Here is a 281,722-nt window from a genome sequence, read left to right as displayed (position 1 = left end):
AATTCCATCACCTCTGCCGCTTCTGGGTCTCTTTCTGTTGATTCATGTTCTCCCTGATGATGGGTCTTAATTTTCTGCTTTTTTTTCCATGCCTGGTTATTTGTGATTGAATGCCAGACATCGACCGTGTCCGTGGTTGCTTTCTGGCTTTTGTTGTGCTCTTTTAAAGAGTGATGGATTTTACTCAGGTGTGCAGTCCAGTTGTTTGGAGTCGGTCATATCCTCCTGAGATCTGCTTTTAAATGCTGTTAGGGTGGGTCCAGAGCAGACTTCGGTGAGAGCTAATTTACCACCATCATGCAGAGGGTACTCTTCTGAGATTCCGCCCAATGCCAGCATCTTAGAAGGTCCTTCCCACTCTGCCTGCTGTAAACACAAACTAGCCAGTCCTGCGTGAGCTCCCAGGATTGTTCTGCCTGCCCCTCCGGGCACCTCCTCCCCACACGTGTGCACTCAGCACTCAGCACAACGCTGTGGAGTCCCTCTACAGGCCCCTGGTCCCCTGCCCTCAGTTCTTGCTGATTTGGCCTCCCCGAACTCCAGTCTCCCCAAACTCCAGTCTCCCCACTAGGTGAGCCTGCCGCCTCTATTTCATTTCCCTCCTGAGGGGCTGGTGCAGTCACGGGACCCTTGTATGCTTCCCTCCTCACACCATCTGCCTCCCGATGTGTGAGGCCGTGCTCTGTCGACCTCACCCCATTTTCTGGGTGAAAATGTAGTGGCAAGTAAGCCTGTTCCCGTTGCTCCAGACTGGCCAGAATCAGATGTCCCCAAAGCAGTAAAATTTTCAGATGAGTTTTTTGGTCGAATGTCAGGTTGATAATCTGTTATTTCCACATTTTAACTAAAAACCCTAAAAATCTATTACCCCCTGCTAACAGGATCGTTTCATCAAATAACGAAAAGGACATAATTTCAGGATAAAGGGCATTTCTCCCCAAGGTAGGGCAGCTGTGGACTTTACGGCAATTTATAAACTCTCTGCCACGTCCTTATTTAACCACAGACTACGAGCATTTTCCCCAGGCTGACGTTTGAGGACAATATTGATTAGAGATGATGGAGATACCGTGCCTGGCGACAGGGGTTAAGGCTATTGGTATCACTATTCGGTAAGTATGTTGGAAGCAGCTATCGTAAGCCTGGAGGAATTACTGGCAGGTCTCTGCCTTGGGGGCTGCTGGGTGTGCCAGGTGGGCGGGGGCCGGGGTGGCACAGTTAGGGACGGGTACTTGTCACCGAGCTCCTAGGACAGCGATCTCCAAAACGTGTTCCACACCCCTCTAGGTGCGCCCAGGTAAGGAATCCGTATCGACATCATACTGAATTCCCCGAATGATCTGTAAAGGGTGGTGGGGTCCACCACCATGACAGGGGAAGCCAGGGTTGGAGTTCAGGTCTGCCCAGCAGAAGCTCAGAGCATTTCCTGCTATTGGAGGGTTTCCCAAACACCAATCATTGATGTACCCCTCCGATGACATCTGCCAAATCTCGAGAATACCTACCTCATTCTTCCCTTACCGTGTTTCCTTAAAATCAACTTCTTTCCGACACATCTAAATTTATCTTAAAGAGAAGTTTTTGTCACGACTACCAATGGGGAATCAGTATCATTTGCTTTAAAAAAAAAAACAAACCAAGGAATCCACGAAGACGAATACAACGAAAACGACACACTATGCGTAAATTCCAGTTAGATACCCCTGCTTCCTGCAGCTTCCTCTTCCTTCATTAAGAAAGAGACCAGCAATTGTTTGAGAGGCGTTAAAGTCATAATAATGACTAACTGAGCTTCTCTCAGATAGAATTGGAAACTTTGGAAACAAGTCTACAGCTCTGGTTAAATCTGACCGACGATGTGTGCCACTTTTCTCTGCCCCTGAGCAAAACCGAGAGGCGAGCAAAGGAACAGAAGGGGCAAACCCAGAGGGACCGGCGGAGGAGGCGCCTTCAGATGGACGGTGACCGCACAGGCTGAGAGGGTGGAGGGTGCGCACGGCCAAGAGCGAAGCCGAGGAGCCTGCAACTTCCGTGCGTACGGCGGTGTTGGGGGGCGCTGCTGGAAAGATGCTGGTTCAGAAAGAGAACCTTCGGGTAGCTTAGGGAGTGAAGAGCCCAGGAATCCCCAGCAGCGGGAGTGTGGGGTCAGGGGCCCTTCTCCGGCCTGGCGCAGGCAGGGGTTCCGTTCTGACGGGGATCCAGGGCACAACGCAAGGCGAGCGCCAGCCGCCTCAACCCATCAGTCAGTCGATCGCCCGTTACCGCAGGCTGCATGCCGGACCCCGAGACCACACACGCCTCTCCCCCACTCCCTGCTGGGGTTTGGGGCCCGGCTCGCCCTCTTCCTCATCCTCAGCTGGAACGTGGGCGGGGGGCACTCCAGAAAAACCGTCAACCCAAGAGCAAGGACCGCAGAGGTTGACGTCTGGGAGGCATCTATGCAACAGCTGCCTCCTGTGTGCATGCCTTCCTGAGGGGCCCGTCGGCAGGCCCCGGGGTATTCAGAGATCCGGACTTAATACCTTCTTCCCACACCCCCACGCTCAAGAACGACCCACGTACGCCCTGCCGTGACCGGATGAGCGTGACCTGCGGGACCACCTCCCGACTCCTCGGTGGTTCCGGAAAAGTAATTTACCTCCTGAGTCTGATCTTCGCGAGAGGAGCCCTACAGCTCTCGGCCGTTGCCGTCACCAAGTCCGGGGGGATCCACAAGGCCATTCCCAGCGTGCTCCCTCAACAGGTGCCCCGGGCCCTGCGCACATCAAGCACAGGGGGCCTGGACGGGCAGGGAACAAGGGCAGGGAACCCCCGTGGCACGGGGGTCGACACCTGAGAGGCAGGACAGACCTGAAACACGGGCACAACCTGTCAGCTGCCCGCCCGTGCCGTGAGGCGAACAAAGCAGGTGGGGGATGCCGAGGGCGGCGGGGGTCTGAGGAGGAGGCCTTTGACGGAGCCGGTGGGGGTGGCCTGGGCAGAAGGTCACAGGCGGGAGGGGTGTGGACGGGGGTTGGGGACGAGGGACACGGGAGACCTCTGGCCGCCCGCTCTCTGGAGAACGGACTGCAGGCCCGGGCGGGGGGACCGGGCAGACCCGTTCGCGAGTCACGGCATCGGGCCCGGTGGGAGAGGAGGGGCCGCCCGAGTGCGTGCGATGAGGCGGTCACCCTCGTCGTTGGGGTGCTGGACCCACCCTGAAAGCGGAGCCACAGGACCTGCTGACGCCGGAACGTGGGCGGGACGGAGGGGTGTCCAGGATGGTCCCAAGGCTCGTGGCCTGAGAAAGTCGGAACGTGGTCTTGCCTGTGTTGCCCAGGGCAGCATGTGTGCGGGGCGGGGGGGGGGGGGGGTGGCAGGGAAGCTGGGGGGAGGGTGAGAACTGGAGGATCCTGATGGGGAATAGACTTCCAGAAGGAACGGACCCTCGTGTATCAGTTCCCCCCACCCCCTTGCCCCAGGAAACAAAACAGACCTGTACGTGAGAGCAGCCCGCTACCCAAATTTCTGCAGCCACAGTCGAAGTCAACACAGTCGACTTTGCCGCCGTGACTGTGACGGGGACGTGAGTAAGGAAGGGGGCGCCGCCACGTCCGGCGGCAGAACCGAGGCAGGGGGAGTGACAGCAAGACTCCCGCGCAGCTCCTCGCGGCCCACGACCGCGACCGCACGACGACCTCGCAACCAAGGGGCAAGCGCTTGGCCACCCACTACTCGGCCTCACGGCAGCCCCGACGCAAACAGCTGCGGGAGGTGAGGCTCAGGGAGGCCGAGGAACTCGCCCGAGGTCACACAGCGAGTCGGCAGCTGAGACCCGGGCTCGGCCCCCCGCCGGCCCCCGGCCCAACGCTCCCCCCTCCGCACCTGTAATAAAGAGGCCACCGGTGCAGCCCACGGAAAGATGCTCAACATGTTAGTCGTGAGAGAAGCGCCAATCCGAGCCCCCGGGAGGGACCACGGCACACCCGCCAGGATGGCCCAGGTCAGCGACGCTGACCCCGCAGAACCGGAGGCCGCCGGGCGCCGGGGCTCCACCTGTCCCGCGTGGCCGAGCCTCGCGCTGCAGCCGCCTTGGAAGACGTCCGGCAGCGGCCCGAAACGTGACCACACGGGGAGCCGGGGGTCCGAGGCCCACCCGGCCGGCACAAGGGCTCCCAGGGGCTCCGTGCTCGACGGTGCAGAAGTAGACCCGGCCAGCGGCCACCCCCTCCCCCCCCGGGTGGACAAGCCAGCACCGGGCGTCCGCATCGGGGAGTGCCATCGGCCGTAAAGGGAGCAGACCGTCAGACGCAGGGTGGCGGGAGGGGACACAGCCGCGCAGGGTCCCATCGTGGGTCCCTGCACCTCAGTGACGTTCCAGAAAAGGGAGCACTGACCTCCGGTGCCAGAAATCGGATGGAGGCTGCTGGGGCCAGCAGGGGCCTGTGTGAGGCGGTGAAGCGTGGCGGGGTCTGTGGGGGTCGGTGGGGTCCGCGGGGGTGTATCAGGAGTCCTGGGGATCTGGCGGAGACTTCAGGGGTCGTGCGGGGGGGGGGACGGTGGGGTCTGTGGGGGTCTCGTGGAGTGCACCAGGGGTCGCGGGGGTCTAGCAGGGGCTGCAGGGGTCTGGCGGGAGGGAGGAGCCGACTGCGGAGGGCGGGTCGCGTGCTGGCCGGGAGGGTTACACCGCGTGCACACGTGGCAGGTCGCAGACCCGAGTTCTACCGGAGTCCATCACCTCCCGGCGAACTGGACCGAAACGGCAGCAAAACTGGACCCAGTCTGACACCTGCCGCAGCCCGGTCGACATCTCAAGCTCCCTCGCGCAGTGGGGACGTGCGTGACCTCCCCCACCTCCTGTCCCTCCTCCCACACGATGGTGTCAGCACACCGTGTTCCGCCCCCCCCCCCCGCCCCCCCGCCCAGCGCTTCCCTCTCAGGCCGCGCGGGGCCTCCGCACCCCGGGTCGGTCCCTCCGGAGGGACGCACACGAGCCGCTGTCACGGCTGCCGCCCAGCCCTGTCCCCAGAGCGCGTCGCCCAGCAGGTATTCACCGAAAGGGACTGAGGGAACACATCAAAGAGCGAGCTAAGCTCCAGGGCGAAGAAACAGACACGACTTCCCTGCCCCGTTCTCCGGCGAAAGCAAACAGCCTGTCAAAGAGAGACCCGCGCGAGGCAACTCGGTCGCACGCGGAGCCATCCCAGGGCGGCCCGGGACCCAGGGGCAGAGCCCTACCTGTCACAGCGGCGGCTGGGTCCCGCACGCTCCGCCCAGAGCGTGTTGTGAGCCTGAAAAACGTTAAGGGGAGAAAACAGTTAACTACGCCCGGAGTCTCGTCTTTCCCAGCTGCAGGCTTTGCTCAGCCGAAGATCGGCAGAAAACGTCCGGCCGAGTTTGGTGCCCGCTCAGATGCCAGAGCTTCTGAGCTTCGGACGGAGGCTCTGGTAACACTTGGCCGAAACGACAGGGATGGTGAGAGACTCACAAAAAGGACTTGAAAGGCTACCCGGCTGCCAATTAGCTCTGACAAAGCTGTATTTTGATGAGCAACGTGTAAATGAATCAGCTACACATGGCCCACATTTCCCTGGAAACACCCATGGGCTTGACAGTAAGGGGGGTGGCGGGGCCGGGGGAAGGGACCTTGGGGGGGGGCGGAGAACGGGGGGCGGCTGCACTACAGGTTTTGCCAGACTCCTAATCCTGGGAGGGGGTAAATAGTTGAAGACATCTGGCTGACATAAAAACATGGCTGGATTCATCCTTCCTCGCAGCAAATATTATTCTCATTAAAACACAATCAGATCATCTGTGGGGAGGAGCGCGTCATCCTCATTGTGGAGAGCGGTGCACAGAACCTTCTCGGGGCACGACAGCTGTGCTGTCAGCAGCCCGGCCCGCTCGGGCTCCCCCTGACGGCCGCTGAGGTCCCGCCCCCGCTCGGGGACCCCGCCTTCCCACAGCCAGCGTGAAGGTCAGTTTCACGTGTCAGCTGGGGAAGCCGGGGTGCCCAGCCGTTTGGCCAGACGCCAGAGGCGACGTTACCACGAAGGTACTCGGTAGATTCGGGGAGCGTGTGGTCAGCTGGCTCTGAGTAACAGGGGTCAGTCTTCCCACGGTGGGAGGGCCTCCTCCCACCAGTTGATGTTCCGAGGAGCAAAAACGGAGCTTTCCCAGAGAAGAAACAATTCTGCCTTGTGACCGTAGCAGACGTCTAGCCAGCGTCTCCGGCCTGTTGACCTGCCCTACAGATTTCAGACTTGCCAGCCCACGGTCGTTAAAATTAAGATAAATCTCAAAAAAAATAAAAATCAATCTCTCTCTCCCTGCAGGGAAAGGAGACAGACAGATGTCGATAGACGATAAAAAGAGAGAGGTGCTTCGTAGGTAGATAGCAAGAGAGAGAGGGATGTTAGATAGATAACATGGATAGATGACGGACAGACAGGGATAGACAGACAGTAGATGTCCTGTTGGTTCCGCTTCGCCGGAGGAGCGAGGAGAACCCCGGCTGACGCTCAGAGAAAGGAAAGATCTGTCGGTCCCCCACAGCCAGCCCTTGGAAAACCCCTCATCACATGGCGGTGTGGACTAGCGGTTAAAAATGCTGACTCTGGTTTATGTAGAGTTCTGGAACAAGCAGAACTAATCTATGATGAAAACAGCAGGGCTGTGGTTCCCCCGAGGGACGGGGGGTAGACTTATTAAGAAGTATGGAGACTGTTGATGGGACAGCTCCAAGTCTTGATACGGGGACGGGTTCCATAGGCGTTTGCTTTTGTTGAAACTCGGCAAACAGTAAACCTAAGGTGCGTGTATTTCATGGCATGGAAATTTCACGCAAAAACATGAATATCGAACTCCAGTTGGTGAAATGTGAGCTCAAGTGTTTGGGGTGAAGCCTACCAGTGTCAGCAAATGCTTTTTGAAATGCACACCAAATCGGGGCGCCTGGGTGGCGCAGTCGGTTAAGCGTCCGACTTCAGCCAGGTCACGATCTCGCGGTCCGTGGGTTCGAGCCCCGCGTCGGGCTCTGGGCTGATGGCTCGGAGCCTGGAGCCTGTTTCCGATTCTGTGTCTCCCTCTCTCTCTGCCCCTCCCCCGTTCATGCTCTGTCTCTCTCTGTCCCAAACATAAATAAACGTTGAAAAAAAAAATTAAAAAAAAAAAAAAAGAAATGCACACCAAAAAAAGACAGATTCACGGATGGACAGAGGGACGAGAGACGGATGGAGACAGATGACACGAATGCAGTTCACGTGAACGGTGGAATGAGATGTGGGCATGTGGGCGTTCGCCGCAAGGCTGTTTTAACTCTCCTGTGTGTCGGACTTTTTACAATAAAATGCTGGAAAAGGGAACACAGGCCCGTGGGCGGCCCGGCCCGTCTGCTCTGGACCCTGATCGTGCCATGAACCAGCTGTGGGCCATGAGTCAGCTTCCTCACCTCTCTATGCCTCGGGTCCCCCAACTGAAACTGAAGAGTGGTGACAGTGCCCCTTCTAGGGTTCGCACGCGGCGGCACTCCGCAGCACCCGCGATTCTTAGCAGCCGTTTCCCCTCCAAACACCAGGAATCTGGCTGAGACCTGACACAGTTAGACAGCTCAAAGCCTTGACCTTCTGAAGCTTCTGAACGTCGGCCTCCTGAATAAGCACCTCACGGAAGCAGGAAACAGGAGAGGGCAGCAGATCCTGGCAGTGACCCCCGCAGCCGATTACTTTCAAAGAGCATCAGGGAACGGCAAGTTGCAGGCTCGTAGGGACCAGGATGTAGAAGACAAGCCATGGTCACCTGGGGGCAGTGTGAGCCAAGGGCTGGGAGAGCTCAGAGCAGGCGGAGGTGTGTTCTAAAAGGAGAGGCGGTGGGTGGCCTCTTGGGGGAGTTCCTCCCATGGGCAGGATTTCAGTGGATGGATATGGTCCCGGATTGCTCCGTGACACAAGGTCCTGGTCCACGTTGGTTCTACCCTCCCTCGGGACCATAGGTACAGTGGATGCCATCTGCCAGCCACCTGGAAACCACACCTGGTGCAGTACGTGACCCTGCCTCACCGAAGGCGTCCTTGGCCAGTCACAACCTCTAATGGGAAAGTGCACCGTCCAATCAAAAACAGATTCTGAACACCACCATCTGGAAACCCAAACTCCACCAACGGTTTGCAAGATTTATACCAACTTAGTCTAGTCCTGGTTTCTCACCTACTTACTCTGATGACCAGGAACTCACAGAGCTATGACAGTGTAAAAAGATCTGGTCAACAGGGAGACTGTGTTGTAATGAACCAGGATAATGTGCTTCAGACTCAGAAAGAAACAAAACTCACAACCAAAGTATCAGTGACGGTCTTATGAAAGGCCAAGTTTAATCCACACTATCCATTGATCTTCCCATTCATCCACCCACCCATCCCGTCAATTACCCATCCATCCATCCATCCCCCATCCATCCATCTGGCCATCCATCCATCCATCCACTCATCCAAACACCTACCCATCCATCCATCCATCCATCCAACATCCATTTGCACACACATCCACCTGTCCATCCATCCACCCACCCATTCATCATCCATCCAACTTTTTTTTTTAAGTTTATTTGTTTTGAGAGAGAGAGTAAAAGCGGGGGAGGGCCAGAGAGAGAGAGGGAGAGAGAGAGGGAATCCCAAGCAGGCTCTGCACTGATAGCATGAAGCCTGATGTGGGACTTGAACTCATGAACCGTGAGATCGTGACCTGAGCCAAAACCAAGAGACGGATGTTTAACCGACTGAGTCACCCAGGTGCCCCCAACTTTAAAGAGTCTTACATTACTACACCTTTACTATACTCGGGGCTTACAAAGCTACAAAATCCGGCAGAGTAGGCACTAAATATCTTTAGACAGTTGGATTAAGTTAATAACGAATACAAAAACAAGGAAGGTAACGTGTATTCTTAAGGAGCACGGAAAACCAAAGGGAACACAATACTGATGGTGCAGAGGGGACGTTGTGTGATACCATCAGGGTGACAGTGTGACTCATCAAGCAAACCAAGACACTGCTCACAGTAAAAATGGGTGCTAAACATGTTTGAAAATATCTACTATATGGAAATATCAAATTATTGTCTGGCATTTCTTTTTTCTTTATTTCTGGCCCTATGAGACGGTTCTATTTGAAATCTATTATCAGCACAGGGGCGCCTGGGTGGCTCCGTTGGTTAAGCGTTCAACTTCAGCTCAAGTCATGATCTCCTGGTTCATGAATCTGAGTCCTGCATCAGGCTCTGTGCTGATGGCTCAGAGCCTGGAGCCTGCTTCGGCTTCTGTGTCTCCCTCTCTCTCTGCCCCTCCCCCACTTGCACTCTGTCTCTGTCTGTCTCTCAGAAATGAAAAAAACGTTAAAAACATTTTTAAAAAGAAAATAAATAATAATTAGGGTGCCTGGGTGGCTCAGTCGGTTGAGCGACGACTTTCGCTCAGGTCATGATCTCGCAGTTTGTGAGTTCGAGCCCTGCGTCGGGCTCTGTGCTGACGGCTCAGAGCCTGGATCCTGCCTCAGATTCTGTGTCTCCCTTTCTCTGCCCCTCCCCCGCTCATGCTCTGTCTCTCTCTCTCTGTCTCTCTCACTCTCTCAAAAATAAACAAACACAAAAAAAATTTTTAAATAAAAAAATAAAATCTATCATCAGGACAAACTATTCCAAGTCTATTACTGTGCATAGTAAAGCAAAACGTTACCAACTTCTTTGTACTGATTACGCCGATGTGTAAAATGACCAGTGGAATAGTTACTCTGGATGCACATTCGCGCACTCTGGTTTTCAAGCACATCTAGCTCCAACACTTTCTTCACTGTTTATCCGAGTCCTTATCCTCAACCTTCTTCAGGGCTGTACCTTGCGACCGGTGGCTGCAAAGTGGCGGACGCCCCCAACCGAGCCTGTCTGCAAATGCACTGTTGCCCTGGGAGCCTGCCCCGCTGTGGGCGCCGGCCGGCAAGCTCCGGGCTTTCCTCCAGGCTGCCTTCTCCACGCGAGACGTCTGGACGTCAGGGTGGGCAGCGCCTCTGATCTGCATGCAGAGAACCGGGCAGCAAATATTTTATAGACCCAAACTCATCAAACAAGTTGTCCCGCGGATCCTTCTGAATGTTTCACCAAATTCAAATGCTTTGAAGTCTAGGCTGTGTCTGTTACATCCCAGTTGGGTACAGAACATAAATGCATCCGGCGTGAATGTGGCCTTCGTCAGAAGATCCTTCCAAAGCGGCGTCAGGGCGCGAGGCTCACCCGGCCGGCCTCCGTCTGCAGCTCCCCTTCCTTTTCGGAAAAGCATTCCGGCGCCTTCTGTGAGCACGCTTTCTCGGCGATAACTGAGCCGCGCCGAAAGCTCCACGGAAGGGCAGCTTTCTGGCGCTACATTCGTGGAAAACTTTGACGTTTCCGGTGGATTGGAATAAAATGCAACCAAAACAGAAAGGACTCATTTACGAAGCAACGCTATGCGGTGCTGGGCCTCTTTGACGCGAGACTGATGTCAGGCCGAAGACAGAAGCCTGGACCGCCTGTGGGGTTTTGTCTTTTAATCCAGCCTTCACCACACAGGTTTTGCGGTCCAGTTACTGGACTGAATAGGGACGCACTGTGAGCACCTGGGCTGCCCGCGGGACTGGGAGAAGGTCCCACGTGATCACCGCTGGCGGGCAGCGCGCCCATCCCACGCGGACTTCTGCCCGCGGACGCTCAGTTTAGCAAAAATACTGTCTTCACCCCGATGCGTGCTCCACCAACACCTGAACTGGTGTCATCAATGCAAAAATAAATCACTGTCCCTTCACCGTTGAACTTTTGAGTCGAATCAACAAAAGCCCTTCTACTTCCCATGCTCCCCACTGCCCCTGTCGGCTGGCGGCCTGTGGGCTCCGTGCGTCCCTCAGGCACGTCCCCGGTGCTCAGGGGGACAGCACGGTGTCAGGGAACCAGAGGCCGGCAGGGCAGCAGGCTCCGCACCTTAAAAATCAATTCATTTTTGGGGCGCCTGGGGGGCTCAGTCAGTTAAGCATCTGACTTTGGCTAAGGTCACGATCTCACAGTTGGTGGGTTCAAGCCCCGCGTCGGGCTCTGTGCTGACAGCTCGGAGCCTGGAGCCTGCTTCGCATTCTGTGTCTCCCTCCCTCTCTGTTCCTCCCCCGCTTGCGCTCTGTCTCTCTCTCTCTCTCTGTCAAAAAACAAACATTAAAAAAATCTTTGAAAATAAAAATCCACTTTTAACATCCTTACGTTCTAGCTGGATTCTCCTGCCCACCAGTCTTGGGGCCTGATGTTTGTCGCGTTTGTCTAAAAGGGAGACGAGAGAGTGCTAAGAAAACTAGTCAACACCCCACCGAGACTCGTGCCTGGTGACAAACGCAGGGCTAGAAAGAACGGAACCCGAGTCCCTCTCTATGGGATCCAAGGCGTCTGGAGGCTGCCATGTAAAACCACCCACGTCGGACGCGGGAAACACCAAGAAAGCACGCTTGAGGAAACTGAGTCACAAAGAAGGAAAACGTGTTACCCAAGGTGGCCCAGGCCGCAGTGGGGGCAGAACCCCGGGGGCACGGCCCCTCCACCATCACACAGGGGCTGGGGGAGCAGGGGGGCCGTCCTGGCTCCAGGGGACAACAGCCCGGCCCCCACCACCCGCGACACGGCACGGAGCCCACCGGCCGCGTGTCTACAAAGACAAACCTCGTGCACAACAGGAAACTTAGAACCTCCCCTAGAATGTGGCAAATAACTTTAAATTATGATAAGCCCGTTAGGTTAAATATTTAGAGGTTTTGACAAAACACAGCTCTAGGTCGAAGGAAATCGAAGTCCTGACACAGGCTCAGCGGCTGCTCCCGCTTCAGAAGCTGCTCTGGGCGCCAGAGTCACGTGGGGGGAAGCCGTGCTCCCTCCCCCGCCCCCCCACCACGCTCCCTCCCCCCGTGTCCCCCCCCCATTCCCCCACCCCCTCCCCAGGTCTTACCCACCCCCCAGCTCCCTCCCCCCCACACCCCCCCCACTCCCCGCCCTGCCACACTCCCTCTCCCAGCCCTACCCTCTCCCTGCTGCTCCCCCCACACACTGCTCTCCCCACCCCCCACCCCCCCCCGCTCTCCCTCGGTCCCCGCCGTGATTCCACGGCCATCCAGACGGTCCTCTGCTCCTCCTCGTGTGAGGGCCCCAGCACACTGAGCACGCCTGTCCACCAGGAGCTCCGGGCACAGGCGCGGACAAGCCCATGCCCCTCCCACGTGCCAGGACGACGAGGATGGCCAGCCCAGGGCCACCCCGAAGGCCAGGCACTGCCGGGCACGTGTAGGCAGTGCTGTCCCCCTCCTTCCCACAGATCTCCGTAGCCGCAGTGCCCCCGCACGGCGTCCTCTCCCTCAGCTCCAGCCCACGCTGCCCGAGGCGGTCTGACCAGGGACCAGGATGCTGGCTCTGGGGTCCTCCTCCGGGCAGGGCAGGAGGGGGGCACCTGCAGAGGAGTGGGGGACAGAACCCCTGGACGTGGGGCAGGACTGGCTCCTAGGGATGGAGACAGGCTGGGGGAGAGACAACAGGAAGTCTTGCGTGTTATCCTGGAGGCAGGAGGAGCCAGGCGCCTCTCTAAGCAGGCGAGGGAGATGCGAGAAAAGTCGGTGCTGGTGGAGGGAGAGAGGGAGAATGAGCGGGAAAACCTGAGTCCGAGGGGCCGGACCTCACCCTGACCAGCTTTCAGCAAGGCCCCGCGAGTGCCCACGGCTGCCGGCGCTCCGCGGTGACCGAGCTGGCCGTCCCTGCTCTCGTGGGGATGCACAGTCGCCTCGTGACGACAGAGAACCAGGGGATACAACGCAGGGGCTGGAGGGGGCGGTGTCTCAGAAGGTGGGGGCGGACAAGACCTCTGCAGCAGCACTGGGGGGGGGCTCTGGTCGAGGAGGGCGGCCCAGAGGGAGGGCCCGGGCATCCCTTCGCCGGCCCCGCGGGGGACCAAATCAGCCTCTCCTGGCAGCGCCTAGCCGCCGTGGCAGTTTTGGCTCCCGAGAGGGTCTGCCCGGTGTGGTTTTGAGGCCTCGGGAGCCCCTGAGAGATGGGCACTGCCCGCCCCCGAGGGTACAGCACCGGCTCTCAGTGGGAGTGGTGGGGGACCACGGGGACAAGGGACGGCCGCCCCGTGAGCCACCGCTGAGACGGAAGAGTAACCCTCGTCGGGATCTTGCACAGGAAGTCGGACGTGGCACCGACAAGGTTCCTGGAGCGTGCGAAGCAGCGGCGAGCGGGTCCTCCGAGCCAGCTGCACGAGGTCCCCGCGGGACACGACACGGCGCCCACTTCCCGCCAGGAGGCGGCCCGCAGAACCCAGCAGGAGCACGGAACATTCTGGCAGGAAGGATACCGAACGCCGGGCCTTTGGGAAACTGCCGGGGAGGCCCGTGGGGTGAGGGGTCTTGGCGTCAGCCCCCGGCCGGCTGCCTGGAGCGATTCGGGAAGCCCGGAGGCCGGGCCAGCCCCGTGCAGGGAGGAAACACCTCCTGCGGCTGCCGGGCCCAGGGGAAAGTAGGGGTGAAGCGGCCGCCCTGGAAACACCGCAGGGGCCACGTTCTCCCCGAGTCTTTGTTACCAAGGACATCTGGTTCCAAATCCCGGCCCCTCACCTGAGATCATCGTCCCTCTCCGTGAAAGGACGGAGTCATTCTTTCCATCCCTGCCCGCCAGGTTGGCGGTGCGCGGGCCAGGTCGTGTTGGCATGGCAACGCGACGGCTGCGGGAGCCTCGACTCCGGCCGCGCCTCTGCAGCAGCGTGTTCCGCGGGGGCACAGCCTCCCCGAGCCCCCGCCGGCCCCCGCGCCCTCCTCTCGCCGACTATGCCACGGAGCCCTCACGACGGCAGGACGATGCAGGCCTTCATCTTTGCCCCGGCTGCGAGAATCTGCCCCCTGAGCCCTCGCACGTACGCGCAACCTGATTCTCGACGAGGACGTCACGGCTGCTCGGTGGGGAAGGACGGTCTCTTCGGCAGGTGGAGCTGACGGCGGGACACCCACGTGCCAGAGAATGAAGAGGGGGGCGGCGGGGGGGGGGGTGCGCAGAACAGCAAAGATGAACTCAACGAGGCTCCGAGACCTACACACGAGAGCTCAACCGCAGGCCTCGGAAGGTGAGGTCGCAAACCGTCGCGAGCCGGGGCTGGGCAGCGGTCTCTCTCAGACGTGACATCAAAAGCGAAGCGAGAAAAGGTTTTTAAAATACGCACGTCGTACCGGGTCAAAATGCCAGATTTTGGACACCATCAAGAAAGCGAAAGGACACGGAATGAGACAAAACACTTGCAACTCATCTCCCCGACAGGGGACTTGTATTCATAGCGTATGAAGAAATCCCGCGAGTCCACGATGAAAAAGACGAAGGAGACGTTTACACGGGCGCAGGGGAAAGATCCCCCACCATTAGCGACCGGGAAACGCAAACCAAAACCGCGAGAGACGCTTCCGACTCGTTACAGCGGCTCCTGTCGAAGGACAGACGGTCGTGTCTGTAGGACGGGGAATCAGAACCCTCACTCGGTGTCGGTGGGGACGGAAAGGAGGGGACGTCCCCTCCAAACACGGGACACGGTCACCACGCGACCCTGCAGCTCCGCTCCTAGACGGACGTGCGCCCGAGAGAAACGAAGACACGTGTCCACGCGAACGGTGCAGCATGATTCACCCCGGCCCAAACCCGGAAACAGAAGCATCCACCGAACTAACGGGTAAACGGCGGGCGCGCCGTGTGCTGGGGTCGGACCCGCACCCGGATGAAGCCCTCGTGGGCCACGGAAACGTGAGGCCGACGGAAGGGAGCCGGTCGCCACAGGCCGATGGTGCGCGGTTCCATTTATGTGAAATGAGACAGAGGGAGATTCGCGGTTTGCAGGAGCTGCGGGAGGGGAATCGGGGGTGACAGACACTGGGCACGGGGTTTCCTTCTGGGGTGACGAAAATGTTCTAAAATGAACCAGGGGTGGTATTCGCACAACGCCGTGAACACACCAAAAACTGAACTGTGCCTTCAAATAGATCGAACAGTAGGTGAGTTTTATCTCAATAAAGCCACGTTAAAAACACCTGAGCTCAGGGCCGTGGTGCGCCCCCTCCCCCCCCCCCCCCCCCCCGCCGGGCACACACTTCCCACGGGCATCGTCCCCAACCCTGGATGCCCTCGTCACCCACATCCTTTGCAGCACGGCCTGTGAGCCAGCAGCACGGCATCACCACGAAGAGCGCGGCATAACAGGCCCCCCCGGACCTGCTCGTCAGAATCCACATTTTGACCGCGCCCACAGAATTCGTGCCTCTTCGTGGCACTGCTCGTGTCCCTCCCATCCTCATAAAACCGCCCAGAAGGACTCGTCCGCCGGTCCTTGTGTGGGGGGAGTCACGGTGGGAGAAGCCAGAGCACAGGTTGCAAGGAGACGAGGTTTCAGGTTCCCGCTGTGCCGTTTCATTCATTCCTTCGTTCATTCGTTCGTGCCTCTGACCAGCGCTGACGGGCTACCCGCAACACAGCCCAACGCCGCTCCCGCGACACGGAGGCGGGCGAGGCAGACGGGAGCAGGGCAGCCCTGGGGGACCGCGCATCACCAGGGTCCTGACCGGCTCTTCAAACTCAGGCAAGCAGCACGTGGGTCCTTCCCCGCGAGCCTCCCTCCTCAGCAGCGGGACGTGGCTGCTGCCGACACTGACCGGGGGCCGTGAGGACCGGATGCGGGCCAGGGGCACGGGCAGCCGTGACCCAGCACACGGTTCCATGCCTGCTCTTCCCCAAGTGTCTCTCCGTGGAAGCAGGGGGGGGAGTTTGGGGTCTCAAATGTCCCAACAACGGCTTCGGTTCTGGCTGCGGGCTTCTCCGTACGTTCCCGGGGAGGGGGGTGGCGGGGGGAGGCTGCTTCCTCGCAACAGAAACGGGGCCGTGGAAGGCGGTGGTGGACTTCAAGGGCAGAAAAGGCAAGACTGAGCGTTTTGGCACCGTGGGAGCGCTTCACAAGGAGCCAGGAAGGATTCTGGAACTGAGAAACGTAAAAACTGGAATCCAGAATTTGATCATTAGACCTCACTGAAGAAGGACTTCACGAGCTGGAAGATAAATCAAACGACGTTTCCAGATGGAAATGACCGATGTTCTGGCCACTCGGGTGATGGTTTCTCACACCTGCTGTGGTTTACGCTTGTGGCTCCCTAATGACTAATGACCTCGAGTCCCTCTTCGTGGTTATTGGCCACGTGGAGATTTTTATCACGTGCCTATTCAGTCTTTGCTGGTTTAAAAACCTGGGTTGTCTTTTCTAGGAATGCTAATTTTTATTCGAGTTTAACGAGTCACAGATGGTGGGGCTGTCGCGTAGATGCGACGAGCAAACGCAAACGTGGCCCGTGACGCACGCAGAGTACGCAACGGCAGTTACCGCTACGGTGACTTTGGACCATTTCATTAGCGGCTCTCCACCCGCTCTGGGCTCTGCTCAGTTCCTCCCGGGCCCCCTTCAGGGCTCACTTCGGAAGCTACCCCCTTCGGGGTCCGTGATCCTACGGACCCACCCCGCCTCACGCGCCACACGGGCCCGGCTGCGATGCTCACCGACGAGGCCCACGCGCCCCCCGTTGGAAACAGGAGGCCCCTGACGTCTTACTCTTCCTCGCCCGATTCAGTGCCGCAGACTGGCATCCAACACGCGAGACTTCACGTCAGCAGCTGCAGGCACAGCCACGTGGTCCCGTCTCCTGCCGTTTCAGAGCACGCGTGGCCGAGGACAGAGCTAGGTCTTGACACTGAAGGCAGACGCCCAGGGCCAGCGAAGCATGGAGCCGGGGGACAGTCCACCCTCCCGTGAACAGACCAACGGCAGCTGGCGGGGAGGGGACGGGGACGGAGTTCCCGTGTCCTGCTCGGCATCGCCTCGAAGGTTCTGTATTCCGTTCCACGCAAGCAGGGGTGGTGTGTGTCAGATGAAGGCAGTCGGAGCACGTGGGGAGTCAGCCGAGGGTGCGCCTGACGGGGGCCCCGGCGCAGACAGCTCTCGTGGCCCCGCTGTGCGGCGGGCGCCGAACAACTGTGGAAAATACAGAGGTGAACGCGACGGTCTTTCCGCAAGTACGTTCTTCTAGCGTCTTCCTGCAAAACAGCGGGCAGCGGGCCGTCACGTGAGCGCACGTCTCAGGGAGGAGCCTCCAGCCTCCACCGCTAATGCGCGGCACGGGCTCGGCAACGTCCGGGGCTCAGATAACGGACGGGAAAATGGAACAGCAAAACCAGCCAGGGGGAAGTCGAGGTGTGCTTGTCGACAGCTCCTGACCGAAGAGGCTCCGGGGAACCACCGGCTGCTTTCTCTGTGCTTTGTGTCCCACCTCCACTCTGGGGACACCGAGTTCAGAGATCACTGCTCCCGGTGGCCTCTCCCATTTCCACGCGGGCGGCGTCGGCAGTCTGCTCCGTCCGTCGTGCTCTGAGCGTGGCCCCGTCAGACCCTCCGTGCCGCACGACCGCGTTCCAGACGCTGCTGACCGTGGCGCCCTGCCCCACGCAATGTCGTGCTGAACCGGGGAGGGCGGCTCTCGCTCTGGCCCCACTCGCTCCACGACGGGTCTGGGAAAGGGGCGCTCGCTGCAAGTGCGGGCATTTTTGTGCTCTCCCGCGTCCCTCACAGCGCCGTGCCGTGGGTGCTCCCCACGCCTGCCGGTGCCCAGTCCCCTCTGGTGGCCAAGCACCCTGGTACAGGTCCTCCCTCTCTGACTCAGGGCCCCCAGTTCTTCCCGCCTGGCCCAGCTCACTGGTCTGACAAGCAGGGAGGAGAGCAAAGCTGGGGAGGCCAGGAGTCGTGGCTGCAGGCACGCAGGGCCAGACCACCCGCGCTGCGCCCCTCAGCGGAACAGGTGGCCTTCCCGTCACCAAGGACTCGGTCTCCTCTCGGCGTCAGAACTGCCAGGAAACTAACTAAGACCAGGAAGGGCCCCGTGCGCCCGTCAGATTAACACGGATAAGGAGGAACGTTAATACAGGACGTCGCCAGAAGCGGAGACGCAGCTGGATGCCTGACTCGACGGGCCCACGTTTAAGAAGCGCGAGTGCGTACGAGGAGATGAACACAATGTCGCCGGAAACAGTGAAATCCCAGAATCCCTTGAGGGTGATCGGCAGGGGGCAGGTCACAGCCGGCGGGGTTCCTCCTCCCTGTGGGACACACGCTGCCACGTGAAGGAAGGAGGCCGGGCCGGACGCACAGAAACGGAACCACGCGGGATAGGCTGAGCAAAGCCGCGGCTGGGAGTCAGGGCGAGCAATCCAAGCCCCTGGTACAAAACCGAAACCCGTGCCCCCCGTGTCTGTGCAGGCGTGGATGGTGTCTGGCCAGACGTGCGCGAGAGGCTTGCGCCTACGACCCGCCCCCTGTGACCCACATGGTCCATGCGTGCTGTCTCTTCTGAGGGCCTGACGTCCTCGGGATGACAGGTGGCGGGGCCTCTTGGTTCCCACCAGATGTCATCTCCTCCGACCAAAGGGAAAGAGGCCCCTGTCCGTCTGTCCCCGCAGGCCGGCTCGGTGGTAAGACCCTGGCATTTTGTAAAGATGCTCAGAAGAGTGGAAAGGCCCTGGGGGGGGGGGGGGGGACAGAGGGGACCAGAATGATGAAGACACGGGCTCACGCATCGTTGGGGACCGAACGTGTGCGGCCCTGACCCCCAACATGACAGCGTTTGCAGGCGGGGCCTTTGGGGAGGTGATGGTCACGTGAGGTCCAGCAGGACCGGGGGCCTTTCCGGGAGAGGCTCCGTCTGGGCTCGCACAGAGGAGACGGTCAGAGAGGCCTCGGCTGGAACCTACCTCGGCCGGCACCTTACTCTCACACTTCCGGGCCCCGGGATCAGAAGAGAGTAATTGCCGTTTAAACCCCGCTGTGGTGTTGTGCCGTGGCAGCCCCAGCTGACCCTGTGTGTCGGGGACCTCGCGGACGGCGGCGGCCCCTCCAGGCGCACGCAGCTCGCGCATCCGACAAGCAAACAGGGAGATCCCCCTCGCCCTGTGCAGGGGGGTCGGGGGGGGCACATCTTTCTGCCCCACTTGGAGAAAAATCCCCGGGGCAACCGGAAAGCTCCCCCTCATCTTCGCATTTGCTTTTTCCGTGCAAAACACCAGGGATCTCACCCGCTCCGGGACGTCGGCATCGCGTGAGATGCGGGGAACGACCGACGCCGACCTCCTGATTCATGCGCAAAGGGGCTGGGGAGGGAGTTTTGGCCAAGGGTGCACGGTGGAACCCCAGCACCTCCCCCCGTGACGGCAAGAGAGACTCCATCTGGAGAGCGCTGGGGTCGAGCCACACTTCAGTCACCCCCGCTCTGCCCCCTCGTCCTCTGCTCGGGGGGGTTTCTGAAGGCGCCTCCCTGGACCGTGCATGGGCCTCCTCTCCGCCCCCCCCCCCCCACCGGGCCCTGCCGACCTGCCTGGGGCAGCAGAGGTTCCAGAACGAAGTGCCCTCTGGCGGGGAGGGACCCCCCTCACACCGGCCCGAACCCGGCGTGGATGTCAGTAACGGCGGCAGACCCCAGCCCAGGTCAGCGGCGCGGGGGACACGCACGGCCCCGGGATCCCGCCTTCTCGGCAAGCAGCACGCAGGAAGCAGCATTTGGAGCAAATCCCCTGGACAGAACCTTGCCCCCGGGCCAACATCACCACTGGAAACCCGAATGGTTCGAGTCTGGCAACTCATCAGACCGCCGCTTGTGAAGAAACACGCAGCGGGTGGCCACAGTCATGGAAGGGCTCCCAGTGCCCCGTGGGCCTCTAGAGCATCTCAGAATTCCCGGCAAGAGAGGCTTCTCTGCACGCGAAGCTGATTTCAAAGGAGAGACGGGGTTTACCAACTGCTAAGTAATTCTTGCGGTAAAAAAAACAAAAACAAAACCCCAAATTGACCCAGAGACCCAGGTAGAGGTTAATGGTTTTTTTCCCCATAAAACGCACGAGCACAGACGTCAGGATGAAGTATTTCCGAGGGCGCCCCTGCTCCCTGTGACTCAGTCGCGGCTGGCACCGGCCACAGACGGGAGCGGGTGGGGGGGGGGGGACCCGCGGGGCAGATTCCGACGGGGAGGGAGTCGGCGGGCCAGGCCGCGGTTCCGGCCGGCACCCGGCGTGAGAAGCAGCCACGTCCCCACCCCCACGTGAGGGAACGCCACAGGGGAATGTCGGGAAGCCCCTTGGACACCGGAGCGCCCGCCTGCGGTCCTCCCGGCTGCGCACCGTTTCCACCGCCGGCGCCCCCTCGCGGAGGGTCTCACGTTAGCTGCGGCGCAAAGCAGCGCCCGGGGCAGATTGTAGCCAAACGGTGGTATTTTTTCGACGCGTTCTACAACGAGCTCTCCCTTTGCTGCGTTTCTCAGAGTTGTCTCCCGTCAACGTTCTGGAAGGAAGGCCCGACCTCCGCCGCACAACTGCCTCCCCGCCGTCCCCCCGCCCCTTCGTCCCCAGCCCCTGCTCTCTGTCGAGTCGGCTCTCCATCGGGCTCACCCCGCTTCCCGGCCTCCCGAGGGCGGGGGAGGCAGGAATTTTAATTTTTTTTAAATTTTCGCCGTGTGAGGGAATGGAGAAAAATCTACGGCTGGGGCGGGAACGTTAGCCCCTCCGCAGAAGCACATCCTTTACGCAAGCCTTGCTTAGTCAAGAAAGTGTTCTCCGGGTTTCCAGGGCCCCCCAACTCTATCACTTGAAGCAAGTTCTGCGTTCTCGTTGTGGTCACTCGAGTACGCCCGGACGAACGTGTTCCCCACCGGACTCTGGGCTCAGTTTCTTACGAAGTGAAGTTCAATTTAGAAGTGGCCGGAGGAGGGGCGCCTGGAAGGGGGGGGGGCGCGGGGCTCAGTCGGCTCAGCGTCCGACTTTGGCTCAGGTCATGGTCTCACGGTTCCTGAGCTCGAGCCCCACGTCTGGCTCTCCGCTGTGAGCGCAGAGCCCGCTTCAGATCCTCTGTGCCCCCTCTCTTGGTCCCCTCCCCCACTCCCGTGCTCTCAAAAATAAATGAACATTAGAAAGGAAAAAAACGAAACAAAGCCAGAAAACAGAAGTTGCCAGAATGAAGACTCTACTCTCCCTGAACAGCGGGTCCAGTTACGGGGCACGTTCACAGAACCCCGGGGGGTGCACGGAAGCGTCTGCTAGCTGTTTGCTAAAAGCATCGCGGTGAACGATCACAGCGCTGCCATCCACATACAAGACGCTAGAATGGGGGGTGGGACAGACATAATTGTGCCAAAGGATGACGGCAGAGGCACCTTTTCAAGGTTTTTTAAATTTTGAGACGGAGAGAGAGTGCGAGCCCACGGTGGGAGGGGCGGGGACAGACAGAGGGAGCGAGAGAAGCCCAGGCGGGCTCCGTGCTCGAACCCACGAACCGGGAGATGTGACCTGAGCCGAAATCAAGAGCCAGACGCTCAACCCGCTGAGCCAGCCAGGCGCCTTCACAGATGCACTTTGAACACGGCTACCTGGAGGGAGGCCTCCGGCACGGGACGTGTCTCCGGGGACTTTTCAAGGGCTGTGGTTGACGAGCCACGGCCCCAGGCAGGGCGGGGGTGCCACGGGGCGAAGCTGGCGGAGAGCAGGGGCGACCGCGGCCAATTCCAGTGCAGGGTTCCATCCGGGACACGCGCAGGCGCACGCGCTTTCAAACCCCGGCAGCTCGAGTTTCCACAGGTTCGGGTGTTGCTAAGCAACCGAATGAGCCAGGCCAAGGGCCCACGTGGGCTTTCCAGGCCGACCACGATCCTCGGCCCCAGTTCTCAGAACCGCTGATGAGCTACAGGGTGGGGGCGTTTCTCCGTCTCAAGTAACCGAGTCACTCTGGACAAAACAGATCTTTCCTTCCTTGTTTGCTTTTGTCGTTGGGTAACATGAAATGTCCAAATACCCATCGTGTTTATAAACATCATGACAACTAGGTGACTTTTTCGCTCCATGAATTTCCTTTTTTATCTTATTGAAAAAAAAAAAACAAAAAAACAAAACAAAGCTAACAGTCAAGGCCTGGGGGACACGTCCTCACCAGGCCCCGCACTCCACGTCAGCCACAGGTGGTCCCAGGACGTGGCTGTCACCAGCGTGCCGTGTCCAGCGGGCACGGCTCTCCCGCGTCTGCACGCGCTCCCTCCGGAGGACCCCGCTCGGCATTTCGGGACCGCGTGGTACTTCCGACGGCCGTGACCCCCTCCTGGGCCCGAGGGATGCAGACCCCTGGCCTCTGCTCTGTTTCCCCACCGCGTCACACCGCACAGCTCGAGAGGAGAGTCCGGCGCCCCCGTGGGATCCTGTGACGCTTCTCCGGTTGTGCCGACGACGGGTCGGGCGCCTCCTCGCAGCTCACGCCCCCCTGCGCTGCGACGGCTCGCAAGCGGCGGGCCCCACCTCTGTGTGTGCCGGTTCGCCCCACACGGGCCCCAAGTCCGCAGGGCGGGAGCAAGGGCGGGGCCGGCTGTGTGGACGCCCGCCCACCCAAGCGGACGGCCGTCGAGGGGCGAGGAGGGACGCCGTGGCCCACAGCACGTGCACTACACAGCAGCAAAAGGTGTGAGCGCCTTCCTCGGGGGCTGGGAGACCAGGAGGGAATAGAGCAAATTAGAAGTGACTTAGAGAGGGGCGCCTGGGGGCTCGGTGGGTGGAGCGTCCCACGGCGACTCAGGTCATGATCTCGCAGATGACGAGTTCGAGCCCCGCGTCGGGCTCTGTGCTGACGGCTCCGAACCCGGAACCTGCTTCGGATTCTGCGTCTCCCTCTCTCCCGGCCCCTCCCTGGCTTGCGCTCTGTCTCTGTCTCGAAAATAAACGTTAAAAAAAGATTTTTCAGAAGTGACTTGTAGAGGGCCGCCTGGGGGGCTCCGTTGGTTAAGGTCCAACTCTTGGTTTCAGCTCAGGCGTGATCTCAGGGTTCACGAGTTTGAGCCCCGCGTCAGGGCGGCGCCCTCTCTGCGCCCCTCCCCTGCGTGCGCGGGCGCACATGCGTCCTTTCGCTCTCTCAAAATAAATGAACGAAAACTTACACAAGAGAAAGAGGCAAATTATAGGAAGGCGACGGGGAAGATTTTCCTTGATGTTTCGGGGCAAACCAAGCGTCAAAGAAACCAGGAATCCGGCTTCCTCAAAAAGAAAATTAAAACGGAATTACCGTACGACGCGGAAATTCTATTCCCGGGCGTATCCCCCAAAGAACCGAGAGCAGGGTCTCGGACGGAGACTTGCACGCCCGTGTTCGCAGCGGCGTGACTCACAATAACCCACGCGTCCGTCAATGGACGAATGGTGGACACAACACGGTCTCTCCGTGCAACGGAACGTTATCCACCCCTTAAACGTAAGGACATCTCGACACTGCTACAAGCTGGATGAACCTGAGGACCTTATGCTGAGGTGAGCCAGACACAGAGGGGCAAACGCTGTAAGATCCCACTCATATGGGGTCCCCAGAGGAGCCGGACTCATACAGAGCGGATGGGGGGGGGGGGTGCGGGCTGGGGGAGGGGATCAGTGTTTAATGGGGGCCGGGTTCCAGTCTGGGAGGGCGGAAGGTTGGCTGGGACGGTCGCGTGGCAACGCGAATATACCCGACGCCCTAGAAACGTGCGCCACAAATGGTGAACACGGCGAGTTTCACTTTACGTGTATTTCGCTACCATAAAAATAATGCACAAATAAAACAAGAGAGTCCGGGCAGAATCCTTCCTCTCAAGCCCCTATTCGTCCCGCCTCTCCTGGCTATTGCGGGTTCAAAACCTGAAAGTCCGAAGCTCCCACGTAAGACCCACCCTGCTTTTTATGAGCCCTGCTCACGTGGCACCGTTAACGATCCTGGCAGAGGTTTCTGCTGTGTGGTCGGAAGACCACCTACGTTCAGCAGAGTCATCTGGGGGCCGATTCACAATGCAGATTCCTGGGCACGGCGCCAGGCTCTGAATGCATTTGGGGGCAGAGGGGTCCCAAACACTTGCACTTTAACAAGCCCTTCACGCGATCCTTGTGCCCACGTAAACCGGAGAACCGAGCAGGGGGCAGACCTGTCTTCTCCCCAGATGCCGTGGACTCCTTTCAGACTATCGCTTCGCAGACCCCAACCCAGCCCCCACGAGGGAAGCCCGGAGCGGAAAAACGCGTTCCACGAGCCCATTCTGTAACATCTCAAGTCCCCAGATCTCCGCGCTCTTAACAACCTTTTACACACGGTGCTAATCTAGAGGTGACCCCCAAACTTTCACTAATGGTGCGAGTTTACGAAAGCACCGAGGAGAGACCAATAAAGTCCCGCCCTCCCCCTTGACGGTGAGGCCACCCGGCCAGCTGGTGCAAAGCCGGAGCTCTAACCGCGGGTCACGATCCCCGCCGGGAGCGCTGGCGGCTCTCAGGCATCCACGGTGGCCCCGATCACAGCTCCCCGGTGGGGAGTTTGCTACCACACCGCGAAATGCGGACTTCCCCCGGTCCAGCGGTCACTCTCACCTGGCGTCCTGCCTGCGGGCGGAGGGCGCGGTGGGCGGCCCGCTGGGGGGACGGGTCAGCCGCATACCGTGAGCCCGGAGCACGCCAGCCACGCAGGCAGCTCCCCGAAGACATCCTCCTCCTCTCCTGTGAGGGACGGCCTGGGTCTCAGCCAGCGAGCCCTCCGGGTCCAACGGGAGCCTCGCGGGCGGCGAGGCCGGGCCGGGGGTGGGAAAGAGCCTCCCGGGTGGGCCGCAGCCACACGCCCCGGGTTGTGCTCCAGAAAGCAGTCTTCCCAGACGTCATTCTGCACACCGAGGACAGAATCAGGGTGTATTCAAAACAGCCCCCTTCAGCAAGGGCCCCAAGAAAACAGCCAGCTTCGAGGGGGTTTGTAGTCTCCCCTTTTGTTCGACCGCTAAACACTCTGGAACCCGCACAGGCGCCAGGGTGGGTGTGTGCTTGCCTGCCTGTGGGACGCGACAGATACGGAGGTGTGTGACACAGGGCAGGTTTTATGGTAGGTGCACAGCAAAGCCCCAGAGGACAGCAAGCTGTCTCCACCCTGAGAGAAGAGGCACAGGACCAGGGCTTTGAAGGATGCGTAGGAGTTCGCTGGGCGCAAGAGTTCAAAGACTTGCTCTGCCTCCTGTTTTGCAAGGAAGAATCTGGGACCTAAAGAGAGAAAAGAATGTGCCCAACTGGTGTTGGTGCTGAGGCTGAAAGTGGGAGCTGAGGGGCGCCTGGGGGGCTCCGTCGGTTAAGCATCCGACTCTTGGTCTTGGCTCAGGTCGTGATCTCACGGTTTCGGGAGGTCGAGCCCCACGTGGGGCTCTGTGCTGGCAGCCCTCCTCCTTCTCTGCCCCTCCCCTGCTTACGCTGTCTCCGGCTCTCTCAAAGTAAATAAATAAACTTTAAGGGGTGGGGGGGGAATGACCCACTGAGATCCAACGGCTGTGTGTCCTTGGGAGCTTTGCGGGGGGGGTGGTCTTCAGAGGTGAGACCACCGGACACGTGTCCCCTTGCCACTGTGGGGAAGATGGGCTCTCAGCGCGAGTCCCAGACGCACGCGCCGTTTACGAACTCCCTGCCCCGCGTGGACCCCAGCCCGCAGAGGCTGGCGGCTCAGAGCAGGGCTGATAAAGAGCGAGGCTGGTGACCTGGTCTCTGCTCTGGGGCTGCAGTTCCAGGGGGGGGGCAAGAGTCAGGGACCAGACAGACGTCCTCTGCCAAGGGACAGACCCCAGCCCCGCAAACAAGGGGAGGATTGGATGGCCGTGGTCGGCTCCACGGAAACGGACACGGCGAGGCCCCCACGTGCCCCGTGACCGCGGGTGAGCCGGGTCCTTCGTCACGGCTGCGCTTTGCCACGTGAGGCCCCGTCCTCGCAGGCTCCGGGGAGCACGCCGTGGACAGCTCTGGGGCCGTGACACATTCACCCCGGCACCCCCGATGCCCAGGGACACTCTAAACACAGCTGGCCCGCTGACCCTACCCTGGGACTGCCCGTTTGTCCCTCCGGCCCTCCCATCCCAGCTGTTCCGTGAACTCCCCGCTCCCTCGTTGTTGCCTGAAAAGCTGCCAGAGGAGGCCCCGGGCCTCTGCGTGACCCCTTTTCTTGCTGACAAAGCTGTCCCTCGGGCTGCAGGCCTCCCCGGTCCCGTCCCGGGATGTCGTGTCCTCCGCGAAATGACAGCCGGAGAGCTGCGCCCGCCCAGGGGGTGAGATGCCTCCCTCCTGTCCTGCTTCTGGCCCAAGGGGCCAGGTTCTTCCCCGGGGGGGCCCTGAAAACCACATGGGCACCGGAGGCAGGCGGCAGAGGCCTCCCCACGCCCAGGCCTGCTGCCCCCAGGGGGTGCACACACACGCACACGTGCACGGGCACACTCGTCCTGGTGGGGGGTGCAGCGCCAGTGATGCACGAGGCCCGGGAGCCATAGGATGAAGAGGTGGTGACAGCTCAGAGAGAGAGAGAGAGAGAGCGGGGAAGGGGCAGAGAGAGAGGGAGACCCAGAATCGGAAGCAGGCTCCAGGCTCCGAGCTGTCAGCACAGAGCCCGACGCGGGGCTCGAACCCACGCACCACGAGATCATGACCTGAGCCAAAGTCGAGGCCCAACTGACTGAGCCCCCCAGGAGCCCCCCAAACCACATTTTTAATCTTAAAAAGGTAACAGAGGCATGTAATGACCCGAAACTGCTGCCCCTTCCACGGGTCACCTCCTCATTTTGGGTTAAACGGAAGCCCAGAGCTCTGAGCTCTCTCGTCGGGACGCAGGGGCTCTGCTGGGCCGCACGGGCACTCGGAGGAGGACCCAGAAAACGCAGATTGTGAAGAATCTTTCGTTCAAAGGCAAAAGTGAACCTCAAACCATCCCAGGGTGGCACGCTGAGTCTCTTACACATCCGTCCTTGAGAACAGGGACAGAAAAGTGTGGCGAACTTTCATCGCGAGGCGCAGACGGTGACCGCAGCTGGAGGGGCACGATCGATTTCGTTCCCCTCGTCGGACACGGGCAGCTGGCATTAACCGCGAGAGATCCTTTGTCCTGTCACCTGTCACTGCCTGCAGACGGGACATCGGAGGGGTGGGGGGACACCCAGCAAACACTCGGTAGTGTTTTATTCTACTGAACGGCCCCTCGTGGCAACACCGTGCACGGCCACTTAAGTCAGACACACCTGACCAGCAAGCAGACGGCGCAGCTCCGCGGGGACAAGACCCCACCCTGGGCCACCCCTGAGAGCACCAGGTGCCCAGGCTCCCTTTCTGAAAGGTGCCCCGGCCCAGGGCAGCTCTGGGGCCCGGACCATCCATCTCCCACCCTCTCTTACTTCCAAACCACCGCCCCGGCCAGATTCAGGGGTTCGCAATCCTTTCGGGAGTACACAAAAATCAACCTATGGAAGCAACACTCGTACATTCATACTAAAGTGTACATGACTCACAGCAGACTCTTCTGAGTCCAACACACAGTCTGGGCTTCTTTCCATGAACGCCTTCAAGTGCCTCCAACATTTTGGCTCCTCCCCCCTCCTCCTCCCCCTTTGTTCTTTGCTCCCCACTTTGTACTGAACTGTCCCCGCTTCCCTTCCCCCCACTTCCTGTCCCCCGCTTTGCTTCTGCTCCTGCCACGCACCCCAGCCCCTCTGGCTCCCGGGGCCCTTCGCCCCCACAGGCTGGGCCGGGCGCTCCCCTCGGCTGTGCCTCTGCCCTACCCCACGTCCCCTCCTGGGTATAACCGCCTTTCTGTGCATCCGTCTCCCCGAGAGCACTGGTTCTGCTCCCGGCCCTCTGCCGACTCTGCGGCACCAGGCACACCGCTGGCCCTCGGTAAACGTGACGGGAAGAGGGAGGCAGGGAGGCAGGGGGGCCCGGAGGCCGGGGACCAGATGCTATCGGAGGCTTTGGGAGAGTAAAGGCAGTTAACATACACACAGAAACGGCGGCAGGTCCTTGCCCTGGCGGGGACCGACACTGCGTCACGGTCCCTGAACCGTGCACGCGGAGGGTGTGGGTCGCCGGCCAGCCAGCGCCGGTAGCTGGGTGCGGGGATGACGCCGGGGCCATCGGGGAGGGCGGGGCTCAGACGGCCTCGGCCCCCCTCCCCTCCCAGCTCTTGGCAGCTCGGTGGGGCGGGCGGGCCCACCCACCTTGGAACATGTTTATACCATAGAACAAACAGAGATTTTCCTGATCAAAGACCGCCCCGGGCCTGGAGATAGTTACCAGGAGCCTCTTCCCCCCTGAGGCCACGCCGGGCACTGGAGGGTGGCCCTGGCCGAGCCTAGCACACGTTCCAGCGCAGACATCAGCATACTCTGGAAGGGAACAAAATTTCACTCCTTTGGGGCAGGTGGCTCCCCACTTGAAGCATTAATCCAGACCCCAGCCGGTGGGAGTCAGAGCTCACATCCCCTCCCCAGGCTGGGTCTACACCGCAGGCACAGGATCGATCCCGCAGACAGCCCCGCGAGGCTAATGTTAGGACCCCCCCACCTTGCAAATGGGGTTGGGGGGGGGGACAGGTGGAGGCCTGGCCTGGTGACACCTGCCAGAGGTCACGTGCCATCCGGTGGGGGAGCAGAGACACGAAGGCACACCGGGGACCGCGGGTCCTGCTCTAGGTCACGAGGTGACCCGCCCAGTGAGGCTGGCTGACGGAGAAACGGTCTGGGGGCAGATCGCCATCAGTAACGAGCAGCTCACGGAGCACAGCAGGGCCTGGCACAGGGCCGGCGCGGTCAGCTTGGGGGGCTGGGGGGCCACGCGGAAGACACTGCCCTCCACACAAAGGGGGAGCTGTCGTTAACAGTGGGTCCCGATCTCGGGATTCCTATGCCCTCGGGCCTCTCACGGATGGAATCCGGGCACTGCCACGCGTTTCCCCCGCACATCCTGGGAAGCCAGCCCTGCCACCCTCCGTGGGGAGGGGGAGGGACGGAACAGCAGTGTGGCACGCGGCCGGGGCAGGCGGCCCCGGGCGGCCCGTGGCTTCAGCTCTGTACCGTGGACGCGCAGGGAACCCTGCCTAGCACGTGGTGAGCGCTCAGTCGGGGGGGAGACGCTCTCAAGAGCGCTCAGACTGAACGAAGACTGGCTTCCGACCCTCAGCCCGCACTGTGCGTGCTCAGCAATGGCCCACGGTGCCCTCCCACCGTCTCCCCGTGGTGTCTCGGGGTAGCCTACGGGGAGGCCGGGCTGCCGGGACCCCGACGGCCAAGGCAGGGGACGGGCCAGGGCCAGGGGCAAGGCGGCATCCCTCAGCCCTGGCCGAAGCCGTCCCCCTAGACCCCCTCCCTTGGCCCTGGGGCTCGAGGTGGCTGACCTCTTCCCCCGGACACCATTTGTATTTCTTCTGGAACCACCTCCTCGGTGCCGGGCCCGTTGGGGGTCGTGTCCGTATTATCTACAGAAGACCCGGCCTGAGTGTGCACGTCGGTCTGTATGAACTATCTTGCCGCTGCTGTGACAGACGAGCGCCCGGTTTCCTGGTTAGAGCAGCTGGACGTGTTCTCCTCCGTCTGGAGGGCCGACGTCTGACAGGGGTCTCAGGGGGCTAAGATCCGGGGGCGGGCAGGGCTGGCTCCTTGCGGACGCTCCTGCCCCTCCACAGCTTCTAGAGAAGCACCCCCCCCCCCGAATTCTGGGGCTTATGCCCCGTGCCGGCCCGACCTCTGCTTCTGTCACGTCTTCTCCACCCCCTCTCACAAGGGCCTTGTGGTGACACGGGGCCCCCGACAGCCCGGCCCCAGGGCTTGGACGTCTGTGGGCCGACACGCGTCTGCCGTGCTGTCGTCACACAGGGTGAGGGTTTTCTCCCCGCTGCACCTGCCAGCCGGCTTGGGTTCTCACGGTGGGGGGGGGGGGGTGTCTCACGCAGCCACCAGATGCATCGGTCTCGTCCTGCACGGATTGAGCGCTTGGGGGAGGGAGTCTTTGCCCAGCCAGAATTATGAAAATATTTTACTTGTCTTCTGACACTTTTTGTTTTGACATTTAGCTGCACGATCCGTGCAGAATTCAGCTTGTGCGTGAGGAAGGGCTCTAAATGATTCTCTTCCAAGTGGTGGATTAACCACACCCACGGTCCCGTACGACGATACCTTCCTCTGAAGTGTTACTGATCCTAAATGAAACTCTGCATCCATTTCTTAAAACCCACTTAGCGGTTTCTGTGCCGCGTTCCCTCATTAGCCTGGCTTTGGAGTAGATTTTGAGATGCAGGAGGGCAAGGCCTTGACTTTTCCTCGATTTCTTCGATGCTGCCTCTCGCGCTGTGTGTCCCGCGAGCACCAGCGCTGCCCTGGGCTTCCCCGCGGCACCCGGCACCTCTCGCGTGTGGGGGCTCCTTGGACCCGACTGCCAGCCGGCGACGTTAGGGTCCCCGTGGAGCACACCCAGCACGTTTCCTATTTCAACAGGCCCATCTCTGCTGCTCAATTCCACATCGGTTAAGCTTCTGTGACTCGGGTCGGGATCTCACGGTTCGTGGGTTCGAGCCCCGCGTCGGGCTCTGTGCTGACAGCTCGGAGCCTGGAGCCTGTTTCGGATTCTGTGTCTCCCTCTCTCTCTGGCCCTCCCCTGCTTGTGCTCTGTCTGTCTCTGTCTCTCTCTCAAAAATAAGTAAACATTAAAAAACTTAAAATTTCCTAATTTTAGGAGCACCTGGGTGGCTCGGTCAGTTGAGCCTCTGACTCTTGATTTTGGCTCAGGTCATGATCCCAGGGCAGTGGGATCCAGCCCTGTCGGGCTCCACGTGGAGCCTGCTTGGGATTCTCTCTCCCTCTCTGCCTCTCTCCCCTACTCATGCTCTCACACACACTCTCTCTCTAAAAAAAAAAAAAAAAAAAATCCTAGCTTTATTTATTATTATTTTTTTAATCTATTTATTTTTGAGAGAGACACAGCGTGTGAGCAGGGGAGGGGCAGAGAGAGGGGGAGACACAGAATTCCAAGCAGGCTCCAGGCTCCGAGCTGTCAGCACAGAGCCTGACATGGGGCTTGAACTCACGGACCGCGAGATCGTGACCTGAGCCGAAGTCAGACGCTCCACCGACTGAGCCACACAGGCGCCCCCAAAAATCCTAACTTTAAACAAACACATCTATTCCACTCTGTTCTCTTATTTCTAGCTGACAGAGTGCCGATTGTCCGTTGGCTCATTACTCCTCAGGAAAGCTCATTCTTCATGTGGTTTTTCAGGGTCCTCATCGCGGGTAGGAGGCGTTTTTTCCTGGGAGCCTCCCAGGGATCCTGGGAAACAGAAAATGTATTTGGGTTTACCAGCTCCTTGGGTTGTGGCCTCCGTTTTATGTGAATTCTCATCCTTGTGACTTTGTGCCGTGCAGACTACATCCGGGGAGTCACCAGACCCCCGGACGGTAAAGATTTGGGTTCATTTTAGTGCCTCCACTTAAATTCCTGGAAACAAAGCAAGTTTCTTCATTCCTTCCCCAGGCCAAGGGGCAAAGCGGGCAGCTTCTTGGGGCTTTGAGCCTCAGGCGAAGGCTCCAGTCCAGACCCCACACAGCCATCCTCAGGGGCGCACGGAGCTGCCTGTGCGTGGATGCCCCCAGCTCCTCGTCTCCGGGCTCAGGACAAGGCTCGATGCGCGCCCGACCCTCAGGCCCTCTTACCCTAATTCACTGGCAGCAATCTGAGCACACGGCAAGGATCGTGCTCTGCACTGTGGTTTTGTGCATTTTGGTATGTTAGTACCATTTAATCCCCTTGATGAGGGGGAAAAAAAACCAGACCGAGGGGCAGGCTGGCTGGGCAGCTGCCCGGGAACCCGCTCAAATGGGCGATCGGGCGGGTCGCACAGGCCTGTGCGCCCTGGGAAGTCTCGAGGTGCAGACTGGCCGCTCGCGGAGGCGCCCACGCCGTCTGTCGGGCAGCCGGGCACTCCTGCCAGGAAGGCACAATTTACTTATCCGTACCGTCAACCCTCTGACAGGAAACCCAGGACGTCGTGTGGTTGAGGAAGCTGCCAAATGAAACTGACAAGAAAATAAGGACGCGAGCTTCAGGTTTTTTCCGGAACAACAAGTCTGCTTCCGCCGGACAGGGTTAACTAGAAAGTGGATTCGTTCCACTGTGGGTGGGAAACCAGCTCTCGGCTCTCAAGGGATGCCAGACAGGCCCTCTGTAGCTGTCCCGAAGAGTGGACCCTTCCGGCCCCAGGACCCAGGGGGCATCGTCCCCTTTGCAGGTGGGGAGATTGAGGCTGGCAGAGAACAACCACTTGCCCAAGAGGCCGCGCAGCTAATGGGTGTCCACGGGGGTCTTTGTGGCAGCAATCCAGGGCTCTCCACCCTCCAGGAGAGCCCGCTGGAGCCGTCCTGGCACACAGGGTCTCCCGTGGGACCCGGAGTCAGGCTCGCAGTCCCCGACCTCAGGCAGATTCTGGTCAACTGCTTCCCTACCGACAAGCCTTCCGGCGCCTGCGACCAGCTGTCCACAGTCCTTCCCGAAGGGACTCGGGATCTCACACAACCTCCGGTCTGTGTGGTTCTGCTCTTGGCTCGGCACAGACGAGCCCTCCCCGGCCCGGAGACCCAGCTGGAGGGGGGCGGGGGGCGCGCGGCACTGACCTGCAGGGAGACGGGGCCTCCACCCCCCGTCGGCTCCCAACCTGTTTTCCACCCAGCCGCGTGCGGGGCCTGCCGGGGACACAGCCTCACGCTGTGGCCCGCGTCACCCCGGGGCCCGGGACGTCCGCGCACCTTGGGAATGCTTGGCTTTACTGCCGCTATTAGAGTCTGGGAAACGAAAACCAGAGAATGAGGAGGACGTCTGTGCCCGAGGGTGAGGGTGAGGCTGGGTGCAGGGTGCGGGCGGCAGGGGGGCGGGGGGGTGCTGCAGACGACCAGGGGCTGCCCGTCGGCGTCTCCTGGCCGTAGGAGGCCCCAGTCGACACAGCCACGTGCACCACATCCTGCCGACCACACTTTCTGGGGTCTTGCGGTCAGGGCGTGGACGTCTTGGGGGCCCTTATTCAGCCGACCACGACTTGGCCGGATCCGTGTCCCTTTGCTCTCAAGGTCCCGGCACCAGACCAGCATTCTGCTGAGCAGCTGCGTCATCAGGAAAAGCCGTCCTAGCTGTTGGGGACAAGTAGGGGCGGGGGGACTGGCCCCCAGTCCCGCGGACGGCCAGCGCTGGGCCCGTGATGGATCCTGTCCGACGACAGCCTCCCCCGGAGCGAATGCTCTCCAGCCGTGTCACCGGCCTCAAGCCCTTCCTGGCAGATGACAACTGAGTGGGCTGGAGCCCCAGACGTGGTATGAGGGAACAAAGCGGACGGACAGCGTGGCTGCACATGTGGACTCGGGGTGACGAGGCCTCGGGAGATGAAGGAGGGGTGAGGGGTGAGGAGCCATTGGGAGGTAAAGGAGGGGTGAGGAGGCCTCGGGAGGTGAAGGAGTGGTGAGGGGTGAGGAGCCATCAGGAGGTGAAGGAGGGGTGAGGGGTGAGGAGCCATTGGGAGGTGAAGGAGAGGTGAGGGCTGAGGAGCCGTTGGGAGGTGAAGGAGGGGTGAGGGGTGAGGAGGCCTCAGGAGGTGAAGGAGGGGTGAGGGGTGAGGAGTTGTTGGGAGGTGAAGGAGGGCTGAGGAGGCCTCAGGAGGTGAAGGAGGGGTGAGGGGTGAGGAGCCATTGGGAGGTGAAGGAGGGGTGAGAGGTGAGGAGCCATCAGGAGGTGGAGGAGGGGTAAGGGCTGAGGAGCCGTTGGGACGTGAAGGAGGGGTGAGGGGTGAGGAGTCAGGAGGCCTCGAGAGGTGAAGGAGGGGTGAGGAGTGAGGAGGCCTCAAGAGGTGAAGGAGGGGTGAGGAGGATTCAGGAGGAGAAGGAGGGGTGAGGGGTGAGGAGGCCTCGAGAGGTAAAGGAGGGGTGAGGAGGCCTCAGGAGGTGAAGGAGGGGTGAGGGGTGAGGAGCCATCGGGAGGTAAAGGAGGGGTGAGGAGGCCTCGAGAGGTAAAGGAGGGGTGAGGAGGCCTCGGGAGATGAAGGAGGGGTGAGGGGTGAGGAGCCATCGGGAGGTAAAGGAGGGGTGAGGAGGCCTCGGGAGGTGAAGGAGTGGTGAGGGGTGGGGAGCCATCAGGAGGTGAAGGAGGGGTGAGGGGTGAGGAGCCATTGGGAGGTGAAGGAGAGGTGAGGGCTGAGGAGCCGTTGGGAGGTGAAGGAGGGGTGAGGGGTGAGGAGGCCTCAGGAGGTGAAGGAGGGGTGAGGGGTGAGGAGTTGTTGGGAGGTGAAGGAGGGCTGAGGAGGCCTCAGGAGGTGAAGGAGGGGTGAGGGGTGAGGAGCCATTGGGAGGTGAAGGAGGGGTGAGAGGTGAGGAGCCATCAGGAGGTGGAGGAGGGGTAAGGGCTGAGGAGCCGTTGGGACGTGAAGGAGGGGTGAGGGGTGAGGAGTCAGGAGGCCTCGAGAGGTGAAGGAGGGGTGAGGAGTGAGGAGGCCTCAAGAGGTGAAGGAGGGGTGAGGAGGATTCAGGAGGAGAAGGAGGGGTGAGGGGTGAGGAGGCCTCGAGAGGTAAAGGAGGGGTGAGGAGGCCTCAGGAGGTGAAGGAGGGGTGAGGGGTGAGGAGCCATCGGGAGGTGGAGGAGGGGTGAGGGCTGAGGAGCCGTTGGGATGTGAAGGAGGGTTGAGGGGTGAGGAGTCAGGAGGCTTCGAGAGGTGAAGGAGGGATGAGGGGTGAGGAGGCCTCAAGAGGTGAAGGAGGGGTGAGGAGGATTCAGGAGGTGAAGGAGGGGTGAGGGGTGAGGAGCCATCGGGAGGTGAAGGAGGGGTGAGGACTGAGGAGCCGTTGGGAGGTGAAGGAGGGGTGAGGAGTGAGGAGGCCTCAAGAGGTGAAGGAGGGGTGAGGAGGATTCAGGAGGAGAAGGAGAGGTGAGGGGTGAGGAGCTGTCGGGAGGTGAAGGAGGGCTGAGGGGTGAGGAGGCCTCGAGAGGTGAAGGAGGGGTGAGGAGGATTCAGGAGGAGAAGGAGGGGTGAGGGGTGAGGAGCCGTCGGAAGGTGAAGGAGGGCTGAGGGGTGAGGAGGCCTCGAGAGGTGAAGGAGGGGTGAGGAGGATTCAGGAGGAGGAGGGGTGAGGGGTGAGGAGCCGTCGGGAGGTGAAGGAGGGCTGAGGGGTGAGGAGGCCTCGAGAGGTGAAGGAGGGGTGAGGAGGATTCAGGAGGAGGAGGGGTGAGGGGTGAGGAGCCGTCGGGAGGTGAAGGAGGGCTGAGGGGTGAGGAGGCCTCGAGAGGTGAAGGAGGGGTGAGGAGGATTCAGGAGGAGAAGGAGGGGTGAGGGGTGAGGAGCCGTCGGAAGGTGAAGGAGGGCTGAGGGGTGAGGAGGCCTCGAGAGGTGAAGGAGGGGTGAGGAGGATTCAGGAGGAGGAGGGGTGAGGGGTGAGGAGCCGTCGGGAGGTGAAGGAGGGCTGAGGGGTGAGGAGGCCTCGAGAGGTGAAGGAGGGGTGAGGAGGATTCAGGAGGAGGAGGGGTGAGGGGTGAGGAGCCGTCGGGAGGTGAAGGAGGGCTGAGGGGTGAGGAGGCCTCGAGAGGTGAAGGAGGGGTGAGGAGGATTCAGGAAGGGAAGGAGGGGTGAGGGGTGAGGAGCCTTCAGGAGGTGAAGGAGGGGTGAGTAGGGTCACGCACAACCCCAGGCCAGCAGCTACCCGCCCTGGCGCTTGGGGAGCATGGAGGACAGGAAAGCAGCTACGAGTCCTGACTGACGGCCGATGACAAGCCCCAGAGAGGGGCCGCGTCCTGAGTGGACGGCAGGGTCACCCGGTGGCACCGCCCTGTGACAGGCCGGACCCTCGCGCAGCAGACTTTAAGTGTCACTTGGGAATCCGTCCCAACTTCAAAGGGGCTCCTGACTCTGTGGGCCCCTCTAGGAACTTACCCCGGGGAATTTAAGGGGCATCTGTGCAAAGACGGTAAGTGGCGACGCTCATTGAAAAGGAAAAGCCCGCGTCACCGAACCCACAGGGAGGGATTACTGAAGCATCGGGGCGGTGCGCACCCCCTCCCTCCGTACTCCTGGGACCTGAACCCTGGGGTGGGCGGGTCGGCCCCCTCAGTGCTGACAGAATGGACACACGGCGGGGGCGGGGGGGGCTCCCTAGACGCGGGGCCTCCCGCCGGGACCCGTTTCGGGCACCGGCCACACCCCCGCAGCTCAGGGCACACTGTGTCTCCGCTGCCTCTCGCCGGGGCCGCCGGGAGGGCTCCCGAGTCTCCCTGCGCCAGAGAACGCTGGGCTCGTAGACTGCACGGTCACTCTTGTCAAGGACACTCATCGAGTTTCCATTCCAGACGTTTCCACTTTGTCCCGAAATTCAAACCCACCCTCGCAAGATAAATACCTGTCACCGCGGAGAACATCCCGAAGAAGGAGATACAGATGCTTAAAACGGTTCCCAAAACACTCCGACACGGATCCGGAGATGACCCCGCAGACAGGTGACACCGGACGGCCACGTCTTAGGTGGCGCCGGAAAGAACAGGAGCACTGCTAGGGAGACGTCACGTGGCGTGCGGCAAGGCTGGGGCGGACGGGAGCGAGCCCAGGGCCGCGTGGCCCACCTGATCCCGTCTGACCACCGGCGGAGCCCGAGACAGCCAGCGCTCAGCAGGTCTGCTCTCTGGCTCACGCCTAAGGTCCAGGGGGGGTGGGGGCAGAGGACGGGGGGGTCGCGGTGTCCTGGGGCTCCTGCCGCAAAGGGCCACGGACTGAGTAACCGGAAGCCACGCAAATGGATTGTCTCCGTCCGGAGGGCAGAGGTCAGGCACGGCCCCAGCCTCGCGGAGCCAAGATCAAGGTGTGGGTAGGCTGGCTCCCTCTGGAGGCTCCAGGGAGGGGCTGTTTTCTTGCCTGTCCCGGGTTCCAGAGGCGCCGCGGCCTTGGCCCCCGGCCCCTCCCTCTGTGTTCACAGCAGCGGCCTCTTCTGGCCTGTGACCCCTTCTCCCGGGATCTCCTCTCCTCTCGGAACCCCCGTGTCCCCCGTGTAAGGACCCTGTGAGGACACCGGGCCCGCCCAGATCACCCGCGACCGCCTCCCCGTCCCCGGGTCCTTGATCACACCCGCGAAGACCCTTAGGCCGCGTGAGGTCACACAGCCGCGGACTCTGGGGGTCAGGACGTGGGCGTCTTCGGGGGGACGCCATTCTGCCAGCCACAGGAGCAGGACCTCCCGAGTGCAGACACGTCACTGCCTCGGAGGTGCGCAAAGCGGGCCAGGCAGGTGCCGGTGCGGCGTCCCCCAGGCGAGCAGCGTGGAGGTGGTGGCCGTGGAGGCCGCGGGCCCCGCGAGTGAAGGCTGGAGGGGGCGGAGGCCGGGGCGCTCGAGGACGGAGAGACCCCAGCCCTGCACACCCTCTCGGCTCTGAGCTCTGAGCAGAAACGGGTCGCGGGCCACGGGTCCTGTGCCGTCGTCACGAGGGAGCGCGAGCCGGCTGAAGTCACCGCAAGGCTGGGCGCAGATGGTAATTTCCAAAACGCGTGGCTGCGAGGGACTGAAGCCGCGGGACTGCAGGCCGTGATGCAAAACAGACGGGGAGGCTGGGGTGTCCCCCCACCCCGACGGCCCCGCGGGGCGGAGAGCAAGTACCAGTGTCCTCGGCGCCCCTGATGACAGAGGGACAGCCCCAGGCCACCCCCAGGAGGTCACGGGGCATCCTGACCTGGGGGGTGTGTCTGGGGGTAAGCGTGCTCCTGGCCGTCAGCAGTGGGTGGACGGGACAACGACTGTCCGGCGTTCTCTCCTGGAGGCAGTGCGCGCCGACGCCCCCGGAGACACCCCGGGGAACACGTCTGCAGGGACACGCGCTGGCCCGCCTGACCTCAGTGGCTTCAGTTCCCCGGCTGCCTGAGGGGCTCCCGGGCGGAGGGGCCTCTGGTGCATTTTCCCAGTTGCGGAAACGTGCACTCACACTTCTTCCCTTGCCTGAGAGCGAGGGGGCCCCGGGCGGGCGGCCGGGGAAGGACCGTCCTGCAGGAAGGGCCATCGAGAGGCACCGGCCCGCCCTCCGTCTGCCTCTGGCCTCTGTCCGCGTCTGGACGGGCTCGCCGCTTAGATGATGCTCCAAGTCTCTGTTTTCTTTTCCCTTCTGCTTTGCTTTTCATTTCCCAACAGTCTCTGGCTGAGAAGAGCCATCATTTCGAACGCGATTCAACGGGCGGATGTGTGCGCTAACTTTTCTCTTTACAAGAAGACTGAACGCGGGCGGCCCTGACGGAGCCCCCCGCACCCGCCGCGGCCACCTGCCCAGGCCCGCGACCCAACCTGTCGAGCCGCAGGCTGGGTTCGTCCTGGTCCTTATGTGTGTGACCCCCGAACGCACGTGAAGCCGGACGGTGGTTTTATGAGGCTCCGTCTTCACGTGTCCCCTCACAGGGTTTGAGTTTTGTGCCCCAGCCCCATTGCCCCCACAGGCCTCGTGGGTTTTGTCGCAGGAGCTCACACGGTGTGGTGGTTTCTAGGAACACGCCTGTCACGTTAACGGCAGAGCCGTCCGTGTTATGTGTGAGGTGTGAGTTTTCCAGAGGACACCCTTGCCTCCTGCGAGGCCCCCAGTGCATCCTCCCTGGAGACCCCGGGGGTGGGGGCGCAGCTCAGGCCCCCTCTTCCAGAGCGTTCGGCGCCGGTGACACGGGCTGCCGTCCGTGTGGTTTGCCGCCTGGATTCCATACGACCGGCAGGCAAGGGCCGGACCGTGGTGAGCTCTGGGGGCAGATGCCCCGCCCACACGTTTATACAGTCCCTTTTTGTTGTTGTGGTTAAAGTCATCTCTACATCCAACGTGGGGCTCAAACTCACGACCCTGAGATCAGGAGTCACACGCTCCACCGGCCCATGGAGCCCGCCAAGCGCCCTGTATGGTCCTTTTAATTCAGACAGAGAGAAAGCTACAACAACCTCTTCCTGCCACATGGCAGGGTTTTGCCCCAAATTGGCGACTTCTTCAAACCAAAGGCCCTCAAGGCTTCCCTCAGAGTAACTTCAACGGCTGGTTAAACAAGTACTTCGTTTGAACGGGAATTTATTCATCACCTACTGAGTTCCAAGCACGAGCCACCGAACCAAAGCGAGACCAGACCCAGAGTCGGCGCTTGGGGGAATTAACGTACCACAGATCACCTACGTGCGGAGGGAGGGACGGTGCCCCCCGACTCCCAGTCTCTAGCTGGGGGCGCCTGGAAGGGAACGAGAGGGCCGGGTCCTCGGACAGCCGCGCGAACAGCTTCCCCGGGCAACTGTCACGGCGAGACAAGGGACCCGAGGCGCAGAGAGGGCCAGCGACGTGCGCGGGTTTGCACGGACTCGCTGACCGCTGAGTTCTCCCGTCTGAGTGAACGCGTCGGGCACCTTTCGGTTGTCCGGGGGATTTCGCGCTCTGTCGGGATATCGCGAATTATTTTTATTGACTCCTCGTACTTACTCTCAACCTTTATGCTGGGTTTATTTTTATTTAAACCATTTTTTTAAATGTTTATTTATTTTGAGAGAAGGAGCTCGAGCAGGGGAGGGGCGGCGAGAAAGAGAGGGAGGGAGGGAGGGAGAACCCCAAGGAGGCTCCGTGCCGTCATCCACGTTGTCAGCACAGAGCCCAACGCGGGGCTCCAACTCACAAACTGCGAGATCACGACCGGAGCCGAGACCAGAATTCTCAACTGGCGAAGCTGCCACAGCGCCGGGGCCTTTACGTAGATGTACGAGCACGGCACCACTCCTACAAGCGTGTACTGCGTGTGTGCATCCGGGGTACACGGTCCCCAGTGGGGTGAAGGGTCTGCTCTGTTCTTTTCTCTCAGCGCCCTTGAGCGCAGGGCGTGCTTTTCCAGAACAGGCAGTCACGCCTGCCTCCGCCTCCTTGGACGGGGCACATTCACGGGGTCGGTGGCAGCCAGGACCCCTGACCTCCTCCCTGGGCAGCCCTGGGAGTCCCCAGTCCCTCTCAAGAAGGCGAGGAGGTGCCCAGAGCAAACGCTGGCACTCAGGGGGGGACGGAGCCACAAAGCCACGGGGCTGAGACGTCACACCACACAGGGAGCACCCGCACCGAGAAGCTTGGGTCCCCACGGGCGAGGAGGACTTCCGGAGCGTTCTGGGGCGGCACTCTGGGAAGCGGGGCCAGCACCTCCTGAGCGGCAGCAGGCGCGTCTTCCCGGAGCATCGACTTCCTTTGCGGGCCGGAGGGTCAGGTCAGCAGAAAGAAATTCAACCGGTCAGTTAAACGTGACTTTCGTGGCCCCGTCGTGGGAGATGTGCTGCCGTTCCAGAGGGCAGCACCAGCCATGGCCCGGCCGCCATTGGGCTCGCACCGCAGCCGCTGTCCGCCGTCCCTCCCGGGGCGTGGGCAGTCATGACCCCGCCCCCCTGCACAGACCCCAGGGCGCGAGAGAGCCAGCCCCGACCGCCCTTCCAGAACACACACATTGTGAAACCATAGTCTACACAGACAGCTTCTAGCCTGCAGGCTCTGGTGCCCGCTTCTGGGGGAGGCGTTCAAAAATCAGCTCCATTCTTCAGTGCTGGGACGGCCCCCTGAGGGCTCCTTTGTCCTGAGGGAGGAGGGACGTGTTGCTTCAGGAACAAAGCTCTCCTCCTATGCACACTTGTGGCCGACACCACCTCCCAGCGTAGAATCCAAATCGGAAGGAGCCCCGCCCCACCTACAGCCCGAACCTGGCGGGTGCCCCCAGGGTGCACGGCGGCCCCACCACAGCCCCCCAGGAGGGCAGCCTCCCAGGAGATGCACAGTCTCCCCACCTCCGTGCACGATCACTACTAAGTCTAAAGACCCCGAGACCTACTTATAAGCACAAACACGTGCACGGACACCTAGCTTGTCCCGGCTGCAGAGGACGTCGTCAGACTCCTCGGAGTAAACAGAGTAACCGCCAAATAAAAGCGACAGACACAGGCCGATGCTGGGTCCAGCCCTACGATCTGCCAGCCCCCAGAGGAAGGCGGCACCTCCAGACTGCACGAAGTCGTTCCGAAATAAAGGAGGAAGGAGGTTTCCTTACTCACGTGACTCTGACACCAGCACCAGGTGACGTTCCACGCAAACAGGACCCAAACCTCTCACGAGCAGACACGAGGCCAGCAACGCGTGAGAATGACCACTTGTGGCTGCCGGGGGGCGTGGGTCCCAGGAAGGAAAGGCTGGCTTCCCTGTTTGAGAACCGGCCGAGGCGACTCACCATGCAAACGGGAAACAGGAGAAAAACAGTGAGATCCCTCTTAAGAGGTTTAGTGAAAGCTGTCGACCAAACTCAGCGCCCAATCGTGACAAAACTCCAAGCAAGTTCGGGACGGACGAAAGCCCCCCAGATCAGTGACTGTGTGAATTCCGGAGCTCATGCCATCCTCCATGGCGAGACACACGGCCGGGCGTCTGTCTCCTCACGGTCACGTCACGTGGTGCCGGGGTCCTAGCCGGTGCCGAAACAGACATTAACGAACCTCTACTCACAGACGGCGCGAACGTCGACCTAGATGACCCTACGGGATTACAAATTGAATGAATGAACGAACGAACGAATGGATAAAGCAAGCAAGCAGGTCTCAGGATAAAGGTCAGTACCAAAAATCAGCCGTATTTCTCTGTACACGCACAAGAGATCGGAAGTTGAGAAAAAATGTAAATGTCACATACAGTTGGATCGTTAGCAGAATAGGGGCTCAACCCGGCGACGCAGGCCACCGTGGACACGACTAGAGGACGCGTCGATGAAGGACGTCGCCAACTCCGTGTGGATCGGGGCAGCTGGCACAGTGAGACAGACTCCTCCCAGAGTGCTCAACAGACCCAAGGACAGCAGGCTGTTTTTGCAGAGACTGGAAGGCCGAGTCTACGAGTCACGGGGCAACACAAAAGATCGGTAACAGCCAAAACTCTTCTGGGAAAGAAGAACCAATTCGGAAGACACGTAACGACAGCTACCGTAATCAGGGCGGTGTGGCGTTAGCGTAAGGACGGACACACGGATGGAAGGAGGAGGGCCGGGGACAGACCCCCCGGCAAACGGCCACTGAATTCCCAACCAGGTGCCACCACGGTGCTGGGGGCAAAGAACGGCCTTTTTAACAAACGTAGTGACCCAGGCGCACGTCCGTATGAAAACGTACATGAACCTCGACCCCTGCTTCAGCCCAGACACAAAGATCATCCTGCGACGGATCGTACGTCCAGATGGAAAAGCTTGATTTTTAAAACTTCTGGAAGAAAACACCTAAAAAACTGCTTGCAACCTTGGGATGGACAGAGAGTCCTTGGAGAAGACACAAAAGACCATGAGCTGTAAAAAAAAACAAAAAAAAACCTGATAAACTCTGCTCTTCAAAAGGCGTGATTGGGGCGCCTGGGTGGCTCAGTCGGTTAAGTGGCCGACTTCGGCTCAGGTCATGATCTCGCGGTCCGTGAGTTCGAGCCCCGCGTCGGGCTCTGGGCTGACAGCTCAGAGCCTGGAGCCCGTTTCAGATTCTGTGTCTCCCTCTCTCTGACCCTCCCCTGTTCATGCTCTGTCTCTCTCTGTCTCAATAAATAAACGTTAAAAAAAAAACAAAAGCCGTGATTAAGAAAACGAAGGAGCCAGCGACCAGGAGAAAATATTCACCAAACACACACTTCAGAAAGGACCGTGTCCGGGCCATATCGAAAAGCTCTCAACGCTCCATACTGAGCACAAACATCCCGATAAAAAGCGAGTAAAAAGATTTAAGCAGACCCTTCCTTGACGGTGCGGATGGGCCCACAGGACGGGCAGACGGGCGGACTACGATGCCCACACGACCGCCAGGACAGCTGAAAGGAAACGTTGGAACGGCTGACAATACCCAGAGTGGCAAGCGTGCCGGCCGGCAGCACCGGGGCCAGGGAGGGGCGGGTGGGCACCTCCCAGAGTCTGCAGGGGCCCCACCCTCGCCCCAGCCCCCACACCCGCAACCCCCGTACGTCGGCGGCCGGGATGCACAGGGAGCGGCCGCCTTGGAGAACAGTCTGGCAGCTGCTCGTAGAGCTCGTTGTTCAGAGGCCGCAGCCCCTCCCAGGGGTCGGCCCGGGGGGAATGAAAACACACGTCCGCACACAGACTGGCGGTGTCTGCTCGCAGTAGCTCTGTGCCCCGCAGCCCCAGGCTGGAGACGGCCCACGGGCCCGCGCCAAGGAGGGGGGGGTGCACACACAAAGTGGGGTGCACGCACACAGTGGGATGCACACAGGAGGACGCCTGACAGACAATCCCCCGTGGGGATTTTCACGCACATCCCACTGGGTGAAAGCACACAACGGGTCCTTCGTAGGACTCCACTTACGTGAGACCCCAGAACGGTCACGTCCGATCTATGTGAGAGGAAGCCGATAAGGTGGGGTGACGGTGTGGGGGACTAAAAGGAATTACCCCGATGCTGGTGTTGGTTACACGTGTATAAGCTTGTCCAGACTCATCAACACACAAAATTCAAGTGGTTAAAAGTATTTAATAGGAGAAAATAAAAACAAGAAAATGAGAATTTGAAAAGACACAGGCATGGGGCGTCTGGGGGGCTGAGTCGGTTGAGCGTCCGACTTTGGCTCAGCTCACGATCTCACGGTCTGTGAGTTCGAGCCCCGCGTCGGGCTCTGTGCTGACAGCTCGGAGCCTGGAGCCCGCTTCGGAGTCTGTGTCTCCCTCTCTCTCTGCCCCTCCCCCGTTCACGCTCTGTCTCTCTCTGTCTCAAAAAGAAATAAAACATTAAAAAAATTTCAAAATAAACAAACTAAATAAATAGACACAGGCACGTCCCGAAGGGCTCCTGCTGGCTGGTGACAGCATCCTTCCGTGTCAAAACCACAGTGACTGACACAGAGTCAAGCACCCAAGTGCACGGCCAAACCCTCACGCTCATAACCGTGCTGACAGTGCGTGTGGCTTTTTGGAGGCTGCGGCTCAGAAGGACAAACACTGGGTGTCCCCTCGCCCTTTTATTCACCATTTATTGGACCCCCAATGGGAGTGCAATAGTTTTACAGACCCCCAACGGGACCCCCAACGGGAGTCTATAGTTTTATAGAAACTATAAAGAACCAGAGCTGAGCTTCACAGAAGGAACGAGATCCCACAGGCACTGCCGTGCAGTCCCCATCTCGGATACGGCTCGTCAGCACGCAGCTGAGCCCGCACGGAGGCAAGCGGGGCCCTCACAGCGGATGCAGCCGACGACATCCCGACTTGCCACTCGGGCCGGGCGGGGCTTGGCCTTAAATCCTCCGGTGGCGGGAGTGGGGTGGGCCCAGGGGGGCGGGATCCGTGCTGCACCTTCCCGGCTGCCCGGCGGGTTTGAGGATGGGAGGCAGATGGCTTTGGGGGGGGGGACGCAGGGACCTCTACTCAAGTGGCGGGTGAGTTGAGAGGGAAGAGGCGTAGCGTGACAAAACACGCCTGAACGATAAAGGGTAAACCGGACGCCAGCGGGGACCCAGTGTTAATTTTTACACGGGTACGTCGTAACCGCGATACGTGGTCTCACAACTGCTCTGCCAATTAGGGGTCAAGAAGGCGACAGCAAAACGATTCACTGTCCTCCGGTCACTGGAGTAAAATGGACGTGCTAACGACCTGTGGGATGTCCCCCCCCGGCTCTCTCGCAGGCCCAGGGCAGGACGGAGGACGTGAGCCGGCATCAGGGACTTCGGCCGGGCGCTAAGAGCCGTGTGGCCGAAGGCGAGCCCGTTCAAGGACGACAGCGTCCCTGTGCGGCTCACGCTACTCTGAACGTTGGGCGCGTCAGCCCGTCCGGTGTCGTCATCAACGGTTCTGAGTTCTCAGCCAGTGAGACGGCCGCTTGGTGTCTGGTTCCTGTCCGACTTTGGACAAATTTCTTAAACGATTTGAGTCTTTTTTGAAGTCTGTATAACACGGTTAAAGTCTCGGAGGGTTTTCACGAACATCGGGGTCAGAGCAGGCACAGCGCAGACCCCGCGGGCGTTCACCCTCGCCCCGTCGAGGGAGGGAGACGGGACGCGGCCTTTCTGAGCCTCAGGACTCGACCCCCGTGGCCGAGGTCCAAGAAAGACCACGGGGAGGCACAGCCTCGGCGAGGCGCTCTGCTCGGGCTTCCCTGGCGCCCTTGGCAAGGCTCCCCTCCTCCGGAACCGGCACCTCTGCCTCCCAACTGCCATCTGTTCGAGTTTTCCAGCCGCGCTCCGTGCCTTCTGCCCGCCGAGAGCCAGCTCGGTGAGGGAGCACGGGAACCCCGTGTCCTCGCCCGCGAGGCCCACCCTGGGCCGGCGGTGACTCGTGGCTTTCGGGGTGGGAACCGGAGAACCGCGAGCCCAGCTGGGCGCTGGCGGACGGAGGGCGGTGCCATCTCCCGCCCGTGCTGGGCGCCAGCTCTGGGGTTCAGGCGGAACCTCATTCCTGGCAAAGCGCAGCCGCCCGCGGCCCGGGGACGCCGGCCTCCGGCCCTGCTGCCCGCCCGGAGTTTTCAGGTGCCGGGAACGACGTCCGACCACTTCCCGCAGCTGCCTGTGGTCCTGGGGAGGGGGTGGGGGGGCACCTCGCTTCCTTTCCCAGCCCTCTGGCTAGCAAGGCCTCCCTAAAGGGCCCGATGACATCACTGTGTGAAACGAAAACAAAGCTCCCAGGCACAGATGAATTTTCCATCTGCCGTTTCCGTGACGCCCACGAGGCAGAAGGGTCCACGACCTCCTGTGCGACCCGGAGAGCGCCAGCACTCTGAAACACCGCCGGGAAGGCCTCCCTCCCCCGGGCCCGCGCCGGCTCCTCAGAAGACCGTTCAGTCCTCCAGATCAACGTGGGCCGGAAACGGGGAAAGCCGAGGGCGGCCGGCGGGCTTCCCCACCCACCTGCTGCGGGCCCCGTCCACCCACGTGCAGGCTGCTTAGTCAGCACCCTGTCCGGATCCCCCCACCCGGCGGGCAGGGCTCCATCCCGTCGTGAGGGTGTCCCCGACCCCAGCCTCGCACAAACCCACTTCCACAAAGCCACCCGAGGGTTGGGGAAACGGCGTCCCTGTTCAGGAGAGTTGCAAGTGTCAGGAAAACGCCGACGACGTGCGCAGCCCGACGCTCCGCCCTTGGCCGTCTGGGCTGTTCTCTGCACGACAGGCCTGCGGTAACGGTGCAGGTGGCCCCGGTCCCAGAGACGCAGAGAAGCAAGTGTGCGCCAACAGGCCGGCCTCGCGTCCGTCAGCAAATCCCGGCCGGCATTCCCGGCTGCCCGTGCGCGGGGCTCTGAGATCGCCTCCGAGTTCTCGAGTTACCGTCCTTGACGTGTGTGCATTTGGTGGTGGTTTGAGTCAGAATCTGGTAAAAAGGACCCTTTGGCTCCTTTAAGCATTAAGTCATTGAAGCATCCAACTTCACCTCAGGTCCTGATCTCACAGTTCAGAGCGTCGGGCTCTGTGCTGACAGCTCGGAGCCTGGAGCTGCTTCGGATTCTGTGTCCCCCTCTCTCTCTGCCCCTCCCCCGCTCACACTCCGTCTCTCTCAAAAATAAATAAACATCACAAAGAACTTAAAGGACCTTTGCCATCAGGGCACTAGTGCAGGCACAGCGGGGACCTGAGCCCAGGTCAGGCAGCTCTACCCGAGGAGACAGGAGAGTGAGCTGTGCCTCTCGGTCCTGGATCACGTGCCTAACGTCTTGTCTATTCAACCGCCACACTGGAGATGAGGACCGAGGAAAAAATCGACCGAACCAGCTCACTCTGCTCCCAAACCCAGCAGCAGCCCCACAGCAGGCGCCCCCCACGTTGAGAGCACGGACACTGAGCTCGGGCTCCACCCAAAGGCCTCGGCTCCTCAGGGCCGTGCTGGGAACTGCCCCCGAGAAAGACAAAAGGCTCCCAGATGCCATCAAGCGTTCTAGAAGAAACGCATCACCTTTGAAGGGTCCAGGACAGCCTTTCAATACAGGGATACAGGGGCGTAACTAACCAGCCAGCCGCAGAAAAAATCCCACAGGTGTGTCTGTGAGATGGATGGAGAGAAGGAAGGAAGGAGGGAGCAAAGGGAGGGGGGAAGGAAGGAGGGAAGAGAAGAGGGGAGGAAAGAAGGGAGGAAAGAAGGAGGGAAGGAGGGAGAGAAGAAAGGAAGGAGGGAGGGATGGAGGGAGGGAGGGAAGGGAGGAGGGAAAGGAAGAAGGAGGGAAGACTGGAAGGAAGGAAGGAGGGAGGAGAGGAGGGGTGGAGAGAAGGGAGGAAGGAGGAGGAAGGGAGAGAAGGAAGGGAGGAAGAAGGGAAGGGAGGGAGGAGGGAAGGAGGGAGAGAAGGAAGGAGGGAGAGAGGAGGAGAGGAGAGAAGGGAGGAAGGAGGAGGGAGGGAGAAAAGGAAGGGAGGGAGGAGGGAAGGAGGGAGAGAAGAAAGGAAGGAGGGAAGGGAGGAGGGAAGGGAGGAAGGAAGGAAGGAGGGAGGGAGAGGAGGAAGGAAGGAGGGGAGGAAGGAAGGAGGGAGGGAGAGGAGGAAGGAAGGAAGGAAGGGAGGAGGAAGAGAGAGACAAACCCTAGTCTTGCCTGTCAAGGCCTTGGGGGGCTGTTCCTTCCTCGCTCGGTCCGGGCCTGCAGGTGAATAGCTGCTGTGTCCTTGCGATGCTCCCAGGCTCTAAGCGTGTAAAGTCACCTCCTAGGGCGGAGCGTTGAGCGCAGACTCCCGGCTTCTGCCCATAGAGATTCCAGACGGGAACGTCTTGGGGGCGCCCAGCCCCATGCCTTCCCGACAACGGACGATCGGACGATCGATCGGGCCCTGTGGTTTCCAACGCGGTGCTCTCTCCCCCGCGGGTGGCGAGCCTGGGGCCCGACCTCGGTCTCGAGCAGAAGGGCTCCAGAGGAGGAGCCAGTGAGCTCGGACGGGAAACAATCGCGCCTTCGTCCTCACGGCCCTGTACTGAAACGGAGCATCTGCAGGTACGAGTGTCCGTCCCAAAGCGCAGAAGGGTCGGTGGTGCCCGGGACTTAGCGCCCCGCGGGCTTACTGCTGACCCCACAGATGCCGCCCGGCCCCACGAGGCTGCAGGCTCAGAACGGGGGGGGGGCAGCCTCTCCAACTCCGCGGGAGCCCGTGTGGAACCCTGACTTGTTTTCCGGGATAGGTGTGCTGCAGCCGGCCTGGCTCCTCTCACGCCCAGAGCACGGGTGTTGTCTGACACGTTTGAGATCTTCACTCCAGAAGGGGTCGGGGGCACCGTGATGGTCAGAAACCTCCGATCCAGCGGGGATGCCACAGCACTGCTGCACAGGGAGGGCGGCATGGGGCCTCACGGGACAGCACGGGGCCTCACGGGACAGCACGGGGCCTCACGGGACAGCACGGGGCCTCACGGGACAGCACGGGGCCTGAAGGGGACAGCACAGGGCCTGCACGGGCCCAAGAATGAAAATCTCCTGGACGCCGCACCTGGGTGCAGAATGCCCTCTGCGGCCCTTCTGGAAGGTGGCCGGCGGCGCGTGCGGGGCAGTCCCCTGTCCCCAGACAGACCTAGCAGCACAAGGCAGGCCAACCTGGGGAGAGCGGCACAGAACGTGGGCCGCCGTGTTCCCTCCGCCTCGCATCGCAGTCGCAATGCCGGGGAGAGGCCACTAACGGCGACAGGATGCCGTTCCAAAAGGCTCACCAGTGCTCCCGGAGGAGAGAGGGCTCCGAGCCCGAGATAACAGAGCTCACCTCCAATCAGCCCGTCAGAGCCTGCTGGGTCGGAGATTAAGGCCCAGAGAGGTTAAGGAGCTCCCCCGAGCCCACACAGTAGGGAGCGTCAAAACCGGGCCTCAGGCCAGGCTCCGGGCCCCACGTGGACCACCCCTCTCCGCTGAGGGGCGTTTTCCCAGGCCGGACGCCCCATCACTTGTCTGGATTCTGCTGCCCCGGGGCCGGGTGGAGAAGCAGGGCCAGATGTGGGCAGAAAGCCTGGCTCAGGCCAAGAACCCCTCAGGGAGGAAAAGGAGCCGCCTCCGTGGAGAAATCCGCGGCTGAGCCACCACAGGCGGGGACACAGCCTCACCGTCGCCAGCAGGGTGACCGTCCGCCCTCCAGAGGCCAGAGAGACACCTTTAGAGCTGGTGGACCCAGCTCGTCCCCTCTGAGGACGGGGGTGTGGCAGCCGGCACGGGCCGAGGCAGAGTGGAGAACCAGAGCTCCGGGGGTGAAATCGCTGCTTTGCCGCTCGCTAGCTGGGTGACCTGGGGCAAGTGACCTCTCTGTGCTTCGCTTTCCTCTTCTGTGTCCGGCGCACGACAGGTAAATAGCCACCGAGCGTGCCCCACTGACGGGAACGCCCAGCCACGTCACTCTACAGGCCTGAGCCTTCAGAACACGCCCCCCCTCCACGGTCATTACCGACAACTTCAGAGGTTACGCGTCCGTCACCCAGACTCGGGGACACAGAGTCCCCAAGGAAGTCCGGCAGGGCCAAGACCTTCTGGGGCGAGTCCCACTCGCCCCGTCACCGCCGATGGGAAGGACGTGGGGGCGCGCATCAGCCCTCTCCCGGCCGCGTGCTCCCGGTATCCCGTGCTGACAGAGGACGCTGGAGTGGTTTCCAGTGTTTGGCTGTCAGGAACACAGAGGCCACGAATATCTGTGTCCACTCTGCGCAGAGACAGGCCTCCGTTTCTCTGGGACAGATGCCCCAAGAGTGTAATTGCCGGGTGTGTGTTTAGTTTCGGCAAACGTTCGCTCCCGCTCCGTCCCCTCGTAACAGAGTCTGTCAATGAACCAAAGTTTCTTCATCCTGAGCGAGTCCCTTTTACGGGCGTCGGCACGTTTCTGAAGGTCGTTTAGCGGGCCACGCTTTAAGCGTCAAGTCTAGGAACTCTGTGCCTGGCTTTCCATCCTGAACGTTTTCTGTGATTCCTTCTTCTGAAGTTTCATAGCTTTTCGCTTTACATTTAATCCCTGACCCGTTTTGCGCGCATTTTTGAAAGAGGCGTAAGGGTAGCTGGAGGGTCACTTTCCGCCCCTCGAGGTCCCGCTGTTGGAAAGCTGGCCCTCCCTCCACGGAATGGCTTTTGGCCTTTATTAGGAATCAGCTGGGTGCGTCTGCGCGGGTCTATTTCGGGGCCTTGAGTGCTGTCCTACCGACCCGTGCGCCTGTCCCTCCGTCCACACCACACAGGAAACACGCTGCTTCCCCGGGAGCCTCGCGTGGTACGTTTCACGGTCCTCTCATCGACACAGCCTTAACTGCGACGGAGCCACACGTGTTTTTAACCGAGCCCACGCCACTGCAGACAAATCAGGGTCAAAGTGAGAAAGGGAAGGCGTGCAGCGTGGCTGGACGTGTGGCCGCCCGGGGTGTAGACCCCAGCTGCTCTTGGGAAGTAACCCTGCTTCGTCCGCCAGGACTCACACACTTCACGCACTAGGCTTGTGCCCCTAAAGGTTTCTATAACTTTTTCTGATCACGAAAATAACATATACTTATCATAAATACACTGGAAACTACAGTCAGGTGCAGAAAGGATCTAAGCGGCCAGAAATAAACACCGTGGCCGCTTCAGCCACGCCTCCTCCTACTTCCCCGCTCTGCTGGAGTGGATGAGGCCGGGGCGCTCCCTGGACGCGGCAGTCTGGCTCAGGAGGGAAGGGGAAACGAGCCGGGAGGTTCCAGGTCAAACAGTGCGGGCCTCCCCTCGGGATCTGTCACTCACCGGCCCGTGGCCTTGCACCCTGGCGCTCGGCTTCCCCGCTTGTAGAATGGGCGTAGGTGCCGCGAGGACCGAGCAGCGCCGCGTGGAATTGATGCCGCGTGGAATTGATGCCGCGTGGAATTGATGCCGCGTGGAATTGATGCCGCGTGGAATTGATGCGGGCTGTGCCGGCCCGGCTGGAGGGCAGGACCTCGGCAAGCCGGGTGTGAGCTTTTCCCTTCGGTAGATTCGCTCGCCAGGTCGGGAGGGTCGTGTCAATGTCCTAGGATCCCTAGCAGAGACACACACACACACGGGCCCCACATACACAAATCCCTCCACCAGAGCAGGACGGAGGCTCTTCGTGGTTCTGCGTCTGTGCCCCCGAACCCAGATCGCTGAAACACCACACAGCCTGAAGCCCGGAAGCCCTTTCCGGCCGCGCCGCCTCCCGTCCAGCCTGGCCTCCCCCGGAGAAGGGCCCGTGTCCTGAGAGGCATATGCACGTTGTGTACTTTGGTGGGGCCGCCGTGACCTGCCAGGGCAGCTGAGTGGGGGCTGGGCCCGGCCGGCCGTCAGGAGAGGGCATTTCCTTTGTGCCGCAGGGCCCCCCATCACGGCGTTCTGGCACCGAGGCTGGTGTCCCCCACCCGACAGCCTTTCAGTCCCGTGGGAACTGCGCTCGCACCGGTGGGGGAGGGGCTCCCCGCACCGTCCAGAGAAGCCGGAAGCTTCCCCAGCAGACTCCACGGTGGGCTTTCCACAGCCAAGAACTCCCGCTCCCTTAGCCCGACTGCCCCTTCACCAGCCACCTGCCCCCCACCCGGCAGGCGTCAGAGCGGCGATACGGGCACGCCAGAACAGAAGGGAAGCGTAATTACAGTGCGGGGCCGCGGAACACGACAGAGGAGAGACTGCTCACGGGCCACGACGCCCTGCTCTGCAAAGAAGGCACGGCCTTAAAAGGGAAACGTGCACAAGCTCAGAGGTGCGCTGTTACGGCGAGGAAATGGGCTTCAAATGCGGGTCCCTAACGCCCAGTCCCCTGCCCCTCGGCCCAGGGCGGCCGCCAGCCCCCGAGAACCCTGGGCCGCGCCAGGCGTCTGAGCGGGAACCAGCTCTGATGGAAACGGCGGGGCCGCGGGGCCTGGCCCGGGGCCGGGGAGGGTGCAGAGGGAAGGGCGCCAGCCGGGGGGCCTGCAAAGCTAAGGCCTCCGCGCCGGTAACCCCCGGCAAACCGTCCACTCGGAGCCTTGGCTTACCTATCTGTGAGGCGAGCGGGGTGGGGACCGGATGCTCCTGTTCTCCTGCGGTCTCTCCGCGTCCTCAGACCTGCCCTGGGGCCTCACGGCGGCAGCGGCCAGGCCAGCACCGAGACCCGCCTCGGACACGCGCTCGCCACTTGGCCGAGCCGTCGGGCGCTGGCGTTTCCTGCCTCACCCGGGCCCGTCCCGAGCCACGTGCGCAGGCCGAGCTCGGCGTCTGCCCTGAGGGGTCCGCCTTGCTCCAAACCCGCTGGCTTCAAATCCTTCCCTCCCCCGGACAGAGAAGCTACTTTAAAACGAGCGGGATGTACGGGCCGCACTCCGGGTACCCGGCCGGCCCGGTCGGGGCGACGCGCGACTCTCGATCTCGAGCCCCACGCTGGGCACAGAGATTACAAAGAAACAAACTGTAAAGGCCACGCTCTAGTTCTGAAGTGGGAGCCACAGCTCACCCAGTAGAAGATGCCGGCGCTGAAGCAAAGGGCTGGCGGTGTGGGGGGAACCCAGGGCCCAAGGGCAGGAGGCGGGCACCAGGGCTGCGCAAACCCGGCGGGTCCCTCGCCGCTGGCACGGGAAGCCGCTCACTTAGGACGCGGCCAGTGGGTCTTAAATGCAGACCCTGCGAGTCACCTGCGTCGGAACCAGCCGGGGACCCGTGGCGACAGCCCCGAGCGGCCCGCCCAGCCCGTGGACGGGACCCCGCGCGGGAGCAGGCACTGCCAGCTCAGCCCAAGCAGGAAGCAGAGGGGGGTCTCCAAGCGTGGCCACGGGGGCCCAGCCTCGGCCTCCGTGCTCGCGTGGCCTCCTCCGTCTGTGCCAAGGCTCCCCCCACCTCCCTCTCGTAAGGATCCCGTGACCACGCCCCACCGGCCTGGACGATCCCGAAAACATCTCCGTCTCCGGAGCCCGAACAGGATCACACCTGCAAAGTCCTTTTGCCTCGGGAAGCCACGTGGCCGCGGGTTCTGGGGACTGGGACGAGGACGCCATTGGGGGGCCATTTTCGGCTTACCAGTCGCGGTGTCTGAAAACAGGAAAGCCATAAACCCGCGCTCACGGGTGCCGGGGGGCAGAGGCACCCAGAACATGTGCCCGCCGTGGGCCGGGCGATGGTCCGCACGGGCAGTACCCCAGCCGGTGCCCTCTCTCCTGGCGGGTAGGGCCAGCTGGGTTAAGTGCCTGTGTTTCGGGACCAGGCGGGGCCGTGGGCCCGCCCACACGCTGCACAGCGGAGGAGGAGACCCCCGTCGGGGCCACAGATGGTGGCGGCTGATACTTGAGGACGTCCGGGAAGCGGAGATTCTGGTCAGCCCAGATACGGAGACGCGGAACAAACATTCCTCCCTCCGCTACATCTGCTGTCTGGATCGGTCGTTAAGGGGAAATAGGACCTTTCAGAGGAGAAGAATTAGGTGGGAGGTTGCAAACAAAGAAGATAAGTAAGGTGACGCTGAGGGAAAGTTCTGGAACTCTGGCAGCGTGAATCCACATACCTACTCCCTCGAGAGAGTACACGGGGTTCTTCCCTGTTAGGCAGCCAATCTCTTCTGTGGGAGGTTCACCGCCCTGGACTCCGTGTCTGCTGGAGGGCGTTCCTGCGGGAGCCCCGTCTGCCAAGGGCTGCGCGTCAATAGCGAGTGGGGAGCGGGGGCAGGACGCCGGGGGCGCAGGCCGGGCTCGTGACTCCGCTGCAATGCACTGACTTCAGAGGCGTGGGGGCGAGTGGCGGGACGCTGGCGCCCTTCCACGCCGTCTCCCTCTGCGGGGACTCAACGGCCAAAAGGAAACGCTTTGCGCTGGCCCGAGTACCACCAGATGTGGCCAGACAGCAGATTGCACATCTTAAATCCTCGATTACTCAGAGGTGGCTGAGCCGGGAAGTGACTTCCGCACGGACGCCCTGGAACCAGCTCGCCGGGCCCGCGCCCAACTCCGCCTGCCTGAGACGTGGCCTGGCCAGCGAGGCTGGGCTGGGGACGTGTCCTTCCGTCCACACACGCACACACACACACACACACGGGCTGGCGTGAGCCCCCGCCTTCTGCATGTGCCCAGGCCCTGGCGTCTGAGATCTGGCGACTGCTCCCCTCTAAACACACGTGCACCCGCCACCACCCGGCACACGTCCTGGCAACCCCCTCCCCCGTCCAAGGCAGGCATCGGCAATCAATCGCGGAAACTCCAGCTGGGGCTGCGGAACCCTTTACCACACAGCACGTCAGGCCCTGGACGCCTCACCCGTCTGAAGTGACGCTCGCTTCCCAGTCCTGCCTGGGATCACACGTCTGCTGGCAAACGCACCCCCCGCCCCCCACGGATCCCGGGAAAGCGCCGCGGGTGTTACGGGGGCCCCTTACCCTTTCAGCGGTCAAACTCGTGTGAACGTACCAGTGGTTGCGCCGTCGGGGTGGGAACGGCCGGGGCGTGCACGCTCGTGGCGCAAGGCGGCCGGGCCGCGGCCGTCTGCGCCTGTGCAGGGAGGGCGTGAGCGGCGCAGAGGCATCTGGTCGCCGCACGGAGAGCCGGTCGGTCTTCCGAAGGCCCCGAGGCCCCGCGGGGAGGGCCAAGACCTCGCGGGGACACACACGCTACAACGGGGGCGGGCCCGGAGGACACAGGTGGCCACCTGTGAGGCCCTGGGTGAGGGGCTGCCGGGCTGCGGAGGGGGCGCTGCTCAGGGGCACGGGCTTGCTCGCCCTGATGAAGTTGTTCGAAAACGGACAGTGGGGAGGGCTGCACAGCTCTGCGGATACGCCAGAGACCGCGGGGTTGTGCCCTTTCGGCGAGCACCCTGTGTATCTCGACGAACCCACCAGGGACTCTCAGGTGGCATCTGGGAGGCAGAAGGCCTCACGACGGGACGGCCAGGCTCGCGGCCGCCTAGGAACTTCCGGGCCAGGGGGCCTGAGCGAGGGTCTTAACCACCCCGCGGCCCAATTTTTGTGACCAGAAAGGGGAGGGTGTTAAGAGACCTCATGCCGCTGGGCTTTGGGGGATTCTCGTGAGGCCCGAAGATGCGGTAAACCCAGTTCCTGGGGAGCAGGCCTGGCGATTCCCAGATGCAGGAGCCGGGGCGCGGGGCTCAGTGAGGGTGGTGCTCCTGCCCCTCGCCCCACACGGTGAGAGCATTTTTGCTGCAGGAAAGAGGGGACCAGATGCCCCACCCCCACCCACGATGGCCCCTGGCACTGCGTAGGGGGGGCTTGGGGGCTGGAGCCCCACACTCCCCGGGAGCACCCAGCAAGGAGCCCCCTGCGAGGCGGTTCTCAGGGAAGAGCTCAGCCGCTTGGACCACACGGCAGAAGGAAGGACACCAGCCGTGGCGGGGGGGGGGGGAGGGGGGGAGTTGGGACAACCCACCCGTAACCACCGACCCCGGCAGCTGCAGTGATGGCTTCTTCCTACCTGAAGACTCTTGCGTGTGTTGGGTTGGAGACGCCTGGGGCTCAGAGCGGGGAGCCGCAGAGAAGCCAGTCCCGCTTCTGGAGCGCCTGTGGACACGGGGACACCATTTCGAGAAAAATCGAAACCACGAAAAGGTGCGTCTGCCCAGAACCCGGCCGCCCCCCCTTTGGGGGTCGCAGCCACAAGGTGCGTGCCGCAGGACGAAACCAAGGGGACAGGGTCCCAGAGGGTGGACGTGGAAGCAAAGGGACCCGGCAGCTAATGTGTTAGGAGTGGGGGGCGGGGCGCCGGTCTCTGCGCCAGCCCCTCGCCTCTGTCTGCTCAGCCCGCGCTGAGCTCCGGGGCTGGAAGTTCTCTCTCCGCAGAGTCCGATTCCAGGAAGACGGCGGTGATCACTGACGGGGGCACTTCCCAATCCGGACGCCTGACCACCAGCAGGGACACATCGATGAGGAAGCCCCGCGCTCCCACCATCCGACCGGGGCGGGGAATCCGGCCCAAGCCGCCTCCACCTGCCGCCCCTTACAGCTCAGGACGCGGAAGGCACGAGGAATCGCCGACGCCCGGCATCCCACGACTTCTACACGAAGCGCGGTGACACCCGGGGAGACCTGGACCTTCAGAGCCTCATCCACGTCCCTTCCTGTCTGTCATCCGGCTCCCTCCGGGGACTCGTCAACAACCCGGGCCGCCATCCTTCCGGCCACAGAGGCCGAGCCCAGAAGAAGCCACAGCAAACCCAGCGCAACGGGGGTCTGGGTCGAGTCTGCGTGTGGCGGAGGGACCTTCTCAGGGGGTCTCAGGAAGTTTCGGTGCAGAAAACGTGACTGTCATTCCCGGTCGCTGCCCGGCTTTATACTGGGAAACAAGTCCGGGAGTGTGGGGGGAGAGAGAGAGGCCTGTGCCGGGGTGGAGACGGGCGCTCAGGAGCGCGGGACAGTGGCCTGTCGTCACCGGAGCAGGCTTCGGACGGGCCGCATGACCGCAAGCGGGAAGTCCCACTTCTGCTCCCGGCTGGTCGGGGCGACCGGTCCTGCCTCCTCGCTTAGTCGGGGAAGCCGTAACGAGACGCACATTTAGCAGGAAGTACACCTAATCGGGTTTGTCCGGAGCACGTCCGCACCGGCTGCCTTGAGAGAGAAGGCCGTCGCCGTGCACGGACAGCTCTCAGAGGGGAAACGACGACGCAGGCATCCAGCAGGGACCCTTCGCGAAGGGCGCGCCCCGACGGCCTCGGAGCGAGGGCTGCAGGCGGTCTCCACTCCCAGCAAGCGATCTGCCCTTGAGCTCACATTTGGTCCAGGCTGGGAATTTCCAAAAGGAAAACAGAACGCTCTGCTCTGCCTTAAAGACGTCCCCAGATGGCATTTGTTCCCAGGATTCGGTTGCAAGTCTGAATGCATTAACGGCAACAAAAACACAGGCGGCCCTGTCAGCGTCACATCCAAACTCCTAAGGAAAGCACTAGACTTCCGACACCCCCGTCAGCCGGCACCAGGGCCGGACCGGCGTGGGGAGCCTGCACTTACCCTGGGGGCGGCAGTGCCGTGGCTGCTGCGTGTCCCCGCGTGTGCGTGTGGCGGGGCAGCTATCCTCGTGTCCTCGGGGACGGCGCCGGCCCAGGTGCCTGCGGCGGCCGCGGGGCGGCGGACTCTGCCTCTCTCCGCTCGGCCTCCGCTCGGCTGGGGAGCTTCAAGCCCCAGGCAGCTGGGATTCCCACTCCCTCCACGCACTTAACCCTGCCTTTGCCCGGTCGGGAGGGATCCGGAGAACGTCATCCCTGCGTGTGCAGGGGTACAAACTGGCTGCACTCGGGGGCCACGGACCAGCCCCTGGTCTCCACCGGGCTCCCCCCTTGCTTTCCCCACCATAAGCTGAAACATGTGGGGAAGCCGCCGGAAGATGCTTCTTTGCGAGGCTGCTGGTTTTCTTAAGCCTCTGGACTGCTTCCTCAGCGGCGCGGCGGGGGGACACCCGCTGACAGGGGATTCAGGAGGTGTCCTCCCTGGGGGTCACCGGCCCGCGGGTCTCGGGGGGCTGCCCTTTGTTGGGCTCCTTTCTGGGGCTTTCTGTAGGACACTTTAGCGGCTCAGATGCACCCCCAGGCTCAGGGAGGGCGGTGGGCACTGGGAGAAGCAGGACGGGCTGGATTCCGGCCCCTCCTAATTCTCTGTGGACGCTCAGCCAGTCATGTTCCCTCGTGAGCCCCCACGTCCACGTCTGCAAGATGTCAACAGCACCCACTGACCAATGAACTTGGCGGGAGCCATTTACGTGCCCAGTGCAGGCAAGGGTCACCAAACACGAAAGCCGGTCTCTCCTCTGAGCCTACACATCCTGCGGCCCCACAGTTGCCTGATCTGTCCGCTTACCAAGGCGTCCTCGGCTCTCAGCTACCAGGGAAACTGAGTCATGGGAGCATAACGTGACCATAGTTTACCCCTGCAGTTGCTGTGAGCTCCTTCCATGCGCCAGATGCGGATTTCACAGCGGATGTGGAAAGAGGTGACAGGACTGACCTCTCGGGGGACAGCAGCCGCGCAGAGGACTCCCAGCCCCCCAGAGGCCCCAGGCACACTCGCACACGCATGCTTACACATGGCTCTCATGACACGCACGCTCACACGTGCTCACGTCCTTATTCCTGTCCAGCCACAGGGACCAAGCAAGGCTGTCACTAGTATGTCCCCCGGTCACACAGGGCTCACACCACCCTCCAAAGGGTCCCTGGGGTCTCCAGTGTCCTTCTTCCCGACTACCACGCCATCAGAGAGGACCCTCGGTAGCCATTTGACCGGGAGACCAAAAGGACACATTCCCAACCTTGGTTCTCATTTCTGATGGCAGAACTCAGCTGACACGTGAGTTCCAGCCCACGGAGGTACCTCTCTGCAGCCTCTTCCAGAGAGCCTCCGTGGCCCCACGTGGAGGGAAGGGGCGAGGCCCCTCAGCAAGCACACCGTATGGCCCCAGGAGGCAGCAGCACGTAGGGATCACACCCTGACTTGACCACCACCTGGCTGGGCCAGTTAAAGCAAGTTGCTAACCCTCTCTGAGCCTGGCAAAATTCAGACGCTACTGGTCCCTCTCTCGTGGGGACGAGGTTCAGGACTCCACGATCAGGAGTACGTGCGACACGCGTGGAAGTCCAGAAAGGTTCCATCTTCGCCTGGTCCCGCCGCTGGGGCTCGCGCAGGCCGTGGCCAGGCCCGTGCACTCTTCACGTGTGACCCGCCAATTGGCTGATGTGTGCCTGCAGCCTTGAAAATGCTGTTCACCTTTGATGGAGGTCATTCTACGGCACCTCCTCTCCGGAGGAGGTCCAAGATCCAGAAAACATTTTCCACAGATGCCAACTAATCGGAACCTCGACGCCCCCAAGTGGGGGGCAGTAAATTAAGAAGAGTCTGGACGCGGGTGGGCCAGCAGCTCACGGGCATGGCTAACGGCCTTCCGCCTTTGCAGGGATTTTCCCTAAACCCGTGTATAGATGTAAGTAATTGTGTCCGGAACCGGTGGAACGGGACCTAGAAACAGGACCCGTGCGTGGAGACAGAGGTCAGAATTTCTAGCGCGTCCTCACCTGATGTCTGAGGCGTTGAATCTTGACCCTGGGGGGTGGGCTGGGGAGAAAGGAACGCACAGGGAGACCCTGAACCCAAGACACCCCACGACTTCAGTGCTGGGCGTGTCCGGATGGCAGAGTTGTAGGTGGCCTTCACCCTTCTCCTCCTGCTTTTCGGGATGTTTGAGGTTGCCCACAATCAGGGTGCTTGGCTTTTTATAATCAGGAAACAGATCTCTGAAAATAAGAGAGTCGACCCCGCCTCCCGCCCCCCAGAGCCTTCCCCTGCCCGGGTCCGGTGCTGCCTGCCGGACTTCTGGGTGGGACCAGCGAGGCTCAGAGGGCCCAGTGACTTGCCCAAGTCACGCAGCTAGCAGGTGGCAGGGCTGGGGCTTGCACCTATCTTACACCAAAGCCCGGAGCCACCCTGCAGGCTGAGAGACTCCACCCCATGGGATCTGTGGGAAATACGTGGGTTTCACCGATGCTTCCCTTTCAGAGCTCGTCTGGACGGCACTCTTCAGGGCAAGGGCCTCACGAGTCACGTCACGGCCGCCCTGGGCATCCCTGTCATCAGCGTCCGACGGGCACATCAGCGTGCGTGTCACCGTGACGGCATGGACGCACAGATCACGATTCAACAAACACTTCTGAAAGCGTCCCGCGTGCCAGGGGTCCCCCGAGCGCTGGGGACTCTGCCGCAAGCGAGAGGCAGCTCCCGGCGCAGCCCGGGCGCACACAGCAACGGGCACAACGGGCACACAGCTGAGCGAGGAAGTTTCTCGGTGTCGGGACAGAATCCCAACAGGCGGCTCCTTCGGGAGCGGGGCTGGCGGTCCCCCCAGGTGCTGAGTCACTCTCGCATCTGGGTGTCGCTGGGAAGGTGCCTGGCACGCGTGGCTGAGCTCCAGGTAAAGGAGGGCGCCCTCTGAGATGTGGGGGGGCCTCACCCCCTGGGCTGCAGGACACTGAGAGGAGAGCGATTTCCTGCGGAAGAAGACGTTCGCCCTGGACTGCGGCCGACTGTTGCCTGCTGCGCTGCGGACTCCGTGAGCCCAAGCCTCAAGGTCCACCCCTGACGTGTGTGAATGCTCCCCCCGGTTCCCCCCGGTCTGGTAGGGCCCCGACCGATGCAGGGCCAAGCCCTTCTCTGAGCGCTCCGTGAGCACCCACGGTACGAGGGAGCTCCGGGCTGCGAGACTTGCTTCGCTTCGTGACGGAGGTTTGTGGCAGGTGGAGCCTGGGCGGTTGTCGACACAGCCCGTCAGCTGTGGCCTCTGTGGCCCTCCCTACCTAAAAGGCCACGCTGGGCGTCCTGCCCTCCGCAGCACCGTGACAGACCTGCCTGCAGCGAATGCGACGAAGCGTAAACCGTTTCAGGTCAGACCACCGTTTCCAGAACAATTTCCTAAGACTGTGGACGGCCTGTACTTGTTGGATTCTACTTTTTACTCCCGGGTGGGTTCCGGACCTCCGGATGGAGTGGATGCTCCAGGACCGGGGGAGTTGAAGCCCCACAGCAGATCAGGGATGCTGGGCAGGGAGCACTTATTCCAGGATCCTGACGAGGGTCTCAGGGAGGAAAAAAAGGAGGGTTTCATCTGTCCCTCGTCCCAAACTATGGCACATCCACTCATCTGTAGCCTGTGTGTGGGGGGGGTGCTTGTTTCGGTGACCTCGTGCTGTGTGGCAAACCACCCCAAAACTGGTGGCTTTGAACAGCAAAATCACTTGCTCTCTCTCGCCCTTTCTGTGGGCTGGGCAGTTTTCACCTGGGCTATGCCCTGCGGTCTCATCTGAAGGCTGGACCGGGGCCCCTCGCCGGCTAGCAAGCTGGCTGGCTCCAGCTGGGGTCTCAGCTCCTCCCCACATGCCCGTGGGAGGGTCCTCACGGCATGGCGGCTGGCTTCCCCAGCAGACGGAGGCAGGAGCCGCAAGGCATTTATAATCTCATGTCGAGGAGGAGCCCCGCGCTCACTTCCGCCGTAATACACTGCTCACGTGGACCCGGCCCAGGCTCGCCGTGCGAGGGGCCGGCACAGGGGGTGAACACCACGAGGAGCGGATCGTTGAGGCCACCTCGGAGGCTGGCCCTACAGTCTGTCCTGAATCCCCAAATGGTCCACACGTCTCCCATTTCTTATTTTTAGCACTGTTTGCCACCATGAATGAGAAACAGATTTCCAATCAAGGACGGAGTCTCCAGGATATCTAACAGCCGTCTGTGGGGGGCTTCTCTCTCCCCTCACACCTTTCATTACGAGCTACTGGGACAAGCCGCCCTCCAAGCTCCCTCACAGATCTCACTCCATCACAAATCTCGCTCCATCGCTCAGCCCATCAGGTGATTTATATTCCATATTGCTACAGGCAACATGGCTGCTGGCCGTGTAACTGGGACCCCCTTGTCTGGAAAGGGCTTTATCAGGCATTCTTGCTTGGGGTCTTGTGCAGCTGTGGACTCATGTTGGCTGGGGCTGCAGTCTCATCTGAAGGTATGGCCACGAGGATCTCTTCCGAGGTGGCTGCATCACACGGCTGGCAAGTTGGTGCTGTTGGCCACAGAACTCAGTGTCTCTCCCAGTGGCCTCTCCGTGGGGCTGCAAGACAAAGCTGCAATACTTTTTATAGCTCAGCCTCAGAGGTCAACTCTGTCAGCCCCGCCATAGTCCACCGGTCACTTGAAGCAGCCCTGATCCCAGGTGGGAAGATAATGAATACAAGAGGCACAGATCAGTGGGGTCATCTTGGAGGCTGACCACCACAGTGTTGTCCTAGAGACAGGTTTAAATGAAAGAGGTTCAGAGAGGGGCGCCTGAGTGGCTCAGTCGGTTGGGCGTCCGACTTCGGCTCAGGTCACGCTCTCACGGTTTGTGAGTTCGAGCCCCGCGTCGGGCTCTGTGCTGACAGCTCAGAGCCTGGGGCCTGTTTCGGATTCTGTCTCCCCCTCTCTGTGCCCCTCCCCTGCTCCTGCTCTGTCTCTGTCTCTCTCAAAAAATAAATAAACGTTAAAAAAAATAATAATAAAAAAAAAAAAAAGAGGCTCAGAGAAAAACAATGAAAAGGTCAAGAGACTCAGACTAATCAATCTGAAAATGACCCGATTAGACCAGGACGGTGACCAGTGTGAAATCATAGAACGTCAATGGCAAGCACATGGGAAGAGCCCAGGTCAAAATCTATGGGTTGTCTTAGCCCTACCACTCCCTATCTGGGACTGGGACTGTCATGCAAAGAGATGATGATGGCGTCTGACCTCCCTTCTACACCCATTTATTGGAAGACCAAATTTATGGGAAGGCCAAAGGAATTAAGAGAACGATGAAATGCCAGAGCAGAGAGTTATGCTGCTATGATTAACTCACTTATTTTAATTAGAATGGTAAGGCCCTTTAAAAAAATCACAGCTTTATTGTGCTATAATTAAGATGCTACACGTTTCACCAAAATGGACAATTCATTGGATTTTAGTCTCCCATGACCACTGCAAAACATAAGGTCATTTTGATCCTTGAGACGGTGTTTTCAGACCAAGAAAAGAAATGCCAGTCAATGTGGCAGAATTTAACTGGGGGACTCCTTACCCAGGAGGCACAAGGAGCCACGAAGTTCAGGTTGAGAAAGGACATCAGGGGGAAGAGAGGTCTGGACACGCGAGGGCTGAGCCATCCATGCAGGAAGATGGGGAGAATCAGCCAGTAACCTGGAGGCTGGAGTGAAGGCTGACGGCCTGTCCTAATGACACGCGGTACCAGTCAGAACCCCCTTCCTGAATTCCAAGCACCCCCGTGTCACTGGCCAACATTCCCTCCCACGTTCTCTTGCTCCTACAGCAGGTAGCACGTTTCCTTTCAAGGCGAGGTGTTCAGTGGCGAGGACCCCTGTGGCCGGTGGCCCCTCGTGGCACGGCCCCGGGAGCTGTTCAGCCTTGCGGGATGGGAGAAAGCCCCGGTCAGCCAGGAGTTTGGGGATTTAAGGCTGCCCCTGTGTCTGAGCCTCCTGAGAACCTTTCTTCCGTGCTTTTGGCCCCAGCCAGGCCATTCCGCAGCCGAACCCAGGACAAAGAAGGGGCTGGGGTCCTACAGGCCAGAGCAGGCAGATCAGCAAATGATGGTGGCAACCTCCAGGTGAGGGCTGGCTTGGCCCGGGGGACTGGCCCCGTGCCCTGACAAAGGAAGTGCAGCACAAGCGGGCATGATTTTCCTTCCAATTAACCGCCTCCAGGTGGGGAAGACAGAGCGCCTTGCCTACGGCAGACAGAGGGCACGTGAACGCTGGGTTACCGAGGGTTCAGGTTGAACTCGCTTCTCTCTGCCCCTCTCCCTGCTCCACAGCAAGTCCAACGAGTGGAAGGCTCCACCGGCCCCGGGGCCAGGGCACGAAGCGGAGCTGTCCTGTGGCCTCAAGAGCCAGGGGCTCCTTCCTGACCTCAGAAAACACGAAGTCCCAGCCGCCCTCGGACACGGCCCTGGAGCCAAACCCTCTGTCCTGCCACAACACCCTCTCCTCTCGCCTCTCCGCGCTTCAGGCCGGAGAACTCCCTCCCACCATCGCCCGCTGCCCCCGACCTCCAGCCGGCGTCCAGAGGTCCGCGGCGGATGCCCCGAGCCACGGTCCACAGAATCACCTTGGACGCAGACGGCCTGTACGCTTTTTGCTCTTACGAAGCACGCAGCAGACGCCGGCAGCTCTTTCCGGAACCTGTCCAGAGAGCCTCGGTGGCAATTCCTGGGTTCTGCCATCGGTCCAGATTTCCTGGTGGGCCGTGGCCGCCCCATCTGTCCAATGACAGGCTCGGGAGAGATGCCTCCCACCGGCCACAGGATCTTAGCAAGGATCGAGCGGAGAGTTCTGTGCATCGAGGAAGCGAAAATGCAGACCGCTCGACAGAGGGAGGAAGCTGGCAGTTGGCTGACCAGGGAAATTCAGCAGCAGATAAATGTGTATCCGTGTGTTGAGCGAATGGGTATGTCTGCACGGACGGACACACACACACACACACACGCACACACACAAGGCAGGAAGCAGTGATGCCCCAGTGCCAGGGTCGTGAGCGCCCGCGGCACCCAGATCTTGGTTTCTAAGTACCATCTTCCACTAAAAGTGACCAGGACTCCCTACAGAGATGAAAGGCGGCAGTCTGGCAGGGAAACGCCAGACCCTCCTGCAATACTCTTACACACCAGGCAGCCAGGACGCCGTCCAGGAGCCCCGGGGCCGTCGCCGCGCTCGGGAGCCAGCTTGGCGGGGCTCACCGAGAGTAAGAGATAACTCTCTGGGTTAAAAAAAAATGTAGTTCATGAGCTCAAACTCAGATAAATGAATGGGCAAATAAGCGGGAGTTTAAGGAAGCACGAAATGTTTACACAGTTTTAAAATATGCTTGTGCAAAATACTTCATATAACAGAGAAGATAAGAATAATTTGCAGTGGAGGGCCCTGGCAAACACTGTATTAAACAGTTCCTGTTCCCACGGCCAGTAATGGACCTGAGTGAAATTCTGCCCCCTCCCCCAAAGGGCCCCCCAAGAGGCACAGCCTTGGCTGCTGCTGTTCCCGCCCCACAGGGATCTCCTCTCCAGGGGACAATACGGATCCTACAACACGGCCGAGCACCGCGGCCAAGCGGAGACCCGCGTGGACCGAAGGAGACGGACGTGACCGCCTGAGACAGGGCACGGTTGGACGGATGGGCCCTCTGCTCTCTGGCTCGACTGGGACGGGGCTCAGATGGACTACGGGGGTGCCGTTTTCCGTTCGGACAGCAGGCCGGGCCTTGCAGGAGCAGGTCCGAGTTCGCGGGAGCCGAGCCCTCGCACTAAGGTGCGGGTCACGACAGCCCACTTCTGCCGCCGCCCCGCACGGCAGGCGGCCGCGGTCGTGGGCCGCTCCCTTGCCTTTGTGGGACCTGCCGTGCCAGCCCGGGGTGTCCGTGCGTCCCCCTCCACCTCCCGGGCCAGCGTCGCCCCTGGGTACGCGGCTGGCCGTCCACACCCTCCGCTCTGCCAGTCTGTCCCCGGCCTCCCCTCATCTGAGCTAGCACCCCCCCCCCCCACCTCCCACACGTGCTCTGCCACCCAGGGCCTCGGCCCACAGGACGGCCCAGTCTGTAGGACCACCAGGCCGTCCCGGGGGTTGGCCAGTGAAGAAGTCCCCAGGGCATGGGCCTGAGCAAAGGCCCGAGGGACAGGGGTGTCCCTTGCACCCTGAGCATCCACAGAAGTCCATCCAGCGCCCGCTCCTCCAGAGCAGGCAGACGGCAGGGCCGGACCCCCCTTGGGCCAAGGCATCCCCTCCCCCTCCTGCCCTCACAGCGCCCCTGCTGCTGCCCTAAGTCCAGACAAGGAAAGGAAGGGACGGCATGGGGACAAGAAGCCAGCCACGCTCTCTGAGGGACACCTGGCCTCGCTGGGGAAGCGGGGGCCTTTGGTGTCTTCTCTCCTTCTTCTTCCTCCCTCCCCCGATTCCCAGCCTCCCTGTCCCTCCTCACTCCAAGTGCCCACAGGTCCTGGATCACGCCTCTACCCACCAGACGCCAGTGTCCCTCCCTTCCCCCCGCTATAACCAACAATGTCTTCAGATGTTGGCCATCGTCCCATGGGGGGTCAGAACACCCCTGGCTGAGAACCACGGGGTCCTCCTGTGACCCACCTTTGTCCCCCGTCAGCCCACGAGGCCCTGGCACCCATGCTCACGGACGAAATGACGCCCCCGGCCCCGCGGCTCAGTGGGAGGAGAGAGGGCTGAGGCAGGGCTGGGAGCGTTCGGGCAGTCCCCTGGGCCTCCGGGGCCCTGGTCCGGCTGCCCAGAGAGGCGCGAGGGTAAAGCAAACTTTACGAAGGACACAAGAGATCCAAATGTGAGTCTGTGACAGACTCCAAACAGAGCTAGCACAGGCTTTCCTTGTCGTCAGCGGCCACGGGCCTGAAGTCAGCTACACCCACGGCGCTGAGATCATTCTTGAACGCCCACCAGTGGCAGGCGCGGCAAGGGCTGGAGGGAGCCAGCGAGGAAGACGGAGCAGCTTAGCTGTGATAAGCAAGCCGGGTGTGGCTCGGGCGGATTCCTGGAGCTGCCCCAGGCCCGCCGGCCAGCATGAGGCCCTCACTGAGGTACGCCTCTTCCCGGGGCAGGCGGAGAGAGCCTGGGATCCACAGGGAGGCCCGGCCCACGCTCCCTCGGCCTGGCCGAGGATCAGGGGCCCCTGTGCCGTCCGTCACACGGGGAGGTCCTTGCGGGGAACGGGGCCAGCGGCCAGGGGCAAGGGGCCAGACCCGAGGCTCACCACCTCCTGATGGCCTGGCTGGCCGGCACAGGGCTGGGCTGGACGTGGGCGGAGCCACAGGGGGGACGTGTAAGCCGGATCAGGCCTGTGGGCCGGCCTCCGGGTGGTTTCCCGTGACAGGCCGGGCCAGAGGGTCCCAGGGACGCTCGCTGCCCAGGAAGTGAGCTGAAAACCGGGCCCACCGCCCACATTCCAGTCCCACGGCCGCCGCCCTTCCCTCTGTGTCCCTCGGCCACCGGCTCCCAGAAGTCCGGGAGCTGGTGACCAGGTAAGGGGCAGATCCAGGTTTTGTGGGACCTCCTCGAGAAAAGCGACACCAACATCACAGATCCCAGACTGGGCACAGCGGCGAATGCCGAGTTCCTGCCCCGCGGGCCCTCCCCTCCCACCCAGCCCAGGTGAGGCCCGGCGCCCTCGCCGCGCTCCCGAGTCCGGGTACGTGTGCGGCGCGCCATCCGCCATCCCGTGTTCGTGGAAACCCTTGATCGGGTTAAGGGGTTCCCTTTCGTTTCTAGAACGCTGACAATCCCCTTTAACCTTCTGAATGAACTTTCGAGAGCCGCTTCTGCTTCCATGGAGACGCTCTCGTCCTTCTCCTCCAGCCTGTTCACGTGCTGAGTTACACTGGGCGACATTCTGAGGTTAGACCAGGCTGTGCTCTTGATCGACACACCCTTCAGGCACCCCCCCCCCCCCCCGATTAGTTTGGAGGCTACACGCGCTTTCTAGGCTTTTAGTGGATGAAGAGCTACAGCCTGATGGACCCAAACCCAAACTCTCGGCTTCCTCCATTCCTCCGAATGCTCCCTTCACGATGTGCTCCCTTCTAGGCCCGCAGACGCGGTCTTCTTCGTGGGGCTTCTCCGACTGCTCACGCGTCTGCACTGGCCTGTCCCCCAGGATCCTCTGTCTGGGATCGCGCTCCCTTTGCCAAAAGGATGGTCTCGAAAACTTCTTTGAAACGTCTCCTGGTGGCAAACTTCTGTCTTTCGCGTGTTTTACCTAAAAACTGACCTTTTAAGTTGAAGAGCGACCCGAGGGCGTTGTCCTCACACGGCGACGCACCCAGATCAAGGACCACAGCGAGACCAGGCTCGCCCGCCACCACGACCCCTTCCTCCCCGGGGGTTTCTAATGCCAGCGGCCGGCCTGCCTGTCCCACACCACGCCAGCTCCCGGGCCACCTGCTGGCCTCAGCCTTTAGGCCTCCAGGCGTTCCCACTGCACTGCCGGGCTCACGCGGACTGCTGGACCGCAGGGGCGCTAGGCCCCGCACTGACTCCCACCTTGCACACGTCACCGTGCACGGGCCGGAGCTCACGGCCATCGGTCCCGCCAGTCCTTTACATCTTAGCGACCCTGAGGTGTCTCGTGGTGGCTTGGATCGGACCAGTGAGATCGAGCACTTTTTTCAGATGTTTAGTGGCCATTTGTGGGTTTTCGAAGCATCTGTTCGCGTGACAAAAATTTACTAGTCGTTAAATAATTCGTCAGCAAAGAGCGACGGGCACTTCTACCCTCGTCTCCAGAAATCATCACGATGGCTTCCCTCCTCCATCTGTCTGGTCCCTTTAGACACGGGTCTGTCTGTTCACCTTCGGATAACAGGGAACCTCACGACCTCGCGGACCCTGGGCCCGTGTCCTTTGAGGGCTAAAAAGACGGACAACACCTGCCCCTTCTCTACCGGCGCCTTTGGATGAACCAGAGGCCCCGCTGCCGGGCGATGCCGTTGCACGCGGAACTTCTGCATCTGGTGACAGACACCTCTGGAGCTCCAGGGTCGTGCAGAGAGCACCATCGTTTGCCTGCTGGAAGTTTCGTGCCGGTCCTCTACGTGTGTCCCACCCCCGCCACTTGTTTCTGTGTATGCTGTGAAGGGGGTCCCCGACCGCTCCCCTGTGGGGATCCGACTGACCCGGACACCGCCCGTGGACAACACTGCCCCTCCTCTGGGCTGCGTGGTGCCTCGGATGGCTCTGCCTCCAGGAGCCCGATCCCACGCTCATGGTAACGCCACACCGCCCTTCAGAGTTGTTCAGTCCTTAGGACAGTCTTCTTGGCCCTTTGCATTTTCAAATACCTTCTCGAACAAGCTTGTCAATTTACACAAAAGTCCCCGTTTCGAGTTCAGCTGGAATTGCAGTGATCCACCATTTAGGGAAGAAAGGACACCTTGAAGCTTCTAATCAATCCACAGATGCGCCAAACACCTACATGTCTTAGGTTTCCTCCAAGAGTATTTTAGTTTCCTGTTACTTACCTTTTGTTAGTTTCCACATAACTTAAGTGTCTGAAACCCTGTGATAAGTCAGTCGTCAGGGGATATCTGGGGGGCCCAGTCGGTGAAGCGTCCCACTCGGATTTCAGCTCAGGTCACGATCTCGAGGTTTGTGGGTCTGAGCCCCACCTCTTGGATCTGACCTCTGTCCCTCTGTCTCTGCCCCTTCGGCTCTCTCACTTCAGCTTTAAAATAAAAAATATAAATAAATAAATAAATAAACAAGTGATCATTATTGATTGTTCTTGGTAATAAGAATCAATTCTTGTACGTTGGGCACGTGGCCAGCAACCTTGCTAAACTTCTCTCCCTGCTTTTAATAGTTTGCCTGTGAATCTGGATTTCTTTCGATTTTCTTCACATGTAACATTATCTCTGCAAATGGTGGCAGTTTTGTTTCTGGGTTTTCAAGCCCGGCACCCTTAAATCCCCTTTTCTGGCTGGTGTTGCAGCGTGGGGACCCCAGCAGGGCTGAGCAGCCGGTCCTGCCTCAATCCATCTCGGGGACAGAGCTTTCGATATTTCACAGTTAAGCAGGATGTCTGTCACAGATTTCTCATTTGATTAGATTCAGAAAGTTCCTTTCTATTCCTGGTTTGCTAAAAGCACTCTTGCCTCTTAATCTTGAATAGGTATCGAACTGTACAAATGATTCTTCTGAGTTTATCAAGATCATGCTTTATCTCATTAATGTGGTAAATTACGTGCATTTTAAAAAAATATACAAATCTGCATTCCTGAATCCCACCCACCTGGGCCATAATCCATTACCCTTCAATATTAGCAGATCCAGCTCGTCCACACTTTGTTTACAACTGTTGGGATTTTCAAGAGAAACACTGCTCTGTAACCATCTCTCTTTCTCTTCCTCTCCCTCCCTCCCTCCCGTCCTTGCCAGGTTTTAGCACCAAGGTTATGCTGCCTCATGAAACAAGACGGGACACAAGCCTCTTCTGTTCCGTGAAAGAGTGTGTAACAGACTGCTTCTCTTTCTTAAACATCCGGAAACACCGCCCAGCACGGTCACACGCGCCTGGAGTTGTCCTTGTGACGACACTTTAAGCTGTACGTGCGAGTCCACGAAGACGGGAGCTACTAAGCGGCATCAGCACGGGGGCTTCTGGCGTCGTCCCCTCCCGGAAACACCAGGTTGAACAACCACCCACACAGGAGAACATCTCGGCAAGCGTGAAGGAGCCTGGGTGAAAGGTCGGAGCGCCCGGGTGGAGCGCAGCTCAGACAAGACCATTTCGCATCATCCCCAGCACAGACACAGACGTGCTTCCGGGGGCAGGGGCATCCGGTCTGTGCCCGAGTGCCCCACAGACTCCAGGGCTGGCCCGCCGTGAACTCAGGGTCCAGACCTGACCCTGCACCCCCAGGCACCAGGCCGCCTACCCGAGGACTCCAGCGGCAAGCCCACCACAACCCGCCAGACGGCTCACCGCAGTTCCTGGACGGGCTGCCTGTGAAGGCTTCCCTGCCAGAGCCCATCTGTACCGACCAGAACGGGTGCCTGCTTCTCGAAACGTCCAGATGTTCACACAAGGCCACAGGATCACAACATCAAGGAAACACGACACCTCAAAAGGAAACCAATAAAGCGACAACGAGTGGCCCCAAAGAAAGGGAGATCCATGAAATGTCTGAAAAGAATTCAGAATAATGCTTTTAAAGAAACACAATAAACAAGAAAACACAGACAAGTGAATGAAATTAGGACACAACGTGTGAACAATATGAGAATGGAGTCCAGAAAAGAAATAGAAAACATGTTTTTTTAAAAAACCAGAAACCCCAGAGCACCTGGGAGGCTCGTGGGTTAAGCGTCCGACTTCGGCTCAGGTCATGATCTCACAGTTTGTGGGGTCGAGCCCCGCGTCAGACTCTGTGCTGACAGCTCAGACAGAGCCTGGAGCCTGCCTCGGATTCTGTGTCTCCCACTCTCTCTCTCTGCCCCTCCCCTTCACGCTCTGTCTCTGTCTCTCTCAAAAATAAATAAAAACATCATTTACAAAACAGTAATAAAAAATAGATAAAAACCAGAAACCTTGAGGCTCAAGAATACCGTGACTAAAAGACTCAGCAGAGACTCGAAGCAGGCGGAAGAGAGACGAGGCAGCGGCGAACCAGAAGGCGTGTCCCTTGAAGCATCCGCAAGGGAACAAACAGGAAGGGGAAAGACGACGCATGAAGGAACGCAACGTGAGTTACAGGAGAACATCCAGACACAGTGTGCACGTTGCTGGAGTCCCAGGAGAGGAGGGCAGAGAGCTCAGTTCAAGAAATACAAGTTCACAAAGCTCAGGCCCCTCTCCCCACCCCCCCACCCCTGATTTCAACCCCAAGCTACCTTCCCCAGGATACACGATAATACGAGTTCCCAAAACCACAGGGAAAAAAGAGAGGTTTTTAAAAGCAGCCAGACAAGAACAATTGCTTGCACACAGGGAACCCACACAGGCTGTCTGCAGACACGAAGGACGTCAGAAACCAGCAGGCTGATGCACGCAAAACGCCGAGAGAAAAAAGCTGCCAACCACAACACCCAGCAGAGGTGTCGCTCGGAAACGAGGGGGATAAAGCCATACCAGAGAACATATGTGGGGGCGGCCTCACCACGAGCCTGCCTTGCGAGAAGAACTGAGATGCAAAGAGGCTGATTACGGACACGAAAACAGACCAACGTACAGAAGACGCTGAGGCAGGTGAGGACGTGGTCAAGTTCACAACACTCTAACACACGTATGCTGATGCGTTCATCACTAACACTAGCATCAGCGTTAAAGGACGTAAGTATTAAAAGTAGCTACGCTAATTTGTCAATGAATACACGATATAAAAACATGTAAACTGTGACATCAAAAATGTAAAAGGGTATTTTTTTTCGTGTGATTGAGATCATCAGCTTTAAAAAGACTTTTTTATTTAAAAAATGTTTTTTAACATTTTTACTTATTTTTGAGAGACAGAGTGTGAGCAGGGGAGGGGCAGACAGAGAGGGAGACAGAGAATCCGAAGCAGGCTCCGGGCTCCGAGCTGTCAGCACCGAGCCCGACGCGGGGCTCGAACCCACCAACCGTGAGATCGTGACCTGAGCTGAAGTCAGACACTCAACCGACTGAGCCACCCACACGCCCCTAAAGAGACTATCATAAAATGTTAAGTTAGCCTCATGGTAACAGCAAAGCAAAACCCCAGAGAAGATACACAAAAGATGGTGGAAATGGCATCAGAGCACAGCACCTGCAGAAAATCATCACTCCACGAAGGAAGACAGTAAGAGAGGAAGGAAGGAACAAGCAAGCTAGAAGGCAGTGGAAACCATGAATGAAATGGCACCAGTTATTCCTAGAATAATTACTCTTAGTATATATGGGTTAAATTATCCAATCAAAAAGGCAGAGACTAGACGAATGGGTTAAAAAAAAACTAAGACTCAAGTGCACGCTGTCTAAAAAGAGACTGGCTTCAGCTTTACGAACACACACAGGTTCAAAGTGAAGGGACAGAAAAGATATTCCGTGCCAGTGGAAAATAAAAGACAGCAGGAGCAGCTATCCTTACGTTAAAAAAAAAAAAAAAAAAAAAAGACTTCAAGTCCAAAACTGTAACGAGACAAAGAAGGTAACTATGTAATAACAAAAGGGTTAATTCGTTCCCCAATACACTAAAAGGATATGGCAGGATATATACATGCACATACAGTGGGTGGTGCTGTTTTTTCGAAAAGATAAACAAAATGGACAAACCTTTCGCTAGACTAAGAAGAAAGGAGAGAGACTCAAACAAAATTGGAAATGCAAAGGATCCTAGGAGATTACCATGAGCAATTATGTGCCTACCAACTAGATGACCCAGCAGAAACGGATACATTCCTAGAAACATACGGCTTGCCACAACTTGATTTATTTCTTAAATCATGAAGAAATAAAATGTGAACAGACCAGGAACAAGGACATTAAACAGTCATCAAAACCTTCCCAACGCAGAGAAGCCCAAGCCAGATGGCTACGCCGATGAATTCTTCCAAACATTTAAAGAATTTACGCCAATCCTCCTCAACCTCTTCCAGAAAACTGGAGAGGACACGCCCAAACTCATTTTACAAGGCCAGCGTTACCCTGATATCAAAGCCAGATGAAGAGACAAGCAGAGTATAAGCCGATATGCCCGATGATTGTAGATGTGAAAATTCTCAACACAAGAACCAGCAGATCCTACACCATGATCAAGTGGGAGTCATCCCTGGGATGTGCAGAGGATTCAATACACGTCAGTCGATAAGCATGACCTACCTCGCTAATAAAACGTAGAATAGAAACTGCACGATCACCTCAGTAGACGCAGAAAAGGCACGCGGCAAATTGCGACGCCCTTTCGAGATAAAAACCCTCTCCACAAATAAGGTATAGAGAGAACACACTTCGTCCTAATGAAGGCTGTGGATGACAAGCCCAGAGCTAACATCATCCCTAGTGGCAAAAGGCTGAAAGCTTATCGTCTAAGATCAGGAACAAGGCAAGATGCCTCCTCTTTTTTCTTCCAGCTTTACTGAAAAATAATTGACAGGCACACATCATTATACAAGTTGAACGCATACAGCGTGATGGCTTGATTCACATATATCGTGGAAGAATTACCATAATACGTTCATCTCACATCCATCTTCTCACATAAATACAAAAAAAAAAAAGAAGAAAAAGAAAAAGGGGACAAATTTCAGAACTCTCAGGATTTACTCTCTTAGCTGTCGCGTACGTCGTAAAGTAGTGGTAACTATAGTCGTCATGGTGTTCGTTACATCCCTAGTACTCGCTTGCTTTATAGCCGGAAGTTTGGACCTTTTGACCGTCTTCCTCCAGTTTCCCCTCCCTTCCCCGCCCCCACCTGGTAACCACAAGTCTGATCTCTTTTTCTAGGAGTTTGGCCTTTCGTTTGTTTTAGATTCCACATACAAGTGATACCATACTTGTATCTTTCTCCGACTCATTTTACTTAGCCTAATTCCTTCAAGGTCCATCCGTGTTGTGGCAAGCGGCAGGTTTCTTTTTTTCTACAAGAGAATGAATTTCCACGGTGGACATAATACCACATCCTCTTTATCCATTCGTCTGCCCGTGGACACTTAGGTTGTCGCTAGGTCTTGATGATTGTAAACAATGCTGCTATTAACGTAGGGGTGCAGATAGCTTTTTGAGTTAGTGTTTTTGTTTCCCTTGGATATATTCCCATAAATGGAATCGCTGAATCATATGCTGGTTCTGGTTTTCTAATTGCTCTCGCCAGTACTGTGTCGAATAAAAGCGGCAAGAATACTCACTGGAGAAAAAACCACCTCTACCGTAAGTGGTATTGGGGTAATTAGGTATTCACGTGCAAAAGAATCAAACTGGACCCACATTTTACACCACTCACAAAAACGAACTTGAAATTGATTAAAGACTTAAATGTAAGACCTGAAACCATGAACTCCTAGAAGGAAACACAGGAACAAAGCTCCTTGACACGGGTCTCAGAAACGGTGGTCTGGACAGACACTCGCAGCACAGGCGACAAGATAAAACATAACCGGTGGGACCAGGGACCACATCCAACTAAAAAGCTTTTGCCCAGCATAAGAAATCACCAACAACGTGGAAAGACAAGCTACAGGATGAGAAAAAAAAACATCTGCAAAGCAGGTTATCTGATGAGGAGTTAGTATCAAAACACATAAAGAATTCACACAATTTGGCAGCAAAAAAAAAGGATAACCCAATTACAAAAATGGACAAAGGACCTGAACAGACATTCCTCCAAAGAAGATCTACGAAAGGTCCACAGGCACATGGAAAGACCCTCATGCTCGCTGGATAACAGGGAAACGCAAACCAAAACCACAGCTGTCAGCACGGCCATCGCCAAAAAGACGAGAGAGAACGCTGACGAGGGTGTGGAGAAAAGGGAGCCCTTGTGCTCTGCGGGTGGGACTGCAAAGTGGTGCCGCCGCTCAGGAAAACAGCACGGAGGTTCCTCAAGAAGGTAGAAAAGAAATGATTGTAGGGCCCAGGAGCCCCAGTTCTGGGAACGTATCAGAAGGAAATATAAACCTTTTCTAAACCAACTCACAATTCTCAACGTGTTGCACAAGTTTTGATATGTCAACCTGCCATTTTTAATTGGTAATTAAAAATACCTATTTCCATTTATTTGACCCACGGGTGATTTTAAAAGCACATTACTTAATCTGCAAACCTTTGCACACATACTCCTTTCCTCTCATTAACTTTTAACTTAATCCCACGTGGTCAGAGAGTTGCAGGCGGCAGGATCTCAGTCCTGGGCGGTCTGTAGAGATCTTCTTTATGGCCTGGCACACGGGCAGACTGCGCACTCTTCGACCGCTGGACGCAGCGCTCTGCCGTCAGCTCGGCTGAGTTTCTTCAGCACGTTGTTCAGATATCCCACGCCTAACACTTCCTCTATACTGCGTTTCTTAAATGTTTGTCAAGGATATTAAGCCTGGCATCTTAAAACCGTACAGGATCTTGATCCTTTGTCTCCCGGGCAATAAAAAGGGGCTTTAAAAGTTTAGCTCCGGGGCGCCTGGGTGGCGCAGTCGGTTGAGCGTCCGACTTCAGCCAGGTCACGATCTCGCGGTCCGTGAGTTCGAGCCCCGCGTCAGGCTCTGGGCTGATGGCTCGGAGCCTAGAGCCTGTTTCCGATTCTGTGTCTCCCTCTCTCTCTGCCCGTCCCCCGTTCATGCTCTGTCTCTCTCTGTCCCAAAAATAAATAAACGTTGAAAAAAAAATTAAAAAAAAAAAAAAAAAGTTTAGCTCCTTCCTGCCTGTCCCAACTTACAAGGCAATTTTCTCCAGTATTTTACCGTGTTTGAAAATTTCAATGTCAGACGGTTTTAGGCAGGGCACTTAGACATTATCTGTGTTTATTACCGTTCGTGCCTCCTCCTGGATCTACATTCTTGCTCTTGAAGAAAATTCCTTGCAATTTCCTTTATGGGAGGGATCATCTGTAGGTAATACCTTCATTTTGTTTATGAGAGGTTTTTGAAATGCCATCCAATTCTTTAATGGCTTTGAGATATAATTGATATGCCAAAAATTTCACCCTTTTACGTGTATATTTCAGTGACTTTTGGTGTATTTACAGAGCTGGGCCAACATCACCACTGAATTCCAAAACCTTCTCATCACCCCACACAAAAGCCCGCCCCCACGAGCAGTCACTGCCCATCTCTCCCCTCCGCGGCCCCCGCGCCCAGTGATCTGCTTCCGCTGCCTCTACCGACTGGCCTGTTCGAAACGGTTCACAGAAACGGGGTCCTGTGATGTGTGGCCTACTGTGTCTGGCTTCTTTCACTCAGGAGGGTGTTTTTGAGGCTCACCTGTGTTATAACCCACGTCCGACCCTCATTCCTTCTTATGGCCAAATAAAATTCATTTTGTGTGTGGCCAGGTCACATTCAGCTTACCCACTCATCTGCCGAGAGACACGTGGCTGTCTCCACTGTTGGGCCGTGAGCAATGACACCACGGCGACCATTTGTGAACATGTTTTTACGTGTGGCCGTGTGCTTTCAATTCTCTTGGGTGTACAAACGCCGTACCCCTGCACAGACATGCCGGGACTGATGGCGACTGTCCCCAACATCCCTGAACGACATTCAGTTTTAGTGAACGCTCAATTTGGCGTCGAGAGGTTCTTTCTCTCAGTGCCCTGCTGGCAGCAGCCTGTGCTCCCGACTTCCGGTGGGCGTGGAGAGGTGGCCCGTGCTGCTGCTGGGAGCCACCCCACCGCGGGGGGAATGTCCTTTCTCTCCGGCTGCCTTCAGAGTGAACTCTGCCTTCAACGATGTGTGGGCGTGCAAGCATTAGCTTCCTTTTACTTCTCCTTGGGATCTGCTCTGTGTCCGGAATCCTGTCAACGTCATCTTTCTCCCATAACCTCTTTCCGGGATTGCAGACGCATGAACGGGATCTTCCTCCAGCCTTGTGGAGTCGGTCCTCTCTCCCGTTCCCATCTGCGGGAGGATGGCCCTTCCCAGGGACTGTCCTCACCCCCACGGTGCTCTGCTCGTCCCTGGAGGGTGGATGGAGGCGTGGCACGCGGAGGCTCCGCCCCACTCCCGGGAGCTGCTGCCCGAGCCCGCCTTCACCCCTTAGCAGGTGCTGGTCTAAACTACCCGGCGCAGCGACCCCCAACGGGGTGGTGTGGGAGATACCAACTGTTTGAGATGACAACTTGGAGCGCGCCCGAGTAGGTGAACACGACTTCCTGGTGGGAATCTCCCAGAGCCGCCAGGATAACTGCCAGAACAGAGGGGACCGAGCGGCCCAGACACTGCCGGGGACACGTCATGCAAAGCACCTCTGGGACTCCGGTTTTGGAACTATCTTTCTTCTTAAAATATAGACGCTAAAGCATGCTTCTTTGGGTGTGAGTTTCCCTAAGGATCCCCAGATCTGTAACTCTGTACAGCTGGGAGAGGCCCATGTCATTCACCAGCACAGTCTGCCTGCGGAAACTCCCCCAATACCGAGACAGGCTCACGCTGTCCCGAGGGGCACCCGTGTTCGAGAGGGGGCGTGCCATGGCGCGGTGCTTGGCATCTGGGGAAGCCATTCCCGGGCCCCATTACACCGGACTGGAAGAAACAGCCACGACCCTTTCTTTGACAAGGACCCTGCCTCCAGCGTCAGCACGGCTGAAAGGGCCTATCGGGTGACTTCCCAAGCACCCGCCAGGAATGAGGCCAGCCTCAGGGTGAGCCACCTCTCAAGAGAAAATGATACAAAGCTGCTGTGGTCATAAATACATTTTATTTCATTAGAAATGCATAATTAACAGTTTGAGAGCATTTCCCCCTAGAAAAGTAGGTAAGCAATATTTCCATCAAAATCATTAGTTGTCTTCTGCAAATACCTATTTTCGTTACACTGAACAGAGCACACAGCAAAAGGCTTCTGCTACTCCACTTTTTTTTTTTCAATTTTCTTTTTTGTTATAAACACCATAGCAAATTAAAAAAGCTGTTTGAACAGAGAAAAATATCGTAGTTCTTGATTTTCCGCACGTACTCGATGCAACGCACGCTGTGCTTCCCCACTCTTCTCTAGACGCCGACAGTGGGACAAAAAGTAAGGGTCTTCTGGCAGGGGCAGCGGCCGTTACTGTCACCTTGTATGCATTGGGACACTCTCCCCGGCGGGTGAGGCTTTCAGATGCACTCGAACAGAGCATGTGCAGTCACCTCCGTGCAAAGCCATGGGACCAGGGCGCGTGGAGAACAGGGTGGCTGGCCGGGGCCAGCGCTGAGCACGGCAGCGGCTCTGTCTTAGGTTCTGTTGTGGGTGGGTGGCCCGGCCCGCCTACTGGATCTGGATCGCTCCATGCTCAAGCTGCATTTCCGGCTGCAGGGTGGGCTGCAGGGTCTCAGCCGTCTGCAAGAGGGGAGAGAGGAGGGCTTTCTATAAAAGTACCCACCAACGCGAGTCCGGGTCACATCCAGGTCACTCACAGGTCACAGAACACCAGCGGCTCTCGTGCATGGAACAAACACACACAACAGGGCTAGAGAGGGCCAAGAGTCGTAGGTTCACCGCTCTGGGAGAAGACTCTCCCAGGGGCCGTGGCCCCTCTTTACCCACCGACCCTCCCCACACGTGCTCTGTGGCCCAACGAGGTTCTGTGCTAATTTCCCAGTCCCACCCCTGCGCATCACTGGGGAATGCCTTTGGAGTACTTAACCCGTCCTATTTACCTAGAATTTCGGTCACCATTTTGCCTTCTTATAAAAACTGCTCCAACGTTCCAGAAAACGTTTCAGGGGCAGTCACCTTTCTCTCCTTAACGAGAGAAGTTCTAATCAACGATCTACAGATATTAAAAGGACGTTAAGTGCATATTCACGGTTTTAAGATAAAGGGAAAAATACGACTTGGAGTAAGTCACCAATCATCCAGCTCAATCATCCCGAACAAGCCCCGAAACAGAATAACTGGGTTTTTTCTTCAGGCTCCTCTACATCGTTGGCCAAAGGCAACGTCACAAAGATCGGACCCTGAGGCGGGTTTCCGGCTGCCCTGGCAGGAAACTTGGTTGCAGAGGCCAGGCATGCGGGTGTGAAGGAAGAAAGAGGCAGACAGCCACGATGCTGGCGGGCAGGAGCCCCCTGCAGCTCTTACCGCAGACTAAGGCTTCAGTTTTGAAATCTGAATATCAAATGACATTGCACGCGGTGCGTCCTGAAAGCGGGGAGGGGCCCTTGCAGTGGAAGGACGTGGCGCAGGCATGAGCCACACGGCCCACGGAGCCCAGGACTGAGGGCGGGCAAGAACGGCCAGAGCCATGAACCTGCGAGGCACAGCGGAGGCGACCACACAATCTCTGGGAAATGTCTGGGAAAGTGGACTCAGCCGTGTCGGCGGCTGCAGGCAGAGGGGGCAGGGTGGGTTACAGGCCGGGCAGAGAGGCCCCTGTGGGAGCGAGAGTCCCTCCCCATCCTTGAAAAACCAGAAAGGCAGCTTTGGACCCAGGTGCACAGAAGGCGGAGCACAGACGAGGTGGGGACCTGCCTGGGATTCAGGGACACCCACGCTCTGATGAGGACCCCTCCCTTCTCCTGTGTCCTCAAAACGCAGCACCAGACCTGTGTCTCGGGCAGGAAACGTAGAGAAAGGGCTCCAAGCAGACGAGTCAGAACGTTCGAGACGTTTGAGGGAACGGAGGCAGCGGGGAGCCCTGGGCACCCACAAAGGTGAGAACCCGGGCACCTGCCTGGGCACAGGCACTCACTGCCCTTCCTACTGGCCGCTCCATGGGGCCAGTGCCCTGGCCTCCTGCCCAAGAGAAGCCCATCCTCTCAGGAGCTAGACGGCTCTTACAGCCCCTGGGGGGCTCCTGGGGGACTCTCATCTCTTCCAGGAGCGAGTTTGGGTATGTGACCCCATTCTGATGGGCAAACCCGAACCGAGAGGAAACCTACAGGAGTGGAGGCCTCGGTGCTGATGAAGAAACAGGAGCCCTTTCCCTCTGCAGACGTGGTCGCGTCTGTGTGAGGCACCAGCGGGGCCACGGAAGGTGAGGGGACAGGAGCAGCGGGCTCCGGGGACATGCATGGGGGGCCGGGCCTGGGGCCACCCTGCTGCCGTGTAACCCACTGACTATTCAAGTCCATGCCGAGTGGGGTCTGCTACAGGGAAAACACCCCAGTGGGTGCAAACCTCATTCTCTGGCCTGTTCTTATACAGACGCGTGAAGGGGGCCCTGAGACCGGCCAGGCAGGAACGAAGACCAACAACACAGACAGGAAGCCCAGGGTGGCGAAGAGCGAAGATGGACATGGCCTTCCCCCACTCTGAAATGTGTCAAATGACCGCGAACCCGGTCCGGCGAGACAGCTCGGCACACAGTATCCCCGGTCTGTGGCGCACGCCGTGTGACCCTTCTGCAACTGCTGGGCAGCGGGGAGGAGAACCGCCTTCGTGCAATGACCCCGCTTACGACCACACGGGGCATCACACGAGCCACCCGGCGTGGGACAAGGCGGGCCTGCAGGGGGGCTCTCTCTTCCAGGACAAGTTAATACTCAAACCACCGAAATGGGCCAGCCAGAGAGAATGCCACCTCATCCCCCAACACCGTGGGCTCCCGGTCACACCCAACCCTTCTTGGTTCACGTCCAGGGTGGGGTGGGCCGCTGCGGTCACCGCTGCACAAAAGACACACCGGAGGTGAACTAAGCGCCCGTGCTGCGGTGGCCCCTCATGTGGGAGTGGCCGGGGTGGCCTGGTGGGTGGTGGGGACCGAGAGGCGGAGAGGCGGCGCCTTCTCCAGGAACCGCGTTTGCCAGCTGGGGCCTCGCCGCGCATTAGGAGGTAAAAAACCGAGGTCTCCCGAGAGCGCCTAGTCCACCCAGCCGGCCACCCGGTCACGAGGTTGCCCCGAGCACCCTGGCTGGCTCCACTGAACTCCATTCCTCGGCAACCACCTCATGAGGCTGCAAGGAAAGCAGAGAAGAATTTTCCTTCCTGCCGAGAGCTGAGCACACGCACAGCACCGGCACGGGGCCCGAGTGGAGCGCGAGAGGGGAGAGGGCTGCGTGGAAACCCGGGGCCTCGGTTCTGCGCGTAAGAGGCCCATGGCATCGAGACACACACCGCTCCTCAGTGCCGGGATGCAGGAGTACAGGAGTGGGCCCAGAGGACGGCAGGGTGTACGAGAAGGCCGGCAGGAGCCGACCGGCCAACGCTCGGGGCAGATGGGAGTCCTGCGTCAGAGGTGATCTCGGCCTGGGCTCGGCAGGAAGGCCCGCGAGGTTTCAGAACACTGGCCATCCGCGGCCTGAGCTTTGTGTCAGCGACCCCTGTGGTCCGGGGACCCGTCCTAGATTACTCTCACAAACACACAGTCGCCCCATTGGATCGAGAGCATGCCGTCCCCTCGAGGAGGGCTCCAGTGGGCTCTTGGCCCTAGTGTGGGGGGCCGGGCCTGGCTCCCCAGACCCAGGAGATCCGAGGAGAGGTCATTCACGGTGTTCGTCTGGCCAAGCGCACTCACCAGGGGGCAGCTCTATAAACGTGTCAAATCCCCAAACAGCAGCCCCCTTATCTGACACCTCGGGACGTGTCCAGACCATTTCCTGTGCTTCTAGGAGAGCGCGGAGACGAGTGGTTTCTGGGACGGGAGGTGGGGGCCGGGGAGCCAGCGCTCAGCCCATCAGACGGTGCGTGGAGTACGCACAAACTGAGCGGAGGGAACCCTGGGCCCCAATGCCCGTGTGGCTCCCAGCGAGGCCTTCGGCTGCCACGCAGGAGGCGCCCAGGCGGGAGGCTGGAAACCAGGCCAGACGGGGCCCCTCAGGACCGAGTGAAGCGCCATCCTGCATTTGTGCCACAGAGAAGAGCCACTGGGGACAACGACCCACAACCTGCCCCTGGGAAAGGGTCAAGGCCGAGACACAAAGGCCACAAAGGCAGAGCCTGTTGCCTGCACGAGTGCTGACCTCTGGGCCCTGCCACTCTCAGAGCAGCAGCGAGACCTTGGTAAACAGGGACCCTCTCGTTCTGCAGTCCCCGGGAGCTGGCCCCGTGGGGTCAAGAGGCACAACTGGACGCTGGCCCCTGATCTTACAGATGAACGCCTGGCGGCACGTGGGCCGGGAACCAAGCCCTCGCCTTCGCTGCTTCAGGCACTTACAAAAACTACCGCCCACGTCGGTGCCCGTGTCCAAGTCACGTGCCTTTCCGTGACAATGGACCTGGCTCGCGGGGGGACATCAGAAGGAGAAACGCCCAAGCTGTGCTCAGAGCTGCAGAAGCCCCGGGACCTATCCAGACAGGGTGTGTGCTTCCACAAGGGGTGGGACCCACCTGAGCTGCAGCGGTGTGGTCAGTCACTGGAGCCAGCTGGACGTACTGGACCTGGATGTCGCTGCCCTGGAGAGGGGAGCCGTCCACCCCCGCGGCAGCAGGGTCGGAAGAGGCCACGGCTATCAGCTGGGCCCCCTGCAGCACCTGGAGAGACAAAGCAGACCCCGTCAGCACGGACGCCGGTGCCACTCCGCCGTGACCACGTGAACCACGGGGGACGGGCCCAGGACCACACCGCGGGGCCCGTCTGTCTCGTGAATGACCCTGGAACGACATCCGACCGGCAACCCAGCGCCTGTACGGCGCGAGTGTGAGCGTTGGGCGCGCGCGGCGTGACCGAGTTGTGCAACGTGTGCAAGTGACCCCCTCAAGCACCCACACACTGGACACGAGGGAGCTCAGGGACGGGGCCGAGGGTGCCGAGAGAGGGGCAAGGAGGCAGAGGGACGTGGGACAGAGGCAGGAGTCCCGGACACCTCCCAGAAACCACTGCTCTTTGAGGTTCTTGGGGGCAGAGCCTAAAGGCAGCCTGGAGGAGACAGAAAACGGCGGCACGTCCTCGACCCGCATCCGCCGGGAGCCCCCAGAGTGCTCAAGACCAGGCACACAAAGAAACGGGGCAGCGGACGCCCGCGGTTATGAACCAAAGCGGAGACGTGCCTGAGTCAGGGACCCCACGGCTGCGGGTGATGCGGAGAGGGGCTCAGGGTGAGGAGCTGCCATCGGGAGGGAGGTACGAGACGCTGATGGAGGGGAACCCCCGGGGGACGGGAGGCCCCGAGTCCCCGGGACACCCACTGTGGGCCGTGCCGACAGGAGGGGGCAGATGAGGCCCCGGGGGATGGGCTCTGGGTGACCCCACCACTCGTGAGCGACCCCACCCCCAGGCCCAATTCCCACCCCCCCACACACAACAGCTGGGCAGGTGGGCCACTGCCTCGCTGCCCCGCAGGCCGGACGGGGAAGTAGGGGTGAGGGCATCCGTGGCTTTGCATTCACGAGGGAGCTGCCGTGAACCGTGCGTGTTTATACCCGGAGTCGTATCCCACCCCCCTTCAAACGATGCGTCCACGGGATCACGGATGCTTGCCGGCGGTCCACAGCAGGGCGGGAATGACCGTGCCTCCCGACCGGCCCGACTGCCTCCCGCACCAGTGGTCAGAGCCGAGAAAGAGGGTGAGGGCACTGAGAGAGAGGAAGGGGCTGCTCAGCCCGGGAGAGGCGGGCTCGGATACAGATCTCCAGCAGTCTGTATAAACACAGTCCGTGGCTTTTAAACGGCATTGTAGTTTTTGACGAACAGAAGTTCTATTTCTGTAACGATGCATCCACTGCTGGAAAAACACACGAGTTCAACTCTTAGAAAAGAAGACGGCAGACAGCTCTCCACCACCCCTCCTCTTGTGTCTTCAGAAACCACTTGCCGGCAGTGTCGTGTTCTAATACCAGCCAGCTGTGCCAGGAAGATGAACCCCCCAGATCCTAACCCTAACCCTAACCCTAGCCACGTCCTAGACGTGGCAGAAGCACCTGCAGGCAGGACAAAGGCGAGGACACGGAGACAGGGAGTGTCCTGTGGCAACAGGTGGGCCCCACGTCACACACCACGTTTCCCAGCTGCGGAGGGGCAGAGAGGGGCCAACCGCTGGCTTGGAGGACGGGGGACGGGGGACGAGGACGGGCCACCCGCCAAGGGTGCGGCAGGCCTGGAGGCTGGGGCAGACAGGAAACGACTCGCCCCTGGGGCCTCTGGGAGGAGCCAGCCCCGTGACAGTCTGACTGCAGCCCCGTGAGCCCACACTGGGCCTGTGACCTCCAGACCGTGAGAAAACGAGCCTCCGGCGTGAGCCAGCAGGCGTGTGCTCACCGGTCACCGCAGCCACACTCGCACGACACGCCGGCCTCTCCTTGGCCGTCTCCTTCCAAGGAGCTGGCCTCCCACTTCCAAGGGCTGACCCAACGACGACGACGGCTCCTCTTCCACCATAACCGTGAGCCATTTGTACCAACGAGTGTTTGAAAGAAGGGTTTGAAAAAACCAGAGAAAACCAAAGACCCCGTAGCATTCACGTTTTCTCTTCCCGGGACTTCCTCTCCACCAGATTGCTCACGGTCAGGGAGAGGACCCGGTCCTGCTGAGCTCCGTACCTCCACCCCCCACGTGGCAGGGGTGGCCCCCACTCCCTCTCCTCTAACTGGCGGAGTCACGCGAACAGGTGTGTGGCTCAGGGGAGGGCTCGCACAGGGGCGGCAACTCGGCCTCACGATGGCTAGACCAGAACGGGGAAAAGACGAAAAGCACTTGGTGTAAGTCCTCAAAGCCGCAGACATTTACGGTGTCCTCGGTGCCCTTCGGTGGGGGGGAGAAGGCGGGAGGAGGGGCCGGAGCGGGGGACCCGTGCAGCGAAGCCACCCCCACTTAGCATGGTTTTGCTGCACCCCGGACTGAACTTAAAAACCACATGACGTTTTGAAACCCGGGAGCTAAAGCATGAGGTAACGCAGTCACCACTGCGCGATACAAAAGATCCCTGAATACGCCGGTTTAGGGTCAGATCGTAACTATGTTTTCATGAAAGCTGCGCAGTCGTGGGGCCGTTTCCAGGCGAGGCTCCGTCTGACTCTGGCTCTGGCCGCGAGCCACCACCCCTACGATGGAGGGCAGGTTACGGTTTCCTGAGGGCGAACTGTTCCCTGTCAGCACTGCCAACGAGGTGACTTTTCACACGAGCCACACGACTGAGTAAATCGTAAGACCTGGAACGTCAGAAACCGCAGCATCGAACGTGCTTCATTACGGTATCGGATGAGGCACATCCCCAGCCTGGCTGGCGAGTGAAAGTAAAGACAGGAAAACGTTGCCACCTGAGACTCCATTCCAAACACCACACCTCCTCAACGTGCCCGCACTGGTGGCTCTTGACGGCAGAGTCGGGAATGAGTCCAAGTCAACGCGCACAGGACTGGTGGGAAAGGCCTTCCGGGCACTTAGCGCCCTGCCCTTGCTCACCGCGGGGACCTCAAAGCCAAGGGCTGGGGACGTGGACGGAAGGGGGCACCGCGCTGCCCCAGGAGAAAGGGAGGCGGCAAGAGCCCCGCAGGGGGACAACTTCTCTGGGGACCACAGGGGACGGAAAGGCTGCTGGGGGGCTGCGTCAGGAGCCGGGCTGGCCGCGGAGGCAGCTGTGCAGGGAGGCTCCACCGAGACCCGGATCACAGAGCGTCTTCCGGGCCGGCTTCACGCACGCCGACCTCCAGGAGCCCCGGGTGGGGAAGGCGCCCCCGGGACCCGGGCCACCATCCCGGCCTGGCCTTGCTCACCGGCTTCCCTTGCAGCTACACTCGGCTCCTCGAAGGGCACGTCCCCCACCACGGGCTGACCTCCACACACCACGGCACCCCGGCCGGGGCTCCGCCACGGGCAGAGAGACGTCCCCACACAGAAGCGATCTGCGATGCTTTTCAGGTAGTCCTCAAAATTTGGAAAAGCTCTCTTAAGGGGAGGTTGAGGGAGAAAACACACAGGGAGGAAGGAGCGGGCAAGAGACTGTTCTGCCCGTGGGGAGCTCCCTCCCCAGCCCAGCCAGCCGGGCCTCTCAGGGCCTCCCTGTCACACCGCAGTCCGGCAGGCAGACGTGGGGGCCTCGTCTCACCCGGGGCCACAAAACAGCATCCACGACCTGGACCTACACGGCAGTCTGCTCTCGCCCTGAAGGCAGGACGAAGGAGGAGAAGGTCTAGAAGGTCGGACCGGGGGACGGCCAAGTTACAGACCACCGGTTTTCCAGCCGCCGGAACACGTGTATTAAGAGCAGGTTCGAAAGAACCTCCGTGAGCTTGTGCACACAGAGGGCACATCACGACCACTGACTGGCCGGCACCCCTGTGGCACGAGGAGGGAAACCCACCGACTGACAAGTGTACCAGTCTACCCTTCGCCTAGTGCCGCGTGACAATCAAAGAACGAGCCGCACTAACCGAGCAGGGCTTGGGACAGGACCCCTCCTTTCTAGGCCACAGTCAGGGCAGAGAAAGGTGTCAGTGACCAGCGCAAGGCAGGCCGGGACCAGGGCGTACAGGGAGGCACAGAGACAGCGGTTAAGAGGAGAGGGCCCGGCAGGTGGCGCCCCACAGGGCCTCGGGGAGGCTCTCAGCCGGAGCCACTCACAAGGAGGCCAGGGGGCAGGGGACGGTCCGCTCTGTCACGTGCCCCCGCCGCAGCTGCGATTTACTAGGATAACACACTTCACGTGAAGCGGGTGAAAGTAAAAACGCTACAGAAATCAATCACACAACAATCTCATTTGCCTGCCATGGTTTGAGAGCAGCTCAAAGCTCCAGCAGCCGCCTGAAACACACAGCAGGCGGAGACACGATGTGCATGTACATTTGGACCCGCTTTCACACTGGTGAGGAATAAAGCCTAGTTATGTCACAGCCAAAATACAGAGCAGCAAAAATGAGGTCACGTGCCATGTCGCACGGATCACGGCGGCGCCCCACCACGAACCCACCGCAAGTGCGCAGCCCATCCTTGCCCTGTTGGGGGGCGAGAGCCCAGCACCGCCGCCTCCCTCCTGCCCTAGAATGAGCGGGACGTCTCCGATGGTGAGCTCCCGGCTCCTTCCCACCTTGGTGTTTGTGGCCTTTTCCAACAGGGTCGGGAATGTAGAAAAATCTAACAGGAATGCAGCGAGCTCCCAGGCCAGCAGCCAAAAGCATCCATCCAGCCTTCCTGCGGCTGACCTGGGGGCACCCCGCGGCCACCCCGCGGAGAACGCACGCACCTGCCGCCTTCCCAGCCTCACGGACAGGGTTTCCCTGCACAGTAGTGAGACAGGCCCGTCACTGGCAGACAAGGGACCATTAATGGCATAGGGCATGCGTCTGAAGCCGCCTACGGAGGGACTCCTGGATCCAAGAGCACCAGATTTTGGAGGGCACCCATCCGGTTTCCCTCTGTATGGTGCCAACTGTGAGACTGTTTAACGCCCAAATGAAATAATACAAAACAGCCACAAACCTAAAATAAACTCAAGAAGTCCAAGGACTTTTCAGTAATGTTTAGATACAAAATTCCAAATCCAAGCCGGAATGTGCTCAGATGAAACAAAACAAAACCTAAGACCCGCTTCTGGCTAATTAAGTGTGTGTGGCCGGGAACAAAGATGAGGCCAGGAAATCCAAAGGTGTCTTGGAACACAAGGTCGCTTACTTGTTTTTGTCTTTCATTTTGGCATCCGACTTGTTAAGGAAACAGACTCAAGGAGAGCAATCTTTTCAAATCTAAATGTGAAGGCAAGAAGTAGCTTCCCGGGGACAGGAAAACAAGGAGCGGAGGACCAGGTCCGTCAGCCCGTCCCAAGGATGTCCCCAAGCACCACTGGCCAGGAGGTCCGCCAGCCCCACATCTTTCTCGTACGTTTGCACAGCGAACGCCGGAAACAAATGATCATCCTTAAGCCTTTACACCCCTGACGGGAACACTCCTGCTTCCCAGTCTCCGTTTTGAGTGCCTTCGTGAACCGAGTCGCCGTGAGCAGACGGTCAGAAACGAGCACCAACAGAAGGGAGTCACGGGCAGACGCAGAACACCGCTCCTCCAGGGTCACTCCTCAGACCTGCAGAGAAAGCTCCTCGGAGGCCTGCGGGTCGGAGGGCCCCAGGGGCCGGCGTCCGGACCCCGCTCACATAAGGACGCCAGGCGGCAGGCAGCAATAAAGAGTCTGTGCCGCCTGCTCTGCGGCTGTTCCAGCATCGGGGCCCAAACCTCCAACGCGTTCTGGGGAGAAAGCAAAGCAAAACAGTAAAGCAGAGACGGACGTCTGGAGACACTTGGCACGCGTCCCCCGTCACTCCAGACAGGACAGCATTCCCGGGAACAAACCTTAACCACGTGTCTTACAACCTCCTAGTAGACTGGGGCGGGGTGGGGGGTGGGGAGGGTAATGATTCAAAGTCAAGTCCAAAGACCTCGTTTTCCCCGTGGGTCCCAGGCCCCTGGCTTCTAGAAGGGGCGCACGGGGTGGACGGGGAGCAGGCGACACAGAAGACAGTTCCGTGTATCTCGTGACTCGTCAACCCGGCGCAGCGACGGTCACACCCACTCGGGAAAGGGAGGGGAGCCTGGGGGCACCCGGCCTGCCAACCTGCACACTCTGCGACCGTGATGAGCTGAAGCGGCAGCCACGGCCACGCACGCTGCTTCTGCTCCCGCTCCCGTGGCTCTGGTCACTTCGCTGATTTAGAAACTCACTGCACGGAACAAGCAAAGTTCTCGCTGTGCTCACCGTGTGGCCAAAGAAAGAACCAGAAGAAGCAATGCCACCTTCCTACTGGGCTCAATTCTGTGGGAAGCGTCTGTGAGCATCTGTGTCTCAGGGGAGCTGCAAATGCCGACTAACACCTGCCAGCTCCGGGGAAGCCAGAGATGGCACAGGGAGGGTGCGGCCCGCAGGCTCTGGAGGGAAAGACGAGGCCCGGACGGGTGCCTGTCACAGGCGCACGTGCGTCCGCAGGGAGACGCCAACAGCCTGTCACGGAGGAGACACAGACACGAGCTGCCCGCTAACGCGCGCCTGCACGTGCCTCACACCGGGTGCCGTGGCCCCAACCGGCACGGTGTTTTCATGCTGCGCAAAGCAAGGTTCAGAAATGGATCTCTCTGCTGAGCCAGGGTTACCGCACACCAAGCAGAGAACGTCTAGGGACGGACACCTCGCCCCCGTCCGGGACCAGGCCCAGAGGCGGCCCCGACCCCACAGCCCAGTCCCAAAGCACACCCTGACTTCCGGCACCGGGAGGCACATGCAAAACGGCCCCCGCCACACGTCCCCGCGTGTTCCCCAAAGGACGGCCACGCGCACACAGCAGGCAGGCTCGGGCCGCTCCCTAAGGCCCCGCCGCACCAGCACGTCACCGCACGCCGGCACCTCACAGCGGCTTGCTCCGCGGCCCGGACCTCCGGGTCGCTACACACCTCGAGGGCACGTGGGTCCGAGAAGGGACGCGGCGGGTCCATCTGTGTCCCCCAAAAGGAACGTCCATTTCCTGAGCTCCAGGACCTGCAAGGGGGACCCGTAAACATGGAGGCACCTGGGCGGCTCGGTCGGTTAGGTGTCTGACTTCAGCTTGGGTCACGATCTCAAGGTTCGTGGGATCGAGCCCCACACGTGGCCCTGATGGCGTGCTGATAGCGTGGAGCCTGCTTGGGATGCTCTCCTCCCCTCTCTCTCTGCCCCTCCCCTGCGTACGCTCTCTCTCAAAATAAGTAAACTTTAAAAAGCGAGTCAATAAAACGTGGACCCAGGATCGGGAGGATGAGATTAAGCTATAAGCAGAAGTCACATGAGAGTCGGGCGGGCCCCAATCCAAAAGTACCCATCCTCCTAAGAAGAGAGACATTTGGACCACGTGGAAAGAAGGGTGCCACGTGACCACAGAGGAGGCGGTGGAGGGATGTGGCCGCAGCCCAGGGATGCCTGGAATCCCCAGGAGCGGCAGGCAAGATGCCCCCCTGAGCTTCCAGAAGGAACGCAGTCCCGATGAACAGTAGACCTCAGGCCGCCCGATTGTGAGAGAGCACACTGCTGTCTAAACCACGCAGTGGGGGGCGCTGATTGTGGGGTGGTAGCTCGGGAACAGACTCCCGACCTTCAGACCCTCGGCTGGATCACAGTAACCCCATGCCTAGGGCCGCCCGGTCAAGCCTCCGGTTGACGGAGCTCAGGCCCCTTCCTTCCAGAGAACGTGCCGATGGCTCTTCTCTTGTCCCCCACCCTTGCCGGGCGCTCACACGCAGGGCCTCCGGGTGGCTCGGGGGGCAGCCTTCTCCCCGGCCCTCCCACAGGGCCAACCCACAGGCTTCTCCCCACTGGCAGGGCCGGGTGCCCCCGAGCGTGCAGACAGGCACGGGGGTCCGGGCGGGCCACAGACACAGCCGGCGCACGGGAGATGCCACTGGCCGAGGCACACGGGCAAGACGACGGCAGGGCCGGGCTGCTGACAAGACCGGCTGGACGCCGGCGGGACTCTGAAGCTGCTCACGTTGCTTAACGGCAATCGTGAGAAACCCGGCAAAATCAAGACAAAACAAGCGATGGTCTCTTAAACAGTCAAGTTCGAATTTTCCATTAAGAACCGGCCCGTTCTGGACCTAGCTCTCATTACGCTGTTAACCTGCAGAAGAGGCACCTCCCCCCATGTGCTGAGGGCATGCTCCTCCCGGAACTAGCACAGGACGAACACTGGACCTTGCTCCCCCCTGGGCCTGAGCCCTCCCCCAGGACACTGGGGGCAGCGTCTGAGAACTCCAGGGTGAAGAAGTGAGATACGGGAGGATTACTGTCTGCTCACAAGCGAGCGTCCGAGGACAAGCAGCCACAAACCCCCAGAGATCCGTCACAATGTCCCAAATCCTTTCCGGGAATAGACCAGGTGCTATGGGATGAGTGTTTGTGTCCCCCCCCCCCCCCCGCCCCTCCCGCCCCAAATCCCTATGTCGAAGCCACGACTTCTCGTGTGACGGTGTCCGGAGATCAGGTCAGGCGGGTGAAACCCCGAGACGTGATTAGTGCCCTTCTAGGAGGGGGAGACCTCCGTATGCGTGTGCCAAGGAAGGCGGTGCGACCCTCGGGCAGAGGCTCCTGATGTCAGACCAACAGCCTCCAGGCCTGTGAGACATCAGGGTCTGTGGCAGTAGTCAGAGCCACCCACACGCAGACAGAGGCAGACAGCGGGCAGACCTCCCCTTTCTCCCAGGGACGTGGGAAAGATGCCCTCCGGAGACGGAATTTCAAGAACTGTCCAATCCCCAGAAGACCAGCTGGGTGAGAGGGCAGCCAAGGCGCTGCGGGTGAGTTCAGACACGGCTGTGAAAGAAAACAGCCACCAGTGGACGCACGGGCACCCCTGAGACATCAGCCTTGGGTTCGAGACCCACCGGGGCTGATTTTCCAGGACTTTTAAATGGAAGGAACGCCACACACACGCACCGTGCTCTCTTCGATGTTCCTCAAAGACCTCGCCCACACGCATCTCAAGTTCCACTTAGGAAAAACCCCTCCGACAAGACCCTGAATCCCAACTCCAGGAAGAAGGTCTCTCCAAGCACGGTGACCAGGGGTGTCACAGAGCGTTTGTCTCGGCCCTCTGAGGTGCGACACCTCGTTTCTAGCCTCCGGGGTTCAGAAAGTGGACGACGAAAGACAGGCAAGGACACGGCCTTTTCGTCGTGGCCCAGGGTCTGCAGGGTCGACCTTGAACAACTCAGCAGGAGCAGGGACCTGCATCCTGGCCCACCCGCGACCTCCCGGGACCACGATCATCTGCAGGACGCTGACACGGAACAGCCCGGTGGAGGGGACACCTGAGGCGAGGCGAACGGACACCAGGCGTCAGACGCAGCGCAAACGTGTTACCTTCCAGCGTAGAGCATTTCTCCCCGCTTTCTCCAAGTCAAATACCACCCAAATAGCAGCTTCCCACTTGGCCGGGGGCGGGCTGCCTCTGGAGAGGACAGTGCGGACGCTCAGGAGGAGCGAGGGCACATCCTACTTGACCACGTGCTCCTCCCCCACGCACAGCACGGGCTGTGTTCGCGGCACCACCGTGCCCTGGAGACGGAAAACCACCACAGATAACCGGATGGCGGGGAGAACTTCCTCCGGAGGGGAGTCCACGCAGCGGAAGCCGTGCCCTGGTTGAGGGTGTGGCTGGGCCGCGGCCCAGGGCGGATCAGCAGAGGGAGGCATGGAGCTTGGGCTCCTTCCCCCGGCACCCGAGCGCTGGCCAAACCCACGCGGAGCCACAGGAGAGCAGCCACTAACCAGGGACGTCAGCGTCCTGCCCGGCCCCAGCGTGTCCTCTCCCGAGGACGTCCTGCACGCTGCCCGTAGCTATCGGATCACATAAGTAACATTTCGGTCATCAGAAGAGCCCCCGTCAATCATCGCTCAGCCTAAAGGTGAGCGGGCCCATCAGAGCCAGTGAGTTTGCGCCAAGGTGGCAGGACCGGCGGGGGGCCCCAGCCTGAGTCCACAGCGCGGGCATTTGGCACGGAGGTCACCTTGCTTGTCACCATCAGCTGCACTCTGCCAGGGAGGAAACAGAGCCTCCGAGGCTAACTTCTGCCTCAGCACCGCAGGCCAGCAGAAACACGAGCAAACAGAAGCAGCTCAGAGCACAGCTCCGCCGACTCCCGCCCGGCCCCTCGCACCACGCGGCCTGATCCAATCACGTGTGGGTGACTGAGATGGTCAGGAAACAGTGAGGACGACGTAGGCCTGGGACCCTCAAAGCCTCAGTGGACTCTGAAATGCTAAGGAGGACCGTTGAGCTAAATCCCTGCTATCTCAGCCTTAATTGTGAGGCAGAAACGGCCACGGGATGGGGCGTTTGCCAAAACACCTCTGATCACGGACCGTTTCTCCCTCGGGTGCCGACGGGGCGTCACCCCAAATGGAAGAAAATTCTCTCAGAAAGACTTACCCACTGGTTACCCCACGAAGGCCTATTTTTATTTATTTTTTTATTTATTTTTTTTATTTTTTATTTATTTTTTTTTCAACGTTTATTTATTTTTGGGACAGAGAGAGACAGAGCATGAACGGGGGAGGGGCAGAGAGAGAGGGAGACACAGAATCGGAAACAGGCTCCAGGCTCTGAGCCATCAGCCCAGAGCCCGACGCGGGGCTCGAACTCACGGACCGCGAGATCGTGACCTGGCTGAAGTCGGACACTCAACCGACTGCGCCACCCAGGCGCCCCAGAAGGCCTATTTTTAAAAAAAAATTTGTTTTAACGTTTATTCATTTTTGAGAGACAGAGAGCATGAGCAGGGGAGGGGCAGAGAGAGAGGGAGACACAGAAACAGAAGCGGCTTCCAGGCCCCAAGCCGTCGGCACAGAGCCCGACGCGGGGCTCAGACTCACACACCGTGAGATCGCGACCCGAGCCGAAGTCGGACACTCCACCGACTGAGCCCCCGGGGCGCCCCAAAGAAGGCCTATTTTTAAGGAGCCAAGGTTTCCCCTCCTACTTCAGCGAACCGCCCACTAACCGGCCCCTCTCAGAACCTCGTCGAGACCCCTGCACACCACGGGCGCACCCGGTGTCCAGCAGCTGGCGGCCCGCGTCTGGCCGTGTGGCCCAGGCGGTCCGCGTGTCACTCTACCGGCGCTACTCCTGGGGAGCGGCTGCATCCGCGGACAGGCAGCGGCAGCCATCACGGGGGGCATGGGTCCGCGCCCTGACCGCTATCTTTCCACAGGCTTCCGCTGCAAACTCAGCCGCACACACGCATCTTCACTCTTCTCCAGCTAGAGCACCCAACTCAAGGCTCAGGCCAACTTTCGATGGTGGGCGCGGGACCGTCCCTGAAGCCAAGCGCCGTGTGCGTCTCGTGACGCAGAAATGGGGAGGGAGAACCGCCGGTGAGAGCAACTGCACGCACTCAGAGGCACAGAGGAAAAAACAGAATTAAAACTCAGTCTGGGTCGCTGTCCAAGCTTTTTGTTTTACTTTGGGAGTCAACACGAAATAATGGCCTGGATTTTGAAAGTAAGGGAAATTTTGTATTTGTTCGCACGAGAAAATAACTCCTCGATCGTTCTTCCACCTCCTTAATGTATGCTGTGCACGGAGCAGCCGTCAGTTCAGTAGGCTCATCTCCCTGCCTCCCTCTTGCTCACGCACGCGCACACGCAAGCCTGATGGTCTCGGGTGTTACACTCGCTCTCCCACCCGAACCCCGTGGCGTGTTGCCCCTCTCATCTTCTAACTACAGACGATCCTCAGAGGACAGAAAAGAGACACGTGGTGTTTCACGAAGTGTTTCCAGGTGCTCCCCTTTTCACCTGTGTGAGAGGAAACCAGGAACCTTTCTGGCTGCTCAGAACAGGGTGGAAACCACGCTGACTCTGTGATGTTACCGGGTCAGAAGCTCACCTCTGCCCTTGACCTGTGCAAAGCGTTAACACTGGCATTCGCACCGGCCCTGCCACGGACCGTCGCAAATTTCTAAACCTAATCCTCACGGAGTCCAGAGCGGAGCCTCCCGCATCTGCAGACACGGCCCGCTGGTCCCGTGTGCCCGGCCCCTCTGCCAGCGGGACAACTGCACATCACGGGCTCCTGATGCGGGAGAAAAGGACCCGCGTTCTCACTGTCCCTCAGGTACCCAAGATGAGCGGGTGAGTGAGACAACGAAGGATTCTGTTAAGTTATTCCGCTCACCATTAAAGCAGCAGCGTGAATTTGTTAAACAGGCACCGTGGTCAGAATGGATCTAGGATTTCTAGATCGAAGACTCCTCATGAACACACAATGGATCGAATACTCAGCGGTTCACTCTCAAAGTGGGTTAAAAACAAATGGGAAGTTCTACTGTGCTTGAAAACTTTCTCTTCTGGGGGCGCCCGGGTGGCTCAGTCAGTTGGGCGTCTGACTTCGGCTCAGGTCAGGATCTCGCGGTCAGCAGGTTCGAGCCCCACATCGGGCTCTGTGCTGACGGCTCAGAGCCGGAAGCCTGTTTCTGATTCTGTGTCTCCCTCTCTTTCTGTTCCTCCCCTGCTTGTGCTCTGTCTCTCTCTCTAAAATAAAGATAAAAATTATTTAAAAAAAAAAAAAAAAAACTTTCTCTTCTGTAGTAATCTCGTCATTTGATGGGTCAAGGGCTCAGTGTGACTGCAGGCGGGCTCTTGACTCTTACCCATCAAGACTCGGCACATGGCATGCTTCTCGCTGTCACTACGGCCGGGGGGTGGGTCCTCGATGGCCCTGCTTCCTCCCTGCTCGGCGTCCCACAGGACGACCACGTGCTCCCGAGGTCTCCAGACCCTGAAGACCGACAGCACGCCGACGGCAGCCTTCCCACCCGACTTCCCGAGAACGTTCTCCACTGACCAAGCTCTCTCCTTCCACAGGGAGGCTGGGGGCACAGGCTCGGGTTTCACGCGAGGGGGCGCACGAGGCAAGTGCCAGGTTTGGTCAAAGGGGAAAGGAATGTCCTAACGGGTGTCCCTCTTTCATTCCCAACCTCTTTGATGAGGAAGAAGGGAAACTTCTGTCCAATGACAGCGGTATCGATGGCCATCTTGCTTCCAGAGTCTCACCTTCCACCCAACTCACTGCTAGCAGAAATTCAGAAATTCCGTTCCTAGGGCTGCGGCGGTGACCTGGCTTCCTCTCAGCCGTCCCACTAGAACGGCTCCTGGAACGGGAGTCTCGGGCCTAAAGAACCCTCCACATGCTCCCCAGCTGCTCTGCGTCATTAGCCGAACCGCCCGGTCCACGGGCACCGGCTGTGGACTCCGGCTGCCCACCCGGTCACGTGAACGTGCCACCCGTGACACAGCAGGCCCGCCAGCGAGAAACAGAGACATCAAAAAGATGGTGAGAGAAAAGCGTAAAGAAATCACCACACCTCCCTCATGCACAAAAATTTCCACAAGTTGGATCCCACCAAAGAGAATTTTGCAATTACTCAGCAGTCACAATTTTTCAGCCTACTGAGCTGTAAGCATTAGATAAGTATTCTCCCATACGTTTCCAGGCTATTACTCATGATGAAAATCATCAGTGAATCTATGTTCCATCTCTAAACAGCTTAAAAATGTTTGGAAATGCCTTCCATTAGCACATCTTACAATTAACTAAGAGCTACTTTGGAATAATTATTACTGAATTCGTTCATCAATAATCATTAAGAACGGATAACGATATGTACTGAGTGCTGCAAAGAATAGAAATGAATAAAACCTGTTGATCCGATGGTATTAAAACTATCTGATTCAACCTCTTAAACGTGCGAAACTGACTGTAAGGCCTGCCCTTGATTTGAAGACCCCTCCCTCGACTGGTCACAAAACTCTGATGCGAGATCAACCAAAGGGGCTCAGGGAGGACCGTGAGTACTCCACCAGCACACGGTGTGGCCACACCATTGGAAGCGCTTTGCGTGTCATAAAGCTCCTTCGGCCTCAACTTCTCTGAGCCCCGCAAAGACGACAACACTTCAGCTTCATAAAATACCGTAAAACTACATTTAAATAACCACTTCATCCAACCTCTCGCGAAACGTGGTTAATATCCTTCTCACCCAGACGACTGCCCGGCGTGAGACCGACCTGTCTGCGACAGTCAGAGGACACACGACGGGCCTAAAGCGACAGCCAGCATCACCGACGCATCGTCCCCAAGCCTGAAATGACTGTCCGTGCTGCTCACGAGACACCAAGACCCTCCAGGATGAGCTCTCAGGTGCCCTGTGCCCACTTGCACCCACGTTGCTTCGTACGACAAGCCTCTGCCGGGGACCCGAAGGGCCCCGGCAGAACTGGAGCCGGCAGCAGGGAACCCCGGGGCCCCACCCCGCTGCCCCGTCCAGGCCGGCCGCCTCACACAGGGTGACAGACCCACAGCCTCTCGTGGCCAGCCAGCCAGGCTTCCTCAACCAGGCGACAGGAGAGGCGTGCTTGTTTCTGTGACTTTTCTAGGATGTTTTTGGAACTAGTCAACACCAAACTCGCCGCTTCTGGCCTTTATGGCTTCAATTCTATTTTCCACCATTTCTAGTTAGGGAAGGCTTTCCCGTGAGGGATTAATTCCCTGAGCTACGCAGGTTCTCCAAGATTTCTGTGAGTGTTTGGCACGCAACGCAGAAACGCATTTTCTTGAACGGAACGTTTTTATTACAAGTGAAGCGACACAGCGCGTGCCCTGTACGTGAGGTTGGGACTGTTCTCCCCGGCGTGGCAAGCCAGCAAAAGTGGATCGCGGCCTCCCGAAACACAAAGTTCTGCTACTGCTACACGGGAAAGCATCACACGCACACCTACTGCGCGCACACCTTCTGCATACACACACCTACTGCGCATACACCTGCACACCTACTGTGTGCCCACCTTCACACACATCTGCTATGCGCCTTTTGCATACACACCTGCACCTACGCCAAATACAATCAACACACACACACTTCTCCTCACCCACTCCACAAAAAAAGTTATGCCACGTAAAATGTTGAATACTTCCCATCTCTTCTCCAGCTGGGTTGAGAAGGCCTCGTCTCGCAGAAAAAATTCTGAAAGCTACGGAAATTCACTTCTCAAGTATAAGGAGGAATACGCACGCCAACAAAGCCAAGAGAGGTGCAGAGTTTGAAGAGCGTCCGCCTGCCGCTGGATGTCGGTAAAGTTACGTCGCAAATACGCAGCGAGAGGAGCCCAGGCTACTGACGCGCTTCGCTTTCGTATAAAGGAAGTGTGTGTGTGGTGTGTTCGTCATCGCAGAGAACACAGAATTCTCCAGGTGTGCAAGGGAACTGAGGCCGGTCAGCTTATACACGTCTATAAACGCTTTCACGCGCATCTGAGAACGTTAACTACAACTATTAGAAAAACAAAACCCGGTATCCCGACACACAGTTGACACGGTGCTAACCCGTTCTGTGATGCGTGGTCTAAGCAACATGACCAAAGGCCAAGCCTTTAAAGATTCCCCACGTGGCTGAAGATCTCCCACGTGTAGACACATAACTGACCCAGGCCTGAATGTCTCAACGCATAGGATATTGCCTAGCAACAGACTTCTGGGTCCAAAGGGAGTATTTCAATCTTCCTAAATCCGAACCTGCTGGATCCAAATCCTAAGCTGTACGTGCAGCCTGCCTCAGGAAGCGACACCGCGCAGCTCCACAGCTCTGCCCCGCGCCCCAGCGCCCACCCAACGCACACATAACCAGAAACGGCCCCCGTGCGTCTGCCCCTTACTTTCCGCATACGTTTCCACAGCTCAAATCATCTCGGCCCCAACAGAAGTTCGAAGAGCTGTCACTTCAGCAGGGCCAGAAAGGGCAGAGAGGGCACAGATGAGAACACAGCTCAAGAAAATCAACCATCGCACGAGAGCGCGTGGAGGTGGAGGGGACGGGAGTCGTGTCGCCCTGGTGGTGCTCACGGTGTTCTGGAGAACGGGCCAGGATGGGGCTCCAGGAGCCACGAGAGCCACCCCTGGCCCCCCTCCCTGCACAGCGCAGGAGGGGCCAGGGTCTCCTACCCCGTGTGTGAGGCACGCGTTAACACTCACCCAGCCCCTGAGTGCAATCTCGTCTCCTCACCAGGCGTGCCGCGAGAGAGGTTCTGATACAGGAGAAAACACGCGTCCAGCTCCAGAAAGGGTGCCTGAGTCACTGCAGGCAGACGGCTCGCTCCTTATGGCGCTCTGGATGGCAAGGCACGGCCAGCTTTCTAAAGGTGATCTGCATACGATGGGGAACCTTGCTATGGTACATTCAAGGTCAGCGACCACTAACTTCTGGTTCTTGGTTGTGTGTTGGTCTTTAATAACAACTTAGCATTAACTACAAGCAAAGAGGCACCAGTGCCCTCTCGGGAATGGGTGCCTGTTCTTGGGTGCTGAAGAACCCAGTAAGCAGAGAGGAGACACAGACGTGGTGCTCCAAGAAGAATCTGAGATCAGCGAGCAGCGGTGGCCAATTACCCACAAACACGCTCCTTCTGGAGCATTATTTCTAGTCACATGAATACATGTTTAGGCCTTGGCTTTGTTTTCTTAAACTCCCAAAGAAACAAGATGAGTAGAATAAAAAAAATGTCTCGGAAACAAAGTTAAAAGCTATTATTTTTTAGGGTTGCTGGGTGGCTGTCAGTTAAGCATCAGACTTCAGGTCAGTCTCACAGCTCGTGGGTTTGAGCCCCATGTCGGGCTCTATGCTGACAGCTCAGAGCCTGGAGCCTGCTTCAGATTCTGTGTCTCCCCCTCTCTCTGCCTCCTCTCTGCTTGCACTCTGTCTCTCTCAAAAAAATTTTTTTTATGTTTATTTTTGACAGAGGGAGACAGAGCATGAGTGGGGGAGGGGCAGAGAGAGGGAGACACAGAGTCCAAAGCAGGCTCCAGGCTCTGAGCTGTCAGCACAGAGCCCGACGTGGGGCTCGAAGTCACGGACTATGAGATCATGACCCGAGCCGAAGTCGGATGCTCAACCGACTGAGCCACCCAGGCAACCCCCCCAAAAATGTCTTTAATCTAAATTTTTTTTAACGCAGAAAAAAAAATTTAAGACTATCTCAACAGCTGAAAAAGTGTTTCACAACGTATAATTACAAAAACGCACTCAACTTTTATCATCAGCCAAGCTGCCCCAACAAAGCACACCTTCACAAATCACACAAACTTTCTCAGTGTGGATTTACGCCACACAAGCGGGCTTCTGTCTGCCCGAGGTCATGACACTGGTGTTGACAGACTAACCCCCAACCCATCAGCCTAAATAGGCAGGGTCATTTCTGGGGGCGGCAGCGTGTTGCGTGATTCACCCCATAAACGTCCCCATAGAAACATTCAGGTGCTCATAACTCAGTGCTGCCCCCGCAGCCCACACTTCCCACAGGCCTACTGTGCAAGTGGGCAGGGTCCCTCCCTGTTACAACACGGGCCCCGCCTTTAAGGGGCTCAGAGTCCAGCCACACTGGGCACAGCATGGATGCCGCGAGACGCCGTGATCCTCTTTGCAGGCAACCTCACAGCTTATCCTTCCCAGCCCACGATCACGGCACGGACATTCCACACCGACCGCCAAGGAGAGCAGGGTCAATGGCCTCAGTCCTCAAATGCTGATGACTTCTCCTCTCGGAACCCTGCCCGCGTGCCGTGGGGCCCGAGCCGCCAGCCAGGGGCCAAGCCAGCTCCGGCCCCAGGAGCACACCCTCAAGAGGGCGCCCTCCGCAGACTCCAGGACCCCAGGGATGCTACCTGGTGCAGAACCCAGCGAAGCCAGAGTCGTGAAGGTAACGACCAGCCGTGGTCGTCAGCCCCGAGGTCTGAGGCCGTCTGTTGTGGAGCAAGAGGTGACTGAATCAAGAGTGACGGTTCAACTCCTCGCACGGGGAAGTCCTCCTGCCTACGCTTCTAGTCTCAGGTTTTCGGCACCCGCAACCAGCGTCAAATAGTTTAAAATACAATAGATGCACACACGCACGCAGTCACCCAGACGTATGGATTTCTGCTTGTCTGTACTTTCAGGCAACTGAATCACGACTCACTCCTGACTGGTTCTAATTCTGACAGATTTAGACCAAGACTCTCCCCTGCAACTGCCGCGCCAACGCCAGTTAACGTCTGCGATCTGTAGGAATACAAGCACCCTCCTGTCCAACCACCATCCGCACTTCCACGACGAAGTGAGATGAACCACTGACTCTGTTCCACTGGCAACTTAAAATTCTCAAGCAATCGTCACCAAGTACGTGTCTCAAAAGCGGTACATACACTAACTAAAAAGCACCCTGCCTATATTTAACTGCCTTTATCCCAGTTGACTCTGCCTTAATTATCCGAGGAAACGCAAGAGACAAGATTTACATCCTTGTTAACATAACCGAAATGCTTGGCGGGCAAGGGACCCCATTGCTCTCCTAAAGAATGTTCTCAATTTGAGCAGAATTACAATATGCTCTAATTGAAACAACACATTTCCTATGCCTGATGTAATCTAACCTCCCAAGAAAACAATTAACTTCAGAGAAGTTAAGAGGGGAAAATAAAGCATTTTCGGTTTAGCAACATAATGAGTCACAGGCGATGTCCAGTCTTGGTATGAAGTCACATGGCGGGAAGCTTGATGACTCGAGTGAGCGAGCGACCTCCGAGCACGCCCACCTCTGCTATGGCACCCAAGCCGGCCGGCCTCCCACTCTGCGCCCAACACCCACAGCAGAGGGGGGTCCGCCACGCGGGCTTGTATTCCTACAACACCACCATCTGTCCTGCTTGCCACGGGCATTCATGCCTGACACTTTCAAATCACAACTCGTTTTGCGGAAACAAATCCGACACTGACAACATTTTCAGAACAAACGCCCTCTGTCTTCGGCCGCTTCTTCCCTGCACTACTCAAACTGAACCTCTCTGCACGGAGTCTGTACTCCCACGTCTAATTCTACAACCGCACTGCAATCTCTTAAACTGGGTACAGTTTTTTAGTTGTCCTTCCAACTGATTGGAAGAGCTGGAAAACTACCGTGAGTTGGCCCAGGCTTCAAGCACATAAAATCAATCAGAACCAGAGCACGTACCTGTTGCTACCTGAACCCTGAGCATCCAAATATTCCCGACAAAGACTCGGCAACGGTTTTATCCAATACTCACCATTCAAATTTAAAAACCATTGGAACAAATTCAGAACCAAGTGTTTGTGTTGTGTGTGATTTCTGAGGTGGGGGCGAGCCACGATCACATCTGGGCCCGGCCACAGGTACCGCCCGTCAGCCCCCCCCAAGTCCCAGGTTCCCTTCTGCTAGCATCTGGGGACACTACTCACTGGGGTCAAAGTCAGACGGCATCTTTACACTTATTTAAAACCTGTACATAGTCCTAGCCATATAAAGAGAAAGCAGAATTCACCCTCAACGCTTCGGTCTATTACTGTGAAGGGCACAAAACACCAGCATTAAGTTCACGAAGCACCACGTACTCAGGACGCTGGTGCCCGAAAGCTGTGAACCGAGCGTAAGTCCTCTGTGGACGTAACACAGATCTGAGAGTGTTTTATCTGGGAAGGTGGGAGTCTGGGACGGGCTGGAAGGCGCCTTCAGTGTTCCCACTTGGGATCTCAGACCAGAAAGCACCACGCACTGGAGTCTTCCGTCCAGGACAAGCTCAGGAAGAGCTGGGATCTGAACCGTGAGCTTGTCTTGCTACGGCCAAACTCTGACTCGCGGCCGCAGGGGGCTTATCGTGGGGCTCTGACGACGGGTGACATGACAGAGGGCGCACACCACAGCTTCTACCAGACTCTACAATGCACAGACGACGTCCCTGCACAGAGCCGGGTCTGCCTGTCCCGCAGGCGAGGTGGTGTGAGGGCACGGCCGGACGGAGCAACCCCAGGCAGGCTCTGGGTGTCCTCACCACCCCTCCTCCAACAGGAACTTGGCCTGTTCCCCCCCCCCCCACCCCGTACTCGAAAAAGCTCTCCCAGCAGACGACAGGTAATCAAGCACCTTCTTGAGCTCCCCTATCGAGCTTAGGGTCCCTGGAATCCAAGGTTGAACACCAACCTGTTGTACTTCATGGGGACTGTTTATGGCAGGCCCCACTTGTGAGGCTCGCATTCAGACCTGAAAAGTTTCAAGTCCACATCTACGAGGCACCTTGGGACGTCTGCCTCAAAGTCAGAAAGCCAAACAACACTCTTGGCCACAGGCCCCTCTGCTTCCCGGAAGATCTGCTCACGGGAAGGGCAGCAGTGTGGAAAGGGAACGTCCCTTCTCCTCGAGATCAGTGTCGTCCTCCTGAGTCCCGAGCCCGCACGGCCTCGCCCTGCCCCAGACAAGAGCCGGCATCACGAGGAGCGGGACGAAACAGGCTGACACATCTCTGGAGGTAATGAGGCTCCTGGACGATGAAATGCAGACAGCCATGCGACAAAAGTCTAGAATTTACTGCCTGTGCCAGGACAAGTTACGGCGAAAGGACAGACACCGAGGCACAATCTTCTTAGAATTTAAGAGTGATTCCTAAAACATTTTCAACCGCATCATTCTTAACTAATGCACAAAACCGGGCCAAACTCGAATCCTGTGTTACTCATCTGAAAGTATTTTTTTAAATGTCTCGCCAAGGTTAAAACGTCTACACAACGTTACAAGCCCCTCCCATGCATGGAGGGGCAAGGCCGACAAAGTGGGAGTTCGGCCAGAGCCGGACACCACGCCGTGGCCACTGTGACCGGCCTACGTGCTCCAGGGCCGTCTCGTTAACGCCTGCCGGGCTCAGCTTCCCGGGGCAGGGACAGAAGCAAGGCTCGCTGACGCTCATAAAAAAGGCTGCCTTGACCAAGAGGTTCACTCTACAAGGGACTCTGCTGCTAAAGACGGGCCTGGGGGTTTTCTCAGCCACTTCCTCCCCAGCTCCTGTGTCGGCAGCACTGTGGTCCCCACCTGGGATTTTCGGTCACACAAACACAGTGCCTCGTGCCACCTCACCTTCTACTTGCCGAGGGTTCCCTAAGAGGACCAAACCCCGTGCGGCATTTCTGTAACAAACAATTTTTATTCGTTTTGAACAGCTAAATTTCTACGTTAAATTGCTTTTCACTGATCAGGTTCAGCTACTCTTTCTTTAAAAGGCTCATTCATGGCATTAATATTAACAAGAAACGGAGTATCTCCTAATTAACTGATGCTTAAGTACACAGCTTTCCGAATAATGTCTCTCTCTCTCTCTCATACACACACGACAAAACTGACAAAACGACAGGCTGTTCTCTGCCAGAACTGCCCTCTTCTCCTAGACAGCGCCACAGGGCCGACCCGGGGTGGGGGGTGCCCCACAACCACCAGTTTTCTCCGACCAAGAGCAAGTAGGAGATTCAGGCACGTTATGGCCAGAAGGAGCTGCAGGACAGAGGCCCCCTGTCGCTGGCAGAGGCCGGCCTGACCCCCACAGCCGCTCCCAGCCGGGCCTTCCGGCACAGACCAGCTGTGACTGCCCCTCCAGGACAGGGCTGCCCCTCTCCCAGACCCCGCCCTGCTTCCTCGGCAGGAGGAGCTCTTCCACGCCCCTCCCCGGGAGCCCCCAGGCGCGGTGAGGACACACCACCCGCGCGTGAGCAGCAAAAGGCCTAGAGACCCAGCGACAGGGGCAGCCAGGTGACACGGCACTGGAGGTGGAGGCTCCCGGATGATGAAAGGCAACTCCCAACGCCTTCGGGAAGATTTCATTTTAACGCTCAAGTACCAAGAGTATCCCAATTTTCCTGAAGTAGATGAGGTGGCTTCAGAAGTATGCTGAAAAAGAGTATGGAGTTCAAGTGTTCACAATCGTTTTTCTTAAACTTAACTGAGACTCTAAAAAAAAAAAAAAAAAAGCATAAGCTTTCTATGCACTGCTTTATCTAATTATCTTTTATCAAAACATGAAAAGAAAAATGTGTTGTTAATGTTCACGACGTAAATGCTATGTAATCGTAAATGTTTTAAAAATTACTTAATGACAACATCTTAGAACTTTAGATCTTAGAACTTAGAACTCAGAACATCTTAGTTCTTAAAGTGACATCAGTGGTCATCGATTCTGGTCCTGTTCAAACTGCGGTCACAAAGTCGAGTTAATGTGTCCCATCACAACCAATCTTCAAAAAAGATTTAAAAAAAAAACAGAAAGAACAGGACAGAATAAAAAGCGTGAAAGCAATCATGCAGCGAAGCCACTATCATTCTGCGAGCCCGCTCCGACCGTGCGTGCGCACGAGGGAGAGGGCGAGAGCCGCGGTGCAGAACCACGTTCTCACCGTGGACACGGGCGCGTGGCCCGCGGGCCGGCATCTGCTCCACCACGTGCCCTGGCCATCCACCCGCCGCAGTGAGCGAGGAAGGACGGGCCCGACGAGCGGGAAGGACCCGGAGCAGAGGCCCAGCGCGGGTGGGCACGACCACCGCACCGAGAGCGCCTCCCCGAGGCAGCCCGGGTCCGCCTGCATAAGCACGTCACTCCGTGAAAAAGCTCCCAGGACCTGAGGAAGGCCATCGTTTCTCTTTTAGAATGCATCCCAATCGTCTCCTCCACCCCACCGCAAACGGCAACCCTAGGGCTCTTAATCCTTGAGAACTGTTTTCCCTTTTCAGAATCTTCTGAAAATCCACACGGAATTAAAACTCCTCCCGTCATACCAACCGCTAACTCAGGAAACTGAAATCCCTTAAGCACGAGATCACTTCACGTGCCTCACACTTTTATCCGTGCTTCGTCCACACATCCAGCTGGCATCCTGTGAATCGCTACGGGGCAGGACTGGCTCCGGCCTCCTCCTGAGAATTCCACATTTCTCTGCTCCCGATCTGATCTGCTACACGAGGCCCACCCTCTCAAACAAATCCCACGGTTCCAAGTACCACGCGGGCACTCCCGGCGCTTCACCGTTCCAAGTTCACGGCTCTCCGTTCCCACAGCAGGAGAGGTTAGCCCCGAAGTGCTCACTGAGCCGGGAACAGTACAAGAAGCCACCTGCACCCCCACGGGCCCTGTGCTCAGACTGGGGACGACACACATCAGCACAGCAGGAACCGGCCCAACCGAGTGCCTCTCTGAACACCAGGGAGCACCGGAAACAGGGCCACAAGCGCTGAGGCTCCTCCGTCGCACTCCCAGAAGGCGCCCTCGCCCAGAGCCCGTGACCAGAATTAACGACTGCATTTTAATTTCAACCCCAACAAACCTGGCCATCTAGCTTCCCCCCAAAATAGATCAGGAAGGATTAGGAAGTGGTCATTGCACGTAGCCAGGAACAGCCGGGAAGAGAATAGGAAACGTGAACATGCCACCTGGCCCGGGGCCGCCTGGAACCTGCTCTCGGCCGTGACCGTCCCCCGGAATGTGGCTTCCAACTAAACCTGTGGTTCTCCGCCGGGCTGCAAGTCAGCTGTCCTTCCTCTGACCCTTCTGTCCCACACTTGGGGGACGACACAAGCGCCCTAAGCCCGTGTCTCTAAAGCGCCAGGCGCACTCTCACGTGACCCCGTAGCCACATGAGGGCTGAAGCCCAGGGGGCCCCACACAGGACAGGACTGGGATCTCGCCCCGTGTAGCCCGAAGAGCACAGACGGCACTGTCTGTGGCGGCAGTGGCCGACCCACAGCGCGGGGCCGTGCGAACGCAGGGCAACCGACCCGACAGGCCACAACAAAGGTGCCAGCCCTCGCTCTGGACGTGGCCTCACGGGCCCACCGGCGGCAGCAAAGCACAGCACACGTGTCCCTCCGTCCCATCCACGAAACCAAGGACAACCACGGCCCCACAGGAGCAGGATGGGGAGGGGCTCGGCGGTCCCGGTCGGGAAGCAAGTGGAACGAGAGGGCCGGGCGGCGTGGGATCTGGCCCCTGACTGACTCTCGGCTGCTCTGGAAGGATCTGGGGCGTTGCTGCATAATGATTCCCAGTGACAGACAGAACTACCGAGTAAGAACCGAACACGAAGCTAATGAGACCGGCGGTGGGTCTGTGAACTCCAAAACAACAAGAACACGTGACTTTCTTCGGGGGGCTTCTGGAATTTAGGGAGGCTCTTCTCTTTGCAGAGCAGAGATGGCCTTTCAACACCTCTTCTGCCTACAACCGGAACCGGTCGATCTTTGATAAACCAAACGCCAACGCCCACGCCAGGCCGGGAAAAGGCTCCATCGCGCGGAAACTGGGGAGGCCACGTCTGGAGGGGAAGGAGCCATCGCGCCCCGGCACTGTCCTCCTGCGGGCGGAGGAGGCCGGTGCACAAAGAGACAGAGCCGACGGGCCGTGGGGGCGAGGGCGGGAGAGTGAACCATGGACGCTCCCGCCTGCGACACGGCCACACTTCTAGGTCACCCTGTCAGCGACCTCGAGGTGAGTGGAGGCTTCTTCTGTGTCTTGTGAAACATCATTCTCTGTTCGAGTTTTTGGGGAAGTTAAAAAACGAAGTGGTCACAAGCAGGGTAACTCAGTACGAACAAGAACCGGCCAAATGATAAAATAAGAAAAAGGAATTTCCGCAAACGGAAAACGAGCAAGGAGCAGCTGGCGGACTTGCCAGAAAAAGGCAGCTTTACACGAACACACACGGCTCACCTCACCCCTCACGTGAACACACACGCTGCTTACTTCAATCAGAGAGCAGAATCTCCTTCAGAAAAGAGCAAAGGTGACGGACCCCGAAACGCCTCCAGCCGCCACCAGCGTTGCCCCTGCCTGCCCCCGAGGTGTGTGTGTCATCGGAGGCCCACGAACACGACGGACAGTGAGAATCAGGCCGAGGTGGGAAGGCAGCATGGGATTCCACAGGCAAACGGGATCGGATGGTTCACAGACCGTTACGTGTGGCACAGACGGTGATCAGGATGGCAGCTGTGGGGACTTGGCAGGGCGCTGGCGAAGAAGCAGGGAGCTAAGAAGCAGGGAGGGCGCCCGAGGGTCGAACGCAGGGGAAAGAGCGGCTGCTTGCGGGGGACAGGCCCGGGCGCGACGGCCGACTCCGGTGAGGCAGCACTCGGTAACCGCGCACACAGGTCTCCGGTCTGCGGACTCTTCCGAGAGGGGCTCTTCTGACGGCCACCACAGGAGCCCTTCCTGAGCTGAAAGCAGCACCTGCCGTCTCGTCCACAGAGGCTGGGCTCTCCGCTCTCACGGGGTGTTGGGGACGTGTGCTCTGCAATCACGCACACCAGCACGGTACTCACATGCTACAAAACCTGATTATTTCTCAAAAATCCCGAGTGGAATCCTGCTCAGGAATAGAGACGGGAACGAGGAGGATATCAAATGTAACATACTTTCCTTTCTCACGAATTATAAAGTTCAGCAACGTTTTCATTAGGATGAAATTTCACTCCCAGTATAAACACAAACCACGAAGTCGTCAAAACCAGAGATAAACTACACACGACGACCCGTCCTCTCCCACCCAGACAGGACATCTAGTGCCCGACCGAGAGAAACATGCGGCACAAACCTGCTGAGAACCGACCTGTACGGGCCTGACCACCAACCTTATCCCCGAGACAGGGCTCAGAGGCAACAACTGGGGACCGTTCGGTAACCCTGCAATGCTTCGGCTTTTTGGCGCTTCAGGACTCTGATGAAAACCTCACGCGCAGGTTTCAAGACGAAACCGAAAACCGAGGCACTCCGATCTAAACAAGTGACTGAACTTAAGGTCTGCGCACTTCTCCCCAGGCGTTCGGAGGGTTTCAGATGAAACCCGGGGGGTGCCGCTGTCCTCCCGCTTCTGACTCCAGGGACACACGTCCTCATGCCCCATGCACGGCAGACACCGGGCCATCGCCACTGACAACGGGAATGCACACAGGTGTTTCAGAAGGGGAGAACACGGCTGGTTTCGAGAACAGCAAGTACCATCTCGACACGAATCGAGCTCGAGGTCTGTGGCTCGTAAGTCACGTTTCAAAGAAAAGGAAGATTCTTCAGACTCTCTCCCGTAATTATTCAAAGGTTATAAAGGTCTCTTTAATACAAATTCTTCGAAAGGACGTGAAAATATCCATCCCCAAATCCACCAGGAATTTAGACTCCATCTAGAAAGCAAATCACGCCCTCAAACCCTCAGAGCAGGAGCACTCTCCTTTGTAAAGACAATTTGTATCAGGTGCTCAGTGACCGTGCAGTTACGCTTTCGTCAGAGATACTTGGGAAGGTGGTGACCGGCGTTTGGCAGTAACACACAAGAACAAAACCGAGCTCGTTCTAACACACAGCGACTGCACGAACCCAGCATCTACAACATTCGTGGAAATTAACAATGATAAAGAGCCGGTGTGGTTCCATCTACAAACAGCTACATAAACCCCCACAAAGAACCAAATGCAGCCCAGAGCCCCACTGCCACGGGTCCACATCCTTCAGGATGTCTGCGGCCAGCAAGGGTAAAGCCGGCACTTCCCCAAAGTTAACGCCGCACCACCCTCTCACTCCGCGGCAGCGCGAGGTCTGGTGACGCGCACGGCAAGCGGGCGGTAAGTGACAGCAGATGCACACTCACCTGCCCGTCCTGTCCCACGTGGTGGATCTGGAGATTGCCCTGCAGAATGGGTGGAAAAAGGAGAAGTCAAGGACCGGAACAGCTTCCAGACACGAGAAGACAGGGTCAGGAGCGCCCCGTGCCACGTGCGAATAGCCAGCAAAACCACTAACAGCAGTTCTACAAAAGTTCAGCCCCTTGTAGCGATAAAAACTCCACAACAAAATATCTTAAAACTGAGTTTACAGACACTTTTTCCTCTTTTAAGAAGAAAAACTGTGAAAGACGTCGTGCTCACCTCCCCCTATCCTGACCCCAAATGAAAATGTCATTTTTTCCCCGAACATTTCATTTTGAAACCACTCTGATGACAAGAACCAACAGCAGCACAGAGAGGTCCCGCGTTCTCCTCATCCAGCGTCCCTGATGGGGACACAGGAAGACACAGGACAAAACACAACCAACCAGACGCAGGCCCACTGGCGTCTCACCAGGTGGAAATGCACTGTCATGTCTTTGGGGAAAAAATGATTGGTTTAGGTCTGGTAGGCTCTTCTGTCACTGTCCTCACGGATACCTTCATCGGGACAAAATATTTAATTGTTAAAGGAACAAGCTAAGGCTTTACTGTGATAAAACTAATCACATACTCTAACTTACTACGAGGTAACCATTAGTGGCAGCAGCAATTTCTTCTAATTCCTGGCACTCAATTCCTAACCGAAACAGAAAATGCGGGATCGCATGAACAACAGGGAGGCGTTTATGAAATCTAAAAGGGCCAAGTTGATCAAAAAACTGAAATCCAAGCAGCAGTCTAATGATTTTTTTTAGCAACAAGAGTATTAAAACAAATCTGTACGGATTTTCCTTCTGGAGGCTACGAGCCAATTAAGCGCCCTGCGCAGCGGAGGATCCTGCCAGACGTCTCGGGCCGCTGGCTGGGACTCGGCACCTCTGAAACGGAACTTCCCCACCCCCCCAAGGGAACACCCCGCCCGCGGCCTCCTGCAACCCGTGTCCACTCTCCTTTCCTTTCCCACCCAGTACGGGCTTCCTCCTTTGCTTACCTGCCCACCCACCAGTCAGCAAACGGACCGTGCTCCTGCGTCAGGCCCGCTTCTCACGGGACCAAGCAAGCACCCCTTCAGCGGCACATCCCTATTTGCCCCTCAGAACCTCTGTGCCTCTTCCCTTGGCACACGGCCCGCTCACAAGGCTTGGACGTGTGCAGCCCGTGGCCTCCAGGTGAAAGCACCTCCCTCCTAACACATCCCGAGACCCTCTCCCCGCGGTCCCTCCCCTCCAGCACAATCGCCTCCTAAGGAAGCAGGAGTCAGGTGGCCACGGCTGGACGTGCGTGTCATCCGGGGACCCCCACCCATCTCCCGCCATGGAAGGAGCCTGTGGGCCCTGGGCAGCTCTGAAGGCCGCCACTCACCTCGCTGTCTTGCGTGATCTGCACCTGCTCGCCCTGTGGCACCTGTGCGATATGGAGGTGGCCCTGTGGGATCCGCAACAAGAGAACACACCAAGGAGCATCAGAAGAAAATCAAAGCCACAGGAAACAAGAAGCGCTTTCTGGAACTTTTGTTTTCGGTTACCTGCTGGCAATCCAGGACAACTGAATCCTGAATAGTACAATATACGCATAGTATAAGCTTATTAAATAGCCTCCTGAAATTAAACTGTCAGAATGTGACACATACAGAACATTTTATGGCTAACTCTTAATGGGGCCTGGAAAAATCTGTCAAGTCTTTAACTGCTACCCAACAGGCAAATTTAAGAATGTGAGGGTCATTTGGAAAAGAAGGGAAACAGAAGTTTCCCACAAAATTAGACTTCTTTTTTTTTTTTTTTTAATGTTTATTTATTTTTGAGAGAGACAGAGCATGAGCAGGGGAGGGGCACAGACAGGGGGAGACACAGAATCCAAAGCAGCTCCGGGCTCTGAGCTGTCAGCATAGAGCCTGATGTGGGCCTCAAACCCACAAACCGCAGGATCGGAGCCAAAGTCGGACGCTTAACTGACTGAGCCGCTTAGGTTTGTAGACACAGGCAGATAAACGATTCCCATAAATGCCAACATGGCTCAACACCACTGCAGGATTTTCTCTTGCTTTCATTTTACTGCGTGTAAACTGTTTTGAAGTTATTCTGGAGTTCTTTCAAGAACCTTCTTACTACAAAGGTAAGAATTAACTGCCTTTGGGGCGCCTGGGTGGCGCAGTCGGTTAAGCGTCCGACTTCAGCCAGGTCACGATCTCGCGGTCCGGGAGTTCGAGCCCCGCGTCAGGCTCTGGGCTGATGGCTCAGAGCCTGGAGCCTGTTTCCGATTCTGTGTCTCCCTCTCTCTCTGCCCCTCCCCCATTCATGCTCTGTCTCTCTCTGTCCCAAAAATAAATAAACGTTGAAAAAAAAATTTAAAAAAAATAAAATAAAATAAAAAAAGAATTAACTGCCTTTGTGATTGTCACCTAAACAAAGAATTCACTATTTCTATTCACCATCTATAACTGCTATCTATCTCATCTGCAAGATGAAGACCCCCCCTCCCCCCCCCCCCCCCCCCCCCCCCCCCCCCCCGCGCGCCCAGCCCTGCAAAAACGCTCATTAACACTTTCCGGAAGCCGGCCCTTTTCCAGGCAGCATGCTGAGTGCAACGTCACACTGAGGCCACCCTGAGCTTTCCAGGAGAAAGCCTGGTCACGCAGCTGGGTGTGACTGGACGGCCAACGGGACCCCGGGGGCATGAAAACGTCCCGCTCCCTGGTGACGCTCCCGCCCTCCTGCTCTCCCCAGCCGTAGGGGCCAGCATGAGTCTGGAGGAATTTCTACCTGGGCCAGACCACACAAGGAGGGCTGAGGCAGGGGTGTGGCTCACTGCTAAGCCAACTGCCCACACGAGTCTAAGATACAGCCAGGCATCCAAAGGAAGTGCTATGCGATCCCTGAGGCCACTCACTAGCTCTTTCCACTGACCCCAGGAGGAAATTTTCTTCCCTCAGGAAAAGGGTGCCCCTGTTTCCGAAATGAGAAGACTATCTACGATGCATCGACAGCGCCTCCCAGGATAACAGGGAAGGGCAGGGATGGTCGAATGGCCTGACCCCCCAGAGCTGACGGCGGCCACGGGGGCAGCACGTGCAGGGGAGCCACGAGGGGACACCGACAAGGACACAGCCCCTCGGGAACCACCCTCATTTAGGAGATGCAGAACCGACACCCCGAACCACTTCTTTAGACTGGCGCTCTGACCTCACCCCAAGCTACCATGGCACGACCCGGAAACGCAGGGGAAGCTGGGGCCCGCCCTCCCCACCGGCCACGCCCCCACCCTGCCTGCCCTGGCCCCGGTGGAGGCAGACTAGCGAGAAGGGCACATACTACTTGGACCTGTCCGTCCTCTCCGATCTGGTGGATCTGGACCTGCTGGGCGTTGGCCAGGGCGTAGTGCAGGGCCTGTGGCGGAGGCTGCGGCATCTCGCTGGCGGGGGGCGGCGTGCTCATCACGGTCTCTGCAGGGAAGTACAGAGGGCCTCAGCAACCAGCGGGGGACAGGCCAGCCATGGGCACGCCTCTGGGCTTCCCTCCCTCCCCAGCACCACCTTCCCCCAAAGAGGAAAGGAAACCCCTCCTTCCCGGACAGTAGTCGGCAGGTCCCAGTGAAGGGGCCATGGCATCCTGTAGAGTCATGAGTTGTCAGTGCTGGGGATCGAGGTTTCTGACCGGGGGACAGGAGTCCGGGGAAGGACTATTCTGACAGAGGAGTCTCATCTGCTTGTTTAAACGAGTTGCTCAGGATTCGTCAGCAGAAGTGAAACAGAAGCACAAAGTTGGGGTTACACCCTGCTTCTCACCAGTACGTTATCGGTATTTGTTCACGGACAATTAAGCCCTCTATGGAAAAAACTCTCCACCCTCTTGTTTAAAGATGCATTTCCAATAAACCTTCACTTCCTCTGTTTAATCCCAAACGAGACCTTTGTGTTGACATGTTGCGTATTAATTTTAGTTGTAATGATACCTTAACAGAATATTCTTAAATGCTCAAAAAATTAAAGGCTCAGAAAAAACGTTTTGATTTTGTGCATACAATTTTTCCGCAGAGAATTACGGTGGACGGACATTAAGAAAACGTAAACACAACAGGATGGGACTCAGCGAGATGTGGACTGTTAACACAAAGGAGAAAAAAGACGAAAAATGAGTGTATTTTTCTTCTATTCCATGGGCATTAAATTGACACAGTATATACATTCCACCTCATAACATTTTAATATTTTTTTAATGTTTATTTTTGAGAGAGAGAGAACGAGAGCATGAGTGGGGGAGGGGCAGAGAGAGAGGGAGACACAGAACCCCAAGCAGGCTCCAGGCTCTGAGCTGTCAGCACAGAGCCCCATGCAAGCCTCAACCCCATGAACTAAACCATGAGATAATAATCTGAAACGAAGTCGGACACTCAACCGACTGAGCCACCCAGGCGCCCCTCGCTGCCTATGTTTTAAAAACTAACATAATGGTGTTAAAATGTTAATACTTGCGTTATGCCAGAAATTACATCCTTCTCAATGACTTCAAAGTCTAATGAAAAGCTTCAGGTGTCAACGTTTTAAAATGTCGACTTAAAAATACGTAAGGAGGAATACGCACTTTCCAACCTCTTGAAGAGGGTACGTGACCAAAACACTTAGAGTCCACTCTGCAGGTTAGTCGTAACTACATAACTAAATAGATGCTCAAATAATTCCCGTTCTAGTGTCAATAAACATCAGCTGATCGTGCCAGTTCTCAAGGGGTTCAGAGATCCAAGAAGAATTAGAACCCCAAAGGTTCTAAAGTAACTGCAGAAGACAGGACATACGGGTAGCAAGTAAATGCTTTTCAAACCTAAGACTCAAATTCTTGAATCTGCCAATTAATCAACAGCTCCCTATAATTATACAAAGGAAAGAGTGTGCAACAGAAAGGCAGGCCGCTCCAAGAGCCCCCACACCCCTGCTCCCCTCTTCGTCCAGAGGAGAGACCGCTGCACCCACAGATGGGCAGGCAGTGGACTGTTACGAAACGGTTCTCTGCAGCTCTAAAATACTGGGCGCTGCACAGACACCCTCCTGAGGCCTTCGACTCACTGATGAGGCCGGCAGGGAGTGCGCCGGGCTGCAGTTTAAACCGTGAAATGCAGCCACCTTTAACTTAAGCACTTACAAGTTTCCGTGGTGTTGCCAGGTGGGACGGTACAAGACAAATGTTTTAATAAATTGGTGTTTTATGAATTCAATGACACTAGGGATTGTATGGTTTGTGTTCAAACGGGCAGTACTAATTCAGCTTTAAAGAATTTTTTTTTTTCAACGTTTATTTATTTTTGGGACAGAGAGAGACAGAGCATGAACGGGGGAGGGGCAGAGAGAGAGGGAGACACAGAATCGGAAACAGGCTCCAGGCTCTGAGCCATCAGCCCAGAGCCTGACGCGGGGCTCGAACTCACGGACCGCGCTAATTCAGCTTTAAATAAACTAGCCTCGGCTCAGAATTTCCTTTATATTATTTATTTGGAAATCCCTTTTTTATCTGGTAATTCCAAAATAAATAAGACAAACCCTGCCGGAATGACTACCAATTCCAAATTAAGCCAGGAATCCTGGCTTAGCTGCATTTTCCCGGATTATTTCTGTCACCAGAATAGCCTTCAGTCTCAGATGTGCTTTGTGAAGCTGAGAGCGTGCAAACAGAGCAAGGAGAACCTGCCAGAGTCCCGTTAGCTAATCACCGACTTGGTTTTCTCGAATTTAGTCAAGCATGCAGTACAATAAAATGGCAAACAATTACATCAACAGGAACTTCCAAAGCAATGGACTTTTTTAAAAGCGTGGTAAGAGAAAAACACGCTCCGGGTCTCTCGAGAATTCGATTCCAGGCGCGCGGCAGGCAGCTCTGGCTGCCGGCGGGCCGCAGGGGAAGGGCCGGCTGCGGGGCGCGAGCAGGAGCCGGGGACGGGCTACAGCAGCTCAGAGCGCCTCCTCGACCCACCCCAGGCGCGCGGGCCCCGGGGAAGGAACCGCGCGCTCGTCTCCCTCCCAAGGCTTGTTAAGAGCACCACCTCCGTCCTCCTCCTCGTCCTCTTCCTCCTCCTCCTCCTCCTCCCTGCGCACCACCCGGGGCTGGCAGCAGCCTTCTCACGCGGGAATGACACCCGCTTCCGGGAAGGGCAAGACGAGGGCAGCCCTGCCCCCTCCCCGTGCCAGTGCGCCGCGCTCCCGAGAGAGGAGCCGCCGCCGAGGCCACGCGAGGGGCTACTGTTGTTCTTCCAAAGCCACCGGTGTCGGCGGGTGGCCGGGGTTTCCCAGACACTGTCTATTCCAGACAGGGCGTCCTGAGACGCTGGGCTCACGCCCCGCGTGCCAAGCCCGCCCAGGGCACTCGGGAAGCAAAGACAAGCTTGCACGGCGGCCACTCACCGACCACGAGAAGCCGCCAGCACCTGACAGTTACTCAAACCCAAAGCATCTTAGAAGAAATGCTGACAGGCTTAGTAAACAAAGAAACGATCGAAGAAACTCCTGTCTCGGTAAACAGAACTACTATCATTTAGTTGAAAGGAACACTACTGACTGGAAGGGAGATGAAAAATCCCAAGTATGAAACAAGTCAGAACGCCACCACCACACAGCAGGAATCACGCCTGAGCCGGAGGCTAAGACCCCCCGAGTCTCCGATCAGGGGGTGGGAAGCAGAGTCGGCGTCCCCCAGCCCACCCGCCCAACCGCTCACCGGACTCAACACCTTCCACCCTCAAACATGGTGCTGGCCCGCCCGAGAGCACCCCCGCTGCCTGTCAGAAACTCGCGGCTCCGGGCCGCTTCCCCGGGGGTCCTGAACCGGGGCCGCGCGGTCTCCACAGAGAAAGTCTCATCTTGCCCTTCCTCCTCGCTCCTTCGGGACAGACACTGAGCACCAGCCACGGGCCAGGTCCGTGCTAGGTCCCTCGGACCCCAGGGAGAGGGCGGCCAATCCCGGGCCCGCCTGAAACCTCCCTCCCTGAGTGTATGGCGTCCACGCCCGCCCGCCCGAGACCCACGAAGGTGGGCTACTCTTCAGAGGCCACCTCTTCAGCACATCGTACGGTCGCTACCTCCCTCAGTTCCCCAAACGGGATTCCTCGTTGTGCCAGAAGGGCCTAGATCCCTGGCTGGAAGGTCCCTCAATACTGCCGCTCAGAGAAGCACGGCTTGGGGGCATGACGCGTGTGGCCGCCCCTCGTCGTCAGGGATTGCTCGCAAGTCGCTACCGAGACGACGAGAGGGAAGCCGCTTCCGGAGGTCTGCTTCAGAAAGGCAAGACCCCGCAAGCATGCCGGGCCACCGGGTCTGTTGCCACAGTGCTGCGGAACGAGAATCCGGCTGACCCTGCCCACACCGCCCCGGGGTCCTGACCCCGACCCCGATGGGGGCTTCGGTTCTATGAGCCGAGGCCAAGGGAGACGTTGTGGAGGTTTCTTTAAAAAGCTTTAAAAAAAGCAACACCGAAGTCACAGCGGCGTTCCTGGTGAACCTTCTGCTTCGGAAAAGCCAGTCCTCCCACGATGCCCGAGGGGAAAATCTGGAATGTCCCCGTGCTCTTTTGGGGAAGTCTAACTCAGAGCGGCAGCGATGAGCACGACGACCCGGGCTGACCCCCGCCTCGTCTGCGCCCCCCACGCAGACACCAGCAAGGACAAGAACCCAGCGGCGCACTCGGTAACCTGGCGGAGGGAGGACAGGACACAGTGCTCGCCGCCAGGCCCGGCCCCATCCTGCCGCTCAGGGAGCCCCACGCAGCACCCACGGTGGTCCCGAGATAACTCACCTGCAGGGCGTGCACGGAGCCGGGATCCCCATTGCCGCGCTGAGGGGGGCTGTGGGTGGTGCTGGCCCGCTCCCCCCGAGCCCCCCAGGGCGCCCCACTCGGGACTCCAAACGGAGCGTACCTGAAGCGCCGTACGAAGATGAGGACGGCGTTCTCCTCGAGAAGCTCTTGACGGCCAGGCTCTGGCCTCGCTGTTTTCGCCGCCAGGCTGTCCGACATTTGGAGTCGATGCTCTGTTTGATTCGATACCAGTCAGACTCCGTGATCCCAAATTTATAGAAAAGGTGACCTGAAAGCACACACCCCGTGTTAAAGGACGGCGAGACGAAGGCCACCCCTCACGTCCCAGCCGTGTGCGAGCCACACGAACACGGGACAGCGACACGTGGCCGGGGGCTGAGAGCCTCACCAGCAGGGACCCGTGACGTCACACATTCACACGTTGACCGGTCCACGAGGCGGCCGGCTGGGTGCCGGGCCCCACGGGCCTCCAGGACGCCCGCGCTCAACCACGTCCCCTCACACCCCACACACGGCACTCAGGGGCCTGATGGTCGAGATCAAAACCGAAGCCCACGACGCCCTGGAGCCGCGTCCGCAAGCACCAGCTCCCCTCCGCCCGTGCCTCCGGGCCCGCGGCCGTCCCCCTTCTCCCCAGTCTCGGCTCAGACTCGACCTCAGCGGCCCTGCCCGGAACCAGCCCGTGGGACCCCGAGTCCCTCCCACCCGCAGCCTGTCCGGCTGACACCTAGAGGATGGACACAGTTACTGTGTGTGCTGTGCCAAGAGCCCAGACTGCCCGGGCACACGGCAGATGCCCCGGCCCCGGTGGACTAAACGCGGTCACGATCCACCTGAAGACACACTTCCGTCGCCGCCCGAGTCCGAGGCCGGCTTCTGTGACTCGCTGTGCCCTCCCTCTGCGCCCGGTCAGGATGAAAATGCCCCGCGGGCACATCAGTCTTTATCCCCGAGAGCCCGCAGCCCCGCTCCCCGAGGCACATGCGGCCTTGCCCTGTTTCCTCTGGGCCCGGCGGGGCATCTTACTGACGCCCACACTCGTCAACCACTTACACCACAGAGCGCTCTCAGAACGTGACTGAACGGCACCGGAGTCCTCCCTCCCCCACAAGGAAACGGGGGATCCGGCAGGCCACTGAGGCGCAGGGGGCCGACAGAGACCCTCACTGGACCCTTGGCCTCTTCTCTGCCGAGACAACAGGAAGTCAGTCACCACCGTGGGAACCACAAGAAACGCTCTTCGACTGGATGACCTCCACTCGAGCGGCTCGCGGAACTTCTCCGACTCACAGGAAAACACGTGGGTGAAATTCAAAACTTTCATAATAAAAAGACGGAGCTGAAAAACTTCCTGCTTTGACTGCTAGGAAGGCCGCGTTTACACTGCCCGCGGAGAGCGTGACGGCCGCCTGATCCCTAAGACCTCCTCCTGCCGAGACCACCGGCCAGACAATCACCACAAAGGGAGTGCTCGTTTTCCTAAATTCACAGAAGAATCAAGTTTCTTCTCTCTCGGAAAGGTGCGTCTTGACTTCACGAGCATGTGCTTAAGACCTCCGACTCTAAATACGACAACCAAAATTTCTGTCATCCAGATGAAAAGGCCTTGGGTTGAGGAGACACAGGATTTACGGGATCAGAAAGGAAAATAATCCAAGGAACTTCCAGCTGCATTTTGCAAGCCTCGTGCACAGAAGGAAATACACAAATGAGGCCCAACTCCTTGCTTGCTGATTTCCAGGTCACCTCTAAAATAGCCACCAATCATCGATCAATATTTACTGAGTGGCTGCCACGTGCCCCACGATGGCTTTAAATTCAAGGGATTGACTTGAACGTTCTGGGCTGGTTACCAACTTTGGTGTCATGGCAGAGCCGAGGACAGCGGTGCCGAGAGAGGGGAAACGGCAACCCAGCGCCATCAGAACGCCCTTCCCGGGACGCGCTTCAGTAAGAGGACCTAAATAAACCCCACCCTCCTGTCCCCACACCGGCACAGGCAGGGAGAAGCCTCCCGAATGCTGCTAGGAACTAATGACGTTGCCTGAAATTTTAAATACTTGGTAACAGACATGAACGTACACGACACATATGAATGTGTGACATTAACATTTAAGTTCCACTTTGTAAAAACCAATTTACCAGTTCAAAGCCTGGCTTACACCCTTTGAAGAAAAAACATACATCTGTATAGTTACACAGCAGCCGTTTTTAAATTCTCCGGAGACCTCGCTGCGTATTCCTGACAACAGCACGTTCGGCAGCACCCACCCCGCGGCCGCCAGGGACGCCGTCGGGTCAGCAGTGCAGCCGGCTCCCCGAGGAGAGCACCGGGCGCAGGGGGAAGGTGCGCCCCAAGGTGCCCACATGCAGGCTTCGGCTCTGCCCTCAGGGGGCTCGCGGAGGTGTCGGGGTGCAGCCTCAGACCGCTCTGTGCTGCCTGGAAATGCGGCTTTCTCCGACTTTCCCGAAAGCGCACCTGTCTTTTCGGACAGCACGGAGCACCGCAGCTTAACGAACAAACGGTGGAAGAGACGTCTTATAACGAGTGACAAAGAGGTTACTTTGAGAGGCGCCTGGGTGCGTCAGGTGGTTAAGTGTCGACTCCTGGTTTCGGCTCAGGTCACGATCTCACGGTTGTGACGCCAAGCCCCATGCTGGGCTCTGTGCTGACAGTTTGGAACCTGCTTGGGATTCTCTCTCACCCTCTCTCTGATCCTCCCTAGTGGGGGCTTTCTCTCTCTCTCTCCCCACACCCCCATAAACACCTTTCACATGTGATGGTCACAAGAAAAACACACAAAATTAGACAGTCAACACGCTAGCTTCGGAGCCTGCAGAACTGTCGGGAGAGGCTAACGTCCAGGCCTCCCGGCACCCAGCTGGGTGGAGGAGAAATGGCCACATAACCCCCAGGAGCACCTCCCTGCCCTACACAGCACGCGAGGCCCCACCCACGGACACAAAGGAGACCTCGGACAAAAGTGAGCAGCGACCCTGTGCAGGAGACGCGGCCACCTCCAGGCAGCTTCCGGTGCCTTCCCCAGCACATGGGGTCCCCAGGCAGCTGTGGGGGTTCATCTCCTCCGGAAGGCAAGCCACTTGTCCCCTCACCATCTTGGGGGAGAGTGCTCAGCAGGCAAACCCTCTCAGCCGCCCCCCAAAATTACGGTCCCTCTGAGCCTGCTTCTGCTGCTTCCCCGGCAAGCTGTCTGCTCACCCCCTCCCTCCCAAAGAGCTGAAGCTCCGTCACCATTAAGTGCCTTCCCACATCCCGGAACGCCCATCCCGACACGGGTGGTTCAAATCATAAAACCACACTCCAGCTCTCCAACAATGAGCCCCACAGAGGGCTGAGACGCACTGTGGGAAAAAGAAACAGAGCTGGCGATCTCACATCCTCGGTGGGTGGCATGGGGCTCATCAGCCACAGAGGAATGAAAACCACTATCACTGCTCACGTAACCTCAAGTTCAAGGGGAAAGAACAGAAGACTGCATGCCAGAAATTTATTTCTTAGAATTGGTCTTCACTTGACAGCAACTGACCTAGAAAAACAACAGAAATCTTTAGCCCCCGAGTGAGGAGGACGGGTCACCGCGCCTCCCCATAGACTGTGTGTTGTCCAGCGTCCAGGCCGCAGAGCCAGGTGAGCCCCGCTCCCCAGGCAGTGATGGTCCCGACTGAGGAGAAGCAGGAAAGGGAGGCTGAGGGCCTCCCCAAGGCCCTGTGTCCGGGCGACCTGTGAGCCAGGGCCCCGACTATTCACCTTTTCACCTGTGCTCACCAAACCTGCCCCCCTCTGCACTCCCTCTGGCGCCTCGGCGTTACCAAACACACGTGCCGGGCACCCCCGCAGAAGCCGCGTAAGACACCGCGTTCGAGTATGAAGCTCCGGAGAACCCGAGCCCTGTGCCCCGTGAAGTGTCTTCCGAAATCCACGTCCTTCCCAGAACCTCAGAACGTGACCTCCCTTGGAAAGAAGGCCGGCGCAGGTGTGCTGGGATCCCACGGGACTGGTGTCCTGACAAGGAGAGGAGAGGAGCGTGTCCACGGGGAGGACACGAGCAGTGACAGGAGCCGTGCTGTCCCACGCTGCCAGCCGGCTCCAGAATCGCAGGCTTCCGGCCTCCGGGGCGGAGAGAAGGGGGACTCCCTGCTGCTCTGAGCCCCCAGCGCGCGGCGCTCTGTGACTCTTGTGACGCCGCCCCGGGACGCCCCGAGCGCACCAGGGGAGCGCACCTCAGCTCACGCAGGTGGGCGCCAACCAGCTTCTGCGTCACGGCTGCGCGGTCACGAAACACCACCCTCTACTGGCGCAGCTGCTGGGACGGACCGGGGGGCCGCCATCCCCTGTGAACACAGGGCTCTGGCGTGTGCCAAGTGGAGTTCAGACCACCTCCCGAGGGCTCGGGGGCCCCACGGGACCTCACCTCCACACCAGCAGGCTTCGCTGATACCTTCAGAGGTCTGCGACTGTCCACCCGACAGGTGCTTTCGTCGCGTTTCTAGCAACTCACGCGGGCGAGCAACTCGCTCCACATTACAGTCCAGGAGAGGCTCGGTGATTCGCTGGGATGAACCGTAAGAACGAAAGCCGTATTTGCAAATCGAGGGGAAGAAGGCAACAGCTGAGAGCCCCGCCCGAAAACGTTCCAGACGTTTACGGCTATGGTAACGTGCTGCTTGTACACACGGCACATGACCTATACAGCTAGCTTACCCGAGTCTGAGGGAGCCCTCCAATCCGTGGGAGCCCTAAAGCTGCACCCTGAAAAGCGTGTATTTTTCAGGGAGTATTTTAGGCACCGCTTCCCTCCCGAAAACGCACATTCCCTCGTTAGAAAAGCGGTTCTCAGACACACGGCCTATGGATGTTTCAGAATTCCTTTTCCCCAGAGAAAGTAAAGGGAGAAAACTACTTCTGTTGACAAACAAAAAGGGGAAATTTAGATGAGAATCCTCCCCGTGATGACTGCACTTGGCAGCAGCAGCTGTCGTGTTCTGGAAGCTGTGAGCGAGGCTCCCGGGTCTGCAGGAAGCTGAAAACAGAGGCGGGCGCGACAAAGCCACCGAGCCACTCTCGCCACTCGGCCCTCAGCAGTCCGATCCACTGCTTCACCTGTTGTGTTCTGGTTCTTGTGCAACCATTTGAACCGGCCCAAAGTTAGAAAAAATCAACTACTTTTAACACCTCGAAATCACATCTAAAGGTTCCCACTGAGAGGGCCCCTCACCCGGTGAACAGCTTCTCACAGGAAGTCCAGGACGGGCTGCGGGGAGACGACGACAACAGGGGCCTAGTGTGTGTAGATGGTGCCCCCGCCCCCTTGCGGGCTGCTGTCCGAGTACGCGTGACAGGGCACATGGGACTGGCTCAAAGCCATGCGGTCAACCCTCCGGAGTCCTGACTCAAACCCAGCCCGCCTGTGCCCCTTCAGCCCAGGACTGTGCCCCGGCCACTAGGGGCCGGGGGGAAAAGCCCAGGCTTCGCGATGGGAGGAGCCGGCAGGCAGGTGGGTGTGCAATGGGACTAGGCACCCCGCCCGCCCACCCAGCCACTCCTCGAGCTCCGCCCAGGCCCCCGACACCCCGCTTCCACCCTCACCTGCTCCAGGCACGTGTGACGGAGCCGGGCTCTCACGAGGGCCACATCCCACCTGCCCGCCCACAGCAAAGGTGCAGCCCGCCCCGGGGTCTGCAGGGCTCCGGGCCCCGAGCCCGCGCCCCTCTTGCTCCTCTGGCTGGGAAGCTGAGAACGCAGGCCGCACGTGGTGGATGGGGCCACAAGCTCAGAGCCACGGTTAGATGGCTAGTTCCAGCCTAGTTCCAGGCGACTCCTCGCCTGCTCTCTCAACAGGCCTCGTCGGAGGGAGGGAGTCGGTGAGGGCGGCCCCACGGCTCCAGGAAGGCTCCCTGTGGACGGTCTCTCACAACTGAGCGCAGGGGACTGTTTTCCTTTGGAAAAGCCACTCCTTCATTCTCTGCAAATCACATGTGAAAAAACAGCGAACACACGTCGTCGGGGTCAGGGACCCCTCCCACTTCACGGACACCCGCAGGCCGCCCCGGCCTGGGAAAGAAACAGGCCAAGTGTGGCTGCTCGCACAAAGCAGCTGTCTGTGGCGGCGCTCCGCCGGCCCCCGGACAGCCCGGCACCCCAGAACTCTTCCTCGGGCCCCCACAGGAACACGCGGGCGGGCCGGTCTCCCGCCGAAACACTCACAGGCCCCCACCACCTGGCTTCGAAGCAAATACAACCACTGTGCTGGCAACTCAGAAGTTTCTGATGGTCAGTCGGTCCTCTGCTGCAGAGAAATCGGGCGATCTGACCTCCTGGGTCTCGGTTCAGCCAAGCCTTGCTCGTGTCTCCAGAATTCCTGGAGTCTGTCTGCCCCCCTCTGCTTCTACTGCTGCAACCTGGGCCGTACCCCCGCGTTAGTCTCTCAACACAGCCCCACTACGACACCGTCCTTCTTCAGTCTCCCTGAAGGTCACCCTGCTTTGGCGCCCCGCCCCCCTCCCCAGAGCAGTTTCACAACCCGCACTACCACGTGTCTCCGCGGTACCGGGCACCAAAGGCACGGATGCCAGGTGCGAATGCGGGCACCTTTCCATCCCCCAGGAGCTCACAAGGAGAGGCCGTCTGGGGCTGCGTTACCTTCCGGGGGAGGGCTCGGCTCGCCCGGCCGGCATGGGTGCATCACAGCTGGTGAGCACAGGGGACGCCCCAACCTCCCAGGGGACGTGCCCTGAACCTGCGAGGCCGGGGGAAACGGACAGCTCCCGTGCTGAGCCCCTACTGCGCGGCAAATGCCAGCATCTTGCGCCTCCTGATGCCCCAGGAAGACAGCTCGGTTTCCCGGATGGCGGAGGGCTCATGGGAGAGCCCAGATCCCACACACAGGAACAGAACCGGCCTGTCTGGCTGATGCAGCACGAATCCCCCCCCCCCCCCCACACACACACACACAGTCTCCCTGGGCACCAGCACACTGGCCCCACCACCACGTGCTTCTGCTCTGGGCCCCCCACCCCCGGCCTCCCCACCACCTCCAGGGAACCTTCTCCAAACCTCTGCCTAATAACCTGCACGTCACGGCCTGCACACAGGGCGCCCGTACTCCTTGGACTGATGCTCCAAGGCGCGTCTCCAAATGAGAGGCAACCACCCTCCAGCCTCCGGTCCTAGGAGCCCTGTCGACTCCCCATGGGAAGAGCAGCCCCCCAACCGGAGGCCACTGTGCCCACGCAGCCCTGGGCCCGGTCCAGGCCACAGACGGAGCCTCTCCATCAGGGCTCCCCTTCCGAGCCCCTGACACGCTGTCAGGGCCATGGCCATTTACAAACACCTGACGGCCCGCAGAGCCATCGGGAATCGGGGACCACGGCTCCCTCACCTTCACAAACCCGCCACACAGGGCACTATGGGTCACGGGGTCACACACCACCCCACGGCGGCCTGTCGACATGCCAGCACGAGCCCTCGGGCTGCACACACACCACGTGCCCAGAGACCAGAGTGGCGCAGGCACACCGGAGGGTCCCGGCTGGCATCACACTCCAGACCGGGGGCTGGCGGACGGCGGCAGCCCACCGCCTGCTGTTGAAAAATACCGTTTTGTTGGAACACAGCGGGGCCTACTTGTTTTGTCAGTGGCCACTTCCAGGGCGGAGAGGTTCCAAGACACCCCGCGGCCCACAGAGCCTGGCCCTCAGGAAAAGTCCGCCGCCGACCGTGAACCGCTCTCGCCCCACCTCGGGGGCTGATGTCGGCTGGTTACATGAACGGCCTCTCAGAAGAGTATCAGGGAGGGTTCTCAGGATCCGTGACAGACACCCCTAGCGGGTCAGACAGGAGAGGCAGAAAGTGAAGGGCCAAGAAATGGGGACACCACGGCGACGAGCCACTGTAGTGTATGTAAGAGGGACCTGGGTTCTGTTTCTTAGCGGCTGCCAGGAAGATCTACAGTCAGGAGAAAATGCTCAGTTTTAATCTAAAGTATAAGAGAACAGGTAAAGACATACCTGCTATTCTTACAACATCTACGGAAAAAGTCTTTCTGTTTCTCTCTGTCCCCAACAGAAGGCTCGTGGATCGACGTCAGAGAGTTTCCTGTGACAAAAACGACTCCTTCCAGGTGGGACAGCACCCTTCCCTGGTCTGAGATAGTGAGTTCCAGGTAACTCACTCACTTCCCCGCCCTTTGCTAGATGAGACTTAAACCTCCCATTCAAGCACAGTGGCCCTCCAGAACCTGGGTCCCACACGCGGCTACCCAGCCTTTCTGTTAGAAGTCTCGCGTCTCGTGTCTTTCTGCTTCATTTTGTGTCTATGTCATAAGCCACGTCAACGCGTCCCGGAGTCGGACGGGCCCTGTGGATCGGACGAGCCCAGGGGTGAGAGGAAAGCGGGTGCTGCCGATAAGGATGTGGGCCACCCGCAGGGCCACTTGCACCCCCTAAATGTCACCAGTGGTACACAGGGATCACTGACTTGAGCACGGGGCCCTCTTCAAAGAGGAGGCGCACCACACAGGCCGTGAGGATATCAGGACCAGCACCATGAGCTCCGCCGGCTACGGTCGGGAGGTCAGCCCATCAATAGCCCTCTTGGAAAGGGAAGAGGGAGACAGCACCCTGCTCACGCCAGGGGGAAGCCAGGCAAAGGCCGCGGTCAGCAGAGGATGGGGAAGGCTCTGGCTCTGCTCCTCTCCAGGCCTCGGAACGGCCTGAGGACCAGCGAGGCCAGGGTCTGAAAGGCCCGTGCGCCCCCGGTCCTTCCCACGGGCAGGCACCGGCGATGTTCACCATCCGGAAGTTCCTCTCCCGGCTCTGCGACTAGTGCCGAGGCCAGCATCCTCTCGAGCCAACAGCGTGGGTCCAGACTCGGCCCCGAGGTGCCACCTTATACGACCCGCCCTCAGCCAGACCCTTCCCGCGACCAGGCCCCAGCGGAGGTGAGCAGAGACCAAGGCCACACTTACACCGGATCCCGTAGATGGTGAGGGGGTCGAGCTGCTTCTTGCCGTGCTTGCCCTGGCCCGACAGGTTGGACACGGCCTGCACCTCCCGGTGGAAGAGGTAGTCCAGCAGCGTCAGCGCCATCTTCTCCGCGGTGCGGCAGTTGGTGCTGATGTGGAGCATGTCGGACGGGATGATGGCACAGCGCACCCGCATCTCCGGGTTGTTCTCGTCGCCCAGCCAGGTGCCGTTGGGGTAGTCCTCTGGGAGAGACAGGACACAGTCTCACGTAAGCTCACGAGTCCAAAGCACCCCGTGCTCAACTCGAACGCGCTCCAGAAGGATCCTCCCCGGGGGCTGTTGGCGAACTGCTCTCCCAGCTTCCAGAGCACGGCCAAGAGCCCCGGGGCGACCCCCAAGGTCACAAAGGAGAGGTGCGGACACCTACGGCTGACCAGAAACCAGCGCGTCGTTTCCAAAAGAGCCGCCGCGGTTTCCTGCGATCCATCTCAGAGACAAGATGTAACATTGTGACCCGTGAACACCCCACTGCCTTCCAGTCGGGCTTCCCCGGGGCCAGGCTGGCCCCACGACCGCAGTGAAAAGCACACAGAACGCAGAGCGCCGTGCACCGTCAGCCGGTCCGCAGCCGGGGAAAGCTGCCCACAGCCCTCGCGAGTCTGGTGGCAGAAGGCCCCGTGGCGCCAGCCGAGGTGCCGCCCAGACCCGACACCTGGGTCTCGGTGTCCGGAAGCGGGGACACCAAACGAACTCTAGCCTCCAACCGATTCCCTCCACAACTGCCGCAGGGGAGCTTCACCAGCGACTTCTAAACACCGTGCTTGTTTTCGGCCTGCTGGCGCCCGGAAGGACAGCAAGCAAGAGTGGTCCCGAGAGTGTTAGCGCCAGGGGTCGGGAGGGGGGCTCCCTCGGGTTCCAGCAGCAGGACAGCCACCTGGAGCCCACCGGCCTCTGGGGCGACAAGAACCCACGCACAGCCCCGGAAGTGCTCTGAGAAGAAGCCGCGTGGAAGCCAGGCACGTCCCACGTGAGAAAACGGATCTGCTGCCCTGCCCCGCGGGGGAGGCAGACGGCCAGCTCGGGGGGACGAGGGGCTCCAGGGCTGCGCAGACCGGCCCGTACTCTCCTCACTGCGGAGCCCTTCCGTGAGGGCTCGGGGCTCCCCCGTCCTGTTCTGTGGACCTCCCCCACCCCCACCCCTCTCCCTTCCCACCCTTGACCTCCCAGCAGTGAAGCTGGAAGTCTATCACTGGAGAGCACCTTCCCCTGACCTCCTATTCAGAGCATTGCGACCTTTTTCCTCTCCTTGTGGAAACTTTGTTCCCTGTCACACGTGCTTTCCTTAACCCCGACAACTGCGCCATTCGTGATCTTAAAATCTCAAAAGTACCGTTTTACGTAACGAAAAGCCCCGAGTCTCGCTTGACTGCAGGAGCAGGGCACACAGGAGGGACGGGGTCTGGTGCCTGGGGAGCTGCAGGTCTCTGGGACCCGGGCAGCCAAGGGGCTGCGTGCACTGCTGACACCTGACCTCTGACTCCAGCAGACCCGACACCCTTGACCAGGTCTGGAGAGAGGCACCGCTGCACATGGTGTCAAACGCTCCGGACTCGTTAGTTCTCCCAGGTCTCCCCACACCCAGGCTGGCCACCCCGGCGAGCCGCCCAGTCTTCTCTCTGGCCACCTCGCCCGCGAGAGAGCTCCGCGAGGAAGGGCTCCAGGACCAGCAGACGATGGCGCTCCCGGCCTCTTGTGGAAGCAACTCGTCTGTGCCTCTGCAAACTGAAAATCGCCACAAGCCCCAGACTTGGGCTTTCTCAAGGGTGATGTGACATGCAAACGCCCAGAGCTCAGCATGCACACGGGGGAAGGCCGGCCACCGCGATGACGGGGAGACAGGCCCACGGCTCGGGGAGAGGGAAAGGGGCGGGCAGAGGGGTGGCTAGCGCCCCTCCCGTCGGGAAGGGGAAACCTCGCCCCCCCGGCCCCCCGACGGTGTGCCAGATGCAGATCAGATCCAGCTCCCCCCGGGACCCGGGGAGGACACGGTGGGGCAGAGACCAGGCTCTCGGCCAGGCTGACTTCCGAGCCAGACCCTTAGCAAGGGGCATTGGCTTCGCTCAGGCACAGATTCCTTCCAGTCGTTGCAGGAGTGACCTAGACTGCGTGTGAAAGGGCGCCCTGTCAAACTTCAACTCAAAGGAGCCTCAACCTTTGGCAGAAGGAAGCTCCGCTTATGATCAGAACTGCCGGGAAACCTGACGGCTTTCCAGACCAGCTCTTCTGATGCTGACACGGAAGCTAGCTGAGGTGTGGGAGAGAGCCCCTGCATCAACAGGCCACCGTGGGACGGCAGGGGCGTTTACAGGGAGAGCCGCAACCTCCCTCTGGGAGCCTGGGACAGAAGAGGGACACCAGCTTTCTGACAAGCGGGCCGTAAGTCACGTCGCAGCCACGGTTATTGCTGCTTCAACATTTCTCACGAGTTTTATTTTGAAATGTCCCAATGTTTACATTCCGACCTCCCCGAAACAGAAAACGTCCCCATGAAGGGCAACCAGCCCGGCCCTGCTTTGCCAAAAGCCTGGAGCAGAGCAAGTAGAGAGCCCGTCTGTGACCCGTGCCTCCATCCTGCCCCTTTGTAGGAGCCTCTCCCAGCTGAGCTCCTGAACCCGGAGGTGTGCACCAGCACCGGGCGAGGCTCAGCGACCCTGTCGAGATGCCCACGTCACCACCGGGGGCCGAGCGGCGGCCGGAGCACCACTTAGGGTGGCTGAGGCGAGGCTCCTGACTTTAGCAAAGGGCAGAAAACAAATCACCGATCTTGGCCGCTGGAACTGAGAATAAGCGATGAGTAGCCAACGTCATCTCTCAGAAACACGAGTGGTTTACGAGTGGGGGAGCACAGCCGTGGGCACATGCTCAGTAGATGCACGTTTGTGAGCATCACTCAGCTACTACCACACTCGGCCCGCGTACAGAAGGACAGGCTGGCACGTGATCTACACGCAGATGGACGGGACTCGCGGGGCGGTCTCAAGGTCGTATCGGAGATGCCACGAAGGCTCGAACGTCTAGGGTATTTACATCTAAAAATCCCTGCTGGGCAACTCCATGCCTGGCACGGGGTCTAATGGTCAGTACCGAAACCCCCAGTGAACCCAGTTGCGATTACACCACAGAGTGGAAGGAATTCCCTCCACCTGGAGCAGTCAGGTCAAGGCACAAAGCAAGTAGGGGAAGGAGGGAGGGAGAAGAGAGATGGGGGAGTGACCTGATGTTGCTGAGAACTGACAGACAGGGGACATTGGGAGTGGGCAGGATGACAGAAGGACCCTTTTGGCCACTGATGACGTTACTCGCCAGCTCAAGAACACGTCTCAGTACAGGAACTACCGTGTTGAAACCTTTCGGGGCACCTCGGTGGCTCAGTCAGTTTAGCGTCGAACTTGCTTCCGGCTCAGGTCACACCTCACGGTTTGTGAGTTCAAGCCTGATATCGAGTCATGCGCTGACAGCGCAGAGCCTGCTTGGGATCCTCTCTCTCCCCCTCTCTCTGTTCCTTCCTGGCTCCTATGGGCTTGTGCGCTGCTCTCTCTCTCTCTCAAAATAAGCTTAAAACAAAGAAACCTTCCACGCTGCAAGCCCTTGCTGCTGACTTAACTGTGAATACCGTCAAACCCAAGGTGACTGACGTCTAATGACATCTTTGTTGGACCCGAGTGTTTGAACAGGAGGACCCCTGTGAGCCCACAGGGAAGGGTGGCAGCATCCTGAGCCATGAGGGGCACAGAGCCACGCCACACCTGCCTCCCCGACCACCACAGACACCTCCCGTGGGCTGGCACAAGCAACGCTGCCCAAGATTGCTGCAGCCTTTCTCGGGAACGGGTAACGTGACTGTGCTGAGCAAGCACCCCATGTTTACGTAACGTTGTCAGAGCAACGTAAACGCTGGACAAGGGCTCAGGGCTGTCTTCCCAACAGTCACCCACATCTCGTCGGGCTGATACCAAGACCGCGTGCCTGGGACGCGCAGGACATGACTCAGTCAAGGACGAGCAGCTCAGGTCTCTGCAAATACCCCCTGAACCGCAGCACTCACTCCAGCCCTGAGAACCAGCTTCCTTCCAGGTTGCCCTGCACACCCAGCCCGCCCCTCGGTCCCCACCTCAGGGGAGTGTCTTCCTCCACCAGAGCCGTGCCATCTAGGCCGTGAGGCCTCCCACCGGCGCCACGGCCTCACGAATCAGAAGCCCCTTAGCACGGGGCATCCGACACCTGCCCGCCTGTGCCAAGAGCACCTCACCTCGTCCAAACCCTGTACTCTGGCCCTGGAACTGAAACAGTGTCATGCAAAAGACCACTCTTCCAGACGGCACCCAACTGGACAGCCTCGTGGTTCCTGAACAACAAAGAAAAACACCAACAAACCGCCACTGTGACAAACGTGTAAATCAAGTATTTTCAAAAAGATTCCAACTCTCTGAAGGCAAGACGTGATGCTAAATGAGTGAACAAAGTTACGCATCAAAGCTAAGCCTCATCTTTTTCATGTCAGACATGATTAACAGTAAGACTAATTCATCAGCAATGAGTCTGTCCTCAGCAACTGGCCTCTGCTAAGAGCGCCACAGAAGACAACACTGAAGGGCATGTCCTCAGCCGAGGACACCAACGCCACCAGGAGAATCGCGATGCTGGGACAACAACCAGGGTGGATGCGGGGGGCGGGCGTTCTCCTCACCAGGCCCTCACAGGAAGTTGGATTCCGTTCTAGCAAGGGCTCCCCACTCCCTGCTGACATCTATCACCAAAAACACCTGTCCTCCGTACCAAGCACATGGGCTTCTGGAAATGCTACCAGAATACTCTGGAGGATGAAAGATGTCAGTTTAAATTCCTCTAGAAAACAGTTTTGAGGGTCCTCAAAAAATTAAAAAGAGAACATCCTACGACCTAGCAATTGCACGACTAGGCATTTATTCAAGGGATACAGGTGTGTTGATTCGAAGGGGCACATGCACCCCAATGTTTACAGCAGCACTATCGACAACAGCTAAAGTATGGAAAGAGCCCAAATGTCCATCGGCAGATGAATGGGTAAAGAAGATGCGGTTTACATATACAATGGAGTATTACCCGGCAATCGAAAAGAAGGAAATCTTGCCATTTACAACTATGTGGATGGAACTGGAGGGTATCGTGCTAAGTGAAATTAATCAAAGACAAACATCATAGGACTTCATTCATATGAGGACTTTAAGAGACAAAACAGATGAACGTAAGGGAAGGCAAGCAAAAACAATATAAAAACAGGGAGGGGGACAAACCATAAGATCCTTAAATACAGAGAAGAAACAGAAGGTTGCTGGAGGGGCTGTGGGAGGGGGGATGGGCTAAATGGGTGAGGGACATTAAGGACTTGGGAGAAGCACTGGGTGTTACACATAGGGGATGAACATAGGCGGCGAGGACAGGGTGGCCCGGCCCGCAGGCTCTGGCCGTGCTCATCGAGAGCAGCCCCGGTGAGCCGACCAAGGCTTTCCAAGACGTGCCCGGCCGGGCCGGCCTCCCAGCACTGAGTCACTCATGATACAACTTGGCACTGACTTCTAAATCCTTGAAATTCAGGTGCTTACACTCTGACTGTGCCTCTTATTCACATGCGTCACCCTCAAAGAGCGCTAAGGACACTCTGACCTCCGACCGACCCACGAGAACGGACGACCCGCCTGCCATTCTGGCATTAGACACAGTTGACTTTGCACCCGTTGCCCGAACAACCATGCTCATTTGAGAGCGATGTGACGTCTGTGAGCTATAAACAGATTGATAATTGGGGGTTTTCAAAGAGGCAACTCAAGAGGACCGAGGTACACACAGGATACTACGGAAAAGGGACAAAACCAACGGTCTCTGGCACCGGAGCCACGGTGAGCGCGTCGCACAGAAACCACACGAGCACACCGCCGACCGGACGGCAAGGCTGCCGGCTCGGGCCAGGTTGCCCCACTTAGCACGAGTCATCACGAGCTCACCCGTGACCACCACAGCGGAGACCAAGGACGCCTCGGTCCTTTGCCACCGAAGAGTGGGAACCACCGGGCACAGACACGGTGTCTCCGGGAGGCGTCACGCGCTGCCCGTTCTGGAACACGGGCGAGGTGCTGCAACGGCCTCCCCGCGCGGCCCGTCCGCCACAGCCTGCCACGCCCGAGGACGCACCGGCATCCTTAACGCCGGTCGGTCCTCGTTAACCTCGCCGGGATCGGTCGCCAACCTGTCTGTGATCCCGCTCTTGTGGGAGCCCACTTACGACGGCCGATATGCTGGCTTTTAGTGTTATGACCTCATGAAGAATTTGTTTCAAAAAAGTTTCTGTAAAATAAATTATGTAAATAGATCCTCGAGAAACATTCCCGGCTACACTTCCTTCTTCACACATGCAGGCTGATGTTCTGTGAACACGGCAATCCGCACCCGTCGTATTTCACAGCCCCTGGAGCCGTCCCCTTCCTGGCGCCATGACTGACGACCTTTCCCAAATGAACTGCTCCCGCCAGATGTTACCCTGCTGCCCCCCACCGAGTACATCCCAGAGATTTACCACATAAGTCATGTTACTGACTGGGCTTTGGAACATTCATGAGGCCAATTTCCAACAATAATCCAATTATAACTCAAGTACCATCCCTCCCCATTAAAGCTGAGTACCCAACATCTTATGAGAAGGGTTACTCAAGTTTCTTAAGAATTCTCAAGTGCAAAGACAGCAAGAATTTAGACTCTTTATTAAGAAATCACTAAATCTGGGGCGCCTGGGTGGCTCAGTCAGTTCAACATTCCACTTCGGCTTAGGTCATGATCTCACGGCTTGTGAGTTCGAGCCCCGCGACGGGCTCTGTGCCGACAGCTCGGAGCCTGGAGCCTGCTTCGGGTTCCGGGTCTCCCTCTCTCTCTGCCCCTCCCCCACTCACGCTGCATCTCTCTTTCTCTCTCAAAAAATAAATAAATAAATAAATAAACATTAAAAATTAAAAAAAAAATGACTAAGTCTCTTCGTTGATTTTAACACATTCCATTTTTGGTCCTATTTTAGCTGCTTTGTTTCTGACTCGGCCAGCTTAACCTCTGAATGATGATACCCTGATGCTGAACTATGACCGCAACACCAGAAGAGAGGAATTGGAACCAGAGTAAGTTTACTGCCCACTGCCCTCAACAGTTAGCACTCCTCTGATTCTGAGGAAATCTGTGCTGTGACAGACAAAACAGCCTACACAAAAACACGGGGACAAAATGCTACGAAACCTCGCAGTAAGTAATCGGGCTCCAAATGTGATATAAAACGACACGTCAACTCGGGCAAACCGTTTGGAATTCTTAAGAAATAAACCATTTTGAAACCTGTGGTTTCTAAAACCGCAAGCACTTAAATACTTTTCTACGAAGGTAAGAACGGTCTGTGTACTTGCAGCTCTGGGTTGTCAGCAGGAATTAAATGACCCCACGAAAGCCGAGCTCATGGCCCTTCAGAGCTCTGCGTGTGAACGGTGCTTCTCTAACACAACTAGCTGCCTGACGCTCTCTCCAGCTCAGCGAGGGGTTCTAGTCGTGGGGAGCGCGTGGCAGGCAAAGCGCTCACCCACCTCTCCGCGCACCCATCCGCCTCACAGACGTGTTTCACGGAACATGCCACTATCGGTCGATAGTAACTCTGATACGAGATGTTAGCGGAGTAGCTTCTTCCTCTACAGTTACGTCCGAGGCACCCACTTAAAGAGGACTCCGTCCGCCTCCGGTTCCTCCCACACAGACCACAGTGCCACGAGGGCGGCGCGGCCCGGCCTCCACACAGCAGGCAAAGTGCCGGTGGGGACCGTCCCAAGGAGTGTCAGCACAACAAACGTGTCACCGCACGTTTTCTCCTAGTGCAACGGTCAGGCAGAATGCTCCTGAATTATGACCTCTTCTTTGATATAAGGTAAAATTCAGAATCAGCCAACTCTGTCTCGTCTGCCCAATCCTAACAGGTACCGTCCAAGAGTCATATCTGATGGAAACAATCTGCTAGAGAGTAACGCTTTCGACAAATGCATCAGCTCATAAAGAACTCAGACTCCGACCAAAAGAAAATCTGTATTTCCCCCCCCACCCCGCAGACATTTATATGCTGGAAATTTGACCCCTTTTCCTATGTTCATTTGTGTCACTCTGTAGTTTCTCCAAGTGAAATATATCTCACATTAATCACATCACAGTAACACACATAAAAAGATGAAATATGTTGTATCTACGACAACCTCAGAAACTCCTGGCGTTATCGAGTGTTACGCGCCTTAGGTGACGCACTTTAGACCGAACAAACACCGGGCCTTAAGTGGCTGGTCAGACCTGTGTGCGTGCCCGCCCAGGCCCCACCCAGACAGAGAGAACAATCAGGCTTCTCTGCGACTGCTGCGAACACCATCTCCTCCACGGATGTTTAATGCCCGTTCGCCGACACTGGCGACACCCCTCTCTTTCTCAAATTTAATGTGTAAAAAATTGACCCAGTGATTCCACTGCCGGGTGCAACCCAAGAGAAACAAAACCACACGTTCTCCCAAACAAGTGTTCACGAACGTTCCGAACAGTTAAAAAGCGGAAGCACCCCAAGTGTCCGTCGACAGATGAGCAGATGAACAAAATGTGGTCCGTTCACACGACGGAGAAGGACCCAGCCACAGAAGGACCGGAGCGGCAACACTCGCCACACCGTGGACGGCACTGCACGGCCCACGTGTGCCAAGTGCCTGCAGCACGTAATTCCAAAGACAGGAAGTGGACGGTGGCTGCCAGGGCTGCTTTCCAGGGTGACAGAGATGTCCCGGCATTAGATCGGGGGCTGGGTGTACAACTATGTGAATGTACTTTAAAAACCCACTGGATTGTATGCTTTAAGATGGTAAACTTTAGGTCACCTGCGAGGCTCAGACAGCTTAGCATCCAACTCTTGATCTCAGCTCAAGTCATGATCTCACAGTTTGTGAGTTCAAGCCCCATGTTGGGCTCTGGGCTGACAGCTCAGAGCCTGCTTGGGATTCTCTCTCTCCCTCTCTCTCTACTCTCCCATGCCCATGCTCTGTCTCTCTCTCTCTCTCAAAATAAATAAGTGTAATAAATAAATAGACCAAATCTATGGTAATTAAATTAGATGTTTTTTAATTTAAAACAAAAACTTTTTTTTAATGTTTATTTTTGAAAGAGAAAGAGACAGAGTACGAGCAGGGGAGGAGCAGAGAGAGAGGGAGACACAGAATCCGAAGCAGACTCCAGGCTCCAAGCTGTCGGCACAGAGCTTGATGCAGGGCTTGAACCCACAAACCCTGAGATCACGACCTGAGCCGAAGTCAGACGCTTAACAGACTGAGCCCCCCAGGCGCCCCTGATCTCAGTTTTTTAAAAGGCGGTCACTAACCTCTGTTTCTCTCCCTGCTCCTGCTCTGCTGTCCCGATCCTTTCTACTTATGTCAGAAGTGAGCAAGACTTTGAGAAAAACACTGTTTTCAATGTTTCAGATACGGTAACTGGTCTCACAGAAACATCGTGGCTCGGTAAATCTACGTCATCGTTTTGGGAAAGCTACATTGCTTTTTAGTCAAAATCAACAACTCAGACGTAAAGCAAAAAACCGCACAAGTTTACCAGTGAATAAAGCACAGGCTTTACAAGTCGGGAACACTGCACTAACACGCCTGCACCCCCCCTCCTCCCCGCGCTGTGGGAGGCCATGTGGGCAGCCCACGTTGGCCCACGTTAGCCTGCAGAGGCAGGACAGAGGCACCAGGTGGCTACGGAGACTGTGGCAGGAGAAGTAGGGGGACAGGACGCGGTGTGGGCGAAACGGGCTCCGGTCGGGCGCCCGCCAAGCAGCTCCCTCTGCCTCTCGCGGGAGGTGGCACAGTCCCCTCTGGGCACCTACGTCTGGCCCCCAGCAGAGACGTGGAGAGACCTCTGTTCAAAGGCAATGATCAGCTCCTGGTTCTAGAAGCTCAGCGGTGTGTCCGCCACCAGAAAGCCTTCAGAAACCGCCTGAATGCGCGTAGAATTTCCACTGTCTCCTACCACGTTTTACAAATAGCAAACACATACAGATGTCCCTCAACTCAGGATGGGGTCATGTCCCAAAATACCTATCGCGGGTTTGGAAACATTCAAAGTCAAAAATGTACTTAACGCCCCTAACCTACCAAACATCGTGCCCCAGCCCGGCCCAGCTTCACTGTGATCACAGCGCTCACGGCAGCCTGTCGCTGGGCGGAGTCATCTCGCACAGATCGCGACGCGTGAAACCGCTCACGGAACGCACACAGCCGCCGCACCAACACCGCTGAAGTTGATGGAACGGCAGTGTGGGCGCAGTGCGTCTGTCGGGGCTCCGGCCATCGACCTCACGATCGCGGTGCCCCGCGCCAGGAGGGAGGATCGGACCGCATGTCGGTGGCCTGGGAAAAGATCCAAGCTCAAAACCCAAAGCACAATGGCTACTGCACATGGACCGCGCGTGCACCGCCGTAATGTCGGAAAACCATCAAGCTGGACTATTGTGTTAAGGTAGGGACCGCACGCCTTTCCTGAAAAGCAAAAAACACACAGAACAGAACAGAACAGAACGCTGTACCTACTGCCATTCAGGCAAAGGAAAGAAGCTTTGCAGGCGCACCTTCCGAGTTCAGGGTGATGAGGGTGACGTTGTTCCCAATGTTCTGACTTCCCGACTGTCCACAGTTGGAGACGGAGTCGCTGGCCTCGGACCCGCTCTCCCCGTCCTCGTTGTGGCTGTCATCCTGACCCGGCACCTTCACCACAATGGTGTTCTGCCGTCTCCCGGGCACCGCGCTGAGCGGGAAACAAAAACACCAGCCGATGTTGTGAGAGCAGCACAAACAACGAGCAGAGACTAGCGCTGAAGCCGCTGCGTGCCTCTTTCCTCCACTCATCAGAGAACCTAACTGCGCGAGGCGGCAGCTCGCGAGCCTTCCCACACCGCTCTCTCTACTCGGGGGAACAGCGACCGAGTCGCACGAAATGGTCTGGGGTTGGAAGAAACTGTGTGAAACGTAAAAGTCGACAAACGTGTTCGTGTCGCAGAAGAAGTAAAACCACAACCCACGGTGACTCAAGGCCTAGAAGGCGGCTCTCTGATCGTGGAGGTGCTCCCACAAAATGCCGGCACTTGAGTGAGAGCGACTGTTAGGGCTGTGTCATGGGAAAGACTCATCGGAGAGCAAGTGTGCCTGGAGACTTCCATTGACCCAATCCACTCCACACTGGTAGGCCTTCTAGAAGGGACTCAGCCTTTGTTAACAAAGTCAACACTCCTAACTATTCTCACCAACAAAAACCACTGAAGTGGGTCTGAAAAGCCAGTCGAGACTCTCCCAGAGGATGTTCTCACCACTAAAGGGGTCCTGCTATGGAGCAGTAAGAAACTGCCAGAAAAACAGGGCACAAGCCGCCAGCTCCAAAAAAGGCTCAAAACATACGTATTTATTACCTGGACACAAGCTACTTGCCTCTACCGCGACCCTCTCCACATCCCTTCGTGGGGACTGCTAAGCACCGAGAAGGGGGACAAAGCCCAAGGTCCCCGTTCACAAAGACAAAAACATGCTTCCAACCGTGGTCGTGCCGCAGGCTGGGGCTCCAGCTTCTGAACTCGATCCCGCAGCAGCCTGCCCAAGCTCACCTCCAGCCGAGCCCCTGCAGGAGGCACACCTGACCCCGCCTCCCAGATCCCCAGATCTCCTCAGCCTGAGCGTCAACAACTCTTCTCCCGCCACCCAACACGGCAGGCCCGTGGCACAGCCAGGCCCTGGGAGCCTGGGCTCGGACAATAAAGACAACGGGACAGAGCTGGGGCGGGAACAATCTGCGGAGGGCACTGAGAGAAAAAGGCAAACAGAACGCGGTGAACACGCTGATGGAAACAATAAGCAAAACCACCGTCTCGGGGCAGGTCGCCAGGAAAAGCGGAGCCCAGACTGCCGGGCAGGGCCGTCCACAGCACGCTTCCCCGTCACACGATGCCTCTTACGCACCCTTATTTCTGACCAAGGTTACAGTTCCAGTGTCTCAAGAGAAAAAGGTGGGAGAAGAAAATCATCACCTCGAAATGCCTTCATCGCTTAGCAAACTCAATAGAAGGTGTCTGTTGAGCTGACACGCTGCTGTACAGACAGACAGACAGACAGACACACGTGAGGAAGTGGTGGTCGAGGGAGGAGGGCACAAGCTCCACCGGCTGCTGTGGAAACACAGAGCCATCTCCCCACTGGGCACGTGAGCACTGGACACAGAAGTTCCCGGTGCGTCCCCCCTTAACACGTCCCCTTCTCCAGCTGGCACACCAGGACCCGGGCCTGCACGCAGCACGGCCCTTGCCCACCACAAACAACTGTGGGCCGCGCCTGCTGGGCTCGACCGACCAGCTGTGCCCGGCTCAGGACGTGGCGTGGCTCTCGAGGGGACTCATCGCGGTGGCAGTGGCAGTGAAAGGTGGGGTTGGTGTGGTGGCTACTGACTTGCTAACGGTACTTTCCAGGGGGTCCGGTGCCCTGTTGCCCAAGGGTTCTTCCATCTTGGCTACAATGGCGCTCTGCCGATCACTGTTGAGTATTACTGTAGTCTGGGGGACGGCGCTAGGGAACAAAAGAATCACAAAGAAAAAGAAGACCTTAAAACAACAACATTCATTGTCAGAATACACAAGAGTAATTCAATACACTCAGCATCCAATGACCTGCGCTACGGGAGGGAGGGGGCCCCACACAGAAGTCACGTTTAAAGTGATTTACTGTCTACACCGGGCATAGGATAGACCAGAGGTGAACTGTTTTGTCGAGAGCTTACCACCCCTCGCTGCTAGTATGCTTAGTTGAGTTGAGATCAGAGTATTCACACCTTTACACAGAAGGGAGCCAAAGGCCACAGGTGACAGTGAGGCTCCTGAAGTAGCATGTCTGCGTGAAACTCAGCTGGTGATATTTTCACTCGTCCCATCCCAAGGAATGCCTGCACGGCAGCCTAGGCTTTCAGAACCACACGTATCGACACCATTCCGAAATGTTAGCTCCGGAAGGACAGGGGCAGACACGACAGAAGGACTGTGGGCAAAAACACCTGACATTTATCACCTCCAGCTTCTACTAGGGGAGTGTGTGGACCACACACAGGGCTTTGCTTTGAAGGAAAGCGATGCCACGAAAGAACGGAGCCCCTATGAGGGGACCTTCCTCGAGGTGGCGCAGTGAGTTTAAGCAGCAGCCAGCAGCTTATCCCACCAAGGTTCTCCAGGAGACTGCTCGGTCATTCATCTTCTGGCCACAGGAAGTGCGAGCACGCTCTCAGGAGGCTGCAGGGCCAGAGAGCACCAGAAATGCACGGCAAGGCCACCTGAGCACGGGTCGTTCTTAGATTTCACGACTCTGGGAGAACCACTGCTCTCACGTGAGAAAACCTCATGTAACCAAAAGCACGTAAGAAAACGTAGCCCCGTATCAGAGCGACACGGCTGTTAAACGCCCCCTCCCAAAAGCACGGTCACAAATGGCACCATCTCATGTCCGAGTAAATCGCAGGACCGTGAGGTGTTTTCTAAAACAAAAGCATAATCAATTGCATTTCATTCAAAACTTTGTATTTTCAGCGATTCTGTTTGTTCTCTGGTGACACCTAAAGTAAGCCACCAAATCCTTACAACCTGTCCACAGGCAGGCCTCACAAGTGACATAGGTGACCTTCGACTTGGTACTGTGGCCACCCACAGGCTTTGAAGATTTCAGCTTCCCTCTTTCAAAACAGGAGATGAACGGTTTGTATGCACTGGGTATTCTCCTGAAGTATGTCCCGTGGGGCACTGCTCCCTGCTCCCTCCACCCCAGGATCCCACATGCATGCACCTGTCTCCTCTCCACTCCTCCCTGAGCAACTAACCAGGATGACCCTGCAGGGTGACAACAGTTCCCTAATGAGAATGCACAATGTCTCACCTTGAGTGATAAGTCATTATCATCCATGGATTCAAGAATTAACTAAATCTAAACCCCATCCATCTCAAAAACACACTCATGACACCGAATTATTAAAAATCAGTCACACAAGTAACACACGTAAGCTGTTCTGTTCAGCTACGCACTAGTGACTGTAATGAGAACTCAGCCAAAAGAGCTGAGCCCTGTGGCTACGGGAAACACAGGTCCCAGCTGCAATTTCTATCCACGTGTCCGCTGCAAAGGAGGACTACGTCAGCCTGGTGGATGAGGTAAACTGCAGGGCGGGGCGCAAGACGGGAACGAACTTCCAAAAAGCAAAAGGAATAGGGTGAAATTCAACTGTGGAAAGCTTATTCATGGGATGCTTTTAAACGGGTAATAGTATTCATACCATAATGGAAACATTTAAGAAAACAATGAATGCATTCTGTTTTTAAATTTCAAGGTCACAATATGCCAGAAATTATACCCTTTCGACTAATGCAATGTACTTGTATCGACCTCAAATTGTATAAGAAGAATATTTCATTTTTCAAAAATTAAGGAACATCCGTATCACACGAGGAAGAATGCAGTAGTCATCTGAGGGCTGATTATAGGAAAACTGCCACAAGAATGTAAATGTCTTGCCTGGGCTGAGTTACAGTCCCCAATTATTCAATCAGATACTGATGTGCATCTGCTGTGAAGCAATTCTACAGATGGATTAAAAGTCCCAACCGGCTGACGTTAAATTGACCAGACGGGAGACTACCCTGAATGGACCTGGCCTGATCAGGAGAGCCCTCCCAAAGGAGGTTTAGGCATTCTGTCCCTGGTATTGGAGACGCCGGACAGCTCTTGCCAGCTGATCCCGATCTCCCCTTCCTGCCTACCTGCCCTAGACTTCAAGCATGCTTGGCTACCCCCACAACGGTAAGCCAACTCCATATAACAAATCCTTTACAGGGTGTGCTGGTGCACTGTGTGTGTGTGCGTGTGAGATCTCTGTCTCTCTCTCTCTCTCTCTCACACACACACACACACACACACACACACACACACACACATACACACACACACGGGTGCGAACGTATCCCCTACAGGTTCTGCTGTGAAATAACCATAGAAGTAACAGAAGTACCACATCAAGTCCTAGGTCCCCGGTGGCGACATCCCATAAAGCCTGCAGTACAGCATCAGAAGCAGGAAGTCAACACTGGGACGCTTCCGTCAACGCGACGGCAGTCCTCACTCGGACTCCGCCGCCAGTTTCTGTGCGCACGTCTGCACGCGTGTGCGGCTGTGCACGGATCGACCCCATGTGTAAACCCACGTCACTGTGCCGTCACCGTGCCACCGCTAACGAGCAGCGGCCTCATGCTGCCCCTTTAGACACATCCGGCCTCCCAGCCCCACCCCTGGCCCCCAGCAAGTGCTAACCTGCTCTCCAGCTACGGTCCTCACGTTTCGAGAACATTACAGACGTGGAATCAAACAGCTCATGAGCTTGGAAACTGGCTTTCTGTACTCAGCGGAAGCCCCAGATCATCCAAGGGGCAGAGCTACCACCGGTTCAACCGGCGTCATTGCTGCGCAGTTTCCCACGGCACAGGGGTCTGTGAACCTTTAACTCCAGAAGGGCATAGGGGGTACTGGCAGGTTTGGGCTCTTACAAATACGCTGCCACGGACATCCCCGTAGAAGTCACGAACCTAAGTTTTCATCTCTCTGGGAGAAATGCCCAAGAATGTGACTGCTGGGCCCTACGGTAAGTACACGTTTAGCTTTACAAAAAACACCGCCAGACTTCTCCGGAATGGCTGTACCTTTCACATTCCCACCAACAAGGGATGAGAAATCCAGTTTCTCCGCATCCTCGCCAGTATTCGGTGCTTTTCGCCATTCTGACAGACGTGGAGCGACACTCGGTGTGGTTTGGACTCGCGTCTCCCTGACGACTAATAGTCACGTGCCCGTTCACCACCCAGATCTCCTCCTTGGCAACATACCTGTTCGAGTCTCCTGCCCGGTTCCTAACCGGGCTTTTTTCCTACAGGCGAGTGTGCCGTCGGTCCCTGCCAGGTGCATGGTGAACCAGCATGCCCTTCCCATCTGCAGCCTGACTCTCCGTCCTCCTCACCGGTCTTCGTGGAGCAGAACTTGGTGATTTCCATCATGTCTGACACCTCCTTTTCCACGGGTGGTGCCTTCACTATCAAGTCTGGGGGTCTGAGCCGGGCCTCGGGCCCCAAACGCTTTCCCCTAAGTCTTCATCTACAGGTATTACAGTTTTGTATTTAAACGTGTGCTCCGGTTACAATTAGTTTTTGTTCCAGGTATGATGGGACACCGAGGTTCATCTCGCTTGTTCTGCCCGGGGATGTCCAAGTGCCCTGGCTCGTGTGTTGAAAGGCCGCCCTTCCCCACTGGTCTTCGACCCTCTGTCAAAGCTCAGAGGGGCTATTTCTAGGCTCTATGTTCCAGTGATCAATTTCTCTCTCCCTCAGTCATTTTGTTTTCTTTTTTTAAGTGTATTTTTATTTATTTTGAAAGAAAGATACAGAGCAAGTGGGGGAGGGGTGAGAGACAGAGACAGAGAATCCCAAGCAGGCTCTGCAATGTCAGCGTAGAGCCTGACACGGGGCTCAAACCCATGAACCCGTGAGATCACGACCTGAGCCAAAATCAAGAGTTTGACACCCAAGTTGACGGAACCATCCAGGCGCCCCAATCGTCTTGTTTTCTAAAAACTATATGCTCAACTCATTCTTTGGCAATCTTAAGTCGTTTTCTATGCCCTTACCTATAACCATATATTGGTTTGTTTTTTAAGTTCTTATTAAATAAAAACCCAAATTAAGTAAAAGGGAAAAGGGTAGACTCATAGACTGTCCTGTTTTAATTCTAAGATTATGCTAATCGCCCAAGTTGTATACTCTTGGGTAAAACAGGATCATTCAGAAGCAAAAAATGCTCTGTGATGTGGCCCAGTGACCTGTGACCAGGGGGGGGCACAAGAATCACTCACCCGTGTGCAGTGACTGAGCAAAGGGCCCTCAGGCACTCCCCCCAGGAGAGTCAGGGCAGGCAGGACTGCCCCCAGGGCTCCGCTTGGAAGGAGACACCCAATCCTCAAAGCGGGAGAGGGCACCACAGCGCCTTCCCTGCGCGGATCAGCGGTCCACTGCGTGGACCAGCTAATAACGTGCCCAGGCCCACACAGCCAAGCTAGATTTGACCCCAAATTCTCAAGCAGCAAAGGGGACATTCCAACCAAAACCAACATAGGAATGGTCCATAACCCACTATTCTTTGAACACCGTAATTTCCTGGGGAAACTAGGGGCTGCCCCCAGAGAGCCCACAGTTATTTTTTGTGTTTTTTAACCATTTTCCCAAGTGATTCTGATGGGTGCTGATGATTTAAAACAGGGGCATCTGGGTGGCTCCGTCAGTTAAGCATCTGACTTTGGCTCAAGTCACGATCTCACAGGTTGTGGGTCCGAGCCCCCTGTCGGGCTCTGTGCTGACGGCTCAGAGCCTGGAGCCTGCTTCGGATTCTGTGTCTCCCTCTCTCTCTTCCCTCCTCTGCTCACGCTGTCTCTCTCTCTCAAAAATAAACATTAAATAAAACAACAAAACTGCACACACACACAACCCCACAGAAGAGGCACAGACCTGCTGTGTCCACGGGCCCCACACAGCACTCACCCACTACATGGCTCACTCACTACAGATTAGCTTGGTACGAGGCAGCCCCTGCACAGGGGCCTTTCTGTCCATTTTCTGAAGGACAGACCCCAACTGCCTCGGTGAGTGCTCAGTATACAGTCAAGCCCGTGTGTATCAGATGTGAATGAATTCGAGAACGATTCTGAGTTAGTTCAGTCCTCTGGCTCCTGCCTCTAGACTCCATGGTCTCGTGCCGCGGAAAGAAAAGAGACCAAGACTCATGAGCCAGAAGAGAAACTTAGGAAGACGATGCCCACGGGACGGCCTGGCGCACTGTCACCCACGGAGGGCGGGGCGACCTAGAGTTCTGTGCGCTCACCAGCGTGAGCCTCGCACGCACCATGAGGCCTGGCTGACGGTACCCCCTGGTGAACAAGAAGCCTTAAGAGGATCGGGTTTTTAAACCTCACAGGGTCGGTGGGGCGTCTGGGCGGCTCAGTCCCTTCAGCTTCAGACCTCAGCTCAGGTCATGATCTCACGGTTCCTCAGATGGAACCCGCGCGGGGCTCCGCACTGCCAGCCCAGAACCTGCCTGGGACTCTCTGTCTCCCCTCTCTCCGCCCCTCCCCTGCGCAGGCACATGCGTGCACTCTCTCTCTCTCTCTCTCGTTCTCGCTCTTGCCCTCTTTCCAATAAACCAAAACCAAAACAAAACCCCTCGCGGGGTTGCTGAGGGTCAAAGAACCCAAGCGCTCATATGCATGACCTCTCTCACAGCAATCTTCACATACTGTCTTATTCCCACTGTACTGATGAGGAAGCTGGGAGAGGGTAAGAATTTGCCCAAGGTCTCACCCCTTAGAGGTGACAGAGCCTGTCACCAAGCACCTCTCAAGCTCTTAGCCACTTGTTAGTCAAGACCAGAAATACTCCTTTATTTCTGTCAGCCTTTCAGTGTTGCATATTTTCACTGTTTTATTCCGATGGCTTTACAACAAAGTATCTTCAGCTTTCAGAGATGTCATGGCAGACATTTTCCAAGCTATGCTTACAAAGTGACCTTCAACTTCTCTTCTGTTTCAGGAAATCGCTTTGTGACCGTGTTAAAAGTCTCTGTACTCATATTTTAAAACATCAACATCTCTGTCCCCTTAGCTCATCGTTCACACAAAATGGACCATCATTTGAATATACGCCAAGGGGCTCTATTGAAGTCTATGCAAAAAACCTAACAAACCACCAAAATAAAAGACCTGAAAAAAAATCTTGAAAACCGTAGGTAAGTTTTAAAACACCATTTTAAAAGTGGTGTTTGCCACTTTTTATTACAAAGGAAAACAGAAAACAAGCTGGTTTGAGCCAGAGAGTTTGAGGACCACAGAGTGGCCGGTGCAGGTGGGCACACAGAGAGGAGGAGGGGCAGGGGTACGCAGGACAAAGACCAGCCAACACCGGAGAGGAGCTCAGCATGTAGTGTGCAGAGAGAAACACACACAGACCTCGGGCAAAGAGGACAAAATGACATCAAGTCAGGTGGACCCAGAGTTTGCAAATATTATTTGGAAGAGCCCGATGTCAGAGCTACGGAAACTCAGAGAACTTTACAGAAACTCTAACTCTGGGGTGCCTGGGTGGCTCAGCTGGTTGAGGGTCTGACTCTGGATTTTGGCTCAGGTCAGGATCCCAGGGTCCTGGGATCGAGTCCCCCACCAGGCTCCGCGCTAAGCGGAGATTCTCTCCCTCCCTCTGCCCCTCTTCCCTCACTTGCATGTGCACTCTCTCTAGATTAAAAAATTTAAAGAAAGAAAGAAAGAAAGAAAGAAAGAAAGAAAGAAAGAAAGAAAGAAACTCTAACTGTGAACTAGCTAAAACCTCATACAGATTTCAGTGGCTTATAATCATATTCCGAATGTACACACAGACACACACGTGCACTTGTACACACAGAAAACTTATGTTGTGTCCTCACAAAGAGGTGGCAAAAGAGATTAATGTTTGGAGCCGGCTGAAGCCAAAGGAAACAGCATGCTGATTCGGGTCTGAAGCCGTTGCCAGCTCAGAGGGGATGGCCGCCATCAACTAGCCAGTCTGCTGTGGAAATGGTGGGGCAGGGGGGTAGCCTCCCTCCCTACCCAAGAATTTTAGTGCACTGGGCTTAACCCAAGAGAATGCCTCTACGTTTGCTTCCTTGCAGAATGGGGTGCCCTGGGGAAGTCAGGTTTGTATGAACCGGTTTCCAGCTCCTAATCACCAAGGAAAACGTTCACAAGCACTGACTGAACTCGCTCCAGGAAATAAGAAACCAACGGCAGACAGGTCTGATCAATCGAGGGCGACACACCCACGGACATTCACTGCTGGGGGGACGCAGACACCCATCACCAAACGACTGCAGGACAGAGAAGAACACCCACGACTAGGTTCTCTGCCTACATCGTACTTCACGCAGGCAGGTGCGGAGAGGACGACCATCCTAGAAGAGACTGACTTATACGCCCAAAGGAAATCCTCTGCATGCATACTCCTTCCCCTAGGAAGTGCTGACGCTCAGTGAGTGACAGCCAGGCTCCGGGCACGGGAGAGACGCCCCGACCTCAGGGTGTCCCGTTCTGTGTCCCGTGCCAACCTTCGAGGGTGAGGCAAGACCGCACCTTCACGCAACGCCGCCCCTCCCCGTGCAAAGCGGGCAGCTCAGGTGTGGCTTCTCTTCACACAGTAACGTTCAGCTTTGTGCTCTGTGGCCGAGGGAGGAGGGACCTGCCAGAACATCAAAAAAACGTGGGCCACGTCCCTGCCTCCCTCGCACCCACAGAGGAGCCTCACCGGGCCACATTCCTCTGCCGGCCGGTCCTTCTGCCGTTCAAAGTAACTACTCGTAAAGTTCGGGGGAAATCTGAGATACTCATCTTCTTATTTTTGTGAATTATCTCAAAGACTTTCAACAAAGCAAGCTAGCAAAAATCTCGAGTAATTCCACGTTCTACTCGTAAGAAAACAGGTACAGATTCTCCAATGCCACACACACGCGCTCCCTCAGCACGCACTCTCCCACGGGCGCTCAGAGGCGCGCTCCTGCGCAGCACACGGGAACCGGGGTCGTGATGCAACGAACGGTGTGTGAGGTGTACTTACACACACCCGACTGTCTAAACCGTCCAGCGGCCAGCCTCAGACTTCAGTGACAGCAAACCTGGTGGGAGCAGAAGCAGGGGCACCGCCCTTAGTTAAAACGGTAAAACCAGACACCCCGAGGTCCTCACGCCCCAGAGCAGCAGGGGGGCTCGTGGCCACCACGGGCCCCCGCCCCCGGTGCACGGGGTGGTCCTATCTCGGGCAGCCACTAGGCAGCCAAGCCACATTCCCTCCGGAGCAAGCACGGCCCTGGGACCAGGGCTCCCAGAGGAGATGTAAACGGGAGAGGGGCCAGCATTTTTAGGAGCAGAACGTGCCAACCTGCAACAGTCAGCCCACGAGTCCGGAGGATTCTTTACCGCAGCTCAAGTCACCCAACCGACGTACCAAGCGTTCGACCTTCACTGAAATCGGTTTCGTGGGGTTAGTTCTGTTCTTTACAGGCTCAAGACTAAAAAGTCATAAAAACCAGGATCCAAAAAAGTATCTTAGGGATAAGAACAAATGAGCATTAAAAACTGCTTCCCAATATCTAATGAAATGAACACGTTCCTGGGGCGCCTGGGCGGCTCAGTCGGTTGGGCGTCTGACTTCGGCTCGGGTCATGGTCTCACGGTCCGTGAGTTCGAGCCCCACGTCGGGCTCTGTGCCGACAGCCCGGAGCCCGGAGCCTGCTTCGGATTCTGTGTCTCCCTCTTTCTCTGCTCCTCCCCTGCTCATGCTCTGTGTCTGTCTCAAAAATAAATAAAAACATTTAAAAAAAAAAAAACACACAAACAAGTTCCAGCGTGAAAACCACCCCCCCCAAATAAGCAGCTGCCACAGAGAAACAGGGATATAACCTAATGCAGCAAACGTCGACCACGAGCTGCTTCAGGAGGGCTGGTTCTAAGCCTGCCTCGGCTCCCCAAGAAGTCACACTTGCACCGTAACGGAGCCCTCTGACTGCAAGCCGTCAGTCCCAAACCAGAAGGGCACACTGGTTGGGAACGCAGATCCTTTCTTCTTCCCAAGGAGCTGCAGGAAAATGGCTACCGGACAAGAACTGCTAGGAGGAAAAGCCGGACAACAGGAGGGACCCCCAGGGGGAGCAGGGGGACACAGAGCCGCGGGTGACACCACAGCGGTGAGATTCCGGATGCCCAGATCCTGTCTCTGCCGCCACTTTCCAATACAGGAGACGGCTGACTGGAGGACTGGTGTGGGGAGCACGCAAGACAGCCTGGAGCGCCTTGTGGTGCCAGAAAGGAAGGAAGTGCTCAAAACAAACCAAAATGACTAGCGGGGAGGGAGTGTCCAAGGACACAGAAGCCACCGCACGGCAGTCTCAGCCACAGAAGCTGGAACATTTGAGCAGCAAAACAAAGGAGTACTGGATTCCAACCCAAAGCGTAAAATAAACGCCCGTTGAGTCCACACTGATGTAAATGAGTGACGATCAAACGGGGAGGAAGAGATAAACCTCCTGTGCAGTACAATAACAACATACCCAAGAGGTGCAGCAGAACTTCCCACTCTTTCATTTGGGGCGCCTGGGGAGCATCCGACTTCGGCTCAGGTCATGATCTCGCGGTTCATGGGTTCGAGCCCCACGTCGGGCTCTGTGCCGACAGCTCGGAGCCTGGAGCCTGCTTCCGAGCCTGCATCTCCCTCTCTCTCTCTCTGCCCCTCCCCCGCTCGTGTGCTGTCTCTCAAAAATGAATAAATGTAAAAAAAAAAAAGAACTCCACACTCTTTCATTTGGAGCTGAGCTCAGTGATGTCCAGTGATGTCCTTCCCAAGAGCACAGGGGGGCAGAGAAGGGGGGCAGTTGGAACTTGACAGGGGAGGAATCTGACCAACGCAACCTCAGCCCAGTGATCCAAGACCACACCAGCAGACAGAAGTCACGGAGCCAGCACGCACCCTGGAGAAGGTGTGATGAGAATGGCACTTCGCCTCTGGGGTCTGCCTCTCAGACTTCGGCAACCCCAGGCTCATCCGGAGAAAGCCAACAGACAAATCCCAAGTGAGGGACAATCTATAAAACACCTGACGAATACTCCTCAAAAAATTATAAAAACCAGGTCTGTGAGATTATCACACACCAAAGGAGCCCAAGAAGACACAGCAACTGAATGCGATGTGGACCTACAGACATTTGAAAGGTAATACGTGAGGGACGCCTGGGTGGCTCACTCAGTTAAGCATCCAACCTCGGCTTCTGTCAGCTCAGGTCGCGATCTCACAGTTCGTGGGTTCGAGCCCCGTGTCGTGCCCTGTGCTGACAGCTCTGAGCTTGGAGCCTGCTTGGGATTCTGTCTCCCTCTCTCTCTGCCCTCCCCTATGAGCACGGTCTCTCAAAAATGAATAAAAGCGTTAAAAAAATTGTTTAAATAAAAAAATAAAAAATACGCCAATACTATGAAAAAGTATTATGTTAACAAATTCCAGGGTTTAGACAAAAACAAAATCCCTGGAGAATACAAATTAAGTAACAGTGACTCAAAAAGTTCCACGTTTATCAAAGTTCTGTATTTATTAAAGAAACTGAATTCACAATTCACTGGCAAACTGGATCAAACATTTAAGGAAGAAATAAAACTAACCATACAGAAGCATTAACAGAAAACAGACAAGAGAAGGCTTCCCAAACCATTTTTTTAAGTTTTTTTATGTTTGTTTATTTTTCAAAGAGCCAGAGGATGAGCGGGGGAGGGGCGGAGAGGGAGACACAGAATCCGAAGCAGGCTCCAGGCTCCGAGCCGTCAGCACAGAGCTCAATGCGGGGCTCGAACTCATGAACCGTGAGATCATGACCCGAGCCAAGTCAGACACTTAACCGACTGAGCACCCAGGCAGCCCTCCCACATAAATTTTTGAGACTCACATCATCCTAGTAACAAAGACAGGTCAAGAAAGAAAACTATAGACTAGCATACCCCATGAAAACAGATGCAAAAACCTTTCACCACATGTTAGCAAGTCGGTCCAAAAACACATAAAAAGGGTAATATGCTAGGACCATCAGGTTTATTATGAGAGAAATGCAAGGCTGGTTTAGCATTTGAAATCAATCAGTATAACTCACTGCAACAACAGAATCAAAAGGAAAAACCACATAATCATCTCAAGAAGATACAGAAAGAGCACGTCAACATTCAATTCAATGCCTGCTCACAGTAAAAGCTCTCATGAAATCAGGAATAGAACTTCATCAACCTGATAAAGAGCATCTGCAAAAGATTTACAGCCGACACCACACTTGACGGTGGAAGACTGGATGCTTTCACTCGGAGATCAGAAATGAAGTAAAAGTACAAAAAGGAAAAAAAATTACACGCTGAAATGAGAGATCCTAGCCATGGAGCAGACAGGGTGCCTGGGTAGCTCAGTCGGTTAAGCACCCAACTCTTGATTTTGGCTCAGGTCATCATCTCAGGGTTCTTGAGTTCGAGCCCTGCTTTGGCCTCTGCGCTGAGTGCGGAGCCTACTTGGAATTCTCTGTCTTCCTCTCTCTGGCCCTCTCCCCCCACACTCTCTCTCAAAAAAAAGAAATGCTAGAGAAATCTGATGACAAGTAAAACTCTCTTTATATATATAAAAAACGTGTATGACCACAAATACTTCCCTTTCTCTTAAGTCCTACAGCAAAACAACTAAAACAAAGTGAATTTAGAAACGATGCAGGATAAAGGTAAGCATAGAAAACACGGTACCCTTCACGACAGCATCTGAAAGCATGGCGTACTTGGAGAAAACTTTAACAAAACGCGAGTAAGAGCTATGCACCGAAAACTAGAAGACTGCTGAGAAATGAAAGACCAGCGTAAGGGGAGACGTGCACCGTGTTCGTGGGTCCAAAGACTCCATGGCGTCGAGAGGGCAATTCTCTCCAAACTGACCTAGAGATCCCAAGTGATGAGCTTTGCGCTATTCTACCACGAGAGAAGTACTCCAGATTAGCAGACGTGCACGATCTATTAGAATGCTCGGCTGCACGTTTAGTATCTGCGCTGCTTATCAGACTGTATCTGAGTCATCACATTAGGTTAATCACTCCGCCGGTTGTATGTGTGTAAACTGTGAGTTTTCCTTGGCTGGTACTCGGCCCTGACACGTACAGGGTACCCTCATTAGGTGACTAAACGTGTGCGGCTGTACAAAGGAGTGTAGACCAGTCGGCAAGAGAGATCATACGTCTACAAAGTTAAGTGGAAACATCGAAAAACTGAAAACTGGGTAAGGAAAGAACTGAAACCAGGCCCATCACGGCTAAAATCAAACCTTTTGTCATAATTCAAACAGCCCTATCTGGAGTCTCTCACATTCCAAAGCCTACGAAATGCTACGGTCCTGACTGAAGAGCTCAATGACCCAAGAGCGGAAACGCTCTGAACACGGATGACCCCTCACCAGGACTGCAAGTGTCCCGCGAGACCCCAGGAGGGGACCTCTCTCTACCCAGAAGCCACGAAGGCTCAAAAAATAGCCTTTCCACAAATATCCACCAACACTTAACACAAAAGGCCCTCTGGGACATAAAACAGACTCAGCAGCCAGCATGGTAGAGGGAATTTAAATAATTTCTTGATCAATAATCAGCTTAGAGGAAAGGAAAGAAAACCATTTTCTTCCCTCAGGTGTCCCAGAGGACATATCTCCCTGAAGGAAAAGATGATCTCGAAAAGAAATCACTTGTATGTCTGAGTATTACAAAGAGGCCCCTGATTTACTCCGATTGTTTTAAAATTGTAGATGTAGAAGTACACTGAAGTTTTAAAAGCACAAAAAAAAACTTTTCAAGCTTTAAAAATGAAAATCTGTTGTACGGCGATTACGTCTCAATAAAAAACCATTCGTGCATAAAAAATAAAAACATCTTGCTTTTAAAAATAAGAGACAAGCGCTTTTTTTAATTAGTCAATGTGTGTAGTAACGTGTCCTGTTAATGAAAACCAACCGGGAGCACGAGGGTTTGAGCTGCTGTCTGACTCATCACACAGGCTGGCCCCGTAGGGCACCGGGGACAAGCGGGAATTCTCCCACTCCAGGTAGGCACCGTGCGGGCACCGTCCTGCCAGCTTCCCGGCGGTCATCAGCTAGGGCAGCAGCCGCAGCTCAGCAATGTCCTACTCACTGTGCTTTCTCCAAATGGCACGGTGTGTAGCTTCAATGAAGTGCAAAAGAGGAATTTCTACGCTGATCTGCATGAACGTCCCCATCCATACACCCGACCCCTGCAGCCCACATTCTAAAATTTTTTTTTTAACGCTTATTCCCTTTTTGAGAGACAGAGACAGAGTGTGAGCAGGGCAGGGGGCAGGGAGAGAGGGAGACACAGAATCGGAAGCAGGCTCTGGGCTCTGAGCTGTCAGCACAAAGCCCGACGCGGGGCTCGAACTCACGAACTGTGAGATCATGACCTGAGCTGAAGGCAGACGCTTAACTGCTTAACTGACTAAGCCACCCAGGTGCCCCTGCAGCCCACATTCTAAAACGGAGGCCCTTCTGAAATGCGCAGAGGGCCTGCCACAGCTCCTCAAGGAGCACGTCAGCAGTCAGCCACTCCCAACGTCGACACCAACGTGAGAGGAGCTTTAGAGGTAAAGCCTCAAGTCGCTACACCTAGAACCACAATTAAGCAAAATCCACATTTATGGTGCACTTCCAAGAAAGAAAAGCACCTACCTGCAGCACCTCGAGCGTTATTTTCCCCAAGAAGAACACCGTCATTGGAGGAAACCTATCCCAATACCCTCACCGACAGCTTCATTACAACGGTTAAGCTTGAGCATCAAAGAAAAAGGTTTTCTTTCATTTCTTTTTCTTGGACTCATTTAAAGAATCTCATTCGGGCGTACAATCTGAAAATCTGGATCCTAAATCGCCACCTGGAGCTGGCAGCGCTCTGCCGCCTTCTGCCCCCCAGGGAGTAAAGAGAACAAGTAACTCTCAGAGCTAAGAGCACGGTCTCGAGAAAGGACCAGCAGATGAGCGGGCGCATCTCAGGATGCAGACACCGACTTAGCTGCGCACCGCGGCTTCGGGCTGGCTCTGGGCCTCAGGCAGCCTCTCCAAATGGAAGGGCGAGCGGGGTTTCAGACGACGGCTTCTCACCCACCACCCGATTGCTCGTTAACTGAAAAGACCTTTGAAAGGGCCCCCATCTGTCGGGTTCAATTACACTCAGACTTCCCCACGAATCATCCACAATATGGGCCTGAAAAATCTTAAATTAAAAGCATATGATTTACATCTAAAGTAATCCAGAACTTAAACGCTTCTAACTTATATTTTAAATATCTGAGGCCCAAAATAAATAATTGGTAAAAGTACTCTGTTACTCAGAATGTTAATCAATTTTTAATTTATCTTGGAGACTTTCCCTTTTCTACGTCCCACTCACTACTCGCATTTCATACGCACAATTCTCATTTACTTACGGTTTACAAATTTGTAACCTTCTCACTAAAATATACACTTTTTCCTCTGATCTACTGTAATTAAATTCTTCTCCCTTACTTCTCCCCCAAATTTCCTGTCAGCAGCTTTCAACTGTTGTCTTAATTCTTTAAAAATCATTCATATACATATGACTTAACGCCACGCTTAGGAGAAAACAGAAAAAGGACTGTTCCTTTCTGACTCTTACACCAGTTTCTACACGTAACTGTTTTACGAAAAACATTCACAAATCTTGTGTCAAGACACAGTAAGTGCGCTCTCTGGCGGGTTGATTTTATGTTACCGGTACAATTACTCAAAGCCAGAAAACCTACCTGATTTGGTTTAGCCAGATCATCTATCTGACTCGGTATCAGAAAGCTTTCCTTCTAATTTACCGCTTGTCAATACACACACAGAAAACCACAGCAGCTTCACCTCCTGTCTTGGGGCAGAACGAAGCACGGTGGGATTTCCACCCAGGGAGGCTGCCCATGGTGTCTCCCCACCAGCCCCGCGATGGAGAAAACGCTGAAGAAAGCTGAAGAAGCTGGTGGCTCCCTGCCGCCCAGAAATGCCTTCATCCAAGCGAGCCCCTCCGCCTTCGGACAACCCAAAGCCCAACAGGACACGGCACACCGGCCTGGAGGCCCAAATCCAAAGGAAGGGGTGCCACCCTGTCTCCCAGCCCCCACCCCCCAGCTTCACGGTGAGGGCCGCAGGAGACGGAAACGGAGCCCGTAAAGGCAGGCCCAGGTCACCTCCGTCTTGTCTTGTTTTTGAAGACGAGGAAACTGGGGACGGACGATTCATACCAGCACATGACTTGACCCAGGTCACTGCGCGGCTTCAGACCAGGGCAGCCCGAGGCACGCAGAGGCCTGTTCTCCCAGTAACACACCCTGCTCCGGACACAAAACAAATCCCAAAACAAGTGGCTCGCGGGTCCAAACCGCAGCGGCAACGGCACCCTTCAGACCCGGAACTCACCCGCCTGCCCCTGACGGAACTGTCACAAGGCACCAGCTGTGGAATCTGAACGGGCAGACTTCATCGACACTTGCCCTGACTCGTCAAGATTACCTCTTCCAAACACAGGTAAGGAAGTCACCCACGAAGGAGGACCACCCTCGGCACGGGCCGGCTGCTTGCTCCCAAGTCATTCTCTTCTCGTGCCCGGGAGCAGCAGTTCCCGCTGGAACTGCTGCGGGCAGGGTCTGAAATCCAGTGAGGTGTACTGGGTCATCACACTCACGAGACACCGCTGGCACTTCGCAGGTATGGCCAAGGAGGTTAAGACATCCTTCGGCGCGTGAGACACGCTCATCTAACAAAACATCTTCCTGCACAAACTTCCAGTGTCCCCGACACTCAAGGAAAATCAGGATTCTAACAGCTCTCTGAGCCTAGCATCTGACTCTATTCTACGCTCCAACACAAAATGTTCTCGGGGGATTTTAACGTAACAAACTTTCCAGGAATTCAACTATTGTTCGAGTCTAGAAAAAATTCCATTTTGCTTTATCTGAAAGTTCATCAAGAATGGCTCGTCATCTTGTAGGATTCCATCACCAACTAGTATTTGAGTTCCCAGTGTGTGTGGACTCACGCCACAGCCCTCCCCACCACCAGGACTCCGCATATGACGTCTGGGCATCTGGCCTGCTCACTGTCCCCTCGTGCATCTCACCTAACCGCTCACTTACGGAAATACGTGTTATCGTATTATACCCCACCGGCCTTTAATTTCTCCTTATGCTACAATTAAGACATTTTACTGGTTTTTCCAATATAAGTGTTTTCTTCACATCACATTTTGGGATAAGAGGGTATCACAAAAAAACTGCTCTGAAAACAGGCACTGGTTCTGCCAGGGTGGAGCCCCACGGCCTGCAGAGATGAGGGTCCACGAGTGTCTGCTGGAGGAAACCCACGCGGGATCTGGCAGGACACCTGCAAACACAGGGCCAAAGCCTGTCTCCGAGCAACACCACGGATGAGCCCACCTTCCCTAGGGACAGAGATCAGGCGTGGGCCACGTGGCATTCCAGACACACGAGGCACTAGCAATCACACCCACACAGCAGCCGTCCCAGACAAACTGGGACAAGTGGCCACCTTGAAAGTGAAGCGTGTTCGTGAGCACTCCCAAACCAAACCAGGAACCCCCAGTCAACCCCACCTGCCCCTTATCGCTGCTCCCATCCCCAGGGCACGTGGGCAGAACCCAGCAGACACTGGCAGCAAGGCGACAGCAAGACAGCCCTTAGCAAAAACGCTTCAAGTTCTCATCACCTGCAAGGACAAATTCTGCCGCCACCACAAGTGTGACTTTCTTTGGAGCCCCCGTGGGAAAAGACGAGATGCCAAGGCTGATGGAAACTGATGCCCAGAGCCTGAGCTTTAGGTCACGCCAGGAACACCAGCATCTAACTGGGCACCCTGGACAGAGACACAAACAGGCCACAGACGGGGAGACATCTTTCCAGTCTAGGTGAATTCTGTATGAAGTTTCAACTCACACGGTATAAAACTACCACAGGCACCGCTAGGTTAGACCGTGAGTGTTTTCAGAAGACACAGTAACTACCGATAGGAAGGAAAGTGCAGGATGCTCCAGGAACACTCATAAGCCCTGGCATCTGAGAACCAGCCCATGGGACACAGTAAAGGGAAGAAAGGTACACCTTCCAAGATCTGGTGGGCTGGCTGCAGAGGACACGCGACAGGCTGGTTCGTGCCCGGGAGCCGACTCAGAGGCACTCGGGCTGCACGTCACACGTGTGCTTTCCTCTCGCTACACCCGGGGCCAGGGAACCGAGGAGGGGACGCCAGCGTGTGCACAACTCCCGCCACCGGGCCGGCGAGGGGGCCCGCGCTCTGCTCTTACCATCGCACTTTGTTGCACGTCTGGGTCGCGCCGAGGGGGGAGCCGGCCACCATGGGGACTTGGATGGGGCTGTGCTGCTTGTTCGTGACCAGGTCCAGCTTCTCCTCTAACGACTTACAGGTGGCCTCCAGGGCTTGCAGCTTGGCCTCGATGCTATCCAACCGTAAGCAGATTGTCTGGTTAATGGAGTACAGGAATGACTGCAAGCGGAAAAGAGAAGACCCTCAGAAGGGACGCCGAGAACCGGAAGCAGCCACGTACCCAGATGCCGACCCCGGTCGCATCCGTTCGGGGAGAACCACCCCGCAGTGCCTCCGTGGGGGCCCCCTTCCCCAGGGCGTGCTTTCCGGGGCCGTCCCCGTGCGCCCAGGGTCCCAGCTCTGCGACAGCGCGCACGCGGTCTTCGGGACGCTGCCCTGCTGGCCCGAGTCGCCCACCGGGCAAGCGGCACACAGCAAGCGGACGGCCTGCCGGTGCCGGCCGGGCGCTTCCGAACAGCAAGCCCGCCACCCAGTGGCCGGCACGCGGCCCGCGCGTGCAGGGCTGCGGGCTCAAGTCCCGCCCGCCTCCCTGGGCCAAGGAGCTTCCCTTGAATTCGCTTCCCGCCAGGGGCGCTCCTGGGGGCGGGGAGCTCGCCCGCAACCAGTGCACTGCCTGCTGCGGGGGGGGGCTCGAGAAACCACCGCCGGACAGAACAGGAAGCGGTGTCCATCTCTTCTCCCTCCATTCCTGACTTTGACTTGGGACAGTAACACACACCTGCGAAAGACGGGCGCGGAACCAGGAGACGGGGACCAGGGACCAGGCTACGGGGACAGACCAGGGCGGGCACAGGGCTGGGGGAACAAGAGACCCGGGCGGGCACGGGGCTGAGGGGACCGGGGGGACCAAGAATGGCGACGAGGCGGGCTCTAACGGGGAGGGGCAGACATCCTCAGTCCCTGCGCAACCGAGCTCGTCTTCTCAAGGACCTAGGCGCTTCTGAAACCGCCTGCGCGGGGAGGCGGGGAGCGAGGGGGGCCACGTGATGAACACAGTCCGCACGCGTCCACGCAACCCGCTTCGTGGAGCGGTCACTGTGCCCACAAACCTCCTCACCAGAGCGGCCACTGGCAGGGAAGGCCCACCTGCAGCCCCTCCGAGGACACTCCCGCGGGGACCGGGTATGAGGACAGCACGTGAGGGCAGCGAAAGGACCGTGAGCGAACAGCACGGGACAGCTGGGAGGGGGCAGCGCGGGAGGGCAGCGTGAGAACGGCGCGTGACGGCAGCACGTAACAAGAGGGAGGGACGGCGCGTGACGACAGCACGTAACAAGAGGGAGGGGCAGCGCGTGACGGCAACACGTGATCACAGGGAGCGGGCGGCGCGTCGCGCCCGCGCTGCGCCGCCGCACGCAGCCGCGGCCCTGCGGAGCCCACGGTGCCACAGCGGCACAGGTGGGGCCCAGCGTGGGGTGGGGACGGCGTGGCGTGGCGCGTGCTGTCGGAGGGCGCGGAGCGGACACGGAGCGGCGAGGGGGCACGCACTCCACGCGGCAGGCGCGCCCCCAGCCGGCGGGGCAGGTGGAGGAGGGACCGCGGAGGCGCCGCACTCTCACCTTGATGGAGGGGTCCTGGCAGTTGATCTCCAGGCGCTGGCGCTTCAGGGCCGGCTCGTCGTCGTCGGTCACCACATGGTTCTCCAGGACCACTGAAAACCAACGGCGGGGACAGAACACACACTTGAACGTGAATGGCCGGACGGGGCCGCGTCGATGCTAAGCTAGTAAGCAGTCGGGCCGCCTTTCCAGTAATGGAGAAATAACGCAACCCCTTTTTCATTGTACTTGTTTCGTGTAAACTTAAAATTCTCAAACAGAAAACAGGCGCTCCCCTTAATCTCAAAAAAAAAAAAAAAAAAAAATGCAACACCAGACAAAGGAGTTCCCTGATAGGCCACCAACTTGACCTAACACCAAAACGACAGACTTCCCACTTAGCGCTTGCTCCGTTGAGCTGCCCTGTTGGAACGTCAGCAGGAGAAAACCCAAGTTAACACACATTTCTCTCCAGCGTCCAAGTCCTGTCTGTTGGCCACCGCACTGGAAAACCAAAACCGCTCTCATACTCCCTTTCCGTAGGTGTTTACTCCTCAAAACCGTCTCAGCCCCGGCGCGCGGGGAGACCGCCTCAGCTCTCCCTGCACTAGCCACCCGCCCTGTCCGCACCTCCCGACTCCCCCTCCCAGCTCCTCCGCACTCTGGGCCGGCCCGGGTGTGCTCGCCACCGCCTTCCTATCGTCCAGCATCCGCCGCAAAAACAACAGTAAAGGTAACACAAAATCCCACACCAAAACTGCCACAATCACATCGTCCCTGCAAACGCGCTTCTCTCTACCCCGGCTCCTCGGCCCCAGACCTAGTCAATCTGTAAGCGGGACACACTCACAAACGTAGACAGAATTTTAGGTTCGATGTTTGTTTTCCACATGATACGGTGAGGGCTTTTCCATTTTGCCCCAGTATTTCCTCCTTCTCGTCTTGCCAAAGTCACCAACCTTCACTGCCTAGTATACTTCCCCTCCCCCGTCCTGCGTGGTCACACGTGGACATAAACATGGTACACAGAATGGGGGTGCCACGGGCCTACCAACAGATCCGTCTGCATTTTTCCTCTCCACTTAGCAACGGAACGTGGGCAACCCTCCTGGCTAGTGGCTTCAATTGCTTTTCAAGGGCAATATCAGAAATATTACCAGTGCGTGAGGATACACAGGTGCGTGTGTAGGACACTGTCCGTATACATGCACACACCAAGACAGGTTACCACGGCACTTGTGGGAATAAACCATAGCACACAAACACTTCGGGGTATCATCTGTCTGCCTTTCAAGTGCACCCCACATTCTAGTTGAGCACCCCACGTTCTAGACGGACTCACCGCAACAGGCATCATCGTCCGCCTTGCTCAGACGGTGCTGTCTGACCACATCCCTGCTCCTCCCCCAACCGTCCCAGAACCACCCACCACCCAGCCATCTCTACTCAGGGAAATCCATCCCCCTTCCCTGCAGCCCCGTGCAGATGCTGGAACTCACACCAGCTCATGCCGTGATACCAGCCATGGCACGGTGTCTACCCCCCGGGCAGGTGCCTCCCCGCCCTTTACCCACAGAGCTATGCACAGATGTGGGCAGAGCACATCCTGCTGGCATGTGATTCCTCACCTGCTAAGGGACAGCTGGGGCAAGCACGGGGAAAGCCAGGTGCCCTGCCCCCACCTCAAAGCATTGACGCTTTGACAGGTTGTACAGACTAAGGTTCCAAATAAGATCTCGATTTTTTTTAAAGTGTCAATGCCTTTAAGCCCATACCTACTAGATGACTCCTCTCAAAACTCCAAAACCTGGAGACGCTGAATAGTCCTATGGCTCAAACGTGAACCTCTCATGGGTCCAAGGCAAGAGCTGTAAACTGATTTCCTAGAGGTAAATTATCCAGAGCTGTACCTTGCAGACCCTTACAGCCAAGGTCAACAATAACAGAAACATCTTGCTTACCAAAGGGCTTTGCATCATGCCCTGTGGATCCTGTGGAGGGAATGCCTCAGCCACCTCCATAGAAATGGGTGAGAATGGATTCTCATTCAATCAAGTAAAAATAGGAAAAATCCACGCCTGCAAGTGTTTGTGGTTAGCAAAACACGGGTTCTCAAACCCGAGTCTATTTACTCCCACTGGTGGGTGAAAACTGGTAGGTGAATTGTATCAGGACTGGAAGACAGATCCTGGCAACCGTTATTCTAATCCTTTTAGTTTGCTGAACAGAAAGCAAGTCCAGTGAGGCTGAGTGACTTGTCCAGGGCCACACGGCTGGTTCCTGTAACTACAGGAGAGTCCGTGCCCCACAGCAACGTCAGGTACCTCAAGGCTTTAAGCAAAGGGGCAGACGTGTAAAAGGCAGTGCACCCGCGGCAGATGACAGAGGTGAGCATGCCAGGATCCTAGCAGTGACCTTCTATGGACGTGGGGCTACAAGTTTACTTTCCTTCGTCCTTTGCTACATTTGCACGCCTTGCTTGCGCTGCCTTTTAGAATTCTGCTCGCGGTACTTTTAGATAGAAGAACTCCGTGTTCATTACAGCCGTGACTAACAACTGGAAGGGCAGGCCTAAAGAAGGCTGCAATCTCGGTCCATGCTAGACGGGCATAGTGAGTGTAGCCATGGCCCGGGGGCGGGGGGGGGCGGCAGGGAGGGAACATGAAAAGTAGAGGAACCTAAACATCTTTGTTTTCATACATGCCAATAAGCAGTTCTTCTGCTAGGATTTACTTCTACTTGCCTAACTACTTGTAAATTTCACAAAGTTCGTATTTTATGGATGAGGGGAAAAAAATCATCTCAGTCTTAAGCCCACTCTAAAGGCAAACACGTATATGCAGCATGGTATTTGCTGGGTGTGTGCAAGTCCTTTTGGACCAGAGATTGGAAGCTTTCTGCCTACTAAGGCCTCAGAGAGCCCCGTACACAATGGTCTCAAGAAACAGTAAACTATAGTTACCAGTTATTTAAGGAACAGAGACGGGATAAAACCAAGCTTAGAAATGGTTTCTCTGAGCCTACTCTGAACTATAATCTACAGAGAAACAATTTATTTAGGAAGGAAACTCTCTGGAACTTGAACAGTTCTAAAAAGGTTTAAAAATTATGTAATAGGAACATTTTCCTTTGGTAACATTGCAATGTGTGTTTTCTAAAGACACTGTCATTCACCTACCGAAATATGAAGACATTTTTAAAAGTGTTCTACAGTGATAGTGCTTCTGTTTTTCTTAGCTCAGTGGCATCTAAGGTGTGGTGCTAATGAGGCCAAGGTTCCAAGTTCCAGCTCTGAACAAACAGACTAACTTTCACAGACAACACTGTGGTCACACAGCTGCACTCACAGACTGTAACTTTGTTCAGTGACCTGCCAGGCTCTTGATCTCGCCGCCCAACAGGTGACAGTGGTTCTTACAAACAAATCAGAAGCAAAATAAGAGGAAAAGCAGAGCATCCCTCAAAAGAGGACCTCTATTTCTTTGTGACTGCTCACGTGATTCTAAAATCATTTATACTACTCTCTCCCTTCCAGAGCAGAGCTAAGTTCCGAATGAAGTTTTTTCAATTAACATATCAAACAGATCACAAAAGATAGACGTCTTCCTACTTCTTATGAGATTTCTGAAAATTCTCTTTTCTGTGGGGGAAAAAAAAGTCAGCCTTTCAATTCTATTATTCCAAAAAGAATAACCAGGCAACTGAAACACTCAGTGATTGTATCGTATGCACTTCTCATTTCAAACTTTAAAAAAAAAAAAAAAAGAGGGGGAGGAATTTACTAAGAAATCTTCTAAAACAACTGTGTACACAAAGCTTTTCATAGATGAAATTCCTAAAATGTAGGGTTTCTTTTATACACAGTCTGCTCAAGACAAATATTTAAAGTTTCAAAGTAGATGTGTGCTTTTAACATCATTAAGAAAAATTACCAGCCTTAAACAAAGATACAGAAAAAAAGTCATTCTCACACACAGTCAACGACAGAATAACTGAATAAAACATTACTGCGAGGGGCGCCTGGGTGGCTCAGTCGCGAAGCATCTGACTGGCTGAGGCCACGATCTCACGGTTTGCGTATGAGGTCAAGCCCGTGTCGGGCTCTGTGCTGACAGCTCAGAACCTGGAGCCTGCTTGGGATCCTGTCTCCCTCTCGCTCTGACCACCCCCAACTCTCTCAAAAATAAACGTTAAAGAGAAAAAAAACCCACTATTGGAAATGTGATTATTAATCATGCAAATAAACCAGTTGAGTGTTGAAAAAAAAATTATTAAAAAAAAAAAGTGAAAACTTTTCCGGGAAATGTGTTAGTGTCGTATCAAAAGTTTGAACATGCACAGCAGTTCTACTTCTGGGAACTTACCCTACAAACATATCTGCGAAGATACACAGGCAAGGGTCCTGACTACCAGGGTGTGGTGCAGACAAGGTCAGTGGCGTCTACAGGGAAGAGGCCCATCGGTCGGGGCACACGCGGAGCAGACCTGTGCGCTCCCGCAAAGCACGGTTTCCAAGGCGCACTACGGTCCGGGGGGAAGCTGTGGAACCCCAAGGGTCACAGGACCACCGTGGGCAGGGGAGGAAGGTGGCTTCCCCCGGGATGGACGGCCACGGGGCCGACGTTCCGGCTCCCCATGGTTAGCGCGTGCATCGCCTCTGCTCTTGCTTTACTTTTCAAAGGAAAGAAAACTTCTGGAAGTGCTTCTGGACTTGCGAGGGGCAGAGAGAAGAAGAATGTGAGCTGCCCCCCAGCTCCCTACCTGGGTGACCAGGACTCAGGTCTTCCACGGCAATCTGCACCACGTCCGCCAGATCCTGTTCTGACATCATCCAGAGCGAGGGGAGGGTGGCCGGCGAGCGGGCAGGAGTCAGACTCGCGCAGGACCGCGTCTCTGCCACCTACAGAAGCGAGACAGACAGGGACAGGGAGATCGCACGGTGACCTGTGACGTGAGGCTGACCGCCGGCCTCGTGGCTCCCAGATCACATCCGGTGCCGTGCCGTTTGATACAGGCCACTCCTCGCTTCGAACCACCAAAAGGTAGTGCTCTCGGAGAAGCAGTTCAGAAACCCTGCTCATCCTCACCGCCAGACCGGCCCTGCCCCACAGCCTCCCGCTTCCTGCTTCCTCGGTCCACTCCGCGCACCAGCCTCCCCTGCTCGGCCTCCCGTGACGGCCGGAGCACCGACCGTGCCGTCCGCCGGCCCGGAGTCTCAGCGGCCCCCGCCCGGCCGGCCCATCCTGCCACACACACCGCACCGCCCGGTACCACGCTGCCCTGCCTCCCGCTTTTACCTGAACGGGCCCTTCTACCCAGGGCTGTTGCTCCCATGCTCCGTTTCTGCGGCTCGAGGCACCATCCCGCTAAGCGCCTCTGCTTTGCTTTCCTTTGGCTTCCAGAGCGGACCCAAACCACAGCACCGCCCTGCTACCATGGCCTGGGAGCACCCTCGTCCTTTCCCCCGAGCGCCCTCACGGGCAGGGGTTTGAACTGTCATCCCTGAGCCAAAAACCATGTCTGGAACAGTTACTTTCTTCGTGCTCTTGAAACACTCTGATTAGGCCAAGAGAGACCTTATCTTCCGAAACAAAAATGAGGCCATGTCGTGTCACATATGCTCTATCAACCCACGGATCTAAACATACTACGTAAAAATGGGACATCCTGGAGAAGTCAGGGATCAACGTCACCGTGATATTTTATCTTACGTGTTTTGTTTTAATTATTTGTGGTAAATGTTTATAAAATAAATCATGTATTGATCTTTCCCCAACTAGACTATGCCCTCAACTCTACAGCTGTGTTCCTTTTGGCACTAAATGCTCCCAGCCCCCAGTCAACACTCCTGTGGGGCAGGAGGAGTCAAACTAAAGTTTTCAGATCACCCGCTTTCAGCCACGGGTCTAGCGACAACTCCCGTTAACGAATAAGTTCCAAGAGGCATAAAGTTCTAAATTCTCACATCCTATGAATAGAGTGGCTCCTCTTCCCCTTCTTCCAGATTTAAATTCTACATAATGTCTTAGAGAAAACAATTATAAAAAGGAGAAACCAATCTCCTGCCTTAAGTCTTCCTTTTCTTTTTTCTTTTGGTGAGTGCAGGGGGTAGGGACAGTATGGGGGTGGGGACGGGCAGAGCAGAGAGAGAGAGAGAGAGAGAGAGAGAGAGAGAGAATCCCAAGCAGGCTCCAAGCTGAGTGCAGAGCCTGATTCGGGACTTGATCTCACAAGCCACGAGATCATGACCTGAGCAGAAGTCAAGAGTCAGATGCTTCACCAATTGAGCCGCCCAGGCGCCCCTTAAATCTTCCTTTATGGAGTATGTGCAACATTTCTATGTAAATGCATGATCAAATGTATAACCGGTAAACTTGCAAAGGTGCTTCTATTCCCAGTTGATACACCTGACTCAACAGTGAACAAGGTGTCTATGCACCAAAGGAGAAACTGATGACAGGCGCCAGGGAGGGAAAAAGAGGCCTCAAGGTACTGTGACAGAACCCTTTAAGAGTCCAACTATGAAAAGACAGCAGTGACGAAGATTTTTAATCTTTCCACGTCCCGCCATAAAAACACACGAGCAAGTAGGATAGCAAAACCAAAATCCAGGCCCATGTCTATAACAAGATTGAGTGATGAGGTATTCCTAATGAACCCCAAAATACCAGCAAGTGGGGACAAATCACTGACAGCTACAGGATCGCCACGGTGGGAGCAGGTACAGAGCAGGAAGCAGAGAGAAGCAATGGGACAGGGTGACAACAGCAGCTGAAACCAGGCGGTGAGCACAGTCCAATGGCGGACAGCCGCAAAGGGCTTCGCGGGAGCATCTAGAAGGCCTAGACAGTCTGGGCCCCATGAACTCTCAAGGCTAACTACCCAAAGCTCCCTTCTAGGCTAAATACCCTACAGAGAAACAACTGGAAATAGAATACCAAATGTACAGGACAGAGAAAATAGAGACTGAGAGAAATGGAAGTCTGGTTGAAGATGAGAGAGAGAGGTGTACCCGGCTGGCTAAATCAGTGGTATGTGCTCTGAGTAGTGAGTTCGAGCCCCATGATGGGTACAGAGCTAACTTAAAAAAAAAGAAAGTGGGAGAAAAAAAACAGAGCCAGGAGAGCTCAGAAAGTGAGTTACTGCGTCTTTTAAAACTTTCTAACATCAATACAATGTAGAGCCTAGAACACGGAAATTAGAGATAACTATTCTAAATCCTGCCTCCCTTCTAAATATCCAGGCAAATTAATTCCACATGAAAATGAACAACAGAAAATACTGAAGTCCAATCTCATGCAAAGATTATATGTTTTAAAAGAGACTAAAGGAGCACTTGGGTGGCTCGGTCAGTTAAGCGTCCAACTTCAGCTCAGGTCATGATCTCACGGTTCGCGGGTTCAGGCCCCGCGTCAGGCTCCGTGCTGACAGCTCGGAGCCTGGAACCTGCTTCGGATTCTGTGTCTCCCTCTCTCTCTGCCCCTCTCCCACTCACACTCTGTGTGTCTCTCTCAAAAATAAACATTAAAAAAAATTTTTTAATAAAAAAATAGAAAAAGAGACTAAGGAGGAAAATAATAGCACTACAGACCATGAAAGCGTGCATAAAGCCATGTCCTTGAAAGAGATGAAACCCAACCCTAGTATTCCAAAACAAGCTGAACTACACAGAGGAAGCGGGTTATCGTTAGCCGTTAAGCCAGCATTACAGATGTGCAGCAGTGAGGGGACAGGACGCAGGAGGGAAGTGAGAAGGCGCCCAGCAGCACATAAACACGGTAAACTGTGCCTTAAGAAAAATGAAATGAGAAAAAGGGGGCAAATTGGAAGAATGAGAACGAAATGAAGGAAGAGTTCAAGAATGAGGAGCACAGATGACGGGCAGAGAAGGCCCCGTGGACGTGGAGAGCAAGGCTCTACTGACGAAAACCAAAGCAAAGTCCAAGGAAACAGAGCACTCAAAAGGGTAAATCAAGAAAACTCTTCAGAAGGGGGAAAGTTTAAAACTACTTACGAAAAAGACACACCACAAACCTCGGTGCAGGAGCGGGGGGACGAATCAATCCCAAGACACATGCTAATAAAAATTAAAAAAAAAAAATTTCTTTACACATCCAGGCAAAAACACCAGGTGACTTAAAATGGGCAAAAACGGATGATCAAATACAACAGAAAAAAGTAGATTAACATGTCTAAGATACTCGAAGAAAGAAATGTGAGCCAAGAATTTTATATCCAGACAGAATGACTTTCAAGTGTGAAGGCAGCAAACATTTATCACCCGCTAGCTCTCAGAGAAGGGCGTTCCCATCAACCCTTCCTGAAAAAGCTGCTAGAAAACAAAGCTCAGAAAACTCCAGTCACTTGAGGAGACAACACGCACACTGGTTGGGGGTGAGCACCGTGCATTTACAAGCAGAACTAAGACTAAGTGAAGAATATAAAGGAGAGAGTACCGTCCACAATGGCTACACGCTCTGTGGCACACATACGACTGTTCACAATGGGGAAAAACATAGGGAGAACATACACAGACAAAGGCCGACGACCTCCCATGACCACGTTGAGTGGGAGCACTGGCGTTCCCTTCTGAGGACGTTCGTGAGCGGATGAGTACTTCTGGGACAGTCCAGGTCGATCATTCTTCGTGTCCTTGAGAATCAGGACAAGCAGACCTGTGCCAAGATCTACGTACCCAAAAACCCAAAACAAAACAACACAACCAAGGCGTGGTTCTAGAGGCAAAGGGTGGACGCGGCCTACACGTACACCAACGGAGTTAAAACAGGGCCCACGAGGCCACACGACGGGACGCAAAGTGGCTGTGTGAAAGGGCCAGGCAGGTGTCTCCCAGAAACCACGCCCAAGATACAGAATTACATGAATATAAGCGGGGCAGAAAGCGTATAGCATGCTTTTTTTAAAAAAGAAATATGCTGGGGCGCCTGGGTGGCGCAGTCGGTTGAGCGTCCGACTTCAGCCAGGTCACGATCTCGCGGTCCGTGAGTTCGAGCCCCGCGTCGGGCTCTGGGCTGATGGCTCAGAGCCTGGAACCTGTTTCCGATTCTGTGTCTCCTTCTCTCTCTGCCCCTCCCCCGTTCATGCTCTGTCTCTCTCTGTCCCAAAAATAAATAAACGTTAAAAAAAAAAAAAATTAAAAAAAAAAAAAAAAAGAAATATGCTGAATACGCACAGACTATTTGCACAGATGATTCCTGAGACATAAGAGGGAGAGAAAATTATTTTTCCCTTTTCACTCTCTTATAATATTTGCATTTTTATCCTGCGCATGTGTCACCTTCTCAGAAATAAAACTGGTCAGCTAAACACATGGGCCTAAACTGCTGGGGAAATCCTCAATTCCAGCGTCCATCCCAGAGCGTGCTGCCTGGGCACCGGAGCGCGTGTCCCTCCCTGGGAGCGGGGGTCGCACGCACGGCAACCGCTCCGAGGAGGCACCACGGCGAACCCGGTGGACCCAGGAGGGCCCGTGAGGCCTGACGCGGGGTAGAGAACAGATGTCTGCTAATTCCATGTCCTCCAAAGATGACCCCTAAGTACAGATTCACTGGCAGTCAGTCTGAAGATCGGGGCTACTCAGGCCGTAAACTTGGTCGTCTTCTGTCCAAATTAAGAGCCCAAGCAAAGATTATTAAAGGGTACAGTGAGCTGTTTCCTGAAGGCAGTGGTCCTCGGGGACAAAATACCACCCAATCAACCTTTGACCTGGTGGATTTAAAATGTTTTGGGGTCACAGATTGCTTTCAAAATGTAAAAAAAAACAAAACAAAACAAAACAAAAAACTGTAGACCCTTTTCCAGGAAAAAAGCACGACAGACAAAATTCTGCCAAGTTTCAGAGCTTCACAAACACCAGGAAGGGCTGCCTATCTCAGCCGCCCTTCTCCTGATGCTCAGTGGAGGAACCTGAATTTACTGGGCCACGCGGCCGCCAGACCGCTCCCTCCACCAGCCGCTCCTGCAGCCTAGTGACCAGGCCTGGCCGAGGGGGTGTACGTGCAGATGCGGGGAGCTGCCACGACACCTCGTTGAGGACTCCTGGCATGCGGCCACAACCATCCTGTTTTCCTGCTGCTGGACTATAGGGATGAGGACGGGACAGAAGGAACCAGAACAGCAGAGCAAAGGACAAGACGGACGCTGCCACATGTCCCTGGACTGCCGGCCTCAGACTTCCTCATCAGAAAGGAAAATAACCAACCACCTGCTCTGAAACAGCGTATCCTGGGATCCGTAATGCGCAGCCAGGCTTGACCTAAGTGTTGCGCACCGAAGCCGTTCGCGACGGCCCTGGGCTCAGAGGCTCCAGGTTAAACTAGCTGTCTCATAAAGGGCTAGTGGAAAGTTTTCAAACGCCCAGTTCAAGCTTTTTCCTGGCCTCTAACAGTTCCGCGAGCAGCTGAGGAAAATACTCCAAACTCTCCATAAAATCCTGCATCCCAACGTCTTCCAAATGAGGACACCACACGTTATCCAAGTTGTTTACTCAAAATGGTTCTGTTGCCAGGACAGAGTCACTTAAAATTCTGCTAACAGGGAAGGTTTGAATAGAAAAAACTAGGGCAAGAAGCCCAAGAAAACTGGAACAGAGCGATACATGCGGTTGCCATTTTGGCAAATTAAATTTACCATTTCTCAGAAGTCCTGGAGACAGTCCAGTCTTAATATAATAGAGCAGCTGGACTGAGATTAATGTACAACAATGTCTCTGATGGCAACGACTAGTCAGAACCTTAGCAAGCCCATGAAGACAGCGTCTTCCCTGGGGCACTGGAAGGAGAACCCGCCGACCACGATCAACGACCTAAGCGCCTGAACTTCGGGGAACGAGAAAAGAAGTGACGGCAGGCCATCCGTCCCGTCAACCGCTGCACTTGTTTTTTTAAAATACATTTTTTTTTTTAACGTTTATTTATTTTTGAGACAGAGAGAGACAGAGCATGAACAGGGGAGGGGCAGAAAGAGAGGAAGACACAAAATCCGAAACAGGCCCCAGGCTCTGAGCGGTCAGCACAGAGCCCGACGTGGGGCTCGAACTTCCAGACGGTGAGATCATGACCTGAGCTGAAGTCGACGCTCAACCGACCAAGCCACCCAGGCGCCCCATCCACTGCACTTGTTGACGGGAATGACACTGCTTCAATCACACGGACCAAAATGGAAAGATCCCCAGAACACAACACCAACGGAAAGGAATATAAGAAGAAAATCGCCCGACAGCATGTATACGATCCCAGTTCGGCTTTCTAACAAGAGCGCGCGCGCGCGTGTGTGCGTGCGTGTGTGGTCACATGTCTGTGTGTGTAACGCACACGAGAGGCCTGGAGCGATCACGGTGGACCTGCTGGTACCCGTGAGGGAGGGAGGGTGTAGATGACACGGGCTCCCTTCATCCTCTGTCCTTCCCAAGGGCGGAGCTTTCTGTAGGCACGTTACGACGATCACCGTGAAATGCTTTCTCTACAACAGAACAGTACGTGGCCGAGGCTCATGGCATCAAATCCCGACAAACACGAGGGAGCCGCCTCAGCCTGCAGGGAAGCGGCATCGGGGACGGTCCTCGCCATCCTTTCTCCTCTCCCTTCCAAGTCCCGGCCCCTCCTCGCCTGGGCTCGGCGGGCCACCTCGCCACCTCCCCCAGGGCTTCCCTGTGGCTCCGTGGGCACCCCCCCCCACACTCCTGCCCCCACACACGCCGTGCCCTCCTCACAGCCCCTCGACAACAGCTCTGGGCTCACTCCCAGAGCTACTCCCCCACCCCCCCCATCTCCGTTGCTCTGCTCCCCTCCAGAGCACTGCCCTCCAAGTTGCTGCCTAGACTTGCTGTCTTCATCCCCTCTAGAACCCAGACCAGCGGTCCCCTCTCCCCCCACCGCCCCCAGCCAACCGCCCAGTTGGGTCCTGTGCTCCTCGCCCGCAGCGCCTGCACGGGCTCTGAGCCGCCTCCTCCACGTGCCTCCTGGCCTTCCCTTCCCTCTGTGGAGGTCGGCGTCAGACGGAATGCCCGGCTGGGGGCAAGGCCTTTCTCAGTCCTTCTGGAACACCATCTGCATGCTGATGACGCAGGCTCACCCTTCAGCTCAGACCTCTCAGGTGAACTCCAGACCCACGAAGCAAACAGCCTCCCGACACCATCCCTGGGAGTCCAGTCTCGATTTCGATGTGCCCAAACCGCACTAGACCCCCACCCCACAACCGCCCTGCTCCTCCCAGACCTTCCCTGTCAAAACCTCCAGTCCTCGGTTCTTGTCCCTCTTAGAGCCACTCTGTGGGCAAGTGTCTGGCCCCGTCACCTCACATCTGGATTTGTATGCTGACCTCTGCGTGGGTCTCCCCGCTCCGTCTTTGCCCCATAACTGTTCCCAATACCTAGTGAAAAAGCTACTTGGACCGCGTGAAAACACATGTCAAACTATGCCCCTTACCTGTGCAAAGCCCACCAAAGCCTTCCTGCCAACTCTAGTGCTTGCTGGAGTGCCAGCCAGCACCCTCCGGGGCCCATCAGGCTCTCCCCACTGCTGCTTACGGGTCCGTGTTCAAGGTGGCCTCCCCACTCAGCAGGCACCCGTTCAGCTCAGGGCCCCGGCACTCCAACACCTGCCCGCCCCTACCCCACGCCATCGTCCCGGAGACACTGAATTACACCCACTCAAAACCCACCCCCAGCACCCGCCTCCCTGCTCCCCTCTCCCGCTTCGGTGCAAAGCACTGAGGGTCCACCTCACTACGTGTGCTGAATACTTACTTCGTCTAACACCTGTCTCCCCTACTGGAAGATGAGCCCCACTGGGGCAGGAAGTTCCATCACTCTGCCCCCTGCCTAGCAGAGGCTGCACACTGGAACGCTACGAGCCCACCGTGGGGTTACATGCCAACGCACAACTGGGAAGGTCAGCATTTCCACTAAAACACCACGGAGTAAGCTCTGCAAAGTACTGCCTTTGTGTCTTGATTTCAAGAAGGACTCAGTAGGAAGAGCCTGCAATTATCGATCTTGTGGTCATGAGTTCAAGTACAGATTGCTAACACAAGAAATAAACTTCAAAAAATAAAAGAAAATCCAAAAGGACTAGACCACAATGGAGTCCTGAGTCTGTTTAGTTTACGACGGCCAACTTCGTACGAATGGCGCGCTCAGTCGTTAACAAGGGAAGTATGACAAGCCGCTCATCACGTGTCAACGGCAGACACGAGCAGCCGTTCCATCAGCTGAAATACAGAACTGCACATTTATTTTTAATTTTGCTAACTTTTAAATATTTCGGATCCCCATAAAATAAAACCACAAGGCCATTAAAACAGGCGTAAGAGACAAACTACTGTATTTGAGCACGCACACAACTTTGCTTTAGCAGGAACAGCTAAAAAATAAAATGCTACAGGCGATCGGCTCTCGTTACGTGAAAAAACACAGCAAGAAAAAACCGCCAAATAAAGCCTCCCTGTGTTGACACAAGGACCTTCCCAGTCACTGTGGGAACAACACATGAGTTGTCTCACTAGGGATGTCACGGGATTTATTTTCTCATCAGTTGTTTCAGGGCAGAAATTGTTCACAGAGCCGTTTCCGACATTAACCCTTGAGCGAAGCCTTGATGCCGAGTGTGATTTGGACGAAGTTGTTTCTGCACAGCCTCCCTGGGCAGCGACCTGACTCCGGCTACTACAATTATTTACCAGCCATCAGAAGCACGCAGAGGGGCCAGTCTAAAGAGACACAGTCGGGGGAGGCCCCTACCTTGCAGGCCCTTGAGGTCTAGGGACGAGGACACGAACTGAGGGTTGGGAGCGTCCCGGGACAAATACATGACAGTCTCAGGACGCCATGACACGACACAGACGCTTGGGACCAGACAGCAGTGCCGGGGAGGACCGCAGCCGCCCCAGCCCGCAGCCCGCCGAGCCGCCACCTGTCACCCCGCATGGCTCCTGTTGGAGGCTTCGAACGCACGTGAGCAGGAATGTCAAGCCCACCACGCCATCAAAACCACAACAGGGATTTCCATCCCCACGTGAGGACGTGGCTAAGCAGCACTCGAGGCTAAATCTCCAGAAACAGGGAAACCTCCAGGAAACTGAAATCATTCCATTTAGTCAAATGCTTTTGGATGGAAGTAGTACAGTAATAAAATAATTAAAAGCTGGTCTGCGGCAAGCAAAAAAAAATCCGTATTTATGAAGCTGAGATATGGGGAAAAAACTCTGCTCGCTTCCTTTTTTCCTCCGAAATCAGCAAAGGACGAACTGGGGAGGAAAGGGACATAGTTCCATAAAAGGTCAGGGGCACATAAACAAGGACACTGGGAAGCAGGAAATCCTTCTTCCCAAGGTTTTCACCTCTTGGGAAAACCCAGCCCCCTGCCCCTCGTGTCAGACAGCCCCCGAAATGTGTTTACATTTAAAATTAGACAAAGAAGGCCAATTAAGCCTCAGATAGCAGATCCTTCCCCTTAAGGTTAATATGTTTGGCTAAACGTGCCACTTTCACTCTTCCTTTCCAAAAACTACAGACCTCCTCAAACATCAACCACGACACACGAAGGAGAGGTGGCTGGATTCCAGCCGCTCCCACAGCCCCCACGGCCCTAGTTCACACACGCACAGCACCCAGGACCCCCTTTACGCCTTAAAGTTAGTGAGGCCCCCAAAGAGTTAATGCCTGTATGGGTGTATCTATCAGTAGTTACCATATTTGAAATTAGAACAGAAAATGTTTGAATATTTCTTTATTCGTTTGAAAATTGTAAAAAGCAACATATTCCATGTTAACATACAAGATAGTTTCCAAGACAACAGCAGCAGCAAAATCTTAGCAAGAAGAGGGCCACAGTGTGGCATATTCACAAATCTGTCTAATGTCAGACTCACTGGGAAGCAGCTGGATCCCCCCACGCACATCAGCTCCCAATCTGCTGCCCTAGAACGAACCATCCTGGTTGACACACATGAAGAAAATTCACCCTCACGCAGAGTGCTGCGGGGGCAGTATTTTACCAGCCTTTTCCGGCACCTGTGGATATTCTTTCTTAATCCAACAGCAAAACTCAACTGGTGTTTTATTTTTCTAAAGTCATGTTGCATTGAAACCCTGTGAGTGAACATTTTACTTTATTGTTTCAAAATTCAATGGTCTGGGGGCGCCTGGGGGGCTCAGTTGGTTAAGCGTCCGACTTTGGCTCAGGGCATGAGCTCACAGTCTGTGGGTTCGAGCCCCGCATCGGGCTCTGTGCTGACAGCTCGGAGCCTGGAACCTGCTTCGGATTCTGTGTCTCCCTCACTCTCTGCCCCTCCCCCGCTCACACTCTTGTCTCTCTCAAAAATTAAGCATTAAAAATGTTTAAAAAAAATAAAGTTTCATTTAAAATAAATTAAATTAAATTAAATTAAATTAAAATTAAATTAAATTAAATTAAATTAAATTAAATTAAATTAAAATGCATTGGTCTGTCTTGCACTTTCAATGGATCTTTTACCCAAGTGCAACTTTGTAACATCACGCACGGAACATTCCAGGTGTAGTTTATCATGTATTACCAAAAGCATCACATTCACTAACACTGATATCAGAAATACCTTTAAGTACTGAGAAGCTATCAGGATCTCGATGACAGATACACACTTCCCAAAATTCCTATTCCACTTGAAAGTGCAAATTTTCTCACCAGTAATGGTGCCACAGTGGCTTTCCTTGAAGCAACAGGCTAACTTAATTCATTCAGTAAAGGGGCGCCCAGATGGCTCAGTGGGTTAAGCGTCTGACTTCGGCTCAGGTCATGATCTCGCGTTTTGTGAGTTCGAGCCCCGCGTCGGGCTCTGTGCCGACAGCTCGGAGCCTGGAGCCTGCTTCGGATTCTGTGTCTCCCTCTCTCTCTGCCCCTCCCCTGCTCACACACTGTCTCTCTCTCTCAAAAAAAATAAACAAACGTTTAAAAAAAATTAAAAAAAAAAACTCATTAAGAAATACCCTCGGGGCACCTGGACGGCTTAGTCATGAGTATCTGACTTCAGCTCAGGTCATGATCTTGCGGTTCATGAGTTTGAGCCCCGCGTTGGGATCCTCTGTCCCCCCACCCCTCCCCACCCTCTCTCTCTCTAACATTGAAAAAAAAATGCCCAGTTTGTCAGCTGTTCTTTTACGTCGTCCATGAGAAAACACAGCTAGTTGAGCTAGTAACACAAGGGCAGAAGGGGTGTCTCCAAGGCAGGGCTCCGAATCCGAAACACCGCAGAAGAACTTTGCATAACCTTCCTGTGTTGTCATACTGAGAATGAAACAGAGGGGAACTCGAGGGCTGAGACTTAATAAAATGAATTTGCTTCCTCAGGGACACTCTTAGGTGAAAATGGCTGTTTTTAATTGCATGGCAGTGAAGAAAAGAAGGACCCAGCTGCGGCCGGGGGCTTGGCCTCTGTCGGGCCCAGGCAGCGGCCGCTTTGCCACATCAACCCTGCACCATCGGTGCAAGTGTCAACCCACAAAAAGGACAAATGACCTCTTAGGATCATTATGAAAACCATTTTGACCTCACAGAGCCCCTGGCAAGGTCTCAAGTCACCCATGTGGCTCCTTGGACCACACTTTGACAAACAGTGCTTTCAGATATCATAGCTCCAGAAAGAAAGCAGAAGAACCATGTATGACCTAAAGTGAACTTCAGACGTCTGCTATAAAATATAAACCATGAGTGCAATTACAAGCAACTTTCACCTGATTTACCAACTGCCAACGATAAACGGAAAAACACTGCAGAAGCCTGTATGTGTCTTGCCATAAAAATTTTGGTGCTTACATTACTGCATCCATATTTTACTTCTTCCTTGGTAGCTATAAATTGTTCACACTGTCAAGGATTTACCCCGACAACACACAATACTACCTCTGCCAAAGATGCGGGAGTGTGAGAATGTACGACGGATTGCAGGCCTGAGAGCCGTCGCCTCATTTCTTAGTCCTGGGAGGAATTTTGGCGAGTGTCTGCGAACTCTTGTACGCGGCAGCAAGTGATCTCACGCTCGTTCACTGATCCTTCAAAAAATAATCACTAGGCACTGTGCTAAACAGCCACTCCAAGAGAAGAGAGCAGTAACTACACGTGACAAATGGGCTCCCCCTGGATCTCCCGCTTAGCTAGCGCTAAGAACAGGCCTAGGCAGGGGTGCACCGATGAGGCAGCTCCCCCAGCCCCAGTGGAGACCTGAGGGAGTCGGCAGGGGCAGGAACGAAAGGGATACAGGTACAGGTCTACTGGCCGGAACCCCTGAAAAGTCCACAGCATAAAACTAGGAGAGGCCTGCTCTCAATTAACCAAGACCAAGAGACCTGCCAGATGCAGCGAGGTCTTGGGGGAGGCAGGGGGTCATTAGCCATAAACAAATTTCAGGGGACATTTAAATATGGGCAGTATCGGGGTGCCTGGGTGGCTCAGTCAGTTGAGTGTCCGACTTGGGCTCAGGTCATGATCTCACGGTTTGGGAGTTCGGGCCCCACGTCGGGTTCTGTGCTGATGGCTCAGAGCCTGGCTCCTGCTTTGGATCCAGTGGCTCCCGCTCTCTCTGCCCCTCCCCCGCTCATGCTCGCTCTCTCTCTCTCTCTCTCTCTCTGAAAAGCAAATAAACATTCAAAAACAATTTTTTTTAAATATATGGGCAGTATCTTCAGTGACACTGAATACTGTTCGTTGTTTAGGTATGACTATATAAAGGAATGCCCTTGCTCTCAGGACATGAGCGCTCAAGCATTTAGGGGTGAAATATAGTGGTCTCTCTGCAACTTTTTTTTTAATTAAAAAAAAAATTTAATGTTTATGTTTGAGAGAGAGAGAGAGAGCATGAGCATGGAAGAGGCAGAAAAAGAGGGAGACACAGAATCCGAAGCAGGCTCCAGGCTCCGAGCTGTCAGCAGAGAGCCCGATGCGGGGCTCAAACTCACAAACTGTGAGATCATGACCTGAGCCGAAGTCAGACACTTAACTAACTGAGCCACCCAGGCGCCCCTATGCAACTTACTTTCAAAAGCAGGAAAAAGGAAAAAAAAAAAAAATAGAGGGCTACCAAAAATTACCAAAATGTGTCATTCTCACGATATTTCAAACTTTTTCGTTATTATTTGTTGCAGTGATCTGTGATCAATGATTATGACTCACTAAAAGCACAGACGATGGGTAGCATTTTTTAACCATAAAGTATTTATTTTTTATTTTTTTTGAGAGAGAGCACACACACACAAGTTGGGGAGGGGCAGAGGCAGAGAGAGAGAATCTTCAGCAGGCTCCACACTCAGTGCAGAGCCCCACGTGGGGCTCGATCTCAGGACCGTGAGATCATGACCTGAGCCGACATCAAGAGTCAAGACGCTTAACCCACTGAGCCACCCAGGTGCCCCCACAATAAATATGTTTTAATTAAGGTACGGACATCGTTTCTTAGACATACTGCCAGTGCACACAAGTCAACTACAGTACAGAGTAAACAAGTATTCGGGCCGGCAAACCCAGACCCCGAGGTGGCCGGCCGGCGTTACCGCGGCACCCGCTCGACTGCGGTGGTCCGGAGGCCAGCCCACAGCTCGTCCGAGGTGTGCCTGCCCACGCGGATGCAGCACGGCCCAAACACTAACCCTCTGTGAACCCAGACGAAGGACACACACCTGTGTAGTCACGGCACTCTTCCGGCACCTGTCCCCTAGGTTCCAGTTAGGGGACGTGGCCCAGAACGGCTGATCGGAACATGCTCAGGCTGACGGGCCACGCCGTGCCTGGAACCCCACCCCCCCGTCGCCGGACACAGCCCCACGTCGCGTCGCGGCGCTGTGCGTTGCTGGCAGCGGGAGCGACCGGTGCAGGTAGCTAGAACGACCCGGGCCATCGGCGCAGGGAGCTGATAAAAGGTCTTCAAACGAGTAAACGTTAGAAAAAACAAAAGCAAGGCCCTGCAATCCACTCTGCTGCCCACCACCTACCATCACATCCCTCCCGTGCCAGACTCCTACAGCACACTCTGGAAGCCACCCGAGCGCATCCACAAACGAGGTCTCTTCCCTCTCCCTCTGAACCCCAAACAAACAACATGGTTTCCAACCTCACCGTCAGCTCTTCTCCAAGGGCCCAGACGGGAGCCCGGTATCCGTTCCTGACTGCCCTTCCGCACCACCCCTCCCAGGTCTGTCTCCCTCTCTCCCGGCACCTCTGCCCTCCTGCGAAAGCTCCCCACCTTTCCCTGCAGAGCACACCCACCCCCCTGGGGCGCCACCGAGGCCCCTCCCGCCTCCCAGGAAGCAGCACCTGGGACGCTGGACCCACGAAGGCATCATCTCCCAGGGCTGCCGGCAGGCTCACACTTCAATGACGGGGGGGCGACCCCATCCCTCCCAAATCTGTCCCCCACCCTGCTCTCACGCCTCGTATTTCAAACACGCCACGGCCTGGGACAACAAAATCCACCCAACACTTCCGCCGCTGACCTCTGCCCGAGCCAGCCCCCCACCCCCAAGCAGGCTGCTCGAGGAGGTACCGCCTCCCGGCGCCTCCCACAAAAGACCCCGCAGACAGTGGGGAGCTCTCGCTGCTGTTACCCTCACTCTCCGACCCTCACCAGACCCTAGGGCTTCTTCCCGCTTGCTGATTCTGACCCGACTTCCTCCCTCTTCCTCCTCCTCTCTCCCGCTGCACCTGGTCCGCCGGGGGCCGCTCAGCTGGCCTCCCCCCAGTCCCTGCCTCTAGCCCCTCTGACGTGCAGCATCATCTCCCTGTGACACTCTGCGGTTGAGCCCACTGATCCGGCAGGCCGAGCGTCCCCTTGGTCCCTCCCGAAGCCACACGCGGCTGGGGCAGGAAGCCGGTCCTCCCTCATCCGCCCTGTATGACACTCTTTCAAGGAAGGTTCGTCCTCTCAGAGCCCGGCTCGAGCGCCGCGCACGGCCCTCCTCGGCTTCCCCTTCACCCAGGTTTCAAACCTTCCCCAGTCTGGCTCCAGCCTGCCTGCCCATACACGACCTCCTCTAATTCATCTGCCCCACAAACGTGTGCGAGGCCAAATCCGCCCCCCCCCCCCTTGCTGGACAGCCCTCGAGCCAAGTCAAAAGAACAGTATTTTGTGACACGAAATCATATGAAACTCAACTTCAGCATCCCCAAAGAAAGCCTCATCGGAACCTGGCCACACCCAGCTGTTTGCATGTTGTCTACAGCTGCTTTGGGGCTGGGAGGGCTCGTCCCGCGCTGAACCTCTCACTTTAGTATCAAACCACTGCAGTGTGCACCGGGCGGGAACCGCAAGGGCTGCGCTGGGCACGCGGGAGCCGCCCACAGGTACCCGTGAGCGAAGGGGTCCCGACGACCCTGAGAACACGCGATCCCGAACCTCGCGCCTCCAGCCCTTGGCCGGACAGCTACGTCAGTCCTTCGGCTACAGGACGGTACAAATCTTGGCTTGAATCATCTCATGGGGGACGAAAAGTCAAAAGGAAGCATTCACCACTTGGAGAATGCCGCTCTGAGGCAGACTCTCTCCTAGAAGTTGACCGACTTGAACCTCTGTCGTTTCGGTCGACAGACAACACTCAGAGGTGTGGAGATGGGGCAGACGGCACGGCCGATTTTTGTCCCTCCAGAGAAGAAAGCCATGTTTCAGAGAGACATTCTACTGGTTTGATCATCTACTGGGTGACCGTACACCTAAATCCAGCTATGGCGCATTCTATGAGACTGAATTAAAGGTAAAACTAAACACTCAGAGTCCTTTTCCCATTGACGTATGTTCGTTCATACAAGAACTATTGGCCCTAAGGTTGTAAGAATCCGTACTCGCTGCGAATTGTTTAAATCATCGAATAGAATTTAAAATTCTCAATTAAGTATCATTAAGTAACAAACAGTACGCACACATTACAACACCGTGTAATAACAGAATCCATCGCCGTTTACAGTAAGAAGTGCGGGAGAAGTCACTTCCCTGGAGAGAACAAGAGGGTGTCTGAACCCTAAAAGCCTACGTGGACGGCGGTCTGTGGCGTCCGGACCGGCCAGTTCCTCACGGCAGAAACACAAAGGCCATTGTGGCTTCCCGCATTTACAAGACACGTGTACTTTACAAGCACGGCCAGGCTTTTTCTTAGCAAGTTTACTAATTTCGAATACCTCTGAGTTCCTGGCCTGGTTCTAAAATTCCAAGATTCTGTGATGTAAGTTTACCACAAACAAAATTGTGACTTTATGCACATTTCTGTCAGTGAAATCAGCACCATATGAGCTTGACAAGCGTAAGAGGATGTGGGGCCTGGAAGGTAATGTGACAACAACAATTCCGTGTACTGAGTTCTAAGCACCATTATGAGCACTAGGGCATTTTTTTTCCAAGTTTATTTTTTGAGAGAGAGCGTGCGTGCACACACACGAGGTGGGGAGAGGCAGAGAGAGAGGGGGACAGAGGATCCTAGATGGGCTCCCACGCTGACAGCAGAGAGCCCGACGTGCGGCTCGAACTCACGAACCTCGAGATCATGACCCGAGCCGAAGTGGGGCGCTTAACCGGCTGAGCTCCCCAGGCGCCCCAGCAGTAAGGCATTTTATCTTCACACCTGTTGGTGCAGATCACTGCGCCCCCATTTGACAGGTAGGCCCAGCCCTAAACGCTTCCCTTATGTGACAGGCATCATGAACAGTTATTAAGGGAAATGAGACCACAGGGCCCTGAAGAAGGGGGGCTGGAGGGGGGCCAGGAAGCAGAGCACTTTCCAGAGACTCGTGTGTGTCCTGCTAACCGAGCCCGCCCGTTATCCATCGCTCACGTTTGCGCTTCCTCTCCGGTCAGTCCTTCGGCTACAGGACGGTACAAATCTTGGCTTTAATCACCTCATGGGGAAAATCAAGTCAAAAAGAAGGGTCCGCCACTTGGACACCGCAGCTCCTCTCCTTGTGACACACCCTGCCGTTGAGTCCATTGAGCTGGCAAGCCGAGTGTCCCCCCGGTCCCTCCCAAAGCCATCCGTCTATCGTTAGCTCCCTCCAGAAACTGCCATCCTTGTATCGCCCACCCGCCTCTCCTACTTCATGCGGCGTGCTGTGAAGCCTGGGGAGGAAGGTGGACAGCAGTCCGAGGGTAAGGATACTGCAGCGTCCTACTCTCCTCTCCCTACCTCGCAATTTCACAGAAACCAAACAAAACCACTAGCACGTGCCTAAATGTTAAGGGAATCTGTAGCCCTAGCCAGGCAACATAAAAACAGAAGAAGATCAACTCCCAACTTGAGCAGTCGTTAAAGTAAGTGACAATGACAGGTGGCAGAGACAGGGACATTTCCAGAGGTTTCTGAGCCACACAACCTGTCAAGCAAGTGCGACCCCTCCGAGGCAGGGCCGATAACCAAGGAGAACTATTCACAGGATCCAGAACGGAAAACAGACCAAAGCCTGAGGAGACTGGGCAGGTTGTGTCACAGACACTGGCTGACCCAAGCACAGCCCTCACGAGGGCTCGGTGGAGGCAGACGCACCCCACGCCACCATCGCCGTGGGGGCCAAGAATCTGTTTACATTCTTGGTACTCGATACAGCATCCTGGCACTGTTTTCCTTAAGATCAGAGGTCTCGATGTGTAACTGAGGACAAAACAAAGAAGGAAAGGAACTGTACTTTGAACCCCAAAATCAACTGGATCGGGTCTAAGACAGAAACAAAAGTCCATGCAATCAAAACGTCCATGTAAAGCATGTATCCTAATTTTTGAAAGTCGCATCTGTAGTCACATGTCTGAATCAAACTAGGATGCCTTCCCACTACTGCTCAAGAACACCAGGAAGCCTGTGTGAGACGCGAGGAGTTTGGATTTTAGGCTGCAAACAGCACTAAGCCCTGAAACTTGCTGAATGCTGGGCTAACGGCTTCACAAGTGCTCAGATCTGCCCTCCACACCAGCCTCCTCCTCCTCCTCCTCTGCAGGAGACATTCAAGAGTCTGCCCTGAGCCAAACAACCAGGACAAGGTGATCTGGGTCTCAGACCCCAACACTCCCCCTCCTCGAAACCAGCCCACACAACATAAGGCAATCCTATTAGCAACAGAGGCGAAATACATCTTTGGAGAGGACTGTCCCACCTATGTCGAAAGAAGTGCTACATGGAACCCAAGACTCCAATGTAGACAGGCGCGGGGGAACCCGGTAAACTGGAACTCCAGTCACAAATGCGGACAGGGACAGCAACATAGGAGCCAGGAACTGCTTGCTACATGCTAAGACAATTCCAAATGAAACTTATTTTTAAATGTTAAGGAAATCTATTTGCTACACTAAAAAAATTTTACTTTGATTAAAGAAACAGGACATAATTTAGCTGCCTTTCAGAAACGTTTTCACCCTGGCCCATTAACCTGACTTTCAGGAGGGGAGGATGAGGGGGGCGGGACGAATTTCAATTCAGAAACCCAAAATATTTATGCTCTGATTAAACACACACACACACACACACACACACACACACACACACACACACACAGATCCAGCCCTGAGTAGGTACCCCTGTAAAGTAACCCTTAACTCGCCCAATAGGGTTATATATACTTGAGGGCAACCTTAGGTGATTTAACCTTTTTAAAAATAACTCTAGCAAATGATACCATGTAAGGTCAGGTTCATTTCGGACTCACAATGCTAGCGCGTTCTAATCACAGCTCATTTACACTTGGAACTAATGACATGAGTGGACTTTTGAAAGAGCTATGCATTCGGCCTCTTGGCTGAGTCTCCCGCTCGTCTCTCAATAGAAGGGCAGAAGGAAAGGATTATTCAAAGTGACTTTTGTCAGCAATAAATTTGCACTTCTGATTTTATTAAACTTGCAGTTTGTGAGGAGTGTGGGCCTAATTTATAATTACATGGGCCAGGGCAAATATTCTTGGGGGAAAAGATTCATCAAAGTGCATGCAAGAATCCCTTTTTCTTTTGCTATCAAGGACATTATTGGGAGGACTAGTAAAACCTGAATTAGATCTGTTGCTCAGATAATAGAGATGTATCAACGTTAAATTCCAAATTTTAATAATTATGTTGTGGTTGTACGAAAGAATATCCCTGGTTTTTAGGCAACAGCCACAGATGTGGTTGAGGAAGAGGACATCATTATCTTACTCTGTACAGAAAAAAATACACACATATACAGCTGTAGTGAGGAGAGGTGATAAAGCAAATACAAAACAGTAACATCCGAGAAGACTGGTATAATTCTTGGTACTATTCCTGCAACGTCTAAGCCTGGAAACACCCAGTCCCCAAGAGGTGCCGAGGCTTTTGCTGTCCAAAGAAAGGCAGTGAGGACAGAAGATTCTCATCTGAAGGGGACTTTGTCATCGCTGTATTTCCGAAAGGCTGCCACCCGATCCTTCCTTTCCAAGTAGACTTTTCTAAAATGAACTGAAAGTCTCTGACCTACGCTCTCAGTGCCTTCAGCAGATGAATGAGACGGCTTGGAGGACTTCTTCCAGATCACCCCAAAGTCTCGAGGTCTGCACTCGAGAGCAAGGCGCTCCCGGGGAACAGCACAGCAATCTGTAAGACGAGGACAGTGCTTGAACAGCACCTGGCACCGGCTGAAGTATTCCTATCCTCTGTTACTGAACCCCCAGCTTTGACTTATTTCTCCAACTTGCATTAGCACTTTTAAGTCTAGAGCTTGGAGATGCACAAACTGTAGCCCACGGGCCAAATCCTGCGTTTTTGTAGATAAATCTTACTGGAAAACAGCGACGCCCATTCTGGCCTCCACCCTCCAAGGGAAAAGCTGAGCAGTTGTGACAAGAGACCCCAAAGCCAAAAAAAATTTATTTAATCTGGGCCTTTACAGAAAAAGTTTCCTGACTTCTGCCCTAGAGCTCCCAAGTGTTTAGTGACATTTGTGGAATCTTTAGAATCTCGAAACTGCCTTGGGACTGAGGGGTAAGGAAATCAGGAACTATTCCTGCAGAAGAGTAATCTTGACCTTCTGGAAGAGGGGCCCGCGCGACCACAGGACGGTTCGGTTGCCTTCAGTTCTCAGTGATCTGGCTGCTCCAACCCGTTAGCTGTAAAGAGCGACTTCTGATTCATATTATGGTGGATCCAGAGAAATCCCAATGAGGTACAGCAGGCCGAGTTCTTGAATGGTCCCCAGAACTCAAGACGCAAATCTAACCGCACTTTTTATTAGCAGCTATGCTTGAAGGGAACCTCGAGCAGTATGCATCTGCTTTCATCATATGTCACCCCGTCAGCTTTTCTCCTAGCATAGCATGATTGCAATTTTGCATAAATTTAAACTACACAAATCTAAAATAACCTATTAAACCCTCACTTTGCAAAAAACATGAACATTTTTTGCAGCCACTTTTAGCAGGTAAACAGGACGCTCAGCTTTCTTTGTCCAATTCCGTTTAAAAACACATGGGGTGTGAATTAACACGGCTTCAGCATCTTCAGGGAAGCATTCTGGCATAAAAGGCAGCCTAATGCAGCACCTTGCTCCCGAGGACCATCCCTGGCTCCTGCCGACGAGTCCACAGGATGGTGTGGCAGCAGACAGGCGCACCCCAGCCATCTACCTGCCGATGGATCACAGGGCTGAACCGTGGTGACAGCAGGAACCAAAGCCTGGGTCCACGGTTCCTGATCTGTCTTTGACGTGAAGATGCCCGAGGCTCTGGCCACACCCACCGGACCCAATTGCCACCCAGGGAGTCCAGCAGTACCCACACATCAAGTTTTCACTGCCAGTGTCATCCAAACCCCTTTCTAGAAAGTTCAGAAAGGTTAAGTCACACTTCAAGTTATTTGGTGATTTTCTACCTTGTGAAAAAAAGGAAAAAAACCACTACAGACCACAAGCAGCAGTTTTTGAAGCTCAGAATACAAATCTTTATTACTAAACAGTTTGTCAGTACAGGCTTCTGGCCACAGTTGCTTGATTGGCTCAACACATCCCGGGTTTCCTGACAGCATTCCCACCCGCGAGGGCAGGCCTCTGTCCCTACCTGGGCCCCCGTCCAACCTGCCTGCATTTTCAGTGCCCTACGTACGCTCGACTATTTTATCTGCTAATACGAGACAATTTAGGACAAGGAAATGGTAGTCAATTTCCACATACACATTCATACCACCTATCTACTTTTTCAGTGACTCAATTAAAACATGTTCTCATCTCTGCCTTCTCTGGCCCTTCCTGTTGGATATTCGTCTTCCACGCTTATGCACTGTAAGCGACCTGACCTCCTGAGGTATTCTGGGTCACCATGGAGGTAGATGGCCCAAAACATTCAATTATATTGGACACTTCTTGACCGTGGGTAGAAATGAAAGGTACAGAAAAGTTAATTCAATATAGGAAACGATTTCACGTGATGTCACGATACTTTGGACGTACCATCCGCGTGTGGCTTAAGAAGTTCATGCTCCCATCACAATTTAATTCAAGAACAATCACAGGTTTCAAGGGATGGGAGGCTCCAGGTGCTGCCCCCAGGCTCTGCTTCCTCTTAAAGAGGCACACACAGATGCTCTATGATGAGGATGCCACACCTCACCACTGCACTGGGGGGTGAGGAGTCCAGAACTTCCTCCGGGGGAGGCAGTCCGGCCACAGCCCTGGACAACGGACAGAGCCAAAAAGGTGAGGCAGATAGCATAAAGTTGAATTATCAGCTGAAGCTCTAACGTGTAACTGGTCTCACAACACGCACAAGATGAAAATGGGAAACCTAAATGTTATTTGATCGCTACCCTGAAAAGCAGGCAGGACGGGACTGCTGTTTCCAATTCTTGCGGACGCGCTAAATGAGCTCCAGGCACTGGCCCCCAGCAAGAAAACAAGGGTAGCTTTTTAGGAGCAAACTGCAGGGCGCTGGGGCCCGGTCCCCCAGGTCACGATTGAGCCCCGCGGTGGGCTCTGTGCTGGCAGTGCGGAACCTGCTTGAGGTTCTCTCCCCTTCTGCCTCTCTGGCGCTCCCCACTCACATGCGCATGTGCACTCTCTCAAAATAAACTTCACCAAAAAAAAAAAAAAAAAGAGAGAGAGAGAGCAAATTGCAACGAGATCCCACTCAGTATTTGCTCTCAAATTCCCTAAAACTCCCCCTCACAGCCCCAAAAGTGAACATTTCAGAATGTTTCAAAGTACTTCCAATGAACAATCCATTACGTGATGTTTTTATGACCATCATATACGTGAAGTCAGAGAACACAACAATGATCTTTATTTACCTGTTATAGGGAGGACTTTTTAAAGCTTTTTATCTGAGACAGTGTCACCAAAAACCTCAATGTGTATTTTCCCCCAGGAGCTTCTTCAAAATGAGAAAAATGTTTGTTTTCCAGATTATAAATAGCTCAACTGGTAAAGTTACACGCACATTTTAAAGTCAGTCTTGTGGGTTGTGTATTTAATGGTACCGCTAATATTTTCAGAATTTATACAGTGTAGGTGAAGATCACAGGAAAAATGAAGGCTAATACTCTATGCTGGGTGTTTTATCAATAAACCATTAACATAAACTCACCTAGGACCTGTGCCTGAAGCATCCATTTACCAATCCACAAAACGGGACTGTGGTGATCTCTTATTCCTCGGCACCCATCTAGCACAGGAAGTATTTCCGCAGCGTCAAAGTGCATATACCACACCTGCCATCTTTGCAAATGCAAATTCTAAGTCTTTCCCCGATTTTCTTTCTTTTTTTTTTTTTTTTTTAATTTTTTTTTTTCAACATTTATTTTTTTTGGGACAGAGAGAGACAGAGCATGAACGGGGGAGGGGCAGAGAGAGAGAGAGAGAGGGAGACACAGAATCGGAAACAGGCTCCAGGCTCTGAGCCATCAGCCCAGAGCCCGACGCGGGGCTCGAACTCACAGACCGCGAGATCGTGACCTGGCTGAAGTCGGACGCTTAACCGACTGCGCCACCCAGGCGCCCCTTTCCCTGATTTTCGAGACCTGGACGCTTCTGAGGAGCAACAGTTAAGATTTTGGTGACTGTCTCTCAATCTGGGTTCACATGACCGCACTATGGGCACGCATTTCTGTCTCCGTGCAGGACACAGTATGTCTTATTACTGGTTAAGGTGGTATCTGTCAGGTTTATGTCTTATTACTGGTTAAGGTGGTATCTGTCAGGTTTTTCCACCGTGAAGTTACCATTTTTCCCTTTGTGATATATAAATCTCTTGGGAGAGACACTTGGGGCTACGTAAGTATCACAGATTGGAGGACACTTCAGGAGACATGACAACTAAATGCAGAGTGGGATCCTGGATTAGATCCTGAAACAGAAAAAGGACATTAATGGAAAACTGATGAAATTCAGTTAGGTCTGTAATTTAGTCAATAGTGTTGTGCTAATGCTAAGGTTCTGATTTTTAAGGACACTTGATTATGTAAGAAGTCAGCGTTATGGCAAGTGGGTGACAGGAAGAGGGAAGCGCTCTGAACTATTCCCCCCAACTTTTCTTTAACTGTAAATTTACTTCAAAGTTAAAAGTTTACAAAGTTGCAGATTCTGATTCCATGTCTGCTGGGGGCCTGAGAGTGTGCATTTCTCCCAAACACCTAGAGATGGCAAGGTCACTGATCCCCGGACCACTTCACATGGGCCTCGCTGGGCCCTGACAAATGCAGCTGATGTATTTCACCGTGCACAACTTTCAAAGGACAATCGACTAAAATGCGTGGAGATTACGCTTTAGGGGCGCCTGGGTGACTCAGTCAGTTGAGCGCCAAACTCTGATTTTGGTTCTGGTCATGATCAGTTAGTGGGATCGAGCCCTTGGGATTCTCTCTCTCCTTTCTGCTCCTTCCCTGCTCGTTCTCTCTCCCTGTCTCAATATAAATAAATAAAACACGGGGCGGGGGGGGGGGGGGCGGCAGGGAATAAAAATATTTTGAAAAAATACTGTTAAAAGATTACACTTCAAGTACAGTAATCACTGTTTAACTGGAGGCAAATCCTTAAACTCGGGCATGCTTAAGTGCTATCTTTGTACGAGGACATGGTGTGAGAAGCCGGTGCGACGTGCCAAGACCGAAAGAAGAGTATGAAATCACAACCTTTGTCTACGGTTGGCCTTCCCCAGCTGAGCTTGGCACTCCTCCAAGGCTGCAGAGCCAGAACCTCCAGCAGGAACGCACCACGTCCGCCCACACTGCAGCGCGGAGATGGCCATGGGGACAATGAGTAGGCCACCCATCCCACTGACAGAAGGCACCCATTACCAAGGCCACAGGGAGGCAGGAGAGCAGAGGGACAAGAATGGGCTCTGGAATTCCTGCTCACAGTGAGAACGAGCCACAAAGGTGATCTCTGCTCATCCCATTAAAATGACTTTTAATCGCATATAATAAACCCCCAAGAAAGAAGACACGGGCAAGGTATTTTGCCAATTTCTAGGAGACCGAAAGGATCTAGGAGGACAAAGGAAACCACAACCTGGAGCACATCGGAGTGGGTGTGGCCAGAGGAGGGCTCTAAGCCTGTGGTGGGCCAGGACACTCGGCGAAGCAAGGGCTGAGCCTGCTCACAGAAGTGGGATCCCGGCACGGAAAAGCTATACAAGAGTCCTCCCTAGACCAGGGGGAGCAGCCCCACATCAAAGGGGTCTTTCTTAAGCTGTAAGACGCAGAGGAAAAGTCTCTGGATTCTGGCACTCAAAGTCCCACACAGTAACAAGTTCCCGATCACCTGAGGGGAGACCCGCACATTTTCAAAACCAGCCCCACAGACTCAGCTCTCTGCCTACCTTCTCTGGCCTTAGACAACAATAATTACCAATATTTAAGGAGTATTTGCCTTATGAAGTATGAAACCGGTATTTTTAAAAAGATGATGGAGACGGTGACACTAGAATAAGAAATCGGAGAATAAAAGACATGCAAGAAAATCCTTACTGGTCTCCTCAAAGTCGAGAAGATAATGCATTCACAAAACAATAAACTGTGGGGGGAGAAAAACAGAATAAGCTCTTCGAAATTTTCAGCTGTGTTAATAAAAAATTTAAAAGATTGGGCAATATATCGAAGCCCTCTCCCAGAAATGAGAAGAAAATGACAAAGGAAGAGAAGAAAGAGATTCAAGGGATCAATCCAAGATGTCCACCATCAAACTAATAAGAACTCCTGGAAGAGGAAAAGCAGAAACAATTCTCAAATAAATACAAAGAGAATTTCCCAGAGCTGAAAGGCAAGCCCCCAGAGGCACAGAGCACTCAAAGTGGGACTCCACATCCTGGGGCACTTTGAAAATGCCCCTAACACCAAAGAGGATCCTAAAAAGTTACCCAAAAGGAATAAGGCTACTTGGCAGAAGGTTCTCATTGAAATGATGAAGAAAGCCATGATTACACATGGAATCTTGAACAAACTCAGATGTATAATACAGGAAAATATCGGCAGTACACTTGTAACTGGCCTACAGAGTAATCAACCCAGATCAGAAAAAGAGGACAGAGACCCGGGGAGAAGACGGGACATTGGAGAGATCTGGCATGCTTTAAAATTTAAGACAAAGGATCATGGGAACAGCAAATGCAAAAATACCAAAAAAAAAAAAAAAAAAAAAAAAAAAAAGCCATTACCAACAACAGAAAAAACAAAAGACTGTAGGAGAGAGAAAATGCACCACTCGGCCTTGAAGCAAACAGTATTTGTACAGTCATAAACAATTTAACACAGTTAATTCAGGGGGTAGAAAAAATGGCATCTGACCCGAAAAGTGAAATCATCTATCATAACAGAAAGTCGACAATGTGTAAAACTAATAAACTACCAAGTTTCGCTTCAGAGCTATGGAAACCTTCCAGAAGGAACATTAAAAAGATTTCTTTGAGGAGACAAACTGAAAGGCTGGACAGGGGACTGCTGCTTCTCAATATTCAAGTTTTTCACCGACATTTTACTGTGTATAGGACTTTGGTTAAAATATCAGATATACGGATATACATATATATATACATATATATATACACATATACATACACATATATACATATACACACACACACACACACACACACATATATATATATATATATATATAAAAGCTCGAACCTCAGACAGACTGAGTTCAAAGCCTTGGCTCTGTGTGTCCTGGACGAGTCTCTTAACCTCTGTGGGCCTCCGCCACCTCACCGGATCGCTGGGACAAGAGACACTGGAAATGATTAGCAGTCCCAGCCACAGCACATAACCCACAAACGGCAGCCATTTCTGAAAACTTAAAGCCAACGGACGTGGTCAGGATCCAACATCACAAGAACGTACTCTTATCTTAACTGCGAGACGAGGAGAAAAAGGGAGCCAAACATACAGAAAGAACTAGCCTCGCGGGCGGTTTGGGGGTTTCTGCTACCACCGGGCGTCTGTACCCCGGGGCGGTCCCAAGGGCTGGATCTCGAATGGCCGGCTGACCTACTTTCTGACCGCCTGCTCCCCCGCTTCCGGAGGACCACCTGACTACCCCCAAGTTCGCTCCCGTCTCCCGAACTGCCAGTCGCCAAGTGTGCCCGACAAGGGGCCGGCCCCTCCCACCGACCACCTTCCCCGGGCGCCGCCGCACCAACGCCGCCGGGCCCGGGAGCGCCTTCCGGGGCGGGACAGGTAATTCCGAACGGGCCGCCAAGAGCCACTCCGGTCGAACAGACCCAAAGCCGGGCAAAGTCTCGGTCCTCAGACGCCCACAGGTGTGGGCAGCTCTTCCGGGAGCACTCAGGTCTTCAGTGAAAACCCAGCCCCGCGTGAAGGCGGCGTCTCCAAGGTGCTCACACGGTGCAGGTGGGACCGGCATCCGAGGTCGCACTTCCGAAGGGCCACACTAAACAGGCGGGGGGGGGGGGGGGCCCGAACCCCTAAATCTTCCCTCGCGGACGACCCCCCCCCCCCCGCTCCGGGAGCCCTCGGCCGAGCGGGGGCGTGCGCTCTCGCCCGCCGGTGCCCCAGGGCACACGCCGGCCCGGAGACCGGCCTGACAGCGGCCACCGGCGCCGGGCTCGCTCGCGGCGCCGTCTCCCCTCGTCCCCGCCAAGTGGCAGGGGCGGCCCCGCCACCGCGCGCGGCCGCGGGCGCCCGGTCCCCCGCCCGTCCCACCGGCGCGGCGCGCGGCACCCCGGGGGGAGCGAGGCTCGCGCGCGGCCCCACGCCCGGCCCGCCGCCGGGAGCGCCGCCGGGGCCAGGGGGCGGGGGAGGGGCGGGCTCGCGGCGGGCGGCGAGGAGAGGCTGACGGGGGCGGAGGGCCCGCGGCGGGGAAGCAGCAGGAACCGGGAAGGGGGACCGGGGGAGCGGAGGGCGCCGACAGGGCCGAGGGCGGCGGGCCGTTGGCCGGCCGCGCAGGGCGTCCCGGGCGGGGGCGGCGGGCGCGGCGGCCGGAGGAGGGCGCAGGGAGGAGGGAGGAGGGGAGATCTCGCTCTCGCTCTCGCTCTCGCCCCGCGGGAAGGGGGAGGTGGAGACGCGACCGGCTGCGGGAGCTGCAATTACCGTGTGGGCTGCGGAATTCTCGTGGTGTTTGTCGGGGAGATGCGATAATGGCGTCCGTCCTCGCGAGAGAAGCCGCCGCTCTGCGCAGGCGCCGCGAGTCCCTCCCCGCGGCCCTCCGCCCTGCACCGTCTGCGCACGCTCCCTAAGCGGGGCGCGCCGGGCGCAGGGACGGGGCGAGGGGGTGGGGCCTGCCGCTCGGAGCCTCCCGCGCGCGCTTTCGCCCGCGCCGACGACCGCCGAGCATGCGCACGCGTCCTCCTGCCGCGCCCTAGTTTGGGCCTCTGAGGGTCCTTACCTCCTCAGCGTAAGCTCCGTCTCCGCGTTAGCCCAGTGGGAAGCTGCGTCGGTGGACCGTGAGAGGAATTTACATTTTTCTCTGAGGCCGAATGAATAGGAATCAGTTCTCCCCTCGACGACTACATATCCCAGAGGGCCGTGCGCGACCCGCTAGCGGTGCTTTCTGGGAATCGTAGTCCCTGCGTGTGCGCTCTGCCTGCCGGTACTTGTAGTCTCTCCGTACTCGGGTCTCCCGTCAGGGGCCGCGCCCGCGGCTGCTGGGACTTGTAGTTGAGACGCGGGGGTCGCGGCCGCTGCCGCTGGGGAGGCGCGCCCCCAGGTAATAGGAGGTGCTCCGGGCTCCGCGGCGTCCGTCCACACCTCCCGGCGCTCACGAGTGGAAAAACGTGTGTGTGGTTATGTGGCATAAGTACCGTATGTAACGAATGTGTTACCGTACGAGACGTGCGTCAGTAATGTATAGGCTATCTTATGGACGAGCACGAATTCGGTGTGTGGACGTGTTCCACGTATGTAGCATAAATGCACGCTTGTTGGCACTCGTGGGAAGAAATCACTGAACTGTAGACAATCCCCAGAAACGATTCCTGCTGACTGCCATCAGCATTGCGCCTCACGCGGGCTGGGGTTCCCGTTGCTTTTCCTTCTTCTCTCTACTCGCCTCTGTTTTCCGAGTTGTTTACGACGAGCAAGAACAAGGCTGTGGAGCTATTTTCATTTGGGAAAGAAAACGCTTCCCTGCAAGTTTCCTGCCCACTTCCCTTTTTGCCAGGAACAAAAAGCCTAATTCAGGGCAGTAACGCGCCGTGTGACCTTGGGCAACCTCGTTAGTTAGAATCTCTTCCAGAATTAACACCTGGGAGCTCTCCTGAGGCTGGTCATTGGGTTTCTTTGCAGGAAAAGTGCCTTAAAGAAATTCCAGAGAAGAGTCACAGAAGCTCAGTGCTGGAAGAGATATTTATTCACATCGAAATGAGAATTTTCCTGTCTACAGATGAGGGAAAATTGCTCAGCAAGGTCACGCTGCTGGAAAAAGACAAAAGCGGCGTTAGGAATCCAAAACACTGTGGTCTAGAGTCCGCTCATAGTGGGGGAAAAGGGTTGCGGAAGCTGAGCACACAGATCCTGAGAGATGAGTGGCTGCAAAATGGTTTTAGACGGCCGTGCCTTCTGTCCCACCCCTGCCTCAGTCATTGCCAAGTCTAAAACTTAACCAAGATTTCTTAGATACGTGCGTATCTGACTAGAACGCAGGTAACTGTAGACTGGCAATTTTCGTGTCGTTTCAAAACATCACACAGTTCCTTGTCTGTAGCTCCAGTGCAGGTGTGGGTGGCCGGCTCCTTCCCGGCCGGGCCTTGCACACTGCGGGGCCCCAAGCCACTGCTAAGTCATCATCAGACAGTAAGCCCATCAAAACTGTCTTTGTGCTTATGCCAGAGTCGCTGACTTCTCTTTCTCGTTGTTGATGACTCAGATTCATGCGTTTTACACTTAGCCACCCAGGAAGCTCAAATAAAGGAGAGTGTTAATATTGACATCTAGCTGATTAGCCACGGTTTTAAAAATAATTAAATAGCTGGCCGTTGGCAAAGCCAGCTGTCTACCAAAGAAGGGCTGCTTCCCTATTGCAGAGGGCCCTGCTCCATGGCAGTCAATTCGTACACGATTCCCGTCCAGGTTCTGGAGGTAATGAGGCTAGTGTCCTGTTAGTGGGGGCTTTATGGCCAGAGAGGGAGGGCACTCTGGCCTGGATGGTACCAGAAACGGGGGAACCCCCTTCCACGTGTGCGCACTGGGCATTCGCAGACATCTCAAAGGCCCCATCAAAATTGTGCGATGCCATTTCCAGCAGACCCTGGGATCCTGCAGAAGCGTCCTGTTCCTGAAGATGTCATTAGGATGAAGCCAAGTCCATTATGCATGAAACTCTCAGTTGCCCAGGAAAAAGCCTAGAAAACAGCACAGTTGTCTGTAAGAGCAGGGACATGGAGTTGGCCTGACCTGGGCTTGGAATCCAAGCTCTCCTGTGGCACGTGTTGCACTGCCGAGGCCTTGTGAGCCTTGGCCGCCTCCTCCGGAAACTGGCGTCTCAGACTCACAGCTCATGGGAATATTGGGAGGATTCAAGGAAGTAGAGCTTGTAAAGGGTTTCACAGAAGGCCCGACTCAAGAAATGATCGCATTATCATGTGTTAAGTTGCCGTGCCTTGAGTCAGGCGTATATTATAGTCCGTATTCTTTGTGAAGAACGTGAAGTTCAGAGAGGTTAACACCCAGGGCCACATGGCCAAGGCAGTGCTAGAGCTGTGAGGTGGAAGGTTGTGAAATCTGGCAGGAAAGGTGGTTAGGATAGGGGCTGTGCGGGTCCCTGTTGGCCAAAGGATGTGTTTTGTCTTGATCCTAAAATAACCAAAGCCTCGGGGCGCCTGGGTGGCGCAGTCGGTTAAGCGTCCGACTTCAGCTCAGGTCACCATCTCGCGGTCCGCGAGTTCGAGCCCCGCGTCGGGCTCTGGGCTGATGGCTCAGAGCCTGGAGCCTGTTTCCGATTCTGTGTCTCCCTCTCTCTCTGCCCCTCCCCCGTTCATGCTCTGTCTCTCTCTGTCTCAAAAAATAAATAAACGTTAAAAAAAATAAAATAACCAAAGCCTTTTCAAGGTTTGGGACAAGGGTAGATATGATCAGATTTGCATTTTCAAAAGTTGCTTTAGCTGGAATGATGAAAAATGAATTGGGCATGGGGAGGAGGGTTCCTAAGTGAATTTGGGGGAGTACTTGAGGAGGCTGTGGCAGGGGTCCTGGCAAGAGGTGACGGAAGCCTGAACTAGGGTGGTCACAGTGGAGAAGAGATGTCATGGGATGAGATCAAAAGGACTTGACCCCCAACCTGATACTGGGGACAGAGGCAAGGCGCAGGGCTTGGGGGTGGCATCTGGGATGTCATCTGAGCCTGCAATTACGGGAAAACAGATGGATAGAAGCACCATTCCCTGAGATGAGGAGCTCCGGGCACCACCAGCCACTGACCACCAGCCACAGCTCTGGAGACTACCCCGAACAGTGCCTCTTTATAATTTGTCCACCTACAGGGGATGATCTGTCATTCCGCTCCTACCCCGGGACACCTTTTTCCGCCTCACACAAAAGCACCTGCTGGGAAGAGATGAGGTTTGGGGATGAATGATGATAGAGGAGTCCGTGGGTGGTTCAGGGAAAATGGGAAGAAGCAACGCTCAGCAGGCACTGTAGCCCCATCCCCCCACTTACGTGGATTCTAGCCAGACCCGAGACAGGCCACAGCCACACGTTCTGGTCCATCAAGAGAATTACGGGCCAGGTAGTACGTCAGCACCATGGTAGAATAGGAGGTCCCCCGTCACACACCCCCTCAGCAACCATAATTCAACGGCCATCCATGGCTGAAGCCTTCCTGGAACCCTGAGACCCAGCTCTAGCCACTCGGCAGCCGTGGTCCAGGAACAGTCCCACCCACCAAGGGACACGGAGGGAAACCCACCCACCACATCAATACAATGAAAACCACACAATCATCTCATTAGATGCAGAAAAAGCATTTGACAAAATTCAGCACCCTTCATGATAAAAGCTTTCAAAATAGCAATAAATGCAGTAATAGGCCTCAGCATAAAACCCATGTATGCAAACGGGTGTAGCCGCTGTCGAAAACAGTATGGAAGGTCCTCAAAAAATGGAAGATAGAACTACCACGTGATCCAGCAACCACTTCTGGGTAAACATCCAAACGAAACGCAAACAGAAGAGACGTCCACGCTCCCGTGTTCACCACAACTTCCTTCTCGATAGGAAGACATGGAAACAAGCTAAGTGGCCATCAGTGGATGAAAAAGTTGTGGCATAGGTAAAAAATGGAGTACTATTCAGCTGCGAGAAAGAGGGACATCCTGCCATTTGTGACAACGTGGACGAACCTGGAGGGCATCATGCTAAGTGATGTAAGCCAGACACAGACAGGCACTGCATGGTCTCACTTACGTGTGGAATCTAAAAAAGTCACACTTGGGGCGCCTGGGTGGCGCAGTCGGTTAAGCGTCCGACTTCAGCCAGGTCACGATCTCGCGGTCCGTGAGTTCGAGCCCCGCGTCGGGCTCTGGGCTGATGGCTCAGAGCCTGTAGCCTGTTTCCGATTCTGTGTCTCCCTCTCTCTCTGCCCCTCCCCCGTTCATGCTCTGTCTCTCTCTGTCCCAGAAATAAATAAACGTTGAAAAAAAAAATAAATAAAAAAAAAATAAAAAAGTCACACTTACAGGGCACCAGGGTGTCTCGGTCGGTTAAGCATCCCACTTCCGCTCAGGTCATGGTCTCGTGGTTCATGAGTTTGAGCCTCACATCGGGCTCTGTGCTGACAGCAAGGAGCCTGCTTGGGATTCTCTCCCATACCGCACGAGCTCTTTCTCTCTCAAAAATAGATAAATAGGGGCGCCTGGGTGGCGCAGTCGGTTAAGCGTCCGACTTCAGCCAGGTCACGATCTCGTGGTCCGTGAGTTCGAGCCCCGCGTCGGGCTCTGGGCTGATGGCTCAGAGCCTGGAGCCTGTTTCCGATTCTGTGTCTCCCTCTCTCTCTGCCCCTCCCCCGTTCATGCTCTGTCTCTCTCTGTCCCAAAAATAAATAAACGTTGAAAAAAAATAGATAAATAAACATTTTTTAAATAAAATAAAGTAAAAAAAAAAAGTCGAACTTCCAGAAGCAGACAGTAGAAGAGTGGTTATCAGGGTCAGGGTGAGGGAGATGGGAACGCTGGTCAAAGTGTACAGACTTCCAGTTAAAAAATTTTTTTTAATGTTTATTTGTTTTTGAGAAAGAGAGACACCGAGTATGAGTGTGGGAGAGGCAGAGAGAAAGGGAGACACAGAATCCCAAGCAGGCTCCAGGCTATGAGCCATCAGCACAGACCCCGATGCGGGTCTCAAACTGACAAATGGCGAGGTCAGACCTGAGCCGAAGTTGGACGCATAACCGACTGAGCCACCCAGGTGCCCCCGGACTTCCTTCCAGTTTTAAGATGAATGCACTTGGGGATCTAACGTACAGTATGGGGACTACACCGTGTACTTGGAAGTGACCAAGACCTCAAGCACTCTCACCACAAAAAGAGCAATCCTAACTGTGTCAGGTGGTGGAGTTGTTCATTAACCTGCTTGTGGTCGGACTTTCATAGTGTATACGCATGCGAAATTGTCATTTTCTTTGTCCATTTTACTTCAATAAGGCTGGAAAATAAATTATTTTTTTAAAGTCTTCAGGGAGAACTCTATTCAGTCACTGCTGCATGGATAGGATGTCCTGTGAATCTGGGAAAGGTACCGAAACGTCCTGTGCCTTCTTTTCCACCCCTGGAAAGTGTGGTGTTGAGACCTCATAAAAGTCACCTGTGACATCGGTGCCTTTGCGTACAGATTGTGACATGGACTCCACTCCTGGCTCATATTACCTCTGTGTGGCTCTGGACCAGTCACATGACATCCCTGGCCTCGGTATCCTCATCTGTAAAATGGGACAATAAAATCTACTTGGCAGAGTTGTTTCTAAATTTTGAAATTGACCATGGAAAGTGCTCACCACAGCATCTGGCACAAAGGGGACGCTTACCCTGATGTTGTTGTCAAACTTTATATCCATGCAAATGACTTGGAGGCTACCACTGCTAATGAGACATCGATCGCTGCCACTGTCGACTGCTCATGGGGGCCGAGTGCTGTGCCTTTACTGGATCACGTAATAACCCGCTCCTCCAGCTACACTTTGCCAGGCCTGCTTGACTGCTTTTTTTCTCCGTCTCTTTTTTTTTATTATAGTTAAATACACATCACATAAAATTTCCCATTTTAACCGTTCTAAATACACACTTCAGTGCTATTAAGTACCTTCACAAAGTTGTGCAACCATCACCACTAACTTGTTCCAGAACCTTTCTGTCTTCCCCAAAATGGCTTCCCCATTATCCATCACTCCCGCACCCCCCAGCCCTGGCAACCCCTCACCTGCTTTCCGTCTCTATACATTTGCCTGTTCTGGATATTTCATGTAGGTGGCATCCTACAACTTGTGGCCTTTTGTGACTGGCTTCTTTCACTCACATGACATTTTCAAGGGCCGTCCATCCCCGTTGTAACGTGTGTTAGGCCTGCGCATCTTTTTGTTGTTGTTGTTGTTACTGAATCTTATTTTTTAGAGCAGTTTTTGGTTCACAGCAAAGCGGAACGGAAAAGTACAGAGACAGCATGTGCAGCCCTCGCGCGTCTACGCTCACGGCCTCCCCCCGTCACCAACATCCCCCATCAGAGTGGGATATTTGTGACAGTTCGCGAGGCCTCCAGTGACACATCGTGGTCACCCAGAGGTCACTCTTGGTGTACCGTCTTTGTATCTCTGGCACATATTTTCTCCCGGTCTGTGGCTTGTCTTCTCGAGAAGTCCTCTGACATTGTCTCTCACACGGCACAAGTTCCTCGTGTCAACGAAGGCTCACGCGTTAGCGATCTCTCTCCTGGACCGCGCCTTCGGTGCCATATCTGAAAAGGCATCACCCCACCCAGGGTCACCTAGATTTTCTCCTGTGTCATCTTTGAGGACGTTTTAGTTTTGCATTTTACATTTCGATCCGCGATCCATTTTGAGATCATTTTTACGAAGGGCCTAAGGGCTGTGTCTCGACTGATTTTTTTGCACGTGGACGTGCCGTTGTACCAGTGCCGTCGGTTCCGAACATGCCTTCGCTCTTTTGTCACCGCCCAGTCCCCCGAGGTCGATTTCTGGGCTCCCTTCCATCCCACGGACCGATTTGTATATTCTTCAGCCACCACCACACTGCCTTGATTACTGTAACTTCGTTTTTTATGACTGATTAATTGCATCTTGTGATACTGTTTGGTTTTTTTTTCTCAATCCACTCATCCTTTGCTGAACATTTGGGTCATTTCTATGTTTTGGTTATTATGAGTAATGCTGCTGTGCACATTTGTGTACAAGCATTTACGTGCACGTATGTTTTCACTCCTCCTGGGTGTGTACCTCGGAACCGAATTGCCGGGACTCATGATAACTCTGCATTTGACTTATTGAAGAGCCCACGTGCCCTCCCAAATGGCACTCCTCATCGTTCTCGGTGAGCAAATGCTGCTTTCCCGATTCAGAGAGGCCCACATCGAGAGGAACCGACAGCCAGCGGCACCTCGCCAGCCTTGTGGGCGCACCGCCTTGGAAGCGGGTCCTCCAGTCCCAGATGGGCCGTCTCAACTGTGGCCTCCTGGGGCAGAGACAGGCACTTTCTACTGAGCCCTGCCCAGATGGCAGTTGTGTGAGCCCAAGCACGTTGTCTTCAGCCCCCACGTTTTGGAGTCATTTGTCAGGCAGCAGAAGACAATTGGGGCACAGACTTATGTGTACCCTTTTTATTCCAACCCAAACTCTCCGTGCACCAGGTAAGTATTGGGAATAGATGACTGGCCATTCCCTGCAATGCAGCGAGCACGGATTATACACTTTACGTTGGGCCTATGGAAGCAAACAGCCACGAGGCAAGGCTCAAAGAGGCAACCAGCTCAAGACCCCATACCTGAGCCCGGACTCTGCCAATTTCCAGCGAGGGAGAACTTAGATAATGCGCACGTCACTGCTCTGAGCTTCGGTTCCTTGTCTGTAGGATGGAGACCTAAGTGCCTACAAGTTAGCGCCCTTTGGGCTACGGGGGAATGTAAACTAGCTGAATACAATCAGAGGAACTCCTTGATTTCCATAAATGACACGTTCGGAAGTGCACTTCAGGACACGGGAATGGAAATTGCTTGGCCGAGGCAATGTCACGTACTCTGTCACGCTCTCTCTCCGTCCCTCTCTCCTTTTCCAGCCTTCCCGCCCTGGGGCTCACTTTGTCTCCGTTCTTGAGCAAGGTCTCAAGAAGAGTTCCCAGCAACTGCACACGGGGCACACCTTACCAGTCTAAGTCTCTTTCCCCATAATTGCAGCGAAACTTCCGGAGTTAACACCGATTGGTCAGTTCAGGTTACCTGTAAATGACCTTCCCTCTGGTTGGCCAAACCCGAGATACATCAGGGATGGGGTCAGCTTGACCTGAGCCTCATGGATGGCCAGTGGGGGAGGGCTAGTGTCGCCGGGAAGACTCGGGTGACGTTATCAGAGGAAAGGGGCCAGGTGTCAGGCAGGCGTACAGAGCATCTGCCCCTAGCACGAGTGTCCCAGGGCTCTCACGAGACCCAAAAGCGGCACCCAAGCCCGTGTGAGCAGTGATATCAACATTGATGTCTGTCCAATGGTTGTTTCTTTTCTCCCGGAAGCTGTTGATTTGTACTTTCCAGAAGGAAAGGTTGAGCATGTTTCAACAAAGAGGAGACAGTGTTTCTCTTGGGCTCCCAGGCACCTTTGATCCATTGATTTTCATTTGACTCAGGAGATGGTGTAATTAAGCCAGGCAGGTGGTGAATATCTCAATAGCACTGCTGAGTTTCAACATCCTTGTGAACAAGAGATTTCCACTACAAAGCATCCCCTTGGCTGCTCAGGTCACGGAAACAGGTTTACAGATCCATAAAATCAATAAAAGCGTGTGCCCAAAATTGTACTATAAAAAAAAACATCCCCGGAGAAGAAAAGAGATTACTGTGGACAAAATGCACGTGGAAACTCGCGTGTATTTGCAAGATTTTTGTCCAATCAGCATTTTTTCCTCTTTCCTTCTTCTTCTTTTTTTTTTTTTTTTCCCAACTAGAACAGAATTTCTTTATGGACAGTGTACGTATCATTTGGAGATCTTAAAGTACTTTGGAGAGCATTCAGTTGCATTTAGGAATGAATGTGAATTTCTATCACGTAAGAATAAAGCCCTCTCTGGAGAGAGTGATGCCAAGAAATTCGAGGCGTCTCACACAAGAGCGAGCTCCACGCTTTGATCACACAGTCTGCTCTATAAAAAGCTTTTGGCATGGTCCTCCAACACATATGTATTTACGAATAAATCATTCCTGTGTGTTAGGTATGATCACTGTGTGCTCTATTAAACATGTAAAATAGAAGTTATGACCAGTGAGAGAGGAAATAACGATAGAAATTCCTATCTTTTCTTCCTGCACTTTGAAGGACAGTCTGGAGTTGGCTCACGTGACTGAGAGGCTTAGCCAAGTCCAAAATCTGATAGGGGGGAGAAGCAGCAGGCCGGAGACCTGGGGGTGACCTGCAGAGCCCAAAGGGAGACTCTGGCAGAATTCCTTCTTGCTCAGGGGAGGTCAGTCTTTGTTCTATTCAGGCCTTCAACTGATTGGATGAGGCCCGCCCACAGTGGAGCATGTCCACTGACTTAAATGTTAATCACATCCAAAAAATGTCTACACTGAAGGGCTCCTGGATGGCTCAGTCAGTTGAGCGTCCAACTTTGGCTCAGGTCGTGATCGCGCGGTCCATCCGTTCGAGCCCCACTTCAGGCTCTGTGCTGACAGCTCAGAGCCGGGAAACTGCTTCAGAGTCTGTGTCTCCCTCTCTCTCTGCCCTTCCCCCATTCGTGCTCGGTCTCTGTCTCCCAAAAATAAACATTAAAAAGAAAAAACACATCTACACTGAAACATTCAGGACAATGTTCAACCGAATATCTTGGCACTGTGGCTCGGCCAAACTGACAGAAAAATAACCATCACGACTCCCCATGAGAAACGTTCAGTTCGGGCAGATAATTTCAACACGTCATATGAAGGCCACTGATTGGTGTTTTATGTGCAAAGGAGATACTAAGGAATTAGAAGGCGTTGGTTGGGATAAACATGAGGTTCTTTGGCTCAAAATACGAGGAAAGTGGGTGAGAATTGGACATGGTGCGCTCCCTCAAGAGAGTACGTTGGCCCTCATATCCACTATTTTAATACATTTGTCCTCGGACCCACGGTTGTCAAAAGTGGGAGTTCCAAAGATGTTCATGCAGTGTCATTTATAAGACAAAAAAAAAAAAAAAATAGGGGCGCGTGGGTAGCTCAGTCGGTTAAGTGTCCAACCTTGGCTTGGGTCATGATTTCGCGGTTCATGGGTTCAAGCCCCGTGTCAGGCTCTGTGCTGACGGCTCGGAGCCTGGAGCCTGCAGCCGGCTTCAGATTCTGTGTCTCCCTCTCTCTCTGACCCTCCCCAACTCACACTGTCTCTGTCTGTCTGTCTGTCTCTCTCTCTCTCTCTCTCAAAATAAATAAACATTAAATTAAAAAAAATAGGCCATCTGTAAAGGGAGTGATTTGATGGATTATGGTATATCTTTTCACAGAGTATTCTATAGTTCAAAAAAAACAAGCAAAAAGCACGGATGTAAAAGCTTATTCATGATAATTATCAAGTGACTACATCTGTATCTATATACATACATACGTACACATATATACCCTTTACATAGGATATGATTATCTCCAGTATTAAAAATAGAGAGAGAGAGAAGATTTTATGTCGTGGAGATTTCCAGAAAGAGCCACAGGAAACTGCTATCAGAATGCAGTTCACAAAAAGATAGAGGCATTCATTTTTCACCTTTGACCTACTTGAACTATTTTTCATAACATGCATGTAAATGGCTTCTCTATCTCTTTTGATGGCAGACATTTCAGTTTCTACTGTAATAGTGGCTGAACTGATGTTTGAGTCGGCTGGGAGGGTTGCGTGGGGCAGGCTCGGTTGGCAGTATTTTCTAGATAAAGCAGAGCTCTGTCGTGTGGCAACAGGAAGGACAGGGAGACCCCAGGACCACGGGGACAGCCAGTGTGGCGTTCTACCTCAAATAGGCTGGCTGAGGACGGCCGAGTAGCTGAGCACGGCCGAGGGCATGCCCTTCAGAGCGAAGGGGGCTACGGAGTGCTGGCTGACAGGGTCCCCGATGCCCGGGAAACCCGCGTTCCTTCAGGGCTCAGCCAGCTCCTAGAACGCCTGGAAGGCTGACCTGGGCATCGGTAGCAGAAATACCTCTCTCCTAAGTGCGTGAGTCATGGATTCGTTAAACCCTGAGGGCAACATAGCGGAGTTAGTGCTATTATTTCCCTACCTCACAGAGGAGGGAACTGGGGCAGAAGTCAATGAATGAATGAATGAAGCTACCCAAGGGTAGGTACCCTTGCAAAATGCCTCTGTGGAAGAAAAACCACGTGTATCCCAGAGTTGCAAGGAAGGCAGGCAGACGCAGGGGCCACCAGAGACCAGGTCAAAATTCTGTGCCTGTGACCAACAGGGTTCTTGGGAACCCACACGTGGACCCAAGGTTCCAAACCCCTGTTCTGTGGGGTTTTCCAGATCTAAGAGTCCAGGATTCTATGTGCATGAGAAGGGGGGCATTAGGATCCATGCTGACACGGTGACCTGGGAGCGCCCTGGGCTAGCCGGGACGTGTTAGTTTAGGCAGAACAAATTTGTATCGGGTCATGTCTCTTTGTTCCTGGCAGAGAGGGGTCACCTGCCCGCCTGCCCCTCCACCTTGGCAGTGCGTTGCCTAATTCCTGTCCCTGCACTCTGGAACCTGCCACTCCCTCCGCACACGCACGGCACGGCTTTGTGCCTGGCCCTACACGCATACCACACGGCTCCGAACTAGGGGTCAACATCCAGGAACAAGGCCTTTGCTCTCTCCTATTTGCCTCTTGCCCTCTTCGCCAGGACGAGCAGTGGGCTCTCCACTGTGAGCTCCTGACTCCCCGGCACACTCTGCTGTTTACCAGATCAAAGCGAACCGAGGGGCCGGCCACGGTGAAGGCCACAGGTCTGTCGCGGGGCACCCACCCCTATGCCAAACTGAACATCGTCCAGAAGCCGGGGCAGGCGCGGGTTGAAATTTAACCTTCGGGATCGGGGGGTTGGGTGAGTTTCTACAAAAAGAGGTAGGCCAACCCCGTTCCACGATCGTCCAGACCAAAGTGAGAGCAGAGAGTAGGAAGATCACCCTGTGTTTACGGGGCTCTGAGGGGAGCAGTTCGAAGATGTTGAGGACCCCGGTGTCGGGCAGGAGCCTTTGGAAGTCGTCCAATTTCTCCGTCTCCGTCAAGCGGATGTGGGGGACCCCCCGCAGTCATCCGCTGAGGCTGGAGCGAAGGTGCTCACAGGGTCCTTGTGTGCAGAGAAATCAGACTGATACTGGTAAGTGGGCCCTCAGATTTCCCCAGATGCACTTTGATGTTTGGCTAATTCTGTAGCGTCTTCCAAAATGAGAGGCGTTAGAACCGGCCTGCTGGGGTTCAGGTTCCCAGTCTGTCTCCTTTTCCTGTGGGTGAACTTGGACAATTCCTTTAAGCTCTGTTCCGCAGAGCCATCAGGAGGGTGAGACCCTCAGAAGAAGACAGTTAGCAAGTGCCCCCTGGGATGGGTTGTTACTGGGACCATCCAGCCCCCTAGAAATTAGCCCCGCCAACCAGTCCCAGCCAGTCGTTTGAGCTCCAGAACCCCTCAGGCAGAGACCATTGTCAGCAAACGTGCAGTAAACACGTTATCCAGGGGCACCTGGGTGGCTCCCTCGGTTAAGCGTCCGACTTTGGCTCAGCTCATGATCTCACGGTTTGTGAGTTCGAGCCCCGCATCGGGCTCCGTGCTGACAGTTCGGAGCCTGGTGCCTGCTTCCGATTCTGTGTCTCCCTGTCTCTCAGCCCTCTCCTGCTCATGCTCTGTCTCTCTCTGTCTCTCAATAATAAATAAATGTTAAAAAATTAAAAAAAAAAAAAAAAACAAACACATCATCCAACCAAAGACTGCCCCGGGTCAGCCGCACCCTGACGGCAGTGTCCTTAACATTCTGCGACCTCCCTCATTGTGGGTCTCAGATTTCTCCTCTGTCAAAAAAAAAAAAAAAGGCTGGCTGATGAGATCACTTCTGATTTTCATTCCTAAAATATCCACACCGTCCAGGTTGGCCAGCGGGAAGAGCTTGGGCTTCTTCTCAGTGGCTCCTGAGTGTGGTCACTCGGGACAAGTGACTCTTGTCAGAGGTGAGAGCGGGGCCGGCTGCTTTCATGCCCCCTGAGCCCCAGTCTCCTTGTCTGTAAAATGGGAGAAGCGCCTGTCTCGCAGGGTCATGTAGACACGGAACCACGTGCAGAAAGCCCGGTGCACAGTGGGCTCCCAGTGAACGTTCCGGACTCGGACTCGGAGTGGGTGCCCGGGATGGCAGCAAGGTCGGCACCGGCAGCCGGAAGCAAAACGCTGGGCCCTGCCCTGGACCTACCTGTAAACTTCAGACCACACGGAAAGGCGCTCACACCTGACCGGCCTCCGAGCCCAGCTCCCAGAGGCCACCGCTAGGTTTGCTTCAGGGCTCACCTCTGACGCTTTCCTCCACGCACAGGAAACGGGTCCGCGCATTCACAAGGCTTCTCACTGAAGCAAACGCGGACCCCACTGGACATGTCGATCTGCACCTGGGTGTTCTCGACTCGACTGGAGACATCCTCACAACCGTCCCTTCTTTTACGCTTGGTGTGACCGGGACGAACATCAAGCCCCCTCGACCGGAACCCTGGCCCCGCCACTTCCGGACCCCTCGGCAGGTGCCTCCCCCCCTTGACCCCCGGGAAGTCACGGTACTTATCACACGGCGCTGTGGGAGGCAGAGAGGAGGCCGGGGATGGACCGGCCTAGAACGTGGAACCGCGTCCCAGGCACTGACTCTTGTCACTGTCCCCTTGGGCCGTAGCATGGATACCTCCGTATTTAACCACTTCCTTTTTGGGGAATGTCAGGTGGGCTCCAATCTCTAACTATGACCAACCACATCCTCGCACATCCCCACACCCGTGTGCAGGACAGAGTGACGTTTTGTGTCACCTGGTCTTCAAACTACCTTCAGGGGAACCCCAGGGCTCCGCGGCGATTTCAGAACGCCACATTGGGCACTCTCTTCCACCAAAGGAAGACTGGAGCTTCCTGAGAGGTTTGTGCCTCATGTTAGCGTCTTGTGCGTCGGTATTTGGCAGAACATTTCCTTTGGGGGACAAAGAGAGTTTGTTACTAAATACACCGCCCGCCACCCCCAGTGTATTATCGGGGGCCGGGGGCCGTTCCAGGAGCCCCTGGGATTCTGGAAAGGAGGGATGGAACTTTATGTAGACTGTTTTCTCCTAAACACGCGTAGCGACAGAAAGTTTAATCTGTAAATTTGGCACAGAGGTGAACGGGACCGATAATAAAACAGAAAACCGGAACGTCGTAGTCAAAGAAGGTCACCGCGGCCTTACCGCACTATCCTCACTCTGGCGATGACGTGAGGTGATAAAACGCCCAGGCGATGAGGTGAAGCGGGATGAGTGACCGAGCCTTAGGCCATCAGTGACCCGGTAGCACGTGAGAAGCGGGATCGTCCGCTGCCCGACTGACTGTGGTTGACCGCCAGTTGCTGAAACCGCAGGCAGAGAAACCGCAGGTCAGGGGACCTCTGTGTGACCGAAAGTCGCCGGTGGCTCAGCCTAGAGAGAACACTGACAGCATTATAAAATGTTCCAGAGTCATCTCAATCCCACATTCCCTGGCCACGCCCCGGGACCCACGGGAGCTACCTTTCGCCGAGGGAGTGCGTCCCTTCCCCAGGCCGGATTGGTGACATCCGTGCTGGCGGGAGCATTGCACCCTGGCCATGGCAGACACGGCCCACGCGGGCCCTTCGGGGCAGCGTTAACGCCTGCCAGCGCGCCGCAGCAAGTTCTCGGACACGTGAGCTGGCTGTGGCTCATGCATCCGCGAGGCTTCCCGGATTTGGCTCAGCCGGGCAGCGGGGAGGGTCCAGATCCGTTCGGTGGGTCCTTCCTGGCACTGAGGCTGGTGCTTGACCCACGGCGGGAGGTGTTGAGTCAGCGAGAAGAAGATACCGCATTACTTTTATCACTTCCGTCGGCAAAGACCAGACTTAACTTTGCTGCGCCCTGGAGGCACACGGCCGCCAGGAACAGGCCCGGGAGCCCCTTCAGGATCCAAGCAGCCTCACCTCATGGTGCGCGGTCATGAGCAACGCCCTTTCACTGGGGACAGAGACTGTGTGCACATGGTTGGCAGCCCTGTGTGCAAATGTAACACATGGGGGGGGGGGCACAGACTTCCTGTGACCCCTGTGGGCTGGAGCCCCAGGGTGGGGGTGGGGGCACGGACTTCCCGTGACCACACCGTGACGATGACCGCGGATCCAAAGCAGATCAATGCCACGCGGGAAAGCCGGTTTTGGGGGGAGGGTTCAGGGAGGAGGTGAAGCAAAGGCCCCACGTGCAGGGCCGGGGTTGGGCTGCTGGGCAGCTGGTGGTCCCGGGCTCCGCGTTGGGCCGGTTTCCAGAGACCTGGCTCCTCTGGGGCCCCGTTTGTGACGAAGCCACCTGCCCTGAGGCACCAATCACTCCAGTGCGTCAGTGGAGGCCTTCTCTTCCTTCTCTCTACCCCAGGGCACCCCCTCTGGAAGGGCCCCGTCTCTGTGCCGGGGGGCACCCGGCAGTCCCCCATCAACATCCGTTGCAGGGACAGCGTCTACGACCCGCGGCTGAAGCCCCTCATGGTCTCCTATGCCGCAGAGAGCTGCCTCTACGTCTGGAACACCGGCTACTTCTTCCAGGTGGAGTTCGACGACTCCACTGAGGGGTCCGGTGAGCCGGGGCCGGGGCCTGTCACAGCCAGGCTACGGGCTGGGCGGAGAAGGGGACCGGGGGTTTGCTGACGCGTGGTGTTTGGGGGCAAAGAACAGAGGCATCTCAGCGTCGCAGGGCAGGGAGGTGACGCTCACTTTAAGAATGATGACGCCCACGCCCGACACTTGCACGGCTTTACTGCACATCCTGGGGGCCGGTCGGGAAGAAACGATGTGCCAAGGGAAACGCACATGTACCGCAGGTCACAGAGAAGAGCGGAGCAGGTGGGGGAGAGAGGCGCGGTGGGGGCGGGGCCCGCAAGCGGAGGCAGAATGAAATTGTACCAAGGCCGAGGCAGGCCGTCCAGAGCCGGGCCCCTCGCTGGTCCCTGCCCAGAGGACACCCAGCGGCTGTGAGGCACAGGGGGCAGAGCAGGGACCCCGTGAGCTCTGGGAAGCTGCCTTCCACCCCTGCTTTCCGTCGGGACTGCTGCCGGATTCCGTCCGGCCTTCCTTCAACACCTGCCGATATCGTCATAAACCCTGTTTATGCCGCACGCCCGTCTTCCTTCTGGGAGCGGGAGTTGTCACGCGGACGGGCAGAGGGTGCTACGCGGCCAGCCCCCAGTGGAAACCTTAGGCAGCAGGCCTCTCCTCGGCTTCCCTGGTGGATGTGACTTCACACGTGTTGTCACGGCTCAATGCTGGGGGGACTCGGTGTGTCCCGTGTGACTCCACGAGAGAGGGCTCTGGAGGCCGGCGCCTGGTTTCCTCCAGACAGCGCGGTCTACAGAATGTGCTTGCGTCGTTTCGCTGTAATAAATCTTAGCCACGCGTACGGCTCTACGCTGAGTCTTGGGAGCGCTCGAATCTGGGGACCCCCGGCCCAGCCCCCAGTCCCCGGTCCCTCGTGGGCCAGCCCTCAGCCCATCCCCTTCCACGCACCCAGTCATCTTACTTCCCCATCATCGCCCTGCGAGGACGCCAGCCCCAGGAGGGCAGGACCTCTAGTTTATGCTGAGCATCGCAGGTGCTCAGTAAACTGATGGATGAACCTCGAATGAGGAGTTAAGGAAGCAAAAGGAGCCTCAATTCTCCCCTCGGGAGTGGGGAGCAGGGCGCCCGCCTCAAAGGCTGTTGGAGGAAGAAACGAGGCCTCCGCAGGGAAGCCGTCAGCGGCTCACGGCGTCGCACGGACCAGCTCCCGAAGCAGGCTGCTGCCACCTGCCCTGGCTGCTGACCTGAGTCCGCCTTCCTGGGTCACCGGCAGCAGGACGCGGGAGCGGGAGCTTGCTCGCGGCCTTGCCCTCGCGCAGGGCGTGCGGAGCCTTCGTTAGAGCCGAGCGCCGGCCCTAGACTGTCAGTCTGCTCCCGCCGTCACCGGGAGGTGTCAGCCCTGCGTCCTGGCTCTGTCCTGACGCTGATTCTGTGTCACCCGGCCTGGAAGTGTGCGAGCAGCCGCAGCCCCCACTCCGGGCACCCTGAGCCACGTGCAGCCCATATGCCAGCCTTCCGGGAGCCCCGGGAGAGGGTCTGGATGGTGAGCGGAGGCCCGGCCTCAACCGGCCTGCCTCCGATGGACGGAGCGGCTGCGGGGTGGGGGCTTCTCCAGGTTGGTCTTCCCCGTGACCCTCGGGCACGCCTCTCACGTGGCGTTCGCTGAGGCCGGCGGGGGCGGGGGGTGCGGCAAAACGCCAGCTCTGGCCAAGGCACGCACAGAGGAACTTCTGGGAAGGATGAGACGGGCTCAAAGGAGAGAAGGGGAAGCTGTGTTCTCAGACCCTAGAAAGCACCAGAGCTGCCCGGCACAGCGACGTGTGTGCTCACCTAGTCAGTGGGCCGCCTTCTGTGCCCTCGCTGGTCTCTTCCAAGTCCGGATTCCCAAGGAGCAACTAAAATTGAATTTCCAGGTTCAATGTGGTTGTACCATTTTTAAAAAATTTTGTGCAGCAACTTCATCGCTTTTGTTTTTTTTTAACACATTTTTTAATGTTTATCTTTGAGAGATAGAGACAGAGCGTGAGCGGGGGTGGGGCAGAGAGAGAGGGAGACACAGGATCCAAAGCAGGCTCCAGGCTCCGAGCTGTCGGCACAGAGCCCGACGCAGGGCTCAAACCCGTCCACTGTGAGATCATGACCTGAGGTGAAGTCGGACGCTAAACCGACTGCGCTACCCAGGCGCCCCGATTTATTTTGAAGTAAACTCTACCCACAATGTGGAGCTTGAACTCACGACTCCAAGATCAACAGCCTCATGCTCTACTGACCGAGACAGCCAGGTGCCCCTTATGCAGCAAGTTGAAAAGACTGAACAAAGAATAATAGTTCCTGAACTTTTCCTTGCTTGGTTATTAGTTATGTGAATGTAGTAATAATTTTGAGAAAAACAGATATGGTCGTGGATGAGTTCCTCTAGAATTCATACTCCTCCTGTATAATTATTATGTGCAGTTATGGGTCTTACTGATATCTACATAGGTTTATTTTCCTTTCAGTCATAAAATACAAAAAGCTTCGAAGGTCACTTAGGACTCCTGCCTGTGTATCGTTAGGATACATTTGACAAAAATTGTTCAGATTCCCAGGGGAAAGGGTGTGGTGGCTGAGCGTGGCACCTCATCAGTGGCTGGTCAGTGGAGCACCTGTAACGCCCAGTGATAGCCTCACCGAGACCACATGCTCCAGGAAGCAGTGGTCCCAGGGTAAATTGCGATGCTTTTTCTAGAAGGTGGAAGCTTTGCCGCACGGACGAGTGAACATCCTCTTTCAAAAGTACCTCCAGGGGCGCCTGGGTGGCTCAGTCGGTTAAGTGTCCCACTTCGGCTCAGGTCACGATCTCGCGGTCCATGGGTTCGAGCCCCGCGTCGGGCTCTGGGCTGATGGCTCGGAGCCTGGAGCCTGTTTCCGATTCTGCGTCTCCCTCTCTCTCTGCCCCTCCCCGTTCATGCTCTGTCTCTCTCTGTCTCAAAAATAAATAAACGTTAAAAAAAAAAAAAGTACCTCCATCCAATGGATAACAGCATGGCCCTAAGCAGACACCACAGCAGACAGCGTCTGCCTCCTCATTCTCCTCAAGGACAGAGGCCCAGAGACGTGGCTCATTCAAGGTCGAGTGTGGCGAGTGGAGGGTCAGGTTCAAACCCAGTTCCTGCTGCTTGGAAAGCCCACCGGAGTCACTGCATCCGCTGTTTACTGGACCCTTCTCCTCGGCAACGCTTTGCTTACAGAAACTTGAGTACTCCTGAGGATTGCTGAGATGGGTGTTGGCTCCCATTTGACAGATAAGAAAAATGAGGTGCAGAGACATCCATGGCCAGAAGTCACAGAGCCCGCACGACGGGATTCTGTGCTCTCCAGAGTAGGGAACTTCACAAGCGTGACCTCTCTCTGGGAAAAATCTGCACACAACATCCACAGAGGTCGGGCGTGAAGCCAAGGCGCTGGCCCCACGTGGCACATGGGGAGAAGGTCCTGGGCTCGTGGTCAGGTCCCCAGAGAGCCAGCAGCTGCTCAGGGTGCCGGCCAAGCCCACGCCCGACTGCCCTGACAGGCGGAGTGGGGACGTCTCTGTGATGCTCCCAGGGTGAGGTTGTTGCTGTTATATCTGTATGGGCGTCTTAACAGCACCTGTGACTTGGGCTCTAGATGTTTCTGAACCCCACGGGAGCTCAGGCTCAGGTTCGAGGCTGGAGAACTAGGCTATCACAGGTCGTAATTATCCCCAGAGTCACCGCTCACGGCCTCCTCTTGGTCGAGAATTTCAATCTCTGGAATTTTTACCCCAAGAGTAACTCAGAATTGGGCACGGCCAGCCCCGGCAGCCTCTCTCTGCTTCCGGGATCTGTCCCGGGGCGGGCGTGCGACCCCGGTCAGACCGCTGAGCGCCAGAGCTCCCCTGGGAGGCGTTGGAAGAGAATCCCTTCCCGCCTGTGTTGTGCGGGGGCAGCTGGGAGCCGGGCCCACCGGTCTTCAGGGGAGAGCAAAGCCAAGAGTGGGGAGGAAACTTGAGGCCCGAGGCCCTTGTCGGAGCCTCTAAATGCAGCTGTGCCTGAGGCCAAAGCAGCCCCCGGACCAACAAATCTCTCTTTTTGCTTAAGTCAGTTTGAGTAATGATAATTCCGCCCCTTGTTTCCCAGAGCCCTAATACAGAAGACCAAAAAAAGGGACCGAGTTGAGAGAGCGGAAACAGAAGGGAGTCACCTGGGAACCGGCCGCCTCCCTCCTTTCGCTTTCTGCTCAAATGCGACGCAGGGGCAGCCTGGGTCCCTGAGGCCCAGGGCCGGGGGGACGCTGCACTTGACCCACAGAGGTGGGCGGTCAGAGCACGGGGCCTGGAGACGCCAGGTGGGTCCTCGGGGAAGCCGAGCCCAGGCGAGCCTGGCCAGCGGCGTGCTGGCAAGGGTTTGGCACCTGGCCCTCTAGGGCTCGGAGGAGGGACCGGAAGCCATTGACAGCTTTGCCCACTTGCCCTGGTGTAAATACTCCCGCACGGCCGGCCTCAGTCTCCAACAGTCACTGATCCCAGGCGGGGAGGAGAACGCGGCCATCTCCCAGGGCCCAGTTCCAATCAGTCCCACGCATCACTGTCCCAGGCCCTCCCCCCCCCCCCCCCACAGTCCCTGCTGCCTCTGAGCTCTCGTGGGCTCTCCAAGCGAGGCCTCGTCTGTCCTGGCTAAGACCGTTGCACGTGGCAGAGACTCGACTCAGACTGGCCGAAGCGAACAACGGGAAATGTACCGGCTCAGATCCTGAAAAGTCTGGGGTGTGGCTGAGTCAGGTGGCGGACGGCCCACAGAAGGAATGGAAGGAATGGAACGGAAGGTGGAAGGAAGCTGAATCCTCCCTGGGGCCCCTGCTCCGCTCTGGTGGGGTCATCCCGGGCCAGAGACGCACCTGCCGTTCTGGTTCACCCTCCGGATTGAGCGGTTTGGAGCGACAGCGCCCCTGCCCCGGCGATCACAGCTCAGGCCCGGGCTGCTGATCCTCAAAGCCCCGCGTGGCAGCTGGAGCGCAACGCGGTGACAGAGGACGAGACCGCCCTGCAGCAAGGTGCTGTGTCCAGAAGAGAGGGTGGCCGGGGCTGGGAGGCGCACCCCGAGCTCTCTCCACCGGGCCTGGCATGCTTGCTGTTGACCCTGCACTGACCCCGGCCCACCGGAGTCAGGCGGCCGTCAGTGTTCAAGACCGTCGCGCCCTGATGCAGCCAGGCCTGTGCGTTGACCTGGGCCTGACCCTCACTTTCTGGCTTCTGCACCACCTTCTCAATCTGATCCAAAGGGACTCGCCACCTCCTCCCCCCCCCCCCCCACCGCCACAGACCGAAAGAATTATCTGGGTGTCTCTCTCTGGCCATATAAATTACTAGATAATTCCCCCCATGGCTCGTGTCCACCCAGGCCAATCTGGTTTTACTTTACTTGTCATTTTCCCAAAAACCCAGTTTCCTTTCTGTCTCTCCTCCTCAATTTCACATGCCCCACACCACCCCCACCCCCCACCCCCCCCCCGCCCCCAGCTCGATTCCCAGGCTCTCTCCCTGTTTCCATGTCTCCCGTCCTCTTTGCTCACCGCCACTGAAAATTGGGAACTGCCAGGAGCAAAGGAAATGAAAAACGCAGCTGAAGACTGGAGCCCGCTAAAACACGTTTGCGGCAAGAAAATGAGAAAAAGGAGACAGTCTCACAACTCAAAAATAACACTGGATCGACGGCAAGGAAGTGCCCCACGAGCAGGAAAGGAAGTGAGCGGGGAAAGCGCTCGCCGTAGAAGTAATTTTGCAGGATCTATGATCACTCAGGTCCGGTTACGCAAACAGGTGACCGCCAGAAACTCAGACAGAAACATAACTGGGAGGCTGAGGCCATTCTCCGTCAGCGTGGAAGGGTCCAGCAGTTTTTTTCCAGAGGGCGAGGAATACGCGCGCTTGGAGATTAGCGCCAGCCAGGGATGATGTATGACAGGTGGAGACAGCGGGTCATTCCAAGGGATTGGAGAAGCAGCTGACGGCCCGGGCCCGGGGCCGTGGGGGCTGGTGCAGGGGCGCTGGAGGGAGAGAGCTTCCTGGGAGCAGCGGGAGCGAGGGAGGCAGGGCCTGTCGTCGGCCTCCTCTCCCCCCACACATACCTCCTCTCCCGGGAAGCCCTCTTGCCCAGTCCCGAAGGACGATCCTTCTGGAAGGGGCGACAGCGCCTGCCCCGTCTGCCAGATGGGCGCTCAGAGGCCGCGAAAGAGACACGTGTTCAATGACCCATAGTCGCTGTTGCTGCTGGACGTGGCCGGGTGCTCCTCGTGTGGCAAAGCCGTGTGCTGAGCGGGGTACAGCTTTTATCCCCTTTGATCCTCACAACTACCCCCCCAAAATAGAAAATGTTCCCACACGTGGAGAGGGGACGCCCTTATCCAACATTCAGCCGAGGGCTGTTTCCAAACCCCACACCGTGCTCACCGTCCACAGAAAAGGAGCCAGGGCTCTGCAGCCTCGCAGGGTAGAGCCTGACACCAGGGAGGCCAGGTGCCCTGCTGCCCTATCCCTATCCACCCCGTGCACCTGTCTAGGGGAGTGGGGGTGGGGGATAGGCCACCGAGGGGAAATCACCTCTGTCCCACACGCTAGACCCGTGTCCTGTGGGGGCCAGGCCCCTGTGCTGCGTCTCTGCACCCAGAGGCCACACAAGTATTCCTGAAGGTGCAGGGGGGAGTACAGCATGGGGGTGAGGGTCCTGCTGTGGGGCAGAAAGGGAGAGAGAGAGAGAGAGAGAGAAGCGTGCGGAGCAGGCCATCAGCTCTACCAAGTCGCCTAAACTCTCTGATCCTTGGTCCTCTCTGACCCTCAGTCTCCTTCTCTGTAAAGGGAAGGTCCGCCTGGCTCTGGAGGAATTAAGGAGGGCTCTGGGAAGCACTTGGTGCTCTGGGAGCTGAATTAACAATTCGAGGACAGTTGTTGCCTTTGTTCGTAAATGAAATGACCCAAGCCGGGCTCGGGCCATGTGCGCGTCTAACGTCTTCCACTAGGGGGAGCACGGAGACGACGAAGAAGCCGCCGCCGGCCAGGCGGGGTCTGGCCTTTTCTGACCACGGGGGGGGGGGGGGGGGGGACTCCGTGTGACCCACTCAGCTGGCGGAGGGAGAAAATCTGGAACTGCAGGCGGGTCGGCGGCATCCTGACGTGTGAGCTGCCCGTGTGGGGGGGTCCCTCACTTGCAAGGACAGTGATGGGCAGTCTGAGGCGTCAGGAGCTAGAGCCGCAGGTACGTTAATGCTCCTTCCAACGTCAAAGTGAATTTTAAGTCACTTGTAAAGTGGGGCCAGCGACAGCCTTTTATCCCCCGAAGGACAGTTGGTAACCACGGCCAGTGCCGAGAGATCCCAGCTGGGCCCAGGTCCTTGAGCGCGAGGCCACTCACCACTGAGATCAGTGCTCAGTGGACGTTGGCTCCTGGAGTGGAGGCAGGCCCGCCGAGCGGTGAGGTCTGCAGACTTCACTTCCATCCGTGGGGACCGTCAGGTGCGAGCCAGAGAAGCTGACTCGAGTCACACCAGCCAGAACGGAGCTGCCTGGGAGAATCCGGGGCTCCCTCCTGGGAAGGCAGGCGGGAGATGGGGCCCGGAGTCGGGTCAGGAACACGGCCGCAGGAACCGCTCTGCTATCTCTCTGTCCCCGGCATCGTCCCACTCAGGACCCGAGTCCCGGGGACCTTTCCACCTGCTGCGGGAGGCGAGGCGCCTGCAGGGAGGCGGGAGGTAGTTCCAAGCTTCTGCCCTGGGGGAGGAGGGGACTCCGGGAGGGGGTCCTGGGCCTCACGGAGAGGAGAGGCGCGTGGCTGCGCGACCACAGTCCCGCCTTGATGGAGCTGAAATGTCCCGGAGCAGTTATCTTGTCCCACAAATTTGTAGGCGGTCTATCCAGTTCGAGTTCTTTCCACCTTCGTTCCTTATCTATCTGCTGTCTCCTCCCTTGGTCCCTGGGCACGGGTATTGGGAGGGCAGAGGCAGTCGTTTGTTTGCAGGTCAGGTGGAGTGTGGTTCTCCGGGCTTGCATTCTGTGGTTCTCAGCGGGAATGAGTGCCCTGCCTGGGAAGGCCCGAGAACCCAGAGTCATCCTTCTGCCCTCTCCTCCTCCCCCCCACCTCCTTGCCCCGCTCCAGCCTCCCCTCTCTCCTCCCTGCATTCATCCTTCTTTCTTTCTTCTCCACACACACCCTCCCTCCCCTGAGACTGAGACTCATTTGCACAGGGCTGGGGCAGCCCGCCCACCCGCCCCCCTCCTCCTCCTCCTTCTCCTCCGCCTCCCTGCATCTGTCCAGACCACCAGCTCCTCGGGCTTGGGAACAGATTACGTGCCCAGGGGCCGAGGGGAGCTCCCAGCCAACATGGCAAGTCTGAGCCCCCGTCTGGTCCAACCCTCCCCGACCACTCCCGTGGGTCCGTCATGGCCTTGCCCTTGGTGTCGAGGGCAGTTGTCTGACAAAACGCTCCACTTAACGGGACTCGGCCTGGAAATGGGAGGGGGATCCTCACCGGGCCACCTGTCACATCGTAATGCCCAGTGTGGTAGCTGCTCTCCGTCGCTGGGACGCCGCTGACCGCTGCTTCTGAGGGGCACCCAGGAATTAATCGTTCTTGCTGTGCCCAAGAAGCTCCGGTTGGACGTTCGCGGCAGAGAGGTCATGCCGTGTTCTCTCGGCAAAGTTCCGGTAAGGACTCCGCGAGCCGGCGCAGCGCTGAGGGCCCAAGGCGCCGTCCGCCCTCGCAAGGACATCTCGAGTTGGGACGTACACGGAAAGGTAAATTGGAAAGGTGACCCACGTCAAGGGTGCTGAGTGCAAGCCCCCGCCCGTCCCGCACCCCTCCCCACGCGCCCTCCTCCGGCTGGCGCCCTCCCGGGAACCCTGTGTGGCCCTCAGGGCGGCAGAAGGAGGGGTGTGCGGGACAGAAGGAGCTCTCCAAGAGGAAGAGGGCCAGTTGTAGAGAATATGCAGAGTGTGTGGCCTGGAGGGGCGTAGGGGGAGGAGGAGGAGGGGAGGCCATCTGGGAGGGGACGGGGAGGGGGGAGACCCCTGGGGGGCGGGGAGGAAGAGGAGGGACTTGGGAGGAGCCACGGGGAGGCCTCGGGAGGATGATTTTAGGGCCTTCTGAGCCAGTGGGCCCCTGGGACACGTTCGGGAGAGGGGACACTGCCTGGGAAGGGGCTCGAGCCCACCCCCAGGCACGTGTCCCCCTTGCACGCCTTCCCGGGAGGACAGTTTGGAGTCAGGCCAGGGCAGTTGAGGAATCAAACTCTTGATGGCATTGGGCAAACCCTGCGTGACGCGTCTGCTTTTAAAGACAGGAACACTCGGTCTGTTGACAACAGTGCCCGGCTTGGCCTCTGCCGCACCTGCCCCTTCGCGCCCTGTGCAGACCCCACGCCGCAGCCCCTCGGACTCTCCGTCTGGGCCGCCTCGGTGGCCTGCTCTCTCTCCCTCCCGTCCTCCCTGCCTCTTGTTGCTTTCTGCCTAGAATCGTTCCATCCTTAGGGCTCAGCGGAAGCCCCACTTCCTCAGGGAGGCCCGCTGTGGTGCTCCCACCACTCCGCTGTGGAGTAGGGCCCCAGAGCACCCCACGTGCCCGCCACGACGCTCCTAACTGCTCGCGCTCACTACGCGTTTTCTGACTGCCTGTCCCTGCGGATTCCGGGCTCCGAGAGGACAGGACCCCATCTGTCTCGTTCCCTCTCGGTCCCCAGTGCTTCGTAGAGGGTGCGGCGCATCGTAGGCGCGTCGACTTCTTCTGTGCTTCGGGGGCTGGCCCAGCCCCTTCTAACGGACACTTTCTTAAAGTGCGTTTGCCCGTCGAGGTCTGTGGGTCCTCTCTGGGGAGTGACAGTGGTGGCTTCAGGTCTCTGCATATCTCTGCTTTGATGATGATGATGATGGTGATGATATTTTTAGTAATGACAGTAATACCAGTAATTATAACGGAAAGTGCAACCACCTGGAGAGCCCCTTCTGGGCTCCAGGGCCGTGTCCGGGGGCGTTTTGTAAGCATTCCTGTATTTGATGCTCACCGTGTGCCGACGAAGTAGGTGTCATTGTCTCGAAATTCAGAGAAACAAAAGAGCCTATGCAAAGGTGAGCTACGCGAAATCGCTTTGAGACCAAGTCCGCCTGGCTTTAACTCTAGAGCCAGGGGGCGCCTGGGCAGCTCAGTCGCTTAAGCGTCTGACTTGGGCTCAGGTCATGATCTCATGTTTTGTGAGTTCGAGCCCCGCGTCGGGCTCTGTGCTGACCGCTCAGGGCCTGGAGCCTGCTTCGGATTCTGTGTCTCCCTCTCTCTCTCTCTCTGCCCCTAGCCGCCCCCCTGCCATGCTCTATCTTTCTCTGTCTCTGAAAAATGAATAAACCTTGAAAAAAAAATTTTAAAAACCCTAAAACTGGAGCCAATACGTGATGATCTTAGAGCGTAACTACCAGAGCGCAATCTGGATTCCCTTTATGCAGGATCCTAGGGGGTGGGGTTGTGCTGCTGGAGCACGGATGGTGTGCTGGCCGCCAGCTGAGGTTCCCACTTGCTGAGAGAATGACAGAGGTCTTCCTGGTCCAGGGAACACATGCAGACTCTTAGCTCTCGTGTGTCACAGCTTCGGAACGTTCGTCAGATCCCAGGGTGGCACCAAGAACAGGCTGATACTTGGCGATGTTGTGTTATTTTCAGTGTTAACTAATTAGAGCATCTCAAACTTCTCTTGTACTTATTTTAAGCCTTAAAACAACCGTGCCTGCCAAAAGCCTGCTTATCTTGGTAAAAGCACCGAACTACAAATAGATGGCTATTAAGAGCGACTGCTGTAAGCACCGAGACCATAGCATCTGGGGACAGCAGATTTCAGCATGGGGTCAGCTTCCTCGGGGTGTTTGGAGGGTCTGGCTGCTGCTGGTGTAATTCCCCGATCACGTCTCGATGCCCCTGCCCAGGGAGACAGCTGGGTGCAAAACAGCCCACTGATGCCCAAGTCTGGGGCGTGGGGCCTGGCAAGCGAAAGGCCCCCAGCTCACGAATTAGGCTTGCTTTGTAACGTTGTCTAATTAAAGGTAATTACCCTGACAGTACACTGTCATTATGAAAAGTCATTTTGAGGTTATTTTATCCAGAGCTGCGGCCTTGAGTTCCTAACTTTCCTGGCAGGGAAGGGGGTGGAGTTTGGCTACACAAGCCAAGGGGCTGGACCTTCAGGCAGGCCTGGGCTGGGGTCGCCGGGTGACCTAGGGCGTTCTTGAAAATAGAAATTGTGCTTTCTGGCCTGCTGTTTCACTCTTCCTGAGGTGCACGTAAAGGCCGAAAGGGAGACCAAGCCCTGCGTTGGCCAAACGGCCAGATTCCACGCAGATGCCACGCGTGTCCGCCAGCCTGCCTCAGCATGCCCCGCCCCTCCAGCCCAGGCCCCGCCCCCCCAGCCCAGCCCAGGCTATAAACTCTCCTCTGTCTGCCCACACCTCCTTCCCCTCACTTACCTTCTCAGACCAGCTCACCGTTTGCCGGATCTCCTTGTCTGTGTTTGCATATGACAAGGCTAGGAGGCGCCACAGCCTTCTGGGCTTTGTGTTATGAACCCGCCTGGTCCCCGGCCCCGGGATAGTGTTGTTCATCTACGGAGGGTCAGTTGTCAGCATGAAGGAGATACCTGTCCCGGAGGCCCCGCTGAAGAGGACCCTTCTTTTCTGAGGGGGGCCTGAGCCCCAGGATTCCGAAGGATGGGTTTCCATTTTCATTCCCTTGTGGAAGCAGATAGGCAGGAGGCCACTGGCGGGAGGCTGCTTCGGTGAAGAATTCAGGGGAGAGCGTGAGGCCACGTCCACCGGCGGAGGGTAAGAAAGTCTGAGTCTCCAGCTCTTCACGGGCTGAGAAAGGAGGAGTGGGGGTTCCCACAGGCCCCTCCCACCGCAGCGGCTTCCCACCCCCGGCTTTCTGTGGTTCACAACCCAGGAGATTTTTCTCCACGGGTGTTTTTGGTGGGATGCACCCTCACCCCTCAGGCTTGCCACCTGCTCACTGATGGGTGTGCTTTGGTGGCACGAGGTCTCTGGCTGGCCAGTGCCGCAAACGCCCCTCGCGCCACGGACACCAGGCGGGAACGAGCACAAAGGTTTCCGCTGCCCGACTTCGTGGTCCTGTGATCTCCTCAGATCGTGTTTCCTGCTTCAAAGGATCAGGTGGAAAAGGAGTGGGATTTGGTGTGAGATCTGGGCTCAAATCCTAGCTCCCACTGCTGGGATTACCAACAACCTGCCTCACCTCCCCTAGTAAATGACGAGGGGACCCAAAGCTACAAGGGCCAGTGGGCCCGAGCGTCATGTCCCCTCCGGGGAAAACATCATCCCCCTGTGTACTTTTGGCCGCAGAAAATCTCCATTAAAGCCCTGCCATTCGAACCCGCTGGGAGGTTCTCCCATCCGTCCTGCCTTCCCGCCTGCGGAGAGGCTCCTCACGCTGTGTGTGCCGTGGGCACCTGTACATTCAGACCTCGTGACTTATAGTGTTGTATACGCTTCTTTCTGTGTACTTTTAAAAATTGAAATATGGGCGCCTGGGTGGTGCAGTCGGTTAAGCGTCCGACTTCAGCCAGGTCACGATCTCGCGGTCCGTGAGTTCGAGCCCCGCGTCGGGCTCTGGGCTGATGGCTCAGAGCCTGGAGCCTGTTTCCGATTCTGTGTCTCCCTCTCTCTCTGCCCCTCCCCCGTTCATGCTCTGTCTCTCTCTGTCCCAAACATAAATAAACGTTGAAAAAAAAAATTAAAAAAAAAAATTGAAATATTGTTCACGTATGTGTGCTCGGGAGAGTAGATCACCTCATAAAACCATACAGCCTCTCAACTAGGTGAGACCCTAATGCCGTTCTAGACCAACAACGCTCATTTCCAAGTGAAGAAACACGGCGAGAAGCTCTACGATCTGGTCGAGGGCAGAGTCGTGAACTGAATCTGCTCAGTGCTTTCTGCTTCTTATGCTTTTTACGGCAAAAACGGGATAGAAAGCACCCCTCGCCAGTAGCCTCTGACACCGTCATAGCATCCGCCACGCCACTGAATGTTTTCCCTGCTTTCGCCACACAGAGGCGTTGATGTGGGTAAGGCCACCCCGGGGATCTGCTGGGGTCTCCAGCCCAGTAGCACGGGCTCCCTTCAGTTAAAAGCAAGATGCACAACCATTACCATCATATCTGCAGCAGCTGCTGGTGGAAATCTGCTAGAAAAGTACAGCCAGAGGCCCGCTAGCCCGGGGGCATTGGATTCGCAGCCCTCTCCCTGGACTCGGGGTGGCGCCCACAATTCCTCAGTTTAGAGCCAGCCTCCCCCCTGAGGGACACTCCCGTCTGTGTCCCTGAGCCTCATGCTAACAGCTGTTGGAGATGCCACGCCGGGGACTCAGGGTGACTTAGAAAACAGTGTTCCCATAAAGTCCGGTCATACAGTGAGACTAGACTGACCATGGGCTGCGTTCAGTTCAGCCTGACGGAGAAGGTAGCGTGTTATATCTCAGGATTTGCTTAGGTGAGCATCCCGCTCATTATGTATTCGTTTTGGTGATGGAATTGAAGCTGCCGCTTTTTCATTCAAAAGACATCATTTTTTTTTTATTAAAGAAAAGTCTGGAAATCTTTGAGGACTGGTGTGCATCTCAGAAATGGTTTTCTTCACCTTCACGGCTGCACCAACCGGGCTTGAGCCCCCTGCCGCCACCTGGTGGCAGAACTGGCCTCTGCATCCATCCGCTCTGGCATTTACGTTGAGCCTGTTGCGGGCCAGCTGGGGCTAGGTGACAGGGACAGGGGTGAACAGACAAGGTGCCGCCTCGCACGGGGCCCGCCTTCCAGTTTGTCATTTCAGCGGGACATCAATCTCTCCAGAGCGAAATTGTGTGACCTCAGTGTAGACACTGTCACGACAAACCCCGGTCCGACGACAACGGACAAACTAACACGCCGGTCTGTCGGTTTCCCTTTCCAGGAATCAGCGGCGGCCCCTTGGAAAACCACTACAGGCTAAAGCAGTTCCACTTCCATTGGGGAGCAGTGGACACGTGGGGCTCGGAGCATACCGTGGATGACCGCGCGTACCCAGCAGAGGTTCGTAGACGCTACCCTAGCACCAAAGACGTGGGTGCTTTCCACGTGCCAGGCTCGCTTGTAGGACGGCAGACCAGCCTGGCTGCCCAGAGAAAGGATTCCTGGGGCACGGGACCCCCCGCGCTCACGCTGGACCAGGCCATCCTGCCCGTCCCACCCACACGGCTATCCTGGGGCGAGAGTACTATTCATACTGTCCTCTAACAGAAGGAGAGACGGCGGTCCTGAGTGGCCACGTGACTTGCCAAATCAGCCAGCTGGGATTCAACAACAGAGTCTGTGCCCTTAGCCCGGCACGCAGCCACGTCTGTGCTGCTGGTCGATCGTGGACTAGAAGCTTCCTGTCTCTCAAGGCATTCGGGGCCTCTCCTGAGACCTGAAAATCTTCAGGACGGAAATCACCTTCTTGAAACAACGAGACATTTGCAACATCCCCAGATGGGAATCCGTAAAGAAAACGAGTAAGGATAAATGTTAGGAATTGGTTTTCGCAGGTACGGTGGGACGGCAAGCGGTGCCTTTTTGACTCTCCCCAGTATTTCGTCACGAAATTTTTCCAACGGTGACTGGCAGGTCGGCACAGGGAGAGCCCGCGAGGTTGCCGCCCAGATCCTACCACGAGCGTTTTGCCCACATTCGCTTCATCACGTGTCCGTCCGCCCACAAACCACCTGACTTCCTGATGCATCTCAGGTCAGGGGCTGTTTTTGTGTTAACTTTTCGCTGCCATCGCGGTGGAGGTGATGCTGTCGCTCAAACAGGCCTGGGATCCAGTCAAAGTAAAACATGAAACCCACCTGTGATCCCAGCCCCAGAGGCGACCTCCGGGGACGGTTTATGAACAGGAAGTTACATCTCTGGTTGTAAGTAGACACAACTTGACAAATAACACGGACACCAAGGAGCGGGGCCGGTTCCGTGCTTTTTACGCAGCAAGCCTTCTATCTCGGGAACTGTGTGTCTGCACGTGGTTTTTAATGAACGGAAGACGCTGTTGCACAGAAGCAATAGCAGAGCCTGGGCCCTCCGGGGGCTTTCCCTGAACCGGCCGAGCAGGGGCTGCGGGGCCCGTCCCGGCCAGGCCTCTGGCCCACGTGGGAGCGCCCGTCTCCCGTGGAGGTTTGGAAGACAAATCCAGTCACTGGGGGTCCCTGAAGGAAGCAGTTACAGTTGGGGCCTTGGGCCCAGTTGTCTTTGTTTCTGGGAGACTGAACTGGGACAACAGGTGGGGGGGTTCCAGGTGAGCCATGGACCGGCGGGGAGAGCTCACACTGCCCTCGGTGGCCCCGGTGCCTGTGGCTGGGAGCACGGGGGTTAGGTGGGAGCGAGGGGCCGCCTGGAGCATATGTGGATCCCACACCCTCCACCAGGTTTCCCCAGTCCTGGACTCCAGCGGCTGCGTGGGGAGGGGCTAGTTGACCACGAGAGGCTGGAGGGCTTTCTGGAGTCTGTCGGTGTGGACTTGGTGCTCGGGTCACCGTTCAGAAAGGCCCCCAGCACACCAGGAAATACACGCCCACGCCCAAGCCCCCTCTTGGGGCTGGGCCAAGCTCAGCATCCGCAGGGCCACAAGCTTTCATCACACGGAAGCCTGGCCAGGCCCCGGCACCCTGCCTCCCGTTGGCCAGCGACCCAGGAAAGCGTCTGTCCCGGACTCGTCCTCTGCCCCTCTCTGAAAGCCTTGTCAGTTGGCCGGTCTTGATGGCGAAATTGGACTCGGGAAAACCCAGGGAGGGATGTGAAGTAAGGGCATAGACGAAGTTCAAGGGAGGTGACAGACGTAGGAAGAAAATGCAATTGGGACCACACGCTGACGTTAAAAATTGTTCGCCGTTCATCTGACATCCAGATTTCACCGAGCATCCCGGCAACAGGCAGCCGTCCCGGCACCGATTCCTATGTCACACCGTTCACATCGGCCTCACTGGGTGGTTTGCCCCGAGTTCGGGAGCTGCGGGCGGCGGGCCTGACTCTGCGGAACGGACGCGCGGGCTGCCCCGGGGAGGCCGCGGCCGCCTCGTGTGAACGCGCGTCCTTTCTCCTGGGTTTCAGCTGCACCTGGTTCACTGGAATGCTGCGAAATACCGAAGTTACAAAGAAGCTGTGCTGGGGGACAGCGGCCTGGCCGTGATAGGCGTGTTCCTACAGGTAATGCTGGGGCGCGGCTCCCCTGGCAGGGCGGGTGCGCGGTGGCCGGGAGCTGCCTTTGAAACCCCGTCCGTGGAGAGTGCGGTGTGGCCCCCCTCCCGCCTGCTGCCTCTTCAAAGGAGCCTTTCTCGTCTGCGCCCTGCAGCTGGGGGCCCACCGTGAGCCACTGCAGAAGTTGGTGGAAGTCTTGCCAGAAGTCAAGCATAAGGTAGGCCACGCAGCCTGAAACCAGCAGCTCCAGAGAACCAGATTGGCTTAATTAACGATCGTTTGCAGGAATTAAAGGCCACTTTGGCAGAAGGGGGTGGCGGTGCTGGGGGAGGTCTGAGTCCACTTCCGGGAATGGGACTCACTGGGGCTGATGCCCACGTGCACGGGGACGTCCACGGGGCCCTGCTCCCCGTGGGCCCCTCCCTCCTCCATACCACGGGGGTGCCGGACTCCCATCCGGGCTTCCCAAAATTCAGGGTTTGGCCATGTTCACCTGCCACGGGCACTATTTGTTACTTAGTATTTTTCCTTACGCTGTCGTTTTTTAAAAATCTTTAGCCTTGTCCCAGGCAATGGCATCTACCAGGGATAACCTTTGTTTTAAACCGACTGAAATAAATGCCTAACCGTTAACATTTAAGAGCATCCATTCGCGGGCCACCCGGCACGCTCCTGGGGGGAAACTTAGCACCACCCCATCCCAGCAGAACAGGGACGCCAGGGGACCGGGGGGAGTCTCGCCAGCTCGCCCGCTCAGCACCCCCAGCTCCCTGTGTGCACCTTGCTGCATAAAGCTCAAAAGACAATGACAACATCGCAGCTTTTCTCCAACAACAGCTGTGAAAGGACTTTGATGGAGGGGTGGAAATTCCAAAGAAATGTAGTTTATTTGTTCAGGTACCAAACAAAAGAATTCCGGGACTCGGGGAGTCACGGTGGTCCCTGGACGGACGGGCTCCGACCCGTGGTAACAATGACAAGAGTGGCTGCAGATGAAAGCTGGGGGCCAGCCCTTCCTCGCCGGGTTCACGGGGTCTGTGCGCTCCCCCTTGATGTTGACCTCTGGGCCGGCCTCCTGGGGCCAAGACCAGATCACCCCCCGCTGCCTCATCCTGCAGCTCAGGAACTCCGCAAGGTCAAGGTGCTGGGAGCATCGTCTTTCCCGCTGGTCTGCAGCCAGAGTAAACCCAGGAGGCCTTCCGCGTGCACGCCCCCCTCCCACACGGCGTGGCCTCCACCTCTTGGTGGGAAAGAGAGGACCTGGCTGGGCGGTGCTGTTTACGCCGGGGTCTGTTCCCTTCCACGGAAGCCCCGGAGCGCGTCTCCCCGCGGGCCGACCCAGCGCCTGGTGGGCAAGTCTCACGGGAGACGTGGTGTCACAGGGGCCTCATCCGTGGGCCTGACGCTCCCCCTGGGCTTTGGTTCCTCCCCTGGGAAATAAGAGTGAGGGTCTAGGGGACAAAAAGCCTATAGAGCGGGAGTGTGTGTCTCGTGGAGCAGTGAGGGTAACCCCGCCAGACTCCGTGGCCCCGCCTGCAGCCCACGCTGGGGGCCACCAACGTCTGGAGCCACTCTTTACATCTGCAGCCTCGGACGCCACCTCTGTGGCGTGCACCCTTTGGGCTTTGACACATGCACGGTCATGGGTCCTCCCGAAGTTTCAGTTAGCAAGGAACAGCGGTGGGTGCACGAGCCGCGGCCCCCCGCCCCCCACTCCCGGGGTGGGACAGACTTGCGGCAGCGTCTGGGTTCTGCCACTCTTTACGTGGCTTTGGGAAAGTCAGTTCCAACTGTCTTACTTTCTCCTTCGCTGAGGGAGCAGGAGCTCTCACAGGTGGTTCTGAAACTTGGCAGTAACAGCCTCGGCAGGTGTCCGGCCCGTCGGCACCCTTGGGCGCCTCAGGTCTTGAGGACACAACGCTGAGCGGGAACCTGGTCACAAAGGCGACACAGAATAGGAATCTTTGTAGGAAACGTCCAGAACAGGCAAATCCGTGGAGACAGAAGGCAGATTTGTGGCGGGGGGTGAGGGGAGTTTAGGGTGCGTGATCGCTAAAGAGCATCTACTGGGGTTCTTTGTTTCCTGGGGTCCTTTCTGAGGCGCAGAGAATGTTCTCAAGCTGACCAGTAATGGCCGCGCGTCACGATCGTGACTACACGGAACGCCAGAGCCCTGGGAGCTGTAAACGTGTGGGTTCCGGGCTCTGTGAACTGTATTTCAGATCCACTTTCTTTTTTTAAGTTTTATCTATTTATTTTGAGAGAGGCGGGGAGAGAGAATCCCAAGCAGGCTCCCCCCCGTCGGCGCAGAGCCCGACAGAGGGCTCAGACTCACAAACCGTGAGACTGTGACGTGAACCGAAATCAAGAGTCTGATGCTGACCCCACGGAGCCCCCCAGGTGCCCCACTGCTGCTGTCCCTTACGCGTTAACTAGACTGCTGCTCGCACAGCCGGGCGGTGCTAGCCGACAGCAGGGGTGAAGCAGCTCCCGTCCTCACCTCCGACATCTTGCCTAAGGGCTCCGTGTCTGACTGGGGGGTCTGCAGTTAGGGTACAGCCGGGCCGCCTGGGCCCCTAGCGCCTGTGTCTGACAGCTGGGTGGCGGGGTCTGGACGAGCAGGGAGGTCTCCTTCCCCCGAGGCCGAGCGTGTGTCCTCCCCGTGCCGGGAGACCCTCCCGCAGAGCCGGCCCGGAGCGGGGACCGCAGCAGAGCTGGGCACACTGGGTGCCGGTCAGTGCTGCACTGCCCCCGGGCCTGCCCCGCCTCTGCAGAGCAGGGTGGGGGCGCTGCACGGGGCCTGCCAAGCCCAGGGACCCCGAGACATCCTATCTTCACCGAGCGACAGCCTGCTCGAGGGCCTCTGCCTGGGGAACCGAGAGGTTCTCCTTCGCACCTGCTCCAGACGCCGAGCCGAGCGGCATCCGGACCACAGCCTCGGTGCTCCCGCCCCTGCTGGTGGATTTCTTCAGGGGGCCCAGCCCTGGGCGGAAGCAGGGGGGTCCCTGTCTGTGGGCTCCCTGCCCCCACCTCGTTCCTGATTTTGTTTCTTGCTTGCTCATTCCCGCTGGGAGGTGGGGGGGGGGGGGGGGGCATGAGTTCTGAACAGAGACTCCCGAGCCAGGGACGTGCTGACAGCATCCCCTCGGGCCGCCGCACAGGGAGCTCGGTGCACGGTGGTCGAGGACGGCTGTCCGGAGAAGGAGGGTCCTGGCGTGAGGGTCAGGGGACGCTGCCTCAAGGGGAAGACCGGGTGTCCCAGAAGGGTAGTATTTTCTGGTGCAGCCACTACGGGAAACAGCCTGGCGGTTCCTCAAGCAATTGAACGCGGAAGTGGTGTGGGATCCAGTGTCTCCGCTTCTGGCTACTTACCCCCAAATAAGTGCAAAGCAAGGTCTGGAAGAGGCGTCGGCACACCCGTGTTCTCAGCAGCACTTCTCACGGGAGCCGAGGGGCGGAAGCAACTCGGGTGTCCCTTTAGGGGGGCGAACGGGTAAGCAGAGCGCGGGCCGTGCGCACAGTGGAATGTTCCTCCGCCTGAAAAGGGAGGGGCTCCTCACACCTGCTACAACGTGGGCGACCCCGGAGGACCCTGTGCTCCGTGAAACCGGCCGTCACGCGGGACAGTCGCGGTGGGGTCCTCCTGACACGAGGCGTCAGTTCCCCGAGACAGAAAGAGGTGGGGGGGGGGGCAGGGGCAAGGGGAGGGGGGCGAGCTGGCGTGTGACGGGCCGCAGTTTGTTTGGGAAGACGGAGAGGTCCCGGAGATGGGGGGGGGGGGGGGGGGTGCCATGTGACTGTAGTTAGCGCCACGGAAAGGGACACTCAGAAGTGGTTAGGGAGGCGACTTTCAGGTTATGTACGTGGCTTTGCCACAGTTTTTAAAAATGTAATGTTTTCTTCACAGCCAAGGGGTACAAAACGGAGTAACTTTAAAGGAAAAGTGTAAGCATCGGGCGGGGGTCCCTGCTCTGCACAGGACGGTCACGTTTTCTTGTTACTGCTCCCAAACGTGACCACCACACCCCAACCCCCGTCTTTATCCCGGGAACAAACTTGGGTAAAGATGGGGTGCCATCCCCTTCCTTCCTGCACGCCCCCCGTCTCAGTCTGAGACCTGACGCCGCCTGTGGTCTTGATCCCCCAGGGGGCGCAGGTGGCCATGGGCCCCTTCCAGCCGTCCTGTCTGCTGCCCGCCTGCCGGGATTACTGGACCTACCCGGGGTCCCTCACCACCCCTCCGCTAACCGAGTCGGTCACCTGGATCATCTTGAGGGAGCCCGTGCAAGTGGCTCGGAACCAGGTGAGTTGTGCCTGACCCAGCATAGCAGGAGGCACTGAACGAACCCACCCCTCTCGCTGTGTCCCCAAGATGCTGTGAGTGAGTGTCGTGGGTTTTATTCTCTGGTGTGTGTGTGTGTGTGTGTGTGTGTGTGTGTGTGTGTGTGTGTGTTTTAATGTTTATTTTTGAGACAGAGACAGAGAGACACAGAGCGTGAGCAGGGGAGGGGCAGGGAGAGAGGGAGACACAGAATCCAAAGCAGCTCCAGGCTCCAAGCCATCAACACAGAGCCCGACGCGGGGCTCGAGCCCATGAACTGCGAGATCATGACCTGAGCTGACTGAGCCCCCCAGGCGTCCCTCTCTGGTGTGTTTTGGATATTCTCCCACAAGAAGAATTCTCTGACTGAAGCAGAAGCCAGTTTAGATTGAACAGGGGTTCCGTTCTTCTGAGCCCGAGATAATAGTGTGGGAGAGAGACGGGGTGGAGATCGAGAGGCAGGGAGAGAGAGGGAGGGACTACACATAAGGAAACGCTTTTTGGCTCCACCTGATCTCTAGCGGTCTCGAATTTGGACGTGGAGAATATCCCTGATGACGAATGGTTGAGTGGGCTCAAGGCTTGTTCTTCAGTCTCTCGGGCTGAAGTCACTTTACAGGAACGGAAGTGACATTGTAATCGGGACCTGGGTCCTCGCCCCTAATGGGACCTCAGTAGGTATTTTCGGGTGAACACGTTAACCAAGAAAGGAATGTCATCGATGAATTTTGCAAAGCCGTTCAAGAAGAGGGGTCCTTGAAGGAGAAGAGAAGATTTTAGGGTTCATCCCGCTCCCTTGGATGTCAGAACAGTAAACAGTGGAGACTGCAGAACTTTCTCTCACCTAAAGACGTTACATACGCTGGGAGAAAATTCCGGAAGGACTACATCAGTCAGCTATTGCTACAATAATGCTGCATAACAAAGCGCCCCAAAACTCGATGGCTCAAAACAAGCATTTACTTTTCCTGCGTGCAGGTGGTGGGTGGGCCGGGGAGACTCTGTCTGAGGCTGTGGATGGCAGGGTGGTTGGGGTCTGGGTCGGGCCCAGTGTGTCTCATGCTCCCTGGGCCAGTGGCTCCCCAGAGCCGGTCTCCATGGTCCGGACAGACACACAGAAGACAAGCACACGACCGGGGCCAACGGAGGCGCCTGCGGGCATGGTGTCTGCTCGTGTCCCGTCGGCCACAGCGGGTCCCAGCGGGCAAGGCTGAAGCGGGCGGGGCAGGGAGGAGGTGAGTGAGCGCCCAGAGCAGTGTCCGGTCTCCCACAGTTCCGCCCACACAGTTAATACCGGCCGCCCCAGCATTTCTGCAGCGCGTTCACTTTCTTCCTCTTCCTTTCTCAGCGTTCGTTCCCCCGCCTAAAGTAAGTAGGTAGATATTACCTGCTTCCCTTTTAAAAAGCAGAGTGTTTTTTCCTCTGGAAATCTCCCGAGTGTGGAGACAGGCTGTCTGTGTCGGGCCACCCGGAGTCTGGGGACGACAGACCCGCAGCGAGCTCGCTGCCCCGGCCCCCGCCCCGCCTCGCCAGTCACGCGCACTCTCTCTGAGGCTCCGGCCTTGCGATTCTGTGACTGTCGTCTCACACGAAAGTCCCGGAAGGACGCCGTTTGCCGTGGGAAGCGGAAGTATCCACCCTTCTCCCAAACCAGAACCGTCAGAGACACAAGGAGGACCCTGGTCACAAGATGGCCCCGCGTCACCAAGACCCCTCCTGTCGCTCAGGGACTGTAGCCGGAGAGGGTGGGACAATGAGGACAGTGCCTGAACACTGCTGTCTGGGGGGAGTAGAAACACGCTCGTGTTGTAAGACCGGGTGGGGAATGTCACACACCAACGCGGGATGAGAAGCCCCTCCCCCTGACCAGGGGACCTGGCGGGGAGGAGCGTGCGCCCCCTGGACGGAGGCTGGAGGGGAGGAGGAACACAGTGTGTCTGGGAGAGCCAGCGGGCGTGCCCTGGGTGGGCGCACCGTGCCTGAGCGCCTGAGCCCGTGGGCTCCGTGCCCCTCGCACCAGGGCGGGGGGTTGCGGGGGGAGGTCACCAGCCGGCCGTCCAGACCGAGCCTGCTCAATACGCCGTCCCAGCCCCGCTTGTAACTGGACACACGAGTGATTCTCACCGAGCCCCTGAGTATGCTCAGAACAAACAAGATGATAAAGAAATGGACGTTTAGGTCCTTAAGAGAGAAACGACTCTAACGTTACTTTAGCAGTTATGTCATATGGATTAGTGTATCTAGTATGTTTGTGACCATGTGGACCTATTCGCCTATGTGTACCTGCGTATCTGTTGCTGTGTAACAGCCCCAAAAGGTGGCGACTCAGGGAAACTATAACCACGATTACCTCTCCGAGTTGCCGTGGGTCGGGACACGCGGGGTTCCGGCTTGGGCTCGCCCGTGGCGTTGTCGTCAGATGCCGCGGGGGGCTGCCGTCGTCTGAAAGCCTCAGTGGGACCGGAGAGTGGCTCCCTCACGTGGCTGGCAAGGTGGTGCTGTCTGTTGGCTGGGGGGGTGGGGGGGGGGTGCCTTGGCTCCCCTCCCGGGGGGCTGGTTGGGTGTCCTCACAACATGGCGGGCTGGCTTCTCCAGAGCAAGGGACGCGAGAGAGCAAGATAGAAGCTGCAGCGCGTCTTCTGAGCCAGCTTGGGAGTCACCTCTGCCGCCTCGTGTTGGTCACGCGGGGCCACCCGGATTCGGTGTGGGGGGGGGGGCGGCTGTGCAAGGCAGGAGGGACGCTCGGGGGCTGGTTCCCACTGTACCTGCACCCAGCTCACTCTGCTTGCCGTCCGTTCCAGCTGGCCGCCTTTCGCACGCTCCTCTTTTCTGCGCCTGGTGAGGAAGAGAAGGCCATGGTGAACAACTGCCGTCCGCTTCAAGCCCCGATGGACCGGAAGGTCCGTTCATCCTTCCGGCCTGTGGAAGAGGGCACGAGATTCTAAATGCATTACATCCGAGGCAGCGGGTAGAACTGACTTTTAGAAGAGGAAGTTCTGTGTCCCAAGCTTCACAGTCTGATCAGACCTAACCTCTGACGTTAAAAAGAGAGAAAGAGATCGTTGTCTCACTCAATGGGCTTTTCAGTTGCAAGGAAAAGAAATCACTTCAGAGAAACTTAAGCGTGGTGAGGAATGGAAATCGGGGACGCGGGGTATCTTGGGGCCCCGCGGCAGCGCCCTAGCAAGCACCCGCTGACTGAGGTCACCCGCCCAGCCCCTGGCGGTCTGTGCTGTCTTCTCTCTGCTTCTCCTCACTCATGGCCACCCCGTGCTTCCCGGGCGACGCGGAGACTGCGCCCCACGTGCATCTTTCCCACCTCCGGATTCCTGGGTTGTGTCAATGTCCTGGGGCTGCTGCGGCAAATGACCACAAACCGGAGGGGCTTGAACAACAGACATGTGTAGCCCCTCAGTTCTGGAGGCGAGAAGCCCACATTCCAGGCGCGGGCAGGCCTGGCCCGCCTCCCAGAAGCTGCCCGTCTTCCTCGGCCCGCAGCCCCGCCTCCACCTTCAGAGCAAGGGCTGTCCAAGGTGGCTGTTCAGCGCCCGCTGCCGCCTCACGGCCGTTCTGGAAGGTATGTAACGGTTTCTCCCTGTGGGGTTTTGGGTTTTAATTGTGCTGAAACACAATTACGTAAGTGACCGTCTTACCCACATTTAAGCGAACAGTTCTGTGCTGTGCGGTGCCTTCGCGAGGTCGTACAGCCGTCCCCTCCACCCGTCCCCATCTGTACATCTTACAAGACTGGAGCTCTGCCCCTGGGACACACTCCCCCCTCCCCCAGCCCCTGGCAGCCACCGGTCCGGTGTCCGTCCATCCGTCCGTCCCTGGGATTTTGACGGCTCCAGGAATAAAGTATAAATGGAATCCTACAGTGTCTGTCCTTCTGTGACCGGCTTCCTTCACTGAGCGTGATGCCCGCAACGTCCACTCGTGTCAAAGCACGTATCAACTGTTCCTTTAGCAGCCTCCTGATCGATAATGGTATTTGTGTTTCCGGAGCATCACAGATATGTCCCTCTGGTGGGGACGCACCTGTGCGGACGGCCCAGTCTCGGCACCCTCCGACATGCCCTTGCTGACAGCTGCGGTGACGCACAGACAGACGGACACGTGCTGGGCCGTCTGCTGAGGTGCGGCAGTGAACTGCGATTCATTTTGGGGAGATAAAGAATAAATAGACTGATTATGGTCCACAAATAGCATCTGAAATCACAGGGAAGCTATGACACGGATGTGGTTTGTTTTGGCAAAGATGGACATTTCCCCCAACCTCAGAGCTTCCCGTGAAGTTCCGTGCCGCGGGGCCACGGTTTACGGCCTGGTTCGGGCTCCACCAGGTTCTGGCACCCGCTCCAGAGACAGCAGTCCTACACTCCCTGCCACACGCCCTTCCCTCGTGACGCCCGGGAGGTGCCAGGCAGAGGCGACGGCACGAGGTGGGGCCGTCAGCCTGGGCACAGAGCTGGATGGGGGTGCGGCTCCGGATGGACGGTCCGGGAGGGAAGAGGACAGTTTGAAGTTTGGTTTGGACCCAACACACTTCTTGTCTCCCGGGGAGATGTCACCACCCCTGAGTCTTCAGTGAGGTGGACTTTCGCCTGCGGGCGGAGTGTCCCGTGGCTGCCTCACGAGGTGCCACAAAACCACAGGCTCGGTGGCTTCTGACAACGTGCATTTGTCGCCTCACGGTCTGGAGGGCAGAGGTCGGTCGCGGCCACGCGGAGCTACAGTCAGGCTGTGGGCAGGTTCCTGCGGGAGGCTCCGGGACGGAGCTGATTCCGGGCTTTCCTAACCGCTGGAGGTGCCCGTGGCCCCTGGCTCGTGGCCCCTCCTCCACCTTCCAAGCTGGACGCTGCCACCAGCCTTCACCACGCCGTCCCTCTGACTTTGGCCCTCCCCCTTACGAGGGCCTTGCGAGTCCCCGGGGCCCACCAGGATCACGCAGACTCTTACCCTCTCGTCTCCAAGTCCCTTTGCCACGTGAAGTCATGTAACCACAGGTCCCGGGGGTTAGCATGAGGACATTGTTCAGCCGTCCACGGTGTATATGCAAAACCACACGGTGGCAACTTCAGCCTAGCAGCCCTGAGACTGGTCTCCTCTGGAGGTGAGGGGAGGGGACGGATTGGGAAAGGTATGGGGGGAACCGCAGGGGTCGGAGGAAAGGGATGTTGAAAATGCTCCAGAGCAGCCCTGTCCAATTGCATGGTCTGTGATGTTGGAATGTTCTAGAACTATACTGCCTTACAGTACTTTCTGGGATGATGGAATGTTCCAGAGCTGTCCTGGTCCTATAGCACACACTACGATGATGAGATGTTCTAGAACTAGGCTATCCCATGGCACTTTCTGGGATGATGGAATGTTCCAGAGCTTCATTGGTCCTATAGCACATTCTGTGATGGTGAAATGTTCTAGGACTGTGCTGTCCCATAGCACTGTCTGGGATGGTGGAATGTTCCAGAGCTTCACTGGTCCTATAGCACATTCTGTGATGGTGAAATTTCTAGAATTGTGCTGTCCCATAGCACGTTCTGTGACGGCGGAATGTTCCAGAGCTTCATTGGTCCTATAGCACATTCTGTGATGGTGAAATGTTCTAGAACTGTGCTGTCCCATAGCACGTTCTGTGACGGCGGAATGTTCCAGAGCTTCACTGGTCCTATAGCACATTCTGTGATGGTGAAATGTTCTAGAACTGTGCTGTCCCATAGCACGTTCTGTGACGGCGGAATGTTCCAGAATTGCATGGTCCTATGTGGCAGCTCTTGGGTACGCATGGCCATTGCGCACTTGAAATGTGGTCAGGGCAATTGAGGTATTGAATTTTAGTTGCGCATAATTTTAATTACTCAATTTCAAATGCCACACGCGACCGGCCAGTGGCCACCGCGTTGGACAGTGCAGCTCTCTCCCTTGACCTGGACGCATATATTACTTGGCTGGCCACTTAAGGGCTGGGGTTTCTGAGGCCCTGCAGACGGGACATGAGGCCACCTGGGGTGTCAACGCCAGCACTTGCGGGAATCGGTGGAGCAAGGTGGGAGATTGGAACCCGCCACCCCCCTACCCCACCCCCACCCCCCGGTACAAACGGTCCTCTCCTTGTATCTTCCTTAGCTGCCGAGGGCCTCACAAAACTCACTGCCACCAGGTGACCAGCCACCAAGGGAAGGTGGCTCTGTGTCCTGATCAGGACACAGCTCGTTCATTTTCAACAAAAATGACTTAAAATAGACATGTTTTGACCCTTGAAAGGGTCGAATTTAATGGTGATGCTAGGTGAGAGAGGATTGGCTTGAAGCCACCAAAATAGATACTGAACGAGGAACTCACCAAAACAGACACGTTCTGTCCCATTTCCGAGCTGATGTCCCCGGTCACAAAATTCAGGATTAAGAGGAGTTTACTGAACAACAGGTCACCGCTCGGGGCTGTCCCCGCCCAGGCCCGGGCTGTTCGCAGGCACACTCCGCAGTCCTCAATCCCACCGCGTGTCGGAACCGCACGGCGCCCAGCCCTCACCCCGAAAGCGTGCGGCGCCCCCCGGGCCGGGGAACGGTGGTTCCGGGAAGGGGCCCAATGAGTGCTTTGCGTGGCCGGCAATCCCGTGTCGCTGTTGTAACGAGTTCTGTGGGATTCTGGGACATCACCTCCAGGTCTGAATGGGGACACTGAGGCTCGCTCGAGAGGTGGAGACTCTTGGCCAGGAAGAGGCAGAAGCGGGAGAAAGAGCCGCTGTCGGGAGGTGGCCCTCCAGCGCCCTGCGGGGGTTCCCTCGGCCCCCTCTGATGTGTGGGGCCCAGTACGAGAACACGCGCAGCCTCCCGTCAAAAAGATAAAGCCCCGACGTGACCCTTGCGCGAGAAATCTCTTTCTCCAATCGCCCGCGGTCGCATTCTGATGGACACTTCCCTCCAGGGAGGCACCTGCTGAGACCTCCCGCGGTTTCTGAACGTAACGTAACGAGGGCACCACGGGAGAGTCGTGGTTGGAGGTTGGGGTCTCTGAGTCAGAGTGGGGTGGGGGCCGTCCCTTTCCACAGGGCCGTCGGGGCAGAGGAAGGCCCAGGCGTCCAGAGGGACCTCGCAAGAGGGAGAAAGGGCCACCGCGCCCGGGCTCGGTCCCGCCCGCCACGCGGTGACGTCGTGTCCCGGCCAGAATTCCAAGGAACAGGTGGGAGTGTTTCCATCCTCATCGTTCATGCGGATGTGAGGCCTTCCTCTCCGTGCAGAAGCGCCTTTGTCTCCTGGTAGGTGTTCTCTTTTGTCGGTTATTTTTAAAAGCCGGCGTTCGCCCCGAGACACGGAGACTCTCCCAGGAGCCACACTGAGCGAGCGGGGACACACTGCCCTCAAACCACAAACACCCCGACAGGAAAGACGTTGATCCCAGCCCTCAAAGCAGTGGTACAAAAAACAAACACAGACGCCCCCACTCCCTGTCCCGAGTGGCTGCCAGACGCGGGGGTCAAGGTCCGCGGGCCTGCGGGCCGGGCTCTCAGGGTGGCGCGATGGTGCCTGAGGTCTGTATTGTACAAACTCTGGCCCCGACTTGAAAGCCCAAAGACTCCTCCCTGTGCTTTCATGTTATTTTATCATCTTCTGCAGTACAAATGTGTTAGAAGCGCCAGTTCCCGGCCCACGGCGGTCCCGCCCTCCCTCCCCTTCCCCTTCCTGACCCAGAACCAGAGGCGCTCCCCCCCACCCCCCCCCCCCTCACGGGTCGCAGGCCTCAGTCCCCTCCACGCTGCCCCCCTGGGACGGACCCACTGCGAATTCTTCGGCGGGCGGCCCTGCCCACCTCCCCCACCCCGCGTCTCCCCTTCCCGGGGGCCTGGACGCCCCGCTTCCGCAGAAACACCTGGGCCGCGGAGGCCCGCGGAGGCCCCCGGACCGCACCCGGGGTTCCCAGTTCTGTGGACGCCCGCCGTCTCCATCTCGGTCAAGGGCGCCTCCACCCGCCCCCCGCCCCCGGCACTAAGGCCAGCCTCGGGGAGCCCCTCGCAGCTCCTGCCCCCCCCCCCACTCCCCCCTGCACCCAAGGCGCCACGAGGCCCTAGCTCGCCACGTGTTCCAGATCCGCTCTCTGTCCTCCGCGTTCCGTGCCGCTGCCCGAGCGGCCTCGCCTCCGGCTGTGCCGCCAGCCCCTCCCCGTCGCCCCCTCTGCCCAGACGCTCCGGCTGTGCCGCCAGCCCCTCCCCGTCGCCCCCTCTGCCCAGACGCCCCCGCTCACAGCCGGTCCGCTCTTCTCTCCGCGGCGCAGGTCGTCAGCAGACCACTGCCTGTGCTTCCCTCTGACCACCGGGGCTTCCTTTACACTCGGAACTGAGCACAAGCTTCTCCCTGTGAGACCCGCGCCCCAGGTCCCTCCCGTGTCGCCCTCTGGGTGCGGGGTTCTCTCGGCTCGCTCCGCCGTCCCCGGGCCATTTGTGCGAGTCGCTCATCGTCCTCCCCTTCTTCACCTCCGCCCTGACCACGGGCCTCCCTGCAGCCTGGACGGGGCACTCCTCCCGTCTGCGGGGCTCGCGCCGGTCCGCCGGCCCCCCGCGTGTCCCCCGCGAGGGTGCTGTGCCCACGTACCCGCTGACTCGCAGCACAGAATACACACTCGTTCTGCGGAGGCCGAGCGAGGCGCCCCAACCCCCGAAGCTCGGGCGCCATCTCCCAGTCAGCCGTGCGCGCTCTTGCTTTGGCGCCTTCGGTCATGCTGTTCCTTCTCTCGGGAATGCCCTTCCCTTCTGCTTCTGCTCAAAAACTTCGATCGCCGGGCTCAGCCCGAGTGCCTGCTCTGCTGTGATTCTTTCCTCAGCACCTCCCCAGAGAGCTACCCCTCTCCTGCTACCACGTGTCCTACGGATGTGTGTGAAAGCGAGCAAGGGAGAGCCTGAAGCAGTGGGAAGTCGTGGGAAGCGGCATGGAACAGACATGGGAACGCGTGGAACAGACATGGGAAAGCATGGAGCATCGTGGAACACCACAGAGCAGCTGGGAGCAGCATGGAACAGCCTGGAAAGGCATGGAAGAGCATGGAGCAGTATGGAGTAGAAGGGAACAGCACGAGCCGACTCGGAACAGCACGGACAGCTTGGAGCAGCCAGGTCCTTGGCGCTCACGATAGAAAGCATCGTGTAGGGTGGTGAGTGATCTCCTCCTGGAGATTTCTGAGGTACAGAATTACATTCTCGCCTCCCCACATCTACCTTCCGGCCCTGAGTCCTTTCCCTGACCTGGTTTGTGTGTCATCTGCCCGGCGACCGCTGTGCCCAAAAGCGAGAGGAAGAGCCAAGTGGCCTGAGCGAGGAGCTCTGAAAACCGTGGCTTCCCAGAGCGTGGGTCTCTCCAGACTCCGCAGAATCATAAGAGCTACTCCCCGGGCACACACATCAGCCCTAGCCCTGCTTAGTGCCGGGTCGTGGGGTGCGGGATGAGCACAGAGCGGAAGCAAGTTCGGTGTGAGACTCAGCTTGTCCACGCGTCGACTACCCACGTGTTTGGCGTGCGCGTCCGAGGCTAAGCAGTAGAAGTACCCGGCCCCGAGTCCGTGGAAATGTTAGCATGCATGTCAACAGGAAAAAAGCTCTTCTGTTTCCGCCACACTTAAGATTATGTTCACAGACTACTGCATTGAAGATTAAAGCTGTGTGCTTTTTCAATTATTCTGTCCGAATTTCCTGTGTCGGTTTGGGATTTTTTTTTTTTTTTTTTTTTTTTTTTTTAGCAGCACTGAAATAGAGAAACTATTTTTAAGTAAAGCAAAATCTTCTGATCCTTTTTACTGAATCCTGGAAATCCAGAAAGGCCACCCTACAGGTGTTCTAGGTCCCTGAACACACAAACACAAATCAAAGGCACGAACATCAAACAGCAGGCACGCCATTCGGGCTTTCCGCGTATATCCGTGATCGCCTAACAAGGCACACAGCTTCTCTCCGATCGACGTCCAGCAACCACTTACTGAACACCTCCCGTCAGTATGTTCCAGTTAGTGTGCAAGGCAGCTGGGATACACCAGTGAATCCAACAACGAGGCAAACCAGGCCCAGCCCCGGTGGAGCCCGCATCAGCGGGGAAGACGGCACGGAGGCGGGGTGGAAAAAATGTGGGATATGATATGCTAGAGGTGACCAGGGCTCCAAAAAATGCAAAGCGGAGGCAGGGAGCCAGGCGCTGGGGTCAGGGTGGGCCTCCCTAAGAAGCTGACATCCGAGCAAAGATTTGCAAGAGGTGAGGAGGTGAGCCTTGCAGATACTGGGAGACAGTTCTGGAACATTCCAGGGCGTCGGCGAGACCAGCATGGCCAGATGAAGCAAACAAGGGCAAAGCAGCAGGAGGGAAGGGCAGAGATCTGCTCAGAGGGGCCAGGTCCAGGCGGGCCTCGGGGCCACGTGAAGGTGGGACTTTGCTCTGCGGGGAGAAGGGAGAGCGTCAGACGGGGGGTGCATTGCCCACGTTCCAGACGCGGCTCACTGGTGAACCACGCTGGCGGTGGGGACGGGAGGCACTGGATGCTGGAGACACTTGCACCGTGGTCTCGGCCCCCCAGCTGTCAGATCCGGAGAAAGGGGGGTGTCAAGGGTAAGGTCAGGGCATTGGTGCGCCACTCGGCCTGGAAGGCTGGGGCAGAGGCGGAGGGGAGAGGGGGAGGAACCCCCCCCCCAGCTCTGGCTGCGTGTTTTCAGTGCCTCCGGTGGTGACAGCTACGCTTTCCGTGTCTCCATTTCCTCACTCACTTCTAGAACCTCAGGAGGGCCAAGTGAAGCGAAACAGATGGCTGTGTGCCCTGCACCACTGAGTGGGGAAGGTGGAAATGACTGGGGTCAGACCCTCAGCAGGCAGGCGCAGCCCCGTGGGCCTCGGGGAGCGGAGTGGCTCTGGGGCGATGGTGTCGGCTCTCAGACGTGGTGGGAAGGACCTCGTCCCGAGGCCCGTCCTGCTGCCTGCCCGTGCGTGGGGAGCAGAGGCAACCCAGACCTTCCTACCGCCCTCCGTGTCCACTTGGGATGGGATTGGTGACGGGGATGGGACAGATCTCCTTGCCGCTTCCTTCCTGTGAGCCCGAGATGTTCCCCCAGAGCCAGGCTGACCGCTGGGAGCGACCTCCTTCCCCACCCCTGCACTCCGGGATTGAGGAAAATTCAAGGTGCGAGGTGGCCTGTCTGAGGAGGGAGACTCTGTGTCCCCACGACCTGCAAGCTCGCATCTGCATCTACAGGTCCCCGTCGTGGAGGCTGCCGGGTGGGGCCTCCGTGCCCGCCTCTGTCTGTCCGTCCCTCCTTCCAGCCAGAAGCTGATTCTGCACGGACGTGCTCTCCCAGCTGCCGGCGCCTTTGGCCCCACTTGGTTCAGAGGTGCAGCAGGGAAGGGCGGCGTTCCGCAGAGCTGGGGGCACACGGGCCCACAGGTGCTCGGTGAGGTGAGGATTCCGCAGGAATGTGGCGTGGACAGGTCAGGCTGGCTCTTCCTGCGCCCTTGACAGCCCAGCACGAGGGGCCAGAGCCGAGAAGGGGCCCAGGCAGAGATTTACTCTCTCTCTACGGTAACTCAGGGATGGGTTTAGGGCCACAACAAGGCAGCACGCTCGGGGCTTTCCACGACAGAAGTTTCTTCTCTCAGGGTTCTGGCGCCCAGAGTCCAAAATCAGGGCTGCGTGCCCCCTGAAGGCAACAGGGGAGGAACCATCAGGCCTCGTCCCGCCTCTGGTGGCCCCAGCGCTCCCTGGCCATCCTGGAGCTTCACTCCAGCCTCTGCCTCCATTTTCACTGTGTCTGATCTTGTAGAGATGCCAGTCACTCTGGGTCGGGGACACCCTGCTCCAGGATGGCCCCATCTTCCCTAGTTACCTCTGCAACGACCAATTTCCAAATAAGGTCCCGCTCTGAGGTCCGGGGAGCGGGGGAGGGTAGGACTTCTATCCATCGTTTTAGGGGGAGACACAATTCAGCCCATATCAGTGAAATGGGGTGGGGGCCACCTCCCAGACGAGCCTGTGCAAGGAGGTGCAGGATAGAAGCCCAGCATCGGTTGCATATTATCCATGGGAAGAAATCCGACTAGGACCAAAATGTCCAGCCAGCGCTGTGACTTGTCAGTCCGGGCCTTTGGCATAAACCCCGGGGGAAGCCCTGAGTCCCAAACCCAAACCTCTTGTTTGGGGGGAAGGCCTGATTGGGTTGAGTGATTAACTGTGCCAGAGGCCGGGGGTGGGGGGCGTTAACACCAACTGGCTATGGGGCTATCAGGTCGCTGGGAGTTTAAAGGTTCTGGGGCACCTGGGACGCTCAGTGGGTTGTGACCACGCTTGGACGGGACAAGGCCACCCCCCGGGCAAGTGACCATGGCTGAGCGAGTGACCATGCCTGGACAAGTGACCACACCCGGAGAACAAGCGACCATGGTCAAGCGAGTGACCCCGCCCGGACAAGCGACCATGGTCAAGCGAGTGACCCCGCCCGGACAAGCGACCACACCCGGAGAAGTGACCCGCCTGGACAAGTGTCCACATCAGAGGATGTGATGGGTATAGTGCTAGCATCAGGTCTTTCATGGTTCCTCTGACACGTCCCAGCTCAGCCGGTGCTGGAAGGAACGTCCGATCGTGGAGCCTGGCACCTCACCAGCCATCGGCCGCAAGTCCCCAGAAGAACGCCCTTCTGGTCAGGCGCTAGTCCCAGCTGCGGCTCAGCTGGGATGCGGGGCCCCCCGTCGGCGCCTCCCACCCACCCGGCACAGAAGAGAAGCTGGGCGGGGCCCTGCCTAGAGCACCACTAGCCACGGGGGAGAGGCCACATGTGACCCCAGGGCCCCCGAGTCCAGGCCCGCTCTCTTCTCCGTTTTTGAGGTACAAACACAAAATTGGCCACTAGCCATTTAAGTACACAATTCAGTGGCCTTAGCACGTTCACGCCGTTGTGCCCCCCCCCCCCCACCTCTACTGGGTCTCAAGAGATTTCACCTCCCCGAAGAGAAACCCCCCATCAGTGGTCACACGCCCCCCCTTCCCGGGCCTGGCAGCCAGAGTGTACGTTCTGTCCCTATAGGTCTGCCTTTCCGGGCCATTTCACCTCCGTGGAACCCTTTGATCCTGTGCGCCTGGCTTCGTTCCCTGAGCGTGACGTGTTCCCAGTTCATCCACCTTTTTGAGGCCGGAGACGAATCCAACGTGTGGCTCTGCCCCGCTTTACCTAGCCATCTATCGGCTGACGGCTGGGCCCGAACCCTCATCCCCGCTCCCCACTGTTGCCGGCTCCATAGTCCTCAAGGATCAGGCGCCCTTCTGAGCACATCGGCCAGGCCACGCTTGGGGCCAAGGCTGAGAAGTGAGGCCCAAGCCCAGTGCCTGAAACACAGGCAAACTTGTGCTGTCACCTGGTTGGAACCCTCCAGGAAAACCCGCCCTGCGATCTCTAACTTTGCTTCTATTACCCGGAAGTTCCCAGGGCTTTGGATCCCACCCGGAGCTACAGAGACTTGACATCTCCACCCCTGTGAACTTGAGACGGTCGGGGGGCCTTGCTGAGCATTTGAATGGAGCCAAAGATACTCAGCGAAGGAGTCAGGCGATCCGATCTTCGATCTTTGCCAGGGTGGGCGCGTTCCCACCCAAGCGCAGTGAAGCTGCCGGGAGCCTCCGGCAGCGGCGGAATAAAGCTCCCCTAAACCAGAAGAATCCCGTGCTTGTCAGCGCGGCCCGAGGGGGGACGGCATGGCCGCCCGTGTGAGACGCGCTCTGTGTGCCCCCCGCGTCACAGCTATGATCTGAGGCCCAGCCTGCGTCTGAAGCTGGGCCGGGCCACCTGCTGACCTCGCTGCACCTTGATTCGCCAGGCTCAGACGGGGACCACCCACAGGGCCTAATGATGTTGTTGCGGGACTCAGACAGCAGGCAGTATCTACACGTCCTGACCCCAGCTGAACACTCGGTATGCGTGTGCCACGCACACACACGTGGGCTCAGAAACAGAACTTCATTTCAGATATTACCCTGGATGGTAATGGGGGGAGGGGGGCGGCGTCCCACCTCGTCAAGCACGCAGATGGGAAAAGCTCACAGCCGAGCGCAGCAAAAGCCTGGCTTTTAAAAACAAATTTCCAGAAGAAGCAAGGACACTTACTTTGTGAAAAGAACACAGATATTTCTCACGCAACTGAGAATAGACAGATGGGGGGGTGGGGGTGGGGGGTGGGAGGCAAGCTTCCACATCAGGGAAGGATTTTCTGCTCTTTCCTGGGAAAAAGAGTGAGTTCAAAAGGAGCAAAGATCCGCTAGAATTATGAATACTCAGTGGGTTGAGCAGCCGACTCTTGATTTCAGCTCAGGTCGCGATCTCATGGTTCTTTGCGGGACCAAGCTCCCGGTCACACTGCTGGAGCTTCCTCTTAAAGCCAGGCCACTAGCCCGTCTGCCTGCATTTAGGCAAGGGCAGTCTGGGTGAAAGCAAGGACACCGGGGAGGACCGCCCAGCTCCAAGCACCTTACACCCCGTGAGACAAAGCGAGCCCCTTGTCTGCCAGGCCAGAGGGCCTGTGTGCAAGGCGGAAACGCAGCCTACCGGTCCATTTTGCCATTTTGAGTTTTATTCACCTTCGGGACGGTGGGCTTGCTTTAAGTGAACTGCGCGCTTGGTGACGACTCGTGCTTGGAATATTTGTGAAAGACACAGAACCCACTTCCGCGGATGCAAGATTTGTAAGGCCCTCGACGCCCTCTGGGCGAGGGGGCCGAACTCTTTTCCGAGGCCAAACACTGGTACCAGAAAAGGGCAGTCAGAGACGACGAAGCCAGGTGAGCAGGGGCGAGACTTTACATAGACTCCTACTTGCCTCCCCCAGGGAGGAGTCGCGGGCCAGGCTTGGCAAAGTGATGTGCGACTCGGCTTGGAAAGGGAAGCAGAACTCGGGTTGCTGGAGTGTGTCGTGGGAAACTGCCTTTCAGCTTGGGGGATCTGCCACGTGGGGCCTTCAGGAAGAAAGTTCGGGAACAACAGGGAAATATAAGAAGTTGCATATAGCACAACCCCTCCCCCACCCCCGTGTGCGGACCCACGGCAGATGGCTGCCGTCACCATTTCGGTGTATAATTCAGCAAAGTTGCTTTTTTGCAGCCACTATTAACGCCTGGCGGCTGCTGCTAGGGACTTGTTCTGTGACGACACTCCCTCCTCTCGGTGCCCTGCGCGCGTGAGTTCATTTGTAGCAGGAGCTGCGGTCTGCACTGAGAGCACAGGAAACTGAGGCCCAGAGAGGGGGCCAGATTTGCCCAGTTCCTTGAGCTGGTGGCCCAGTGGACGTGGGGCCTGGGGGTGAGCTCAGGAAGCCTGAGTCCGAAGTGAGGTTTCCGCTGCTGCCGTGGACCTCCCCACCCGCCACCCCCAGCTGTACTGAGCTATGATCCGCTTGCACAGCGACTAGTTTCGGGGGCTCGGTGTAATGGTCCGTTTGTATGTCCTGCCGAACGACGCCACGGTAGGTCTACCTAGCACCCGTCACCTCACAGAGTTACTGGTGTGGGAAACAAAGCAAAAGAAAAAATTACATTCCCTTACTGCCCACAGCCGGTTGACAAGTCCCTGGGACGGGCAGAGCAACATTCCTCCAGGAGCCCAGCTGCCTCGATGACGACACTTGGTTAAGGGCAAAGGCAAGCCTCACCCGCCCCCCACCTCCCAGGATCCCATAAGTCTCCTTTAACAAATACAAAGTCCTTTGGAAACTTCCTGTATCTCTGCCCCCAAGATATATGCTGGCGATCATCCTGCAAGCATATGGCCCCCTGATACACATCAGAAGGATCTCATGACTAAGTTTTGACTAAACGGTAATAAATGACCTTTTCCTAGCAATAGCTACCCCCCCTCAAGGTCCTGGAAACCTTGCTTCCAAAATACCTCGGAGGCTTGTGCTGTCCTTGACCCCCTCCCAACTTGAACGTGTACGATCAGTCACCTGTCACAACCCCATTGCAGCTCTCTCTGCCCACGGGTCCTGTCCCCGTGCTTTAATAAAACCACCTTTTGCACCAAAGACATCTCAAGAATTCTTTCTTGGCCGTCAGCTCCAAACCCCAACATTTCCATATTGGTTACTTTTTATTAGTTAGTTTTAATACTTATCACATATTATATTGTACATATTGTATATGTATGTGTATATTGTATATGTATATATGTACGTATTGTACATATATGTATATATACATAATATTTATAACATTTCTGACATGCGTGCCTGCCATGAAAGATTTTTATCTTTTTCTTCTGATGAGAACTTTTAAGATCTGCTTTCTTTCCTATGGGGCGCCTGGGTGGCTCAGTCAGTTGAGCGTCCGACTTCAGCTCAGGTCACGATCTCACAGTTTGTGAGCTCGAGCCCCACGTCGGGCTCTGTGCTGACGGCTCAGAGCCTGGACGGAGCCTGCTTCAGATTCTGTGCCCCCCTGTCTCTCTGCCCCTCCCCAGCTCACACTCTGTCTCTCTCTCTCTCAAAAATAAATAAACATTAAAAAAATTTTTTTAATAAAAAAAAAAAAAAATCTGCGTTCTTAGCGACTTTCAAATACACCACACTGACTAACTCCAGCCCCTTGCTGTCCACGTCATTGCCAGCACTTACAACAGAGTTTGTGCCTTCTGACTCCCTTCGCCCTTTCCCCCACCCCCAAAGCCCACATTTTGCAACCAGGAACCCGAACGCCAGGGCAGCTTTGCAGGGAACAGGAGAGAGTTGAGAAAGCAAGCAGGAAGAGTTCGCAGAGTGCAGAGCAAATGCTGCGTTGGCCCAGCGCCCGGCCTATCTTCCCTCAGCGGGGGGGCCTGGGACAGGATCTCTTCTCCCAGGAGGCTCGGAACAGGGGAGAGGAGCCACCTAAAAGGGGTCATCCTTTACAAGCCCCACAGGAGACACAGCTCCGCCCTGATGAAGCACCAAGGTCGTTTTCCTCCAAGGCGGTTCCGCTTCTCCAAGGACGATCCTCCCTGTTCCAAGAGGCCCTGGGAAACGTTCCTTCCCACACGAGGCAGTGGCCTGGACGCCCAGTGACACCCCACACCTGAGAAACAGGAACCGATGTTCCTCCAAGATGGCAGGTCTCCCAGTTCTCAAAAATATGGAAGTGGGGCCCCAGTTTAACCAGAGCACCCGTCAGATGGGGCTTTGGGATGTTATATCGCAACGCCCTCTTCAATAAGTCAGGAACAGATTGTTCCAGGAAAAGAGTCTTTCACATCCTGATGTTTAATAGTTACACTGTATCCACACGTGGGTACAGCAACATCTACCAAAGCAAGTCTGTTGGGTGTTTGGTTTAGTTCCGATATTTGCCATTATGTTTTAAAGCTACAATAAACAACCGTGTAGCCAGAAATACAGCACATTCCTTATTTCCTTAGAGAAATTCCCAGAAGGGGATTACTGAGTACAGGGCGCACGGCTTTAAGGCTTTTGACAGAAACTCCCGAACTTTCCTCCGTAGAATGTTCAAGACATTCTCCCCACCAGCCCTCACGAGGATAAACGACACAGCTTTTAACAAATTAGAAGCTAGCGCTGGCTGCCACTGAAAAGACCTTTGTTGGGGCAGCAGTTCCTTTGAATCTGTAGGGGCAAATAGCACCTTAATGACGCCACCAGCAGATGGCACTCTTTGCTAAGATTTTAGAGTCAGGTTTCAAGCAAGGTGTTTTAAGATTTCATTCAACTTGCATCAGAGAACTCTGAGACGCGTATATTCGAAAGCATGATTGCAGGAGGGAGTCTAGGACGTTACATGAAAACCAACAGACAGTGTCGCATAACAGCGGGACCTTGGGATCCTGGGGGAGCTTGAACGCGCTCCTGGGGGCGTTGTAACCCTTCCAGGTTATGAAGGTCTCCCACATCCTCTCAGGAGCCCTGCACCCAAGCGCGTGTGCACTCCCACGGGCACACGTGGGTCCCTCTGCCTCTCTCGTTAATTCTTTTCCTGGGAAAGCTGAATCGGACCGGTCTGGTTCCTCCTGACCAGCTCCCCAGGTCCTAGTAGTGCCGTCGGCTTATCAGGGCTGCCGCTTTACAGTTCTGTGTGTAATTATCGATCGCCTCTGTCTTGTTGGAGGAGGGAGGTCCTCCCGGTCATGTGCCTGGAGCCCAGGGCAGCATGCCCTGCAGGTGTCTGCTGCGGGAATGCAGACGAGGTGCCTGGGCCCTTGCCTTAGATCTTTGCTAAATGATCGCCTTCCTCGAGAAACCGAAATCCATCTCGAGGTGGCCGAGTTTTAGCAGCTATGAGTGACAGAAACAGAAATTTAACATCAGTCTAGAGGTGAATAAAGCACAGGAAGGGTGGAGGAAGGACTAGAAGTCCACGGACGTTCAGGGGTGGTCAGAAGGGTAGGTCCCGGCCCACTTACTGGTCAGATAAGTTACATAACCCGGTCCAGCCTGTCTGTCAGCTACAAAATGGCTCTCAATCAGAATGTGTCCACCGAAGCCTCAGCACAGCGCCTGGCGCCTCACATGGGCTCAGTAAATTTGCTCAGCCGTCGTAGTCGGGTCTCCTGCTCAGGAAGGACAGCGGGAAGAGAAAGAGTGGAGAGACTGTTTTCTTTCCCCTAAGCCACCAGTTTGGACAACGTCTTGCCAGTTAATATTTGTGCTGTGTGATCTTTAGGAGGCCAGGATTTCCTTCGGTTCTGGCATTGCAGGTGTACAGCTGCCGTGGGGGGGGGCGCAGGGGGGGGGTCTGGGTGAGGGTGGTCCAGAGCCACGCCCCTTGGCTAAACTCCCCCAAGATTCGGGATGCTGGCAGGCGCGCATGTCAGTTGAATCAGCACGCAATGTCGATCCTTTCCTGCTCCCAGGCCTGGTGTGACTTGTCATCCTCCCCACTCCTGACCACTAGCTACCTTGCAGCCATTCTTGGGTTCTTGGGGACCTACAGACTACAGGCTCTTCACGCGCGCCTGCCTCGAATTCCCGCGGGGTTTGGGATTTGGGATTTTGCTCCTTCCAGAGATGCCCCATCAGGTCAATGTAAGTGGGCCTGTGCAGACTCGTGGTTTCCCAAAGCCCGACTCACGGCTTCTCAGAGCTGCGCGGCCCTGGACTCTGTTCTTTGTCAGGGAGATCCCCCTTAAGATGGTTAATTGTTAGCCCAGGAAGGGATCCAGAATGTGGCCTTGGTCCCCTCCTTTGTATTTTTTTAACGTTTATTTACTTATTTTGAGAGAGAGGGAGGGAGGGGCAGAGAAAGAGGAAGAGACGGAATCCCAAGCAGGTTCCGTGCTGTCAGCGCAGAGCCCGCCGCAGACCTTGAACCCACGAACTGTGAGATCACGACCTGAGCGGAGATCTTACGAATCCACCCTTCACCGAGTGGGCCTCTCCGGTGCCCCAGCGGCTCCCTCTTCTCCGAGCTCCGCTCACTCGCCCCGTGACTCAGCCCCCCCACTCCCAGGTCCCCAACTGGACCACCAGTCAGTTTCCCGCAGGAGGGCCGGTTCCGGACACCCTCAAACCCGGCAGGCCCGCGGGAGGAGCAGGCTGCGGCGGTGGGCGCGGGGTGGGGGGGGGGGGGGCCATCACCTCGGCCCACCGCGCCCCACCAGGCCGGAGCGCCCTCCGGCAGGGCAGGCAGGCAGGCCTCGTCTGAGCCGCCGTCACGCAGCCCCGAGCCCGGGTCGGGGGCGCCGGGCCCTCCGTGCGTCCGGCTCACGGTCCTCGCAGGTGCAGCCCGCTCGCGGCGCCGCGTGGGCGGGGCCGCTTGACGCCGGCGGGCGAGGCGGATAGGCCGCGCGGCGGGGGCGGGGCCTGGGGGCGGGGCGGCGGCCGCGTATAAAGGGGGCGGAGCGCCGGGCCTGACGCAGCGCCGGGAGAGGATCCTCGCTGGGCGGCGGCGGCGCGCGCGCCTCGTGGCCCGGCCGGCGGCATGGCAGGCACCGGCCCGAAGCGGCGCGCGTCCGCGGCCCCCGCGGCGGCCGAGGAGGAGGAGCGGCAGGCGCGGGAGCGGATGCTGGCGGCGCGGCGCGGGGACGGCGCGGAGGGCGCGGAGGGCGTGACCCTGCAGCGCAGCATCACGCTGCTCAACGGCGTGGCCATCATCGTGGGCACGATCATCGGCTCGGGCATCTTCGTGACGCCCACCGGCGTGCTCAAGGAGGCGGGCTCGCCCGGGCTGGCGCTGGTGGTGTGGGCCGTGTGCGGGGTCTTCTCCATCGTGGGGGCGCTCTGCTATGCGGAGCTGGGGACCACCATCACCAAGTCGGGGGGCGACTACGCGTACATGCTGGAGGTCTACGGCTCGCTGCCCGCCTTCCTGAAGCTCTGGATCGAGCTGCTCATCATCCGGCCCTCCTCGCAGTACATCGTGGCCCTCGTCTTCGCCACCTACCTGCTCAAGCCGCTCTTCCCCACCTGCCCGGTGCCCGAGGAAGCCGCCAAGCTCGTGGCCTGCCTCTGCGTGCGTAAGTACCGACCTCGGGGGGGCGGGGGCGGGGGTGCCCCGCGCCGCGCGGCTGAGGCCGCCGCTCCCAGAACCCACGTGGGTCTCATTCATTCGTGTGCCTTGGGAAATCAACGGTGAGTCAGCAGGGTCCCCGCCCTCAGGGTCCCCGAGACGTTCCACTTCCTCAGCCCCTTCATTCAGAGAGGCTGGAGCACACGTCCCTGCCTCTGGGTAGCGTCCGCTCCGGGTAGTGTCTGTCTGAAAACACATTTACCGTTTGGGGTTCTCAGTGCTGACCGCTTATCACAAAAATTGTAGTTAAAAAAAAAAAAAAAAATTCATTCATTTCTGCTCTCCAGAGCGGCTTATCAGGAGTCAGCAGAGGCTGGCTCATACAAAACCGGTGGGGACAGAATTCTGAGTTGCTGGTTTGGGCAGCAGTGTCAAAGTTAGTAGTAAAATGGGGGAGTTGGCAGCAAATTAGATTTGTGTGTGTTGGGGGTGGAGGGTGGGTTTTGGGGGTCCCAAGCTGTGCAGAGAAACAGCCCCTGGTCATATTCCTAATGTTGGGCATGGTCTTGGTATGTTGGTGGGCACATTCCTGGTTCGTTTTTCACCCATGAGTGCTTTCCAAAAGTCTTCTCGTGGGATTTCAAAAGAAATCATTTGTACCAAATGCCATGTGACTTTCCTGTCCTTTTCGGCTGGAGTGGGGGGGGGGGGGCTTTTACACCTGCCCCTTGGCCCCCCTCTTAGGAGCCCTGCAAGGTGGAAGCAGCCAGCCTTCCAGAACTGCCTGCCATCTGATTTGAGGATTTGCCCGAATGTTGATAGTGGGTACAGGTCCAGGGTGAGCAGGGCTCTGGGCATTCAGGGCCGGGGTCCCAGCCAGGAGACTCAGGGACCGGGCCGTTACTGGGAGTGGCTTCTGATCGGCAGTGACTGCTGGTGCCACGGGGATTCTGGCGTGTGTGGACTGGGTTTCCCACGGGAGCCACGCTGTAGTGTAGGGGGAGGCACGTTTCCTACGGTGGGGAGTCCAGGAAGCAGAACCCCACGTGCAGCTCTGCTCGGCTGCCTGACATCACACGCTTTGCTGAGACCCTGAACAGAGCAGCCACGCCGGCTGAAGGAGCGTTATTTGCCTTTTTTGGGGCGGTCTCGCTCAGTGATGTGAATCTCAGCTTAAAAAAAACTTTGGTCTAAATCTAGGGAGAGTTACAGCAATAGTCGATCTGCTTGAACACAGGAAAACCCGTGGCTTCTGGTAGGTTTGAGATGAGGCTTTTTATGGGATGACACATTGGGCCGTGTAGGGAAAAGCCCGTCTAAAGGCAGGACGACTTTATGATGCAATATTAATACAAGACGATTTAACGTCTGGGCCTGAACGTAGTGAAGTAAATGGTATCTTTAAAGCGCCTGTTCTCTAGTCTTCAAAAATCAATCCCTTACTTTTTTAAGCTCTTGGGTTTGAGTAGACGGATTGCAGGGGGACTGTGGTGGGTACAGCCTTGCCAGCCGCCCGGCGCCCCCCCCCCCCCACCCCGTGGCGCTGTGGCAATGCCAGTGTGAGTTGTGAGCGGGGGCTACAGGTTCCACGTGGCGATCAGCCCTTGTGGCTCTTTTTCTCTGAAGCACCTTGTGGGTGGATGTGGGTGGCTTTCTCCCACGGAGAGAGGATTTTCCATTACAGAACCGGACGCACCGCAGGCAGAACACTAGTCTAGAGCCTTCCTCCGTCTGGAAAGGGCCAAGGGCTTGTCCAAGGCTCACAGAACTCAGAGCTCGCTGGCACAGGCCGCCCTGAACTGAGCAGGGAGAAAGGTTACGGGTGTCCAGGGGGGCAGGCCTGTCCTTATAGGGGCACGCGGAAAGTGTCTGAGTGTTCTTCAAGTATCCCACAAAGGCCCACGTTCTAGAATTTCTACTCAAGAAGAAGGGCGCTCCGCACTGCTTTCCGCCCCTAGCGCATCCCTGTGGGACCCCGTGGAAGGGCCTGGTGGCCCGTTCCTTCTAGCAGCGTGTCCTGGGTGCCAGAGCAAAGTTCTCCGTTTTGCTGGTCGGTCTTTTGGTGCCCTGGGCAGATCCTACCGTAAGTTGCTTTCTGCTGCTTAAACAGTGGTGTTCTGAAACAGGTTGGCTTTGGTGCGTAGACTGGTCCTGCTGTCTCTAGATATTGGTGGGAATAAAAGCCCTTTTCTTGTAAGTCTGTCCGAGATGACCAATAATGGGGCCCCTCCATAGTGTGGCTCTGGGGTTTCTCGGCGGTAAAGGTGAGAGAAACTCGCTGCGTTCGCCTTGCCCGATGGCCGTGTGGCATCTGGCCTGAGTCTCGGTTTACATTCTCGCTCCACAGACAGTTGGAGAGGTCTGCTTGAAACCTCGATACTGCTGGGTTCACCTTCTGGGCGGAAGTCACTCAGACCGGAGCTGAGATTCTCGCCAGCCTCACTTGGCCTTTGGCGGTTTTTCTGACCTCCTTGTGTGGGCTTTCTCTGCAAAATGGGTCCAGTGTTGGGGGCACCTGGGTGGCTCAGTCGGCCAAGGCTCAGGTCACAATCTCACAGTTTGTGGGTTTGAGCCCCGCATCGGGCTCCGTGCTGATGGTGCGGAGCCTGCGGAGCCTGCTTAGGATTCTCTCTCTCTGCCCCTTCTCTGCTCTCTCTCTCTCTCTCTCTCTCTCTCTTCAAAATAAATAAATAAACAAAAAAATTGTTTTTAAACTGAGGCCACAGCGAGAGCTGGCCCAAGGTCCAGACGCCTGCTTGGGTCTTTTATGTCAAGGGAGAGGCACCCCTCTCGTAGTCACCCCTACCCTGCACACAAAGGTGTCAGGCAAGTGGCTGCAGGCTGCTGGGGGCCCACCCTCCTCTCCCAGTGGGTGTGTGGGGGGGTGGGTACTGGGCCCACTGGGAGAGCCACAGCTCAGACTCACTTGTAGAACTCGGAGTGGTCCCCTTCAGGGTGGTGGCCTTCGTGGGGTCTGGAAAGCACTCTGGTCTGCCTTCTCGTGCGAGACACGTGGGGTGGCTGTGCCCTGCACATGAGCAGAGCTGGGTTCCGTCTCAAGAGATCCACTCGGACGTCCCGGTCTGACTCCACATCTGTGAAATGGGAGTGGGTCACGGCCCTGCCTGGTATTTAATGAGCTCAGCACACAGAGTCCCCAGTTCACAGGGTGGCTGCAACTTATTCTCAACGCTGCTCTCTGTCTGGTGTTCACCTTTCGCCTCTCGAGCTACCTTAGGACTTGGTCTGTTCCAGTTCGGCAGAAAGAAGGAGGGAGGGAGAGCGGAGACAAGGCAGGAAAAAGCCAGAGGTGAACACCAGCGTCCCCTCTCGGGCTGGGGTCTGAGTTGCGAAATGCCTGTCACACAAATCGTCCCTCCCTGCCTCAGGGGCAGGAGACCGGCTGTCCTGTAGGTGAAGGGCACAGATAAGGGGTGAGTTTGGCTGGCTGTGGGTTTCGGCCTGCTGACTTGAGGGTGAGTCCACTGGGATGATGGCCAGTGGGGGAGGGGAGGCCATGGCCCCCGCAGTCTTCTGCATCAGCTCCGGGCAGTGACCTGCTCCTGGAGGTGTGAGACCCCTACTGCACAATGTGTAGACCACTGTATCGCCTGCTTCAGGGCGTCTGAACGCCTGCTGGCCGCCAGGGCCAAATCCCTCTCTGCACGAGGCAAAGGCTTCTGGGTGTTTCCAAGGAGCTGGTGTCCCCAGAGTCGCAAGCTGTGAACTAAGTGCAGATGACAGCCCAGTCATGAGCACTGAAATCTGCCTTTCCCAGCCAGACACGAACGTGCTCCGGCCGCAGAGCCAGTCACGCCGAATCACGGGACCGGAGCTGAGGCCTGTGGGGTACTTCACAAAAGCGCGTGACCTCAAGAGAGGTGGGAGACGCTGGGTGGGCATTTCTGACCCTGTTTTCCCCGGGTCACGGACCCCCTTTGATAATCCAGTGGAATGTGCAGACTCTGGGCAGAAATGCGCAGCGGGCGTATTAACTCCAAAGCGCGCCCAGTCATGGGGCTCTCACGCCCCTGCCCGCAGACGGTGGCGGGGGTGGGACCTGACGTCTCCAAGCCGGCGGTGCTTGAACTCACACCTCTCCTCACAGCCTCCTGCCCCAGCCTTTGAAACCAGTGTTCTCCTCCCCTCTCTACGGCCAGGGAAACTGAGGCAGCGGTGGGCCGAGAGCCCGGGGCTATGGCACTGTCCGTGCCGAACTGCCTTTTCTCATCACGTGTGTGGGGACACCAGGCCACATCTTTGGCGAGAGCGGCAGATGCCAGGATCGCCACCTGTGGGCGCCCGGTCAGCCGGGGTGAGGAGACGTGGGCCCCGACTCGCTGGGAAGTGCTTTTCCCCCTGACCGAGCCCCAGAGCCTGGATGCAGAGCCGCCTGGGGAGCCTGTCCTCTTCTCTCCAGGTCTTCATCTTGCGAAGTAGCTTCTGGAGCAGGATGGGTGGACCGCTGCCCCCCAGCGTGCGCCCCTTCCTGTGCCCACGCTGACCTCCAGTCCCCATGCCCCTTCTGTGACCCATAGCAGGTGCTGGGAACCAGGGGTATACCTGATTCTCCGCCCTCGGGGCATGACCTTCGCGCCCTCATCTGGATTGCTGGCCCAGGGTGCCACCCAGAGCGCACTTGTCCCCACCCTCAGGCTTCATCCCGCCGACGGGACTAGCCCTGCCCCGCCCCAGACCACCGCCCAGTCCAGCAGCTTCTTGGCTCCCGGCAGAATTCTGGCTCTTGATTGGAGGCTGGCTATCCCAGGTGGCTCTCCAGCACCCGCGACACACACGCCTGTCCCTGTGGACCTGGGTCACACCCACCCCTCCCACTAGGTGAGGAATGGGCACCAACTTCCCATTCCTGCTCCTGGCGCGTGTTTGCAACCTGATCTGTGCTCCCGAGTCAGCCTGACCTTGCTTGCTGGCAGACATCTGGCGCTGCTGGGACCCAGCTGATTGTCTGTGATTGTCCATGAGTCCCTCAAAACGTAGCCAGTATAGAACCGAGGCCACTGCCCAGAAACATGAGCCTGAAGCCCCCTGCGACCTTCTGGCCGGCCTCGCGTTTGTCCAGGTCTGTGTGAGCTGCCCGAACCTGGCACAGACACATTCACATCCAGCCCGAGTTATCTGGAAGGCCCAGGGCTGCTGCAGAGGCAAGTTCTGTGAGTCCCTGGGGCTGTGTGACCTGGGGCTGGGCGCTTAGCCTCTCCCGGCCGGTGTTTCAGAGCTCAGAGCAGGGGCACACAGGCCGTTCCTGCGGAGGGTGTGAGTTAACCATCTCATCACAACGGGGGCAGGTGACAGGGACTGTCCAGAAATGAAAGACAGCAGGGCAGATGTGCCTGGGGAGGGCAGCAGTAGATGGGCTGGGGGAGGGACCAGGAGCTATGGCCCTGCCCTGTGAGGTGTGGGTCCTGTAGTTGCAGCGGGGGGGGGTGGTGGCTGGCTGGAGCCACCTGTAATCTGGGCACCCATGCAGCAGCACTCACGCGTTAGCAGGCCCTGGGCGCGTTGTGTGTGTGTGGTTGGGGGGGGTCTTCCTACAATCATTTAGACATCCCCTGCCCCCGGAGCTAAGGGAAGGGTCCGGGGTGGGGGTGGGGGGAGGGCGGCCGGGTGGGGCGCTGCTAGAGGAGTGTCCCCCCCCCCCAGAGGCCGGGCTGCTGGCTCGCCCTGAGCGGCACCAGGGTCGGGGGTCTTGGGAGGACGGGAGGCTGGACCACAGCTTGGTTAGTGGGCATTTTGTTCCGGCGGATCCGTGGGGTAGGGCGGCTGCGCTCGTCGCTGCCGGCGCACAGAGGCAGTTTGAGGGCCCGCGTCGGGCCTGTCACCGGTGAGGGTCTCCAGTCCCAGGGGCGGGGGCTTCTTGGCAGTGAGCCGCTTCCGGAACACGGAGGGAGAGGGCTTGTCAGCCTTGGCTCTTCTCCAAGGTGGCGGGGCTCGTGGAACCTCAGCGGCGTCCGGTCTACGCGAAGACCGCAGGCTGCGGTGTCAGGGCTGGAGGCCAGGGAGCAGAGTCAGGATTGGACCCTGTCCTGGGGCCACCTTACCCGGTGGGAGGGAGACACTATAGCTCCAGGAAGGCCCTGTCGCCTAATGGGGGGCCCGCAGGGGGGATGCCCACCCGGGATGCTCTTGGCTGGCACTCTTCTGGGCACGGTCCCTCCGGGCCCGCGCGAGGAACCCACCGTCCAGAGAGCGGCCAGACGCCTGTCCAAGGCCCCACGCTGAGGGGACGGACGGCCTGCTTCAGACTCTGGTCTAAACCAGCACAGGGCACTGTCCTGCACCCACCCGGCCCCTCCCTTTAGACGGTGCCCAGGACACTTGAATCACGGGTGTGCGCGTGGTGGGTGGGTCTCTGGGATTTGCCCCCATCGGTGGGTGTCAGCCTGACCGTACGTCCGGGTCAGCAGGTGGGGGGCTGGGTGGTGCTTCTCCCGAGGAGCCAGGATCGAAGCCCCCGCTCCAGGGGCCAGGGCTCGGGAGTTGGACCTGGGAGGCCTGAGCGTCTCCCCCCACTCCCTTGGTAACGGCTGTGTGACTTTTGGCAAGTCAGACAACCTCTCTGAGCTCCATTTACCCGACTCTCAGGGGAGGGCATCGGGTTGGATGCTCGGCCGTGCTCTCACCCTCGGGCGCCACACCTCCGGCAGGTTCTTCTCTCCTTTTCCTTCTTTAGTAAAAGTGCCGAAGGAGGGGGGGCAGTGGTTCTGGGCCACCGCGGAGATCGCCAGGCACTGGGTCTTGGGAGCAATGGCCTGGTCCGTCCCGCGCAGACCCGCACACCCTGCGGTGACCTAGGTGGAGTGCCGCTGAGCCCGCATGTTGAATTCGCCCCCGCCTGCCTCCGTGAGGAAGGCGGCCCAGACGCGCCAAGTAGCCTGCCCCAGGTCGCACAGCAGGTCAGAAGGCGGGGATGCGCTCAGAGCTGAGGCAGAGCTCCCCCATTCTCCAGGACTCGTGCTTCAGAAAAGCCCGCCAAAGTGAGAAGTCGCTGCCTGCCGGGGCGCTGGCAGATGTCGGAGCAGACCGAATTTGCCTCTCGCTGGCGTGTTTGGAAACGAATGCGTCAGCCCCGTTCCTGAGGCTGGCCGACACCCCCACCCCACCCCACCCCCACCCCCGGCCTGCCGGGCCGTGGGGTCAGCTGTCACCCAGCCCTGGTTAAAAATGGAAAAAAAAAAAAAAAAAAATACAGAAACATGTACTCCAGGGCTGGTCGTTTGAACTTGAAAAGCCAAGTGTTCTGGGGAATTTAAAAATGTGATATTAGCCTATCAGTCCTTTCTTTTCACAGAAAAGCAGTGAATCAGCAAGACCTGGGGGGGGGTGGGGGGGTTGCTTGAGAGCCGGTGTCCCCGCTGGCCTCTCTCGCAGGCAGTGGCCTCTTTGCCAAGGGAGCCGAGGGAGCCCTGGGTCCCATCTCAACAACTCCTTGGAGCCAGGCGGTCACCTGAACTGGTTCAGCGTTCTAGCACATTCCAGAGTGAGGTCGGCCCTCTCGGATGGTTCCGGGGTGTTGTTGGGTCCCACGTACTCATTTTCTTGGAGCCCAAAGAAGGTGAAGCCGCCCTCGGGTTCTCCGAGTGGGATGTCTGGACCAGGACAGTTAGGAATGCAGATTCTTGGCTGGAATCTCACGCTCTGGAGTAGGGCCCCGACTGGCTCTCTTACAAGGCCCTCAGGGGCCTCTGGGCTCCCTGGAGCCTGAGACCCTATCTGTGTTGGCAGGGATGAGAAAGTTAAGGCTGGAAAGGAGGAAGGGGGGGGGGGCGGGCAGGTGATCACGGCTGCCAGGCTCTGTTGGAAGGGGAGCTCGCAGTGAGCCCGAGGACATCTGGACCTGAGCAAGCCCCACACTCCTGAGCACCTGCTCAGCTCTGGGCCCCTGAGCGTGCTGGGTGGGTTTGCGTAAATACGGCAGAGGCAGAACGAGACCCGCCGAGCGGCTGGGCGCCCCTTCGGAAGTCAGGCCCCTGGATGACTGCTCCGCCCGCTGCCTGGCCATGCCAGCCTGCGCCCGCAGTGCCTAAGCGAGTGTGCGGTCACCGGCTGCTGCCCCGGGAGCTGCCACCTGCAGCCGAGGCTTGGGGTTCGAACACCGTGATGTTGACTGGGGCGGGGGGGAGGCTCCAAGGGACAGCCTGGCCGCTTTCTGGGGCCCGGGTCTTAGGCCGGCTCTGCTCCTTGGCCCGGGACTGGCCCAGGCACACCCGGGGGACCAGGCTGGCCGAGCTTCCTGGAACTGACACAGCCTGACGGCCACTTCCTCTCCTGCCTCCCGCCTGCCAGCAAAGCTCTGGTCAAACAGCGCTCATTTGCCTGCGTCTCCGTGCCATCTGGCCATTTCCTGCCAGTGAGTCCCCCACCTGTGTGAGGTAGCCTTGCTCACTAGCAGCTCTTCAGCAGAACTCAGGCAGTGAGGTTCTAGGCTTGGGGGCTCTGACCTTGTGTCCTTCCATCCTGGGGGGTGTGGGGGTGGACAGTCCCTGCAGACCCTTGGCCCAGGAACGAGGTGGGTCCATCACTGCGGCCGCCTGGGGGGACATTGGACTTGATTTCCTGATCAGCAGGTACCGGCCAGTAGCCAGATGCTGTGCTTCTGGATGGTTCTGTTGGGCTTGCTTATGACCTCCCCTGGTGTATTTGACCTCAGGTCAGCAGAGGGGATGGGCCACCTTCTGTGCGTGGAGGGCACTGAATGATAGAGTGAGTCTGAGTATAGAGCGGGTGCTCATACGCTGTTCTTGTCATTAAGATCCTTGCTGGTTTTGTTACCTGAGGAAGCACAGGCCTGATCACTGGGCCTGACAAATTCATCAGCATGGTATCTTCAGTTGGTGTGCTTTTTTGGTGTTTTCTTTCGCTGTTTTTAAATGAAAACAGGCTCCCCTTGCATTTTGAGCCTCTCCTCTGCGCGAGGGGAACAGCTGAATGAGCCAACAGAACACCTAACAGGCCGTTTTCTAGAAGTCAGGTGGGGCCAGGCTGGGTCCTGCTCACATAACCCCCTCCCAGGGGCAGAGGCCAGGGCCAGGAGGAGGCTGGTGGCCTGAGTGGTGGTGGTGAGTATGCTCCCCCCTCCCCCACTCACAGCCACCTGTGCTGTTGTGAAGGTGGCCCCCCTAGGTCTGGGGAAGCAGAGTGGGGAGCGTGTCCTGAGTCACATCTGACACCACCGGTGGCCGCACCCCCAGGACACCCTGTGCTCAGGGTCGAGGAGGGAGAGTCTGCAGACGGGAACCGAAGCGTCCTAGTCAGGTTTGGAGCCGGGGGCAGGCTCTGACTGTGACCAGGTGTCCTGTGAGGCCGTGGGGCTGTCCCCCTTCACTGGGCAGCACTGCCCACCATCAAGGTGTATCTGGACAGGAGGTAGGGTCGCAAGTGGGGGCCCTGCTGGCCTGCGAGGTAGTCGAGGTCACGGCAGGACGAGGATGGGACAGACACACCCCTGAAGGACAAGCTCCCGGTGTGGATGGATGCCGGCCTGGCGGCCGGGCCCAGCCCGCTCCTGGCTGTCCTCAGGCAGCCCAAAGCCGGCTTATCTCCCTGGCCCCAGCTGCCTTCGCGTGCCAACTCCATCGTGCTTATCTGGGGGTGCCAGCGTGGGGAGCTCCCCGACAGCGCATCCGCCTGTCAGCCGGCCCACTGGGCAGTGCCCCGCGGTTACCTGTCCTCTCCCGGCCGGGGAGGGCTGCGAGTCCACGGGGGACGGGGACAACACAGCTAGCCTGCAGGGCTCCCACCCAGAGTCCCAGCATCCCACCCTTCTGAAGGCATCTCGTCAAGGTGTAGGAGCTTAAAGGCAGGGTGGCCGAAATGCACGGACACTGCTCTGGACGGCACCCCGGGGCTGCTTCTGTCAAGGCCACAGGACAGTGGGTCCCTGATGCATTCGTGTATTTACTTAAGATTACATTTCATTTTGAAACTGTTTTAAAAAGGAACACTAAGGAGGATGTTCAAGCATTTATTTACTCGTTGGCCAAAAGTAAGTGAACGTTAGAATTTCATTAGATGTTTGAATCCCTTTTCTAAAAGAAGTAAGTGTTACAAGGTCCTGTTTGTTCTGTTTGTTCTGTGATCAGTTCCCTTCCCCTCCAGCCTGCGGCCCACCGGCCCTCCTTGCCTGGGGCTCAGGATGTTCTAGCTGGAGCAGCGGGTCAGGTCTGGGCGCGGGCAGGGCTCACTCCCGACGGAGGGGCCCCGGCCTCTGTCCTGCCCCCGTGAGCTGGGGTCTCTGGGCAAGCCAGCTCCCCGTCCTGGAGCCTGAGAAACGGGGAGAGGTGTGGAGAGACCCCAGGGAGCAAGTCGTGCCGCCGGAGCCGGTGGCGCTCTGCCAGCAGTGCCGTTCCGGGTTTCTAGAGCCTGGCGCGGCTCAGGGGGGCAGGGCTGGCGGAAGAAGCAGGCTCCCGCCTCGGCTACGCCACACCTCCCCTCCCCCTCCCCCTCCCGGGGCATGAATGGAAGAATGATGCAATGGGCCGGCCTCTTGCCGAATGCGCTCTAGGGCTGGGGGGGGGGGGGGGGGAGCGGCGGAATGCTAGCTGCCGAGGCGCCAGAGTCCTTCTCCCACTTCCCCCGTAAGGTGGTCACACTCCCACATAAGGAAATGTGAGGCCATCCCGGAAAAGCCCCCGGCGGCCCCACCCTCTCGGTGTGCAGAGGCTCCCTGGGACCGGGTGGCAGGAAGGAACAGCCTGAGCCCGGCCTCACCTTCAGGGCCCTTCCATCCTGGATCCCAGCCCTGCGGCAGGTTGGATCAGTACCAGTGCAGGGAGAGGGAATTCATCCTGTCCCTGCCCTTCACTGCGATTCCTGGGGGATGTCAGAAGGGCCCCAGAGGGTCTGCCCCCTAACACCTGGGCACAGGGGGCCACTGTGAGCCTCTGTTTCGTCTTCTGTGCTGAGAATGGCAGTGCTGACGTGGTTAATACACCACAGCCATCTCCCTGTTGGCTCTGAGGGCCTGGACGGAGCCTGTGCCCGCTCCCCGGGGCCACACAGTGAAGGTCACCAGTGCTGGTTGCCCCGGGCACACCTCGGTCCCTCATCTTGGCCGGGCGCGGCTCCTACTTCAGGACGGTGATGTGGACATTGTGTCTTGAGCCCCACCGCCCTGAGGCAGCTCGTTTTACTGCAGACCTGGCCGTTGCAGGTTGCAGGTGCAGAACCACAGCCGAGGAGCCCAGGGGGCTGGGCCGGGGTCAGGGCCAGGCCCAAACGCCGCAGCTCTGCGCTGTCACCCAGCGCGGGGACGTTCTGACTGTTTCAGCTTAGGAAGGGCAGCTAACTGCTCTCAGGACAGTTTCCACCTGAACCCTTAGTGCATGGCCCCATCTTGGTAGGCCATTGCATCAGCCAGAGCTCAGGGCAGCGGAGGAAAATGGGAGTGGGGGAGGGTGCTATTAAGGTGTCAGTTAATTTCCTGGAGCGATAAGCAGGTGGCCGGTGAAGCCCGGAGCCTTAATCTTCTCCGGAGCACGCTGGGGAGAGTTCCTGTTTTTCTTCTACCTGAACTGCCTCATCCACTTCATTAGTGTGGATTTATTTCTTTGGGTCCTGCTCCCCGAACTGTAAAATTACATTTAATTACTCTGGCTGGGGAAAGGAGCCACCTGGGGTCTGCCGGCCCTGGGTTAGCTGTGACCGGCAGAGAGAAAACGTGAGCAGATCCTGCCAGTGTTTCTTACCTTTCCGCAGTCCTCAGAGAAACGGGGAGGGCAGGGGCCCTGGGGGGGTTCATGGAGAGGCCCCTCCCAGCTCCAGCCCTGCTGGTCAGTGTGGAAGAACCAGCCCCGAGCTCTCTCTCGAGGATTAGGGAGGGCAGGGGGCCTGGGGGGGGGGGGGAACTCATGGAGAGGCCCCTCCCAGCTCCAGCCCTGTGCTCTCGAGGATTTCCTGGTGTGAGTAGTCCCTGCACAGCCGATTTCTAGCACCTTCGTGAAGGTGCTGTGCCCAGAGTCAGGACCAGAGCATGACCAGCTCACCCTTAGAGCGTCTGTCTGCATTGTAGACCACCTGAGCATATGAGAGTTAGAAATAGTGAATGGGAAGGTCTTGGTGTTGAGCATTTGTGTCTTTCCTTTGTTCTAGTATAATTTTATTTTGCTGTGAGTTTATGGGGTGGCCATGAGGTCCCTGAGCACTTACTTACCCACGTCTCCTGCACACCCGAATATCCCAACTTTGGCTCAGGTCCGGGGTCCCACAGGGAGCCCCGGCGGGGCTTGGGTGTGCGTGTCCAGGCGAGCTTATGGAGCCTGGTTTAGCAGCCTGCCTGGGCAGCACCCCCTGCCCAGTCCCATCTCCCCTCCCTTCCATGTTGGGGGGCTGGGGGGGGCCGTCTGTGATAGGTGTGATTTTGTCTTCAGTGTTTGCTGTGAAAATAGCAGTAGGATGGGGGGGCGGGGGTGAGTGCCTATTGTGTTCTTTACCAGCAGGAGCCGCCTGAGTGGTGTTGGCCCCCCGCACCCCGGGCTGTGGCCTCACCTTAAGTCCCCACTTCGCGTGTCAGAATGGCCCCGTGGTGCCAGCACTTGGCTTGTGAAATAGTTTTGTGCTACTAGTATCTCACCTGTTTCCTCAGTGGGATTCCAGCAGGTTCTCTCTGCAGAAAGGGTTCCTTGCCTTCAGGAAGTGAGGTGGGCTGTGCGGGCACCTAAATCGTGCTGAAACAGAGAGAGGCGTGCACAGCCAGCGCAGCCTCCTCCGAGTGCAAATGTGCCTTTGCAACCTATGCTCCGAAGGCATCGAGTGCAAATGTGCGTTTGCAACCTATGCTCCGAAGGCAGGGCCGCCCAGGTGCGCAGCAGGTGGGGTGGAGGAGGGGCGGGGCCGGCTGTGGTGACCTCCCTGTAGGAGGTGGAAGTTCATCCATTGAAACTCCTTGATGATGGCCCGGGGGCCTTGTGGGACTGTAGCTTCCTTGAGAGTCAAGTGGTGCAGTCCTCCGCCTTTGACCTTGGGCCTGGAGAAGGTCAAGCATAGCGGAACCCACCGGCTGCCTTCTCACTGCTGCCCTCTCTCTACAGTGCTGCTCACGGCCGTGAACTGTTACAGCGTGAAAGCTGCCACCCGAGTCCAGGACGCCTTCGCTGCCGCCAAGCTCCTGGCGCTGGCCCTCATCGTGCTCCTGGGCTTCATCCAGATCGGGAAGGGTGAGTGTAACCTCTGGGCCCCCGTCCCCAAATGCCCCGGGCCCCCGCACGTCCACCGTGCCCGCGTGCGCACGGTTTCATTTGAGTCTTCGGTAGAGAGCCTGAGCATCACCCCACAAGTTAAATCCACCGCGAGCGATGGGGAGAAACGGACCCGCCCCGTCCCCTCCGAACCTCGCTGTCCTACCCACACTTGAGGGCAGGGGTCGGATGGTGACATGGGGGTTCGCAGAGTGACCTTGGCGCTGTGCCCAGCGCGTGGAGGGCGCAACGGGGTGGAGCTCTTGCTGGTTTGCCTGTTGCTGAGGCGGATGTTGCATCCAGGAGCACAAATCTTAAGGGCCTGTCTGATGAAGTGTAGCCGCCCCCGGGGAGGATGTGGGGACCGCCCCCCCCCCCCCCCCCCCCGCCCTGGCATCTGGCGGCTTTCGGTGCTGGTGAGGCCCCGCAGCGCCAGGAACAGAAGTAAGGTTTCTCCTGCGGACGGGGGAGGGCGTCACAGATCCCGCAGTGGCTGGTGCAGGGCAGCTCCTGAGGGCCCCTTCAGAGAAGGTCGCCGAGGGGCACACAGGCGGAGCTCATGTCCCCGGCCCCTGCATTGGCCCCGTTCTGCGTGCCCTCGGGGCACTGGGGTGCGGGAAGGCAGTACCCGGTGCCCCCCCTAGCCTGACTCCCCTGGTCGTGGGGGCGAGCCGGGGTTCGGACCGGGTTTACGTTGTCCAAGGTCCGTGCTGGCACCGAGCTGCAGGCCTGGTGCCGGTCTTCCCCGCTGTGACACCCCACGTGGGCAGCTGCAGGCGTCTTTGTTCCCGTCCACCCTCTTCAACCCAGCTGCTGGCTAGCTGGGCGTGGAGTGGGTAGAAAACCCCTCGTGGCCCCACACCTGCCGTGTCCTCTGAGCGTCTGCTGTGACACCCAGAAATTCATCTTGTGGTTCTGGACTCTCCTGTTTCCTTCCCTGTAATGGCCACGCGGGGCACTGTGATTTATGGGGACCCAGCGTCCACAGACCACGGGCCTGTGCAGGGGGGCGCGCGTGACTCCGCAGAATTGGGTGCACGCGGGGCTGCGGTGGCCGCCACAGTGCCTGCCCTCACGGGCCCTCTTCTGGGGGTAAAGAGAGGCCCACGTGCTGGTCCACACTGCCCTAGTAAAGTGGCAGCAAGAATCCAGAGAGTTTGGGCAGATCGGCGTCATCGAGCACATGAACATGTGGGAAGCTCTGACCACCCAGCACCCACGGGCTCTGGTTCTGTCGGCCTCGAAGGGGAAGTTGCGGCTGATTTCCAGATCACTTTCTGTGGAAGGTGGGTCACTGCTTCAGGAGCTGGACGTCATCCTGAGAGTGTGTCCGACCGGTGCCTTGGCCTCAGTGGTGTCGGATCACCCGGGAAACCCACGCTCGGGTGAGCCCCCCGGGCAGGGCTGGGGGCGGGGGCGGGACGTGCCCCAGTGCGTGCCTCTGGGCACTCCCGCCGCACTCCGGGAGCCGTCCTGGGGCTCGGCTTCTGGCATCTTCTTTAAGACAGGACCTTATCTTTCTCCTTATTCCTCGGGTCTCGAGGACCCTGGTCGGGGCTGAATAACTCTGAAGCCTCGTGAGGAGCTTGGCCTGGTGGGTGGGACGCAGCCGACCAGGCTTTGTGTAGCCAGGACGCTCGGCCTTCGAAAGATTTGCCCGTGAAGGTATTTGCTTGGCTGGTATGATGAGGAATGTGGAGGGGGCGACCTGACTTTTGTAAAAACAGATTTCAGTAGGGATAGCAAAGGGCTTTTGTTCAGCTAGAATACCTAATATGTTTATAATCGTGTTGCTGTCGAAAGCCTCCTCCTCCCCAGAGCAATTCCTTCCTCAACTTGGGATACAGGGCAGCATCTATAGAATCTCTGTCTCCTGGTTTTCCTCAAGAGATTTATGTCGTTCCCAGACGAATGCCTTCCCTTCCGGGGGACACGTTGCAGACGTCGACCCCCTTCTCCTACGGTGGAGTCCGTAGGTCCGCCTGCCAGAGGCCCTGGGTCCCCGTGCTGGTGGCTTGGTTGTGCCCAGGCATCGCGCAGACCCTGGGCGCCCCGCTCCGCCGGGCATGGTGGTCGGTGTCCTCCCCACCCCCACCCCCACCCCCAGCACCCAGGTGGGCCCAAGGGCCGCCGAAGGGACTTGAGTCCAGCCGGCCAGGGGTCGGCCGTGGGCCCCACTGGGCTCGTTATCTCGAGACCTGCGAGCAGTCGTTCATCACACCGTCCTTCGCCAGAACTTCCCGGGCCCCGAGTACAAGTCTCTTGGCCCCGGTGGCCCCTGCTGGCGAGAGCTCGGCCGTGGGCTGGGGACCCCAGACAGCACGTGAACAGGGGAATTGCAGACGGGCGGGCGGACGAGGCGCCAGCCGGGACCGGGACTGAGGGCGGGAGGGGGCGGCTGGACGCAGGCGCGGAGTCGAACAGAGAGACTGCTCTGCAGGGTCCCGGGCCAAGCCGTCCCGCGTGGGAGCAGCTCAGCTACCCTGCGGCTGGGGCTGGGGGGCCCCGCGGGGTCGGGCCCGCGGGCCCGGCGTCACGCGAGTTGTCTGCATTTGCTCCCAGCGTCCTCCGAAGGGGAGACGGAACTCAGGTCAGCATTTCAGACCCAGTGGCTGCCGCACAAAGCGTGGGTGGGCCGCTTGGCCAGGGAGGCCACAGAGGCCCTTTGAGGCCCGTACCTGCCGGCCGCCTCCACCTGCTGTGTCTTTTGTTCTGTTGGCTCCTTACTGGACACCATGCAGAGGCCGTGGCACCGAGGTCAGGCTGTTCCCGAAGCCAAGTAGGCGTTTCCCAGCCCAGAAGGTGGGAGCGGGTTGCAACAGGCGCGTCCCTGTGCCCAGGCCCCTCCCGGGGGGCACACAATGGGACCCTTGTCATTTTGCGTGGGCTGCAGCATCGGGAGGGGGGAGAGTGGCCGGTGTGGACGGCCCAGTTATACAGATAAAAGTGCTTCCTCCCTCGCCGCGTCCCCCTGCACGATGCCCTCTGCTGAGGGAGGTCGTGGGAGGCGCAGTCTCCACGTACCAGGCAGTCCTGCCCCCCAGCCCCCTGCCCTCCCGAGCCCCCAGCAGCTCACAGAAGTTCACCCCGCTTCTGAGACGTTCGTCCCAGTTGCCAGGACACCTGGCCGTGGTTTGTACCACAAGTGGAGGCTCCTGGCTTCCGTGTTGATTATCTCCTGTGTCTGGGCACTGTCCCAAAGTGACAGGGGGTCTCGGGATGGGGGGGGGGGGGGAACGGTCCCGGCAGGATGGGCAAGCCCTTGGCAGCGAGAAAGTGGGCTGTCGCCCCTCAAAGTGGGGGGCCAGACACCCTCAGTGTTCCCAGGCCTAGCCTCCCCTCGCAGAGGACTTTGGGGCTCGTTTCAGCGGGGCTCAGGGTCGGGCCAGGACCGCAGGACCCTATAACGGGCCATGTAGGGCTAGGGTTCGGTTCTCTACCCTGCACTGGTCACCTGTGGCCCAGGAACAGGGATGGGACTGTGGGGTGGGGCAGGGCCATCATCTGGTGGCCAGTGCCCGTGACCCATCTCCCCGCTGAACGTTGAGAGCCATAGGTCACGGGGCTACTTGGGAAGGCGTGGCAAAGCTACCATCGAGGCAGGCTTGGTGGTGTTTTCCTGTGGATGTTCTTTGATAATTTTTAGTTGAGGCCTTTTCTTTGGGTCTGCACGCCTCTGCACTAACTCAGCATCCAGAGTTGTAACAGATTCGAAATCACATGGTCTGCTTGGGCCACCCTGTGGCAGGAGATCAAAGCTCCTGCTGGCTCGCCTGTGCCCTGGGGCGGCCAGGAACGGGAGGTGGGGGCAGAGCAGCCACACAGCCCTGCGCTGGGCACGGTTCGTTCCCAGGGGTCTCTGGCGGCCTGTTCAGTAGGGAGCAGGCCCCTTCCAACTGGGATTTGAGGTTTGCAGCAGATCTCGAGGCCGAGGGGCCAGCTCCTCCAAGGGGTTAAAAGACGGGGGCGTCTGCGACAGACGCTGGCCAGGTGAACAAGCACTGACCTCTCAGCCTCCCCAGACCCAGATTCCTGCCCGGTTCGTAGACCTCAGGCAGAGCTGGAGCACAGGCACCAGGCGTCTGGGACTCGCCCCGGGGTGGGACAGTGGGAGAGAGGAACCTGGTGAACAGGCTGGCAGGATGCACCCTCTCCGAGGATGCTGGTGTCTGGACGGAGCTGGAGACCCATTGCTGTGCTTTGTCCCCAGGCCCACTGAGGGCTCTGATCGTGCAGCGTTGACTTGCCGGGGAGGTCTGGTGGCCCCACGGGTGACAGCCCATTTTACAGAGCAGGAGCCCGAGGCCACAGCTTATCCCAGGCACGTCCGTGAGGCACAGAGTGGAGACCAGGGAGTCTGACCCAGACAGAGTGAGGCCCGCCGGTCTGTCTGCAGACAGTGTCCTGTTGTCCTCCTCACAATTCTGGGGGACAAAAGCCCAGAATCAGGGCTGCATTCCCTCTGAAACTCAGGGGGATTCCTCCTTGTCTGTTCAGGCCGCTGGCGTCCCTGGGCCTGTGGCTGCAGCACTGTGCCCTCTCTGTCTCGTCCCCCGGGCCTCTCCCAGTGGCCTCTGTGTCCTGTAAGGACACTTGTGGGCTCCAGGGCCTACCCTCGTCTACGATCTCACTTCAAGATCCTTACCTTAATTCCATCTTCAAAGACCCTTTTCCAAATCAGGTCACATTCAGAGGTTCTGGGCTGACATGAATTGGGGGGACCCTGTTCAGCACATCTCTTGACATAAACGGCCATCCCCTGAGGCCCCAGAGGGATAAAGTGGGAGCAGAGGCGGAAGGTTCCAGCACGGTGGATGCTCCCCAGTTTGGGATGACTTTCCCGTGGTGTCCCCGTCCCAGGAGGGGTGCCCCTGGGCTGGTCTGGCTGTGGGAAAGCACTGGGTGGGGATGGGACCTGGCCAGACCTAGAGTTCTGGCATTTTCTGCAGCTGCCTCCCACTGCCCATTTCCAGATTGGGGCGTTGACAGGCTCCCGGGGCCCCAGAGAAGGCCTGGGAACGCCTGACCAGGCCTTCCTCCCACACAGAGGTCGGGCTGGGTCTCAGGGGCCGCAGACCCTGTAGGGAGCCCTTGTCCTCATTCAGGAGCCACGGGTCTAGCACACTTCCCTGGTGGGAAAAAGGGCCACTGGGTGCCCTCCCCCACCCGTCATCCATGACTCCCATGGCTGCGTCCGTGTGACTCAGAGATCTGGGCTGGCTTTCCCTGAGAGCAGCTCCCTGGGGCCTCTGAGCATCCCCCCGCCAATTACCCCGGTTCTCAGGGGGTCCCAGTGGGTGGGAGGCAGGCTCTGCTGGGACATCACAGCTTGCCGACGGGCACGTCTGGCCGTGCGTTGGCGTGCACATTCCTCGCGGCCCGTCCGGGAGGGCGCTGGCAGTAGCTGCGACTTAGGGGATTTAGGGCTGGGACGGGCAGACTTGGGCAGAGGGGCTTCCGGGCTAGCCCGCGGCACGGACGAGCAGAGGGCCGGGCCCACCGAGGTGGCAAGCTGCCTTCTCTTGAGGCAGCAGTTAGAGGCCGCTTCGAGGTCTGCAGAAAAATTGCAGAGAAGGGGTGCTGGCACAGGGGACCCGGTCAGTTGTGGGTCCCAGGGTTTCTGCCCCCCACTTGGAGCCTACAGCAGGACGTGCCGTCTGTCTGTCCATCGCCATCAGTCTTGTCTGCTCACAGAGTGGGCTGGGGCCCAGTGGGGACAGAGACCGACTGGTCAGCTTGGAGCATAGTGGCCATCGGGGGACTGTTGTCATTCACCTGTGTCCAGTGCAGCCCAGTTTGGGGTCTGGGGGAGTGAACGGCCGGCGCAGCTCACGCGTTTGCCCCAGCCACGGGAGCAGCGGTGTGTGGACCGGGCTTCCGTTCCCGAATTGTTGCCATCTGGGGGCTGCCCTCTGCCTTCCAGGGTGTCCAACAGCGCCCGTGGCCTCTGCCCCCTAAATGTCCCCAGCCACGATAGCCCCAAGTGTCTCCAGACGTGGCCGTACATCCCCTGGTTGCCGAGGGCAGGCCAGTGTTGGAGACCACAGAGTCTAGAGTCTGCCCTCCTCACTAGGACAGTCTGTGTCTCTTTGCTGCGCCCCACCCCCTGCTCACCGCCTCTGTCGTCGCCGGGCTCGGTGCAGCTGCCGACACACATCATTCAGCGGAGGTGTGGCTGTCTCGCCCACTTCTCGCTGGCCTGGAGACGGGCAGGCGGGGCCTCCCGCCAGCTCTCCAGACCTCCTTCCAGAATGCCTGCTGTTAGGGCTCCAGCCCCAGCAGGACACCAGGACAGTGAGGGCAGGCGCAGCCAGTGTCCCTGAGTGGCCGCCCAGGCCAAGTGCCACACGGAGCCGGCAGACCCAACACCCACTCTCTGATGCCCGTCAAGTAGGAGGGGCCGCGTGCTTGGCCTGCATTTGGTCGGGAGCCCGGAGGAGCTACGGGTCTCCCTTCTGGGCCGGCGTCCAGCACAGGCCGAGGCTGAGCACGGCCAGGAGCCCTGCCGGGGACGCATGCGAGCCGGCCGCTCTCAAGGCAGTTCAGGCTCCTGTCCCTCCCTCTGTCCCTGGTGTGCCGCCGCCGGGCCCACCGTGCCTGTGGGAGGTGACGGGGCGGGAGACGGCCTGGAGGAACTAGCTGAGGTTCGACTGGTGCCTGCCCCAGCCCATGCTGGGACAGGGGCAGGAGACCCGCCAGCCACGCTCCACGCTGCGGGGTCTGGCGGTGCTGGGATGTCCGCCTTCCTCCAAGGGACCTCGGGCACTTTGCAGACAGAGTGAGCCCCCAGACAACTGAGGGAGGTCCCGGCAGATGACCCAGCCACGCTGGTCCTAGGAATAGAAATCTCATGGGCTATTTGGGAGAGACCTAGCTGAGGCCCCCAGTGAGATTCTTTAATCTGTGTTTGGTCCCAGCAGCTAGTATTTTCCTGGCATTTTAGACACTGCAAAAGCAAGCTTATAAATCCCAGAAAATACTGTTCTACATCAGGGGTTCCGTGCCCAGCACGTTCGTCTCAGGCAGAGGACCGTGTGTCCGTGTCAGAACGCTGAGCTGGTGACTGCAGCACGAGTGACCCCTTGATGAGAACCCTGAGGCTACAGGGCCTGGGGCTGAAAACTTACGGCTCTTACCTGGAAACCCCAGGGCTGTATATCAAGCCTTGAATTTTATCCCTGTGCCAGCACTTGATCCCTAGGGCACAGGGGTCCTTCTGAGCCACCGGCATTTCCCATGGGTGGTGGTCACCAAAAGCAACAGCCATCCGCCTGCCTGGGGCGTCTCCAGCCCACACGTGCACACACACTGTGCACGGATTACACACACGTGAATACATGTGCACACGCACACACACGGTGTCTCTAATTCAGGGGGGGGCCACTTCTAACAACTGCACCCAAACCCGTATCCCAGCGTGTGAAAAAAGAAATTTAACTTGAATAGTAACCAGGGTACATAGAGGCGTATCCTAGTAGGAAAACTGGGCAGATTGATGGGAGAATTACAGGTTTGAGACAAGCCCGCGTTACTCGTGAGGAGCCTTTATTGTGAAAGACCACCAATGTTCTGGAAGTCTCTGCAGGACCTGTGAGCCGTCTCCTCGGGCTCCCCCAGACTCTTTGGAGCAGCTCGGCATTCTGGGAGGCGTAGGGTGGTGTGGACACGCACGCAGTCCCTGAGGTCAGACCCGTTAGCCCTCACGATCCTAGATCCCACTGCGTGCTGGCAGTTCCCCACCCCCAGGGCAGGTGGCCCCGGCCTCAGTTTCCCCAGCTGTTGCACAGCAAAAGTACACGGACAGGGCTGCGGGATGCGGCGGAGCTCTACAGACGTAAAGGAAGACGCGCTCTGGACCATTTCCATAGGGGAGCCGCCGGGACGGAGCCCAGAGGGGCTCCGGCTGCTCTTGTGGGGTATTGTTGAAGGGTGTGCTGTCCCGAGCCGGCCCTCGGCACTGTCCCCGCCCACCCAGCCTGGTGACCACCCTGTGACCAGACAGTCCCACGACCCGGGTCTCCAACACGGGTCACATGCGGCCAGCGGGCTGGGTGAGATGCCAGCCGCCCCGGGGCCTGTTCGGCTCCTCACGAGACCGTGGCCTCATCGGGGGGCGGGGGCTGGGCACCTCAAGGATCCCACATCCACCTCTCAGCTCAGGCTGGGGACCAAAGGCCCAAGCACACCTGTGGGGTCAGGACACACAGGCCTGAGGGCAGAGTCCAGATCAGCGTAGGAAAATGGACCCAGAAACAGAAATTGGGGTCCCTTCTCTCCAGCCCCCACTGTGGTGTTTGCTGTAGGAAACTCTGTGCTGTTTTTGAGGCCTCCCAGGGAGGGGGGTGACAGGCTTTATGGGAACCTCCCTTCCATCGTCCCCTCTGCCAACGTCCTCACGTTCCGTCGCGTCCTGTTCCTGGGGTGACTGAGGCAGTCACTTGTGGGTGGTGTGGGGTCCCTTGAGCACTTGGGCTCCCCTGGCATCGTCCACCCTCCCATCCCCTGGGCTCCCCTGGCATCGTCCACCCTCCCATCCCCGGGGGGCCCACGTACCCGCTGGCTGTGGGCGACCCTTACCCTTGGGCAGCCCCAGGGTCATGTCCAGGGACACCTCGGAGTCATTTTCAGGAAGTTCCATGCTGGTGCTTGCTGACGGGTCACGTTCCCAGCACTGCAGAGTCAGGCCCAGGTGCCGCTGACCCGGGGCTCGTGTCACGGGCTCTGCAGGGAGTGTTCTCTGGGGTGACTGGGGCTGCCCCCCCCCCCCCGCACCTGCTCTTCAGGGCACACGGACCACGCACGACCAAGGGTCTACAGAGCTGCCGACCCCTCCCGGGTGGGCTGGCGGCCAGGCCCCCGGCCCACGGCACGACCACGCTGTCCTCCCCCTGCTCGCTCCTGGTCCCGGGCAAAGTCGGGAATCCTGCGTGGGCCAGGTGGCTCAGCACGTATTTTGCTCCAGGAACATTCCAGAACTGGCGGTGTGGTCTCTGCAGTGCTCTCTGACCAGCATTCCTTTCTGTTTGGCCTTTTCCAGGTGGTGTGTCCAATCTGGATCCCAAGTCCTCGTTTGAGGGCACCAAACTGGACGTGGGAAACATTGTGCTGGCATTGTACAGTGGCCTCTTTGCCTACGGGGGATGGTAGGTTCCGGAATGTCGGGGTTTCTGGGCCTTGGGACACGCAGGCTGGGCGGGCCCCGAAGCGTCCAGAAGTCTGGCCCTCCGCGGTGGTTCTGGAGAGTGGCAGGAAAGCCTCTCGGGGCTGCCGCTGGCCCCTTGCATCCCAGAAGAGCTCAGAGAGGGTTCCAGAGCAGCCCCGGGCGCTGTCCGCAGCACGCCTCGGCCCCTGAGGAGATGCTCCTGGAGACAGATCTCTGCTGACGGGCATAAAGCATTTAGGCTGAAGGCCCTGAGCCGGGTGGTTCTCGGCCTCTCCCCACCAGGAGCGAGGACCCTGTCTGTGGCCCTTGCCGGCGCCTTCCGTCCCTCTGGATCCTCCACTGTGGCCCCTGCCCCTGGGCCAGGCTGTACTGAGCCGTGAGAGTGGCTGCTGTGCGGCAGGCTGGCGGGCAGGCAGGTGAGGAAGGCGCTGGAGAGGGTCAGGCAGCGGACAGGGGTGCCTCGGGGCACGCTTAGTGGAGTGGTGCCATTTAGCACGGGCACTGAACCCGTGCGGGCCGCCTTTGAGTCTCTTTCCACGTGGCCTCTGAGCCTGACCTTGAGTGCTCCGCGTGGACGTTAATATCTGCACACGAAGTGGGCCTATGCGGGTGGAGGTGCCCAGGACGCCGCCGTTCAGGCTGGACCGTGCGCCCACCTCAGACACGGTGCTGGTGCCTGGGGTGGGGGACGCAGCGGGTCAAGGACAGGCTGTTGGGGGGGCGGCTGATTTCCCTCAGGACAGGGTGTTGCCGTGCCAGTAGGCACCCCTGTGTCCCCAGCTGCTCACCAAGTGGTGGTGGGGGGGCGGGTGGGGGGTGCAGGGATCTCGTCCCCAGGGGCCCAGAGCAGCCAGGAGGGGGGCCCATGGGATCTGTATTCCCCTAATGATTGTGGGAGGGAAGCATAATTAAATTCTGCTCTCTCGATTCTAGGAATTACTTGAATTTCGTCACGGAGGAGATGATCAATCCCTACAGGTATGAGTGTGAACAGGGACTTCCGTCATTTTCATGAGAGAAGGTTCTGCCTCCCAGCCACCCACGGGCCCACCCGCGGCCGGGAGCAGTGCGGGGCCTTGCAGGGGGTGGGAGTGGGGGGCTTTGGGGTTAGAACTCGAGCTGGGGAGGTGGGTGCTGGTTTCCAGCCTCACACCGGCCACGTGGTGGCCAGGTGACCTCAGACGAGGTCCCCGCTCAGGACGGGCAGGAATTCCTGCTTCATGGACCTGGGCTCAGGGATGGGGGGTTGAGTCTCCAGCCCCGGTTCACACAGCTAGCTGCCCGTCCGCAGGGGCCAGCTTCCAGCCGCTAACCCGTGCTGGTGACACGTCCCGCTGGGCCCTTCCCCACGCCGCGAGGCTCAGGACCCGGCTCCTCACCATCCGGTCTGGCTCCACGCCGGGCTGCGCTTAGCTGACGTGCCCCTCCCCTTCTTTCCAGAAACCTGCCCCTGGCTATCATCATCTCCCTCCCCATAGTCACCCTGGTGTATGTGCTGACGAACCTGGCCTACTTCACCACATTGTCCACGGAGCAGATGCTGACGTCAGAGGCTGTGGCCGTGGTAAGACGCCACCCTCCAGCCTGGCCGGGTCACCGAGAGGCCCACTCTGCCATCTCTGAGCCCCCGATGCTGAGCAGACCGGGCCCCTCGTCCCCGAACCACATGCTACCCGGAGGGTCAAGCTGTGCCTTGCTTAGTCCCGGGAAAGAGTAAGGTGCCGGCTCTTAACCCTGGCTCACGTGACACGCACGGGATGTTTGAAAGTGCTGGTGCCCAGCCTCCCCCAGGCCAGCGCTCGGTCAGCACGTCTGTGGTGGTCCCAGCCTGAGTGATTGGGTTGTTTTAGGTTTCTTTAGTTTTGAGAGAAAACACACGAGCAGGGGAGGGGCAGAGAGAGGACGGAGCGAGATTCCCAAGCAGTTTCCGCACTGTGCACGCAGAGCCCGACTCAGGGCTTAAACTCACACACCGTGAGATCATGACCTGAGCCGAAGTCGCGTCCTGAGCTGCCCCTGCTGGGCATCGTGGACGCTGGGTTCAGAGGAGGGGCGTGGCATCTCCGGGTCCCACAGAGGCGGCCGACTGAGCGCCTTGCCAACCCCCAGACCACGCGGGGGTCCCCCGAGCCGGTGGTCTCCCCGCCTGCAGTGCCCACCCCTTCCACCTTCTGAACGAACCCCAAGCCCCGCTCTGGGCCCGGTGTGCGGGGCCGGCCAGAGGTAGCACTTGTGCTGACGGCGGAACGTGGGTGCCCGTGAGAGGTGCCCGAGGGAAGTGCCCGCAGGTGTGGACGGGGAGTGAGGCCCGGGGCACCGTGCCAGACGAGGCCCTGTCCCTGGGACCGCCCCCCCCGCAGTCCAGTCCCCAGGGGCTCGCTCCGTGTGCAGAAGCCCCCTGACGAGCACGTAGGAAGCCGTCACCAGGAGGGGGCCGGGCCGGGAGGCGCCGCGGGGCCCGGGGGCTCACGCTCCGTGTTTGCCTAGGACTTCGGGACCTATCACCTGGGCGTCATGTCCTGGATCATCCCCGTCTTCGTGGGCCTGTCCTGCTTCGGCTCTGTCAATGGGTCCCTCTTCACGTCCTCCAGGTGAGCCCACACCAGGACCAGCCTCCTGTCACCCGGGCTCTGTGGGGGCCGGGGCGGGGTGGGGGGCCGTCCCTGCACGCCGCTGTCCAGTGCGTGTTCGAAAGTCTGCTTCCTCACTGAGGAATACGAAGCCGTCAAAACGTCCCAGTAAGGCAGAGCTACGGGACCCGTGGCCTCTACCCTGCCCCCCTGGTCCCCTGCCCACAGGCGACACGGCTGTGTCCTTCTGGATTCGTTCATGGGTTCGCTTCAGACACGGCCCGGAGCGGGGGACGGAGGCGAGGAAGGCTGAATTTGCCCCTTTGCCAGCTGAGCCCATCAGGGCCCCTGAGAAGCCCAGCCCTTGGGCCCGGCCCTCTCCGCTCCCCGCCCCGCCTGGGGGCCCACGGGGCGGAGGCTGAACGCTCGCTCCTCTGTCCGCAGGCTGTTCTTCGTGGGGTCCAGGGAGGGCCATCTGCCTTCCGTCCTCTCCATGATCCACCCACGGCTCCTGACGCCCATGCCCTCCCTCGTGTTTACGGTAGGCAGGCTGTGCCGTCCAGAGTCCTGTCTTCCAGCCCCAGTTGAAATGGGAGACTGGCGCGTCCCGCGGGGCCCGCCTTGGGGGGCTCCCTGGCGGGAGGCCACGCGTTCCCTCTGCGTGAAGCCTGTCGCAGCTTCGCCTGGCGTCCGCTGGCTGCAGACGGGAGGTGGACGCTGAGACAGAGCCCCCTGACGCCCCTGTTTCCTCACGTTGTGCTTTCACCGAACGCCAAAGGGCACCGGGTTCTTTCATTCCCAATACTACGCGTAGTGACTGTAAAACAGAAAACCTCGGAACAGCCTGGAAGCGGGTGAGGAGCAGACTCTCCCAGGAGACCGCTGTTGACAGGCAGCTCCCTGAGCTGTGTGGGCGCCGTGCACGCACAGCGTTTGCTTGCTTGACGAGATCACGTTGTGCGTTTTTCTTCAGCTCGTCCGACGTCTGCCTGTGCGGGTGTGCGCGGGGCGGTTAGTTCTCGGCCGCTACGGGACTGCCCCCCCCCCCCCAAGGCCATAGGGGAACGGCTCGTGTGCGGCTGGAGGCGCCTCTTCCCAGGTGGCTCCCCACACAGCCGCAGGCAGGAGCACGCACCACGTTTTCTGTGACCTGGGCTCAGAAGTCACACCCCGACATTGCTGTGCTTTTCTGCGTTAGGAGTGCGAGCCCGTAGGCCCAGTGGACGGAGGGTTTAGGTCCACCTCTCGGAGAGACAAGCATCAAGCGATTGTTGGATGTTGTTTGGGTTTTTTATTTATTGTATCTTGTCGATTTTTCTAACGTTCATTTTTGAGAGGGAGAGACAGAGCGGGAGCAGGGCAGGGGCAGAGAGAGCGGGAGAAGCAGAATCCAAAGCAGGCTCCGGGCTCCGAGCTGTCAGCACAGAGCCCGACCCGGGGCCGGAACCCACGAACCGCGAGATCGTGACCTGAGCTGAAGTCAGACGCTTCACCGACCGAGCCACCCCGGCGCCCCTGGACGTGTTTTAAAGCACGGCAGGGTTCAGTCTCAGTGTTGAAACCGCCACGTGCTGGTCCCGGCCGGGGTGCGCCACGTTGGTTTAAACGACCCCATAGCGTGCCAGTGACGCCGCGGCGAGGGCGGGGTTGGGCGTCCCCTTCTCCCCGTGGCGCGTCTGTCTCTTCCGTAAAGTCCAGACGCCGTCACTGTTTCCCACTTGCTCCTGCCTCTGCTCTCGGAGAACTCACGTGTTGTGCAGACCGGGCCTTCCCCTCGGAGCCAGAGTGAGCGGGTGTGGTTTCCCCGTGTCGTTCCGGCTGTCCTCACCGCGTCCCCGTTTCTCTGCCTGCAGTGCATCATGACCCTCCTGTACGCCTTCTCTAGAGACATTTTCTCCGTCATCAACTTCTTCAGCTTCTTCAACTGGCTCTGCGTGGCCCTGGCCATCATCGGCATGCTGTGGCTTCGCTACAAGAAGCCCGAGCTGGAGCGGCCCATCAAGGTGAGGGCCTGGCCGCTGGGGGGTCGGCACGGCCCCGGGGCCGGTCGGGGGGTTGGCGGTCACACGCCTGAGAAACAAGGTCTGAGTGTCCGTCAGAGCCCTGGGCTGGGAACCAGGTGGTTCTGTGCCTGTGGCTTGTGGCCGGGCTGGCCGCTGTCCCTCGCTGAGTCTCTGTCTTCCCTCGGCAAGCCAGGGGTTCGGGGCCCCTTGTCCGGAGCGTTCTGGTAAGGATCGAGCAAGGTAAACGTGGACGTGCTTGTCCGCTAGACCGAGAGTGACTGTTCCTTGGGAATCTCTTAAGTGCTGACACGTGATTGCGGGTGCTGGGGGTTCATCAAAGGATAAAACTGACCCCCTGAGTCTCTGGCCCCCGAGAGCTTCTGTTAACATGGGAGAAGCAGCACACGAGAACCTGAGTGCCAGGTGGGCGGGTGGCCCTGACTGGCCTGGGACTGCGTGGAACAGCATGTCTGGGGAGGGGCAGGCACCAGGGCGGGAAGGGGAGGGGGAGGCCAGGCGGGGTGGAGGCGGAACTGGGGCCCCCCGAGGTCTGCCTGTCCATGGCGCCTGCCCCGGCCTCGCCCTGCCTGGGAGAGAAAGCAAGGTGCCGGCCCGGCCTGAGGTGGGCGCTCTGCCACCTTGTCACCTTCCCAGGGGTGACTTGGTTTCTCCTAAAAGGGGGACCAGAAGGCTGGGCCCCTGCTGAGCCCCGACACTCACATCATGGCCAGCTGGTGGCAGCTCCCAGTCCCTCGTCCTCTTTGTGGTGGCGTGTGGGCCTGCCTGGCAGTCGGCACCTGTCCGTGAGCCTCCTCCCTGGCTCCCCGCCCAGCGGTCCTGCAGAGGCCAGCGGGGTCCAGGAAGGGTTCTTCCAGGGGGGGACCCGGGAACCTGGGCCATCTTGGCCCTTGCGTGTGGTGGGCTCTGATTCTTTGTCAGCCGGGACAAGGGGTGGCCGCTGTCCTCGAGTTAGGCAGGGCCCATGGTGGGCTCTGTGCCCAGATTAGCAGGGGCCCGCGGTGGCCACTGTCCTCGTGCTATCTGGGGCCCGTGGCGGCCACTGTCACCCTGTTATCTGGGGCCCGTGGTGAGCTCTGCCCGTGGAGCCAGGCGGTGCCTGCAGTGGGCTGACCTAGTGAGACCGATGTTCATCATTGTTCCCCCCGGGGTCTCCTGCGGCGTGAGGATGAGCTTGCCCAGCAGAGGGCACGGGGGAGGCAGAATCGGGACAGGCGCCCACCCCCACTAACCCCCACCCCCGCCGGGCTGTGGACGGGTCTGTGGGCGGGTCTGTGGCTCCTTTGCCTTGAGCTCTGCGGGTGGGCCGTCTGCCCCCTGCTGTGCAAACCGCGGCTCAGCCTGTCCACAAAGGGCCCTCTGAGAAGGCAGGTGCTGCCGTGTTATTAGCGGGTAGCCGCGGTCTTCCCAGAAGCGCCGGGCCCCGCTCTGGGTGACGGCGGGAGGGGTGCCGGGCCAGGGTCTCCACCCTGCGACATGGGAACCGGTGAGGCCGACCTTCCCTGACCTCGGGAAGCCTCCAGGGACCAAGCTGGTTGGCCCCCGCCTCGTGCGAGGCCGGCTCCGAAAACCAGTGCAGGCCGCGGCGGGGCAGAAGCTGGAGCGGCCCCAGAGGTCGGAGCCCTTCTCAGCTGGGGCGGGGGCTGGGGTGCAGCGTGTACCTTGGGGGTCCCAAGGGCGAGAGGCCTCCAGCAGGGGCTCGGGGGACACGGTGCTTTCCCCGGGTGGACGGGACTCGTGACGCAGCGGGCAGTGGGAGGTGTGGGAAGGGAGTGCCTGGCGTCAGCTCCCTCCCCGTCCCCGTCCCCAGGTGAACCTGGCCCTCCCAGTGTTCTTCATCCTGGCCTGCCTGTTCCTGATCGCCGTGTCCTTCTGGAAGACCCCCGTGGAGTGTGGCATCGGCTTCACCATCATCCTCAGCGGCCTGCCCGTCTACTACTTCGGGGTCTGGTGGAAAAACAAGCCCAAGTGGCTTCTCCGTGGCATCTGTGAGTACCGTTGGGCCGCAGCCGGGGCGCCCCTCGTCCCCACCCGGGGGCCCCCCGCCCCAGAGTAGGGCCATTTGGCGCTCTGACCTAACCCCGCTGTCCAGGAGCAGTGGGGCGCGTGATGTCCCCAGGTCCCGGGGTCGGCCAGCGTAGGAGAGATGCATCCCTGGCGGGGGGCCCATGGAAACAGCAGGGTTCGGGCCCTGGGACGTGGGTGGCGGTGACGTTTAGCCCACGTGGTCCAGGGCTAAGACGCTCAGCTCGGCAGCAGCTAATCTCAGAACAAGGGATTCCAGAAAACCAGGCTGCCTTTGACGAGCGATGAAATCCCTCCGTCTGTCGCCGGCTTGAACGCAGCTGGCTGACCCAGAAAGGCAGCGGAGGAGAACGCAGGGTCCCTGCACCGCCGTCCTGGGTGCGATTGACAGGCCAGCTTCAGGACCCTGTACTGAAACGGCCTGGACTGTGGCGGGTCCCTGCAGGAGTCAGGCGGTCTGCAGGCCTGTGCCACCATCACCACGTGCCCGTGGGCCCTTGGGAGCTCTCATCGGCGCCCGCCCGCCGTCGCGTTGGTGAAGCTTTGCTTCCAGCCTAGACCACCAGCTCCTGGTCGGTCATCTTTCACTGCCCCGTGGGCCCAGAGCAGGAACCCCTCTGCCCTGATGTCAACACCCAGGATGAGTGTTCCCAGAATCTGTGGTGGCAGGTGTCCATCGGACTCCAGCCCCTCTGAGGGACCACAGGCGAGCCCCGGAGGAGGAGGGCATGCCCCAGCCCTCCAGCAGCGGGCCCTGCGCCCCACTGTGGTTCCTCATAACCCTGGGCTCTGAAAGCGAGGTGAGGGGTGGGGCCGGCCCCTGCCTGTTGCCAGGTTCCTTGGCCACCCCAGCCGGGTGTGCAGGCTGGCACCCAGCGGCAGGGAGGCCGCACATCGGGAAGGTTCACGTAGGAAGGTGGCCACTCTTGCGGCTTTGGACGGCGTGGCCACGGAGGGGCAGGGGGAGCCACGGCCCACATCACGCGGGTGCCCCCGCAGCCTAATTCCGCTATCCCCTTCCCCCACCAGTTTCCACGACGGTCCTTTGCCAGAAGCTCATGCAAGTGGTGCCCCAGGAGACGTAAGCGAGAAGGGCCGAGGAGCTGCCAGAAAGAAACGCACAAAGATTGTGACAAAACAACTCACCTCGAAAAGCGACTCTAGTCCTGTCATCCAGGCAGCTCAGCTGAGCGCCCCACACCGTCCCTCCGCCGGGTCAGGGGGCCGGGGCCACAGTAAAAACTGGTACGAATCTAGTCCCAGAAAGTGAATTTCCACCCTTACCTCCGTGAGCGGTGGACCGAGGAGAGGCCGGGCCCCTGGCGCCCCGCGGACCGTTGGCCACGTTGGGCCCGTCTCCTTCCCACCTTGGTTTATTTGTATTATTTTTTTAACTTAAGTTTTAGGTCAAGTTGACAACACCACGATGCTTAGTTTCTAAAGAACTGAGGGGGAGCGGGGAGAGTTTCCCCTCACGCCCCCCACAGCACGATTGCCTCAGAGGGACCAGGTCGTTTGCGGCGCACGACCCTCGGCCTGGTCTTGGTGCAGGCTCCCGGGAAGGGAGGGCTTCTGAGCACCAGACACTCCAGTCCCACGAACAGAGCGCCCAACACTCCGGCCTCGTCGCGTGGACCTCAGAGCTGCACTGACAGACGGCGGCCCAGACCACACGCTTGGCTTTTTCTGTCGTCGCTTGTTGTTGTCGTAGACGTAGTGGCTTAGCGAACACTGATCTCGGGACTTAGGTCTCTTTGCCTTAAAGACCCAAGGGTAGATTTCCTCTCCCGTCCCCAGAAGAGAGAAGAGAAAGTCACTAGAACAGCGGCCTTCAGAGAGTGACGCTGGCCCCAGCTCCGCACAAGGCGGGTCCCGAGCCCGGTGCCTGCCGTAGGTGGGGGCCTCCGACAGAGGTCACGGGCAGCTGGACGACCCCTGAGCTGAGCCGCCACCAGTGTGCACGACCCGGGATGTCGGCACAGAGCCAGCTCCGGGCCAGACCCCAGTTACCCGGGATGCACTGGGCTTCCGACCTCGTACGTCCCGCCCTGGACGCCAGCCTCAGCAACGGCAGCGCCACGGCAGGACTCGGACGTCTTCTGTGCCCGCCGGACGTGGGCCGTGGGTGGCACCGCCTCCAGCCCACTCTGCATCCAGCATCAGAACCGGGCTATAGCTTTTTCAGGCAAAGCCCCAGACTCGGAATCTTCTAGAACCGACCAGATGAGAAAGGCAGACCCTGTGACCCCTCGTGGGCTTCCCAGCCGGGGAGTCCCTCAAGGCAGCCGCCTCCCAGCCGGGCCCTGAAGAACTGACCTCACGGGCTGGACGACACCCCAGCCAACTGCCTGGCCCCGGCCCTGGCCCCCTCCTGCACGGCCGGGCCCTCTTCCCCGCTCTGACTGCTGCTCCAGAGGCTTGTGTCTTTGTGGTTCCCAAGGCGCCTTCCCCAGGGGCGGCAGCTGGGGCCCGGCCAGTGTGTCCTGCTCTGGCTGGCGGCCCCGGGTTACCGCTGTGTGAGGGCAGGGAGCACTGCCCTCCAGGGTCGTGCATCTCCTGCCAGACCCCCATCTTAGGCCCCGGGTGGCTCTGTTTTGGTCCCTGACTGCTGACCACCTCCCCAGGGGCGCGCTGAGCTGAGCCCTCAGGCGTCCGGAGGCTGAGAAGTGGGCCGGGCCGCCATTCCTCCTGCTTGGGGTCTGAGCACAGCGCTGGCTCTGGGGGGACGCAGGGGGCTGGGGGGCGGGTGTGGGGAACTGGGGCAGTGTCGCCTTGCGGGGGTGGACTGGGGGCCCGGGGACCCTGTCTCACACAGGCGGCACTGGAGGAGGGGTGCTGGAGGGGGCCCCGGGAGGTCACAGGTAGTTCTGACATGCGACTGTCCCCGCATCGGTCTGGCACATCTGCCGTGGAGGGGGGTCGGAGCCCAGGCTGCAGATCCTGGAGCTGTGCCCCCCCCCCCCCTCCCGGCCCAGGGACCCCCTCAGAAGGCGGGGACCACCCAGGCGCCATGCAAGCCCGCAGACACTACACGGTGCCTCTGTGGTGACCTTCCAGGCGGGACAGGGACTCTGTCCGACCACCCTACTGACAGGTGCCCCCGAGCGCTCCCCATTTGTCAGGCTTCGTTTGTTTTAAACCAAACCCTGTCATAACCGTGAGCGTTTGTTAGCGGTTCTGCTGTTTGATCCTATCCGACGTGTCGCTAATTTGCAGGGTGCTGTTGGCAGTAGGTCTATTTATTTGCGGGGTCGATGGCCTTGCTGCTTCACAGTGTTCTCGCTGTCTCGTGTCCCTGTTGGCGTCGCGGCCACGTCAGCCCGGCCGGGACACCTGCCGCGTAACGGTGTCGCTTCGTGTCTCTTTCTCTTTTCCCGTTAGTGGCTAACCTGTTGCGCTGGGCTGGTTCGGGGTGGGGAGTTGGGGGCTTTTCGTTTGTTTTTTAAAGAAAAACGATCAGAATCTTAAATGCTGCGGGTGGTTTTCTGTGTCCTGTTTCCAGCGCCACATTCTGGGTGTAGGGACGGGCCTGGGCATTCTCCCCACAGACGGGGGTGACCACACACCTCTTGGCCCACCTCATTCGTTCGCTCATTCATTCATTCACCGACAGGGCCTCCTTGGGGCCAGCAGAGTGGGAGGCCGGACGTGGGGGCCGTGGGCCCTGCCTCGGGATGTGTGGTGAAGGCCGGGCAGGAGGCAGAGAGGCTGGGCGAGAGTCGAGGTCGGCCTCTTGGAGGGGCCGCTGGAGTCCCTCCCCCCCCGCCCCCGGGGGCCAGGTGCCCACAACGGTTCTCACTCCTGCCCAAGTACCGGGCCACCCCGCTGTCTGCTCCCGTGAGCGCAGCTGCGCTCGCGCAGGAGTCCTGCTTCTGTCCCAGGGAGGCACGTGGGAACCTCGTTGTGACTGTTCTGTGGCCCCAGCCCAGGGGCAGCTGCCCTTTCTCTGTTGTTGATGAAATAGGGTCCTGACGCTGTAAAGGACAGTTCTCAAACCTCCCATGGGGAACAGCCACACACCAGCAGTCCGGCTCTCCCTGTGAGGGGTGGGCAGAGAGAGAAGGTGGGAGAGAGGGAGACGGGGCAGGGGGAGGGGTGGAGCGGGGAGAGAGACGTCCACGAGGCAGGGCACCTGCTCAGCCACCGTGCCAGGAGAGGAACGTGTTTGCAGGAGCAGCGGGGAGGCGGGGAGGTTGTGGGGTGCCGGGTGCCACAAGAAACCCCTCGTGGTCCCCCAGTTTCTAGAAAATCCTGCCAGGCTCACCGAATTCACCAGGTGCTCGTCTGGAGAGCCCGTGAGGGGGTGGGCTGGGTCAGGCCAGCGACAGCGAAACCCACACCATTGCCCGTGCGAGGAGTCAGATGCACCAGGAGTACCGGGTTTCAGTGGCCGCAGGAAGAGGGGTCAGGCAAGTGGAATGGGGATTCCGAGCACAGCCGGAGGGGATGGGACATCTGGGCCAGGTGACAGAGCTCAGGAGCCCCAGGGTGCCACAAGGACCCCAGGGAGGGGGCGGTGCGACCGCCCGGAGCTCCCCCTGCGCGTGCACCTGCCTCCAGCCGAGGCCCTTTCTGAGCCCCCTGAATACAGGAACTTGTGTGGCCTCCAGAGTCCGAATCCTCGGCCCCCTCCGGACCAGCCCCTGCACATGGGGAAGGAGGGAGGGGCCCCGGGCCTGGAGCCCAAGTCCTTGGGCGCCCTCCCCGGTGAAAGCAGGCAGGCCCTCTCCCCTGCATGCGCGCGGGCTGCGCACACTAGACGGGTCCCCTGGGGCCCCCCTCTGCGGCCCGGAAGTCCTGCGTGCCCGCACGCCAAGCAGGCCAAGGGCCGCCCTCTGGACTTCTCGGGGTCCAGTTCAGGCAAGACCCGGAATTACTCTTTTATCCAAAGAGTGATTTAATCCTGCAAGTAGGAGCTCGACGATGTAATTAAAGTCAAAAAAACGCAAGAACACACACAGCCCTGGGGGTGAGTGGACAGCTGACATACGTGTCTCTACCAGCTCCGCTGGAGAACAAATCCTGTCCGGATCCAAGAGGGCACGGAAGGCTCCAGAAGCTCTCGCTCCCTCCGCGGCCTCTGTGCAGGCTGGCTGCAGAGTGGCACGTGGCCCCGGGGAAGGCCCGTCCCCCCTCGGAGGAGGGCTGGGGCCCCGAGGCAAGGCGTGGCTCTGTCCCTGCCCTCCTGGTGGTCCCTGCAAGCCTCCCTTGCGCGCCAAAGCCCCAGCCAGTCCCGCCCACCCCTCTGGGGGGAGGCCGCTTGGGAAAGCCGCGTGGGGGGCTCCTGGGCAAGGAGGCGGTCAGGCCCACGATGCGGGGCTCGAACCCCCAGGCTGGCCGGGCCGCTCTCCCGTCTCGATGAACCACCCGCACTCCGTTGGACAAGCACGAAGCTGACTTCTCTCGTCAGTGAATGCGTCCCCAGCGTTTCCGAAGGGCCACGGTTTGCCCTCCTGGACAGCCGGGGGAGCAGGAGGGTGTCCCTGGACGAGACTGCCACCCCTCCCTGTTCCCTCACTGACACTTCTCCGGGCCTTGGCAGCCGCGTGGACGCTCTGCCTCGCCCTCAAAGAGCCACATCGTGGGCTGGGGGCTGAGTCCGGACTTCTTCCATTTGAGCTGTTCCTGTTTGATTCTGGGTTCCACTCGGTCCCTTGAGGACAGTGTGGATCCCACAGGGGGGGGATTTGTCAAATAAAACCCAAGTCTGGACTGAGTAAGGAGAGACGTTATTTGGAAGGGGTAGGCTGTCACTGTTGGGAGAGAACACTGTTCCGACTGTGAACCTGTAGGCAACCGGGCTGGGCGCGGTGTGTGTGTGTGTGTGTGGTTGGGGAGGGGGTCTTCCTACAATCATCTTAGACATCCCCCCCTCCGGAGCTAAGGGAAGGGTCTGGGGTGGGCGTGGGGGGAGGGCGGCCAGGTGGGGCGCTGCTAGAGGAGTGAGGCCGGGCTGCTGGCTCGCCCTGAGCAGCACCAGGGTCGGGGGTCTTGGGAGGACGGGAGGCCAGACCACGGCTTGGTTAGTGGGCGTTTTGTTCCGGCGGATCCGTGGGGTAGGGCGGCTGCGCTTGTCGCTGCCGGGGCGCAGAGGCAGTTTGAGGGCCCGCGTCGGGCCTGTCACGGGTGAGGGTCTCCAGTCCCAGGGGCGGGGGCTTCTTGGCAGTGAGCCGCTTCCGGAACACGGAGGGAGAGGGCCTGTCAGCCTTGGCTCTTCTCCAGGGTGGCGGGGCTCGCGGAGCCTCAGCAGCGTCCGGATGAGGACGGGGCGTGTGTTCAGTACCCTCCCACGGTGTCCCCTGCCAGCCCCCCCTCACGGGGCCCCACGCGTGGAGTCCCTGGCCTCACTTTCCTCCCTTTGTGGGAGCTCCTGCTGGCCACGGGGCACGCGGTCTCAGTGAACTTCCTGTCCGCGCGGGGGGACGCATCTGTCCAGTGAACCCACGCGTGTGCGGAGTTCCCGGTGTGATGAGTGTGGAGACGCGGGTGCCCCGCAGG

General features: G+C 57.4%; 3 protein-coding genes and 3 long non-coding RNA genes across 26 annotated transcripts; 4 read left to right on the top strand and 2 right to left on the bottom strand.

Annotated features, from left to right (window-relative positions):
* Positions 1-77,193: 77,193 nt before the first annotated feature.
* Positions 77,194-189,756, bottom strand: LOC123577752 (BTG3 associated nuclear protein). Of its 8 annotated transcripts, none has more exons than XM_045439951.1 (13): positions 189,658-189,756; positions 161,628-161,766; positions 156,888-156,979; positions 155,288-155,487; positions 137,717-137,833; positions 135,856-136,031; positions 125,150-125,389; positions 116,263-116,430; positions 111,678-111,808; positions 109,729-109,791; positions 108,309-108,347; positions 81,764-81,907; positions 77,194-77,833 (listed from the first exon to the last, which is right to left on the bottom strand). In XM_045439951.1, exons 2-13 carry the CDS (start codon positions 161,695-161,697, stop codon positions 77,762-77,764), a joined length of 1,512 nt encoding a protein of 503 aa, XP_045295907.1. In that variant the 5' UTR covers positions 161,698-161,766; positions 189,658-189,756; the 3' UTR covers positions 77,194-77,761. The 8 variants fall into 8 exon arrangements, with proteins under 8 accessions (XP_045295907.1, XP_045295904.1, XP_045295906.1 ...); XM_045439948.1 differs by having other exon boundaries at positions 109,729-109,800; positions 189,658-189,680; XM_045439950.1 differs by lacking the exon at positions 189,658-189,756 and adding an exon at positions 189,363-189,500.
* On the top strand, positions 156,944-157,615 carry LOC123577755. Its single transcript, XR_006702068.1, has 2 exons — positions 156,944-157,054; positions 157,410-157,615. It is a non-coding gene; the product is annotated as an uncharacterized LOC123577755 (long non-coding RNA).
* LOC123577756 lies at positions 184,863-185,071 on the top strand. The gene is made up of 2 exons (XR_006702069.1): positions 184,863-184,963; positions 185,002-185,071. It is a non-coding gene; the product is annotated as an uncharacterized LOC123577756 (long non-coding RNA).
* On the top strand, positions 188,163-241,844 carry CA5A (carbonic anhydrase 5A). Of its 14 annotated transcripts, XR_006702062.1 has the most exons (9): positions 200,550-201,801; positions 205,077-205,274; positions 212,267-212,502; positions 213,889-214,038; positions 221,409-221,504; positions 221,650-221,712; positions 225,643-225,798; positions 228,618-229,393; positions 229,481-229,691. XR_006702062.1 is itself a non-coding variant. In XM_045439962.1 (8 exons), exons 2-8 carry the CDS (start codon positions 205,184-205,186, stop codon positions 228,759-228,761), a joined length of 936 nt encoding a protein of 311 aa, XP_045295918.1. In that variant the 5' UTR covers positions 188,163-188,646; positions 205,077-205,183; the 3' UTR covers positions 228,762-229,691. The 14 variants fall into 14 exon arrangements, 9 of the variants coding, with proteins under 9 accessions (XP_045295918.1, XP_045295916.1, XP_045295917.1 ...); XM_045439962.1 differs by lacking the exon at positions 200,550-201,801 and adding an exon at positions 188,163-188,646 and having other exon boundaries at positions 228,618-229,691; XM_045439960.1 differs by lacking the exon at positions 200,550-201,801 and adding an exon at positions 188,163-188,663 and having other exon boundaries at positions 228,618-229,691.
* LOC123577754 lies at positions 222,364-226,434 on the bottom strand. The gene is made up of 3 exons (XR_006702067.1): positions 226,327-226,434; positions 224,868-225,032; positions 222,364-223,427 (listed from the first exon to the last, which is right to left on the bottom strand). It is a non-coding gene; the product is annotated as an uncharacterized LOC123577754 (long non-coding RNA).
* A 3,839-nt stretch (positions 241,845-245,683) lies between the features above and the next one.
* Positions 245,684-278,693, top strand: SLC7A5 (solute carrier family 7 member 5). Its single transcript, XM_045439945.1, has 10 exons — positions 245,684-246,259; positions 259,299-259,424; positions 268,483-268,588; positions 269,542-269,586; positions 270,049-270,172; positions 271,096-271,199; positions 271,623-271,719; positions 273,032-273,181; positions 275,010-275,187; positions 276,254-278,693. Exons 1-10 carry the CDS (start codon positions 245,725-245,727, stop codon positions 276,307-276,309), a joined length of 1,521 nt encoding a protein of 506 aa, XP_045295901.1. The 5' UTR covers positions 245,684-245,724; the 3' UTR covers positions 276,310-278,693.
* The last annotated feature ends 3,029 nt before the right edge of the window (positions 278,694-281,722 follow it).

The sequence above is a fragment of the Leopardus geoffroyi genome, chromosome E2, assembly GCF_018350155.1.
Source record: "Leopardus geoffroyi isolate Oge1 chromosome E2, O.geoffroyi_Oge1_pat1.0, whole genome shotgun sequence".
Taxonomy (NCBI): Eukaryota; Metazoa; Chordata; class Mammalia; order Carnivora; family Felidae; genus Leopardus; species Leopardus geoffroyi.
This window is presented reverse-complemented; position numbering and strand designations above follow the sequence as displayed.

Coding starts and splice junctions, on each gene's coding strand:
- LOC123577752 (XM_045439948.1), bottom strand. CDS start 161,697: ATGATGTCAGAACAGGATCTGGCGGACGTGGTGCAGATTGCCGTGGAA. Junction 125,390..135,855: donor CATCACCCTGAACTCGGAAG/GTGCGCCTGCAA, acceptor TGTCTCTCCCAG/AGGACTACCCCAACGGCACC. Junction 109,801..111,677: donor AGGACGGACAGGTCCAAGTA/GTATGTGCCCTT, acceptor CTCTTGTTGCGG/ATCCCACAGGGCCACCTCCA.
- CA5A (XM_045439955.1), top strand. CDS start 201,645: ATGTTGAGGACCCCGGTGTCGGGCAGGAGCCTTTGGAAGTCGTCCAAT. Junction 205,275..212,266: donor CGACTCCACTGAGGGGTCCG/GTGAGCCGGGGC, acceptor GTCTTCCACTAG/GGGGAGCACGGAGACGACGA. Junction 225,799..228,617: donor TGCAAGTGGCTCGGAACCAG/GTGAGTTGTGCC, acceptor CGTCCGTTCCAG/CTGGCCGCCTTTCGCACGCT.
- SLC7A5 (XM_045439945.1), top strand. CDS start 245,725: ATGGCAGGCACCGGCCCGAAGCGGCGCGCGTCCGCGGCCCCCGCGGCG. Junction 269,587..270,048: donor GAGATGATCAATCCCTACAG/GTATGAGTGTGA, acceptor CCTTCTTTCCAG/AAACCTGCCCCTGGCTATCA. Junction 273,182..275,009: donor AGCTGGAGCGGCCCATCAAG/GTGAGGGCCTGG, acceptor CCCCGTCCCCAG/GTGAACCTGGCCCTCCCAGT.